General features: G+C 37.9%; 2 protein-coding genes and 1 long non-coding RNA gene across 7 annotated transcripts; 1 reads left to right on the plus strand and 2 right to left on the minus strand.

The window, feature by feature from the left end:
- Positions 1-85811: 85811 nt before the first annotated feature.
- LOC149222719 (uncharacterized) lies at positions 85812-224059 on the minus strand. 5 transcript variants are annotated; one of them, XR_016248920.1, is made up of 4 exons: positions 223597-224059; positions 223235-223506; positions 222102-222227; positions 85812-86185 (listed from the first exon to the last, which is right to left on the minus strand). It is a non-coding gene; the product is annotated as an uncharacterized LOC149222719 (long non-coding RNA). The 5 variants fall into 5 exon arrangements; XR_016248918.1 differs by having other exon boundaries at positions 85816-86185; positions 223235-223409; positions 223597-224044; XR_016248919.1 differs by having other exon boundaries at positions 85819-86185; positions 223235-223403; positions 223597-224045.
- A 16679-nt stretch (positions 224060-240738) lies between these two features.
- LOC149222720 (uncharacterized) lies at positions 240739-244944 on the minus strand. Its single transcript, XM_089387660.1, has 4 exons — positions 244146-244944; positions 242896-244061; positions 240897-242511; positions 240739-240770 (listed from the first exon to the last, which is right to left on the minus strand). Exons 1-4 carry the CDS (start codon positions 244942-244944, stop codon positions 240739-240741), a joined length of 3612 nt encoding a protein of 1203 aa, XP_089243786.1.
- Positions 244945-253100: 8156 nt separating this feature from the next.
- On the plus strand, positions 253101-262785 carry LOC149222721 (eukaryotic translation initiation factor-like). The gene is made up of 9 exons (XM_089385601.1): positions 253101-253621; positions 255294-255365; positions 255824-255922; positions 256275-256502; positions 259604-259701; positions 259896-259983; positions 260116-260466; positions 260743-260985; positions 261150-262785. The coding sequence occupies exons 1-9, from the start codon at positions 253430-253432 to the stop codon at positions 262236-262238; spliced, it is 2460 nt and encodes an 819-aa protein (XP_089241727.1). The 5' UTR covers positions 253101-253429; the 3' UTR covers positions 262239-262785.
- Positions 262786-288358: the final 25573 nt, after the last annotated feature.

A 288358-nucleotide genomic window follows, 5' to 3' on the forward strand; every position in this document is an offset into this window, starting at 1 on the left:
GTACCCCACAAATATCCCAACCTCTGCGGTCGGCTCCAACTTCTTCCTGGCATCCTTCGTCACATGCATGTAAACGTTAGCACCAAAAATCCTCAAATGAGAAAGATCAGGCTTCTTACCAGAATAAATCTCCTCAGGTGTACTCATGCCAAGTATCCTATGAGGACAACGGTTCTGCACATAAACTGCTGTATTGCATGCTTCCGCCCACAAGTGAAGCGGTAGGCCCTGATCTTGCAACATTGCCCGTGCAGCACCCACAATCGTTCTGTTCTTCCGCTCAGCTACCCCGTTCTGTTGTGGCTTATGGGGAGCTATGAGCTCTCTACGAATCCCTTCTGCCTTGCAGAAATCCTTGAACTCGTCCGAGCTGTATTCACCACCATTATTGCTCCTAAGAGCCTTCACCTTCTTCCCCGACTCCTTCTCGACCAGTTCTTTGAATTCACAGAACTTTGAATATGTCTCGCTCTTCTTCTGCATGAAGAAGATCCAGCACTTACGAGAGAAATCATCAACAAAAATCACATAATACCTGTGTTTTGTTGTCGAAGCAACTAAGAAAGGTCCACACACGTCTGCGTGATTCTCTCAAGGATCGTCGTGGCATGACTATCCTTCTCGTGAAAGGTGGCTTTCACAAACTTCCCCAAAGTACACCCCTTGCACTAATCTGACTACGCAAGTGTGCCTTTAGGAAGCCCTGTAGTGATCTGCTACAGTGTCTTCAAGGCTCCATGGTGAAGGTGACCCAATCTCCTGTGCCACAACTCGCCATCATCCCGACTCACCAATCCTTCTTCCTTGCCCGCCATTGCTGCGCAGGAAATCCTTTCCCTTGCTGAAAACAACATCATACCCCTTGTCTTCTAACATCGCCACTGAGATGAGATTCTTCGTCAATCCTGGAACATGCATGACTTCCTTCAATACGAAGGGTTTACCAGACTCCCTCTCAAAGGAAATGGTACCGATACCGGTCGCATTGTATCTACCATCATTGCCCATCTCGATGTGCACTCCAAGATCTTTGTCCTCCAAATCAGAGAACAAATCTCTATCTCCTGTCATGTGAAAAGACGCACCACTGTCCAAGAACCACACTGATCCCATCACACTTGAAACCAAGCATGCGATCAATGAAAAATCAAGCTCAAACTATGAGGCTAGAGCCTCTCCTGCTGAAGATCCAGCAGCCTGCTTGTTCTTCTTCTTCTGCGGACAATTAGTGGCATAGTGTCCGTGCTGGTGACAGTGAAAACACTTCACCTTGGACATATCCTGCTTCTTGCCTTTCGCACCAGACTGAGAAGCTTTCTTGCTCTTTCCTTTCTTTGCTTTGGCAGCCAAAGCACAATTCTCTTCATCAGCTCCCTTTGACGAAGATCCGTCCCTGGTACTCCGCCTGATCTCCTCCTGCACAAGATCTGACCATAGTCTTTCCCATCCTGGAAATTTCTCCCGACCATTGACAGAGTCCTGATAGGAATGCCAACTCTTCGGAAGACCAAGGAGAGCCAAGCTCACCAAGTCCTCATCATCGACAGTAACCCCCACACTTCCCAGCTCATCTCGACACTGAGTGAACTTCGTGAGATACTTGGGAATACTGTCACCCTTCTCGCATTTGATGTTTCTGAGTTTATCTTTGAGCGCCAGCTTCCTCTGATCGCTCTTGCTTTGGAATAATTCTGTTAATGATTTCCACATCAAATATGGAGTAGCCTTTCCATGGAGGTTGGACACAATGTGATCCTTCACGCCCTCCAACAGAATCTTTCGACATTTTGCGGTCTTCTTTTGCCAAACTTCCACCTCAGCAGCATCAATAGGCTTTGGGATATCCGTATCTATGAACTCCTTCAGCCCGTTATCATCCAATACTGCCTCCATCCTGTCCTTCCATGCAATATAGTTTGATCTGCCCTCAAGAGCATACTCCAATCGCAATCCATTGAAAGACATTGCTGTGTTGTCACCAAGAAAACACTGCTGCAAATTCGAATTCCACCAACAACCAACTCAACCGCCTCGGAAATAAGATTCGTGAGAACACAATATTTCTCGTACAGAGATTTACTGTGTGGGCATTCACCGGATATCTCACCTTCCAAAGGAAGGATGAATCCAGAGGCTACCTGGCCTGATTACAGACTCTGCCTGAAGAAATAGAATGTAAACACTTCCTAAATAGTAGATCTGATGATCAACAGCTCCGATACCATGTAGAAATTTTGAATAATTTAACACATATACAACAGAGATTATCCTGATCATGTACTATTGCGGAATACATACACAATACATAAGCTCCTCTATGTTGATCATCAATATAGCAGCATCAATAACAATAAAACATCAAGAGCATTCACACATTAACACAGTATGTAACCCGGGAAAGCATCTCGCTAAAAACCCCACACTATCTGTATATTAATGATTGAGACCATGTAACATTACAAAGTACAATGCTTATCACAAGCAATCCAGTACCAGCTCCACCTGTTACGCACAATACAGCTAAGATCTGATCTCCAAATCTATTCCACTGCTTGCCTGCCTCCACTGCTCAATACCTGCTCAATAATTGATGAGAATGGTTTACCAAACTCGTATTTCACCTGCAAAGAATCACTCACACTGTGTTGGACATGAGCACAAGCTACAATTCTTGATATTGGCCAATTCATTGGCATACTCAATCCCTCTGATTGTGCAAATCATCATGCACAACTATAATCACAACTGATAGCAATCTGATTCTCTAACACCTGTCTGTACTGAACTGAACATGCACTGACATGCAACTAAGTTAACTGATGTATTCTATAGTTGTATTATGAGTTAATAATTAGTTTAACAACTCATCATTAGTCTATTTGCAGTTAGACTAACTACAACTAGTTTAACCAAGTCAAACTGAACACAACTCCATCAACTCCACAATCAACTCCACCAAACTCAACTGATTGAGTTCTAACTGAAGTCATGCATGCAACAACTCAACTGACTCATAAGAAAAGCGTACTTCCTTCTGACAGCTGCATGGGCCACATCTGTAGCTCAAACTGAAGTGCTCCAAGAGAATAAGATCAAGTTTATAGTCCAAATATTATTATGAGACAATAATATTTGACTTTTCTATTTTTTACAGCCAGTCTAAAAATAGACTTTGATCACCCACACTGTGATCACCCACACTTTGGTCACCCACATTGTGGTCACCCACACTGTGATCACTCACAGTGTGATCACCCACACTGTGATCATCCACACTGTGATCAAAAATAGAACTTGCGCCATAATTTGCCTGCGGGCCCACTTAGTGAAGGCGACTCTTTTCACTAAGCTCCATCATCTTGTTGCAATCTCAGCAGATACATGCAATGAAGCCTATTGTAACTGCTTGATCCTGCCTTTCCCTACTTGATCTTTGCTTCATCTTGCCTTCTTTGCCTTTCTTGCTCCAATGCCAAAATGCTCCAAGAGAACTCTAAGTGTCCAAGAGTATGAGAGAGAGAGAATAATGAGAGAGCTCCAAAAATCAACTGACAAAAGGTTACCAATTGATCCGCAAAAGCATTTTTATGAATGAGGCCTCTATTTTCTTCATTTTCCACTATCTTCCTTCATTTTCCTCCTCACATGCAGCTTGTGACCTTTCACCTTCCTTTTCTCCTAATTTCCATTATGTTCATAAATAAATGTGTTAAAAATGTCATTTTGCCTTTCCAAAGCCTTAGCCATTGCCTTTGCCAATTTCCTTAGCCATAAACAACCAAATGAACACCCCCTAGGATGTCTTGTCCAACATTTAGCTTGGAATAAGTGTCCCACCAACCATGTTTATTATTTTTGCCTTTATTAACTTTTATTACATGGAATTTTCACTAGGTTGTTACATAAATAATACCTAATTGGATAGTTAAAAAATAATAAACAAAACACTAAATCAATATATATATATATATTGGGCATCGCCTGCCTAGTAGCCCAAGGGGCCGCACACAACTCCCTCGGCCCTGAACCACAACCCCTCGGGATGCTGGGTTTTAATTTTTAATTTTTTTTTAATTTTTTGATAATTTTTATTTTTAATATTTATATAATTATTTTATAATATATATATATATATATATATATATATATATATATATATATATATATATATATATATATATATATATATATATATATATATATATATATTATAAAAAGAATTAAATAAAAATTAAAAATTAAAAATTATCAAAAAATTAAAAATTAAAACCCAGCATCCCGAGGGGTTGTGGTTCAGGGCCGAGGGAGTTGTGTGTGGCCCCTCGGGCTACTAGGCAGGCGATGCCCAATTTCGAGAATTGTCAGCCCCACCCAACCGCTTGAAGGACAGTTCCTCCTGCCCTAGCCCACAGACTCTCTAGCTGCTAGGGGGTTTATTTCATTTTATTTTTTAAGATGTTTTTTTATTTGTTTTTATTTTTATTTTTTTATGTTTTTTAAATTGTTTTTAAAGTTTTTTTTATTTTAATGTTTTTTTTTTCAATTTATTTTTTAATATTTTTATTATAATTTTTTTTAATATTTTTGTTATTGTTTTTTTTAATTGTATGTTTTATTTTATTTTTTGGGTTATTTTTACTTAAAATTTTATCTGAATCATTTTTTTTTTGAAAAAAATAAATAAATAAATTTAAATTTCATCAGTTTTTTATTTAAAATTCATAAAAATTTCATTAAATTTATTATTTTTCCAACTTTTTTTATTTAGTTTTTTCATAAAAATCTTTCATTTAACATGTCATTTTTAGTGAAAAATGTCTAAAAATACGTATTTTTTTAATTATATATTTATGCAAAATGTGTATTTTTTGTCAAGTGTTTAAAATTATTATTTTTTCGTGACGATTATTTTATGTGCATTGAAGTATTATTATTTTTTAACAACAATTCATATACAACTATGGGCTTCAATTGTGTCATTTGTAGACTAATAATCCATACCCAATTATCCTTGATCGCTACAAAGAGAGACAATACTCTATTTATTCTACTAGGGTATGCCCGAGAAAATTGAGACAGGAGGAAAACACAAAAAAAATCATTCATTACATTGGAACTTTAAGCATTAAGATTAGTAGGGTGATTTAAATCAATTCCCGAGTTTTGGACTTCTGAAGGGGTACTATGTTCTTTTGGGGGGACACTTGACTTAGCCATCTAGAGTTGGAGATCATCTATCATGTTGTGCAACGCTCCAACCTCATCCTTAAGCCTGTCAATCTGCTTGTGTTTGGCCTCAATTGCATCATAGTTTTCACAAGCCACCAAGTTTGACAGTGCAGCAAGACCTTAGGTTCAAAGAGATCTAATTTTATCTCAACAAGCTCCTGGGCACATTAGACACATACCACAAGAGTCAGGGGAATCAAAATGTGATGCATGTTGTCCCCTAACTAGATTATTCAAATCATTGTCCACCATTCTGCCTGAATGGACACAATGAATGCCCCAGGTTCCTAAAGCCATCCTCTCTAAGAGCAACTATAGTTTAGAATAATCACAGAAGTCTAAGCAGAGGGAATTCAACTCACAATGTGACTTATTTTATATTGAATCTTACAAAGCATGTTGAGACGAGCTAGAGCACCCAAACAGGGAACCCCCAACCAGAAGGAAGACTACAAACTCAAGCTACAAAGACCTTCTCAAGTTCTTCTCTCTAAGAGGATAGAACCCAAGCCTACCAGAACTGCAAACAATAAACAAAATGTAGAATTGCAGACAGCCCAAATGAAATTTATAATTGTTTCCATGTAGATACCTCGTGTGGTGGAGCCCAGGTGAACCAATACCTCTAGGATCCCCATGTAGCACCATCATTTCCCTTAGAGGAGAGAGATCTTCAATTACTTGCAATCAGGAGCTTGAGAAGTCGAATTGTCTTGTCAGATCTGAGAGGAGTAAATGCAACATGAAGGATGGGAGGGCTCTCATAAAGGACGCCTTCAAATTCCTATGATAATCCTTGAACCAATAACCAAACATGAAGACTCCCGCGCTTAACAGCGGATCTGGGCTAGGTAGTGTCATGTGGAGCGCAGAATGAGGGTTGCACGTCCGGAGAGAGAGGCAGTGCTTCATCATGCAGGTGAGCAGGAAGGGACGAAGTGACCTCACTTTGACGCCAGATGGTTGGACGAGAGAGGAATAATTAGATGCCTTTGGATCAAGGAAAATATTCCATGAATTCCAAGGATGGGAAGGGCTAGGGGAGGAATGCATAAAGAGATTAGGCCTAGGGGTATTTAGGGGATGGGAAAAAAACCAAGGACCCCATTAGTTTCCAATTGTCCTTCACTTAAGCGGCAAGATATGTTGGTCATTGAGTCCACCTCTAAGTTTGAGGTTTCTGAGAATATGTCAAACTCGTGAACAATCAAAGGAGTGGAGAATACTTTGAGCACGTTGGAGAGTCTGATTTAGATTATTGTCTTGAGCAAGGGAAGATATTCTTAAATTTCTTATAACAAGGAAGGAGTCTCCCAAAATTGTAATGTTGTTAGCTTCCCTCTTCTAGGCTAGGAGGAGCCCCATATACAAGCCATAAACCTCAGCTTGATTATTGGTCCTTCTACCTAGACCCCAGGTGTACTTATCCATTATTATTCCTTCATGATTGAAAAGAATCCCTCCTCCTCATGCCACCCCTGTGTATTGAAGTATTAATTAATGCTATATAAATATATACAAAATCCTAACCTCAAAATATTAAATTTATTGTTTTTTTTTTTAACTTTGCAACAAAAAAAACTCATTATAAAAAAGCATTGCAAAGAAAAACAAAAATCACAAGTTTGGAAAACCCTTAAAAAACAAACATCTTGGGACGAAAAACAAGAAAAGGAATAATACAACCTGAAAAATGGCTAAACAATCAACATTTAAAAAAATTCGTGGTGCATACTTAGGACATAAGAAAATTTAAAGTGCCGAAAATATGCCTAAAAAAAGTTGTTGTTTTTCAAACTCCACATGAAAATCACCTACATTTAAAAAAATTATCCACACTTAATATATTAAAAATTTTAAGTGTCAAAAATAAGCCCAAAAAAAGGGGTTGATATTGCATCAACACTCGTCAAATTGGCATGAAAATCACTAACATTAAGAAAAAAATGTGCATACTTATTACATAAGAAAATTTAAAGTCTCAATAATATGCTCCAAAAAAAAAGGTGTATTCTGAATCAATACTTTCAAAATCGATGATTTTTTGCTACCTCTAAAAAGTAAGAACTCAGTACAGTTCTCGTTTGATTGCAAACTTTGTTATTTTTCCTTCCTATTATTCTCCAAAATTTATGAAAAGTCAGCTTGCCTTTGTTCTAGCCATACAAATATTTGGCTTTTCTAATGGTTTTTGCCAAAGCTTTATGTTCATCAAATTGAATCTTGTCTTTATAAAAATATGGAAGTTCACTTAAGAACCTTTGAATTTCCACTTTCTCCTCATTGATAAACCCCACATACCTCAATATCTCCAAGAAATTTATTTCATATCATGGTCATGCTTCCCAACTTGAGTTCAAAGAAATATTACATCTTCTTATCATAGTGGTTCTTTGAAAGATATATTTTCTAGAAATATTTCTTAAATTGCTTTGAAGAAATTATTTGCTCATCAATTTGCTTGACTTGCTTCAATCAGTCCCACCACTTAGAGGCCTTTCCTTGTAAATGGTATATGGCTAATCTAGCTTCCAAGTTATGAGTAGTTATGAAATTGAAGATACTTTATTATTATAAGTAGTCAAGTTTCAACACCATCTCCCTTTCTAATTTCACTATCAAAGTTAAATGGCTTAAGCTTCCTAAGCTCACTTTGCAAACTATCCAACTCATGTATTCTTCTCTAATGTCTAATACGAGACATTTCTAGGTTTCTCCTAGAATCATCAAATGCATGTGTCTTCATGGATGAATGATGATATCTCTAGGAGATACTAGCACTTCTCAAGTGCTTGGATCCTTTGTAGTCATTTCTCCTAAAATAATGTATACCTTCTTCTTCATGCTTTGATCCTAACCCATTCCTCATTTTCCTTTGCAATTGATTTAGTGTTGATTTGATTTTTTTCCTCCTGTGCCCTTATTATCCTTTAATTATAATCTTTGTAGCTCTACGCTTTTTCTCTCAAACTCCTCATATTATCTACCAATTAAGTTGGTTCCACTCTGCTTATATATCTATTAAATTCTATATAATGTATTACCTAAATTAATGTTTAGGCCTTTAGATTCCACCTCATGATTGTAAACTCTTTGTTCATCTCCATATCTCTGGTTTGTAATTCTAAATTAATCCTATTCTCCTGATGCCCCTAATTATACAAAATGTGCATACAATTACATTTTGTTAGACAAAAACAAACAAATATAGATTTATTGAAATCATAAGTATTATTTTTCTAATTTTTAGGGACATTGGAAACCTTCTTTTAACTTGCTAAGAATTCTTTCTACTCAAACCAAAATTCTAGGTTGACCATTAGATTCCATTATTCATTGTCTTTCATTGACTATTCATATGCATCATTCTAAATTTTGAGCTGAAAGTTATGTATGTTTAAAGTTTATCCCTTATTTCCCAATTAGCCTTGTAATGCTACAAGCAACTTTCTATTATTTCAATAAAGATTTGTATGCCCATATTTCAATTTTGATTCTTTGAGTGGATTCTACAATTTTCTAGCTTTCTTTTGAATACCCCCATGCCCCATTATGATCTTTAAGAAGGGAGATATGACTACTTCTAGAAGTAAATTGGTACCTTATTTTTCCTTCAACTTATTCCAGTCGTCTCTTACTCATGTTAACTATATTTTATAATTGTAGAATCTCTTATTAGAAATATCTATTTGATCTCTCCCATTTAAGCTATAGAGTCTTTATGTACCACTAGTACACAAATTCTCACCAAGATTTAACATCCGAAAACATCATTTAGGCCTTAGAAATTGCCCATGAATTTAATGACCAAAAAATCATAGGAAAAATTTTAATATTTTCACCATAAAACTCTAAATGTGGTTTGCCTACATGGCCCTAACATGGAATTGATGTCCATGTGGTATTATATGACCATGAACAGTCCTCTCCTCCATCACTTAACCTGTTTCATTGCCGCTCATCTGCCTTATCTCTACCTTTCCTTATCTTTCCCCGTTATTTCTCATTTTTTGTGTTACCTTACCTCTTCTTTATTTTTTTATTTTATTTTTCTTTATCTTTCAATGGCCCAATATAGTCTCACAATTCCACCTAGCACCCATTTTCACTTACTACCGCATTTAATGTATTCATTTATTATGAGGATGGATAAGTCCCATTCACTCTTCACTTTTTTCGAGAAAACTACACCCGACAAATCTAATGTCATGTAGTGGGCATGGATTGACCCTACTAGATCTTAGAACTATCAAGAATTTGGCATGAGGAGAGTTAAATACCTCCCCTCAAATTAAAGACCCCAAAACCACATACCACTTATGTTCCACACAACGATCATCTAATGGCATTAGGTGTTTGGGGACTTTACCAAAACCACTTCTATTTTCCACCACATTGCTTAGCTCCATGGCCAATGGCATCACCACATGAGTTTGCCACATCATACCATAAGCTCCCAACCCACCACCATGGTCACCACATGGCTTCTTCCAACTACCACCATGGCACTACCATATCACCTGACATGTGGCCTCCACTTCACCAAGTATGGAAAAATCCCAAAAATTTTGAAACTTCAAAGAAATAATATTTTCCCAAGAAGATCAAGACATGGTTTCTCTAACCATTAAGGCACACTTATTTAGTTTTTGTGTAAAAATTCAATATGTTCTCTACCCATACTACTTAATCATTACAATTATTACTCTAATACCAATTTGTAACAAACTGAGGTACTTTCCTAGAGCACATTACAATCATTTCTACTATGATATAATTCTTTGTTATCAAAGAAAAATTAAGAAACCATGCATACCATACCAGAATTCATGCAAATGTTAAGAAACATAAATATATGTAATGTAATTGCTTATAATCATATTCATCATCAAAAGAATAATAACCATTAATTTACACAACATAAATGTAAATGCATAGGTACACAAAAAACACTTATAATTAATCAAAGATTCACCAACTGACTGCATACGTGAAACATTTCACCCTACTATAGGCTTCGTTGCACATTTTATCTCTACAACAAGACACCCCAGAGATGAGGCTATGATACCACAAGGATGGGTGTATATGCCAACTCTCTAACCCATAAATAGTTAGCTTTGAGGCTTTTTTTGTTCATAAATTTTACACATCAGTCACAAATACCAAATACTCAATCAATCCTAAGGAAATCACAACTTCTAGTTGTATTTCCCCTTTAGCCTACACAAATCAAGGAAAGGAATCCTTTCTCTGCAATGCATCCCCTCAAGCTATTCCATTTCTCTCAAGCGCTCCAGTGCTATTGGTCAAGAAATATGAATGCTAGAATATCCAAAGACTCACAACCTATGGACAAGTTCACCAGAAATAGAAATGCATTCAAGCACTCAGGTATTTCTGAGTTAAAACATAATAGGATTAGCATACAATAAAAAGCATTGGTTTTTTTCCCATAAAACTCTTCTTCTCTCCAAGAATACATAACACTACAAATTCAACCCCCAAATAATCAAAAAAGTATGGTTAAATATGCATGCTCCAAAATGCCACGGCCTTGCCTAGGAGGATTGCATAACCATTTTTTACTTTAATTTCCCAAAATGGTTTTAATAAAAATATAAACCAAAATGTTTAGCCTCTCTAGTTCCTGCCTCCCTGGTGGAATTGTATCCCCCTATACTCTTGTCCTTTTGCATCTGCAGTTTTATTATTAATATTCAAAAATATTATATAGATAGGATCCCTAGCACTTCATCATGGACAAATACATATTCTTAATACAGGGTCAAAATCAAGGTATTACAATGCACAACTTCTTCAAACTAGGATGAGGCTTGAGCACCTACCTTAGTGTAAGGATGAACATTTTCACACCTTGGAGAAAGTGGAGGAATGCCTATCTATGGTAGAATACTCGCCTTTTAAGGCAAGGCAAGATTCACTACATACATAATTGAGTGCATCAGTAAAGCCAAAGTTTTTAAAGCACTAATACTAATATGTCAAGCTTATTATTATTAGCTACATTAGAGAGACCACTAATCTAGCAACACCTGAAGCACCATATAATGACAAGTTATTAAGAGAAATATTTCAAGTGATTTTTGAAATCTTTCAAGAGTTGGATCAAAGGCGAAGCACCTCATTTACAAGGATTATAATAATTATATAAACTATTGCAAGGGGTAGTTCTAGCCATGTCATGTTGAACCTTGAGTGTGACAATCTCGTCCTTGTAATATCTTAATAATCATTTGTTATTACTAGTGAAAACCACATTGAAATTGTATTTGCCCTTGTTGGGCCATGGAATTGCTACCTTTTTTGCACTCATTTTCCTATTCCTTTTTCTCCCTTTTTGACCAACAAGACCGCATTTTATCACTGTATCAACCATTATTCATCTAAGTATGTCCTTTTATAAATGTCACTTTCTTAGTCTAATTCTACTTATAATTTGGCATAAGAACTACTATCTTAGGTAAAATTCATTATAAAACTAACATATGTGTTGTTTTAGGTTTAAGTGGTTTGTTGAAGTTGTTGTTACATGATTTCACTTGCAGTTTCCTTTATCAATTTGGACAAAGGCTCCAAGAAATCTTGTTGATACATGAATGGTTTGACTTGTGCATGTTTTCCTTCTCTAATTATCCACATGTACTGAATCTAGGAGTGCATCAAGTCAAATCAAACTCAACCACCAAGAGCTATTCATGGAGCATACAACTCCAGTAGTTGATATTTTCTACAAAGATTATTGTAATTAAAGGAATTTGCTACAACTTTTCCCTTACCATGGAAACTACTATATGAATTACCAAGATGTATTTTTATTTTAAGATCACATGAAAATCAAAAGATTCTCATGATGATCTTCTTGTTGTATTTGAAAATTATAAAGAAGTGAGTTCTCTGCCCACAGGGGCAGCGAAGGGAATTAGACAGATAGGATTTGAAAGGAGGGGAAAGAAGCAAGCTTTGTAATCTTGTTATTAATGCAAATCTCAACCTTGTGTTATTTAGTGCATGAACCCCTGTTGAGGAGGAAGGGCCCTCCTTCTTAGCGGGGATCACTAGTTAAGTATAATACGGTAATTATTTTTTTTAATTCTTCTCAATGATGTGATTGTTATTACTATCAACTGTATTTATGCGTTAATAATTGCAGAGAGCTTTTGAATGGTGTGACAGCATAGCCTTGGACAAGTCTCTTTTATTAGTGTAGCAATGAGTTATTTACTTTCATGTTACAGATTGGATTGCACTTTCTTTGAATGTGTATGTTCAACATTAATTGAGTGATCAAAGGGTTTGTAGGAGTGTTGTTTATGAATGAGAGTAGTTTTGTAATGAAGTAATTTATTCTAAAATTGTGTGAATCTTTTTTGGTTGTGTTGAAGAGTGTAATAGCTTGAGTGTTTGTTGAGAGTGAGTTTGCAACGACCTTGGTTTGAGAATAGTAATGCTAGTTATCGTCTCCCTTGCATAGAATTTATGTGATAGCCTTAAATCATTCCTACCCGGATTGATAATTAATGTGAGAGTGGACATGTTGCTCTGGTTTATAGGAACAATTATTTCACTTGATACTTCGGCATCATTTTCAGGGAGTCTATGAAAGGTGCATATGTGTGACTAGCTTATTTGCATGCATTTATTGGAATTCTGATAGATATGTTCCTTATTTTGAGGTATTTGGGTGGTTAAACAAGAGGTAAGAACATGTGCATCACTTTCACATACCGAAGTGGGATCGAACACATTTGGATTGGGGCACATAAGATTGCATTGCATGAGTAGTGAAAAAGAAAAATGTGGTGCCCTCAAACAAACTAATTATGCAGGTGGAAGAGGATGGAGAATGTAGAAATTCCTTGTAGATTCATACTACTTATGTAATATGCTAAAAAAAAGAGTTGAATCTACTCTACTCATCAACGGAAACAATTAATCGATCGAGAAATCACAACATAAACATGAGACAATATTCAATCACATATGCTGAGATATTTGTCTTAGGGGAAATCTTACTGCTCAAAGCCCCTTCCTATCTATATATTGCATTAGATCATAAAATAGAGAAGAAATGTAATTCATTTTCAAGCCTAAACATGTTGGAAATAGTAACTATGTTTGGTTTTCAATAATGTACTTGAGTCAGGATTAATGTTACCTATGAGGAGATTTTGAGAGACCGACGAAACCCTACGGATGCCTGCGCACCTGCAGACATTTCAGAACCCTGCACCCTGCTCGTACCTGACGGATCAAGCTAAGCCGCCAGTTCACTGCTGAAGGCCCTCCATGGCGCAGCCAGCAGGAGGGGCGGGCTCTGCCCCCCCTCCTTCGAATACCCATTCAGACGGCGAGAAGACGAATAATACCCCGCTGACTACTCCTGATACAAACCGCGGAACAGAGCACGAAGGCCAGAGGACCAACGACAAGGAGATCCATGCAGATCAGCCTGCAGCCACAGACCCAGAAACTGAAAAGTGCCAAAACGCTTCTTCGTCACAGCCAAAGGCGACCTCGGCTACATGCATTCCAAAGTCGACAGAACGCATCAGGATAGAACTGCCCAGTCATCGAATCAATGGAGAAATCCAGTACATGCAGGACCATGCCCTGATCGGAAAATTCCTGGGCTTCTGGCCGACAGAAAGAGCCCTGAATGGCTGGATCGAATCAAAGTGGAAACCTAAGGGACAAGTTACACTGCAACTAGGTCCAAAAGGCTTCTTCACAGCCATATTTAACTGCCTGGAGGACAAAACTAAGGTATTCGAGGGTGGCCCATACTTCTTCAACTCATCCGGACTGTACCTCACAGAATGGAAGCCACGATTTAACCCTGATAAAGAGGACTTCAGTTGGGCTCCTGTCTGGATAAGAATGTACGGGCTCCCTGTGGAATACTGGAAGGAAGAAACGCTTGCAGACATTGGCAACAGACTGGGGACCTTCATCAAAGTCGCCGAGGAAACAAAGAAGCGCAAATACACATCCTATGCTCGGATCTGTGTTAAGATGCACCTCGCCAAGACTCTGGCAGACACGGTAAGTCTCTTTCACGAAGATTTTGAATGGGAGCAAACTCTTGATTATGAACACATCCCTTTCCGTTGCCGTAAATGCCATGCGCATGGGCATCTGTTTAGGGATTGCCCTCTTAATCAGCAATCCAAAGCCTCTCCCTCTGAGAACCGGACAGATTCGGAAGGCTTTACCATAATCCCCAACCGCCGCAGGCACACCAAGAGAAATCAGGCAGCCCCAGAAATCTCTTCTAGATTAGACTCTCATAACAAGTTTTCCCCTCTAGCCAACCAAGATCCTCCCAGTGAAGAACCTATGGACTCTGTCTTTCAGCCCTCTTCTTCCTTCAATCCCCAGACCCTTAAGCACTCAGACAATCGCAGCTCTTTCCAATCTCCCCTTCCACCTTTTGAAGACATCACAAAGGTAGCCTCAGATCCCAGTAACCCTTCCGCCGGCAAAGGGAAATCAATATTAAACTCCAAGAAACCAGACTCTGACATGGACATGGATGCAGCTTTAGCGCTAAGCTTACAGAACACCACAGAGGAAGATGAACAAAATACCCCTAGCAACATGGAACAAGATCCGGAGAACATCATCATAGAAGGCATTGATCTCCTAAAACTTGAAACAGCCTGTAAGCAAAAAGAATACAACACCATTCCTCCCTGGCAAATAGATCGGCTAGAAGGAGTCCTAGCCACGGTACAGCACAACAAAAATCTCGGCATACAGGGAGGAAGTCCATGGGACATAAAAAAGACTCTCAAAGAAACCAAGAAGAGGGGACGCAAAACGGATTTGCAGAGAACCATTGCAGTGGGAGAATTGCTTATGGAATCAGGGAGATTCCCTAAGCTGACCAAATACTACAAACCTACAGCTCAATTACTATGAAGCTGATCTCCTGGAATGTGAGAGGACTCAACAGCCCCTCAAAAATCAGAATGATCAAGAACTTGATTCAACAAGAAAAACCTTCTATAGTTTTTCTTCAAGAAACCAAAAGCAGCACAATTGCCATGGACAAAGCATGCAACAAAATTTGGGCCGGCAGCAGCTCAATGTCCGTAGACGCCTCAGGAGCTTGGGTGGATTAGCCATGCTATGGAATCCACAGATCCTTACTCTTTACGACTTCCACGCCACCCATTTCCTCATTCAAGCATCTTTTCATCTTATAGGAACAAATATCCATGGGCACCTTTCAAATGTTTATTTTCCGCAAAGCATTCAACAGAAATTAGATCTGTTGAACACGATCTCTAGTTTAAATGAGCACAGACAGTTCCCGCTCTGGATTAGTGGAGGAGATTACAACATCATACAATCGCTGGAGGAAAAGACAGGGGGACGAACAAGATTAGAAAATGACAGCAAAGGGCTCAGAGATTTTATTCAGGACAATCACTTAATGGACATTCCAACCACCAATGGGATCTTTACATGGACTAACAAGCGCAGCGGTACCAATCATATTGCCTCCAGGCTTGACAGGTTCCTCCTCTCAGACAATGCAATCCATCTAGGAGGAGACTTCAATGCATCAATTTTGCCCCACGGAGGTTCGGACCACTGGCCCATAATGCTTCAATGGTCTCGGCCTGGTACACGATGCAATAGGCCTTTCCGCTTTGAAGCCTTTTGGCTTACAAACCCAAAATTCAGGCAAATAGTAGAAGAGGCTTGGAAGTCCTACAGGCCACCAGAAGGAGCCAAAATGTATCAATTCCAGCAAAAGTTAAAAAACTTAAAGCAAGTCCTCAAGAACTGGAATAGAACACAATTTGGTAACATACAGGAGAATCGACAAAGGTTGGAAAAGCAAATGGAAGCACTACAGCAAGACATCATCAAAGAAGGCCGAACGGAGGAACAGTCCCAACAAGAGCAAATCCTCTGGCATCAATTAGAAGAACGGAGGAAACAAGAAGAAATACTCTGGCGACAAAAATCACGAATCAGCTGGCTAAAAGAGGGAGAAAAGAACACAAAATTTTTTCACAGAACAGCTATCCAAAGGCGCATGCACAATAACATAACCTTCATCAACAACCAACAAGGAGAGCGAGTCGAAGCCCACGAAGACATGGAAAAGGAATTAACCAACTACTTTCAAGACATCCTCAAAGAACCGGAAGGAAACAGGGACGCAGAAATTCGAGCCATCACTCAGCATATTCCTCGAATAATAACTGATGAGCACAACAACAAACTGCTTCAGCCCACATCTCTAAAAGAAATTGAAGAAGCGATGAACCAGCTCAAGGATGGCAAAGCCCCTGGGCCAGACGGTTTCACTGCCAATTTTTACCATGAATTCTGGGAGTTAATCAAAGAAGAGGTCTGGGAGCTGGTGGAAGAATCAAGAAGCATGCATTGGATTCTTCCAGCTCTCAATACTACTTTCATAGCATTAGTCCCCAAATGTGCTGAACCAAGTAAACCGGAAAGCTACAGACCCATTGCTTTATGCAATGTCATATACAAGCTCATCACCAAGGTCATAGCAAATCGGCTCAAACCTCTCCTACCCTTACTCATTTCGCCGGAACAAACAGGTTATGTTGAAGGGCGGCAGATCATGGACGGCATCATCTTATCAAATGAGGTGATTCACTCTCTCAAGATTCTAAAAAAGCCAGGTATGCTTCTAAAACTAGATTTATCCAAAGCATTTGACAAGCTCAGTTGGAACTATATACAAAAAATGCTTATAGCTTTTGGCTTCAGTCACACTTGGACAAGATGGATCATCAATTTAATCTCCTCTCCAAACTTTTCGGTTCTGTTAAATGGTTCTCCTTCTCATCCCTTTCGGCCATCTAGAGGCATAAGACAAGGGGACCCACTGTCGCCTTTCCTCTTTGTCCTTATGGCAGAAGGGCTGGGTAGACTGCTAAAGGCCGCTGTCTCTTCTCAAATGCTCAAAGGCATCTCTGTGCATGGCCTGCCACCTCAATCCCACCAGCAATTTGTTGACGATACCTTGCTATTTGGATACCCATCTTCACAAGAAGCCTCTGTCTTTAAATCCTTGCTCTCCATCTTCTCCCAAGCTTCAGGTACCTCCATCAATGCATCGAAATCCCAGCTCTATTTCTTCAACACCCCCCCCTCCACTCAAAGGAACATAGCCCGAATATTGCAATTCTCTATTTCCAAGCTTCCTTCGTCCTACTTAGGGGCCCCCCTAGCCGCTGCAGCTATCAAGCATTCCTCCTGGCAGACTCTTCTAGATAAGCTAGAATCCAAACTCTCCCTGTGGACTTACCGGGCTCTCAACATCGCCAGCAGGCTTGTCCTAATTAAATCGGTTCTTCAGGCCATGCCATTGTACCTCTTTTCTCTTTTGGCCGCCCCAAAATGGATTCTAAAATCTATTCGCAATCTTCAGCGTAACTTCCTCTGGGGGTCTTCGGGCCTTAACAGAAAATGGGCGCTTGTAAATTGGCAGGACGTCTGCAAACCCAAGTCAGAAGGAGGCCTGGGCTTACGAGACCCTATCCAGAACAACAACACTATGGGAGCTCGATTGTGGTGGAATTGGATCACCAAGCCCAACGCACCTTGGGCCAAAATATGGCAGGCCAAATATGCACCAGGCAGTCAATGGTCTGATTTAATCCGAATCAACTCCACTACTCAAGGATCACCCATTTGGAACGCAGCCAAACCACACAGCAAGTTCATTCAAGAACATAGCTTCTGGGAAATTCACTCCGGCACTACGGCAAGATTTTGGGAGGACTCGTGGCAGCAGCTCCCCAGGCTCGACACAGTTTTTCATAAGCCTCTCTGGCAAGAGCAAATGCAGCAAGCACACCTTACTCATGTTAATCAATTTTGGCAACACTCCGCAAGCACCGACTTCAGAATCTGGAAGAAAGCTAGCCTCTGGCAGAGAGCTTGGCTAGGAGAATCTTATGAGGACATAGATCAAGAATTATCATTCAGAAGAATTCGATACTCTACTCTACAGGATCGCCTCAGATGGGGACACATGCCTAAGGGTACATTCACCACCAAAGAGGCCCACCAGCTCAGATATTCCGAAAATCAGCCCAATAAGGACCCCATCTGGGAAAAGATTTGGCAACCAGGAATATGGCCCAAAATCTCTACCTTCCTATGGCTGCTCAGCAAAAGAAGAATACTCACATGGGACAACCTGGTAAAGCGCGGATTTGTAGGGCCATCAAGATGCCCGAATTGCAACATTCAATCTGAAACAATCGGTCACCTCATGGAAACTTGTCCGTTAGCAGCGCAAATGTGGAGGAAAGTTGAAAGTTGCAACATGAGATCAGAAGCTAGGACAGAGGATATAACCGAGAATCTAAGGAACTGGGTCAAATCCCCCTTCAAGAGTCAGCTTCTCAACCATCTGTGGAGCCTCTTACCAGGATTCATATATTGGACTCTATGGAAGGAAAGAAACCATAGAATTTTCAACAATTCTTCCAGGTCCATTGAGGCCTTATGGCTAATCTTAAACAAACAACTGCAAGAAACACTTGCCATCAAATCTTGGTCGGATACAGATATGCCAGACTCCCCATTGGAATGTAGGATTCTGAAGGCATGGAACATAAACCTCTCAGCAATACCGAAGGAAAACACCCGAACATCTAACAGCAGCGCCTCTCCCTCCAGCTGGTCCCCTCCAGCCTATGCTACCTATAAGTTAAACTTTGATGGGGCAGCCAAAGGCAATCCAGGGCTTGCGGGTTATGGAGGACTCTTCCGAAATCACTCAGGAGAGATACTGCAGATTTTCTATGGCTCGCTGGGCAAAGACACCAATAATGTAGCTGAATTAGAAGGATTATGGAGGGGCTTATGTCTTGCAGAACAGAACAGATACTTCCCCTTGGAAGTGGAGGGAGACTCCTTAATCCTTATCAATGCTGCCCAAAGAATACAGGCAGGTACGTCAGCTGTTAAGGTAGCCACGAGCTGGAGGCTACTAAGCAGGTTGGAATCTTTGGAGGAAAAGCTACAAACTCCCCAAAGTCTAACCTTCAAGCACATAAGAAGAACAGCGAACAATGTGGCGGACAGACTCGCCAACCAAGGTGCTTCTCAGGGTATTGTATACTTTGCAGGATCCCTGGATACCTCCGAAGATGACAAGCTTAACAATGACTGCATCTCTCTGGCACAGAAGGACCTCATCCTCCCGGATGCGGGTGCAATTGCAACGTGGTAATGGCATGTGCCATCACGTGGGCAAGTGGCAGGCCCGCGGTGTCCAAGGGTACCACGTTAAACGGTTTATTAATATGCATAAGCTCGGACAGAGGAAGGCATTAATGCCTGTCATCTCGGCTCGAGGGAGGGGAATGGAGATCGATGCAATGGAATGTTTTAAGGAAGGAAGGTGCAGTGTACAGGGGAATATGGGTAAGCATTGCGCAGGTGCCTTGCTTCGCTCAGAAGGCAATGAGCATAAGAATTTGAGAGGCGTCACGCTGGTTTTTAAGCCAGGAGAAAACGCACCCTGCAACGGTGCTGAGACTGTGTTGGTTTTCATTGTGGAAGGAGCTCGGGGTGCTTGGGTAAGGCCGCATTCAGCAATGCCGAGGGAGAGGCCGCGGATGGGCAGCCGAAGAGGGGGAACCAGAGGCAGGGCCCTCTCGCAGCAGCAAAATTTCAATTCGCCCTCCTCCTCCATCGAAGTAACATCAATGCCGCGGAGGTACCAAGGCAGCAATGAGGAGGACAGTGGTTTTGATGGCAGAAATCCAAGTTCAGAGGAGGGTCAGCAGGAGCTCCCTATGCTCAGGTATCGACTCCCTTGCCCTCAAGCTAATTCCACTCTGATAGTGTCTATTTCGGTTGAGCCGGGCATCTCTCAGAACATAGAGGCAGAGCCTCTCCCAGAATGGCCTCGCTCCAGCAGAGAGGAATCTCCAGTCGCTTGCCTTCCGGTTGGGGTAGGCACCCGTGGGTTGGCCCCGGGACGTGTGCTCGGTCCTGAACTTGTGCGCCCAGCCTCTAATTGTGAACTTGATGCCGGCCCCTCAACACTGGCTGGTCCAAGCAAGCCAGCACCAGAAGGGAGCCCGGACGCGGTCATCCAGCTCTCCGACTCTGAAGATACGCTCCGTTTCGGCTGCCGGATTGAAGAAGCGCCCCAGACTACCGATGACGAATAAACTCGCCCCGGTAACCTCTGTTGTTTTTCTTGGGTTCTCAATGTATGACTCTGCCAAGCGTTATCCACATCTCTGTCAATGTGTCGGCTTTAATTGTTCAAGTGTCGAATGTAATTGTTCAAGTGTCGGCTATAATAGCCCAGGTGTCTGTTGGTCTTTGTATGGGTCAGTCCATGGCCCTGGTGGCTGTTCTGTTACTATGTGTTCTGTCAATATGTCTTCAGTGGTCAAGCAACAAATTCCAATTTTGAATCTGTTCAATTTTGGAAATGAAAGCAGGGCAAGGAAAGGGCTGATAGGCAAAACTTCAAAGCCTTGCCCATTGTAATCTTTATGTATCTCTATTTTGTACAATAATAGATTTAGTCATATTCAGAAAAAAAAAAAAAAAAAAAAAATGTACTTGAGTCATTATGTAATGTACTTGTCAAAATAATAAAGAAAAGAATTTTTATTATTATTATTGTGACTTATTAAAGCATGGGTTCCATGCTTGGGTCACCATGTTTTAGGTCAAAGTCCCCATTGAGGACTTATAGGATTTATTTTGAGTCTATAGAATTATAGTACATTTAAAAATACCCTTCTTGGGCTTTTGAATCATGTAAAAAGTTTTAGTATTGAGTCAAATATGAATTATGGAACCTCCACACCATGTCGGCCTAAGGGATGATCAAGTCGACCTAAGACCCTATTCGACCCCACAAGAATCCTATAAAAGGAAGGAAATCGAATTCATTTGGAGCATCACTTCTCATCAAGTTCAAATTCTCTCTACTGGAAAAAAGTGTGAAAATCTTGTTGTTGGGGAGAAGTGCGAAGTGGGTAGCTGGGAAAGTCTATTGTCGGGAAGCCAAAGTGAATGTGATTTTGGGTGAGTCTAAGGATTCAAGGAAAATAGAAATTTTGGTGGAGGTCTCTCTCTATTTCGTTCTTTGGATTGGGATATCGAAGTCTTCCTAGTTGGATTGTTGTCAGAAGCTGTTAGCTGCTACAAGTTGTTGCATAGTCAAATTTGTTGGGAAAAGGTCAATTTTCTGTAGGTTAACTTGGTGTGGAGGGAAGGTATGGTCTTGGTCTAGGGTGAAGAGTCTCAAAGAATATTACTGAAAGGAAAAATTACTTTGACTGGGTTTTCCCCTCGAGGGGGGTTTTTTCCCTAGCATGTGCCTACATCTTGTGTTCATTATTTTATGTGTTGTTTCTTTTGGTAATTGCTTGATGAACTAAAGAAAGAAGATATAAAGAATCGTAATAATAAGAAATATCACAAGTAATTATCAAGGTCAATAAAAATTGTACTTCTTTTCTGATTTTCCAACATGGTATCAGAGCTTTGGTGAAGAAAGAAAAAAAAAATAGATCCATTCATAGGTACTATCTCAAGGACGGAGTCTATTATATTCAAGGAATATGTCTAACTCAATCAAGGGTGAGAAAAAAATTTGAAAGAGCATCCAACTTCAAATCCTTTAAGAAGAGGATTGACCTAATCCTTGAGAAGAAAACGGTGGTGGATTTGGTAAAAGGAAATGTAAAGAAGCTTAGAGAGCAATCCAGTGATGCTGAAAAAGCGGAGTTCAAGGATTTAGAATTGGTGGTTATGAATCTAATGGTAGAATGGATAAAATACAATATTATCCCATTCATAGCTAACATCGAGCATTCTCAGGAAATGTATGAAGCCTTGTCGAAGTTTTTCACTATTAAGAATACTGGTTAAGTAGCAAGTTTGAAGAATGAGTTGAGGAATACGAAAATGACTAAAGAAGATATTGTGGCAAACTTCTTTGTGAGGATAGCTAGACTCGGGGATGATCTGTGTGCAATCGATGAGATTTTTCCAGACAAAGATTGGTGGTCACTGCTATATTAGGATTTCCACCCTCTTAGAGTGCATTTGCTTCAGGTCTCAATAGTTTGAAGGTAACTCCCACCTTTGAATAATTATGGACCGTACGTAGTCAAGAAGAATTAAGGATCTCAATGGTTTCCAATCCTGAAGAAGTATCAAATGCTTATGTTGATAATCATAAAGGACAAAGATAAAAGGGACCATGGAAGAAGGTTGACATGTCTAAGATAGAGTGTTATCAATGTCATAAGAAAGGTCACTACAATAGTGATTGTCCCAAGAATCCAAGGAATAAGAAGAGCGGAAGAGATCAAGCCAACTTTGTTGAAGAAGGAGACTCAAAGAAAGTCAAGCCTGAAGAATCTGACATTAGGGACTTACACTATTAATTCATATTATTTACATAACCTATTTTATATGTTTTAGAAATTATAATTTTTTAACATGTCTTAGGAAAAGACATTTTTGTATTGCTTTAAGTTTGTAGATTTCCCTTAAGCTTTGGAGGGAGCCCCCAACAACTCTCAAAGATAAGTATCTCATGTCTTTTCATTTTGGGGTTCATGTACTCATTTAGTTTTGATTATATTAAATATTAATCTCCTTTCTCCCTTTGTTGTCTTGGTTAGGGAAAACATATGCAAGAAGGAGGATCTCTTAAGTCGAGGTTAGTCAAGAAACAAAGGTATGATTTGAATACATTGATTGAAAGGATTATTCATTTCATGATCTATTACTAACTTTTTTATGACTATATTTATTGAATCTTAGTGATTCTTGTTTGGGTGATTCATCTCTTGATAAATCTACCCACCCCACTCATATTCTTGATTGACTATGTAGAACCCTAGACAGGTTCTGGAAAACCCTAACCAAAGGGTTTGCTAGTGTGAATGTCTGAAACCCTAAACTTCTTAGGGATATTGTGAAATGTTAGTTGAAGTTTCATTGATGATGTCATGTTTTGGATTTTGGTGTGATATGGAAATCCTAACTTGTTAGGGTTGAATGATGAGGTTTAAAATCCTGAACCTTTGAAGTTTTGGTAATGTTGGGTTTCTTATGTTTCTACATTGGAACCCTAGTTCATTGGGGTTTGGTGGAATGTGTGTTCTACATTGGAACCCTAGTTTATTATGGTTTGGTGGAATGTGTGAGCAAGACCCTTGTCTTAGAATTGATTTACTTGGTATGTGTGTGATGACTAATCAAACCCTAGTATAATCAAGATGATTGTGTTTCTAACTCTTATTTGATATTATTGTGAAGTTAGGATTGACTAACACGTGATATGAAATGTAATTTTCATGATGATAAAATCCACGCATATATATGGATATTGAGTAGATTGGTCTAGGTCAAGATGTATCAATGTTTTTAGACATATGGTATGGTTATGTATGGTTATGTATGGTTATGAATTCCTAGATATGTGTGTTGACCTAGTTATTGATGGTCATAAGTCTTAGGACTTATTAGAAGTCTTTGTCTGAGATTCTAGGATGATGTTATTTGGAAATCTAAGGTTGTTGTGGCTAAACCTTAGAGAATTTAAAATATCTAGTATGTGTGATATAACAATCTAAAATCTATTAAGTGATTGTTGGAAAAATGAAAATATAGGGTTTGGCAATTAAATCCTAGTAGTAACATTGTTTATTGTGTGTAATGTAATAATCTGGTATATATGTATTTAATGATTGTTTAGATTGTGGAATTCTAGGGTTTTGGAGTTAAACCTTAGCCAAAGTAAAATCTCTTAAATATGATGATTTGAGATTTGTGAAAATTTGTTGAAATTTGAACTTTTGGTTGACTCTAGTGATTGCTTAGAAATTTAGGGTTTGAAACTAACCGTAGTGATAGCTGGTCATGTTAGTGATTGTTTGATGATTGAAAATCTAGGGGTTGGAACTAACCCTAGTGGAAGATGGTTAAGTTACTGACTAAGTTGTGATTTGACTTTGGTGAATATGTTTGTCTGAAATCTAGGATTTGTATGAATCCCTAGTGAGAATTCTAACATATATGTTTTGAAAGGTTGTTAAACACTTGGAAACTCTATATTTGCGTGAATGGTTTCTAGGGTTTGCTATATGTTGTAGTAAGGTATGTCATACCTTTGGAATACTTATTGAAACCCTGAATGGAATGAATGTTTTCATGAAATAGTCTAGGGTGTATGAAGTCCATAACAATATGTTGAAGAGTATATGTCTCTTGTTTGGGTATCTGATATGAATAAAGTTGAAATGCTTCTGTGATCTTGACATGGTTAACAGCATGCTTCTATAGTTTTGGTTTTACTTGATATTGATGTTGTGCAGGGACACAATCTTAAACTTGGTGAAGATGGTCATTGATGTGATAAGCATGATGGGGATGATGATAACTCTGATAAAATTGTTGGAAGCCATGAAAGATTCTCTGATATCGAAAAGAAGAAGATGATCTCCCAGAGGAAGCATGAATAGAAGAGATATCCATTAGATTAAGAGGGAGTATGGATAAAGAGGTACTTCCTGGTTGAGAGGGAGTGACAGATATGGTTCTCTGCTTCATGTGTCATGCACTAGACCAGGACTAACGGTCATAATTCTGAGTGAAGGTCATGAACAGGAAAAGAAAATTGGAGAATGTATTTTGAAGTGTTGTTGAAAGAAGGAAAGAAGGATCTGACTAAAGAATATATTGTTGCATATGAAGTAGGAAGAAAAATGTATGATTGAGGAATCTTCTGTCAAAGATTCCGTTGATATTCCTACTATGGAAAGTTGAGAAGCAACATTTGTGGTCTGGAAGACCCCTGGGGTTTGTATTTGATTATGTGCATGTGAAAGTATATTATTTATTGGGGTTGTGTTTGTACATCTGAATCTCTCGAAGGATTTGATAGCATGTTGGTTATCAATCAATTTGATTGGGAGAGATTGGTCATTCTTTATCTGTTGGATCAAGGGTTGTTGAGGCTTTGCGAGTGAACCATTTCCTGGGGAGACATCTGGCTGACACTTTGTGTTGATGTTTGAGTCCCCAAAGGTTGAAAGGTGGTGTTCATCATTAAGCTTTGTTTTGGATACACACCTGGATTTTTGGGTTGGTGGTTAGCAAGTAAGCCTGATGTTACCTAGAGGGGCTGAAAGGTTAAGTCCACCTTAGTCCCACTTGGATAGATTTCCCTAGTCAGGAATCTAGTCCATGGTATTGTGATTCCTAAATTGTTGAGTGACTAGTTAGATAGATTTCCCTGGTCAGGAATCTAGTCCATGGCATTACAGTGCCTAATTTTTTTCATGGTTCATATAGTTTGAGATCTTCCATTGTATATGTACATTATGAATACCTCCCTAGTTAAGAGGGAGTGTTGGAAAAAGAAACTATGTTTGGTCTTCAATAATGTACTTGAGTCATTATGTAATGTACTTGTCAAAATTGTTATTGTGACTTATTAAAGCATGGGTTTCATGCTTAGGTCACCAAGTTTTAGTTAAAATTCCCCATTAAGGACTTCAACGATTTATTCTAAGTCTATATAATTATTGTACATTTAAAGACACACTTATTGGACTTTTGAATCATGTAAAAAGGTTTAGTATTGAGTAAAATATGAATTATGGAACCTCCACATCATGTCGGCCTAAGGGAAGATCAAGTCAACCTAAGACCCTATTTGACCCCACAAGAATCCTATAAAAGGAAGGACAATAAATTCATTTGGAGCGTAACTTCTCATCAAGTTTGAATTCTCTCTACTGGGCAAAAGTGCAAAAATCTTGTTGCTAGGCAAAAGTGTGAAGTGGGTAGTTGGGAAAGCATGTTACCAAGAAGCAGAAGTGAATGTGAGTTTGGGTGAGTCTAAGGAGTCAAGGAAAATCAAAATTTTGGTGGTGGTATCTCTCTGTTTCATTCTTTGGATTGGGAGATCGAAGTCTTCCTAGTTGGACAACTATCAGAAGTTGTTAGCTGTTGCAAGTTGTTCATAGTCGAAGTTGTTGGGAAAAGGTCAATATTCTGGAGGCTGACTTGGTGTGGAGGGAAGGTCCGGTCTTGGTCTAGGGTGAAGAGTCTCAAAGAATACTATTGAAAGAAAGAATTACTTTGACTTGGTTTTCCCCTCGAGGGGGGTTTTGTCGTGGCATGTGCCTACATCTTATGTTCATTGTTTTATGTGTTGCTTCTTTTGGTAATTGCTTGATGAACTAAAGAAAGAAGATATAAAGAATCATAATAATAAGAAACGTCACAAGTAATTATCAAGATCAATAAAATCTTTACTGCCTTTCTTATTTTCCAACAGAACAATCTTTGCACAAGTATAATCTATCTCACTGCCTCACAAGTTGACTCTGGAAAAACTTAGCCAATTATGTTGCCTGCCAAGCTCCTATTTCCTTGCGTTGTTTCCTTGGGAATTATCCCCCCTATTAATTATGGAAATTCCCAATTAGAATTGTGAAATCCCTGTAGGCCCTTCTCTAACACCATGCACCACTTGTACAACTCGGAAAATTATACAACTAATAGTACATTTCCCTTGGACTCCAATCCCAATTGGGTAACTCAAATTCCATGCATGCATGAGTTGATTATGGTTGATTTATCAGTTAACTGGTTGAACATTGAAGTTGCACCCCACTGTTACACATTCTACTAGTTCCTCCAACAATTGGAAATACTTTAAGTGATATTAACTCAGTTTAACTGAATTAAATTATTACAACTCAATTTAAACTCAACCTATGCTCCTAAAATTTAGGAACCACTCTACATGACTCAAGTTAGGCCCTCAACTCGAATTACTTAGCCAGCTAGGTGAAATTAACTCAGTTAACTCATTCTTGTTGTCTTGTGATGTGGACTTAATATTTTCTCCTAATTTAATTCAAGGGAAAATTAAATTTGAATTTTCTTGTTGCCATTTTCAACACAAAAGGAAGAAAAATAATTGAGATTTGGGAAGGAAAACTTACATATCGGAAATTATTTCGAAGTATGAAGCAGAATCCTCCACTTGGGGGAAGGTGATAAAAAGGAAAGACCCAGTTAAAATTACCCCACAGAAGCGAGTATCTCTTGATACATTTGTACTAGGAAAGGAGATAGAGTTTGAGGAAGCTTCGGAAACAAGTCCTAGGATTTCTAGTCCTTTTGTAACAGCGAGAGGAGAGGATCAAATTCTGAAGGAAGGTTATAGGGATACAAACTTAATTGATCAAGGATTGACTTCGGAAGAATGATTGTTTGGTCATCATATTTTGGACTTTGGCAGTGCAGTGAAACAACTTGTTGATACAAAGAATAACGAGGATTTGTTAGGATCATCATAGCCATATAAATATCTTGATCAAGTTGAACAACCTGAGCAACTTGAGCAACCTCCATCACCGAAGGAAGGATAGTCTCCTTTAGCAAGAAAACCATCTGTAAATACTTCTCTAAATTTTCAACAAAATCCCATCACGGGAAGTTAAGTTACTACTTTTGATTTTCCCATTGGGAATCTTCAAGGGAAGACTCCGATGAAAAACATACCTCTATCTACACTTCCTACTTTTCAAGGTACGGTCTCAGAGGACCCTGACATATTCATTTTTTAGTTTGATGTCCTTTATAGAAGTTATGGCTACGCCATTGAGGAACAAAAATTGAATTTGTTCCCAGCGACATTAAAGGGGCAGCATTGAGATGGTTTATGGGACTAGATGGCGGGTCTATTCGTACCTGGGATGAAATGAAGGAAGTTTCTCTAGAAAAATACCAAGATTGTTTTTGTTCTAGGGACTTGAAGGATGAGATAATTGGAATTACATAGACACCATATGAGAACTTGGAGGAATATGTTGAACTCCTTCAGTACAATTTGCAAGGGTCTCAACACAACAATTTGGATAAGGAGATAATCAAGACAATCTTGATTAAGGGAATGAGGGATGACTACCTCAATATGTTGAATATTTTGGGGAAATGAGATATATCTAAGGAGTCCTATGATGACATAGTTTAGTTTTGTCAAAGGAGCTCCAGGGGATCTACTAGAAATTGTACCATGACACATGATGCCTTTGCCAAGTTTTTGAAATCAGTAAATACTGGAGCAACTCGTGTAGAAATTGGGAATTTCTTGGATAAATTCAAAGCTGACATCATGAGTTCAATGTCTTATCGGATTGATTTATAATAGGCAAAAAGAAAACAAAGAGAATTTGAGAAAGCATTGACCATTTTGATCTCTCAATGTCAAAAGAAGCACCCCTTGAGAGAGTGTCCACTTAATAGTTCACCATATGTGAATAATATCATTCACATATTAGCCCCAAGGGTTAGCTCAACTGGTCAAATAAGTGCCTTGCCATTCGGGAGGTCACAGGGTCAATTATCCCCAAAGCCCTTGGAGTTAGGCTTAGCTATTGGCCGTGGGGTTTGATACCCTTGATCAAGCTCAGATATTTCCGTGGACGTAAGGGCCACCTAGTGACCATGGGTGTCCATGAACCACACGTGAAAAAAAAAGATCATTCACATATTCAATTGAGCAAGGCAATTTATAAGGAAGCGGGGGAAGATGTTGAAGCAACTTACTTTGTTGAATCTAAAAATCCATGGCAATTTAGGCCACTAGGTATTATGCAAGACTATTTTCCTCCTTTAAAATATTGGTCTAATGTATATAATGTTCAACAACCACCCCGACAATTTCAATATCCAACAGTTTCATGGAAGCCCCCTAACCCTTCTTTGTTGCAATATCTTATGTCTTTGCCTGAGTGGTTTGTTTCTTCATGGACTCAACCTTGGTGAGGACCTGCTCATCCAAACTATATGTGTGTGAAATTACCAATGCAACAACAATTACATCTCCCTTCCAATGTGCATGTGAGTGTTGAATTAGTGCGCCCTCAGCTGCCTGCACAACCTAATCCTAACCCTAATAATAAGGCAGTACAATAGGTATAATCCTTAATTTTTCCTACTTACTGCATTTCACCAGTTGAATGTAATTATATTCAACATCACTCAAGTAGGATAGTAACCCCTATTCCTCCCCTAGTTATAATTGAAAATGAAGAAGAAAAATTAGTAGGAGAAGGAGATGTGATTCAAGGTTCAGTGGGAAAACAACAAGTGATAATTTTAGTATTGAAATAGTTGATAAGGTTGTAAAATTCAGTATTATAGTTAGTGTTCATGTAACAACCAATGCCATTGTAACAACAAATGCTTCCCCAGTTGTGAAACCTATAACAGTTGATAAAAGTGAGACATCTTTATGCCCTCCTTATCCTCAGAGACTGGTTGAAGCTAAAAATGTTCTTCAAGATGAATCTAACTTCCTGACATAATTAAATAATTTTCATGTTTGAATTCCTTTGCTTCAAGCAATTCAGGATGTTCCTATTTATGCTAAAACAATTAAGGAATTGTGTGTTAAAAATCCAGGTAGAAAACCTCGGGACCCTCCTACTGTGCATGTCATTGGAAAATTATCTGAGTTAATATTAGGAAATGATGTGCCTGCTAAATATGAGGACCTCGAGAATCCCACTATGACTATTCACATTGGTGGGGTAGCCCTTCCTAATACTTTGATTGATTTAGGGGTTGTCATCAATATAATAACTAAGGAAGTAGTGGAACTACTTGGGATTATCAATTTAATACCAACTCCTATTATTTTGGAGTTAGAAGATAGGTCTAAAATTTGATCTAAGCGGATATTATAAGATATTATCGTCTCAGTTCATTCTTGGTAGTATCTAGTAGACTTCATGGTGCTTCAGCCTAAAACATGCTTAGGTGGACATCCTTTGATTTTAGGAAGACCATGGTTAGCTATTTGTGATGCTTATATAGGATTCAGATCTAGGTGTATGACTATCTTGGATGAACATACTACCAAGGACCGTGTCTTTTATCCTCCTGCCAAACTAAGTTGTGAATTTGAAAACCCTCCAAAATTGGAATACGAGTTAAAATAAATTGATGCTCGTCTAGTACTCACTATAAGTAAACCCTTATAGCTTAAAAGCAAGACTGAAGACATTGTTATCAGTAATTTTATTAGTGACCCTTCTGTTGTTACACCTTGTACATCTCAGTTGATTAATGTTTAAATAAACAAATATGGTGAGGAGGAAAATTCTAATGAGTCTATAACACATGATATACCCACCAACTCTGGTCCTAAAAGTATACCTGTAGCGTTGAGCCTAGAAAAACCCTTAATATCAATCCTAATTTATCTGTTGAATAGAGAAAAGACTAGTGTTGTTACTAAGAAAGAATAAGGAATCTTTTGCATGGGATTATAAATACATGAAGGGTATTCATCCTACTTTATGTACTCATCATATTTATTTAAAGGAAGGATCCCAACCTGTCAGGCAACCTCAACATAGAAAGAATCTGGCTTTAAAAGGCATTATAAAGGAAGAACTCAAGAAAATTTTGGATGAAAAATTATTCTATCTTATTTCTAATATTTAGCGGGTATCTCCACTAATTATTATCCCCAAGAAAAATGGTAAGTGGGGAATCTGTGCGGATTATAGGGAGTTAAATAAGGCCACTCAAAAGGACCATTTTCCATTACCTTTTATTGATCAGGTCCTAGACATTGTCCTGTAAGAGATTCTTTTCTTTTTTGGATGGATTTAGTGGTTATAATAAAATTTAGATTGCCCCTAAAGATCAAGATAAAACTACCTTTACTTGCCCCTAGTGTACTTATTCTTATAATGTCCTACCTTTTGGACTGTGCAATGCACCTGCAACATTTTAGCATGCAGTATTCGGGGATTTTTTTGATATGGTCAATGACTGTTTAGAAATTTTTATGGATGATTTTACACCTTATGGGAGTGGATTTGATGAAGCCTTAAATAGCCTTGAAAAAGTACTTGAGTGTTGCATTCAAACCCATTTTTGTCTCAGCACTGAAAAATGTCATATGATGATGACTGAGGGTGTTGTTCTAGGGAATTATCTTTTTGTTGCATGTTTTCAAGTGGAGTTGGCAAAGGTAGAGGTAATTTTAAAAGTTCCTACTCCTAAAACATAAAAAGAGGTACATATATTTTTAGGGAAAGTTATAGACAATTTATAGAGAATTTTGCCGTAGATTTTTAGGGAAAGTTATAGACAGTTTATAGAGAATTTTGCTAAGATTGCATTACCATTATTTTCCCTATTAAAAAAAGATAAGGAGTTTGAATGGATTGATAGGTGTAATAACTCTTTTGTAGAAATAAAGAAACGTGTAACAACAACTAATGTTTTAAGAGGGCCGGATTGCAATTTGGCATTCTACATCTCTACTGATGCTTTTGATGCAACCATTGGAACTGTGCTTGGTCAGCAAGATGGAAACAAGTCATATGCCATCTACTCTATCAGCAATAATTTGGCTCATGCAGAGGTAAACTAAATTGTTACAATAAGGAGTTTCTTTCTATTATTCATGTTATTAACAAGTTTAGGCACTACATCAGTGGTTAGCAAACTTTCCTGCATACAGATCATTCTGTTATCAGATTAACCTATTATAAATGCTAGGGTTACTAGGTGGTTGTTGTTACTATTATAGATAAATATGGAAAATACAACGTTGCTACATATTTTCTCTCTAGGTTAGCTTGTGTTACTGATGATATGTTTGTTGAAGGTTCTTTTCCAAATGAGTATCTATTTGTAGTATCCACTTATTCACCCCAGTATGCGGATATTGATAATTACCTTATTGTAGGAAATTTTCCTCATCACCTTTCTCCTAAAGAAAAGAGAAGGATTATACAGTAAAGTGCCATATATTTTTGGGTGGATGGAAACTGTTTTCACACTAGTTTTGATCAACATATTAGAAGATGTGTGAGGGAGGATGAGATCCATGAAATCCTCAAGGCCTGTCATGATGGACCTTGTGTGTGTCATTTTTCATATAGGAGGAATGGTCATAAGGTGTTGCAGATGGGCTACTTTTGGCCTACTATATTTTGAGATGCAAAGAGGTATAGGGCTATGACAGTTGTCAGAGGATGGGTCAGCTTACTCAATCAGATGAGATGGCGTTACAATCTCAGTTGGTGGTGGAACCTTTTGAGAGATGTGCATTAGACTTTGTGGGACTAATTAATCCCCCATCTCAACAGAAGGTTTACATTCTATTTTTTACAGACCATGTTACCAAAAGGATAGAGGCTAGATCACTTACTAGAGAAATTGATCGTGTTGTTTCAATTATTATTTTTTGAAGAATTTTTGCACAGTATGGAGTACCAAGGGAAATAGTAACATATGGAGGAGCATTGTTTACCTCTTGACTAATACAGGATCTTGTCAGGAAATATGGAGTTCATCATATAATTACCTCACCCTATCATCCTCAGGAAAATGGGTAAATGGAAAGTACTAATAAAGTACTTGAATTTATTCTTACAAAGACTATGGCAGGACATAGAAGAGATTGGGTGGAGAGACTTCCTAAAGTATTGTGGGCCTATAGGACAACTTGGAGAAATACTACAGGTTTTTTCCCTTATGAACTATTTTTTGGTAAGAACCCCATATTTTACATTGAATTTGAGATTAAAACATTAAGGATTGCCTTGGAATTGGATTTAAATATGACTGCAGTTTAAGAACATAGGTTGAAACAGCTAGATGAGCTGGATGAAAAGCGTCTAGCTATTGTGCAATGAATAGATATCATTCAACAACAGTGTGCCAAATGGAATGATAATTTTACTAATAAGAAGTTGTTTCAGAAGGGTGATTAGGCCTTACTTTATGATTCCAAGTTTAAGGATTTTAAGGGAAATTTGTGCACCAGATGGTTAGGTCCTTATGAGGTAGAAGCAGTCTTTGACAATGGAACTATAAAATTGAAAAATATTGATAATTCTCAGATATCCTTTCTTGTTAATGGACATCATCTCAGGTTGTATCATAAACCTACCTCTAAGGATTCATTTGTGAACATTGTCTCAATTGCAAGTTCAGACCTTGAATTTGTTGGGGCAAAGGAGGTTCCTCCTGTGTTGCCAGCTATTTAATTATTAATAATAAAAAATAAAAGAAAAACAGTTATAAAAAAATTTTATATATATATATATATATATAAAGTAGAATAAAAAATAAATGTTCAATGGTGAAAACCCCTTTGGGGCACTATTGGATGACTGTGATGACTAAAAACCAACTTGCTGGCAGTCAACACTTTTTATTTCTCTGTAACAACATTGTGATAATTCTTTCTAATCATTGATTTCAAGTTTTGTTGTCACATATTTAGCTTGGGACTCATCATAACTTGATTCATATAGCTCAACTCTAATTAATATTTTGTCGACATGGCTGAATATATGACCAGATGTTAGCATTGTTTTTGTTTATATCTTCATATTGACATTGCTACTACAGTTGAAGACTCCTTTGGAGACCTATTGTTGTTGCTTCAAGTTGAAGACCTTCTTTTCATCTTCATGGTTAACAATGTGGTCTCAAGGTTGATACATTGAATCTGTTGTCACAATAACTGTTCTTTCATCTCATCATACCAAAAGAATTTAACCTATGAACATAATGCCACAAAGATATTTTCACATCATCATTTGACATGTACTATCGTATGTCATCATAATGGTAATTTAAGGACAAGTTTGTTCTTTTATCATTTATTTGTAGGATTTAGATTTAATAAGTGATATTATTACCTTAATGCGCATACGTTGAGGACAACTGTTACAATAAGTGGGCGGGTGTATCATATCATTAAATGATACACTATGATTTCACCCAATCTATTATTAATCATTTGAAAAATTGGTTCACTTTATTATATTGCATGATTACACTATGTAACCTTCATTACCTTTTATCATCATGCATGATTAGGTTGTGGTAACCGTCGTTATCTTTACCATCATTACCAGACCATTATTATCCTTATTGTCATTTTTGGAAATTGATGTGATTGTGTGAAGTCCTTTCTCATAAGTACAAAAGACCTAATTTGGTAAAAAGGGAGTAAATGTTGTGTCTCAACATTCTCTCCTTAGTAAGCGTCTATGTGTACCAAAGGAAACTTTGCAACATGTCTTTAGCAGCGCTAAGAAATTACACTCTTGGACAGCCATGGGAGGAGCAACAGTAAGGCATGAACGGACTCTATTAATATGTTGTTACAATACCCGGAAGATTTGGAATTTTTTTGAAATGCAGGGTGGTTGAGTTATTTTGAGAAGTTGCAGTGTTTTAGCTAGTTGGTTTCTCTCGAGTTTTCATAGGCCCTAAACTAACAGTATTCCAAAGTCATAGGTTTCAGAATTGTTATTAAAGAATATTTTAGCTAGTTGGTTTCTCTCGAGTTTTCATAGGCCCTAAACTAACAGTATTCCGAAGTCATAGGTTTGAGAATTGTTATTAAAGAATAGGTAATCGCAAGAGTAACAAGGCTACCACATACAGGGGCTCAGTGGTTTTCAAGGACAGTGGCTATTCCATCAGGTAAGGCTATGTTTTTGTAGGAACGAGAGGAATTGGTGACTAAGGGTATGGTCTTTGACAAAACATCTCTTCCCCACCCTTGGGATGATGTGGCCATGTTGTTTCATAAATTTATCACCTATGAAGGGCACTTCGGGATTATATTTAATTACCATTTTCAACTGCATGTGCATCTTAGGATAGGGAAGCTGATAAATCTGCCTTACTACTTGATGAAATCTTTAGAGCAGATGGAAGAGGCTATGTGAGGGGAAAAGCACACAAAAATTTTCTTGACCAATCATGCACTTATCAAATTGGTCGTAAGTCAGTCATTACGGGAGCAGGGGAGTTCAAGGGCTAATGTGTTAGTGATACTTCATGTTGATGCAAAGGAATATGAAAGTGAGGAGTGTGACAAGAGTGTTGAAACAACACCCGAAGAAACCACACCCCCTAGAAGTATGGTTGTTACACCCCCCGAGAGAAGAAAAATCGCAACCCCTAAGCAAAGTAGGGTGGATGCAGTTCTTAGAGCTGGTCTTCGAAACCCTATGAGATGGAGCTCTATAAAAAATTCTCTTGGTACATCCACGAACATAGGAGCCTATGGAGGTGTCTAGTGGATCATTAGAAAAGAGATATCATGGGTGTCATATTGAAGAAGAAAAGGAAAAAGAAGTAATTTTAAAACATCTATGACACCTGAAACAACAATCATACCAAATCCAGTAGCTGGAGAAACAAGAATTTATGAGGAAACCAAGGATGCCTCAAGATAGGTGAAAGTAAAAAAGAGAAGATTGGAGAAGTTTATTAGTGGAAGATGTTGAAAATAATACTGAGAGGGGGGTGAATCAGTATTATCAGGTTAATAATTTTATTTCCCAAACAGATTTGTATACGCTACTTCAGCTAAGTGAACCAGAGTGTACTTAAAGCAACTAGCGTATATGAAGAGAACTTTTGATTTACCCAATTTATTATGCATTGAACTTTAACAAGTATATCAGAGATTAATTAGACAGTGTAGTAAAAGCAGAATAAAGAATTACACATAAGCAACACACATGAACACCAAGATATAAGGTGGAAACCCAATGTGGGTAAAAACCACCTGCTGTTGTCGTCTCTGTCTTCTTTTAATAATAAGAAAATATGTTTACAATCTTGTCCTAGTGCAAACTTATACCAGTACGCAAGCTTCTTCCTGCCGAAGGTTACAACCTTCTCTCGTTCTCAAGCTTCTACTGGAAGGGAGCTGCAACCCCCTAACTCTTTTACTAGCTGATATGTTTACTAGTACGTAGGTGGCGACCTACAGAAGGCTATGACCTTCTTTCTTCCTTCAAGGACCACGTTTCATAAATTTTCAAACTGGATCCATCAACAACATCATAATTCAATCATCAAATACATCTGCATCAACCAATCACTGAAACTCAACCACAACTGAATCAATCAATCATTTTGACAACCCATTGTTAAATCACAATCAATCTGATCATTCAGAATACTGTCACCAGAATACAGTAACCAGAACCCAGAACTCTGCAACAACAAACAGAAACAACTGAAACATACTTTATGAGGTATACGCTACTTCCATGTGTTGAACCTGCGTGTATACGCGCTTTTATCAAATCCAACTAGCATACACATCTGCAAATATTAATTCATAATTCTGCAGCTATTATGGACTTTAGTTATACCTAGATCATCATATTTATAGAACAAAACATGCATCAGTATTCAGATCTAGACTATACATGATCAAACCACATAATGATAATTCATTTCAAGCCTTAAGATCATGATCCATCATTAGATCTTATCCTTCATCAACCACTAAGGTTCATCCTTGGTTCAGATCAAGCACAGCACCATAAGCCAATAACCTACATACTAGATCTCACACTTCATCAGATATTCGATACTTGCACACCTTGGCCTAATGATCTTCTCCTCTTTATATAGTTTTAGGCCTTTCTCAATACCATGGACCAAAACCACTTAGGACCTATACCTTGGACCAAATACCTAGGGTCAATACCTTGGACCAAATACCTTGGACCAATACCATGGATCAAAATACCATTGACCAAATACCTCGGACCAAAAACTGAGTTTTCCAAGATATACACGCTTTTCCTTCTATGAAAGTGTGTGTGTATGTATACACTACTTGTGTTCAGTGAACCTGCGTGTATATGCAGCTTGGTCAAGGTGAACCTGCGTGTACCTCCCATTCTTCATTCTTTGTAGTCTGATATGTAATTCTGTGTTGTTAACCTGTTGTACCGTGATCTTTCATCTAAGTGAGTTGCCATCAAGGACAAAACCTGTATCATAATGCCAAGAATCTCCCCCTTTGGACTTGATGGCAACAACAACACCAAGTCACTCTCCCCCTTTGACATCAAGGGCAAAGGGTCATGCTCCCCCTTTGACATACATTGTGTTGATCATGCTCCCCTTGAGTACATGTTGAATTCTCTGATATGCTAAAATGTATTGTTTGAGCTCCCATGATTGAGTCCATGCTCCCTCTGAGCACAAGCAAAGTCTGTAAAAATATGACTCTATAACTCAACTATGTGAGGATGACCTTCCTATCACCAATGACTCATACGTACATCCATCTCCCAACCAAGTGGGAATATACCAAATTTGACTCATCCACCCAACCAAGTGGGGATATACCAATTGTTTATACATGACAAAAACAAGAAATATTACATCATTCATCCCATGTAAAGTGGGGATTACATCATTTGTCCAAGAGGACCCATTCAAATGTATGAGAAGACATATCACACCCTAGAATTTTACATGACTTGCGCAACAAATGGTATAAATATTTGAAGTCATAGCTAGACTTTGCAACCGTAATGCCAACAATGTTGAATGTACGTGAAGGCTAATGCTCCCCCTGAACCGGTGCAACATGTGCATTGTTAACGGGTCAAAGATCAAGGCATCTTTGTTAGTCATATAAAATTAATGAAAAGAGCATATCATCAATATCAGTCAGAGCACCCATATCAGAGCTTGCCCCACTATTTTTCTTGCCTAAAAAACATATACGATGCTTGACCCATAGAAACTCGTGTGTCTACGCGACTACACTTCAGGAAACACGCATATAATCACCTTTCTCTAAAAAGTTTGATTTAACAGCAGGATGAGGCAGCAACTACTCCCAACTTTTGTCTGAGATATTCAAATGTCTCTCTGGGCAGTGGTTTAGTGAATATATCTGCAACCTATTCTTTGGAGGGAACATATTCCAATTTAACCTTTTGTTCAAGCACTTTTTCACGTAGAAAATGGTATTCGATGGATATGTGCTTGGTCTTGGAGTGCATGACTGGATTCTTTGAAATACTGATGGCACTTGTATTATCACATAGAATGGAGATGGGTGGAGTACATGTGATCTGAATGTCTTGCAATGTTTGCATCATCCAAAGTAGTTGTGTGCGGCAATATGCAGCAGCCACATATTCTGCTTCAGTTGTAGACAACACAATTGAACTTTGTTTCTTGCTGAACCAAGACACTAACCTGGAACCCATATAAAATGCACCACCACTAGTGATTTTTTTGCCATCAACAATTCCTACACAATCTGCATCTGTATATGCATGAAGAGTAAGATTTGTATCTCTAGGATACCATAAACCAAAGTTCTATATTCCTTGAAGATATTTGAAAATCCTTTTGATTGCCTAAAGGTGTGATTCCTTTGGATTTGTTTGGAATCTTCCAACTATTCCTACTGCATGCATGATGTCAGGTCGGGTACCTGTTAGATAAAGCAGACTGCCAATCATGGATCTGTAAGTTGGTTGATGTACTACTATTGATTCATCATTTGAGCTAAGACTGCATCTTGTTACCATTGGGGTACATACAGGTTTAGAATCTTCCATGCCTTACTTTTTCAAGATCTATTTGAGATATTTGGTTTTTGAAAGAAAAATGCCATCTTTATTTTGTTGAACTTGTAAACCAAGAAAATAGGTAAGCTCACCAAGCAAGGACATTTCAAATTCTTGCTGCATTACTGAAGCAAAATTCTGACTCATGGATTCTTCATTACTACCAAAAATGATATCATCAACATAAACAACAATTATTAGCAATTTATCAGTGTCAATCTTTGTATATAGATTGCTATCTGTTGGCCCTTTTGAAAAACCTTGTTGGTGGAGATATTTGTCAAGGCAAAATACCAGGCCCTTGGAGCTTCTTTTAGACCATAGAGAGCCTTTCTGAGTCTGCATACATGTTTTTCATCATTTCCAAGAATGAATCCTTCTGGTTGTTCAATATAGACTTCTTCTTCTAAATCTCCATTAAGGAAAGCAGATTTTACATCCATTTGGTATACTTTGCATTTATGAAAGCTAGAAAAAGCAAGAAACATCCTTATGGCTTTAAGTCTAGCAACAGGTGCAAAAGTTTCTTCAAAATCTATACCTTCTTGTTGAGCATACCCTTTGCAAACAAGTCGGGCCTTGTTTCTAATGACTTCTCCATTTTCATTCAGCTTGTTTTTAAATATCCATTTAGTTCCTATAATATTTTTATCATGAGGTCTAGGAATTAATTCCCAAGTATTACTCTTTTCAATTTGCTCAAGTTCTTCATTCATGGCCTTGACCCAACATTCATCTTTGCATACTTCATGTACATTTTGAGGCTCGGTGGAGGATAGTAATGCTAGATAGCTTGAGGATTCTGTAATAGTTCTTCTTGTCTATACACCTGCCTCTTTTTCCCCTAAAATTTGAGTTTCTGGATGGTTTTTCTGAACATACCTGGACGGAGTCTTTTCTTCTACCGTTATCTCTTCTTCTGGTGTTTCATTGGTTTTTTCTTCAGTATCATCGTGATTTGATGTGGGAAAATACTAGCCATCTTCTTCATTGTCATAATCTTCTGTTTTTGTTTGTTTTGGATTTTTGCATGCTTCATCAACTACAACATCAATACATTCAATAATTTTCCCAAGTCTTTTGTTATAACATTTATATCCTTTACTTCGAGAAGAGTAACAAAGAAGAATACCTTCATCTGCTCTGGGCTCAAACTTACTAAGTTTTTCATCAGTCCTTTTGATATAACATTTGCTTCCAAAAACTTTAAAGTATTTTACAGTAGGAGTCTTACCATACCAAAGTTCATGTGGAGTTTGAGTGTTGTTTACCCAAACATTTGCTTGGTTGAGAATAGTTATGGTGGAAAATGTAGCTTCACCCCAGAAGGTTGCAGGTGTTCCAGATTCATCTAGCATAGCTCGATCCATTTGTTGAATAGTTCTGTTCATTCTTTCCACCACTCCATTTTGCCGAGGAGTCCTTGGAGTGGAGAACTACCTTTTTATTCCATGTTGTTCACAAAAGTCAAAAAATTCATCCAAGGTAAATTCCCCTCCTCGATCAGATCCGAGGCATTTGATTTTGTGATCTGATTCATTTTCAACCAAAGCTTTGAAGCTTTGAATCTTTAAAATGCTTCATCTTTATGCTTTAGAAGACCTATCCAACACATTCTGGAAAAATCATCAATGAACAAAATGAAGTATTCTTCTCCACGAGGTGACTTTTTCCTTGATGGTCCACATAAATCAGTATGGAAAAGTTCAAGAGGATTACTAGCTGACCCTTCCTTTTCAATGAAGTGAGCTCTGGTTTGCTTTCTGAATTGACATGGTTTGCATATTGTATCTTCAGGGATGTTGATATCTGGAAGATCACGAATAGCCTAGAATCTGCATACTTTTCTTATTTGAGAAAAGCTTAGATGTCCCAATCTTCTATGCCACAGCCATTTTTCATCATTTTTGCTTAGATAGCACTATTATTGTCCTCCCTTGAGTATGTATAAGTTGTTTGGAGTTCTTGTACCTTTGATCACGGTTTCTCCTATATCAATCTCATGAACAACACATCCATTTGATCGAAACACCACTTCATTTCCTTGATCACATATTTGACTGACACTCAACAGGTTATGCTTTAGACCGTCTACATACATAACATTCCCAGCTTTAACCTTTTCTTTCAAGAAAACAAAGTCTTTACCTTTTATGACAACAGGAGTGTCATTTCCAAATGAGACATTCTTTTCCTTTTCTAAGGCATCATATGAGTGAAGTTTTTATTTGTCACCTATCATGTGTTTTGAGCATCCACTGTCAATGTACCACTGATTTTCTTGTCCTTCTGCATATAAGGCTATACCACATCTTTCTGTTTGAGGTTCTTTCCTTCTCCATATCTTAGGATTTAATGGAGTTTGCTCCTTTTGAGATGTTTGCCTAAATTTGCTCCTGCATTCAGATTCTTCATGGCCAAAGTTGTTACAGATTGAGCATTCTATATCATTTTCAAGAAGAGAAAAGTTATTATAGGAACTTTTCTTAATCCCTGACACATTCCTTTGATTTTGTGCTTCTCTAGTCATGAGGGTTTTGTAAGCAACACATTGAGCAGCTTTGTGTCCAAAATTATGACATGAGAAACATTGACCATTAAAGAAGTTCCTGCGATTATCGAATCTATTGACATGGTGATTGTAGTTTCTATTGATTTTCATCTTTGGAGAAAATTGAGTATGGTTTACCTGAGGTTCGTTGTGGATTTTGTTCATCCTTGAAGAAAATTGAGTCTAATTTTCTTGGTGATCTGCTTTATGCCTTTGCTGGCGATTGTCATACTGTTCACTGTTCTTTGCTGCATCAAGATAGCTTTTAGTGGAGGTTGACGGCTTCTGTGATTGAGATGCTTCTTCAGTGTATCCAAGACCTATCTTTACCATAGGAGAACACTGCAGTTTGATAATTTCATTTAAGGTTTCTGATCCTTTAGCAAATCTAAGATTGAGAGATTTCGTTTTCTCAAGATCCTTTCTTAGACCCACAATTTCACATTCTATTTTTTCATTGTGTTTTTCTTTTTCAGCAAGTTGGTATGTCAAGGTATCTATAATCATATTCTTTTCTTCTAAACAGATTTTGAGTTTAGATATTTCTTCATGAAGGCCATCTTCTTCTAAAGCATCCCAAAAATTATCATCGTCATAAGCCATTATAAGTCTATATTCATTACTATTTTCATCTTCATCACTATTTGATAAACCATCGCTATCTTCATGAGTCTAGTAACTCTTTTTACTTACAACTTGTTTTCTATTCCATTTTGCATATTCCTTCCCTTTATCAGATTTATCTTTATGAGGACATTTGGCTGCATAATGACCGACTCTACCACAGGCAAAACATTTGAAGGGTAGTTTATCTCTAAATCTTTCGGAACCCCGTTGAAGTTTCTTGACAAAGTTTACTTCATCTTCTTCTTCTGAAATATGTCCTGATTCATTGAGTTATTCCTTTCCTTTTGCTGAAGCTTTAAATGTGGCTTCTCTCATATCTGATGGACCTCCTTTTCTCATCTCAAAGGCAGTTAAGATTCCATGAAGTTGTGTCATAGTGATAGTTTGCAAATCCTGTTTTTCTTCTATGGCAGACACTTTTGATTCAAATTTAGCAGACAAGGATCTTAAAAATTTCTCAACTAAGGTAACTTCCTTTATATCTTCACCCAGATTCTTCATACAATTGATAACCTCATCTATACATAAGAAGTAACTAGCTATACTTTCATCATTGTGCATCTTAAGAGTTGCATATTGAATTCTGAGAGTTTGAAGTTTAGCACGTTTTACCTAAGAGTCTCCTCCATAGCTCAGAACGATTTTTTCCCATATTTCTTTGGCTGATTTGAGCTGCATAACTTTTACAAACTCTGATTGTGACAGACTTCCCAATAATGTATTGACAACCCTGCCATTGGTTTCATATTGCTTTTTACCTATTGTATCTGTAGGAATTGTTGATGGAAATGCATATCCTCCTTCCACGATTTCCTAGACATCTGTTCCAAGTGATTATAGATAGGTTGTGGTTCTTATCTTCCAATAAACAAAGTTGCTCCCATCAAAGATTGGCGGTCTAATGGATCCCACGCTTTCTTGATTACTCATGATGATGGATCTCCCTTCAAGCAATCAAGCTTCTTCTGAAGGACCTGCTCTGATACCAATTGTTGAAAATAATACTGAGAGGGGGGGTGAATCAGTACTATCAAGTTAATAATTTTATTTCCCAAACATATTTGTATACGCTACTTCAGCTAAGTGAACCAGTGTGTACACGCAACTGTACTTAAAGCAACCAGCATATATGCAGAGAACTTTTGATTTACCCAATTTATTATGCATTGAACTTTAACCAATATATCAGAGATTAACTAAACAGTGCAGTAAAAGAAGAATAAAGCATTACACATAAGAAACACACATGGACACCAAGATATAAGGTGGAAACCCAATGTGGGTAAAAACCACCTGCTGTTGTCGTCTCTGTCTTCTTTTAATAATAAGAAAATTTGTTTACAATCTTGTACTGGTGCAAACTTATACCAGTATGCAGGCTTCTACCTACAGAAGGTTACAACCTTCTCTCGTTCTCCAGCTTCTACTGGAAGGGAGCTGCAACCCCTAACTCTTGTACTAGATGATATGTTTACTAGTACATAGGTGGCAACCTACAGAAAGCTACGACCTTCTTTCTTCCTTCAAGGACCACGTTTCATAAATTTTCAGACTAGATCCATCAACTACATCATAATTCAATCATCAAATACATATGCATCAACCAATCACTGAAACTCAACCACAAATGAATCAATCAATCATTTTGACAACCCATCGTTAAATCACAATCAATCTAATCATTCATAATACTGTCACCAGAATACAGTAACCAGAACCCAAAACTCTGTAACAACAAACAGAAACATCTGAAACATATTTTATGAGGTATACGCTACTTCCATATGTCGAACCTACGTGTATACACGCTTTTATCAAAGCCAACCAGTGTACACATCTGCAAATATTAATTCATAATTCTGCAGCTATTCCGGACTTCAGTTATACCCAGATCATCATATTTACAAAACAAAACGCGCGTCATATTCAGATCTAGACTATACATGATCAAACCACATAATGATAATTCATTTCAAGCCTTAAGATCCCGATCCATCATTAGATCTTATCCTTCATCAACCGCTAAGGTTCATCATTGGTTTAGATCAAGCACAACACCATAAGCCAATAACCTACATACTAGATCTGGCACTTCATCAAATATTCAACACTTGCACACCTTGGCCTAATGATCTTCTCCTCCTTATATAGTTTTAGGCCTTTCTCGATACCATGGACCAAAACCACTTAGGACCAATACCTTGGACCAATACCTTGGACCAATACCATGGACCAAATACCCTGGACCAAAAACTGATTTTTCCAAGATATATGCACTTTTCCTTCTGTGAAAGTGCATGTGTATGTATACGCTACTTGTGTTCAGTGAACCTGGGTGTATACGCATCTTGGTCAAGGTGAACCTGCGTATTCCTCCCATTCTTCATTCTTTGCAGTCTGATCTGTAATTTTGTGTTGTTAACCTACTATATTGTGATCTTTCATCTGAGTGAGTTAACATCAAGGACAACACCTGTATCATAACTCCAACAGAAGAAACCCTAACAAAAGGGTGTGAGTGGTTGTTGCATAAAAGACTAGTCTGACACCTGAAGAATGCAATGTTGCAGCTAAACCATGAGAGCCTGAGAAACAGAAATATAAGAGCAAGTAGGAAGAGCTTGTAGAGGAAGGTGCCTCCATGTCTGAAGCCCCTGATATTACACCAAAATTCAAGTGTGGGGAAGAAGAACTAGTAGCAGAAGAATATACAAAAGAGAAAGAGGATGCCCCTTTATTAGGTAAGACCAAAATTGACCCTCTTGTCCATCAAATTGAAGAATTAAAAAAGAAGAATGAAGAGTTAAGGAAACAACTTTCCCTATTTGAGAAACAACTACAATTAAAGAAGGGAAATGGTTTAGATGTGTTGGTAGAAGCAGCACTAGAAATGACATAACCCACTTAAACAACCTCAAATTTGTGTGTGGGATGTAAACAAGTTCTTAAGGAAGTCAGGTTTACAGAATTAATTACTGTCTAAGGGGGGGGTTCAAGTGGGAGAACAAGATGAAGAATTTATACATGTTGCTCCACAATAACTTGTTAACGAAATTTTTGTTGCATAAGAACCAGTAGCTGAAGAAAAGCAGGAAGAAGAAAACAGTCTGTTGCTCCATGAGAACTTGTTTATGATGATGTTGTTACATGAGAACCAATAGCTGAAACGTAGCAGACTGAAATTAATTTGACTGCTACCCCACAAGAACCTATCGATGACGTTGTTGTTACATGAGAACTAGAAATTGAGATAGCACAATAGGAGGAGAAAGGGGATGAGGAAAATATTGTTGAGTCTAAGGCTATAACAACATAAATAATAGCTTAGCTCAAACCTAGAGAACTATTGAGAACAACATCTTTGATTGGGGAATTAGAAAAATGGAAGAAGTTAGCAGTCTTTCCCAAAGATGGAGTTATTTTTCTGAAACGGCATGAAGAGATGATCAACAATCTTAAGAAGGAATGGGCTAAAAAGTTAAGGGTTCAAGATTTTGTAAGAATTCAAAAGGAAAGGAAGCAGGCAATGGTGCAAGTAGAGGAATTGCAAGAGGAGGTGTAGTTTTTACAGCATGAGAAGGAATCTATGTATGATCTCATTGATAGTTTACTAAGTTGTAGACTCCCTTCCCCATATTATCCTTTATATCTGCAAGAGAAATACTTTATATTTCAATTTATATCCCCTTAAGGAAAAGCGGCCACATAATACAAGGAAACTTTAAGATTTCCTCGAAACTTTTCAGTGTTAATTTCTCATAGCAGCATTTGTTGTGCGAGTTGTACATGGATGATCTTGCTTGTTTTAGGGATGAATCTTTTGATTTTACACCTTATGTATGGGATTTTCAATTGAGAGATTTTTTGTCTTTTGCTCAGAACCAGGTAAGCTAGAAAGTTATATATGACATTGTAACAACCAATGAGGGATGAGTAAAGTTGTGCATCATAAATGAGCATGGATATGATGATGATGTTTCTAGGGCACAAAATTGGATATGGAAATCTCCAGCCACCATAGCATTAGTAATGGAACACCAGAGCTCGATTTTGAGAGATGCCTTAGGAAGATTCAGGGGATAGAAGAGAGTGCATTAGAAGGGAGTAAGTTGAGATGGAATGTTTGTCGACAGGAGTTGAGGGAAGAGGACCCATATTATTATCAAAACTTTATGTAATCTCCTTCTAGGGTTCCTCGATATGTGGACTTCTTGATGGTCTTGGACCCGACAACATGTCAAGAGATCTCCTCGGTAAGAAGTCCCAACTAGACCTCAGATCATCTGGAGTAGGAGTCCCAGCAATGGGTAGTAAAGCAATGCCTTAACTGCGATAGCGCGCAGTGGTAAGTGTGATATCTTTGTCAGAAGAAGGGTGTGACCTTGCATTGAGTCAAGTGAGATGCATGAGGGTTCTAACACACGGGGTGGAAAAAGAAGTGTTTCCCTTAGAATCTTGTAATAGTACGCAGCCTGAAAGGAACACACGAGTTGAATGACATGACAAGTTGAAAGCAAAATAGTCCACAATCAAAACTGACGGTTAAACCAATGACATGATTGCAACAAGGTTCATACAATTGCATACAAAATAGTTCATACACAAATGTGTAAGTTAAATAACATACATTTTTGAAGCAACCAGAATAGTCCAACTACAATAACAACATATACATGAAAACGTGTTGGCTCTGATATATATTATATTAAGTGAAAGTTCCTTCCATACATACACCATTGACAGCCACTAGCCCTAATAGTAGAACATTATAGTCAACACCTCCTGTGCCTCCGAAGAGATGTACTCACTCTGCATTGTGGAGAAGCCAAGGCACATCACAATACTCTCCAAGCCTTCGCTAAGCAATGCCTAGCCAAAAGCTTGGCTCCCAAAAGCATGTACTATGAGTTATGAGGTTCTATATATAGCAAAGGGTGGGGTGACCCTTGACATTCCCCTTTGACTCTTGGACTACCCTCATGACTCTTCACATTACTACAATGATTTTTCACATTCCACTAATAACACTTGGAATTTCTCTTACAACATATTTACAATAATTCAATTTCCACATATATCATGTCGGACAAAAAAAGGCTTGAGTCATCCTGACAAGACAAACAAAATTACTCGGGGTCTTGTTGAAAGACCAACTCGGTAACCTCCTCATGATGGTCTTCGATGATGAACTAATACCAAGCTCGATACTATGCTATTGTGTCCCTGTACCATTTGGTGACGTCTCTATCGAAGCAGACTCTTACCTCCATGGCTTCTTGGTATATGGTTTTCAAACCTCTGTACAGCTCATCCTGAAGCATGCACAACATTGTCTTGAGTGTGGTTGAACCAATGATGTACCTTTGCATGTTCTCAGCATTGAGATGCAAGTCATCATGGGTGGCTTCGCACATTAGCTGCTCTATGTACTTGTCGACATCCAGCATGACTTGGTTCTTCCTCATGGCCTAGGTGAGGGTTCCGATGGAAGTGATCTTGTGCATTCGCACTATGACATCCAGGCTCCTAAACAACCGTGCATAGGAAGCCTCAACAATATTGATGATCGGAGGGAGTTGCTCATAGTTTCATATCGACATCTGAATCCGTGCTTTGTCTAGCTTAGCCTCTGGCTTCATCCTCTTGTGCAAGTAAAGCGAGGCTCCCTTGTACCTAATTGCCCATTCTTGCATGTGTGCAATAGTATTGTGAATGTCTTTGAGAGTTTGGGATGCCTTTGCGCACTACTGTTGAAACTCGTATATATGGACAACTGATTTGTACACAGTGACAAATCTTCTATACAATGTTCACATGGTGGCCTCCAAAGTTTATATCTCGCCACCATTTCTTTCTTCATCTCTGTCATGGTGGATCCTGCGGAATGCTTTGTTCTCTGTCTAGCCTCTTACAAGTCCTTCGTTATTCGATCATTCTCTACTATCAAGAACTTGACCGTTGAACTTGTGGCTTCTACATCAGCCTTAGAAGCCTTGGCCATGGCAACTGGATGTCTTCTATCATCTGGTACAATCACCCTTTCTTCTAGTGTGCAGGTGATGTATGATCATCCAGGATGTAATTTCTTTGTGCCTGTACAATCCTTTGTTGCGACTCGTAAAATGCCCTATTGTACAAATCTGTCTTCATATAATATTCAAGGAGAACAACTTCTCCTTGCTCACTCAAGATTGGTTGTGATTCTGGAGGTGGCAAAGACTGTGGTGCGACCTCAGATGCCCTCAGCATGAGATCGATCTCTTGGTCCTATAGCTCATGTTCCGTCACCATGTTTTTTGCCTAAACCAATTGCTCAACCTACTAAGCAAGTTCTGGAACTTGCACCTTGCTCACTCTCTTCTTCATCTGGTGGTTGCTCTACTTCTTCAACCTTTATCTGCATAGTTTGCTCTGTCAGTGCGCCTTTTCCTTCTTCTTGTTCCTATTTCTATCTTTATTCCCTTTCTCTCCTCCTGATCTCTTGTTCTTCTTTCAGCTTCTTCTTCGTCTCCTACAATCTCCTCTCTCTATCTTCCAACCTTTTCTTCTCTCTCTTCTTCCTCTCCACTCTCCTTTTGTGTTGTCGCCTATTCACCTCTATCTATAAAGCTACTTTCTCAACAAGAGTATCTTCTTTGCACTTGTATCTTTTCTCTGCCTCTACGCTCTCAGCAATTTTCCTCTTAGCTTTGTCTTGCACGAGTTTGTTTCTCACTATTGTTGTTGTTGTTGTTGTTGTTTTTGTTGTTGTTGTTGCTTCCTCTTTTGTTGTCGTTGTTGTTGTTGTTGCTTCTTTTGTTGCTGCCTGTAGTGTTTCTTTCCATTCTACAGCCATGATAACCGGTCCATTGAGCCTAGAGGAGTTATAGCAATACCTCCAGGGATCTTCCTCTGGCCAATGACATGCCCCATGGATCCATGAGTAGTACACCTTCGCATGGTGATTCTTTCATATGCATTGGGGATCATACAAATTAAATCTCTTGGTGTCGAACCAAGCTTCTTAAAGTCCTCGGCCTCGGCATTCGCATCTTCCAAGGTACGAATCTCATACAACCCAATTCGTAAAGGAAGAGTGGGACATGGTGCCTTCTTCCTCCTATGCAGTCCTGTTGATAACCTCGTGGAGATGTGGTATGAAACCTCTTGCATGACTAGATTGTCTATGGCAAACCTCAATAGATCATGTAGAGGCTTCTCTGCGCCAAACATCCTAATGAAGTTGCCACCAGGTGAGGCATACCAATCTGCTATTTTAAGCAACATTTGCATCACTTCCTGGGATGTGCAAGGTGGATCTTGTTCAAATATCATCATGTACAGTGGGGCGATGAAGTGGTCAGGTAACCTCGCCATGAATCCTCAGTAGTTGCACTTCGAGAGAAACTTGCAATAAATGTTCACAACATCCTCTGATGGTGTCCATGTCCAACCCATGTCAGGGAACTGCTGTTGGGCATAGATTGCATCAAGCAGGTACGCGAACATAAAGAATATTGCTTGTCCATCGTTAGGCGGATTCCGGGCACTATACACATACACTTTTAGCTGAAGTACCAACATGTCTGACCAGTTGAAAGGTCTTCCTTCATTTTCCAACTGATCTAACATAACAACCCAACTCTGCGGGAAGGTCTTTGTGCTCTCTTAACCATACAAGCAACATGTAAAGATGACCAAGAGTTGGTAAGCCTTCCTGAGTGACTTTGTCTTGAAGACCTGGTTGGGTGTTGTCTTGAACTTCTATGGCTCTTTTACCCAATGCTTCATGATGTCTCTAGTGTTTACATTGTTGTTGTGAGTGAAGAACAGTGCATCCATGTAGTTACTGGCTACGGAAAGTGATACATCTTATCATAGTTTTCTGTCCTGAAGGTGGCAAGTTGTGTCCCACTAGTATTGCTCAATGTCATCATCTTGGGATCAGTATGTGAGACAACCCAATGAATGATATGTGCACACGGGAAGGCGGGGTACTTGTATGCAACCTTGTGCAATCCTAACTTGTGAATGTTGACATAGATTTGTCGATCTTCCAGATCTTCCTTGAAACTACCTACAAATATGTCCTTTATTTCTTGCCATGTGATCTTCATGTCTGTCTCTACGAACAGTTGTATGTCTGCATAGATGGTCAATTTCATTGGCACTTGTTCAACTACATCTCCAGTGCTACTCTCTACAGTGTCCTTTGATCTAGCTCTCTTGGAAACCATGATGCATGTACTACTAAGAGACTGCACAACAACTGATGTACCTAGAGATAGAGCAGACACTCATGGCAAGCAAATGTCATCTTAAAAACACAAATCACTTTCAAGGATAGATCATGCAACAAGTTGGGTGACTTTTGGGCAAGATTACATAGTAGTGACTCTCAGGGGCTAGGGGACTATCAGCTGGAACTATGTAATATGCAGTCCTAGCTACCAGTCAGACCTGCTGCTGACTGGAACTGTGCAGAGTGCAATCGAGCTGGGTTGAATGTGGGTTGGAACTACGTAATGCACAGTTCAGTTGCACTTGATTGTTGGTTGGGACTGTGCATTACACAATCCCAGTGGGCAAGACTGGGTATTGTCTCCTAGAACTTCACAGAGCATAATTGGAGGCCAGTGATAGGTAGCTTCTACGCAATTCCTGGAGCTAAGGTATATCCCTGAGATCCAAAAACGCGATGTGCATGCTGGGAAAAGCGAGATCTGAGCCAAGGCAACCTAGATCTTCCCAAAGGAAACTTGAAAACAAGTAGATTTGAATGCATGAGCAAAGGATGGTGCATATAGGAGTGAATGATCATGCATGCAATCAAAACCAATGCAGGAATTAGTCAAATGGCCGAACAACGAAGCTGGTGGGGAGAGTCCCTACAACGATGATCGTTAGTGAAAAAATAGTGTTATACATGTAACGCTCAAGAAAGACAATGCAAAAACTTGAAACAACACATTTACAAGTTAAAACAAACTAAAACACCAACATTAGTTAAGTAAAACATGCAAAACAACAATGACACAAGCCAAGGAAATAAAAGCGACCAAAAAAGCAACAAAAGACTTGAAAAGCAAAACTTACTTGGAAAAGTTGTGCCAATTGTGTCGAAGGTTCCTAGATGCCTCAGGAATGCCAAAGCTCCAAGATCAAATCTGGAGAATGAGCTTTAGGTCATCCATTAAATAATTTTGGTAGATTCAAGGTTTATGACATGCATGCCAAAAATCTAGGAAAAAGCAACAAGTAGCAGGAAGTTTCTAAAAATGACTTGAGTGTAACTCCGAATGCTAAAAATAAATCCCTATTTTGTAGGGATGTTTTTTTCTCTTTTTCTTTTTTTCTTTTTCAGGAAAGCCCGCCATGCATGCATGGGGAAATTGCGCAGTTCTGGAGGGAACCGGGAAACTTGTCAGCACATGCATCAGACAACAACTGAAGGAATGCTTCTATGCAATTCCTGGGTTAAGTGGCTCTGGATGCCTCTCATGCTCTACGCAATTTCCCAGCTGAAGACAAGATGTTAGCTGGGTTGCGTAGTTTTATAGCCTAAGCTAACTGCTGGGATGTTCTGCGCAATTCTTAAGAGCAAGGCAAGCTTCCAGGCTGTTCTGCATAATTCCTGAGAGCAAGGCAGGTTTCCCTCTAAGACTCCACAGTTTTCCAAGACAGCGTGAGAACCAGATGCAAACCAAGTCACGGGGGTCAGCTTGTGGTTATTCAGAAAAGCGAGTAAGCGACCATAAGATGCAAAGTGAAAGATAAACTTAAATGCAACACAACTACCTAGAAGTGCAAGACAAGCTTCTAAGATTTTGAGGAGGGAGGTTCCATAACAAAGCGAAGGCAAAATTTTCGAGGGTGGTTGTAGTCGCTACAACATTGGTGACACACTGGTAGAACTCCAGCTCTTTGTATGGACCTTGTTTCGTGTAAATCGATTCTAACTCCTCCAGAAGTATTGTTCAATTCTTTGATTGTCATGGCTTCCTTGCTAGCTTGAGTTAAATATATAGTCCCTGCCATTCTCTTGATCGGTTAGCACACATACCAAGCCAAGTTAACTGAGTTGTTTCTATTGGGGATGAGGGGTATTGATGCACAAGTAATATAACAGTAAGAGTTTTAGTTTCATCTCTTGTGTTTCTCCACTGCGAGTAGGCCTAGACAGTATTCCTGTGGAGTCACTTCAGGAACACAAGCATCGCTCTGCTACCAGCGAGACTAGACAGTACCCTGGAAGAGTTACTTACTTCACCTTTCTATGCAGGAAGCCTTTCTCTTCTTTCACCTTTATTTTATTTTCCATTTTCATTTTTTTTCATTTTCATAGAACTGTGCATAGGCACTTATTTATTTCATGGGGCGAAAGAGGGATCCCGACTTATTAAGAGCAGAAGTTGTTGTTACTTCAAATAAGTATGTTATATATACCTCTGACATACTTGTTAAGGTTTTTCCCCTCACCTTACTCTACTTGACTGAGGTGACAAGGGTTAACTGAATATAGAAAAACTGATTAGAGTAGGTGGTACTAGTTAAAAGTGAAAGCGTTGTATTTTTCACCAAGACTCAATCTGAACAAAATGTATTTTCCATTAGGGTATCATCGGCTGAAGATAAAAAGCTCTTCATAAAGAGAGAGGACAACAGATAACCAATTATTGATAGTTGTACAAGTCCTCTTGTACTTCACCCTGTTTGTCTCAAGAGAAAAACACGGTTTCATGTGAAGCTAAACCTATGGGTGTGTAACAAGCAAACAAAACAAACAAGCAAAGGACAAAAGTAAATGAAAGCAAAACATGCAAGTAAAGAAAATGAGAAATCAAAGCAAACAAGAAAGAAAAAACTACTCCTACTGCTACGATAAACATGCATGGGCCTACTCACATAAAGTGATATTTCCAATGCAGCCATCAGCGCATTGGTTGACCCATGTTGGTGAAGGCATAGTCGACCAGAAAGATATACAAGTAAACCAACACACAATAAAGATAAGACAGTGAGAACCAACACACTTGAAGCTTGAATGCGTCCACAGAAAAGAAAAGAGTAAACGTGCAAGACAAACACTCTAAGGACGTAGCATGGTGTTGCAACTCACTATATGCAGACGATGAGCATGTACACTCTTTTGACCATGAAAAATGAGCAAACATGAAAAAGGAAGACAACTTTTTCTTAGCAAGAGTGCTCATTGTGTATGATTCCTCCAATGCATGAGCGATGGGATCATGTGATTGTGGTGGAGGATGTAAAATTAATATATCAGAATGATATTCAATACAAACAGGAGAGTCATGAGGAGTCTGGGATGTTTCAACAAATTTCTAATAAGTAGCGGAACTGACCTCAAGACAGCGAGGGACAGGCAAAACCATCAGCTCAAGCTGAAATGCTTCTATTGCTTGAGGGGTTTCCACTTCATCAGCAGGTAGATCATCAAATATCGGTGGCTTAGAAATATCAATAGCAAGTGAATCACCATTGTGATTGAATGAAGGAGTAAAGAGATGACGGCAGCCGCAATCATAAAACTTGAGATGTTCATCGGCATCTACATGATCTGACGAATCATACAAAGGGGTTGATGAGAAATAAGGATGTTCACCCTCTGAGTTTTCAAAAAGAAAAGATGATATATTAGGTGGATTCATAAAGAAATATGTGTCCTCTCCATAATGTAATGACAGACTGACACCCTGTGTGTCCTATGAATGGTCAAAAGTAGAAACATTCGGGAATGAATTTTCACAAAATATGTCAAGGAAAAGCAGATGAGGAACGGACAGAAGGAGGTCATCCTTCACCGCGTGTTCTTCCTTAGATTCCCACACATACTCATCATAAATGACAGCACAGGTTGTATGCTCAACACTAACTCCTTCAACAACTTGATCCTCGTGAACAACAAATGTGGAGTTCAGAACCGGAGAACACAACACAGTACAATCTAGAGGATCAACAGAATGAGAGGATGGAGGTTGAGAGAACAAGTTCACATGACAACCAATAGGCTTGCAATCCAAATCTGCATAGATATCCAGAGCAGGTGGGGTGGGAGGATGTGACAGTTCAACAGATGGGTTTTCAAATTCTCCCACCTCACACTGCGGAGTTAGAGTTGTTCGATGAGAAGCGGACAGAGTGTCGCCTATGACAGCAACCTTGTTCGTCTTGAGTTTAGCTGCTCTAACACCGAGGTATTCTAGGAGGGGTTCAAATGATTCCAACACATGAGGATTTTTATATATGTGAAGAAGATACTGAAATATTTCATTGAGAAATTTCCAATCAATTTAATATTTTGGGATTTAAAAAGCGAGATTTTGGAAGCGCTCCCAAAATTTCAAAAGGGATTCGTCAGGTGCTTTTCGTATTTCCAGAATTCTTTTATTAAGTGCTTTACGATCATAATGATAGAAATTACGGGCAAACTCTTCGATCATCTGATCATAAGATTGAATGGAGGTTGCAGGCAATGTGAGACACCATTGCAAGGGGTGCCCTCGGAGCATGAATGCGAACAATGAACAGGAAATTTTGTCCTCGAGGACTTCATTCCTTTCATGAAAACGCATGAAGGAAACTTCGTGACTAAACAAGGATTCTCTGCCTTCACCATCATCTGTGTTACATGACAAGTCATCAAAGAGATCCTTCGACACTTCAAAATCACGTCCATGAGATAGACATGTCAGAGGCTTAATTGTAATGTAAGTCATGAAGAATGTGTAGAGATTCAAAACAAACTTTGAGGACTCATCTTGTCATCTGGCCCTCCTAGTGCCAGAAATGTTGACGGTGTTGGACCCACCAACATGCCAAGGGACCTCCCCAATAAGAAGTCCCAACTATACCTTGAACCATTTGGAGTAGGAGTCCCTGCAGTGGGTAGTAAAGCAATGCCTTGAATGCGATAGCACGCAAAGGTAAGTGTGATATCTTTGTCGGAAGAAAGGGTGTGACCTTGCAGCGAGTCAAGTGAGATGCATGGGGGTTCTAACACACGAAGGGGAAAAAGAAGTGTGTCCCTTAGAAGCCTATAATAGTATGTAGCATGAAAGTAACACACGAGTTGAATGAAATCACAAGCTGGAAAGTAGAATAGTCCACAATTCAAAGTGATGGGTTAAACCAACAACACGATTGCAACAAGATTTATACAATTGCATAAAAAATAGTTCATACACAAATGCGTAAGTTAAATAACATACATTGTTAAAGAAATCATAATAGTCCAACTACAATAACAACATATGCATGAAAACATGTTGGATCTATTATATATTATACTACGTGAAAGTTCCATCCATACATACACCATTGACAGCCACTAGCCCCAATAGTGGAACATTACATTCAACACCACCTGCTCCTCCAAAGAGATGTACTCAATCTGCACTGTGGAGAAGCCAAGGCTCGTCACAATACTCTCCAAGCCTTCTCTAAGCAATGCCTAGCCAAAATATTGGCTCCCAAAAGCTTGTACTATGAGTTATGAGGTTTTATATATAGCAAAGGGTGGAGTGACTCTTGACATTCCCCTTTGACTCTTGGATTACCCTCATGACTCTTCACATTACAACAGTGATTGTTCACATTCCACTATTGCCACTTGGAATTTCACTTACAACATATTTACAATAATATAATTTCCACATATACCATGTGGGAAAGAAAAAGGTTTGAGTCAGCCAAACAAAACAAACAACATTACTTGGGGTCTTTTGGAAAGACCAACTCGGTAACCTCCTCACGATGGTATTTGGTGACGAATTGATACGAACCTTGGTGTTGCGCTATTGTGTCCCTGTACTATTTGGTGACATATTTGTTGAAGAGGACTCTTGCCTCCATGGCTTCCAGGTATATGGTTCTGAAACCTTTGTCCAGCTTATCCTGAAGCATGTGTAGCATTGTCCTAAGTGTGGTTGGACCACTCATGTACCTTTGCATGTTCTCTGTGTTGAGTTGCAAGTCATCACTAGTGGCTTCGCACATCATTTTCTCTATGTACTTGTCAACATCCAACTTGACTTGGTTCTTCCTCATGACCTGGGTGAGGGTTCCAATGGAAGGGATATTGTGTGTTCACACTATGACATCTAGACTCCTCAACAATCATGCATAGGAAGCCTCAATTCTAGTGATGATTGGAGGGAGCTTCTCATAGTTCTGGATCAACATATGAATATGTGTTTTGTCTAGCTAAGCCTTTAGCTTCACCCTCTCATGCAAGTAAAGTGTGGCTCCCTTGTACCTCATTGTCCATTCTTGCATGTGCGCAATTGCAGTGTGAATGTCTTTGAGAGTTTGGGTTGTCTTTGCTCACTACCGTTGAAAGCCATATAGATGGAAAAATGCTTTGTGCACAATGACAAATATTGTATACATTGTTCGCATGGTGGCCTCCAAAGTTGATATCTCTACCACCATTTCTTTCTTCATCTCTGTCATGGCAGATCCTGCGGACTACTCTATTCTCTACCTAGCCTCTTGCAAGTCCTTTTCCATTCGATCCTTCTCTGCTATCAAGAAATTAATCGTTGAACTCGTGGCTTCTACATAAGCCTTAGAAGCCTCGTTCATGGCAACTGTATGTATTCTAACATCTGGTACAATCACCCTTTCTTTTATGTGTGCAGGTGATGCATGATCTTCCAGGAGCTACTTTCTTTGTGCCTATACAATCCTCTGTTGTGACATGTCAAATGCCAAATTGTACACATCTGTCTCTAGATCATCATCAAGGAGAACAAATTCTCCTTACTCACTCAAGACTGGTTGTGATTCTAGAGGTGGCGGAGACAGTGGTGCGACCTCGGATGCCCTCAACATGAGATTGATGTCTTGGTCCTGTAGCTCCTGTTCCATCTCCATGCCTGTTTCCTCAACCAACTGCTCAACCTGCTGAGAAAGTTCCCGAACCTGCACTTGCTCACCCTCTTCTTCATCTGCTAGCTACTCTATTGCTTCAACCTATATCTGCGCAATTTGGTCTGTCAGTGTGCCTTGTCCTTCTTCATGTTCCTGTTTCTGCCTTTCTTCCCTTTCTCTCCTCCTGAGCTGTAGTTCTACTTTCAACTTCTTCTCTGTCTCCTACAATCTCTTATCTATATCGTTCAACCTTTGCTTCTCTCTCTTCTTCCAGTCCACTTTCCTTTGGTGTTGCCACCTCTTTGCCTCTATCTCCAAAGTTGCTTTCTCAACAAGAGTATCTACTTTGAACTTGTAGCTTTGCTCGGCCTCTATGCTCTCGGCAATCTTCCTCTTACCTTTGTCTTGCGCGGGTTTGTTGTGCATTGTTGTTTGTGTTGTTGTTATTGCTTCCTATGGTGTTGTTGCCTATATTGTTTCTTTCTATTCTATATCCATGTTAAGCGGTTCATTAAGCCTAGAGGAGTTATAGAATTACCTCCAAGGATCTTCCTCTAGCCAATGACTTGCCCTGTGGATCCATGGGTAGTACACCTTCGCACAATGGTTCTTGCATATGCAATGGGCATTATACACATTGAATCTCTTGGTGCTGAACCCAAACTTCTTCAAGTCCTCGGCCTCAGCATCCGCAAATTTCAAGGTATGAATCTCGCACAACCCAATCCATAAAGGAAGAGTTGGCCATGGTGCCTTCTTCCTCCTACACAGTCATGTTGATAACCCTATGGAGATGTGGTATGCAACCTCTTGCATGACCTCTTGTCCGTGGCAAACCTTGGTAGCTCAAGCGGAGGCTTATCTGAACCAAACATCCTGATGAAGGTGCCACCGGGTGAGGTATACCAATCTGCAATGTTAAGCAATGCACACATCGCTTCTTGAGACATGCAAGGTGGATCTTGTTCAAATATCATCCTATACAGCGGGGCGATGAAGTGGTCAAACAACCTCGCCATGACTCCTCGGTAGTTGCACTCAGAGAGAAACTTGCAATAAACATTCACAGCATTCTCTGATGGTGTCCATGTCCAACCTATGCCAGAGAACTGTTGTTGGGCACAAATTGCATCAAGCAGGTACGCGGACATAAAGAATCTTGTTTGTCCATCCTTAGGCGGATTTTGGGCATTAGACACATGCACTTTTAGCTGAAGATCCAACATGTCCAACCATTTGAAAGGCCTTCCTTCGTTTTCCAAATGATCTAACACAACAACCCGACTTTGCAAGAAGGACTTCGTTCTCTCTTGTCCATACAAGCGACATGCAAAGATGACCAGGAGTTGGTAAGCCTTCCTGAGTGACTTTGTCTTGTAGACCTAGTTGGGTGTCGTCCTAAAATTCGATGGCTCTTTTACCCAATGCTTCATGATGTCTCTATTGTTTACATTGTTGTTAGGATGAAGAACAGTGCATCCATGTAGTTCACCGTCTGCGGCAAGTGATACATCTGATGATAGTTTTCCTTCCTAAAGGTGGCAAGCTGTGTCCCACTATTATTTCTCAATGTCATCATCTTGGTATCAGTATGTGAGACAACCTAGTGAATGATATCCGCGCATGGGAAGGCAGGGTACCTACATGCAACCTTATAGAAGCCTGATTTGTGAATGTTGACATAGACTTGTTGATGTTCCAGATCTTCCTTGAAACTACTCGCAAATATGTCCTTTATTTCTTTCCATGTGATAGTCATGTCCTTCTCTACGAACAGCTCCATGTCTGCATATATGGGTAAGTTCATTGACACCTGTTCAACTACATCTCCTATGCTTCTCTCAACAGTGTCCTTTGATCCAGCTCTCTTGGAAACCATGTTGCCTGTACTGTTGAGAGATTTCTCAACAACTGATGTACCTGGAGACAGAACGGGCACTCACGGTATGCAAATGTCAGCTTAAAAACACAAAGCACTTTCAAGGATCTATCATGCAACAAGTTGTGTTATTTTTGGACAATATTGCACAATAGTGACTCTCAAGGGCTAGGGGACTATCAGCTAGAACTACACATTGTGCAATCCCAAGTTCTAGTGATACTTGCTGCTCACTTGAACTGCGCAGAGTGTAGTCCATCTAGGTTGATTGTGTGTTGGAACTGCTCAATGTGTAGTTCAGTCTGGCTTGATTGTTGGTTGGGACTGCACATTGCATAATCCCAGTGGGCAAGATTGGGCACTATCTCCCAAAACTGCATAGATCACAGATGGAGGCCAGTGACAGGCAGCTTCTGTGCAATTCCTGAAGCCAAGGAAGATCCTTGAGATCTAGAAATGTGCAGAGCAAAGCAAGATCTAAGCAAGGTAGCCCAAATCTGCCCAAGGGAAACTTGAAAATGAGTAGATCTAAATGCATGAGCGAAGGATGGTGCAGATAGGAGTGAATGAGAATGCATGCAATCAAAACCAATGTAGGAATTAGTCAAATGGACAAACAACGAAGCTGGTAAGGAGAGTCACCGCAATGGCAACCGTTAGTGCAAAAACGGTGGTATACATGCAATGCTCAATAAAGACAATGAAAAACTTGAAATAACACTTCTACAAGTTAAACCAAACTAAAAATCCAATGGTAATTCAATAAAACATGCAAAACAACACTCACACAAGCCAAGGAAATAAAAGCGACAGAAAAAGCAGCAAAAGACTTGAAAAGCAAAACTTACTCGGAAAAGTTGTGCCAACTGTGCCGAAGGTTCCTAGATGCCTCAAGAATGCCAGAGCTCCAAGATCGAATATGTAGAATGAGCTATGGGGCATCCATTAAATAGGTTTGGTAGATTCAGGGTTTATGACATGCATGCAAAAAAACTAGGAAAAAGTGACAAGTGGCGAGAAGTTTCTAAAAATGACTTGAGTGTAACCCCCAATGCTAAAAATAGATCCCTATTTTTTAGGGATGCTTTCTGCTTTTTTCTTTTTCAGGAAATGATGCCATGAATGCATGGGAAAATTGTGCAATTCTAGAGGGAACTAGGCAACTTGCCGACACATGCATCAGACAGCGCCTGAAAGAATGCTTATGTGCAATTCCTGGGTTGAGTGGCTTTGGTTATCTCTCATTCTCTGTGAAGTTTTAGAGCTTAAGCTCACTGTTGGGATGTTATGTGCAATTCTTGAGAGCAAGGCAAGCTGCCAGGCTGCTCTGCGCAATTCTTGAGAGAAAGACAGGCTGCATATTTCCAAGATAGCGCAAGAACCGAATGTAAACTAAGTCACGGGGTCAGCTTGTGGTTAGTTAGAAAATCGAGTAAGAGAACACAAGCTGCAAAGTGAAAGATAAACTTCAATGAAACACAAGTACTTGAGCAATGCAAGACAAGCTACTAAGATTTTGAGGGAGGCTCCAAAACAAAGCGAAGGAAAAATTTTGGAGGGCGGTTATAGCCGCTATAATAGGACTATATTAAATTTCCTCTTGTTTGGATTCAAACTTATTAGTATCAACACCCATATCATTTTATTGATGGACTCTTGGAAATGGAGTTGGTATTTTCCCAAGGCCACTGGGGCAGAGCAGAGGATGTTAGAGGATCCCACAATATCTCAGAACTACACTCTCAGCATGTTAGGAACCAGTCACAAGGGTCTGCATGAGGACATGCATATGCTTAAGCTGGGGGGAGATGTTGGGCCATGGAATTGCTACCTTTTTTCACTCATTTTCCTATTCCTTTTTCTCCCTTTTTGACCAACAAGACCACATTTTATCATTGTAACAACCATTATTCATCTAAGTATGTCCTTTTCTATATGTCACTTTCTTAGTCTAATTTTTCTTATAATTTGGCATAAGAACTACTATCTTAGGAAATTTTTATTATAAAATTGACATATGGGTTGTTTTAGGTTTAAGTGGTTTGTTGAAGTTGTTGTTACAGGATTGCACTTGCAATTTCCTTTATCAATTTGGACAAAGGCTCCGAGAAATGTTGTTGATACACAAACGGTTTGCCTTGCACATGTTATTCTTCTCTAATTATTCACATGGAAAAAATCTAGGATTGAATCAAGTTAAAGCCAACTCAACCACTGAGAGATATTCATGGAGCATACAACTCAAGTAGTTGAGATTTTCTACAAAGATCATTGTAATTAAAGGAAGTTGTTACAACTTTTCCCTTACCATGGAAACTATTGTATGAATTACTAAAATGCATTTTTTTTTAAGATCACATGAGAATTGAAATATTCTCATGATGATATTCTTGTTGTATCAAAAATTATAAAGAAGTGAGTTCTATGCCTATGGGGGCAGTGAAGGGTATCAAACAGATAATATTGGAAAGGAGGGGAAATCACCAAGCTATGCAATCTTAATGTTTTATTAATGCAAATCTCAACCTTGTGGCATGTCTCTTTCTCTAAGTAGTCTGCATGTTATTTAGTGCACCAGCCCCTACTAAGGAGGAAGGCCCTCCTTCTTAGCAAGGGATCACTAGTTAAGTATAGTATGGTAATTATTTGTATTAATTCTTCTCAGTTATGTGATTGTTGTTATTGTCAATTTTATTTGAGTCCTAGTCCAATCCCTTTTATTAGTGTAGCGGCGAGTTATTTACTTTCTTGTTGCATATTGGATTACACTTTATTTGAATGTGTGTGTTCAGTAATGAATGAGTGATCAAAGGGTTTGCAGGAGTGTTTGAGTGTTTTCTTAGAGTTAGTTTGCAACGACCTTGGCTTGAGATTTGTTATGCTAGTTATATTTTCCCTTGTATAGATTTTGCTTGATAACATTAAATCAAGCGTACCCGAATTGATAATTAATGTGAGAGTGTACATGTTACTCTGGTTTAAGCAAACAATTGTTTCGCATGATAGCCATAATGCAAATGATTATGACTTTGGTTTGGATGAGAGTGAGGACATGTTAAAACAATTGTTATCCCTACTGTAGGCAATGGAAATTGCATTGGGTTTTTGGTCAAACCGTATTAGTTTGAGTTTGACCAAAATTTGTATAGTTGAACATTGCACTTTGAAATTTACTATTTCCTAGAAATAATTTAATTTATTTATCTTTAATTTGATTGGCTATCAAGTTGAACATGTTATTGTTGATTGCCTCATTTAATAAACCCTTGCAATAATGATGATGTACTTGTGGTCAAGTCATAAAATCATATTCTATTACATGTTGTGATGGCTATGGGTTCTTAAAAAAATTATGCATGGTTCACTTTCAGCCTCATAATGTGTCGTCTTTAATGCCTTTGTACCAAGGAAACGCTATTTGTACAACATTGGTGCTAACGTAAGTCTTTCACCTAGCTTTTCCAAATCATTTTTACCTAGTGAATTGACTTTTCTTATAAAATATGCCACTTCTGTTGCACCCATACCTTGAAATGACAACTAAAAATGTACCTTCGAAAAAGTTAAAGACGAATCAGAAGGTAAATGGAGAGTTGTCGTGTACTCTAATGAATTTTTTTTCCACGATTTAATAATAATAAAAAATCACAATTTTAATAATTAAAAATTTTAATTTTTGACTTTCACAATAAATGGATTTAAGGTATTTATTTTTGTTTTAAAAATATCCCATACTTCATTTTTAAAGTTTTTATTGAATGCGGACTCAAAAACCATTAAAAAATCATTATTTGATAAATAAAATTTGTATTCCATGATATAAAGTCAAATTAATCTTAACCATTAATTATTTAATCATCTATATAACAACACTTTTTAATAACATTGAAAGTTTATAGTTTTACAATTTTTAATATTATAAAAAAAATGTATTAACACTTAGTGAGGTTCCACCTAAATAATTTGTAGTGGAACCATGTTTAATGCACATTCGTATACAAATAATTATATGTTAAATTTAGCCCCAAGGAATAGCTCAATTGGTCGAGCCCTCATTTCTAAGTACCTTGCCTATTGGGAGGTCACGAGGTCAAATCTCCTTGATGCCCTTGGGGTTAGGCCCGATATATTAGGCCGCCTTTGGTGGATTTGTGTGGAATATTACCCATGGACTTAGCGGCCACTCAGTGACCGCAAATCGTGGTTGCCTTAATAAAAAAATTATATGTTAAATTTGAATCTTATTAACATAGTGAATTGCATCCACATAATATCAAAATGGTCACCATAAATATCCTATTAATTTTGTTCAAATCCTTTTTTTAAAAATGATGTGTTAGATACATTTTTAAACACAAAATAAATACATACATAAGTATTTTTAAAATATTAAGATTAATATTATCAAAAAAGGAAATTATGTAGATTATCTCCTCCACTGGAATGGATATAGTTATATTAGAGCCGAAATCCAATCCAAGTTAACATAGATGGCAATGTTTGCAACCATTGATTCAATTATTGACTTGGATATCAATGTTCTTAGGTCAATGTGAACATTTTATTAATCCTTCGCAACTGGCATATTTTTCTTCAAGACAACCGTCTAACATTTGACAACTTGCATTTTTGTGTTTTAGGAGTATATTTGTCAGAACATATTGACTTGCATATTTTTTGTCGATAACATTCAACCAATATTTAATTATCGATGACTCTACACCCTCACAACATGCTTATTTTTCTTATCCACCACCTTTGAACATGTAATTATTTATTCTTAATGTGCAACTCTTTTCATCTATTTTACCTATATTTAAATTAAGCGGTAAAGACTAGCTACCATGTAACACTTGTTATTTATTTCATTAAATAACTTGAGAATAGAAAAGAAAGATGTCTTTGTGCATAAAATGACACTAAAACCATATTTAATAATAGGATGGCTTATTGTAATCAAAGTTAATAATTCAACTGAATTTCAAACCATTATACAAGAATATGAAACAAGTAAAAACCATATATGTTGATGAAGTCCATTTCCTATGTATGAACGGAATTTAAGAATTATAGAGATTGTTATAAGGTTCAGTCGAAGCCTTGTCATGTTGGACCTTGAGTGTCACATTCTCATTCTTTGAATGTTTCAACTTTTATTTTCTAGTATTAGTCAAACCGCAATGAAAATGTATCTGCGTCAATATAAATGATTATGAAATTCTTTTTGGATGAGAAAGAATACATATCACGTAAATATTATTTCTTTCAGAATAACTTGAGAATAGAAAAGTGGGAAGCTTTACCAGCGTCCCATCTACTAGTTCTAAACATTGTTAGACATTGTGCATAAAATGACACTCAGGCCCTGTCTTTCAATGGGGGAACTTCTTTTCATTAATTTTAACAATGCAATTGAGGCTCAAACAATTATATAAGAAGATGAATCAAGTTAAAAAAATACATGTTGATCAAGTTTCATTTTCTGCATCTCAAATCCATGACAAATCTTAGAAAATTGAGACAACTTTCCTTAAATATTTTATAATATCCTGTTAGTATACATCACTATTATTGCATTATCATGTATTGTAATGATGCATAACCAAATATGCAACTAATTACATCAATTTATATTATTAATAATCAACATACAACTATTCAATAATTAACATATAATTTCCAAAAACATGAGTAGAGATGACTTACTTTTAGCGACGATATTTCTTACTTATGACTCAGGAGTCGAATTATATTTGAATCCCGCTAACCGCAACAAATTTTTTGGGAAGAATCTTCACCCAACCATAGCCTCGGTTGCACATAATCGTTCTATAGTTGGCCACCCCTGAGCCCTTAGTCAACATACTACTGCCAGGGAATCCTTAGTTTTAAAACGCTTTTCTCCCAAGAGAATGGATGAATCTCATCCTCCTCATCACCCATTAAATAAACCAAAAAATGGAAAGAGGTTCCCATGCACACATTTCATGTGTCAACATGCAACTTTTATTTCTTTATTTTAAATTTTACTTAATTTAATATTTCTCTTAATTTAACTCTTTCTTATTTTATTCTCTTTTACTTTTTTTAACTTTATTTATTCTTACTATTTTTATATTTTATTTTTATATATAATTATTTAGAACTCCACTTTATTATTTACTATTTTATTTATTTATTATTATTATATTCTCTTCCTTATTTATTATTTATTTATTATTTTATCTTTCTTTATTATTTACTATTATTATCTTTTCTTTATTGTTTATTATTTATTTACTTATATTTTAATATTATTTTATTTTATTTATTATTATTATTAGGGGCATTACATACTCCCCTCTTTAAGGAACTTCATCCCGAAGTTAAGTTGAATCATTTAACATTTTATTTTATTTAGTTATTTATTACTTCATGTTTGCCCTACACCCTTTACTTAACTAGTATAACCAGCAGGCATCGAAATTATTCACATCACCAGGGAAATCCCAAATAATCTTTGTCCCTTTTCCTAACTTTTGGAACCAGTTACAAGCATCATCAGTCTATACCATAGCCCAAGGCTCATGCCCGACTCAAACCTCATCTACCCCAAGGCAGGCACCCGGCTCAGTACTCCATGCAGTAGTACTCTAGGCGTCTCAAAAGGTCGGCCCACTCCTTCCACACTCACTAAGGTGCACAACCCCAAGCATCGAAGTCCTTACACCCTCACCAAACTTCGGCATCCCAATCCAATATCAGGCACTCGACCTCCTCAGGATGGTCTCATAGCCCCTCAAGATTTATCCATCAAGAGCTATAAAAGATAAAGGAACGAATGGCGTATGTAGTGTTGATTGAGTATGTCCCAAACCCATATGGTGTTACATATTCTTCTTCGCAGATATGAGCTCCCACGAGACCATCAAATAAATAGGTCCTCTTGGCCCATTCGTGGATTTGCTATCAATCACCACGTCCCAACATGCAACCAATGTATTAGTTATCATCCTAGTATCATAAAAATAATTTGCATGTCAACATAACATCATTGTTGATCACCACATTCTGATTAGTAAAGAGTTGCATGCTCATGGATGTCACAAAATCTACATGCAATTACCACATGCTTCACATCATGAAATACCATTATACATTATAACATCAACTTATATATATCAAGATATATCATGCCATCACATAATAAATGGAACCACATGTCAATATAACCACATATCATAACATAATAAATATGAGAATCAGATCTAAGAAATGTAGACTAGTTGCCATATTTGACAAAATAAATCTAGAATAGATGTCATTATTTGTTTCATATTCATCAATTAATTGTACTATTTTCCTTCATCCCTTCATTGTACCATTCATCCATTTTTTAGAAGCAACACTATGGAAACAATGTTAGACACTAGTTTTAAATGTGGACACATAAATTGTTCCACAATCAATTATGTAACATCCACCTAACAAATTTCAAGCATTACATTGAGATGTTGTTTGTTTTTATCAAGATAAAAAAGAACATAGTAGCCACATGGGTCTTAATTGGTATTTCTAATCCCTTCACTCAAAAGAGGGTTAACCTATCATTAGTATGTATATCGATGAGTCCGTTAAACTCTACTCAAATATTTATAATCAACATTTATTATGCCAATTTAACATTGTATATTCCATAGCACTGTGAGTACGAATGTCAATCTTCAACATCATTATTCATTAAATTTTTCTTGTTGTAATAAAGATATCCCCTTACACTAAGTCAACATGCCATGATTCTTATCACATATACAGTTATATATTAAAGCCCTTAAAACTGTTTTTATTTTGTTTTTTGTTTAAATGATTTCCTCTTTAATAAAACTCACTTAAAGATAATTTCATTATAATTTACAAATTAATAACATAACTAACTTTAAGCTTACTATTCTATACACTCATTAACAATTTGTATTTACATATATCATCTATTTTTACTTTTTATTGCATTTCAATACATTTTTTTCTAAAGTGTTCTATTTTCTCACAATATTAATATATTTATTTTCTAATTTTCTTATTTTAATGAAATGTTTACAATTTTTCTTAAAAACTATATATTATTTTAAAATATCTTTATTATTTTTAATTTAATTTCACTTTTCTATATATATTTCTTTTAATTTTAATACAAAATTTCAAAATTATAATACAAAATTACATATACATCAGGGAAAAAAAATGTGATTTCACATTTACAAAAAAATGTATTAACACAACTTCTAAATATTAAATATATGACTTTATTTAAACACTTTTCACTAGAAAGGAGTGTTGTATGGAAGAATCCTTATAACCCTTAAATCAAAGCACTTGAATACACGATATGATAATATGGAATTAAATAGTGTTCTTTTCTATAGAAGAATTTGATGCTATGAAAATTAAAAATTAGATAGTTAATAGTTAAATGATGACACTATCTCAAGTAAGGATAAGGATAGAATCCATGGGTTATTTTATTAAAACAATTTAACAATTCTTATACACGTGGTTTTTGGACTTTTCATAAATATTGCAAGTAAAATAATATTATTATAATATGGACATCAATTCTAAAACCATTTTGATGTGTAATGTGTCCAACTCACTCCACTCTTGTTAAAAAGCTAATGCCTAATTTTGCATGTTTACAACGTTTATAGAATGACTTTGCAGGGAGGAGCAGTAATGGCATGCGATTTTTTTTATAATTGTATTCTTTTCTTTAGATTAAATTGGAAAACATGATTGGTTGTCTAGTATATTTCAGGTGGATTAAAGGCTCGTTGTCAGCATGGCATGTTGATTTTTTAACCTTGTGATCGTGGGTTTGAGAGAGATATATTTGGTTACAAATATATAAATTTGTTGCAGTCTAACGATTATGTTTTTTTGTTTTGAAAGTTATGGAAATTTCAGTTATATTTTAAAAAAATTTAGTAGGGATTTTTGTAAATCCAAGTAAAAATTGTCAAAGTTCATAATTTTAGGTGGGAGTCGTCTACCAAGGGGGAGGAATTGCTCGAATAGTCAAAAGTGGCCGGAATCCTGGCGAAAAATTTTCAAAAATCTTGTAGAGACAGTGTTTGAATCATGTTTTTGATGGTGGAAATGGATTCAGCACCATCAAAAACATCTAGGACACTTAAAATTTCGAAGTTTAACAACTATAACTTGGGTTTACAAAAATCCTTGCCGGATTTTCTCTAAATATGACCGAAATTTCCATAACTTTCCGGGCAATTCCTCTAGCTCGTTAGACTATGGCTTTTAGGTGCCCTAGAAGTTTTTGGTGGTGTTGAATCTATTTCCACCATCAAAAACATGATTCAAACACTACCTCTATAGGATTTTTTGAAATTTTTTTGCCCGGATTTCGGTCACTTTTGGTCGTCCGAGAAATTCCTCCGCCTTCATAGACGACTCCTATAAATCCATGTGCATACTCAAGCGTCAACACATATATATATAAACACGTGTGGACACCAAAACCAGACTGCAATCTAAATAAATGCAACCATGTATTGCCTTGGCTCCATAATTTTCGAATTTGGGCACATGCAAGTCTATGATAAGGGTGTTGTCTACCGATGCAACAAAATAGCTAGAACGATAGATTTTTGCCAGAATCTGGTAAAAATAAAATCAAAAAATCATGTAGTTGGAAGGTTTTAATCATTTTTTTATGGTGGAAATGAATTTAGCACCATCAAGAACCCTTGGGGCACCCAAAATCTTAAAGTTTGACAGTTGTAACCAAGATTTTCAAAAAATTCTGCTGAGATTTTTCATAATCTTGCTGGAATTTCTGAATTATTTTGTGACTTTTTTAGACTACGAGTATGATAAGTAAGAGTGATGATAGAAGCGACATCGTCTCTGTGTCATCCTACCACAAAACCCAGTAAAAAAAATACCTTGTCTTCAATGGGCCTTCAAACTTGTGATTTGGGTGCCCTATTTAATGATATATAATAGAAAGCCAAGAGAGAATGAGCACTCTTTCTTATGGGCAATATGGCAAAGCCATATAGAGAGAGGGAAGTCATTTCTTCTCTTGTGGCAGTGTTTCTCCTCTTCAATGACCATCGCAACCCTAAAAGTGAAAATGATTGCTCCCCCTCAATGACCATCACAACCCCAAAACTGAAAATGAAAGCCAATTAGAGGTGGTCTATCGATTACAAGATTAGGGTTGATGCAAGGGTTTGTTACAGATGGACAGAACAAGGCTTTTGAATTGAATGGTCATTAGTTATATAGAGGGTTTAATTTTTATACGGCATAATTCTAGTATAAAAAGGACAATTTCTTAAAGAAGATATGAATATTTTATTAGAAACTCATCTCTATAACAGAGTTTTCGCTTGAATTTTGCAACAACCACCACTAAAAGGATGAGTTTATGCTTAATTTGTGGAAATAACAGAAATGAAGACGATTTTTCATTTAAATTTAGGGTAATCTCCATGATCTCCCGCTTAAATTTACAGTATGAATGAATGAATAAAATTTTTAACATCCACAAGACTAAAATTAGTCTATGGGACCACCAACCTCCCTGATTTTCGCCTTTTGCAATTCAATCCTTTTATTATTCAAATTAATGGTGAGTTGATCCAACCTTCTAACAATCCCCTCACTGAAAAGACAATGCCAAGGAACTATTGTTAACATATTGTTGTAATTGTCTCTAATGTCTCTAAAAGCATCACATTCCAAAATGAAATGTTTTTCCGATTCCACTGCCCTAGAAGTGCAAAAAGTACACACTCGTTCTTCCCAAGCTTCTTTAGGTCTTTTCCACTCACCCATTTCGCACCAAAGTTGATGCAAGTTAGTTCTTAATTGAGCAATAAGAATATTTGTTCTCCATGGAATGCTAGCTCCAATGTACTCTTTTTTGGTGGAGATCACAACTGGGGTTGAATTCATGAACATAGTACTTCTTCTTTCTACCCAACTATTTTCCCCATATACGCTTACGAAACTTCTCCATAACAAAATTATTTAACTCCTTGTTATTTGTGGGACAAGCATTTGAGTAATAAACACCATATGGACCAGTTTCTACTCACATGTAACAACCCTTTCGTAAATTTTCCAAAAAGAGAACAGAGAATGATTCCAAAAATCTTTTACTTTTCATCCCAAAAATAAATAAATAAATTTCTCCCAAAAATAATTCTCGTCATTACCCAAGTATTAATGGGATTTTTCGTCATTATCCAAGTATTAATGGGATTTTTCATCCATAATAATAATATGTAAATATTTTTCATCCAGAAATAAAAATAAAAATAAAAATTGTAAGCTTGGTAGGACTACATCTTCATCATGTCCAATTATCACCCTGATCAAGGCGGGGAATTGAACCAGTGACTCCACATCAAGAAGTGCCTTAACAGAGCACCCAATCACCGTCTATCCAAGACCCTGCGAACTTTTCATCCATAATAATAATAATATGTAAATAATTTTTTTTTGGACCATTACCGCTAAGTTTAGAAATATTGAATATGAGCATTTATCTCAACTTTTGCCCAAAAAACCTCGGATGCGGGTGTTCGCACGGCAGAGGATCGGAGGCCACATGGCCTACATGTGTTGCCTCGTGGTGATTTAAGGGAGGAAGCACAGAACGCCGCCGAGGTATTAATTACTAAGGCTTTAGCTCAGGATTGTTAATGAATCCTAAGGTGAACGGAAGCGGCTGCAGAGCGCATTTATGGCGCCCAAAGTTCAAGAGAATGTCGAATTGGTTAAATTCAAGCTGGGCATGGGGACGAACCATTCTTAGTGTGAGAGGCTCACTGCGCAGGCTGGTTTGGGCAATTGTTTCCTTTTGGAAGACGTTGTGGATGCTACAGACGCTGCGGCTGAAGATTTTCTCGCGCCTGTCCTCCCTGGTGACAGAGCTGCGGGTTACTTTGTGTTACTGCCTAGAGGAGAGGAGAGAATTCATCGCTGCGTTGGGAGGAGATTCGAGCAGGGGCTTCCAGCTATTGAAGCTCTGTTCTTCACTGCCAGCTCCTCTGCCAAAATGGTCAAGCCAAGAGAAATAATGCCATGTCGACAGGGCTCTGGTCGAGGGAGCTCCTCACGTCATCCAGCAGCGGATTCACACCACCATTGCTGCTGTTGCTACTGTCACCGAAGAGCTGGGGCTACACACATGCAGGCTTCCCAATTCTTGGATGCGGGCAGCCCCAATTCAAATCCACCCTCCCTTCCAGCATTCGGCACTGTTGTTTTCATTCTTGGGAGCATTAGTGCACACCTCTCCGTCCTATTCGTTAAGGAATCCAAGGATTACGAAGATGGTGAGAGCAGCCAAGCACCGTTATCCGTTGAACATCCGGCAACTGAGGAGGAACGAAAGGGAGGAGCTCCGGAGCAGGCTCCCGCCCAGAATCAGAGGCCGGAAGCGTCGTCCTCCAAGAACGCTGCAGAGGAAGAAAGGGAAGGCGTCCCTAAGGAATATGGATGGGTTCCAATCATTGAGGAGGAGCCTGAGGATTAGCACTCAGTGGCAGGCTGCGTCAAACATCTTTTGTTCAGGTCTTGTTCAAGTCTTCTGTCTAGTTCGCGCTCTGTGTCTGGGTATGGGATAAATCTCATGTTTAAGTCTGAGTCTTTAAAGGTTTATGTCCAAGTTTCTATATGCTATGTTTTAGTAAGTGGGTCGCCCCTGCGAGGGCAGTTTTTGCTGCACAGCCCCTGCGTGGGTGTTCATGGTCTGGAATGAAAATTATTCTGTGTTTTGATGTACTGGGTGCAACTCCGGAGGGAAACGGCCGCCCCTGTAAGGGCTATTTGGGAGTTGCAAGAAGCTAACCCACAGTGCCACAGTTGGCCTTGGGTAACTTGTTTTTCTGACTGTAATGTTTATTTGTACATAATATAATACAATAGCATAGTTTCACTGAAAAAAAAAAAAAAAAACTTTTGCCCAAAAAAAAAAAATTAGATATATTATGAAAAGAAAGATAAACAAATAAAAAATTTATTAATGTTATTCTCATCGAAGGATAATCTCCAAAACTCCAAATTGCATTGAAATTTAATTTCATCATAAACAAAATTAATGATAAATCTAATTAACTTTTTTTTTCAAACTTTTACTTATAGGTAACACAGAGTTGAAACCCGCTCTAATATCATATGTAATGACCTGGTATTAAATATGCAACTAATTACATCAATTTATGTGATTAATAATCAACACTCAACTTTTAAACTAATTAGCATAGAATTTCCAAAAACATGAGTAGAGACGACTTACCGATAGCAACGATATTTCTTACTTGTGACTCTTGAGTTGAATGCTATTTGAATCCTGCTAACCACAACAAAGTTTTGGGGACGACTCTCCACCCAACCATATGCTCAGATGCACATAATCTTTCTATAGCTGACCACCCTTAAGCCCTCAATCAACGTACTACTGCCAAGGAATCCTTTGTCTTAGAACATTTTTCTCCCAAGAGAATGGATGAAGGAATGGATGAATGTCATCCTCCTCATCATCCATAAATAGACCAAAAAATGGAAAGGGGTCCACATGCACATATTCCATATGTCAACATGCAACTTTTATTTCTTTATTTTAAGTTTTACTTAATTTAATATTTCTCTTAATTACACCAAAGGTGTCCCTTTTTTAAATTGGTCAGGCTAAGAATTGTCTACCTTTTTCATCTCCGTTTGACATTTGTCCCGATACACACCCATGACATTTGTCTACATGTACGATGCTACGAGCTGGAATGCTTGTTCGATTGGGGCCTCCACAACTCCATGAATATCATGGCGTGCAAAAAGGACTTTTGCAGAGATGGGCATGCCACATATTAACACATGGATTGTGTGAGATCCTCCACAGAAATGTGGGTTATGCAGCAAGTTATCATTTGTTCACCACATCATGCAAATGTCGGATTGTCGCGTCGACGTTGTCAAGCTCCTCCTATAATGGAGCTTGGGCGCCTTTGCTTCCTCTCCTATCGATATTTTCCTTCAGTTTATGATGCAACCCATGAAGCGCCGACATTGATGAAGAATGGCCCATATGCATCGTTTCGATTTGAATGACAAAGCATCCATGAGAACACCGCAGATGAATACCATCATCACCATGGATTCATATAAAATTTCTTGTTCCAGGAACTGAGCCTTGCTTGAATTCCCACTCGTTGGGGTCGCCAATAGCTTCTATTCTATTTGCCTCAACATCGAGCTGCACTTGTCCAGTTTAGAGTGCTTTTGGCAAGAGGCCTGCAGACCCTGCACCTCTTTCTTGACAGAATGCTTGCCTTTCATAAACAATCCCGCTCTCAAGCTTTATTCACAACGAAGTACTTAATTGAGTTGTGACTAAAATTTCCTTAGATTCCACTCACCCACACCTTCTCATGTTCTTATCCTTCTTTTTATTCCTAAGAATTCAAGGGAAATGTATGCCCAACCTTCCTTTGATGTTAAGAATGCCTCTGTGAAACATGTTCCCTCAGGCACATGGAATTCTATGAAACTAGAAAGTCAAAGCCACAAGACTATAAGGGAAAATGAAAACATGATAAAGCTCCATTGTTTGTGGCCTCTAAGCCACATGTTACTCACCTCTGAGATAGCTAAACTAGAAACATTCTATCTTTTCATTTTGAGATGAGAGACCTTTAGAGTTATCATGAAGCTTCTACTAGCATTATCTTTTTCCCGCTATGGTGATTCTCCTTTTTTTTTTTTTTTTGCTATATCTTGTACATTTTCTGTCTATTAACCGTGCAAAATACACCTATAATGAAAGGCAGTTGTTGTTGTTGTGACAGTACACTTATTTTGTCTTTCCTTCGTTTGGTTTTCGATCAATACTACATTTCGATGAATAATACAATTTAAATATTATTCATCGAGAAAATATTTACCAGGTGAAAAGAGAAAATATTTTACTAGTACAACACATTGAAATATTTAACTAACTGTAGCATGGCAAATAATGAGAATTTTGTCACCAAGATTTAAGACATGAACTTGAAGTGTGGCACATGTAATGTCTATTACAACTAGATTCTAAAACATTGACACTACCTCTTTCCAACAACAACCCTCCTAATTTTTCCATGCCATATCAAGCATGTAAAACATTGACCCTACTTTTCAACAACAACCCTGCTAATTTTTCGATCCCATGTCAAGTAATTAACGTCTTATGTATTTTGTAGTCAACATCACATAATATTTTGTGAAATTCTTCCCTCGTATTTATCATTTTTTAATCTGGGAAAAAACTTTTTATTAAGCCTTTGAAAAATAAGTATGGTTGACTACGTGGATATAGTTGACCACGTGGATCATCTGACTCTCTATTTGGTGAACCATGTGAGATTGTTAGTGAATTCATTAAACAACTTCGGAAAAAAATATAGAGCAGCAAAAAAGGTCGAGAACCCCGTTCGGATATATTACTTCATTTCTTCGAAACAAATAATGTATGTAAAAAAGAATGTAGTATTTCATGATTTGAACATGAGGAGAGTTTGAAATAAATTAAAATCATGTGCCCCACAAAATTTATTTATATGTTTTTTAATGAGGAAATTATTATCAAGGGAATGTTAGGAGAACCAATAGAGTTGATACTATCTAATGCAAATGTGTTGATGAATAGATAGTGTCATAAACATATAAGTTAAATGGTTGATAGGTTTAGTTTTTTTCTTTCATTAACATTTATTTATAAACAAACAATATATTATAAAATATATTTACTCATATATTTTCTTACAAAACATATTTAATCATATATCTCCTTACGTATCTGTGTGTTTTAGGGAAAATTCATTATATAATTTAACTCATCTTAAAATTTATCATTTAACATTCCCTTTCTTTTCACAAACTGAAACTAACAAACTTTTATTACCTACAAAATTTTATTACTAAAATAACATTTCTATTGCTAAAATTTTATCATTTAACATTTATATTCTTTTGACAAACATATTTTTATTAGCAACAAACTTTCATTGGTAAAATGACATTTATACTTTTAAATTGTTAAGCCCCTTTATATCAATCCATAGAAAACATAATAAATTTTCTCATATTTCCTGCACTCTAATCGAACCAATAAAAATTCAAAAGAAAAAACATAGCATTCTCACCTTGTTGATTTGCTCAATTAACTTTTAAATATCTTCAAATTATTTCTATATTATAGAAAACGATAGTCAAAACAAGTATATGACGCTACTTATGTTTACTATTTTTTTACCAAATTACGTTTTAATTTTCTATATTCAAAATTTTGACCCTAATTTCTAAATATATGGCCAAAATTTGCGTACATTTCAAAATTATTATCCTTCATACAAAACCCTGACAAATACACTTATCTCACACCCTCTCTTTGGGGTAAATAACCTTCACACCCACTGGTACATAGAATTAAAGTGTGATTAAATTCCGAGTGACATTTACCCTTAACTAATTGTTCATTGTAGCAGTTATTTACATATATTAACATCACTTGAGCTTTAGCTTGATTATCCATTCATCGCATTAAGTATTAGATTTTTACAAACTATGCATTGTGGAGATTACAATAATTTACAATTAGTAACAATGTGCTTTAATCATTAAATGAAATCTTAAAGAGGATTTTTTTGCCCACACTACAGCGCCTCTGTGTTCTACGCCTTGGGAGCTTCTACCCTGTGGCCCTAGGCCCTCTACCTTCCTCCTCTGCGCCCTTTGTCCCTGCGCACATTTGCTGAGCGTGTTGAGCCTACGCTATGTGCTCTGTGTGGCTCGTTTGCTACTAGGATGTGGCCCGTAATCTAGGGTTCACCCCCATGGAGGTCCCGGGCTCGCCCCAGGCAGGCCCCCTCCACCCCCCCCTGCCTTCAGCTGCCAACGCCTTCAATCGGCTCTTGGCCGATTTTCCGCAGAAGAAAAAGATTGAAGTAGCCAAGTTTGTTAAGAGGCTCGAGGATATTCCTGAAATCTCCCTGCTGCCAGAGAGTCGATCCAAGTCACCCTGTCCTTGGCTGAGCATGCCCTCGTTGGCCAGTTCATCGGACTATGGCCATCTCCTAAGTCCACTGAGATCTGGGTCAACAAGAACTGGGCACCATTGATCAAGAATAGCGTCACATCTTATTTTTTGGGACGAGGGTTTTTCCTCTTTGAATTCAGCTCTAAGGACGACAAGGACTTGATCTTCCAGAATGTCCCCTATTTCATGGGCCCCAGGGTCTTTATCTCAACAAATGGATGCCAGATTTCAACCCTGCAGTCAACGTTCCCACGGCTGTCCCGGTGTGGGTCAGGCTTCCAAACCTCCCAATTCATTGTTGGAATTGGGACTCGTTGAAGCACATCGGCAACACCCTTGGGAAATTTATAGATTGGGCAAACAACAAAGACCAATATGACTGTGCTCGAATCTGTGTAGAAGTAGACCTAGAGGTGGGACTCCCGGAAGCCATCAAAATCAATGTAGGAAGCTGGACCCATGTGCAGAAGCCAAATTACGAGCAGTTGCCCTTCAAATGCCGAAAATGCCATGTCTACGGTCACTTCGCCAGAGGATTTCCATCCAATGCTGAGCCAGATAAAGGTAAGTTAGAGGGTTGGAACCAGGTCAAGCGTGCCAAGACTTCCCACAAAACCCACAAGCATGGTGGTCCAAATGGAAAAAGGCCCCTAGCAGGCCCCTGCTCAGCAACCCCCTCCCAGAATGGAGCAAGAAAATAAATTCGCCCCCCAAGCTTGCAAATAGAGGAAACACAGGAAGTAGACACCCAAAAATCAACCCCACTCGCAAAAGGTACCCCCTCTACTCCCAAGGGGGCAAGTCTTGCTGAGAGCTCCAAAGGAAACATTGTAGAAATCGAGGAAGTGGATCAAGAATCTGAAGGCTCGGAGGAAGAAGGCAAAATAGGAGAATCCCAAGCTTTGAGAAGGAGATCCATAAGAGGCCGCAAAACAGATCAGGAAAAAAGAGAGCATGAAACTTTCAAGATAAGCTACAAGGCAGCCAACCAATTCTTGAGAAGCTATTAGCGTCAAAACCAAAGATGGCGAGAAACCAGCCCAAGACTCCAAGGGAGCCAACCAGAAACACAAATGATGAAGATCGTCTCCTAGAACTATAGAGGTATGGGGAGCAGAATCAAAGAAGAAGCTATCAGAAGTTTAATAATGATAGAAGCTCCTGACATACTCCTCATTCAGGAGACCAAATTGGAGGACTCTACCTTCCTTAATGCAAGTAAGAAACTCTGGAATAATTGCAAAGCGAAAGCAATCTCAGCCCGAGGGGCTTCCGGTGGGTTGGGCACTCTCTGGAATGCTAGCAAATTCTCAGTCATTTCTGAGACCCTCAACTCTCACTGGCTGTTTTTAAAACTGCAACATTTAGACTCAAAAGATATTTTTAGTCTCTTCAACGTGTATGTCCCTATGAACACTGGGGAAAAAAGGCCTACTGGGAATCCATAAGAAACCAAGCAGACCTTGTGAACATGGAGAATACCATCATTGTCGATGATCTAAATCTCACTCTTCTTTCAGCAGATAAGAGAGGACGTAGCATTGTGCCTGATCTGGCAAGGGAATGGGTGGAGGATCTTATGCAGGACTGGGACCTGCTGGACATCAAGCCAATCTCTGGTAAGTACACTTGGACTAATAAAAGGGTTGGCCTTGACCACATCGCTGCTAGGCTGGACAAATTCTTTCTTCAAAGCTCTTTTCTTCTGCTTGGTTTAGATGCTAGAGTCCATATTCTCCCATGCAACACTTCTGATCATAAACCCATCAAGCTTGAGCTCTTGGCCCAGCTTGATTATGGGCCTATTCCCTTCAAATTTAGCCCGCTCTGGGCTAAGGAATCTGATTTCATGCAAATAGTTAAGGACATTTGGTTGCAGCCAGTCAAAGGGTCCCCCTTTTTTGTCTAGGAGGAGAAGCTCAGAAGAGTGAAAAGGGCTTTGAAAAGCTGGGCCAAATCTCTGCCCAATCCAGCCAACAAAAGAAAAAAAATTCAATGCACACTGGATAACCATCATCTCCAAGCTGAAAAAGTTGACATCACAAAAGGGATTCTAGATAAAGAAGCCCAACTCTAGCAAAACTATCACAAGGCCTGTCTAGCTGAGGAAGAATATTGGAGGCTTAAGTCACGCAGTCTTTGGCTTAAAGCAGGGGACAGGAATTCCTCCTTTTTTCATAAGCAAGCTCAGGTAAGGAAATGCACCAATTCCATCTTCGAAATAAAAGATGGTACTACCATTCACAAGGATCTTGTAAATATCAAAAAAGCAGCCTCCCTTCACTTTAAAAGCCTATATAGTGAAGACATAGATCTGGACCAAAACTCTGATATTATGGACATGGTCCCCTCCATGATTATTGTTGAAATGAACCAGCTCCTTGAAGCTAAAGTCACAAAAACAAAGTTAAGGATGCCCTCTTTTCCATGGACCCAGAAAAAGCCCCTGGGCCAGACGGATTCTCAGCCAGATTCCTCCAAATCTGCTGGTTGATTGTGGAAAAAGATCTCTTCAAAATGGTTATAAAGTCCCAAGCTTGCCAGAAAATCGGTGGTAGCACGAACTCCACTTTTCTTGCTTTCATCCCCAAAGAGAAAGGAGCCAACTCCTTCAACAGGTTTCCCCTGATCTCGCTTTGTAATATTAGATAAAAATTGATTACCAAAGTAATCACTAATAGATTGAAGCTCATCCTCCCCAAAATCATTCTGGAAAGCCAAGGAGGCTTCATTCAAGGTAGACAGATTGTGGACAATTTCATTCTGGTCCAAGAGGCAATCCACTCAAGTCTGAGTCGCAATGAAAAAGGTATGGTTGTCAAACTTGATTTAGCAAATGCATTTGATTGAGTTAGGCATAGTTTTCTGTTGAAAGTCTTACATAAGCTTGGATTCGGTGCGAACTTTATAAACTGGATTCGGGCTTCCATCTCAGAGCCTTGGATTTCCCCTTTAGTAAATGGCAGAGTTGTTGATTTTTTCAAAGCCACAAGAGGCCTCAGGCAGGGGTGCCCTCTCTCACCCCTACTATTTGTTCTTCAAGCCTCAGTCCTCAGTTTTTATTTAGACAAGAAAATGATGGATCAGGAAATCGTTGGGCTCTGCATAGCAAGAGGCGTTAAAAACATCAATCATTCCCTCTTTGCTGATGACACCTTATTGTTGGGAGTTGCTTCTATGCTCATGGCTTCCAGATTTAAAGGAGCTTTGGATGAGTTTTGTAGGGTCTCGGGAAGCATTCTAAACAATGGCAAATGCCACACCTATTGTTGGAATACATCTCCCAGTTTGCTCAACTCCATTTCCAAATGATTTGGTTTCACTACCTCCTCAACTTGGACTTCCTTCAAGTACTTGGGTCTACCTGTTTTTCTCAAAAGAGCCTACAACAAAGACTAGCTCCCCCAATTGGAGAAATTCAAGAATAAGTTTCTTGCCTGGGGCTTTTCCTGGCTCAACATTGCTGGTAAGTTTGTTCTCATCAAATCTGTTCTTAACAGCCTTCCCTTATTTCAGTTTTCAGTCCTTCTTGCTCCCACTGGTATACTCAGAAAAATGGAGGAGACCATTCGAAAAAAAAATTGAAGGGGGGCAAGCAGAATGAGAAAAAGATACGCTAGTCAATTGGGAATCCATCTCCAAACCGCTATTGGAAGGAGGTTTGAATTTCAAAAATATTTGCAATCATAATATTGCAATGGGTGCTAAATTAATTTGGAGAATCATTGCACCTAATTCAGGTTGGGCGCAATTAGCGTTATGGAGAAAATATTTCAAAGGCCAACGCTCTCATTGCCTAGATCATCCTCTGCCACATTCAAATTCTCCTTTTCTGAAGCTCTGTATCAAAGCCTGCCCTCTCATCAATGCTCATGCCTACTGGGTTCTTGGTAATGGAAAAAGGATCAATCTATGGATAGATAGGATAATGAATAATGATCTGTTGGGAGACTGCTACTCACTCCAAGCGCTGCGCAGATGGATGAACGAGGCTGGTTTGCGTTCTCTGTGGGAAATTTCCATATGGCATGGTCCTCATTAGGCTGGTTGGAATCTTCAAACACCCCCAGAGCTGCTTATGGAGCGCGATGTCCTATTATCCAAGCTCCACGGTTTGGCTCCAACGTTGGCTCGAAAACGTGACTCAAGAGGATGGGGTGCGCAGGCTAGTGGCTACACCGTAGCTCTTGGCTACGCCAAGCTATGTGAGCGCCCTCACGTGGCCACAAACCCAGTGTCGTGGAAGGGGATATGGCATTTTCCTTCCTTGCCAAAGATCGAGCTTTGCCACTCTAAAATTTTGACTGATGAAAATCTTCAGAAGCGAGGTTTCCATGGCCCTTCAAGGTGCAGCCTATGTAAGGAAAATCAGGAAAGCATAATTCATCTTATGCTTGAATTCACTTGCATAATGCAAATTTGGTCCGAGCTGTTGGGAACTGTGAGCTCCAACTTCACACTGCCATCCTCCATTTCTGATCTATTCGCTAATTGGTTGCATAGGTACCCTGGTCCCTCACCAAAAAACAAGATTATCAAAGCCACTTGGTCTACTCTCCCTAAAATAATCTGTTGGCAGGTTTGGCTTGAGCGAAATAAAATGATCTTCAGAAACTATGAACAGGATGCCAAGCTTGTGGTAGTTAAGATAAAATGCCAGTTAAAAGAGTTTCTGAGAGAGCATAAATATGATTCAAGTTTAAGCCAGCAAGATATAAATTGGGGCTCTTCTCTCGACCTTCAGTTCCAAAAAGTTACAAATAGTATCTCCCTCCCCAAAGATTGGCAAATAAGGGCTACAACGAAAGAGTTCCAGGGCTGGATTACAAATCATCCGAGACATTCTCTATTTTTTGATGGGGCTGCAAAGGGCAACCCCAGAAGAGCTGGCGCTGGAGGTGTCATATTGAACCCAAATGGCATAAGGATCCAGAATTTCCCCTCAGTTTTGGGCATCGCTTCCAGCATTCAAGCTGAGGCTTTAGCTCTTTTCCAAGGTCTCAAGCTTCTAAAAGGGATGAACATCAAGGAGGCTAATGTATTTGGGGATTCTCAGGTTATTATTAACATTATGGTGACTCATTCTAAGCCTTCGAACCTAACACTTGCAAGGCTGATCTTCAGAATAACAGATCTTGGAGACTCATTTCAGAAATTGAATTTCTACCACGTGTTGAGGGCTAACAACAAGGAGGCAAACATAGAAGCCAACAAAGCAACCCTTCTTACGGCTGGAGCTTTGCTAAGAGGCAAAGATGAAACATGGGATCCAATTCCTTAATTTAGTGAGCTGTCATGTTTTACTGCCTATTGTTAAATCAGTTTGTATGTACCCACAAGCTTAGGAAAATCACTGAGATTGACCACATAGTAGCAACTAATAAGAGATGTGATCTAAGCATAAATGTCGGCCTTTCAGGGTTGTGCGGCACTCGTGGAATTAGGCTTACCTTTTGTAATCCGAATTTTGGCATTGAGGCCAAGTATCTAATAATATCCATTAACCGTTTCTATAAAAAAAACAATGTGCTTTAATCTCCATAATACCTTTTCTCGGCATCCGACATAGAATCTTAATTTTTTGTTGCAATTGAATTAATCATGCTTTGTTAATATTTACGCTTTTCATCTACGTTTGACATATGTCCCAAATAATAAACAAATTGCCTTCGATTTAAGAATCTTGGCAACAAATAGGTTGCGTAATTGACGAATCTTGGCAAAAAATAGGTTGTGTAATTCTATGGGGTGGTTAGATGGATATGTCATGCATAATTAATTTCCAAATTCCTTCAGCATCAAACCAAGTACCTCCTTCAATCTCATATATTATGAATCTTCTTCACAATTGGAAAAAGAATCACAAACTCAACAATCTTGAGAGCTACTCTACTTGCTCTCAACTCAAAAATCATTTCTTAGTTGATTCTTAACACGAACACCTACATGCCTCAATATTTGCATAAATTCTCGATAAAACAGAAAAATAAACACGCTTGTGGAAGAATTTACAGCCCTTAAGGCTTTCAGATTGATCCTTAAAAAAAAAACAAAACAAAACTTTGAAAAAAAACAAATTATTTTTCAAACAAGCCCCTTAAATTGCACTTGAACACATAAAGATCACTTCAAACATGCATTTTTTCAAAAGATAAAATAAATGCATGACAAGATGTCGAACGAATTGCAAATTTTCACAATCTCTCCAAGACGAGACTGTGGAAAACTACAAAAAATTATAGAGCGAGTAATCCAGAAACAAACTACTCGCAAGTCAACAAAAATAGAATAAAATCACAAGAAGGCATCGACTCATGAGTGCAACATTGCCTAAGTACATACAAGCCAGAAAATTTGCAAATGCAGTGCCTACATCCAAGAAAAAAACATATAACTTCGATTTTTTTAATACTTTAAGTCTCAAACCTGGATTAGTCGTTGACAACAGATACACCTCGATTCAAGCGTGCAATTAACACCCGGTTTCCCCTTCAACGTGTCAAATGATCTAGCTCGAAACTAGTTTACCTGAAAGATTTGATGACAACCAATACACTTTGATTCAAACGTGCAGTTAACACTCGACTTCCTCTTTGACGTGTCAATCAATTCGGCTCTAAAATTGCTTACCTAGATGAGTCGCTGAAAATGGATACAAATTCTCCTCTCCTCCTGCATCACATGGCGACGATGCTTAATTCAACGTAAAACATTTATATTCATATGATGAAGGTCATAAATTGTGTAACGAGGAGGAAATTCTCAAATGCTAAGTATATACCTAAAGAATATGACAAGAGAAGGGTCACGCTACTTTTTCAAGTCATTATATAATTAAATATAAAAATTCTAATATTTAATTATATTAAATATTAAGAAAGAAAAAGTAACGTATCTGAATCAATGCTTAGCCCACCCATATAACTAGAATTTAAACCATAATTATATTAACTAAAGTAAATATTGGAATAAATATAAAAATTCTAATATTTAATTATATTAAATTTCAAGAAAAAAAAGTAATGTATTTGAATCAATGCTTAGCCCATCCATGTAATTAGAATTTAAACCATAATTATATTACCTGAAGTAAATATTATTATTCCAATAGTAATAAATATAATAATATTTATATTTATTATAAATATAATAAATATAATTTATTGTAAATATTTATATTTAAATATGAAAATTCTAATATGAGTGTCCAAAAGCATATTCATTGAGTATATTTTTTATCTAAAAAGTTAGTTTAATGTATTATTGTTAAAATTGTTGTACATTTACTAATTATATGGAAGGTGTCTATCTGCGGGATTGGGCTGGGCAGAGACTGCTAAACTAACAAGTTGGCAATTCCCAACAATTTATGTCTACTCATTTTTTTTGTCTAACTCTTTGAAATTGTCCTCTAAGTTGTATTGACTTGACTCATGAAAGTTATAGTGTAGAAACTAATCCATTTTGTCTTCACAATTTGCCCTGCCCAATATAGTAGTATAATAAACCATCAATTTTTCAATACTCTAAGAATTAAATAAGGAATTGTATAAATTGTGTGGTCATTTACCTATTTACCTACTTAATTTTCCATCAATCATGTTACTCCGATCATAATCAAATGTTGTAACCACAAATTTTCATCAAGAAGTAAGCAACCACTGAAATAGAAGGTTTCTCATAGAGTTTTCTCAAAAAAAAAGTCAAATAATCTTTTATGTAATATTTATTCTATTATATTTAGGGATTTAGTTTTTCAAGATCGTCTTCCAGAACCTTGTATTCCTTGGTTGTATCTTTGCGCCTTTAGAGCAATTGCTAGTTTAATTTTTTTTTATTTTGTTCATTTTTTACTTTTTGTTAACTTTACTTATTCTTATTTTTTTATAATTTACTTTTATATATAATTATTTAAAACCCCTTTATTATTTACTATTTTATTTATTTATTATTATAATATTCTTTTTATCATTTATTATTTATTTACTATTATTATATTTTCTTTTTTATTATTATATTTTCTTTAATATTTATTATTTATTTATTTATATTTTAATATTACAAATTATTTATTTATTTTTATTATGAGGGGGATTACATTTACTTAGTATTACTCAAATCTTTAGTATATTTATTGCAATTTTTTAACCACTCAAGGTAATAATAAAAACAATAGTCTTTAGGATGAACATAAGCTTTTGTGTGTTAAATGAATAATGTAATATTTTATTGAATTGTGGTAGAAGTTGAACTTCGACAATAATGGTTATTATTCCTTCAGGTACAAAACACCTTGACGGGGTGACTCATACATCCCTAGGTATATACTAATAAATTGGATATTTATAAATTGAGATTTATGTGTGTGCACGCGTATTGTGGGTTGTGGTCTAACATTAAATTGGATTTGTCATCATGATGATGTCCCAAGTTCAAATTATAACTAGATAGCTCTCACTTACATCATGGAAATTCAAGTGTGTATTTTATTTTACTTATGTTGCATTAATGATGTGGCATCTCAAGTATCGATAATGTCTTTAGTTTACATGTCATTAATGCTTAGCCTGTCATTAATGCTTAGCCTTGATGTTGCAATTAGTGAGCCATCTCGTTGACCAACTACACTTTTAATTGCAATTAATGAGCCATCTCGTTGCCCAACCACACTTTTTAATGGGTTTGTGTGAGAGAGCATGTGCACTTAACCTTTAAGTTGTTAGTGTATATGTAGTTTATTGCAATTAATGAACCATCAAGTCAAACAAACGCCCTTTCTAATGGTTGAGTGTGTGGTTAGGAAAACCAAAAAATTCTAGTGTTAGTCTTAATCTTGGAGTCAAGTAGTGTTAGTCTTAATCTTGGAGTCAAGTAATATTAGTGTTATTAAAGTTTAATCCAAGCATCTTGGATTTTAGGGATTAATAAGTTTTGATTATTAATTCTTATTCTTTTGAGTTATTAGTTAGTATTGTAAATCAATTTGGTTTGGTTCTTTACTCCATATACCCCAAGGTAGGCTGTCATTTAGTTAGAGTTACATATTAACCAAGTTTTGTGCCATTGGTCTAGTTTTAGGTCTTGAGTTAAGTACTTAGAAAAATATTTTTCATCAAAGGTTTTGATAAATTTATAAAGAATTTTATAAGGGAGATTTGAGTGTTTAAAAAGAAGACAAATTTGTTATTAAGTTTGGTTTTCTCATTCAAATTCAAGTATAGCATAGTTACCGATCAAACGAGAAAATGAATTAGTACCTGTTTTTTTTTAGGTAACAAAAAATCACCTAATTTTGAAAAGTGGTGATGCTAGAATGCACTTTTTTCTTAGCATATTGTTGGCACTTTAAATTTTCTTATGTTTCGAGTATGAACATTTTTTTTCGATGTTAGTGATTTTTATGTTGATTTTGAAAAGTGTTGATGCAGCACCAACCCCTTTTTTTATAAGGTTGATTTTTGATACTTTAAATTTTCTAATGCCTTCTTCTTCCCATAAGATTTTTTTCAAGTGTATTTTTTGTGTTTGTGTGTTTTCATTTTTCTTTTCAATTTTGTTTGTAATGGAATCTTAATTTTTTCGCGCAGTTAAAAAAATAAAAAACAAAAAAATGGTCAATATTTTAAAGTTACTATTTTCTATATGTTTATGTAGTGTTGATTAATATTTCAATGGACATCAAATAATTGTCACTAAAACACAATAATTTTAAACAATTGACAAAAAAAACACACACACACAAATTTGATATATAAATATAATGAAAAAAATACATATTTTCAGAATTTTTGTCAAAAATGACATGTCAAATAAACGATTCTTATGGGAAAATCCTAGCAAAAAAAACTTTTAAAAATAGCATTTTTTATGAATTTTATGTTAAAAAGTAATAGTAATCACAGGTTTTTTACAAAAAAAAAAAAAAAAAAAAAAAAAAAAGATTCACATAAAAATTAAAGTGAAAATCAGAGAATACAAATATTGAACATATAACAACAATAATCAAATGTTTATTTTTCTCAAAAAATTTCAAAGTCAAAATATTACAAGTAAAACTAATAAAGATCTCTCAAAATTGAGTTTGATTTGCAATCATAACTTAAATGTCATCAAGAATCTCATATAATCCATGTTCATCATCTTCATCAGTGTCATTATTTTCTTTTTCCGCAATGTTTGAGTTTCCTCATTTTCCTCGTCTAATGGATCTTTCATGTCTGCAAATCTCTCAAAGTGTCATTTTCCAATCATTCCATATAATGGTGGTTGAGGTTCCTTTGCCTTTTTTGCCACATGTGATTCATTAAAATCTCATTTCCTCAAACCAACTTCTTGCATTGCATCTGGAAGAAATTGAAAAGCATTAATTCTTTGTTGAATAAAATTGCATTGTAGTGGGTCTCTTTCAATCGCAATGCAATTTCTTCCTTTTTGTAGGCAACATGCTAGTGTTGTACCTAATTATCAAACACAAAAACAATAAGTAAATTAGTATAAACACATAAAAACAAAAACATAAAATATTAAAATTCAATTTTATATAATAAAACTTACCTGAACTTGAAAATAAATCCAAAACCCAATCTCTTTCATTTGAACATAAATCTATAAGATAGTTAATCAATGTTTGTGGTTTTTGATAAATGTTAAATATCTCCTATTTTGCATCTTTATCCTTATATGTTAACTTTTTTACGATAGCATAATGAACCAGTACTTGGCTATGACTCTTTCCATTTACTTGGTTTAGAAGAATGGACTTATAGTTATCATCTTTTGCCCAACATTCAACATGGATGAACTCACAATCACTTGTAATTGGTTGATCTCTAGAAGAAATAAGATTTGACTTTTTCATGTAACACGACATAGTAAAAGTTCAATCCACTTGTACATAAAAAGAAAAAGAAAAATTACATTAATCAAACATACAATTTCAATGTCTTACCATGTAAGTCACATCCTTGAGTTTGATTTTGAAGCTTGTTAATAACAATGCAAATTGTGTGTCTGAATGAAATGTCAAAAATCTCCAGATTGGTGATGTTGTGACTTCTTGAAAGCCTATAACCACTTTATTAAAAGCTTGATAAGTGTAAGGCTCATTATCATATTCAATGTTTGGGAAATAGAAACGATGAGGAATGTCTGCAATAACCAGGGCATATTCCCTTTTAGGTATGAGTTTTGCAATGTCTTCACAGTCACCTTGTATTATTTGAGATTGGATAGTGTCTGGCCCATTCCAAATGAAATGAGTAAGAGTAGGATCAAGTTCAACATTCCTCAGACGTTGCTTTTTCAACCTTTCCAACTTAATTTTTTCAATGAAACTTATGAAAGTATTTGGTACTCCATTCGCATCCTTCTTCGACATCTTTAATGAAAAAAATAAATATAAGTATAAATAATATAATAAAATAAAAAAGTATATGAATAAAATGAATGTAAAAATCAACATACCTTTTTTAATGCAAGATAGAAATCTTTAAGTGTTGTTGTAGAACTTGATTTTGGGTAGTTGAGTACAACATCATTCCAACTCTCTTCATTCAACATTTTAACCATATGTTCTTGTATTTTCATATAAATCTTATGACTGAATAAATAAAGTAAAAATTGTTAATATAGTGATATGTATAACAAATAATACCAATAACAATATGTTATATTTAAAAGAAAATTATAATCCAAGAAAAAGTAAAAGTAATTCAACAAACTTACTTTTGAAATTCCGAGCACATTTCCTCCAATGAAAATTCACCTGACTTCACACTACATAATAATGATTTGACTAGTTTGTCATCTTTTACACCTTGCATTGTTCTCCAAGGTGTGATAGTCATATCATTTGGAAGTTGTTTCATTTCAGGACCTGTCTTACTGTTGGTACATATTATGGGTTTAGACCTTTTAACCTTTTGATTTTTTATGGCAATATTCTCTCACAATTCGAAAATGTCATATATCAATTCCCATATCTCCCCTATTCGAAATGCCAATTGTAAAATGTTATATAAGCATATGAATAGTTCTGAATTTAAATTGATTTGATTCTATCCTCAATTTGATAACCTCTTTCCATACAACATTCCTCCCAAAAGCTTAAACTAGTCTTTGTCTTATCCCCACCACATTTTTCTAAAAATTCATTATGAATAAATCTGACCCTTTAGACGAAAGTCATAGACATTTTATACTCATTATCTGCATTATGATCCCATGCCAATAACTTTGCCTCTATTTTTGTTAAACCAGCATAAATAATGCATTTCACTATTTCAAAAAGATAGTTTCCAAGATATTCTTCGATCAATTGTCTTTTGGCTTCTGCTAAATGGTTCCCTCCAATTACATAATATCTGTAGTCAAAACATCGTGTCCTGTCAAATGTCTCCTTATTGGGAACTTGATTTGGATCAACAAAAACTGCATAAGCCACCACATGTGCATATGGATTGTACATGAACAATGTTTTCTAATTATGGACATGTAGGTGATGTGCCTTTCTAATTTGATATTGAGATTGTCCTTCATCTAACCTATAGAATTGGGTGACATTAAGCTCAAATATTTTGCCACCATTAATTAATTTATTCTTCCTCAAGTGATTCTGAATGGAATTTTGTTTTGTTTTCATAATGTCATCCTCTAAATCAACACCTGATGTTATGATTTCTTTGATGCCTTTAGAACTTTCACTTTGTTCTTGATTGTTGCTTATGATTTTAACAGATTCGCCAATTTTTTATTTCTTCTTCTTCCTAGTTAACATATCTTATTCTACAGAAATAATCTCCTCGTCATCAAGTGGACATCCATGAGCATTTTTCTTTTCGGCGTTTTATTTATTTTCTCCTTTTCAACAATAGTTCTAACCTCCTCCTCACTAATGGAAACATATTTTTAAGCTACAACTGCCACATCTTCAAAATAAACATGTTTACCTTTGTTAGATTAACCCACCGTATGGATTCTTTGTTGATCCCCTACATGTACCATTGCAGTGTCATGGATTGTTGATTTTTGCTTCATTCTCTTTTCTTGTTCTAACTCTATATAGAAATTGTTGATCAGATGCATAATATTTGGTTCCATATAATAAATACCCTCATGCATCATTGAAAGACTCTCAGCAAAATCCTATCAAAGAAAATACAATATGTCAATGATCAATCATCTATAAAAAATTTAATGATCATTTTTAATTTTAAAATGGGGAGGGCGAGGTCCCCTTAAGAAGCTGTATAAGGCCCAATATTCAATATACATTATGTACAACCATCACATCACAATCAATCCTCAATTAATACATCATATGTTGCTGTGGCAGCGCTACAAATGGGCTCGAACGCGCACCGGGTGCGAGAAAACCGTCATCCCCGGCCGCGTGACCATGCACTCAAATGTATTATTGTAATGATCATTAATTTTTTATTTTTAATTAAAAAAAAAAAAATTAATGATCATTACAATAATACTTTACACATAAATATAAATAAGCATACTTACAATGTTATTTGAAATGTTGGATGAGATTTCTTCACACAATGGTGTAGATTCTTCATCTGTGTCAGACTTGTTCTTTGAGAGAAGATATCTAACATTTTCATGTGACTTGGGAAATTTTGCAAGAACATAAACAGTGTTTGAATTTGGCACCAAACATATGTCTCGTACTCTATCTATCACCTCATAAGTTTCACCCAAATAAATCATACCACAATATAAATAGAGATGTGTACTATCATCAGATTCAACATCTCTAACATGCCATGTATAATTTGTTTTATTTATTTCTCATGAATTCATTCATTCATAAATAATCTTTGGCGCACTTGATGGGCCAGTGGATTGGCTTTTACGTTGTTTCTTAGTTCCGGTATGTTCGACAATCTTCAAAACGTGTCCACCTGCAACTTTAGATAATGGAATTGTTGTCTTTGTTCTAGACATATTCACAGAGACCTTCCTTGATGCCATCTTCCTGAAAAACAAATATATATATATATATAAACATGTAAATTAGTTAATCAAAAAACCATATATATTACTTAGTAAATAAAAATGACACTATAATTGTTATCTAAATATAAAAATAATTTAAATTATATATAATTTTTTTAAAAAATTATAGATTTTATATCTACAAAGTTATAAAGAAATTATTATACACAATTTTTTTTATATGTTTTTAAAATTATTAAAAAATAATTATTAAATATAAATTATAAACAAATAAACAAACAATTTCAAATGATTTATATCTACATTTTTATAAAAATATAATTATATATTAAATTTTAAATTATTAAAACCAACCAAATATATATAATAAAAATAAAAATAAAAATAAAAAAATATTATATATTAAATTTTTAATTATTAAATCAACACATTAAAAAATATTATATATTAAATTTTAAATTATTAAAATCAAATATATCTTAAATTTTTAATTATTAAAATCAACAAATTATAATTAACAAATTATATATATATGATAGATATTCAATTTAAAATTAGTAAAATCAACAATTATATATATACAATTTTTTTTTATTATATTTAAATTTTATAAAATATATATATATTAATAAAATTATATTAAAAAAAATTATTATTATTTAAAATTGGTTAATAAAATTATTTTAAAATTTTATAAAAATATTATTTATAAATTTATATTAAAATTTTATTTATAATATTTTTTATTATTTTAAAATTTTATTAATAATTTATTATTAAAATTAAATCACAATATATATATATATATATATATATATATATATATATATGATGATGATGATGATGGTGGTGGTTAACATCCGCTCAGACCAAATAATGGTCTATCGGACCTAAAGAAATAAATTATCTATTTTGATTTAAGATTTTATTCCTCTGCTCAAAAAGCTTGGAGAGAAGCCTCCTGAGCTCACTATAATTTTGACATTATAAAAGGCTAGGAAGGTCAATATTGTAACAAAGATTGTGAAACTAAGATCTAATGTGATTATATATATATATATATATATATATATATATATATATATATATATATTATCATAGTTTTATTATTAAAATTTTAATTTTATTTTTTTAAATAAAATTAAAAATTATATATCATCATTATATATATCTTATAATAGTTTTATTATTAAAATTTTAATTTTATTTTTTAAATAACATAAATATTTTAATTTAAAAAAAATAATAAAATAAATAAAATAAAAAATAAAATAAAATAAAAAAATTGGGCCCGGTTGTTTGGTCGCTCGCTGGGGGCCTAGGCGGGTGGAGAGGTGTTGCATGTAATCGCCCTCTGCTTACCCAAGCCCCCAACCAGGGGCCAAAAAGCCGCAAGGTGCTGCACACAACTCCTTCCGACCACCCGGCCCCTTGCCAATGGCCAAAGGGCCAAGCCCACATTTTTTTAAATTGTTTTTTAATTAAATTTGCAATTATAAATAAAAAATAAAATAAAAATTTAATTTAAATAAAATAAAATAATAAATTTACAATTATAAATTTAAATAAACAATTATAAAAATAAAATTGTAATTTTAAATAATAAAAAAATAAAATAAAAAACAATTATAAAATTATAATTATAAATTTAAATAAATAAATAAATAAAAAACAAAAAAATATAAAATTTTAATTTTAATTTTAAATTAAAAAAAATGGAATAAAAACTATATATATATATATAATTAAAATTAGGATTTTAAATAAAAAACGAATTAAAATAAAAACAAAACAAATAATTATAATATTAAATTTAAAATAAAAACAAAACAAAAAAGGCCCTTTGATCCAAGTAGATGTTGGTGGCCACCCACCTATCCCATTTGGACCCCCACTACTGTCTCTTTCAGTCTTTTCAATTTCCTAAATTGTAGCACAATTTACTATTTTTAGCAGTTTTTCGGGTCTTGAACTTTCGGAGCCGTTTTGAGGCCCTAAACGACGTTTTTTGGGAAATCGGAGGCAACATGGGGACAACATGGGTCCATGCCATGTTGCCATTCCAAAGTGGTAGTGCTCGGATAGATCTTTCTAACGAGCTATTGTACGCGTCAAACGGAGATCGTATGCCAAAGTTACGACCTCGGGAAATTGATGTACCAATTTACCCAAACGGGGCCCACAATTTGACGTTTCATCTTCCAGGGTTAGATTTCGGAATGTTAAGGGTTTTACATTGTTTCTCAATAATAAATAGGCCTTCGAGCCTCATTGTAACACAGTTCGGAACAGTTCAGAGACATGTAGCCGTCACATCTCTCCTCAAAGATAAGCTACCATCGCCCTAACTCGTTTCTTTCCATTTCTATTTGTAAGAATATTTTAGTATTTTACAGTAATGAAATGAAGTATTATTTCCGCTGCATATCTGTATTTATGGTTATCTCTGTATTTTATTGTGTTCATGTTTAAATCCAGATAAGTGGTATCGGAGCGGTCTGTTTTTTCTCTGTTTTTCTTTGCATGTCCCCAACGAGGTCGGGATATAAGGAGTTAGGGCTTGAACTGGTCGAACCTTTGCAAGACCAGCCTCGCAAATCTCGACGGCCTCCCATGGCGGATGAGAAGAAAGACGAGGGGGCAGGAGATCCTATCAAAATCTTGCTCGAAGAAGCGCTCGAGCGGCAAAGGAACGCGATGATGGATAGCTTTGCGGAGATCCTTCAGCGGCTACCCAGAGGTGACGCATCGGCTTCCAACAGTGACTCTGGAAACGCCACACCGTTTAAGGTACAAGTTAATTTTGAAATCCCCATCTTTGAGGGTCAAATAGACGCAGATGTCGTAGATAAATGGTTAAATCTGCTAGATGGGTATTTTTCTATTCATGAATTTTCAAGTCGGGAAAAGATTGTTTTCGCTCTTCTCAAAGCAGCCCCCCATGTCAAGGACTGGTGGGAAACCTACTGCGAGCAGAAGGATGAAAGTACAGGCTCACTATTTTCAGCCGCACCCACTTGGAATGACTTCCGGAATGCCATCAAGGAGCAATACTACCTTGTCGGAAGCTATGAGGACAAATACATCAAATGGACCACACTGCGGCAGGGACGAGACCAAGGTATGCCGGAGTTCACAAACATTTTTCATACCCTTCGCACACAGTTGGGTATCAAAGATACTGAGCTGCATCTGGTACTCAAATACCGTGGCTGCCTACACAGATACATCCAGGAAGAGATGGGGTTCTTGAACATCTCCTCACTCGGCACAGCATACCGATATACTGTCAAAATTGAACAAAAGTTCAAACAGAAGAAGCGATACTTTGGATCTGCAAATCCGAAGCCCAAAGGACAAAGCCAAGGCGGGGTGACCCAAGACAACCCGTCGAAGCCACAAGAAAAGAACAATACCACGAAGCCGAAGAAGGACATGGGGAAGTGGTGTGAGTTCCACAAGAGTCCCACTCATAACACAAGTGAGTGTCGGACCAAGCAGTCACTGGTGGCCGAGTTGAAGGCTTCCGAATCAGATGCATGTTCTGACCCTGAGCCAGAACCTGACAAGGGGAATGGCAAAGGGAAGCAGATCATTGATGCGGATCCCAGTGCCACTGTTGCCACTGCCAAGATCCAGAAGAATGAACCTACAGATATAGAAGAGGGGGAGCGTCTTTTCCACTCACAGATGTGGGTGAAGGGTTCGCCGTTGCAATTCATTGTTGACAGTGGCAGCCAAAAGAACCTCATTTCAGCAGAGGTCGTGAAGCGGTTGGGCCTACCGACTACACCGCACCCGCAGCCGTACAGTATCGGGTGGCTTCACGAAGGACGAGATCTGAAAGTTCGCCGGCAGTGCCGCCTTCCATACAGCATCAAACCCTTCACAGACGAGGTATTGTGTGATGTTACACCTCTGGATGTTTGTGATGTATTATTAGGCCAACCATACTTGTGGAGGCGACATGCTGTGTATGAGTCCAGGCCTCGTGCTGTCATTATTTCTTTGAATAATTCATTATACAGGATACCGGAGGTAGCCCCACCTACCGCCACATCTTTGATCACCGCTAAGAAAGGCAACAAGCTCATCTCCCAGACCAAGAAATTCATCTGTATGGGAAAGATCGTTGCTACATCCATGGCCCCCGCGAAGGGTTCCTCCATGCAACAGCAGCAACAAAGGGATACAGTCATGACAAAACATAGGAACAACTTCTCCTCACCCACAGGGGTAATACACAAGTTTCAGGTGGGCAACAAAGCCTACTTGCATCGACAGAGAGAACGCCTTACCAGAACCCATCAGAAACTCAGACCACTCCGACATGGTCCTTACACCAGTACCAAGGCTATGGGCAACAATGCTTTGAAGCACAGCATTCCTCCATTCCTTCGCTTGCATCGAGTGTTCAATGTGGACCATCGTCGACCATGCTTTCCACCATTTCTGGACACATCAGAGATTGCAGAACAGCTCACCAGAGAACCAACTCAGCAGAAGCTTCCTCATCTCAGGGAGGAACTCAACGCAATGGGGACCATTGCTTCGTAAGGGGGGAGGAATGATCCAGGTGGATGTTGGTGGCCACCCACCTATCCCATTTGGACCCCCACAACTGTCTCTTTCAGTCTTTTCAGTTTCCTAAATTGTAGCACAATTTACTATTTTTAGCAGTTTTTCGGGTCCTGAACTTCCGGAGCCGTTTTGAGGCCCTAAACGACGTTTTTTTGGGAAATCGGAGGCAACATGGGTCCATGGACCCATGGACCCATGTTTTTGTTCCAAAGTGGTAGTGCTCGGATAGATCTTTCTAACGAGCTATTGTACGCGTCAAACGGAGATCGTATGCCAAAGTTACGACCCCGGGAAATTGATGTATCAATTTACCCAAACGGGGCCCACAATTTGGCGTTTCATCTTCTAGGGTTAGATTTCGGAATGTTAAGGGTTTTACATTGTTTCTCAATAATAAATAGGCCTTCGAGCCTCATTGTAACACAGTTCAAAACAGTTCAGAGGCATGTAGCCGCCACATCTCTCCTCAGAGATAAGCTACCATCGCCCTAACTGGTTTCTTTCCATTTCTATTTGTAAGAATATTTCAGTATTTTACAGTAATGAAATGAAGTATTATTTCCACTGCATATCTGTATTTATGGTTATCTCTGTATTTTATTGCGTTCATGTTTAAATCCGGACAACCCTTTTTTATAATTTTTTTTAATATTTAATAATAAAACCAAATTAATTTAAAACCAAAAAAATAATAATTTTATTGTTGTATAGATAATCTTCGGCAAAATCACATAACCAATATTTTGTCGACGCGTTTCGAACCAACCAGTGTGGTTCATCGTCAGGGCAAGTTGAAGAACCAATCCGGCTCTATTTAATCAAGCTAAGCCGGATTGGTTCTTCAACTTGTCCTGACGATGAACCACACTGGTTGGTTCGAAACGCGTCGACAAAATATTGGTTATGTGATTTTGCCGAAGATTATCTATACAATGTTATGGATCACAGAAGTCTAAACTCCTTAATAATTTTATTGTTATAAATTATTTTTTAATAATTAAAAAAACATATAAAAAATCCAAATATTTTCTTTAAATTAGAACTTTCAAATATTTTCAAACATATATATTTTAATTTAAAAAAAATAATAACAAACGAAATAAGAATTAAAAAAAATAAATTATTAATATTGTTTACTAAATATAATTTCAATTAAAAAATTACAAATATATAACAAAAAAATAAATGTGTTTTTTTTTTCTAATTGAACAATTTTTTTTCCATCCAATAATTTTAATGCTCCCCAAGTGAAATTCAAAAAAAAAAAAAAAAAAAAGTAACACACGTTTTTCATTTCAAAACCCTAATATATATATATACAATTTTTTCTCCTAAAATTCCTACAAATTTTTGTTTTTTTTTCCTTTTCGTCCCTATAAAAATATTTAAAAAAAAAGAAAGAGTTTTTATGTGGTTTTTCCCGTAAAAACACAAAATTTCCCCAAATTCATCTGTAAATAGTCGAGATAGAAACAAAACTAACCTTTAAAATGTGTAAAACTCTCGTTGAATGTGTGATCTATGACAATTTAGCTCCTTCGCAATTCCTCCGCAAAATCGCTCCAAACTTTTTAACAAAACCCAGAAGGCTTGATGTGATGTGATGAATATTGTTGGGTGTGGAGCGTGATTATCTTTTTTATTTAGAGGTATCACCACATTGGACCCCAGTTCGTAATGTCGCGGCAACTTCGCCCATAAAATGTACACTGCAAGGGGGGTTGGGAGCCACCCCTTGGCAGGGGATCGGGGGTAGCACCGCCGAAGCTAAAAATAGATGTAAAATTGTCTTGTAAAATGTCGTAATTTCATGGTCAATCTGGGTCGTTCACTAGGCGGAGATCTGAAGGTAGAAGTTATGTTTAATTTAGGGTTTTTTGCCCTAGAAGGCAACCCGTCACTATATATGAGGGAATTGTATTGCGTCTATGTAGATTTGTATTCTAAGTGAGAAAGAGAGAGGAGATTGTGTGATAGCGAAGAGGAAATTATAGCAGATCTACTATAAGTTATATCTCTTCAGTTTGCTGGATAATATAAAAGGAAGGACTGGCTGTTTCTCCGTGGACGTAGCCCAAATTGGGTGAACCACGTATATCTATGTCTCTCTTGTTTTATGTGTTTTATGTGTTTTCTGTGTTTACAGTTTTGCAATATTTTATATGTTTCATTCCTCTATAATATATAATTTTCTAACAAATAGAAACGATGAATTTTATTTTATAGCGATGATTGTGGGAATGATTTATCGTTCCTTGAATGTGGGATTAAAAAAAAAATATATATATATATATATATATCTATAGTTAATATTATAGCTTTAGGTTAGTTTTCATTCATTATGGGATTAAAAAAAATATTATTTATAAAAATTAATTTACTTACATAGTCAATGTTAAATAATTTAAATAGAAAAATTATTTTGAGTTTCTATCAATATTTTGAATAGAAACTAGGGTGAAATTTTCCAAAACCAAAAGTTTAATAATATGTTTTCAAGTAAATTATAGATGAAAATTTGGAGGGAAATATTTAAAAATGAAATTTTTGGAGGGAAACTTTTCAGCGAAAGTTTTTGGGGGCAAACTTTGGAGGGAAAATTTTCAGCGAAAAATTTTGTGGGGAAAACATTAGAGGGAAATTCTCAATCTCTAAGTTGGGAGAGATTGCATTTGTATCATTTGACATCTTTTGGTTGAAGGTCATGGATTCTTCTGATAGTGAAGTTTTTCTTTCTTTAGCATCGACATCTTCGTCATGCAACAACTCTATTCATTTTGATGAATGTAATAGGAATTCTTTCACTATGAATAGAGAGACAAATTTTGCACTTGGTCTTAATCATAAAGATTATGACAGCAACATTGATGAAGGGCAGCAAAAAGAATTTCATGTGAATAGAGAGTCAATTTTTCCACTTCCTCCTAATCCTAAAGATTATGAGAGCGCCATTGATGAAGGGGGGGATGAAGAATTTCCAGATTCAAAGTTTCCACAGTCCTAATCCTAAGAATTATGAGAGTAGCATTTATGAAGGGGGTGATGAAGAATTTCCCGAGTCAAAGTTTCCACTTCCTCCTAATCATAAGGATTATGAGAGCACCACTGATGAAAGGGGGGACAAAGAATTTGCAGAGTCAACATTTCCACTTCCTCCTAATCCTAAGGATTATGAGAACACCACTGATGAATGGAGGATGAAGAATTTTCAAATTCAAATTTTCCACATAGTCCTAATCCTAAGGATCATGAGAGCAGCACTGATGAAGGGGGGGATGAAGAATTTGTAGAGTCAAAGTTTCCACATAGTATCAATCCTAAGGATTATGAGAGCAACACTGATGAAGGGGGGAGGGGGGTCGGGCGGTGGGGGGTGAAGAATTTGCATAGTCAAAGTTTCCACATATTCATAAACCTAAGGATAATGAGAGCACCACTGATGAAGGGGGGGAAGAATTTGCAGAGTCAGAGTTTCCACATATTCCTAATCCTAAGGATTATGAGAGCACCATTGATGAAGAGGAGGATGAAGAATTTGCAGAGTCAAAGTTTCCACATATTCCTAATCCTAAGGATTATGAGAGCACCATTGATGAAGGAGAGGGCAAGGATGAATCATTTCCAGTAAATAGAGATTCAAAGTTTCCACTTAGTTCTAATCCTAAGGATTATGAGAGCACCACTGACGCAGGGGAGGATGAAGAATTTCCATTAAATAGAAATTCAAAGTTTCCACTTGTTCCTAATTCCAAGGATTATGAAACCACCACTAATGAAGGGGAGGATGAAGAATTTCGTGCAAATGATAATTTGACCATGAATAGAGAGTCATATTTTCCAACTAGTCATAATCTTAAGGATTATGCGGGCACCAGTGATGAAGGGGAGCATGAAGAGTTTCTTGCAAATGATAATTTTAGAGGCACAAATGTCAATAATGCATTTTCTCTGAGTGTTTCAAAAGTAGGGATGAAGATGGTGAAGAATTTCATCTGAGTCAAGATTTCAAAAGCGAAGATGTTGGTAGTGAAGAATTCCCTTCATGTGAGGATGGTAATGAATATTTTCCAAGCAATGGTGGTGATGAATTTTCTAACTATCTTCGTCAATATAATATTCCTCCTACTGATGATGAAAATGATTTTGCAGATAATAATGAAATGACGTTGCAAGAAAATATTGTATCTAGGAGTAGGAGTAGGCCTTTTCATATCAATCCAAAATATTCCAGTTATACAAGGGATAGGATAGAATATCTCACAAGTAGAAGTTTTGTTGGTGATCTGATTTCAAGTGAATGTTGTCGAAAGGATTGCTTGAAACATATGGATTTCAAGTTTGCTTTGGAGCAAAGGAAGAAATATTTGTCAATGAATAAAAGCATGCAAAATTCATTTTTAGTGGGTTGCATGCAATCTACATTGGCAGGTTATGATTATCATATTGGGAATGTATTGATCTGTAGAAAGGCTTTCAAAATGTTGCATTCAGTTGGTAATTTTCGTTTGTCAAGAATCCAAGAAAGACTGGAAAAAGACCCTACATATTATTCAGAAGTACGTTATAAAAGAGAGGTTGGACCATCAGCAATTACTGCAATGTCATGGATGAAAGACTTCTTTTCAAAGCATGGAGAGTGTATGCCAAATAAAGACACAATACATATTCCAGATAATTTCTCAAGACGAGAAATCTACAACTTATATAGAGAATATGCAGAAGGTGCTGAAGGAGATGGTAATTTTATCACATATTCATATTTTACAAGGATATGGAGGAATGAATTCAACAATGTTCATATTCCTAAGAAGACAAGGATGGGGATTTGCAGTACATGTGCTTCTCTTAAATCAAAAAGAGATAAATTTCAAGGGGCAGAAAGAGGTATGCATTCATAACATTATTTTTAAAAATTGGATAGTTATCAACTATGAAAATATATTTATTAATAGATTTCTTTTATTTTATGTGTAGATTCCATTGTCAAAGCACTTCAAGAGCATCGCAATCAGCAAACAAGTGAAAGACAAAAATTGTATAAACATAGAAAAAAGTGTTATGATAATCCAAATAAATATTTGCGTTTGATAATTGATGGTATGGACCAAAAGAAAACTCTTATGCCACATTTTGTCCACACACCAAAAAATTTACAGGAAGAAAAATTTATTCAGTTTCACTTGGTTGGTTTTATGGTCTTTAATGGGAAGATGTTGCCAAGGGTTTACTTCATAGCTCCAAATATTCATAATGATGCAAATATTACCATAAATATAATCCATGATGTGCTTTCTCATTGGTTTGGTATTCTTCCTGAAGTTTTGGATCCGCAATTGGACAACACAAGCTGTGAAAATAAAAAAACAAGTTCTTTTTGGATATCTAAACATGCTTGTTCAATTGAGAATTTTTAAAAAGGTAAAGGTTGGTTTCCTTCTTGTTGGACACACTCATGACCATATTGATCAGATGTTTAGTCGTTTTTCAGTAACCTTGAGGAGGAAGAATGTTGGGACCCTTCCATCATTAATTGAATGTATTAAGAAAGTGTATATTCTAGAGCCTGTTTTTCATGTCCTTGAGGAAACTATGAACATGCGAAGGTTTATTCTGGGATCACATGGTGAGGAGAAATGCATTGAACAACTTAATGACATTAGCTTCCAGCATCAATTTCGTATCAAAAAAATTGATGGCAAAACACTTATATCGGGCAAGAAGTATTAAATTGTTGCATAATGGGGGCCGTCGTTAGGTTTAGCATTTTTGAAGTTCATTCCAGATCATCCAATACTTGCATCGGAGATAATATTATTACAATCAGTTGCTGAACTCAATAATGCATGAAGGCATAAGAGAGAGATAAATTATTCTGAATGTCTGGAAGAAATAATAAAATGTATTAGAGATACATATGACTACTTTGATGTTGCTGATTCAGTTTGGTGGGAGTCTTTTTTTAATGATCAAAGTGATATCATCTCAATATGAGGAAATGAATATACACTTTTGAAGACTACATTTATTTGGCCTCAAAATATGTCAAATGAATAGGAGGAAAGACACATTGTTGAACAAAAACAATCTCAAGGCATTATTAATTCTCAACAAGAAGAGGAAAGAGAAATATATATTGGTTCTATAAGATCGTGTGCACAATGTGAAGCCATGGAAGACCTTTACAGGGGTTATGTGTGGGATGTTAAGGAGGGTTGCATGATATTAGTATTAGCTGATGGAGATCCACTTAGCTATCCATTTTGGGTTGCGAAGGTTATAAAATTCATTAAAGAAAATAAAGATATTACAGTTGTTGAGGTACATTGGTATGCCACAAATACCTACATATTCAATGGTGTGTACAATACAGAGATGGTAGTTGATAAACAAATTTGCAGAAAGAGAAAAAGAAAGGGTACAAATATAAATCGTCACCGCACAGACCTATTAAAATTGGAGGATGTTGACATACTTGTCTATCACTTTAATTTAACAAAGAGAGGAACTCTTCACTTCAAAACCATAGATATTTTGAAGAAGTTGCTACCAGAAGGAACAGTGTTGAGATGGGAGTCTGCTGAACCTAGTCATAGATCTAGAAGACTTTTGAAACCTGAAATGGTGGGCATGCATGTTGACTTAGATGGGGCTCTAGTTGATGAAAGAGAAGAATATGGGTCATCTTCATCTACATCCAGTCATTCATCTGAAGATGTGGATTTTGATGGTGTGCCAAATCCTATGGATGATTTTGAATAAATGTCTAAGACATTTTATGTAAATGAAGTTTGCATGGTAACTTGAAATAAATATTTTGACTTCCATATGATCTTACATGAATTTATGAGTCATTTCTATGTTTGTTGGATTTAATGTTTTAATTAAAAGAAATTCATGTCTTTAGAGATGTTTGCATGGTAACTTGAAATAAATATTTTTGACTTCCATATGATCTTACATGAAGTTATGGGTCATTTCTATGTTTTTTGGATTATATGCTTTAATATATGTGATATTCAATCTACGAAAGTTGATATTTTGATTAAAAGTAAATAAATATTAGAAATTAATGTTGATTTTTTAAATTATATAGTGATATTGCCATGATATTATTTATTGTTATCATTTGGTATAAGATAGTTTTAAAATTGTTGAAATTTTAATGCCTCATTAAAAAGAACACTTCATTTTGATGGTCGATTTTTAGGTTTCTCTTATAATAGGATAAGTTGTCTTAGGCTAAAATTTGAAAAGAACTATAGTTTTATCCTTTGAAATAAAAATTAATCTTGGAATAATGAATCTTTCATTTACTTGTTCATTTTTAAAAATTGTTTTAGTCATATAATTTGTCCATAATTTCATGGTTGAAATGTGTTACAAACTTAAGGTTTTCAATTACAAGGTTGAAATTTTGTCAAAATGTTAAAGTGTTTCTGAATTATGATATTTTATCTTTAATGCTATGGTTGAAAACAATTACAATTTCAAGGTTTTTTAGAGTCAAAGATATTTTATCTTTAGCTCCATTGCTAAAAATTATTCTTGGAATAATGAATCTTTCATTTACTTGTTCATTTTTTAAAATTGTTTTAGTCATACAATTTGTCCATAATTTCTTGGTTGAAATGTGTTACAAACTGAAGGTTTTTAATTACAAGGTTGAAAATTTGTCAAAATGTTAAGGTGTTTCTGAATTATGATGTTTTATCTTTAATGCTATGGTTGAAAACAATTACAATTTCAAGGTTTTTCAGAGTCAAGATATTTTATCTTTAACAACATGGATGGCAATAGTTTGAATTATCAAAATTTGAGACATGATATTTTATCTTTAACATCATGTCCGAGAATTGTTGGAATTTTACAATGTTTCAAAGTCCGAATATTTTATCTTTAACTCAATTGCTAAAAATTACCCTTGGAATAATGAATCTTTCATTTACTTGTTCATTTTTAAAAATTGTTTTAATCATATAATTTGTCCATAATTTCATGGTTGAAATGTGTTACAAACTGAAGGTTTTAATTACAAGGCTGAAAATTTGTCAAAATGTTAAGTTGTTTCTAAATTATGATATTTTATCTTTAATGCTATGGTCGAAAACAATTACAATTTCAAGGTTTTTTAGAGTCAAGATAGTTTATCTTTAACAACATGGATAGAAATAGATGGAATTATCACGAGACATGATATTTTATCTTTAACATCATATCCGAGAATTGTTGGAAATTTGCAGTTTTTCAAAGTCCGGATATTTTCTCTTTAACTTAATTGCTAAACAATGTCAAAATTGTAACCCGGTTTTTTTTGTTATTCCAAAATAAACAAAAAAAAATTAGGGGTGTTTTTTTCATCCATTTTAAAAAAAAAAAACGGTTTTTACTTCCATTAAAAAAAAATGTTGAAAATTTACCCTTAAAAAAAACATTGTTCTGGGATAAACAATTTTCGTTTTTGGGTTGTTTTTTCATGTTTTCTTGGGTTTTTGGGCTCAAGTACCCGTTTTGAGGTAATAGTTCCCATTTCATCGGTAACTATGTTGTATTTAGTTCAAACATCGACTCATCTAAATCTTTTTTCAATTTTTCAAATTTTAAGAGAGTCCCTCAAGTCGAATTGATCCAAGTATACATACTTAGTTGGATTCCAATTTTGGTTTGTCTACTATAATTTAATATTGCAATATGATACAAGTATATGGGTCATCCAAATGCATAGAGAACGGTCTACCTCATGTGCTTTAGGATGTCCATATTGGATGTAAGGGAGTCTACATAAGTGATCAATGTGCAAAGGCTTTCTTCCAAAGGAAGCATGGGTTATTAAGTGATCCTACAACCCCACAAGTAGTATGAGTGAATTAACCATGGAGGGTTATTGTCATATAAAGTTATTTTGGAGGACTTCATATTCCTTTAAACATGTGCATCCCGACATGAGATCATATTTGAGGGGTGTTCCGGTCATAAAAAGTGTTAAATATTAATATTTTCTTATCCAATATGAGGAATTTTATCAAGAAAAGTTGAGTGGATCTATGATAAATAGTTACATGGAGTAGTGATCATGTAGTATGTGGCAGGTCTATAAATAAAATCATATGAACTTCTAGGATATGCATTGAAAGTTGAAGGCAATAATTTTTAATTATAAAGTTTCAAAATTTATTAAAAGGATTGGAGCCACTAAAAAAGAAAAAATCATTGGTATCTTATAACGTTTAAAGGATTGCATTGGGCTTCATGGAATTCTTGATTTTTGTATCAATCATGGACATGTTTCAAACAAATGGAGGAAGGATGACTTGTTTGTTGGAAACACAATCAAATCCTTAGCATCCTATGGTTGAAAATTCCACTAGTATAACATGTATCTTGATTGTCTAATACTAACATAACATTAGAGAACAAAACAACTATGGAATTTAGGGATAATACACATGAATTGCATCCCATGTGTCCTTTACTTTAGGGAGGTTATTCAATGGTGTTAAAAGCTATACAATGAGATATGAAAGGCTTGTTGAAAAATGTGCAACAAGAAATGTTAAATTTAGAATGTGCTAAAAATAGACCTGCGAAAAATAGCATGTCTAAAAATAACAGCTTGGCCAGTGAGGTCATTGGCCACATTGGGTGAGAGGTGAAACTGCTAAAAATATAAAGTTCTAAAAATAGCATTTTTGGGTCCCTTCCTATTTATAGCAGTCCCTCGTCTACCTATAGGAAGTAAAACTAGCAATTGTCCCAAAAGGTACAAAGAGAGGTCGATAGGATTATTAAATTAGAATTGTTGAATTTCTCTAGAAGAGATGTTGGTTCAAGCCTAACGGATGAGCAATTTGAGCTGGCTAAAGGCCTTCTAATTGTTTTTTATTATTGTAAAATTATATTGATAATTCATTGGTTTTACTTTCAAAAGCTTGAAGGAATTTGAAGAGCAGGTATAGAATTGCTTTGTGGGATTTGATCCCAAAATCCTTGATTTGTAGATATATACTCAATGAAATGTTAATTGGTTGAAACCTTGCACAAATGTTTGATATGAGAAAATAAGCCGAAAAAGTTGAAAGGCTTAATTGGTTTGTGGAAAAATTTGTTTTCTTGGATTGGATCATTGTGCAATTACTTTTCTTTAGATGTTTTGTTTATATCTATAATACACGGAACATATTGAATGTCTTATTTCATTTTAGAGTAAGTTAATTACCCACAATTAAGAAACCTCTATAGATGGCCAAGCATCTACGAAGCTTTCTATTGACCAAGGCAATAACCACCATGACTATCCCCTACCATTTGACAATGCTTCTCTACCCAACCAGATTGAGTACTTAGGGAGGGAAAAGCAAGCCAATTACACAAACAAATTTCCTTTGGAAATAATTATGCACATACATAGAGCAAAATCCAAATACTCTACCAAGAAGAAAGAAAGTTGTCCACACAAATTTGTTAAATGGATCCACTTTGTATGCTCGTTCAAAGTGAAAGTAATGAAGAGTGGTTTATATGTAAAGACAAAGAAACTGAAATGTATTTCAATAATGAAGAAATAAATCTCACGTTTCTTGTCTCATGTAATGAAAAATGGCTTTATGTAAAGAAATAAACATTAAAAATTAAGAAATCTTGATGAAAAATTAATAAAAATATAAAAACTCATTTGTTTAAGTGGAATGCATTTGAAGACATGATTTGTATTGTTAAGACACTCCTAAGTGTTAAGTTGTTGGTTTAATTTTCCGCCTTACCATGGGAAATTGAATATTAACACAGTTGAAAATTGTATTATAACATCATGAGCACAATGCTACAAATTAAAGCAAAGAGTAAATGAATATTTTTTTCACCATTTAAATTATTGCTATACCAATTTAGGTTTTTTCCCATGATGTTATTTTGTTATTTTTTAAAGTACAATCTTCAATTTACTTGATTGTTGATAAATAATCCAAGAAAGGGCAGTGAAAGAAAATTATTTTTCACTCTACTTATATTGTTGTTAAATTACTATTATTTATTTTATTTATTTATTTTTCCGAAGAAATATCCAGGTAGATCCATACTATCAGCTTATTAGCAGGCCTAACTACAAGGGTGTCAAGGAGAATTGACCCCGTGGCCTCTCATTAGCAAGGTGCTTTAGTGATGAGAACTCAACTAATTGAGTTAACCCTTGGGGCTTAATATTATTGATTTTAATTAGTAATTTGTTAAAAGTGATGGGAACTCAACTAACTACTGAGTTAACCCTTGGGGATTTACTATTATTGATTTCAATTAGTAATTTGTTTAAATATTTTTTTTTGTTTAGTTAAATTAAATCAATATTTATAGTTATGTATTTTTGAAGCAATTTATTTCTATTTATAATCAATAATAGATAATAAATAAATATTTGTTATTATGTTCTTTTTGAAAAATTATTTCCAATAAATTGTAGATAATACAAGGAGCAAAGAGATTTGATGTTTGGAGTTCTATGCTTTTTGGACACCATATTTCTTTAAATACAACTTAATTTTTTACATGTTTATTATCAACAATGTAGGTAAATGTTTAGGTTGTATATTTTTTAATTTAGATTTAAGACAAATAAATTAATTTTTAAGTCAGCTTAGTTGTTTGAGGTATGAAAAGATTATATTTACTTAGGGTGGAGAGAAAACATATATAAAATTAATCAATCACCATGTATGATTGTATTATTGTATAAAATTATTGTCCGGAGATTTGACGTGAAAAGAATCAAATTTAATGACCATACATCCTACACTATTACCACAATATGTGATTGAACTCACAACTTTTGTCGAGAAAAAATTGGTCTAAAATTCGACCCCACCATACCAAACAACAATTTTGCCTAGGGATTTGGTCTAAAATTTTACCCCACCATATCGAACAACAATTTTGCCTAGGATACCTTCCCTATGCTATCAAATAGCAAAGAAGATATCAAGGAGAGGTAGGCACAATATATCAATAAATATTAAGCTCTCCTCATTGAAGGTTTACAATTTTACAAATTAGCATGATAGCAAATATAACATGGTGGGACATTGGAATTTGTGCATTATGATATAAAGCATTCCAAATTTACGATCATGGACTTTTTCCTATGCGTTAAATAAAAATGTTAAGCTAATAATCAAACAATGAAGTGCTATATAGAGGGACATCACAAAGAATTAGGATATTACACTTTTCTCATTGAACAACTTATGACCCAATAATGCCTTTCTCATTGAACAACTTGATTACCCAATAATAAATGGTGTGGATGGATTTTTTGGTTTTATGAATTACTTAAATATAGATGAGAAGGAATTTTTAGTTTTGTGAATTACTAAAATACAGATGAGAGGGATTTCTAAGTTTAATGACATAAATCTAGTCCCATTTTGTAATAAGGATTGAGCACTTTACTCATAATTTAAAATGAGTTGCAATATACCATAATACAACTGAGGATGATTATTTAATGATTTGCAATACACCATATTACAATTGGTAATGATCATTTGGACATTTATGGGATCATTTACTTGGTGTAATATCATGGTAAGTATCATCACTTACTAGAATTGGTGAACACTAGTTGTATAGATATCCTACATGTGTAAGATTGTTAATTATCATGGTTGTTTTGTTCTTTGTATAAATGTCCTACATGTGTAAGATTGTTAATTATCATGGTTGTTTTGTTCATGTTAATGTGGTTTTTTATTTAAAAACATATGCCTCTTACAATTTGACATAATATAATTTTTTGTTTGAAAATATATAATGAAATTTGCATTATATATGAAAGGTTATCAACCTCAAATCAAATTATTTTTAAACAAACCTAAAAAAAACACTAACTCCCTCAAATTTACAACATCAACTTAAGAAGAAGTGCCACTAAAATGAAGAAGGAATTTTCATTTTTAATTTATGGAAACTTATGATTCGCTATGTTAATAAATCCAAAACATTCTTAATGTAAAAATAACATTGTAGCATATTATAAGCTCACAGAGATATCAAAGTTAGAGATATGTATGGAGTACATTACAACATCACTGTTGAAACCAAAAATACTCTTCTCATGATTCTGCTCATGAATCACGATAAATGTGTCTCCAGTCAATATCTGCTCGCCATCCTGCTGAGTGTCACCGGCTCATGCCGATATGATGTCCTTCAGACGGGGCCTGAGCTCATGGTTCAAGAACTCACTGTATTCTAGCGTATCCCTAGCGATCTTATGAAACTCCACCAGAAGCACCAAGTTCGTGACTTCAAAAATCTCGGCATCAATACTAAAATGTCCCTTCCGCCCCTGCTCGAACCTCTGCAATTGCGCCTTAAACTCCTTCGCCTTGTTAAAGCTGAATCCGAAAATCTTGGCAGCCTCCTCCAGCTTCGACATTATGGTCGGAGCTGACTGAGTCGAAGTGAACCTTGATTCTTCCTCCTGCTTAATGGCATTGTCGTTGAACAACCTGGAGAGACTGAACCAAACATTATATATTTTGATTACATAGATTCTATAAACCAAAATATTAATAATATTAAAATACAAACCTCTCATACCTGATGCAGTGAAAATGAGTTTACAACATTATTTTACAAAAAAAAAACTACTACATTTCCTAGAGAGAAACTTCTAACCAGAAGCGGCATCCTTGGAAGCTTGGTATCCACCAAAAACATAGGAAATAAATCCCCAGAGCCCCAAGAGCATGGCTACTATCTTGACGGCGTCTAGTTTCTCTTCGAACAAAAGCGCAGCGAGAATGGGAACAACGGGCAACATCACGGCACTCACCACATTAGAAAACAATGAAGAAACCAAGAAAATGAGGCCAAACATCCCCATGGAAAATGTTTGCGCTGCTATAGCACACCACACCAGAGTCATGCAGTACGCCATTTTCCCTGACCTGAAACGCTAGGATTCAGACGCAAAATAATGAATAACTATTTCCAATGCAATGTAATGAATAACAAGAATCGAGTGGGGAGCGTTGCGCTTCCCTGCCGTTTTGTTTTGTTCCCTACTTTCCACCACTCATATAGTTGTGAAATTAAATTAGAAAAAATCAAGCTCTAATAATAACAGCGGGCATGCATGCAGCCCAGCCCGTAAACGGAAACAATACAGGGTAATAATAGAAAGCTTCCCACTCTGAGCATTGTGCCATAAACTCCACGAACTCTCCCAGAAGCTCGGCGCACAGATGTCAAGTGGAGAGTTTCCTGTTATCAAAAACCAAACCAACCGCAAGAGTTGTTTTCAAATTCTGGTTTCCATTAAAATAAATAATAATAAAAATTGTGTGCCACATGTCAATCAGAAAAGAAAAGTGTAGACGATTGTTGATTCATAGGAAGGCCTATCAGCCTAATTAATTTTTGTCTTAACAGCAGTTGGAAATATTAATTAATTAATTCAGTTGAGTTAATTAGTTAAGGAAATTCGAATTTGAAGTCTTTGTGAGCATGCACATGAGTTGTCCCACTGATTGAGGAATTTATCCTTAATTTCCTCCACTGATTCAGGGAATAAGTATGAGTTCTATAATGAGAGAATGAGTTGACTTAGTTCTAACTAGTCAAGTCCAGTTAGATTATTTTAACAAGTTGTTAAAATAATAAAATATAGTTTGTTAATGCTTGCATGCATGTGACAACTATTATTTTAGATAACTGAGAATTCACTCATGGATAACTGTTTCATGTCAGTTCTATCAGAGACCCAGTTGAGATCAGATGTGGGACAGTGTACTATCAGATGCTTGACTATTTCTAGTAAGTAGTTTTTGCATGGTTGAGGAACTAGTGTCCTCAAGGATTGTGTAGTTGCACCATTGGTTATTTTGGTATGCTTGGAATTAATAGCATATGCTTTTGCTATTATTTCCTTAGAAAACTACGCAAGGACCATAGGTAAAGCCTATATAAACAGGGCTTGGTTGGTTCATGAGACATATCTTCATATCTTCATAGTTCATTGAGAATTGAATAGCTTGAGAGCTAATTCTTTTTGTATTGTGAAGAGGATTTCCACTTGATTGATAATACATGGTTGGGGTTTTATGTTGGTGCTTTCCCCTGGATATATCTTGTGTTATGTGGGATTATTTCTCTTGATTAGTTATGCATTTTTCTACTTGATGTTGCTCGTGAATTTGATTATGCTTCCGCTTAATGTTTTGTAGAAGTAGAACAAGTATTATGCTTTAGGACATTGCATATATCGATTTGTCCTACAGGTGAAATTTCTACAAGGCTATCAATTCAATGGAGATTAGTAAGCATGGCAATATCCTTACTCCTTAGGATCATGTGTCCTGCTATAGCTAGGTCAAGCCACCTACAATCAAGCCTCGGCCTTCAGCTCACAACCATGGCCCCTCTGGAAGCTTCACCGAAGGCGGTCGCCGCTCAACAGGCCTTCTTCGCTCTGGTAAAGTCTTTACCTCCTCAGCGACCACGCCCAGCAATCTCCAAGTTCGTAAAGAAGCTTGACGTCCTGCAAGAAGTTAACCTTCCTCTAGCTCTACCTCGTATGGTTGTCCTTTCTTTAGCAAAACGAGGTCTCATTGGGCAATTCACTGGCCTCTCGCCATCTCTAAAGACAGTGCAAAGATGGGTCGAACGAAACTAATATGATAAAATCCAAGGCAAAATCTCCATCCGATTCTGTGGAAAAGGATATTTCACCTTCCATTTTGAGACAAGAGAAGACAAAGATTTAATCTTCAGAAACGGACCTTATTTTATGGATTCCAGAGGTCTATACCTTAGTAAATGGACCTCGGACTTCGATCCCAAGCTGGATGTTCCGAGCACTGTCCTGGTCTGGGTTCGGCTTCCTCATCTTCCTATCCATTGTTGGGTAGATGAATCGGTTCGAGCGATCGGGAACGTTGTGGGAAGATTCATTGATCACAGTGAGCCAAAAGATAACATGCAAGCATGTGCTCGCATATGCGTAGAAGTGGATCTAGGCAAAGGTCTTCCAGAGGCCATCAAGCTCAAGGTGGACGATTGAACCCACATCCAGCGATTGGACTACGAACAAATTTTGTTCAAATGAAAGGTATGTCATGAATATGGCCATTTTGCCAATCGCTTCACTAAACTAGTTGATGTAGAAAATGCTTCGCAAGATGAGCAATGGGAAACAGTCAAGAAAAAGAAAACAGCCCCCATCTCCAAGACATTTCCTGAATCTGGCCCTTCCATTCGTATCCCTCCCATCCCCTCCACCTCATCCTTCTCTAACTCTTCCCTTCCTCCACAAGACCACCTCCCCCCCCCCCTCCTTCATCATCTAACCCCTTTCATATCCTTACCCCCCCCCCTCGTGCCCCAAGCTGATGCCTCTGATCCCCCCCTCCACTGGTTATTTCCTCCTCCCTCCCCCTAGATCCACCCTCATCTAGAATTACCAGGAGCAACTCGAAAGAGCATGGTGCAACTTTGGATGCACATAAGAAGAATGGGCAAGGAAGGAAGTCTGCCAAGCAACAGAGAGATGAACATGCCCAAAAGGACATTGCCATGGGCACTCAAAATCCCATAGAGTCCTATATCTTGGGGCAATATGATAAAGATACAGTACATAAGGAGCAGGGAGGGTGAGCAACTCTCCGTACCCCTCATTCTCAATGATGAAAGCCCTTTCCTAGAATAGTAGGGGACTAGGGCAACCCTCCAAAATAGTTGCCTTAAAAGATCTAATAAAACATGAGAAACCTAGAATTTTATTAATCCAAGAAACAAAATAAGGACAACAAGAATTTGAAAGGGATTATTGGTCAACAAAAACAGTATTCTGGCAGCATCTGTGAATCAAGGGGAGCTTCTGGGGGAATCGCAACCCTCTGGGATCACAACATATGGAGTCTCATAACAGACACAGTCAGCCAGCACTGGATAAAGATTGTTTTAGAGAGCACTACAGATAGCCAAAGGATAGTTATTTACAATATCTATGCCCCAAACCATTACAGAGACAAAGAACAGTGTTGGGACACCCTCAAAGAAAATATAGATGAAGAAGAAAATAGTAGTATTATTCTGGGGGGAGATCTCAACCTCATTCTACACTCCAACGAGAAAAGAGGAGGTTTTTTCTCTCCTGATCCTTACAGAACTCAGCTGGAGGCCATCATGCAGGATCATGATCTTATTGATGTTGTCCCAAAAAATCGTAGATTCACTTGGAACAATCGTAGGCTGGGCAAAGGCAATATCATGGAACGGCTGGACAGAATCCTGGTGAATGTCACACTCCTTTCTTCCTTCTCTACTGCTTATGCCACCATCCTTCCCTTCTTGGCTTCTAACCATTACCCCACAACTCTCGTTCTTGAAGCCCACTGCCCTTTGGGGCCCATTCCCTTCAAATACAGCCCTCTGTGGAACAGTAATCCAACAGCCAAAGAAATTATTCAAAACACTTGGCATCAGCGCATAGAAGGATCCCCAGGGTACATATGGGAAAACAAACTAAAAAGGATCGAATACGCCTTAAAAGATTGGGAAAAAAATTGCTACACGGAGCCAGAGAAGGAAAAAAAGAGATCAAAGCCAAATTGGAAAATATGCACAGCATAATTAAGGAATGTGGGCTTCTGCTGGAAGATAAAGATCGTGAAAGCGATCTCTATTGCCAGTTATACAGTGCCAACAGAGAGGAGGAGAAGAAATGGAGAATAAAGTCTAGGCAGCTATGGCTGCAAGGAGGAGATAAAAACTTGACCTTTTTCCATAAGCAAGCTACTGCTCGAAAAATTAAGAACAATGTTACCTCTATCATAGATGGAGAAGGCAATCTTCAAACCACCCAAGGTGCTATTAGGCAGGCAGCTTCAGATCATTACAGAGTTCTCCTAACAGAAAGAAATGAGGAGGAAGATTACTCAGACCTACTACAATATCTTCCCACTGGGATCAGCAAAGAAATCAATGATAGCCTGGATAAGGAGATTGAAGAAGAAGAATTAAGAGGAGCTATTTGGACTCTCCAACCAGATAAAGCCCCGGGCCCATATGGTTTCCCGATTTTCTTCTACAGAGCTTACTGGGGAACTATTAAAAAGATCTTATCAAATTGATAAAATGGATTCAACGCAAAGACAAGATTGGAGGCTTTACCAATGCCACCCATCTTTCCCTTATCCCCAAAGAGAACCGCCACACTTCTTTCTCGCGTTTTCGACCCATTTCTCTTTGTAATTCTTCTTACAAAATCCTGACCAAAATACTTGCAACCTGCCTCAAACCTCTCCTCCCTTCACTCATCTCTGAAAATCAGGGAGGCTTCCTAGCCAATAGGCAAATCTCCGACTCAATTCTCCTTGTCCAAGAAGCTATTCATTCCAGCCAATCCAGAAAAGAAAAAGGTTTTATTGTGAAATTGGATTTTGCCAATGCCTTCGACAGGGTCAGACACTCCTTCCTCAGTGTTGTTCTTAAGAAAATGGGTTTTGTTGCGTCCTTTCTTGATCTCATCAAAGCTTTCATTTCAGACCCTTGGATTTCTCCTGTTGTTAATGGCAGACCTGGACCTTCTTTCCAATCTTCGAGAGGGCTAAGGCAAGGCTGCCCCCTCTCCCCATAACTGTTCATCTTGATGGCTGAATCCTTTAGTAAGGCTTTAGATTACAAACGGAAAATTGGACTCATTACCGGCATTAAATTTGAGAATGGAGTCAAAAACATAAACCACTCACAATTTGTTGATGATACTTTGTTAATAGGAGGAGCCTCCATCACAATAGCCCGCCATTTCAAAGCTCTCCTAGACAAATACATGAGCTATTCAGGAGGTATGGTCAATCAACTCAAAAGCTGCATCTATGGTTGGAACACTACAGCTCAAACCCTCCATGACATTGCCAGCATCTTTGGGGTCCCTTGCAAATTATATTGGGAGCACTTCACTTATCTGGGCATGCCTGTGAGTACTGGTCCTCTAAAAGCTGAAGTTTGGGATACCATTATAAATAAAATGAAAAGGAAAGTGCAGCAGTGGGGCTCCACATGGCTCAACCTAGCAGGTCGCCTTGTTCTCCTAAAATCAGGTCTCTCTTCTCTCCCCCTATACCAATTTTCACGTTTGCAAGCTCCTGCCATTTTCCATAATAAAATGGAAATTATTCTCTGCCACTTCCTTTGGCAAGGGGGGAAGAATGAGAAAAAAAAATTCAATCTTGTTAGCTGTAAGCATATCATTCAAACCCGTGAATGTGGAGGGCTAGGAGTCAGATCTCCCAAGTTCTTAAATTTGGCTTATGGAGGCAAGATCGTTTGGAGATTCATTAGCAGACATCCTGCATGGGAGAAAAGAGTGTTGGAAGCCAAATATCTAAATTGTCCAAGACAGCAACTCTTGGACTGCGATATACCCACCAGAGATAGCTCAAAAATATGGAGATTGTGCAAGAAAGCAATCCCTTTTTTGGCCCAAAACATCTCAAAAGTCCCCAAGGGAGGCAGCAATATCAAAATTGGAGCTGATAAAATTATGGGAAAGCAACCTATCAGCAGCCATCCTGGAACTGATCAAATTATTTCCTTCTTTTACAACATAAGGATCCATTATTTGGATTATATTTCACAATGGGATGCCCACACTCAAATATGGATGGGGTGGACCTTTCCGCCCATTCCCATAGATCTCAAGGCGAGTTTCGACATCCTCCAAGCTCATCTTCATAGCATTGCTCCCATTATAAAAAATGGCATTGACAGCTTTTGTTGGGATCCTTCAGGTTCCAGCTACACTATTCAAGCTTCCCACCAGTATCTGTGTAGCAGCGAATATCCCACTCCTACTTGGACTCATTGGAAAGTTGTCTGGAAGTCTGAGTGTTACACTAAAAAATGTCACCATGACCATTTACAGTTAGGATGACTCTATCAACAATCATGCTACCCTCTTAGGCAAGTCTTATGCCTCTGCTTTCCATGTCAAACTCCAAAAAGAGAGAAAGTCTTTCTAAATGTATTTATCTCTGGGGACGCAGGTTCTCTCAACCTTACCTGCGGGGACGCACCCAATGTTCACAAAAACTGCGTCTTTGGACGCTCTGTATGTAAAGGTGCAGGTGCGTCCCCCTGAAAAGGTTAAAATCCGCAAGTTTCATCTTTAAAAAGTCACTTGTGGTTATTTCTAGAGCATTCTAGAAGGTTGTTCGACGTGTATTGAGCGCCTCCAGATGGTTCATGCACTCCTACCAAAGAGGAACTTATCCCATCAATAAGGGAGCTATCCCATCCAAAGAGGGGATTATCCCATTGATGGTGGACCTAATTAACTTCCTCTTGAGCACTATAAGTACAGGCATTGGGCCAGAAGGAGGAGAGGTTGAAAGCTATACATTTCTAAGGGTAAATGCTGCAGGAATTAGGACTCCCATTTAGAAGCTTGTGAGGAGAGATTGCCATCTTTGCTTGTTCTATTTGGAAGTGGGTGAGCTTTGTCAAAGTAAAGGAAGACTCTTGTGGACCCTGGAAGGAGCTTGCACAACACCAAGGCTCAGGTTGTAATGGTTCCTTTTGATTACCTTTAATGCAAATTGGTCCATTCTTCTCAATAACTTGTTGTTTATGAGTTATTTCATGTACTCCTTGGTCTATATGTTGAATATGCTTTGTTTTATGTTATAATCAGGTGCTATTTAATTGTTTGACTGTTGGTGATTGCAGGTTTTGGAGAAAAGGAGGAGCTCATCCAGATCAACAAAGCTTGGACTTCTACAACAGCGTTTGGACAAAGGTAAGAACAAAACACTTGATTTCTCATATTATAATGCATGTTTAGAGAAGGATAGTTCTAGTTTGTCTTGTTTGTCACTAGAGAGTCTTAGGCTCCTAGGGAGGTTGGTTGTGTCTGCACAATCGACTCTTTCCGCCTGACAAATTGGCGACTCCACTGGGGATTCCATTAATGTGAAAAGTCTTTTCCTTTGTGTGAACTTTGCTCTGAGAAAATTGGTTTATTTTTCTGGTTTTGGCTCTGTGACTTTGTCTGTGGGTGGGTTAGCTTAGGATTAGATTCTTTTTGGCTTTTCTTGAGTTTTTCAATAGGACGCACCCTCTGAGTGTTGCACAGTGCGTCCCTGGACGCACTGTCGCTGTGTGCACAGAGCGGGCCCGCACCTGTGCTAACGGGTCGCCTGCGTCCCCTGCTAAAATTTGAGAAAATTCCATTTTTTGCATTTTTGCTCTTAGATTTAGTTTTTTTCTTAGTTTTTACTGCCCAGATTCATTAGTCCTTTGTCAGAGATCTTCACCTGAACTTGTTTCGATAGCATTGAGTGTTTTAGTGGATTTCATGGAAGTTTAAGCCCTAGGGTTTGATTTTTGAGTAGGTCTTGTAGTGACTTTGGCGGTAGAAGTTGTCAAGCCTTAGATCTCTCTGGTTTTGTCAGCATTCTAAGAAGTCAGATCTGTCGTAAAGTCTACCTGTGTGAGCAACTTACTATTGAGTTGTCTCTTTGGGCAAATTTCGAAGTGCTTGTTGTTTAAGTCTTGAATTCCATTTTACAAAAGAACAAAAAGATTTGAGTTTTGTTTTGACTAGTCTTTTGATTCTGCATTAGCTGGTCCTTGATTTGATTTTGGTCAAGTAAAACAACCTAGAATCATCTTTGTGAGCTTTTGCCTTGTTAGATTTGCTTAGAGTAATTTCCTTTTTGATTTGCTTGTGAGTCAAGTTTTCATAGTTTTTATAGCTGTTAAGATTGATTTTAATTACAATAGATTTATATGCTTTATTAAAAAGAGAAAATACAAAAACATCTCCTTTGAAAAGTTTTGTTTCAAGTAGCTTTGAAAAGTTTTGAAAGAAAAAGAGTTTTTTCATGCACGTAAGGAGTGGTCATGTTTGTATGCTTGAAAAGAAAAAGAGAATTGTTTCTTTGATTGTCTTTTCTAAGGAAGTTGTTTTCTTTAAAATTTGCATTCTCTCAACTCTCTTAGTTAAGAAATTCATTGAAAAAGGAAAAGTAACGTAAATCATCTTAGGTGCATCTTTGTAGTGGTTTGAGTCGGGTCTACACACCATTGGTTTCACTTCCGCTACCTTTTGTCTTTAAGAAAAACCATAAAATTAACGCTTAAAGTAAAATCGACGTAGTAATTTTTATTTACTAGGGCTCTGAAACACCAATTTAGATCAGGCTAGTGTCTTGGAGTAGGTGAGTAACTAACTCTCCAAGACAACAAAACCAAACAAGTAGCTTATCTCGTGATAGAATAAATCCAATTGTCTCATTTGTACTCTGGGAAAGCTCCTCTTAAAGGAGAAGCACGAGCTCGTGTCCGAACCAGTGAGGGGATCATTCCCCCCTCGTTGGGAACGACGCCAGACACGCACGTATTACAAACGGTAAACCTCGGATTAACCATTGTCGAGGAGCCAGGGGTCACTTGTCGGTAAACCTTGGATTATTGTCAAGGAGCCGGCAAGGGGATTGAGCTTGCTACTCTGCCCTTGCGTGCTGTCGGAGTTTAGACTGTTCCCCCAGGTGCATTTGTTGCGATTGGTAACCTTAGTGACCATTATCTTTAGGATTCTACCGAGGTGACGGTGGAGGGAAGGTCCCACTGTACCTGGAACAGACGTCGGCTATACTCACTTGGATTTTCTGGGGGGTTCACTTCACTCGAGACAGTTAAAGTGGAGGAACTTGGTCCAGTCTATTCATTAAGCAGGTTGTCGGGGTAACTGTTCCACCCGCCACTTCTGTACTGAATCCAGCGATGTTGGGCTTCATCACCAACTAGCGCTTTCGGTCTGGAAGGCTACTGTTTGTGTTTGGTTTGATGCTCTAGATTCTTTAGGCGTGTGATTCAAATTTGTTTGGTTCTTTAGAGACTTTAGGTGGTTTGATTTGAAATTTTATTTTGATTTCGTGTGTAGTAGTTAAAAGATTTTTAGCTGTGGCGGAATTACCGAGACAGTCCCGTAGACTTCGGGGCCAGTCTCCTGAAGTTGTTTCTGTGGCCGAATTGTTGAGAAGATCCCGTAGGTTTAGGGGATCACCTCCTCGAGACGACCCAGGTAATCTAGAAGGTTTAAAAGTCCTTGTAACTCCTCCTAGTGGCAGTAGAGTAGGTTCACCTGAAGAAGGGGAATCTTCCTTGGTAGTCCATTCAGATTACCAAGGCTTAGAGACAGGTTATAATCCCGAAGCTGTTACAGTTTCTGAGCTTGTTGGTAGTTTTTCGTCTGCTAGTGATACAGGCGAAGAACCAGAAATATTTGAACCTGTTACTCCGACTTCTAGTGTTCCTGATTCACCGAGAATAGAAAGAATTATCACCGAAAATCTTCCTACTGGTTTGATTACTATTGAAGAACTTGCTCCAGAGGAAGAAATAGGCGTCTCTAATCCTGAAGATCAACTTACCATTGATCTAAGGGAGCGTGAATCTATCTTTTACAGTCCTCCTAGAAGTACTACTTGGTACCTTTCGTTAACCAATTATTTAGACAACTTTGGGCTAGGTTTTTCTACACCTCGTACTCCTTTTCCACCTGGAGGTATTCATACTCCTGTAAATATGTCTGGTCAGTCGTCCGTGTTTACTCAAAGTCCTGAATCTTTCTTACACGGCGGTCCTTCTGTTCCCACCGGGTATCAATCTCTTTCTGGTACTTTTGCGGGGGCATCTCCTCAACCCGTTGATCATGGGTTATTAGTTGGAAACAGTGGTAATGTACCATTGGGTGTAGGAGACATTTACATGATGTCAGGTTCAGTTCCCGTTTCCCAACCTCAAGGTGGCCAATTACCGCCTGGGGGGCAGCCTCAGTTAATGCCTGGGGGGCAACCTCAAGGTACATCATTTGTGTCTGGGGGGCAACCTCAAGGTCAGTACGCGCCTATGGGGCAATACATACCTCAAGGTCAACCCCAGTCTCAATATGTACCCCAAGGTCAACCTCAGTATCAATATCAACCTCAAGGATGGCAACCCCAAGGGTATCAACCCCAAGGGTATCAACCTCAAGGGTACCAACCTCAAGGTCAAGGTCAACCCCAGTATCCGTATTTACCTCAAGGTTATCAACCTCAAGGTCAATACTCAGGTCAAGGTTATCAACCACCTCAAGGTCAATCATATGGTCAAGGTATGGGAACTGCACCTTACAATTATCAACCCTATCCTCAATCCGGCTATGGATCTCAGTATCCTCAACCTGTTACGGGTCAATACCCTGGAATGTTAGTGTGGGATCCGTCACAGGGTCAACAGGTGTTGCAGCCAAGTATACAGTTGGTACCTCAAGCTGGACAACCCGTAGTTTCTGGTCCACCCCAGCAACCACAACCTGTCCAGTCAAATGTTCAAACTTCTGTAACTTCGGTAGTTACTCAGCCGCCAATTGCACCTAGTACTCCATCTCAAACGGCTGCTGCAACTACCGCCACATCTACCATACTCACTTCTGGAGTATCGACGGCTCCGGTTTCTACTGTCTCTGTAACCACTCCTCAGACATCTTTACCGTTGTCTGGATCTACGATTCAAACCACAGTCCAGATGCCTGTAGGTCAGCCTGGTATAAGTACGGTTGTCACTACTCAACCTCAATTTGTTCACCAACCGTACCAGGGACAGTACCAACCTGGGCAAGCTGTCCAACAACCGGTTTACCAGTATCAACCGTATCCTGGGTACACTTATCAACAACCTCAACAACCCCAGTACGGTCCGGTTAATCCTGGTTTTCCAGGAGGATATAATATCCCCAATGCGACTCCTGTTCCTAGTTATCCTGGATATCCTCCTCCTGGGGCCGGTATTGTGACCCAGAGTTTTAGAGATCCTAACCGGCAGTTACCGTTTATCGCAACTTTGGATTTACCAGACTTGACGCGCCTAACGAACGATCCGATTCAATATCTTCAGTTCTGGCCGCCAATGCCAAATAAGTTGCCCAGTGATATACCCAAGTTCGAAGGTAAGTCTGGAGAGGATCCGTCCAATCACGTGATGACTTACCACCTCTGGTGTGCTTCAAATTCTATCTCGGATGATTCGATCCGCTTACGTCTTTTCCAGCGTACACTCATTGGTCTCGCGGCCAAGTGGTACATTGAGTTACCACGGGCCTCTTTTTACAATTTTAGCCAGTTAGCTACCTCGTTCTTAACTCACTTTCAGTTTCCGGTCAGATACGATAACAGCACGGAGTTATTAACTTCACTAAAACAATCAACGTCCACGTATATTTCTGATCACATTCATGAGTGGAGACGTCGAAGAAGGCTAGTGAAAGTTTTTATCCCGGACCAAATCTTAGCTGAATGGTTTGTTAAATCATTATTACCGAAGATTACTGAAGATGTAGCTAAGGCCGGAGTAGTTACTGAGGAGCAAGTCATTGCTCAGGCGCAATACCTTGACTTAGTTTACACTCAGTCGGGTACGTTACACGAGAAGATTCCGGATCTTCCAAAGTCGAATCAAATCGCTGCTGCTCCTTCGGGATCTCATGCCGCTGATGGTATGATTGGTATCGTGAATACAAAGAGCAAGAAGAAGTCTTCCAAGGCTTCGACTACTCCTATTATCACTTTGCCTGATTCCCCGACAGGAGAGTCTTCTCCTGAACTTACCGTCGATATTCACGCTGTAGAGACATCTACGGCCAAATCAAAAAACGGTGGAAAGAAGAAAGGAAAGAAGAAGGCTAAAGCAGACAAGGCTCCGAAGGAGAAAACGGAAAAGTCGGAAACCAATGACGAAAAACGCAAACCTCGATATCCTTGTCTTATTTGTGAAGAGGATCATTTTACGAGAGATTGCCCTCATCGGGCCGAGGTTGTGAAAATAGTTAAAGGTTCTCCCACTCCTGCTGTGTTAAAAAATCCATTTCCGAAGCAGGAGAATAAGATGATAGGTTCTTCCTCAAATGCCAGTGAAGAACCCATTTTGATGATGTCTCATGTGCGGATTGCGACTCGATCGCAAGATTATAGTAGTAAGGCTCCTGTTGATGGTAAGGAAGCAGAATCTTCTCATTCTAACCCATCAACCTCAGCTCCTGGTTCCGATCCACTACAGATCGAAAAACCTAACCCGGACTTAGTAATTAAACCGCCCGCCAAGGGTGTACTTCGAAGGTCTGCTTTCAATCCACATGCGAGAGCAGCCCAGAATTACAACATTGTTGAGGACTTAGCTGTTTCACCCTCAGCAATGTCGGCGTTAGAAGTGCTGCAATCATGCCCAGCACAACGAAAGTTACTTTTGTCGGCTATCGGAGCTGTTGATGTTCAGGACCCGAACCTGATAATCTTCGATCTAGAAAATAGTACACCACGTCTCCCCCATCAAATGGCTTTCCAAATTCCAGTGATAGTCAAAAACAGGCCTATTCATCGGACTGTGATTGATGAGGGAGCCTCTACGTGTATTATGTCGATTCAATGTTGGAGATCTCTTGGTTCTCCTTCGTTGAACCAATCCCCCACCATCCTTAAGGCCTTCAATGGCCGTGGGTTCCGTCCGTTTGGTATTCTACAGGAATTGCCTATAGGGGTAGAAGGTAAAACCGTTAGTCTGGATGTGGAGGTGGTTGATGCCCCTCTAGACTACAACCTTCTTTTGGGTCGAAGTTGGTCATATGCTATGACAGCGGTCGTTTCATCGGTCTTCAGAGTAATTAAGTTTCCACATAACGGTAAGATCGTGACTATTGATCAGCTGACATACTTTTCATCCGACCCAGCCTCTTCAGAGAGTATCCAGCATGTCGGTAAGACGACAATCCCTTATAGGGACGTTGGTGTAGGTTTAGTTAAAGATTCCGGTTTACTGGGAACTTTTCCTCTCCCTCCACTCAGCGTAGATCCTTCATTTGCAACAATTCATATGATTACATCAGAAAACATTATTTATGATGATCCTTGGATTGTCCCATCTGAATCTGAGATAGACTCATTCGGTGATGCTATGCCTTTGAGTCCATATGAAATTGCTTATGAAGCTGTCATGTCTTTTACCGACTCGCATTCAACCGAAATCGACCAAATGAATGTGGTCAGTGAAGAATCACTTTTCACCTCAACCTTAGAACGGATAGCGTTTCCCGAAGTCGTGTCATCTGACGAACAACTTCGCGAAATCCTAAGGGTAGACGATCTACCATGGGAAGATCTCCATCACAGATCTTCGTTTTTACCTAAGGATGATGCCTTTGAAAATGATTTTTCATCTATCTTTACCGCTGAATATGTCAAAGACGCTCAGGATCCAACGAAACATTCTGATTCAGAGTTGAATTTAGGGAATATTTCTCGTACTATTCCCATTGATATTTCAGTGAAGCCCGGAATTGAGGAAAACATTCATATAGGTGCCGAATGTACAGAAGATGAAATCCAAACTTACAAGGCCCTATTCCAAGAATTCCGCGATGTGTTTGCCTGGTCTTACGAGGAAATGCTGGGAATCGATCCTGCCATTGTTGTTCATGAAATAAAAACCTACCCGGATGCTAAACCCGTCCGGCAACGGTTGCGTCAGATTCACCCTCGAAAAGCGGCTGCGATTAAAGCAGAAGTCAAAAAGCTGTTGAAAGCAGGTTTCATATATCCGATCCCGTTAACGGATTGGGTATCGAATATTGTTCCAGTCAACAAGAAACAAGGAACAATAAGAATCTGTATCGACTATAGGGATATAAATCGAGCTTGTCCAAAAGACAACTATCCTACGCCTTATATCGATCAAATTATTGATGATTGTGCCGGAAGTGAAATGTTTTCCTTTATGGATGGTTTTTCGGGCTATAATCAAATCAATATTCTACCTGCCGACCAACCAAAAACGGCATTCATTTGTCCATGGGGGACATTTTCTTATTGCAAATTACCTTTTGGGCTTAAGAATGCCGGCGCCACTTTTCAACGGGCGATGTCTTACGCATTTCATGACATCAAGCACATTGTGCAACCGTACCTCGATGATTTGCCTGCTCATTCTTTACATCGAGCTGATCACCTTGTCCACTTACGAGCGATCTTTATGAGGTGTAGGCATTATCGAATTAGGTTGAATCCCCACAAGTGTGTTTTCTGTATAGAAACAGGTCGATTGTTGGGATTTGTTGTTTCAAAAGCCGGCATTCGCGTCGATCCCTCGAAAGTCGAAGCTATCATCAAATTGCCTCCTCCTTCGAGTTTGCGCCAACTCCAAAGTTTGCAAGGGAAAGCGAACTTTTTACGCCGATTCATCCCAAACTACGCCAAGGTCACTAAAGGTTTTACACGGTTGTTGAAACAGAACGCTCAATTCTTTTGGGACGAGATTGCCCAACAATCTTTTGATGCACTAAAACACGCGTTAACCCATGCACCATTGTTGCATCCTCCCAACTACAACCAGGACTACTTCTTATACCTCGCAGCTTCGCATTCCACCATTGGAATGGTGTTAGTTCAAGAAGATGAATTCGGAGCGGAACATGTGATATATTATCTTAGTAGGACCTTAAATCCCACTGAGTTAAAATATTCGCATGTGGAGAAATTGGCCCTGGCAGCCGTTCAAGCTGTCCAGCGTTTTCGTCACTACATTCTTCTCCGTAAAACTACAGTTATTTCGGATTGCAACCCTATGATTTATATTTTGACAAAACAACTGCTAGGGGGCAAGTACTCTAAATGGATCGTTATCCTGCAAGAGTTCGACTTGGAGTTCGAGAAGTCCAAGTCTAAGAAATCCTTAGTTTTTGCGGAATTGATATGTGATTTCCCGCGTGCTGACACAGAGACTGTGGCAGAGGAGTCCATTGCAGACGAATCTTTATTTCTTATCAGTACTATAGATCCGTGGTATGGAGATATAATCATCTATCTCCAAACCCAAACCTTTCGGCCTGAAGCTTCCAAAGCAGACCGTCGAAAAATTCGGTTTCAATCCCAGCAATATAAAATTATTGGAGATACACTTTATCGCCGGGGGGCAGACTTAGTTTTTCGACGTTGTTTAACTCATGAAGAGGCTGAGAGGGTTTTGAATGATTGTCACTCTGGAGCGTGTGGCGGTCATATGTCTGGGTATGCCACAGCTCAGAAGGTGTTGCGCGCTGGTTACTTCTGGCCATCTATGTTTAAAGATTGTATCATTGCAGTCCGGAAGTGCCACAACTGCCAAGTATTTGATCGAAAGATGCGCGCACCACCTGCTCCTCTCCACCCTATAATTGCCGTTGGTCCATTCGCCAAATGGGGTATCGACTTTATTACTTGTAACCCTCACTCGGCCGGGGGGCATGCGTATATCATCCTCGCGGTTGATTATTTTACTAAATGGGCCGAGGCGATGCCTACATTCGACGCAAGCGGCAAAACAGCTGCAGTTTTCGTATTCAATCATATTATAACTAGGTTTGGTGTCCCACAAGCAATCATTACTGACCATGGGAGCCATTTTCGAAACATCATGATGACTGAGCTTACAAGCCAGCTTGGTTTGTGCCACGATAGCTCTACTCCTTATTATCCGCAAGCCAACGGTTTGGTTGAGTCTATCAACAAAGTTTTGGTTATCATGATCCGACGAACCATTGGTGTTCATCGGTCGAATTGGCACAACATGTTATTTTCAGCGCTATGGGCATACCGAACCTCAGTGAAAACTTCAACAGGGTTCACTCCTTTCCAGCTAGTTTATGGCTTGGAAGCTGTGTTACCCATTGAATGCGAAATCCCATCACTTCAAATGGCTGTCGAATTACTCCCAGCTACTTCCGAAGAGGAGAAACGTTTATTATACTTAGCTAAATTAGATGAGACTCGACGTGACGCTACATTGGCAATCGAGACTCACGCGAAGCGAATGAAAGCTCAGTATGATAGAAATGTGACCCCTCGCAATTTTTCGGAGGGAGACCTAGTGCTATTATATGATCAAGCTAACGATAAGCTAGGTGCTGGAAAATTCGTTCCTATGTGGCATGGACCCTACATTGTAAAGCGAAAGCTAGCAAAAGGGGCTTATGAGCTGGTTGATTTTGATGGGGACTCTTTGGGTAAACCCAGAAATGGACTTTACCTAAAGAGGTATTATGCTTAAATGGTGGGTATGGAGAATTTTTTAGTTAGGTTAGGTTTTCTTTCTAGCTAGTATGCTTGTTAGTTAGTCAGTGTGTTTAGCTTAGAGAGTGTGTTTTTCGTCGTTATTCTGGCTTATCTTGGTTTTACTCTTGATATTGCAGATGTCGACGCCTCTCCAAACATACATTGGATTTGCTGATGGTGCTTGTCGTAGTACACGGAATATCTCTTCCGCAGCTTGGGTTATCTATTCACCCTCAGACGAGTTAGTTTCTATGCATGGGGTAAGCCTCGGTCAAACAACGAACAACATTGTAGAATACAGTGCAGTGGTTGAATTATTATCCGAATCTATTTCATTTGGAATTCGACGTTTGATAGTGAGGTTAGATTCTGAACTTGTTGTATTACAGCTTAATAGAGTTTATGCCATTAGAAATCCTGTGTTATTAAGGTTGTTTTTGAGAGTGCGTCTCTTGGAACGTGAATTTGATTACATTGAATATCAGCATATTCCAAGGTCTCTAAATACATTAGCAGATGCAATTGCTTCTCGAATGTTAGACAGACATTTACGATAATCATGCAAGTAAATTTAAAAACATTTCATCACATATGTTAAACAAGATAAGCCGGTAATAGTGATATATATATAGATAGGAGTGTGTCAAAAAATATACATCGTCTTCGATCATAGGTTGAAAAACACCTTATGATCGGCAAAAATGATAGACTACAAAAAAGTCAAAAATGTCACATGTGTCTACAAAGTGACTAGCCAATCACTGGTGGTGCTCCCTATACGACACCACTACACGGGCTACCTTGCGCAAAAATCTCCTAAACGGTCCAGGGACCGCGACTACATAGCGCTGAAGCCTGATAGGAATATCATCCATAGTAGTCTCAGGCATATCCGCCGTCAGACGCTCTAGATCATGCTCCAGCTCAGCCAGTACCTCTGTAGCCGCCGCGTCCTATGGGGCCGGTACCGGTGCAACTGGATGTCTCCTCTCAAAAGGCCGAAGGTTGGCTGGGCTCTGTGGACCAACATCTGCATTTTGAAAATTTTTACTGTCAGTTTTGAGACGATATATATAAAAACAAAAAAAATACATAATTTGAAAACTTGTGAAAAATAAAGTACCTCTGTCATCCCATTGTTCTCCCTGTGGAAGAACCATGTCCGGATCATGTCGAAAATCTACTCCGGCGTACGGAAAGTCCTGGATCGAGAAAACCTGGTCCTCCAACCAGTGAAAGTAACTATCAGAAAATCGAACAACTGCCGCGCCCTCGTCAGGATGCCGGGCCATCACCGCAACCCATCGTACCAGCTTTGGCTCCCGAGGACCCAAGATATCAACAGTGAGTTGCTGAGGGATCAGCATCGGAACCCTCTCTAAGGCAAAGCTCACGACTAAAGGCCCATATCCAAAAGCTTTCAGTCGTCCGTTCTTTGCCTTAGTCAGTTGGCTCTTCACATTAGCCGACACAGCATCACACCAGTTGAAAATGGTGCCTTGGTAACAGTCAATTGCCATCCGCATTTGGGACCCAGAAGCAATGTGTAAAGCGGCTGCGCCGCAAATTCTGGTAACCGTGAACGCTATAACTTTGAGCTCACGCAGAGAGATGTGTTTGATCTCCACGCCTTTCGAATGGTGTGCACCAATCTTCCCGGAGACTAACAAGGGATTGGCCACCCGGCCTAGTCCCGGCTAGATTGAGTTGCTCACCTCTATTTGGCAAGCCAGTGAGAAAGTATATATCAGAGGGCTCTATCTCGAGCTGGTGCCCTCCGATGTAAAAGCATTGTTCTTGAACGTTCCATCTCTCAACCAGCCATTCCAAGAATCTTACCTGAGCCCTCATGCCCGGTATGGCCCAGTATTTATATAACCCGCACGCTTTTAGGGCATCCAGGGAAGGTTGATGTTCGATTGCAGCTTCATCAACCTCCTCGTGCTCTCTTTCTCTCCAATCCAGCATGGTAAGTGCCCTACACATGAATAAATAGGCATTAGAATTAATTTTGGGAAATTTGAATGGTTGATTTTGGAGTTTGGGGTTTCAAAATCCGCGTTTTGCGGAGGACGCACCCCGCGTTTAGAACACAGGGCGTCGAGACGCAGCTGGCCTGAAGGTGGACTGCGTCCCCCGACCTTTTTTCTGTATAGAAAAAAGTCGGGGGACGCAGGTCACCCGAAGGGCACCTGCGTCCACCGCAGAGCGCATTTTGAAACCTAAAACCCCCCAAAAATCAAAACTAAAACCTAAAATACAATTTTAATTGGATGAAATTGAAGAGTAGGATGTTGTAAAATACCTGGAAGAGACGGCGTTCGTTTCTGACGGTCGGATTTTCCGCAGCAACCACGGGAAGTTTCTTGCCAAAAGCCCTTTTTTCAACCTCAACAGTAAAATGGTAAAAATGATATTGTAAAAAGTCTTTTTATAGGTTTTTTGGATGAATTTGTTCATTTTTCACCATGGAAAGATGTTTTTCGATGTATTTTTGCCTATCTTAAACAGGTATGAGTAATGTGTTGCTTTTGTGCAGGACAAAGGGACTTAGAGGGAAAATTGTCATTTTTCACAAACCAAAATATCAGAGTCATCTTTTAAGCCCTTTTCTGACTCCTAAAAAAATGAAAAGATTGCCGAGCGTTTCTTTTACACTCGTTAAAACGGAATTAAAAGACGATCCCCTTATAGCTCTTTTCTGACCGTAAAATCAGGAAAAGATTGCCAGGTTTTTGTCGTTTCAAACTCGATACGGAAATAAAACGACGTGTCCTTGATCGCTTTTTACTTTTCAGGTCAGTGACACTAATTATGAAAGTACTCCTTGGTCGCAAGATCAAGCGGTTCCCTCAGGTATTATTTTATACTTTTTCGGGCTTGAGGGACACAAATCTACGAAAAAGTTCAACTTGGAGTCTTCTTAAGTTTTTCAGACTCTCTAAAATTGAAAAACGCCGAGTTTCTCCTATACTGGGCTCGTTAAACGTTTCACAGTAAAGGACCTGTTCAATTACAAACAGGGACGAACCACTCCTTCCTAGGGTTCGAATCAAAACTAGGTTGGACTCATCCGAAGGATGAGCTTATAATCAAGCATATGTTATCCTCCTCAAGCTTGTTAAAAATAAAGAGGTACTTGCCAGAAATGGTGGGGGAAAAGAGAGAAGAATGAGCCTATTTGTTACCTTTTGTCTCAGAAGAAACTTTATTACCACTCTTGAATACGACACTTTTTCATTCACCTGGGTTGGGAAATCCTTACCTCACAGTTGATCAAACCACTTTGAAAGTCTTTAACCGGGTTCTGGGGATTAACTTTGAATTATTCATCACCAAGCCATCTGTCGTGTCGTTATGTGTTCAAGAGGTCTGCAAGTAAAACTTTCATCTGCAAAATACTTGTCATCCGTTTGACCATCCCTGAGTCAGTCCTTACAGCAACATTTCTTCAACTTGAACAATGATTTCGTGTTGCAGGCTTGCCTGCAACGAGTCGCTTTCTATCGACATCAGCACATTATCTAGAGAGATGACTTAGAAATCGTCAGTACCTTGAAGTCTGCATGCATCAATGGCAGGTTTCTTGCCTTTGACGTCAGTTTACATCATTGACTTTCGATCAAAGGATTCCGTGAAATGTTCGACATCAACTCATTCATTCACATCTCATGGATTGTACTGGGTACTTTGAGAACCATTGACATTACTGGTGGTCTCTCTCACGCTTGTTAACAGTTTACATCATTGACTGGTAATCAAGTGGTTTCTACCATGTTCGACATCAACTCATTTATTCGCATGGTTAGAATCGTACCAATTCGAGAAGTAGAAATGAAGACCCTGGATCTAGTTTCTACCATCCAGGCTGCGAGGAGTTTTGTATTCATTATCTAAGTAGACTAATCACAAACAGATGGTTGCGCCCATACTGTGTCTACAAAGCTCTATGATTATGATGTACTACAAGATCATTCATGTATCAGAGTAGTTAGTCTGTTAGTTAAAATTTTAAATCTGAGTATGGGAATGCCTACCTCAGTGATGATATAATCTTATACATATATTTTGTGTTGAAAATTGCAGGTTCTGACCAGGCTCTCCACGAGATAATCCTTGAAATGATAAAGCGCTTCACCCTTCCTAGATAATACAAAACCCTAATCTATTTCAGGCTTCGCACTTTAGGGGGCAATCTGTTACACTAAAAAATGTCACCATGACCATTTACAGTTAGGATGACTCTATCAACAATCATGCTACCCTCTTAGGCAAGTCTTATGCCTCTGCTTTCCATGTCAAACTCCAAAAAGAGAGAAAGTCTTTCTAAATGTATTTATCTCTGGGGACGCAGGTTCTCTCAACCTTACCTGCGGGGACGCACCCAATGTTCACAAAAACTGCGTCTTTGGACGCTCTGTATGTAAAGGTGCAGGTGCGTCCCCCTGAAAAGGTTAAAATCCGCAAGTTTCATCTTTAAAAAGTCACTTGTGGTTATTTCTAGAGCATTCTAGAAGGTTGTTCGACGTGTATTGAGCGCCTCCAGATGGTTCATGCACTCCTACCAAAGAGGAACTTATCCCATCAATAAGGGAGATATCCCATCCAAAGAGGGGATTATCCCATTGATGGTGGACCTGATTAACTTCCTCTTGAGCACTATAAGTACAGGCATTGGGCCAGAAGGAGGAGAGGTTGAAAGCTATACATTTCTAAGGGTAAATGCTGCAGGAATTAGGACTCCCATTTAGAAGCTTGTGAGGAGAGATTGCCATCTTTGCTTGTTCTATTTGGAAGTGGGTGAGCTTTGTCAAAGTAAAGGAAGACTCTTGTGGACCCTGGAAGGAGCTTGCACAACACCAAGGCTCAGGTTGTAATGGTTCCTTTTGATTACCTTTAATGCAAATTGGTCCATTCTTCTCAATAACTTGTTGTTTATGAGTTATTTCATGTACTCCTTGGTCTATATGTTGAATATGCTTTGTTTTATGTTATAATCGGGTGCTATTTAATTGTTTGACTGTTGGTGATTGCAGGTTTTGGAGAAAAGGAGGAGCTCATCCAGATCAACAAAGCTTGGACTTCTACAACAGCGTTTGGACAAAGGTAAGAACAAAACACTTGATTTCTCATATTATAATGCATGTTTAGAGAAGGATAGTTCTAGTTTGTCATGTTTGTCACTAGAGAGTCTTAGGCTCCTAGGGAGGTTGGTTGTGTCCGCACAATCGACTCTTTCCGCCTGACACTGAGGCCATCCCAAAAATTAAATTCTTCATCTGGACTCTCCTAAAGGGGAAAATCCTCACCTCTTACAATTTGCAAAAGAGAGGCATAGTTGGACCTTCCCGATGCCCAAACTGTCAAGCTGTTGAAGAAACCATCCGGCATCTCTTTATCGCCGGCCCATTTGCCATTTCTTGTTGGAGAGAAATATCCCTAAGTGGCCATCTCCCCTGGAGTCCCTTTAACTCCATTGGGGAAGTTTTGAATCTCTGGAAGAAGAGCTATCCTTGGCATCAGAAGAAGAACAACATAGTTAAAACGGTTTGGGACACTCTTCCCTACACCATTCTGTGGAATATTTGGTTGGCAATAAATCGCATGATCTTCAAAGATAAGGAAACCATCACAAGGAAACTCTACAACAAGGCCAAAAGTCTAACTTTAGAAACCATCTCAACTAAAAAATCAGAAGCAATTTGATATCATTGGCCTCTATTTTGAAGAAAGGAACTTCATAGGCTATTTATTGGATAAAAGCAATAATAATCAAAGTGAGAGTAGCGTCAGCAACCAGCTTAACATCTCTAAACATAGTTGGAAAGTAAGATTGAACGAAGAAGAGTTCTCAGTTTGGCTCCAAAACAGCGATTCCCACTATCTCTTCTTCAATGGAGCCTCCAAATCTAACCCTGGAATAGAAGGGGCAGGCGAAGTCATCTACAACTCCAATGGAGATGTCAAAGCCACTTATGAGTGGGGACTCGGACCCCTCTCCAACAATAGGGCTGAAGCTCTAGCTCTTTACCAAGGGCTAGTCCAACTTCAAAAACTTGGAATTAACAAAGCAATGATCTTTGGAGACTCAGCTACCATCATCAATCTCATGATCCACAATCGAAAGGCATCCAATTTTCTCCTCCATCAGACTATTAACAAGTGTCAAACTCTAGCCCATCAAATTGCTGATCTTCGCTTCTTCCATGTTCTTCACTCTCTCAACAAGGAAGCTGACACTTGTGCCAATAGAGCATGTCGCAAACCCATAGGCAATCTCCTCTGCAATATAGTAGAATCCCAATATTATCTTCCTTGACTTAAAATTCCTCATCATGGACTGCGGCAACTCAATTGACTCTGACCTTCGCAACGACTTCAAGAAATATCCTGTCAGTCCTCAAAATCATAACTTCCCTGCAGAATATCCAAATGCAATCTGCATTCCTCCCTTCAGTCCCGTCGCCCATGCTGCCCTGTCCTGACCTTCCCTCCCAGCGATCTTCTCCTCACTCTTCCCGTGATCTCGCCCCTCCTCTCCCTTGGCCTCCTGTCAGACCCCGCCTTCTTAACTGTGGCATTCCCCCCCTCATTCCAGCATCCTGGTTTTTTCTTGGCAACTTTCGCCCCTCTCTGCGCAAGCTTGTTCCTCCGCTGCGCTGAGTCATTGGCCCCCTCCGATTCATTTCTCCACTACTCCTCTTAGCCTCCATCGCTCAAGCTCGACGGATCTACCTCTCTGCAAAGCCCTCCTCCCTCAGAGCTCTGAGTTTTATGCTCCCTCCCTCCTTCTACTCTACAGTGCCTATCCCTCTGTCCCCTGCTTTCCTTTGTTCCCATGTGATTATTCCTCATCCCCCTGCTCTCCTTCGCCCCTGCGTGATAATCCTTCATCCCCCTGCTCCCCACCAGCAGCATCGCAGTGCTTCCTTCATCCAGCGGTATCTTAGGTTTTTTGCTTCCAGAACAGCAGGATCACATCTTGTTCTCCTACAATGGCGAGGAACGAGAACTGTCTTCACTGCGCTAATCTGCAGGCAGAGTTGGAGCAAATTCGTGCACACCAAAGGCTTTTGGATGCTAAAATCGACTCTCATGCTCGAATCACCAGTGAGAAGTATGAAGTTGATCTCAACCTCTTCCTTCACAAAGTCTCCTCACTTCAGGAGTAGTTTAATGACCTGTCCAATAGATGCAGCCATGCACAGGATTCAATTGATATACTGAAGTTCATGATGGAGAAAAGGAAAGCTCCTAGTACCAGTTCTTCAAGCCTCAGGAATGCAGAAGTAGATAGTAAGCCTGAAGAATCAACAGCTCGTCAGATCAACCATATAAGCATAGACTAAGCATGTATTGCAGATTTTGCCTCTTGTTGTTTTAGTTTATTAGAATTTTTACTTACTCATGTTTTACAAAAGTCAGAAATGATAGGAGCAAAGGGGAATTTTGTCCCTCTAACAACTCCTATCTTTGTTCCCCAGGCAGAAAGCCTTGTATTTCAGGAGCTCAGTCTCCCAAACCTTTTTTTGGAATATAAATAGCAACCGATTATGTAAAATATATATATATATATATATCCTTACTCCTTAAGCCTTCAAAATAATGTTTTGTCTTCTACAACATTTTAAGGAATCTGCAGTAGTCAATGCAAATGCATTTTTAGACTCAAATTAGGGTTGTTAAGCACTTATAAATTCATGGAGACAAAAACCTATAAAATATTCATAATGATATAATTGGTATGAGTTGGGAATTTTTTTCTTACCCTATAAAATAAGCGTCATGGAAATTTTCTAAACTCTAAGGGAAGGAATTCACAACTCAATTTCCCCATTTTACAACATTTAATATCCTATACATGTTAATAAGAGGTGCAATTTTCACAATTTTCAACTGGAAAGACATTATTTCAATTAAATATTTACACAATTGTCTGAATTTAAAGCAACCACATGGATTTGTGTTACCACATATATCATTTATGCCATGGTGTTTTGGAATACCTTCACATGGTTCCTTCGGAGTGAAAATATCATAGTAGGGATAATATTGATACAATTATCCCATCAACACTTGCAAATATGCCTAGCAAAATAGGATTTATGTAAGGTACAATATTATTCATCTTTGGAGTAATGGATGTGCAAATTGGGAGATACCCAGATACCCAACTTACTTCATTGAACATGAAAAGAGACTCTTAAAAAGAAAATTATATTACTATGTAGAGTGTCGTGACACGTACATCATGATATATGGGTTCATAATTCATCCTTATATTATTCCTTATGTGTATGTGTTGTAGTATTCAACAACCCCCATTTATTTTTATTTAGTTATTAATAATTAATGGGGACCCTTCTTTTCTTTTATTAATTCTTCAAATTTCAATCAATTAGGGCATTTTTGGATCTCATATAAAATTTGATAGGCTTGAAGGTTTCCCTTATCGGAACTCGTTTATCAGAGCTCCACCTTTAAAATGTTACGATAAACATAAACCCTGATAAGCCCTCTCTCATAAAAGTCAAAACTCCATCGGAAGAATTCCATCAAATCCTTATTATATCGTAACTTCCCTTTGAGAAAGTTACAATAAAACTCATCCCCGATATGACTTCCTCTTGATGATTGCTTTATTAATATCATTAAACGGGCTTTTTACCAAGGTTTATGACAAGTGTTACGCGCTTTTATATAATGAATATAATAATCCCCTAGACCCACGATTGTCATTTATTATATCGACACCTCCAATATCATACCTTTTATAATGTGACACTTCCAATATTTCACACTTTCGATGTCTTACACCTCTGATGCCTTTCATTTTCGATATCTTCCATCGTTGATACCTTTGATATTCCCATTAAACCTCTCTATCGTAACTTTCACATCGGAAGATTGTCCCTTAAACCCTTGATATGATTCCTCCGATATGAATTCCCTGATATCACTTCCCGCCTCTTTTCAATAATTGTTACTTCATCGGAATCCCCATTCATCGAAAGTTCCCATTATCATAAATTTTAAACGCATCCCTCTTATTCATTTCTCTAATTTGCCACTTCCAATATGTTGATTTGGAAATCTCACGTGAATTCACGTTTCCGAAATTAATGTTTGAGAGCGGTGAAGTTATTGTTTTCGAAATCATAAACACTTTCATTCATTTCAGCTCGATTCTATCAAAATTTGCTTTAAATAAGAGATTGTTGTTGTAAAGGCTCATTATTTGCGCTAAGTCCTCTGTGAGTAAAAGTTTATCACCCATTCCTATGTTTTCTGCTACAGAATAGCCTTGATCATCATAAAATTGACGAAATGTCTAAAGCAGGGAAAGGAAAGAAGAAAACCACAACGCAGCAGCAATCTGTCACTCTTCCAATCGAAAGCACTGAAGATAAGAATGATATGTCAGGGTTATTTTCTGATATAGTGTGCACTAAATACTATGGACAATACTCATGGGAATCCATGTATAAACTCTTTGAAGATGAAGGACCCAGGGTCATGCAAAGGACAGTGATTGTCGACGATTCTACCCTGGTCTCAAACACTACCTAGAGTGATGTGGCTAATTCCTTCTTGCACAGGATTGCAGCTTGACCTAAAATTATTCCTTATATAGACATGGTTCGATGGGTTGTCGACAATTTGGGAATTTACAACATGAATATTGTTACAATGAACCAAATGATCATTGGAAATTTTACCAGCAAAGATTTGAGCAGGATGTACCACCTGCCTGAGCCACAGTGTAAATATGACAATAAATTTGTTGAATCATTCATGAAAGAACACGACCATGCATCAGAGTCAATTAGAGGATGGAGGATGGATCCAAACAAGCACAAGCAAGATGAAACCGGTAAGTACGTTGTAGACTCCTTGTTGGTCCCTATTTCCATGTCGCTACTATGATGTGTAGACTTTTTTCTCAGCCTAATACACAAAAGTTTATTGATCAATGGGTGCCACTTATTGATGGGGCTTCAAAGGGTTTTATCTTTGATTGGGGTAATATTCTCTCAGATAACCTAGCCACCCATGTCTTGTCTTTTAGAACAAGCACAAAGTCTCTGAGAACATAATTCCTCCCTTTTACATGAGCACTTATATCATGGACACCTTGTGTTTCACCATGGACTTTTCCTCTATGGGTTGGAAGTGGAATTTGGAAGACGCTACCCCTATTCACATCTACCATGATATTCTTTGAGATTCCAAATATCTACCACATTTCTGCAAAATATGTCATGGAGTCATGCTACCCATCTACTAGATTATTTTTTATAAAAGGACCCCACGGGTATCTCCAGAAGCCGAAACTCACTAGCTCCGGGTAGGAAATTGATTCAGTAAATAATTTCACCTATATTAGAGTCTATGGGATTCTAGCTCACCCTCATGTGTTACCTTTATTCATTCTTGACAAAATTCTTTCTAGAGAGATAGCATATCAGACAGTGGGAAACAGTATTTCAAAGGTTTTGAAGGAATTGAATAAAAGGTATGGCCTGCTTTTCCTATCTAGTGTGGTATATATACCTTGGATAACTTCAATCATGCATTAGTTGAAGTTAATTCTATTCAAGAGATCAATTTCCCCTCTATTCCCAACAGACAGTATGACCCTCATCAAGCTATCAAAAAGATTACAGCTGCATCGAGCATCAAGAAATTTTCCCATGAGCCAGATAAGTTTGATGATTTGTTTTAGAGGGCTTCTACTTATTCAATGGTTGTGAAACAAGCAAAGCAACAACTAACTCCACAAGAAATGATTCAGTTTGCTCAGTACAGGGCCTCAAGGCTAGTAAATTTGCTTATGGAATCATTATGGATTCCTTAGGACATGATAGTTCCTGATGATGTCGTAGTTGTTGGTTCTAAACAATATGTTGATGTTTCTCAGTGAAGAGAAACAATCGCCTCCTATTATTCCGAAAAATAGGGCTTTATGCCTAATGCTAGACTAGAATAAATATGGGAAAATATAATCAGACTCTAAACTTTAAGGCTGATGAACCTCAAGTTATTAAAACTCCTCTACAAGAGAAAGTCCAAGACACTTCCAAAAGCCTCGAACATACTCTGATAACAAAAAAGGCCCCTGAGAAGCCTTTGTTGGATGAAGATGTTAAGAGTTGAAGAAATTCATTCGCTTGACATCTTTCACCGCCCTCAGCACAAGGTTGTGGTTAAAAGGGAGAGGAAGAAAAGGAAAATTGATCAGTCCCAGGATTTGGTTCCTGGAAATGCATCTTTTGAGGTGTTGTGGAAAGGCTCTTTAGCAACTCCTACAGAGGAATTGGGTAGGCTTACCCAATTCACAGGTTCATATGCTTTAGCTACAATGGATAAAGCTACAGAGGTGAAACAGTTGTTAAAGGAGAAAGAAGAAAATATTATTCATTTTAAACAAAGTATTGAAATTGAGAAACAAAATATTGTTGAACATTGGCAAGGATAGGTCACAAAGCTCCATAACAATTTTAACTACCTCAAAGTTCAATATGATGTTGATTTGTAAGACCAAGAATCTCAAATCTAGAAGCTACAGAGAAGGATTGAATAGTTGAGTGTAAATCCTAAATTAATTGAGTTTAAGGAGGCAAAAGAGTTGAAAACTCTTCTTGCTCAACAATAAATTGTCTTTTGCCATAAATTGGCAACTATTCATGATCTATGCAACACAACTAGTTCCCTGGTAGACTAACTATCATATGTCAAGACTTACTTTGAGGACATAGAGGAGAAAATTGTTAGTTTCCTGACATGGCAAGAAAGCACAGATGGAAGATTGGCCAATCTTCCTAGAATTGAAGAATCACACAAAGAGATTGTTTTTAGAGAATGGGAAGTTCACCTCAAGCAAGCAGAAGCAACAATATTTCATGCAAGGGATATTTCAAATAATATCATTGAAGCAATTAGTTGTAACTTGTTTCAATCCAATCTCATATCAATTTTCCCTGAAGGAGCATTACCCGATATCAAACCGCTTACTAAAATGTGGCAAGAATCCTCCAAGAAGCAAGCCGAAGTTATCGATCAACTAACCAAGATCAACTTGGAGAGTCATTGGAAATTTTTGGTCAAACCACACAGTCAGTGGTTGATGCTCCGATGTTTATCCAATACCACCACACAAATGTTGCCAACATTGAGGGACACAATCTTCATCATCCAAATGTGAATACAACCAAGGTCTCCACCCAAGTTAAAGAACATGGTAGATATCTATGAGCTACAACAATGAATCGGAGGATAGTCTTCCTCCCAGGCTTAGATAATTTGTTGCAACATATTCTAAATTTGTCCTTTCTTGTTTATTTTGGCTACATTTGTTGAAACCACCTGAAGTTGTTACTGTATTTTCTATATTTGTATTTTATCATAAAGCTATAAATCCCCTCCATTTGTCATAAGAAGTGGTTCTGGATTTTTGAAAGAAGGTTTAAGCTTGCACTATTTTAACTCAAGTTTTTCTTAATATATAGTTGAACCATCGCCATTTTTCTCATGAGAAAAGCAATGATATATCACGTACTATTATCCTTTTGTTATTTTTTTGTTTAGAGTTGAATGGAAAGTTTGATTTATGTTCTTTATATATGTGTCGTAACAATCATTCATTATCACTATTGATATGTTCGATTGGAATCATAAATTATATGTATGAACAGCGAGATCTCATATATGTGACAAATTTATAAGCTAATTTAATTAGCTATTAAATTAAATTAGTTATCTTTCTCTGCTTTAACTTCATAGTTACACAATAATCTGCATTGTCATGTTAATTATGAAATCTCTATAATCACATATACAAACAGCATTTCCAGGATATATACTAAGTTTATCAATCTTTATTTTCAGTTTTAGTTACATCAAAGCTTTATAGTTTTATTCAATCTATTTCTTATAATTTCATATAAAGGGAAATTGGTCCCATAATTCTATTCAGAGCCATTATCCAAAACAGAAAAGGATATGCTCTAAGGTCCCGACCAGGTGGTTTCCCCTAAAGTTGATGCTAACATTTCAGGCCATCGATGGTATGATGAATATCTATTGAGAAAGATATGTCACTAATAATGATATTCGCATGATATATTACATAATAAGAAAGTTAAATGCTTTTGACCATTTTCTATGAATGGATAATATATTTGGCACTAGATATATGAATTCTGAAACTACATGACTAAATGAGTTTATAATGGAAATAACAAAATACTTAGAGTTATGATTCAAAAGGCCTCCACTAAAAACATGTGATAAAAGTGAAGCATTCAAATCTCTTCACAACTCAACCCCCTCCTCGTGAAAAAAAGTTAGAAAATATATGGATTATACAAAGGTTTCCATAATAAGAAGAAGAGAGATGGATGTGGATGAAATATTTGATAAAAATGATTTGTATTACTCTTTTCCAAGTTGGAACCAACAATATATCGATGACAAATAAAATCAAACACATTCTTCCATAAAGGTTGATAAGGGGATGACTAAATGCAGGACCTCATGGTCAATTTGACTTTCTAGTTGTGGGTTAACATAACCACTAGCTAGTTGGAAAAATAATACCATTTTGGCACCGGTACTTTTATTAAAATTCAAGATTCCTCACACATTGAGCCTCCATTAATGCAATAATTAGGAAGAAAAACAACCACTGAAGTTTCTAAGGGGAATACAAATTAGACTAGTGTTGTCTACTTATGAAGGCTTGTTGTAAATAAAGAAAAAAAAAATTAGCTAAACTTGTGAAAATCTTAATGGTAAGAACCTCTCTTCCATTCCAATTCCTTTATACTCACTTTTGCAATCAGTATAGTTCCTTTAGGTTAATGAAAAGGAAATATATAGATTTATAGGTTGAGAAACCACCTACAAAGCCTCTCTCATAAATGAGGTTTGGAGACGAAATATTAAATAAATCCAAGAAACCCCACAACGAATTTTTTATGATGAATTTCCCAATTTGCATGACTTTAAATATGATAACAAAGGTAATTCCTTTGTGGTGAGGTCATATAGATCTAAGGGCAAGGGGAGAAAAATATGGAATTATCATGTACTACTTTAGATGTTTCTAATATAACTACTATAGAAGTTGTTAAGTTGAATGAAGAAACCTCACAAGTTGTTGAGTCTAAGGTAAAGAGAGGTTTTAAAACTTCTCTAAATGTTAAAATGACACATTAAAGTCCAAAAGATAGAGATTCAAGAATACTGTAATAGTTAAATCCCTTATATATATTTCCTATATCAACTAGGCCTCTTATGGATTTTGCAACACTTCCACTAGAAATGCAAGGAAAAATAAAATTGAATTAGAATGGACAACCCTCAAAATCATGGGGAAAGTGATTGTGAGTAATTTGGAATATAAGGAAAAGTTGAGTGCATAGGAGATAGCCAACAAATCCCAAATGTTATATGGGGCATTAAGAAAATTGAAGGGACAACTAGTAAGAAATTACATCATGAAAATAGTTTTGAAATATATTATGTCAAAGTCCATGGGGTCTTGGATAGACAGTGATCGGGTGCCTTGTTAAGGCACTCCTTGAAGTGAACTCACTGGTTCGATTCCCCACCCTGATTAAGTGATATATTGGACATGATGAAGATGTAGTCTTGCCAATCTTACAAAAAAAAATGTCAAACAATACTTATATGTGATGGTAGAGTTGACTCATTTGTTAGACAAGCCTAAGTATTCTTGAATGATGTAGAGATCCATGGAGCTTGGTATTATATGATAAAGTTACTAACTCAATTTGTAATTGAATCTCATAATTGGAGAAAAATACAATACTTTAGTATTTAAGCTTGAGGAAAGGAGGAGCAACTTTTTAACTACATTTCAAATCCATATGAAGGGATCAAAATATTTGTGTATTTAGGGCCTTTTTCACCTAGCATCATGGCAAGTGAAGTCATGGACACAAGGATTTGGAACCTAAAGAGAAGACTTTAGGTAACTATAAAAGATTGGGTTTCGAAATTTTTAGGTCATAACTCCACAACTCTAAAAATTGTTGAAAAATCAAGTGAAATGTAGACTAGCACTAATTTCTTAAACCAATAATTACTTGTGATGACTATATTCAAATTATTTTATCATTTACACTTCTTAATCAAGCAATTATACTTCATAAATTCAACTATACGAAAATGAGAAAAGTAGAGATCACAATGCACAAGATCAACACAATATTTACCTTGGGAAAACTTGTGTGGGGTAAAAACCCAACAAGTTTTTCCTTATAGAATCAATTAAACAAGAGATATCAAAGTCAAGACTATGGACAAACTAACCAGCAAGGACGTCCACCAAGTTTCCAAGTCAATCCCTCCTCAATATGACTGCAACCGAGGTCTATCTTCCACAAGAGTACAAAGATAACACAGAGAATTTGGCTTTCTTTTCCACAAAGATGGATTTGGCCCTTTTGCACACAGATAAACCATGGAGATACAACCCTTTTCCACATACATGAACCACGGTAGAATCAACCCTTTTGCACAAAGATAAGCCATAGAGATTCGACCCTCTTCCCCAAAGATGTATCACATAGATTTGGACCTTTTCCACAAAGATAAACCATAGAAAAATTCAGTCTTTTCCATAAATATCAAATTTGCCTTCAATTTTCTACTTGATCTTCTTCATTCTACTCCTCAAATTCCTTCGCAATAGATATCTACAAGAGATCTGTGTAATCTGAGCATGGACCAATCGGCTAGGGAAAAACTATAGTCGCCATTGGGGTCTTCAAAGCTTTGTCCACTCTTACTTCTTTAATAAATTTTAAATAATCTTTTGCCATTAAACATTTTACTAAGTTAACATACCTATTTACATAATTAAACTATTTCAATGTCTATATTAAATAACATAATTTTGTATTAACTTTAAATAGAGAAAAATAAAGCAATTTAAATTAAAAAATTACTTGTCTTTTTAAAAAATATTAATAACAAAATTTATTCAGTGTGTGTGTGAGATAGAGAGGGATTATACTTCCAAACATGAGGAGGCATGTATTAACATTTTAATGTGGAGAATGTGAATCATGAATAAAATATTTCAATGTGAACAATGTATATATTAAGTATTGGGGGTTTTCGCAGTGCATTATATTATATATCATTTTTTGGGATTCAACTGCGTTAAGTAAGTCACTCATCTATGACCATTTCCATGAGAGGTAGTTGTAACTGACTAATTTCTCATGATTTTCGAATAGTCCACTTAGCACTCATTGCATTGGGTGATGCTCACAGGGGTGAAGAAGTGGGATTGAAACTAGTGAAATAAATCACACAGCGTCAATCATCACTTCCGGAGCTTGCACCTAGTAACCAGGACTTCCAAGGAGGTCACCCATCTCAGATCGCCTCTGGATCAAGCGCGCTTAACTATGGAGTTTTTCCCCACAATCAAGCCCACTTATCTTGCTACCCCATTTGCAAAACCTTAACAAGTATTGTGCCTCATGAACCATTCAAGTAGAGTTCCCTTCACTCTTTTGAATTAAGTATTGGGGGTTTTCGTAGTGCATTATATTAGATATCATTTTTTGGGATTCAACTGCGTTAAGTAAGTCATTCATCTAGACCATTTCCATGAGGCACAATACTTGCTAAGGTTTTTCAATTGGGGTAGCAAGCTAAGTGGGCTTGATTGTGGGGAAAAACTCCACAGTTAAGTGCGCTTGAGCCAGAGGCGATTTGGGATGGGTGACCTCCCGGGAAGTCCTAGTTACCGGGTGCAAGCCCTCGAAGTGATGATTGGCGCTATGTGATTTATTTCACTAGTTTCAATCCCACTTCTTCACCCCTGTGAGCATCACCCGATGCAATGAGTGTTAAGTGGAATATTCAAAAATCATGAGAAATTAGTCAGTTACGACTACCTCTCATTGAAATGGTCATAGATGAATGACTTACTTAACGCAATTGAATCTAAAAAAATGATATCTAATATATATACTATATAAAACAAGTGAATATATATAGTTAAAACATTTTATCAGTGTTTTGCTAAAAACTAGCATAAATACATCTTAACTCTGTATGAATCAAATCTCTTGAGGTGAAAACCTCTTTTCCAATTTTTCACTCAAAAAGAGGTTCACATCTTGAAATATTTGATCCCTTTGAGCGCTTAGTAGATCTGAAATTAAAATATATCTATGATAGTTTAAGTAAAAAGAAATTAACAAATATATTCTTGGAGCTTTCTTGGGAGGAGATAGGGTTTATGAGCAGGTACCCCTAGGGTTTGACGTTGATGATGCACATATGGGGTGGGAGTGGGGGTCAGTCCTAACGGAATGTCATAACAGACAAGGGGAAGGGGTTCAAGGAAGGATTCAGTGGTCCTACAGATGCTGTGTCAGAGAATGCCTAAGGTATGGTTGGAGTAGGTGGGAACGGTTAGAGAAGAGATGAGGACAGAAGTATGCCAAGGAATTATGCAGGCCAACAGCATTAGCAAAATTCAAAAGGATCTATGGGACTGTGTAAGCCCCAAAGTAGCGGTGATCCCAACGAAAATGATCATTGATCCCGAGACACAGGCATTTAGGGAGTTCATGAGGTCATATATTGTCATATGCAAGTTTATGGGCCTTTGGCCCACTAAAAAAGACGTGTGATTAAATTAAACATCATTGGAAACCAAGACGTGGGATAAAGCTGCATCTAGGGTCCAAAGTTTTTTTTACATTCGTCTTTGCTAATATGGAAGATAGAGACTGAATCTTTGATGGCAGTCCCTACTTATTCACATTAGCTGAATTGTACATGCAGCCATGGATGGAGAATTTTACCCCAGAGAAGGAGACCTTTACCAATGTCTTAATTTGGGTTAGGTTGTACTCCCTACCTCTGGATTATTTTCTACCTTCAACCCTCAAGCTAATAAGAGATACATTGGGAAATTTTATTAAAATATTGGAGGCAATGCTACAAGAAAGGTATACATTGTATGCAAAAATCTGTATGGAAATGGATGTTTCTGGAGCCCTGCCTGAAGCAGTCAAATAGAGTTTTGGGACGAATTATGGTTACAACCTGTCGACTATGAGCAAATTACGTTCAGATGTAGACGATGCCATGAACATGTTCACCTGATTTGGGAATGCCCTTTGAATAAAGCAGAAGAATGAGGAAAATAATCAGAATGAAAGGATGCATATGTGTTTGTAATACCTAACCCAAGGGGAAGAGAAAATCGAAGACAACAACAGAGAAATCGGGGAGGGAGAAAAGCACAGAGAAATAGCTTTGAAATCCTATCAGAAGGAAACCCACAGAGTTAGGGGTTTGAAGAAGATAAAAATGAGGAGAAAGAAGAAGCTAAATAAGAAGAAGAAATGTTACAGTCGATAGGATATATTCAACAACATACTCATATCATGGATCTATCAAAGGGTTTTGAAAGAGATGTGGAAACGATCCCAAGACAGATAGGAACAGAGGACCCAGAGTTGTAGGAAATAGTAGAACAGGAGGGTATCGACCTCCAGAATATTATGGAACAAGCAAGAAAACAGGGACCGGAGGTTATCCCACCTGATCAAATGGATAGGATCCAGTATCTATACCTGATGAAAGGATACAAAAATAAGAGTTTATAAAAGGTCACATCAAGAAATAGCTGATTGGGAGTAAAAGAAATAGGATCTCAAACAATTTTGGCACCACGTCACAGCCATCAAAAAAGAGGGAGGAATTTGAATAGTGTTTCCCTCCAGGAGCTAGAAGCTATGGTAATAAATTCAGGTAAGATGAGAGCGTTAAGCTCACAACCCCTTAATCATAGTTAAATCATCAAAGTTTTAACATGGAATATTAGAGGCATAAGTAGCTTTAGGAAATAACGACTGCTTAAGAAAAAGATTAAAATGGAATAGCCAAAATGATTGCAATAAACAAAATAATTTGCAGATAAAATAAGGGAATTAAGTAGGAAATTAGGGAGGAGGTTTGAGATAATGGAGGTCGCAGCACATGGTTCTACATTTGAGAGAGATAAGAACTAGGAAAGGTCATCTCCATTGGGTGTTAGGGGGGACTTCAATATGATAACCTCTCTATCGTAGCAAAAGGGAAGCCAAAGATGCATAGACCGAGATGTTGAAGCTTTCAAAGAATTCATTGAAGATGCCAACCTTATTGACATGGACACTTTAAATGTTGTCTCGCGTGAAGTAATAAGTGAGAAGGGAAGCATTAAGTTGCATCCAAATTTGACAGGTTTTTTTATTTCGGAGGATTTTTTGATGCGAGGGATAGACGTGGAAGCAAATATCCTTCCTTGCGAAGGATTAGACCACTAGCTAGTGATATTAATGATCGTGATGTTAGGTACTCCCAAAAATAGACCATTTAGATTCGAGGCCTTCTGGTTGGATCACTGTGACTTTATGGAGAATAGTAAAAGCTGGTGGGGGTAACATATCCCATTTAGGGGCTCCAAAATGTGCATCTTACAGGAAAGGTTAAAATATATCAAATCAAAATTAAAGGAGTAGAATAAGTTAGAATTTAGTAACGTCTTCTAAGCAAAAAAAGAATTGGAACATAAGATGGAAAATTTACAACAATAGTTAATCATAGAAGGGTACTTGGAGGAAAGCAGGGGAGAGGAGATGGAGTTGCTGAAGCAGTGGGAGGACATATGCAAACAAGAGGAAATTCTATGGAGACATATATCCTAAGTGTTATGGCTCAGGGAGGGTGAGAATAACACTAATTTCTTTCACTGCTCAACAATAGAACATAGGAATTCCAACTAAATCCTTAGAATCAAGGATGAGAGGGAGTGCACCTACGAATTGCATTAGGATATTGAGAATGTCCTAGTTCAGTACTTCCAAAAATTAGTATAGGAGCCTCCAGTGGATAGACAAGAGAATATTGTTAGGTTGTGTTATATTCTTTCCATGACTAGTTGCCCTAGTTAACTGGGGGGTTAGAGGGGGGGCGAAGACCCCCCTTCGTTGTGCTAATTTCACAATGGGGGGATCACAAGGGGGTGGGTATCCCCGCTCCACGGGATCCGGGGCAGTGCCCCGGGGAAAAAAAAAATTGGACCCTATATTACGTGGGAGAACTTACCTATGGTTTTGTGCATGGTTTTGGGCGTGATGGTTTTCGGTCCATGGTATTGGATGCTTCAGCATGTATATACATGTATTGTAACATTGAAAGGAACATAATGAAAAATCTAGCTGGTAGCCCCGGTTTTGGGATCCAGGGGAAAATCTCTATGTATATTTGTTTTATGTGTTATGCTCTCGCATTGTTTATTTTTTGTGTTTTAGAATTCGTATTCAGGTAATTTTTGTACGGGGTTATAACCTACATTTGGTATCAGAGGTGTTTTGGATTCAAGGGGACACCTTCGTTGCTGAGGGGTTTCACTTGGGCCTATGGTATACCCTATTCAATGGGAGATCTCTGGGATTGATTATGGTGGTGAAAGAAGATGGCAAGCAGTGGAAAGATAGAGATCTAGAAATTTAATGGTCAGAGTTTTGAGTTGTGGAAGCTCAAGATGGAGGATCTGTTGCTGGATAAAGATCAGTGGATCGCGATAGATCCAGGTACTAAACCAACGGGAGTGTTTGATGAAGAATGGAAGAAGTTGGATCGAAAGGCAAAGAGCACAATATGATTGTGTGTTATCAAGGGAAGCCACCGTGAAGGCTTTGTGGGACAAGTTAGGGACTTTGTACCATCTAAGTCTATGGTGCATAAACGATTCCTACGGGAAAAGTTGTATAACCTGAGGGTGAAAGATGGAGACTCAGTAATAGAGCATCTGAATGCATTTAATATTGTGGTAAGTCGGTTATTGTCTATTGATATTAAAATTTCATATGAAGATAAGTGCATTAGTTTGTTGTGTTATGTACCAGATTCGTGGGATAGTCTGGTTATTGCAATAGGTAGCAATGCAACTGCCTTGCAGTTTGATGAAATAATCTCATCCTTGCTGATGAAGGAGATGAGACGAAAAAATATGGAGAGCCAGAATGGTGATTCCTTGTCTGTATGAGGACGGTCCCAGAATAGAAACAAAAATAAGTCATCAAGTGGGAGATCTTAATCTAGAGGGAGATCTAAATCTCCAGGAAAATCTGTAAACGTGGTGTGCTAGAAATGCGGAAAGGAAGGGCACTATAAAAGGGACTGTAAATCAAAAGCTCCTAACAAAGAAAAGGATCTAATGATGCTCCTTTTGCAGAGGTGAAAACCACCTCAGATGAAGGTGGGGATGTGTACTTGTTTTCTTCAAGTACACATGTAGATCATGATGCATGGTTGATTGACTCAGGTGCATTCTTTCACTTCACTCCTCATAGAGAGTGGTTTTGCAAGTATGAAAAATATGATGGCGGTGATGTCTTCTTGGGGGATTACAGGAAGGCTAGAACCATTGGTCGCGAAAAAGTAAAGTTGAAGTTTCAAGGTGGAAGGATTAGAACACTTCTGGGTGTTCTGCATATTCCTGCATTGGCCAGAAATCTGACTTTTGTAAGCAAGCTGGATGATGCAGGTGTAAAAATAGTGTTCGAGAAGGATACCTGCAAGATGGTTCGGGGAGCACTAGTATTGATGTGGGAAGTTAGGATTGGAACTCTGTACAAGCTGCAAGGTAGCATTGTTGTTGATGGGTGCAACAGTTCTGTGGTTCCTGAAAGTGGAACAGAAAATCTAGTGGTCTCTAGAGAAAAGACCATGCTATGGCATCAAAGGCTTGCACATATTGGAGAGAAGGGCCTTTGAATACTTCATGGTAAAGGTATGACTAATAGCTCTCTAGATTTTGATTTCTGTGAAAATTGTGTATATGGGAAGCAAAATCAGGTTCGCTTCTGGTGGTAAGAGGGCGAAATAGATATTAGAGCTTGTGCACAGTGATGTGTTTGGACCTATGAAGGTTCCATCACTGGGTAAGTCTGTGTACTATGTATCATTTATAGTTTACTTCTCAAGGAATACATGGATATATTTCCTTAAGAATAAATCTGAAGTCTTTGACAAGTTTAAAGAATGTAAGGCTTTGGTGGAAAACGAGATAGAGAAGAAGATAAAGGTGTTGAGGACAGATAACGGTGGAGAGTTTTGCAGTAAGGAATTTGAATAATTCTATAAGAAGTGTGGTATAGCACAGCAGAAGACTACTCCATATACACCTGAGAAAAATGGAGTTGCAGAAAGAATGAACAAGACGTTGATGGAAAGGGCAAGAAGCATGCTCAGTGGTGTCGGGTTAGGACAGGAATTCTAGACAGAGGCGGTGGAGGTAGCATGTTACTTGGTCAACGGATCACCTTCATCAGCGTTGGAGGATAAGACTCCACAAGAGGTATGGAGTGGTAAGAAACTCTCTCTTTTGTGATGCATATGTACATGTTCCAAAGGAGAAAAGAACAAAGTTGGATAATAAATCTGAAAAGTGCATCTTTATTGGGTATAAGGATAGTCTAAAGGGTTATAAGCTTTGGAACCCAGTAACAAGGAAGGTTGTGTACAGCTAAGATGTGGTGTTTAGAGAGGTGAAAGATGTTATTAAACATGAATTCCAACCAAAGGAACCTGAGGAGATAGAGTTTGAGCTTAAAGAGGAAGAATCAGACTCTACAGCAGAAGAGGAATCAGAAGATGAAGAGCCACAAACTCCGGGTGTGAGAAGATCAGTTCGAGAAAGAAGGCAGCTAGAAAGGTATAATCCGTTTGCTTTCTGTTCAAATTTTTCTTTATCTATTACTGATGATGATCCCAGAACTGTGAAGGAAGTAGTAGATTTAGAGGATGGAAAACTCTGGAAAGAGGCTATGGTTGATGAAATGGCATCTTTGCACAAAAATGAGGCTTGGGATCTGGTGGAGTTGTCGGCTGGAAGGAGACCCATTGGCAACAAATAGGTGTTCAAGAAGAAGACAAATGCAGAAGGAAATTTGGAGAAATACAAAGCTTGGTTGGTAGAAAAAGGTTATTCCCAGGTGCTGGGAATTGATTTTGGTGATATTTTTTCTCCCGTTGCCAAGGTAGCTTCTATTAGATTACTGTTATTTGTTGTTGCTACTTTTGATTTTGAGATAGAACAGATGGATGTGAAGATAGCATTTCTTCATGGGGATCTGGAAGAAGAGATCTACATGAAGCAACCTGAAGGTTTTGTAGTGAAGGGTAAGAAAGAACTGGTATGCAAGTTAAAAAAGTCTTTGTATGGGTTAAAACAGTCACTGTGACTTTATGGAGAATAATAAAAGATGGTGGGGTTAACATATCCCATTTAGGGGCTCAAAAATGTGCATCTTACAGGCAATGTTAAAATATATCAAATCAAAATTAAAGGAGTAGAATAAGTTAGAATTTGGTAACATCTTCCAAGAAAAAAGGAATTGGAACATAAGATGGAAAATTTACAACAATAGTTAATCACAGAAGGGTACTTGGAGGAAAGCGGGGGAGAGGAGATGGAGTTGCTGAAGCAATGGGAGGACATATGCAGACAAAAGGAAATTCTATGGAGACATATATCCTAAGTGTTATGGCTCAAGGAGGGTGAGAATAACACTAAGTTCTTTCACCGCTCAACAGTAGAACATAGAAATTCCAAATAAATCCGTAGAATCAAGGATGAGAGGGGGTGAACCTATGAATTGCATTAGGATATTGAGAACGTCCTCATTCAGCACTTCCAAAAAATAGTAGAGGAGCCTCCAATGGATAGACAAGATAATATACAAAGGATTGTTAGGCATATCCCTAAGTTGATCACCGAGGAGCACAATAAGAATTTGAATAAGCTGGTCTCGATGGAAGAGGTGGCCCTAGCCATTAATAAAATGCCCAATGGAAAAGACCCCATACTGGATGGCTTTACTATATATTTCTTCAAAGCATGTTAGGATGTAGTTAAACAAGATATCTATGAGGTCGTAGCAGATTCACAGGATTCAACAACTATTCTCAAAGCCTTGCATTCAACTTTTATTGCCCTCATTCCAAAGGAAGAAACGACCAGCACTCCAGAGAAATTCCAGCCAATAGCCCTATGTAATGTATTATGCAAGATCATAGCCAAAGTAGCAGAAAAAAGGATGAAAACGATTCTGCCATGTTTGATCTCATCAGAAAAGTCTAGTTTTGTCGAGGGGAGACAGATTTTGGATAATCTTATTCTTGCGCATAAGATAACTCACTTGTTGAACACCTAGAAAATGAAGCTATGATTATTCAACTAGATTTGTCAAAGGCGTACAATAAGATTAGTTGGGATTATATGAAACTGGTTCTAGGGGTGTTTGGGTTTCATGAGAATTGGATCAAGTGGATTATGGCCCTGTCCTCATCCCCTCATTTTTCAATCCTGGTTAATGGAGCCCTGGCAAAATATTTCTTCTCGTCTAGAGGCATACAGCAAGAGGAACCCTTGTCTCCCTTTGTATTATCATAATGATGGAAGGGTTGGGGAGGGATATCAGTGCAACCAATAGAGAATTAGATATAAAGTGCCTTAAGCTGCATGAGAAAGGTTAGGCAACAATGCATCAACATTTCGTCAGTAACACTGTGTTGCATGGTATTCCTACGGTAAAGGAGGATCATTCATTTTAAGTCATCCTAGACACCTTCATGTTTGCTTCGGGTATGGAGATCAATCAGTCTAAGTCCATGATTTTTTTTCTTTAACATCCATATTGCTATCCAAAGGAATTTAACGGTTATATTAGGGTTATAAAGAAAATGCCTCCCATAAAAATACCTAGGGGTCCCCCTAACAATGCAAGCCTAGAATAAGTCCAATTGGGAGAAATTTATCTCCAACCTTGAAGATGAGGTCAAACGATGGATGGTCAGAGCCTTGAACTTGGTTGGTCAGTTGGTCCTAACAAAGGCAGCGCTTCACGATATCTCAGGTTTCATGTTATTTATCCGACCTGTGCCTAAGGGAGTGCTCCAAAAGATCAGGGATGTCCAGAGGAACTTCATGTGGTGAGGGGCAGAGGAAAAATGAAAATGGGTGTTTGTGGCTTGGAATATTGTGTGTAAATCGAAAAATGTAGGAGGCCTCGGTCTTCAAGATCCAAAGATAACCAACAGAGTGAACGAAGCCAAATTGTGGTGGAGATGGTTAAAAGGGGGGCGACACCATGGGCAAAACTATGGAAATCAAAATATGCCCCTAATTGTCAAACAAAATACCTAGTTAGGCTCTCAAGTTCAATCCAAGGGTCGACAATTTGGAATTTGTCATGGAATAATAGAGACATCATACAACAATATTGCTTTTGGGAAATAAGAAACAAAAAAGAAGCCTCATTCTAGGAGGATGCTTGGCGGCAACAATCGAAGTTAAACAGAGAGGAATGGCGGCCCTTCAAATTAAGCATGGAAAATCAGGGATAAAAGGAAGTCCACTAATTTTGGGCTTAGGGACTAAATAACAACAAATGGAGACGATGGAATCTGAACATATTTCAACAGACAACCCTCAGTGACTCAACCATTAAGAATTTAATAAAGGAACTGAGAAATAGACAAATTTTGTTTAATAGCGACCAAGACCAGATTAGGTGGGGAAAATATGAAGGAGGGGAGTTCAACCTTAAGGAAGCCAAAGCGTATCCCAGTGCGGGACATAATGCTTCCAATGACCCATCATGGAGAAAACTATGGTTGGCTCCACACTGGCCGAAAATTAAATTCTTTTGTGGCTGATTTTACACAAGAAGGTTCTAACCTGAGACAATCTAATAAAGTGAGGATTTACAGGTGCATCTTGGTGAAGTCAAAGAAAACCTTAACCACCTTTTAAACACTTGTAGCTACACAGAGACCCTCTAGGAGTGGTTGACCCTCATTTTTCAACAAACTGACCGAAACAAGGAAACTATAAAGAAATGGTGGGTGCAGTATACTAAAAATGAGTTGGTGAATATGACTTGGAATTTAATTCCGGGGTTCATCCTTTGTCCAGTCTAGAAGGAGCTCAACCGATGCATATTTCATGATAAGAAGCTTCCCATTGAAAACCTGGTGGAGGAAATAAGACGTCAACTTAAGGAGACAGTTATTAACAACGACACTCAAACCTCAGAGGAACAACCATCCACCCAGGAAGCGAGAATTCTGAATTTTTTTTATATGAAATAATTGAGTGTTCTGAACCGCTGGCCCAGTGAGTGACATATCCATCTTGGCTCTGTGGTGTGGATGGTTCCTCGAGATGATTTCCCAAAACTAAACTTTGACGAGGCATCGAAAAGAAATTCGAGCAAGGCAGGGGCTTGAGGGGTCATTTGAGACTAGACAGGAAAAATTCGCAGATTATACTTCATAATATGGGACAAGCCTCAAACAATGCAGCAAAATTCCAGGCCCTCGAGCATGGGATGGAAACGGTGATTCGAGAAGGAATGATGAACATGATAGTCGAAGGGGACTATGCGTTAGCCATCCAAGTGGCACGATGGTTGCAATGTGGCACACAGTTGTTATATGGAATTTATACCTACAGATAAGTATATCTTTCCTAAGTGGGTAGTTACACTTAGAACAACTGAAGTGAAGATGTTTAACCTTCTCCTACAATAAATAGATAATATAAAGGAACCTACTTGTGATCCTTCGCTTCCTTTGATCTCCTTTGAGTTGCTCCCGTCGCTCTCGCTCACACTGATTCGCTAAATTGGTACCTGCCAACATAAATAGAAGACGACAACAATCAAAGAATATGATCTATTTATCATAAATAAATGGAATTGACTACATTTGAACATACATTCATCATAGATATAGACAAAAGTATTGGAAAAGGAACAAACAACTTTATTGGTTGATAGAAGGAGAAGTTACACCCAATGTGGTTCGATCTCGTGTCAATCATTTAGCTTAGTCCAAACCCTCATCACACCGATAGAAACATCAATCCAGCAGCATAACATTACTTGACAATGATTTCAAGTCTCTAAACCAATAGTATTTCTTTATAATATCGAAGCTCTAGCCCCCTGATCACTATGATGAGTGGTCAATTTATAGGGAAACGCAGGTGGTTTTGTCATAAATAGGGCATTGAATGGTTTTCCATAATTGGATAGTTAGTTTCCATGGAGAAAGGGATGAGAGGATAGAGGTTTAGATGATTCATAGCCTATCCAAAGTCAATCTCATAGGATGAGATAAGAGTTGTGCATCCTTCTAGAATGCTCTAGAATCAAGGAATATTCCCATAATCCTATGCCAATTTCGCTCATCCTCGCCCAGCGCAGGATTAAGTGGACCTAAGTGCTCTGCAACGCAGGTTTAAATGGGCCTACCTACTATGCAAAGCAATTGCCTATGACCAAAGGTGCGTTGGTGTCCCAAGAAGGCATTTTAGTAGGGTTTCAAACTAGGAAACTTTTATGGATGAAAGCATTCAATATGATGACTTGTCTAGGGCATGTAGTAACTGAATTAGGGTTTGATGAGCCCTATTTGTACTGATCTGATCGTCGGGAGTCATGTGCCAAAATAGACATGTAACAACAATTGAGAAAAGTAACGAAGAACTAGCATCTGGCCCAGTTAATCCAATGAATTCATAAACATCTGAAGGTGTTGAAAACTATCGAGTTCACCTTAGTTCATTTCTCGGATAACGCGTCGCAAGACAGGATGAAAAATGCAGGGGTAGAGAGTGCCTGATCGCTTATCAAGGTGGCGTGGGAGGAATTTTCTAGGGGTCAGTTAAAGGAATAATGTCAAAGGTTCGTGGAGTGAGACTACTCCACATCAGGAAGGTGGGTTAATAGAGAAGGTGTTGAGGGCCCTGAAATCGGGTCAACAACAAGGGGGATACCCACCCGGTCGGAAACCTGGTTGGCGGCTCCGTGCCCGTTTGGTGTAGCGGGTCCGACTGGGGATAACGGGACCAGCTTCCCGTTCTAAGGGGGTGTGTGTGTGTAGAGTTTAGTGATGTGTGTGTGTGTAGGATATGATAATGAAAATATAGAATTATTTCTAAGCTAATCTAGTTCTGAACTCTGAGAGTGAATTTTATACTACTTTAATCTATAAAGAATAACACATCTAATCTACGCTAACCCGGGATAGAACTTTTTCCATTATGCGATCTAGAAAGGTTTCACACAATAACTGGTAATGAAGATTATTCAGCTATTATGAGAATATAAATCAATTAAGATGAACCATCCTGCATAAAAAGTTAAGCAGAACGATTGTGAACAGCATATCGCATAATCAGTTATTCATGTATTAAGCACAAATCAATGACTCCACCGTACAAAAGTGCCAAATGGTAGTCCACTCATTCATACGTTAACATATAAACAACATCAGCTGTATATTACTCTAAGAATGCAAGCATAAACTCGTCAAGAGATAAAAGTACCATTTATGACTGATTAGATAGGTCACTGATCAATGTCGCCGTGAACTGACTTTGAAAAATGTCCCAGCTAGTGATGGATCCGGAAGGTAACGAAAAGTACCATGACCCGGCTGTTCCTTGCATTGTATAAGGGAACAGCCGGACAACAGCGTCTTCGTTAGTGACTCCGTTGAGATTAACAGAAAGCATGAAATTATTGATATGTTCCTCGGCTAGCATGCCTGCTTCCGGATTGAATTTAGGCAGCCATTTCTCAGGATGGGCCGGTATAGGGCTCAGGGGAGGAGGCATTAAAACCGCCCCAGGATTGTTCCATGGAGACTGGGCCATCATTGAGCTGCTAGTTAATGGAAGTGTAGAAGATGAATTCTGATGCTGAGAAGATGAAGATATTAAGATCTTTAATGTTTGAAGAGGAAGGTTTGTAGAAGATGGGTGAGTGAGTTGGAATGAAAGAGTGGGTGGTTGACTTCGCGGTGAGGGAGTTGATATGGACGAAGTGGATGAAGGAGTCTGACTGTCAGATTCTGGTGGTGTTTTCCTTGCTCTTTTCCTGGTGGGGAGAGGGAGTTCACTTGGTTGTATGCCAAATTTTTCACTCTTTGATCTGGTAAGGGGATGAGCAGGGTTATACTGCGAAATCACGCTGCTTTTAGATTTATCAGACTTCTGGTTAAAAATAGAAAATCCCTGGAGTTTACGAATCAAAGTCCGAATTTCAGGGGATTCAATGATAGATCGGTCTGATATATTCGAATATGTAGCAGTGGTAGATACTCGAGCGACTTCAAATTCCGGGTTTAACCGTGTTGGAGAAGTCAAGGGAGTTGATGAGGGTGTATTACTCTCAGAATGGTATTTAGATATTTCTTTAGGTGCCATTCATAGTTTGTGCCCTCCTTCTAGCGCCAAAATATGTTGAGGGCCCTGAAATCGGGTCAACAACAAGGGGGATACCCACCCGGTCGGGAACCTGGTTGGCAGCTCCGTGCCCGTTTGGTGTAGCGGGTCCGACTGGGGATAACGGGACCAGCTTCCCGTTCTAAGGGGGTGTGTGTGTGTAGAGTTTAGTGATGTGTGTGTGTGTAGGATATGATAATGAAAATATAGAATTATTTCTAAGCTAATCTAGTTCTGAACTCTGAGAGTGAATTTTATACTACTTTAATCTATAAAGAATAACACATCTAATCTACGCTAACCCGGGATAGAACTTTTTCCATTATGCGATCTAGAAAGGTTTCACACAATAACTGGTAATGAAGATTATTCAGCTATTATGAGAATATAAATCAATTAAGATGAACCATCCTGCATAAAAAGTTAAGCAGAACGATTGTGAACAGCATATCGCATAATCAGTTATTCATGTATTAAGCACAAATCAATGACTCCACCGTACAAAAGTGCCAAATGGTAGTCCACTCATTCATACGTTAACATATAAACAACATCAGCTGTATATTACTCTAAGAATGCAAGCAGAAACTCGTCAAGAGATAAAAGTACCATTTATGACTGACTTTATACTCACAGACTTGAAGCAATAATGATCTATTTCTACTTACTTCTAATGCCTACTAAGAGTACAGAAGTGCAACATCAGTAGCAGGTATTAAAATGCAAACATAAATAAATCTTGATCCGTCCATTCATCAAAAACCCCCTCCGAGGGTGCAAAAGTGCATGTTCTGAGGACAAGTTTTTTGACAAATTTCCGGACCCTTCTCCAATGCAACGAGAAGGGTTAAATACTACTAACCGGCTAATTTTAATTACACAAATTGAGGGAACAGCTTCAAATGACCGCCCTTTTACTAAAAGCAAATTTATTTCTAAAAATCACATCTAATTTCTAACCGTTTCTGTATCTGTTCTTTAGTGCTGTAAGCAATGCGTTGTTCGCCCTGAAAGAGTCGGTTGGTTGTTCTTTCCTTTTGTTCGAGCTTGAAAATTAGAAATAACAAGAGCTGGCACCTCTTTCTGACAGGCCAGAAGATATTTTCGAAAACCTTTCTCTGGCTGGGTGTATTCGCTGTGCGCACACTTAGCACAACCCAATTTCTTCTCGAACTGATTTTGCTGTTGCTATTTCGGTTTCCGGTCGTGAGAATGACTCAATGAGTTAGAAGTCGCGCTGTATGGACAATCCCCTGTTTCGAGAATTGTTTCCGTTCTTTGTTCCAGGCTTTTCTGGAGCGTCTTCCTTCTCTTGCGCTTCTTTCTCTGCTTTACCAAGTCTGAGCTTCAGGATCTTTTATAAACACGCTGCTTTTGTGCGCCTTTGACTCTGAGTCTTGGACAGTGTATTTTCATCAGTGCCTGTTGGGCGATATTCTGGAATCCACGGTTCTGCTGCATGCGGCATCCAATTGCGAAGGCATCTCCTCTCTGTTGTCTTATTGGCGCTCTTCCCTTAGATGTTTCCTGCATATAGATTTATATCAGTAGCATGTCTTGCAGTTTACGCAAAGAAGAAGGGAAATGACGAAAAGATTGACATGAAAGCATTAAATTCTAATGAATGCGTAATTCTGACATTCATCATGACTTGACTCTTCGATAAATGCGATGCAATCATTTCTTGATACTCAAGCATGCGGTCATTAATTTCCCGTAAGGTGCGCGCCTAATTTTGGGCTCACAGATCATGCTGAGGAATGCCTGCGATGAATGATTTCTGCGATTTGCATCGCAGTCTTGAAAATTGCGATGTAAATAGGTGGCATTGCAGCCATTGACAGTCTCATTCGTCGCAAACCATAGGTCGCAGATCGCAGCTTTGCATGGTCGCAGATCGCATATCGCAATATCGCACGATCGCAAGGTTTTCGCTTTGTCACTTCGTGCTGCTCATGCGACATTGCGACGTGCGACGTCGCATATCGGCCGTCGGCGTTTCTTCAGGTTTTCCCTTTTCAAGCGCTTTTGATGCTCGCGATGCGATGGGTTCTCGCGTCGCTCGTTTTCAGTGTGTTTGTGCGCTTTGGGCAAGCGCTCTTTTTTCCATTGCGACGCGATATAGCTCTTAGGGGGTTGATACAAAAGATTTTTTTTTTTTTTCAAACAAAAATATTTTTTGGATTTTTGGCTAAGGGTCCCCCTTTGCTTGATGTTATTACTAATATCAAACAAAGAGGGGGGTTGTTGGTGACCACAACAATGGCGATTCACTGTGAAGAACCAGTTATCTCTGCATTTCTATTGACCGTTCACTTCCGAAACAGCAAAAATTTTTATATGTCTAAATTTTGTTATGGACAGATAGAGTAGATTACCCCTCACCTTGTCGACGATATTTTGTCTCAACCTGTTTTATATCTCAATTTCTTGCTTCCTAAGGTTTTTTCTTGCACTTGCATCAGACATTACTTGGTCTTGATAAAAGATAAAATAAGGTCTTCTCTGCGTACTGGCTTAAAAGTATGCTCATTTGTCGTAGGTAGAGCCTCTGCTGCCCGCAAGCGTCCATAGCCTCGACAGGGTTACCATATTATCCAGCAATGATCCTTTTTCCTGCTTTGAGGTTACTCGCAACATTCCAGAGAAAAATCCTTTTTAACACACTTTTCCTTTTTTAATTCTCTAAAGAACAATGTCTTGGTTTGGTGGCCAAATTATGACACAGTCATTCACCTGATTTACACTTGTGCTGAACAAGCCGGCTTGTGATGAGACCTCTTGTCTTTGGATTGCGACAATCTTAAGTCGTTGCCCTGTTTTGATAGACAGTATTGGCAAAGTCAGCAAGTTATAATATCTGTGATCATGACAAGCCGGCTCGTGATGAGACCTCTTATTCTTTGAGATATAGTGTTTTGCTTGGATTGTTTCTCTGGATGCTGTAGTTTCCTTTTTGCAGGGAGGAAGTCATTGTTTTTCCTTAAGAAAGCTCTGGACGACAATAATAGAGTTTTTGAAAACAACAGCTTTGCAGAGAATGCTTATTTTATTATTGATGATACTCTTCATGGTGCTGATACAAAACAATTCTGTCTAGATATCTTCGGCAAAATCACATAATCAATCTTTTGTCGACGCGTTTCGAACCAACCAGTGTGGTTCATCGTCAGGACAAGTTGAAGAACTGATCAGGCTAAGCTTGATTAAATAGAGTGTGCAGAGACTCCAACGGCTATATTGCAACGGCTAATTTTGACCTGAGGATCAAAGTCAAACCCTTGATTTTTATTAATAGAAGCATATAATTAATTATTATTAGTTAATTGAGTAATGAATATAATGGTCATTATATCATCATATTTATTAAATAACCTATATTTAATATTATCCCCAAATTATTTAAAAATTATTTAATAGTATTAAATTACTATTATTCCTAGAATTTAGTTACAATAGGTAAGTGTGTATTAATTTAATAATAACTGTTTAAATCAAAGGGTCCAAAGGTAAACTAGAAATATTGGTCATTAATAAATATGGTAAACTAAATATAAAGGTCATTAATAAATTAAATCTTCAAATAACCTAAATTTATTATTATTTAGATATAATAAATAGTATTAAATTACTATTATTCTTATAATATAGTTACAATAGGTAACTGTGTAATAATTATTAAAATTCAGGGTCCAAAGGTGAACTAGATCTCCTCTAAAATTAAAACATTTTTATTAATTATGATAAGTTCATACAATAATTATGTTTATTAAATACTCTATATTTACTTAATAATTTTTATCTTATAAATAGTATTCTAGTTAAGTAAATACCATAATTAAAGTACATGTTTATCTAACTTAGTAATTTATATCCATTAAACAATCAATATTTATTACTAAACTTTTTTATTACTTACAAGGTTTAAAAAAGGTTTATTTTAATTAAATATATATGAATTCAGTTAAAGGAAATAACTAGGTTAAAAACAATGCAAAGAATCTAATCTAATTTTAAATTACCCCCTCGGATAGGATTAAAACCATAATTGGCCCGAAACTACTAATACCAAATTACTACCTCCTGCATTCCAAGACGCACCCGCCAAAAACAGAAATTGAGGAGAGGGAAGACAGAAACCCTAAGACCTAACCAAAGGGGAATGAGGAGGCTAGGAAGACAAGGCTAGGACCCAGCAACTGCTAATCTTCCAGCCATCATCCCTATTAAGATTGTTCGGCCTTTTCTCAATCTCCAGGGCCTCTCTAAATTTGCGATGGTGAAACTGCGCAACTTTGGCAATGACTTGAGCATCCTCTATACAAACATGATGCATAGTCTTCCCCGCATGTTCAGCTAGGGCTGAGGACTTGGTTCTACCATGTCTTAAGTCAGCTGAATGCTCGCTAATTCGTTGATTGATAGAGCGACCAGTTTCACCAATATAAGGGGTCCCACAGGAACATGGAATGACATAGACGCCCTTCATGTCCTTAGGGTCAATAGGGTCTTTCACAGACCTGAGGGAGCTACGGATCGTGCGGAGAGGTCTAAAAGTTGCAGGCACATCGTACCTTCTCAGAACCCTCGCAATCCTATCTGTGGTCCCTTGGATGTAAGGAAGGTTCACACCCATGATATGGTCTTTAGGGACTCTTCGGATTGAAGGCTCCTTTTTGGCCCTGAGGAAGGCTTTTCGACCTAGGTGCCTATTGTAACCATTCTTCTCGAAAACATCTAGGAGATGAGCCTTCTCCGCTTCCAGGCTCTCCTCATCCGAAATTCTTACAGCACGTGTGGCAAGCGTGCTAAGAACCCCTAACTTCTGAGCGGGGAAATGAAGTTAGGGGTTCTTAGCACGCTTGCCACGCGTGCTGTAAGAATTTCGGATGAGGAGAGCCTGGAAGCGGAGAAGGCTCATATCCTAGATGTTTTCGAGAAGAATGGTTACAATAGGCACCTAGGTCGAAAATCCTTCCTCAGGGCCAAAAAGGAGCCTTCAATCCGAAGAGTCCCTAAAGACCATATCACGGGTGTGAACCTTCCTTACATCCAAGGGACCACAGATAGGATTGCGAGGGTTCTGAGAAGGTACGATGTGCCTGCAACTTTTAGACCTCTCCGCACGATCCGTAGCTCCCTCAGGTCTGTGAAAGACCCTATTGACCCTAAGGACATGAAGGGCATCTATGTCATTCCATGTTCCTGTGGGACCCCTTATATTGGTGAAACTGGTCGCTCTATCAATCAACGAATTAGCGAGCATTTAGCTGACTTAAGACATGGTAGAACCAAGTCCTCAGCCCTAGCTGAACATGCGGGGAAGACTATGCATCATGTTTGTATAGAGGATGCTCAAGTCATTGCCAAAGTTGCGCAGTTTCACCATCGCAAATTTAGAGAGGCCCTGGAGATTGAGAAAAGGCCGAACAATCTTAATAGGGATGATGGCTGGAAGATTAGCAGTTGCTGGGTCCCAGCCTTGTCTTCCTAGCCTCCTCATTCCCCTTTGGTTAGGTCTTAGGGTTTCTGTCTTCCCTCTCCTCAATTTCTGTTTTTGGCGGGTGCGTCTTGGAATGCAGGAGGTAGTAATTTGGTATTAGTAGTTTCGGGCCAATTATGGTTTTAATCCTATCCGAGGGGGTAATTTAAAATTAGATTAGATTCTTTGCATTGTTTTTAACCTAGTTATTTCCTTTAACTGAATTCATATATATTTAATTAAAATAAACCTTTTTTAAACCTTGTAAGTAATAAAAAAGTTTAGTAATAAATATTGATTGTTTAATGGATATAAATTACTAAGTTAGATAAACATGTACTTTAATTATGGTATTTACTTAACTAGAATACTATTTATAAGATAAAAATTATTAAGTAAATATAGAGTATTTAATAAACATAATTATTGTATGAACTTATCATAATTAATAAAAATGTTTTAATTTTAGAGGAGATCTAGTTCACCTTTGGACCCTGAATTTTAATAATTATTACACAGTTACCTATTGTAACTATATTATAAGAATAATAGTAATTTAATACTATTTATTATATCTAAATAATAATAAATTTAGGTTATTTGAAGATTTAACTTATTAATGACCTTTATATTTAGTTTACCATATTTATTAATGACCAATATTTCTAGTTTACCTTTGGACCCTTTGATTTAAACAGTTATTATTAAATTAATACACACTTACCTATTGTAACTAAATTCTAGGAATAATAGTAATTTAATACTATTTAATTATATTTAAATAATTTGGGGATAATATTAAATATAGGTTATTTAATAAATATGATGATATAATGACCATTATATTCATTACTCAATTAACTAATAATAATTAATTATATGCTTCTATTAATAAAAATCAAGGGTTTGACTTTGATCCTCAGGTCAAAATTAGCCGTTGCAATATAGCCGTTGGAGTCTCTGCACACTCTATTTAATCAAGCTTAGCCTGATCAGTTCTTCAACTTGTCCTGACGATGAACCACACTGGTTGGTTCGAAACGCGTCGACAAAAGATTGATTATGTGATTTTGCCGAAGATATCTAGACAATGTTATGGATCACAGAAGTCTAAATTCCTTAACAAAACAATTCTTTTACCAGAGGTTGCTTTTGTCAAAGTTTTTTAGAGGTTGAAACGAGTATCGTAATCAAAGTGAAGTTAACTCTATTTGTCAATAATAAAATTCAGATTTTTCAAAAATTTTGCTATTTGTACAAGCGAAATCAAAATCTGATAGAGAATTGGCGTGCTCTTTCATGAATCCTTTTTAAATGATCATCTACAACGGGTTTTATTCAAAAGAGAAAAGCAAAACAAAAATAAAAACTAAAAACTAAATCTATCCTACAAAAATTAGAAGATTTCTCTTCTATGGAAAATATAATTTAAGAATCAGTCCATTGACACGTAAAGAATCTCTCCTTCCTGCCAGATCCTGCAATACGAATGTAGATGGGCCTACGACTTCCACAATCTGAAAAGGGCCAAGCCACAGCTTCTGAAATTTCGTATGTTTGCCCTTTTCTTCATGAGCCTTATCCCATTTCAAAACTAAATCACCCATCTGAAAGTTTTTTCTGGTTATGATGCTTGAGTCAAAAGAAGATTTTATTAGCGCTTGGTGATGAGCATGGGTTTTCCTAGCGTGTTCTCTTTGTTCTTCTAGTTTGATTATTTCCATTTGTCTTAATTGTAATGAGGAAGTAGGTACTTCATCGATGTATTGCACTAAAGACAAAGAGGGAATGACTAAGTGAGTCGGAAGAACCACTTCCCTCCCATAAACTAAATTAAAGGGAGAAGTGCCGATTGAAGCTTTCTTTGTGATTCTATCAGCCCATAAAGCATTTACCAGCGCTTTGTGCCAATCCTTTGGTTTTGGTCAACTGTTCTTTTGATAATTCTGATTAGGTTCTTGTTTGTTGATTCAGCCAATCCATTACCTTGCGGATAGTAGTTGGCAGAATATTTCAGTTTAAACCCTCTTTTAAGCGCAAACTCAGTCATAGCATTTCCAGAAAAATATGAAGCGTTATCAAACATTAAGGCCGTTGGCAATCCAAACCTAGTTATGATAAATTGGTCTATGAACTCAATAATGTTTTCAGAATGAACTGTCTTGAGAGGAACTGCTTCTACCCATTTGGTAAAATAATCAGTTGCCGTAAGGATATACTTATGCTGCTTAGAAGAGTGAGGAACGATCTCACCTATTATGTCCAGCCCCATTGACCGAATGGTTGGTCGATGTTGACCGGTTGTAGCGGCATGGATGGTTTCCTTTGTTTTCTTGCAGCAGTCTGGCAGACTTGGCATTTCCTTACGTGATTGTATGAGTCTTTGAACAGCGTGGGCCAATAATATCCTGCACGCAAGATTTTGTGTGCAGTCGCATCTCTGGCATAGTGTCCACCTGCTGGTCCATCGTGAAGTTCCTGCAAAACCTTTTCGGCTTCAGTTTTCTCAAAACACCTAAGGAGTACAGAATCGTAATTCTTCTTAAACAGGACATCATTTATGAGCTGGTATTGTTTAGCTTTTAATCTCAGAGCTCTTTTCTTGGTATGATCCAGATGTGATGGAGCATACCCGTTCTTAAGAAAATAAATGGTGTCAGCATATAATGATTCTGCATCTTTTAGGCTTACCTCATATGCTTGTACCTCTTCAGATGAGTTCTCTGGGATTTGCGATGCTCCGGCTAACATCTTGCAGAAGCCTTGACCTCTTACGATGTTTGCTGGTTTGATCTCAAGATCATATTCTTGTAAAGCGATAATCCAATTAGCTCTCTTCTCGCCCACGTCTTTCTGCACCAAAAGGTTCCTTACCGCTGGAAACGGCACTACGACTTTGGTGTGGGCTTTAAGCAAGAAAGGTCTGAAATATTTGATTGCTTTGAAAACAGCATATGCTTGTTTCTCTACGTCTGAGTAATTAATTTCAGCACCTTGTAAGTTCGAGCTAAAGAACGCAATTGGAGCTTCCGCTTTCTCTTGATTTGCTTGGGTCAAAATCGCGGCAGAGGATTTCTCTGAGGCAAAAGTGTATAAGATGAAAGATTCTGAAAAATTTGGGGTGGCCAAAGATGGAGCATTGATGATAGCTTGTTTGATTAAGTTAAATGCTTCGTGCTCATCTAGACCCCATTTGAAAGTTGAATTCTTTTTTATCATATTTTGTAAGGGAGAAATAATACGTGAAAAATCCGGGACAAATCTTTTGACAAAATTGATCTGTCCAAGGAAGGATTGCATGGCTTTCTTGTTATGAGGTATGGATATTTCGGAAATTTCCTTGATTCTGTCGGGTTCTATGTGAATACCGGATTTCGACACTATGAATCCGAGCAATTTCCCTTCGCTTAACGCAAAGAAAGATTTCTTTGGGTTGAGCGAAATCCCATACCTCAAGCATCTTTGAAAGATTTGCTTCAAATCTTTGAGGTGGTTGTTTCGATTTTTGGAGTACACTGTTATATCATCCAGGTAAATCACTACTGATTTATTGACTAACCCTTTAAACGTGATGTCCATGGCTCTCTGAAAGGTAGCTCCGGCATTGATCAGACCAAATGGCATCTTCCGATATGCATAAGTGCCCCATTTGGTTCGGAACGTAGTCTTTAACTGATCATCGGGATGTACCAGTACTTGATTGTATCCTGAGAATCCATCCAGGAATGACATTAATTCTAAGCCTGCTACTGCCTGTAGAATTTGCTCCATAGGTGGGAGGGGAAAGTTATCTTTCTGACAGGCTTTGTTGAGATTTCGGAAATCAATACAGATTCTAATGTCTCCGTTTTTCTTCCTAACGGGCACCATATTGGATACCCATTTAGAATGCCTGACGGGGAAGATTATTCTGGCTCTCAACAACTTATTAAGCTCAGTTTTTATCTGATTTTCTAGGTTAGGGTGTATTTTTCTGAGCTTCTGCTGGACAGGTTTTTGATTGTCAATCATAGGGATAACATGTTGAATGATAGAAGTGTTGTAAGTTTTCAGCTCATCGTAATTCCAGGCAAAAACGTTTTTGCATTGTCTCAGAAGACGGATATATGTTGATTTTTCTTCAGGGGCTAGGCCTTGGCCTAGGTTAACGTTCTGTGGCTTCTGATCGGTCCCTAGGTTTACTAATTCATAGTTCAGGGTAGAACTGCAAAGTTTAGCATTGGCGGACCTTTTAAACCGACTTTTCAAATCATATAGATCTTCTAGCTTGACCACCGATTTCGGTATAGCATTGTCAGAGCTATTTTGTTGTATTTGATGATCATGATGGTCTTCGTCAATTATCTGATTTGAGTAGGATCCTTCAGAAGTAAGGAAATTTACGATGTCAGGATCGTCGTTGAACACTCTCCAATTGGTGATATTGTCAGGGATGGATGGTTTAAAGATCAATTCTATTGAAAACCTATCAGGACTAAAATCTTCAGAAGGGATAAGTCTAGAGGCTACGTTAGCTAACAGGTCTGCGCTCGCGTTTTGAATTCTTGGAATTGACGAGATGTTGAATGCTACGAAATGTGCAGTGAGATCTTGAACTAATGATTGATAATGCTTTAAATGACTTGACAGGCAATGTATGGTGTTACGTACCTGTTTTACAACGATCTCCGAATCTCCAAAGACTTGAAGATACTTAACGTTCAATTCGATTGCTTTGTATAGGCCTTGAACCAAGGCTTCGTACTCCGCTGTGTTGTTCGTGCAATCGAACTCAAGTCTGCATGTGAGCATAATCTTGTTCCCGTCTGGGTTAATCAGAACGCATCCTGCTCCTGCTCCCTCATTTGATTTAGATCCGTCAAAATATAATTTCCAAAATAGAGATGTATTTACAGAATTATCTAAAAAACTAAAACATTTTGAGTCATCAGTTTGTGAGAAATTTTCAACTTGGGATAAAACTGAATTCTCTAAGTATGGTGAAATATGAGCATTGAAATTACCTAGGAAAGAATCTATTGCGTAATTGCCTACAATGCTGCTATTGTACGTTATGGCCTCATTTTCTCCTTCCAGTTCTGTCACTATGTATTTTTGGTGCAACTCTCGTTCAACCTTTATCTGATTTGGTTTACCATTGTATGGTAACCACATGTGCGACCAATCGGTTGAAAAATATCCGTGGAGTTTTTCCGACCAATCCCTGCTAAGAATCAAACCATAGAACTCAGGGATATCAGCTACTAGAATGTCGATAATCTGACACACTTTCGGGTTAGACGACAATCTTATGGTCACCTGATTGAGTTCACCAATCACTTCGACTTGGGATCGATCAAGTTGAACTATGCGTACTGCGGATTTTTGAGGTTGCACATTCAATTTAGCACATATTGACCTGGGTAAAATATTCGTTGAAGCACCAGAATCGACCAAGCAATTGTGCACGTTTTTGTTGAAGATTTCATATGTGAGAAGAAAAGGAGGAGTATGAGACCTTGATCTTCCCCCAATCAAGGCGATGTCATTTGGATCAATTTTATTGATCGTGTTTGTTGGAGGCCTTCCCAGATTGTGGGAAGCTACCGCTGTAGGTAAAGATGTAGTAGGCACAGCATGTAATTCTTTCATCATTATTTCCTACTGGTGTTTCAATTTACTCAATTCATACAGAGTGATATTAGCCCTAGTCTTCTTCATGTCATCAATGATGTTATACTCCATTTCATCCGACACTATTAGTGTTCTTGATGGAGGCGTTTGATCAGATTGGACTGGGCTAATCTGGGTCGCTTTAGCAGTTGTCTTTTTTGTTGCGACCTTTTCTTTTGTTGCAGGGCTTGTGCCCTTTTGTTTTGGGGTAGTTATGGGAGGATCAAGTTGATTTTTGCTTCTCGTGCTAACAGGAAATGCTTCTTGATCCTCTTCTTGTGGGAGGATGAAGTCCCACATTCCTTGTAGTTCTACGACCTCTTCCTCATCGGTCTGCCCTTCAGTGGTATTCTCTCCTTCTTCGTCTTCTTCAAATTCAACGTTTGAGACAACACTAGGTGGTCTTACCTCCATGGGAGGATTTCCTTTAAAAGTCCTAAAGGGCTTTTTCGAAGAAGTCTCTGCTACTTGTTTCTTAATATCAATCATCTCATTTGACATGGTTTTCAACACTTTTTGTAATCCTTCCAAATCGAAAGGATCTTTCGTTTGCTTCTTCTTGGTGTCTTCTTTGAAAGAGATCTTCTTAGATTTGTGTTCTTCTATAGCAGATCTCTTTTCTAGGGCTACCACGCGTTTTTCCACTGCTAACGCTTCTGTCAAGTTGTCGACTAAGGTGGTCTTGTTTGCCCTATCTACGAAGATAGCCAAGTTTGGAGGTAAAGCCGTGATGTACCATTCACATCTTACTTCCTCGCTGGGTGGTGAGGTAGCGGGGATTTTGTTGAGGATCTTATTGAACCGTAAGTTAAAATCTTTAATGGGTTCTCTAGCCTCAGCTTTAAGATTAGATAGGTCACTGATCAATGTCGCCGTGGATCTGTCATCACCAAACTTGGTGAGGAACTGACTTTGAAAAATGTCCCAGCTAGTGATGGATCCGGAAGGTAACGAAAAGTACCATGACCCGGCTGTTCCTTGCATTGTATAAGGGAACAGCCGGACAACAGCGTCTTCGTTAGTGACTCCGTTGAGATTAACAGAAAGCATGAAATTATTGATATGTTCCTCGGCTAGCATGCCTGCTTCCGGATTGAATTTAGGCAGCCATTTCTCAGGATGGGCCGGTATAGGGCTCAGGGGAGGAGGCATTAAAACCGCCCCAGGATTGTTCCATGGAGACTGGGCCATCATTGAGCTGCTAGTTAATGGAAGTGTAGAAGATGAATTCTGATGCTGAGAAGATGAAGATATTAAGATCTTTAATGTTTGAAGAGGAAGGTTTGTAGAAGATGGGTGAGTGAGTTGGAATGAAAGAGTGGGTGGTTGACTTCGCGGTGAGGGAGTTGATATGGACGAAGTGGATGAAGGAGTCTGACTGTCAGACTCTGGTGGTGTTTTCCTTGCTCTTTTCCTGGTGGGGAGAGGGAGTTCACTTGGTTGTATGCCAAATTTTTCACTCTTTGATCTGGTAAGGGGATGAGCAGGGTTATACTGCGAAATCACGCTGCTTTTAGATTTATCAGACTTCTGGTTAAAAATAGAAAATCCCTGGAGTTTACGAATCAAAGTCCGAATTTCAGGGGATTCAATGATAGATCGGTCTGATATATTCGAATATGTAGCAGTGGTAGATACTCGAGCGACTTCAAATTCCGGGTTTAACCGTGTTGGAGAAGTCAAGGGAGTTGATGAGGGTGTATTACTCTCAGAATGGTATTTAGATATTTCTTTAGGTGCCATTCATAGTTTGTGCCCTCCTTCTAGCGCCAAAATATGTTGAGGGCCCTGAAATCGGGTCAACAACAAGGGGGATACCCACCCGGTCGGGAACCTGGTTGGCAGCTCCGTGCCCGTTTGGTGTAGCGGGTCCGACTGGGGATAACGGGACCAGCTTCCCGTTCTAAGGGGGTGTGTGTGTGTAGAGTTTAGTGATGTGTGTGTGTGTAGGATATGATAATGAAAATATAGAATTATTTCTAAGCTAATCTAGTTCTGAACTCTGAGAGTGAATTTTATACTACTTTAATCTATAAAGAATAACACATCTAATCTACGCTAACCCGGGATAGAACTTTTTCCATTATGCGATCTAGAAAGGTTTCACACAATAACTGGTAATGAAGATTATTCAGCTATTATGAGAATATAAATCAATTAAGATGAACCATCCTGCATAAAAAGTTAAGCAGAACGATTGTGAACAGCATATCGCATAATCAGTTATTCATGTATTAAGCACAAATCAATGACTCCACCGTACAAAAGTGCCAAATGGTAGTCCACTCATTCATACGTTAACATATAAACAACATCAGCTGTATATTACTCTAAGAATGCAAGCAGAAACTCGTCAAGAGATAAAAGTACCATTTATGACTGACTTTATACTCACAGACTTGAAGCAATAATGATCTATTTCTACTTACTTCTAATGCCTACTAAGAGTACAGAAGTGCAACATCAGTAGCAGGTATTAAAATGCAAACATAAATAAATCTTGATCCGTCCATTCATCAAAAACCCCCTCCGAGGGTGCAAAAGTGCATGTTCTGAGGACAAGTTTTTTGACAAATTTCCGGACCCTTCTCCAATGCAACGAGAAGGGTTAAATACTACTAACCGGCTAATTTTAATTACACAAATTGAGGGAACAGCTTCAAATGACCGCCCTTTTACTAAAAGCAAATTTATTTCTAAAAATCAAATCTAATTTCTAACCGTTTCTGTATCTGTTCTTTAGTGTTGTAAGCAATGCGCTGTTCGCCCTGAAAGAGTCGGCTAGTTGTTCTTTCCTTTTGTTCGAGCTTGAAAATTAGAAATAACAAGAGCTGGCACCTCTTTCTGACAGGCCAGAAGATATTTTCGAAAACCTTTCTCTGGCTGGGTGTATTCGTTGTGCGCACACTTAGCACAACCCAGTTTCTTCTCGAACTGATTTTGCTGTTGCTATTTCGGTTTCCGGTCGTGCGAATGACTCAATGAGTTAGAAGTCGCGCTGTATGGACAATCCCCTGTTTCGAGAATTGTTTCCGTTCTTTGTTCCAGGCTTTTCTGGAGCGTCTTCCTTCTCTTGCGCTTCTTTCTCTGCTTTACCAAGTCTGAGCTTCAGGATCTTTTATAAACACGCTGCTTTTGTGCGCCTTTGACTCTGAGTCTTGGACAGTCTATTTTCATCAGTGCCTGTTGGGCGATATTCTGGAATCCGCGGTTCTGCTGCATGCGGCATCCAATTGCGGAGGCATCTCCTCTCTGTTGTCTTATTGGCGCTCTTCCCTTAGATGTTTCCTGCATATATATTTATATCAGTAGCATGTCTTGCAGTTTACGCAAAGAAGAAGGGAAATGACGAAAAGATTGACATGAAAGCATTAAATTCTAATGAATGCGTAATTCTGACATTCATCATGACTTGACTCTTCGATAAATGCGATGCAATCATTTCTTGATACTCAAGCATGCGGTCATTAATTTCCCGTAAGGTGCGCGCCTAATTTTGGGCTCACAGATCATGCTGAGGAATGCCTGCGATGAATGATTTCTGCGATTTGCATCGCAGTCTTGAAAATTGCGATGTAAATAGGTGGCGTTGCAGCCATTGACAGTCTCATTCATCGTAAACCATAGGTCGCAGATCGCAGCTTTGCATGGTCGCAGATCGCATATCGCAATATCGCATGATCGCAAGGTTTTCGCTTTGTCACTTCGTGCTGCTCATGTGACATTGCGACGTGCGACGTCGCATATCGGCCGTCGGCATTTCTTCAGGTTTTCCCTTTTCAAGCGCTTTTAATGCTCGCGATGCGATGGGTTCTCGCGTCGCTCGTTTTCAGTGTGTTTGTGCGCTTTGGGCAAGCACTCTTTTTTCCATTGCGACGCGATATAGCTCTTAGGGGGTTGATACAAAAGATTTTTTTTTTTTTCAAACAAAAATATTTTTTGGATTTTTGGCTAAGGGTCCCCCTTTGCTTGATGCTATTACTAATATCAAACAAAGAGGGGGGTTGTTGGTGACCACAACAGAAGGGGTGGGCCCGGATCAGGCTAGTGACCCACCTGGCGATGCAAATGAATAACTTTAATGATGGAAAGACATGTAGTGGATAGTTGGAAAATGAGAACCGGTACATGTTTACAGTGTATGGAAGGGGTGACAGTTGATGATGTGAGAGAAGGAAGTTTTTCCTTAAGCGATCGCTCATCGGATTACCTCATTAATTAGAGAGGGAGGAGAGATGAGTGGAGAAGTACGACATCCAAAAGGGAGGCATACTGGAGTAGGGCCATGGTGATTATGATTACGTACAAACCAATTGAAGGGGTGAATGAGAGGGGAGTTGGACACAAGCTCTCACGATTGTATTGTAACACTGTTGGCATGACGAAATTACCGAAAATAGAAAAGGAATATACTCAAAATTTGGGGAGGCATGTCATGTCTTGATCGTTTCCTTTAAATTATAAGTTAGGTTAGGGAGTAGGAATTGTACAGATAAGTCTGAAAACTGGAAGGTGGTCTGACAGTGAACATGAGTTAGCAACTAAGGTTTCAAGGAGTACAATGGCCAAGGGCCACAGTGTTGGGGGCAAGCCGAGGGGTAGACCTCGCACAGATGCACAGGGTTCAAAGGCCAGTAAAAGGATGTGGATGGAGGATGCGGCGAGGGTGGCTGCGATAAACTATCAATCGACTGTCTCGCAAAAAGGGAAGGAGATAGTGGAAACTTGGGAGAATGAGGTAAAAAGGTAGTGCAAGGATGTCCCAAATGACCAAATTAAGGAGGAAGTAGACTGGATAATCGACAAGGGGGAATCCCGAATGCAGACGATGATGTACCATAAGACCTTAGAGACAACGTGGCATGTCAAAGATCCAGTTGGGAAGCTAGAAGTAGAGGCAACAGAGGAGCAAACTAGGAGGCAAATCAAGCCTCAACTCCAGTTGAAGGCGATTGACCAGAGATTGAAATCTATTGAGGAGGTTCTCGAGCATATGGTGAATATAGAACGACTTCAAGATGACAGGATTGGAGACATGAACAAGATGTTTTCCATATACCTGAAATACCTCCATAATTTGGATACCACATTGGGGGAAGAGCAAGGGGATCTATCCCATCTAAGAAATATCGTGTTAGAGAGGTTATTGTTGCAGGCGATTGTCAATAGGCGACCCAAGGAGAGGGGGCAGCTCTAGGTTTTAACCTCGTACAAAAATTAGCTACATGTGAATTCTAAAACAAAAATTAAACAATAGCAAGAGCATAAAACATAAAACAGATATACACTAAGATTCTCCATGTTAGGTCCCTATACTACTAGTGATTCCCCCATTATTATTGTCATTGTAGGCCTTATTGTTATTGTTGTGCCCCTATTGTCCCCATATTATTATTATTATGCCCCATAGAAGCCCATTATTATTATTGTTATGCCCTTATATTATTATTGTTATGTCGGCTTTGATTATATTGTGACCCGTTAGACTCCTATATATAGAAAGGAGGCGTTGTCATTTGTCTCATCCAAGAATTTTTCATTTGTGTGATGTAAAGGAAATTGCCCTCTCGAAGAGGCTGATTTTGAAGGCGTTGATCTATCTTTTCTTCTATTTTGTGAGCTGGTTGCATAACATTTGGTATTAGGGCTTTGGATTCTAGGGTTTTGCTGCTCCAAATAGGTCATCGTGGCATTTTCACTATAGATTTTTTTATGCAACGTTTCAAAAGCTAAAAAAAACCCATTTGAACCGAAATATCTCTAAACCTCGTGTCTGAATTTCATATCTTTTCTCGCTATATTTTCAGAGATATGATCCAAGGATTAAGGTTTTTGCAGGATCTCAAATTATATATCAAACAAGTGACCTGGGGAAAATCATCATAACTTTTTTTCTGAGCATCAGATTGAAATTTCGTAAGAGGTTACAAAAAGAGGACAACCTGTATCTTTCTTTGTATCAATTTTAGGTACTAAGGTCGAAAAAGTGACACGTGGTACTTCATATAAGTTCGCTCTACTGAACCAGTCTATAATCAGGCCATCGTGGGAGATTTGGCATAACTCTTCCTTGGAGAATCCAATCTTGATCAGACTTGTGTGGTTATAAAGAGGACTCAGAGGGTTGCCGCAGGACACAAATTTAGACCTTGGAGATATGAATTTATAGAGATACAATAGATTCAATATAGAGCTCCTACAAAGTGAAAAAATGTGTGTAGTTTTTTTTTAATTTTTGCATAAGTTTGGTTTGAAAATTTAGTTTAAAGGAATTCAAACGACATAGTGAAGCATTATTATCATTAATTGATGCCCTGAAGAAAGAAAATGGAAACACCTAGTAAGCAACCTGAAATCTCTAACACGACTCATGAAGAAGAGGAAGAAATGCAACATGATATATCTAAATTACGAGACCAAGTGCAACAAATTTCACTCTCACAAAGAGTAACAGAAGCTAAGATGGATGGTTTAAAGAAAGCCATGGAAGCTAAGATAGATGGTATGAAAGACAACATTAAAGATTGGAAGAAAGACATGGAAGGCTGGAAGGAAGTTTTGACAAAGTTGCGACAAGAAAGGCTTCCTAATGGCGAAAAGGTAGTAGAGGAAACTCATAATGAGAACAAAAGAAATGTTAATCATGATTCAAAGAATGACAATATTGAAGATTTGAAGAAAGACATGAAAGGTTTGAAGGAAGGTTTGACAAGGTTGCTACAAGAAAGGCTTATTAATGTCAAAAATGTAGTAGAGGAAACTCGTGATGAGAACAAAAGAAATGTTAATCATGATTTCACAGACTCTAACGTTGGAACAGAGACCCACCATGTTCCAAAGATTGATATGAGGAAGTTTAATGGCAAGGATCTCGTAACATGGATACTATAGATGGAACAATATTTCGATCTCCATAATGTGCAAAACACACAAAAGGTACGCATTGCAACTTTATATTTGGAACCAAATCAAGTTGTATGGTATCGATGGCTTTGCTCTCGTAAACAAATTGTCACTTGGGCAATTTTTACGAAAGAAATGATAGCACAATATGAGGATACAAAAAGCAACACTTTTTTTAGCCAATTGATAAATCTCAAACAAAAGGGTTCAATGATGGAGCACATTGAGGACTTCCAAAAAATGAATATAAGGGTAAAATCTATTCCAAAGGAGCATAGGATTGATGTGCTCATAGGGACTTTAAAGGATAACATCCAACATGAGGTTTGCCTTTGGGAACCTGATTCATTGGAGAAGGCATTCAGGTTGGCAAGAAAAATGGAAAGAAAAATTATGGCAACAAGGAAGCCTACCATTCACAACTATAAAGATGGAAGTGTTGTTACTCCTAGCCTTCCACAACCTACAAGGTTGACACCACAACAATTGGAAGAAAAAAGAGCAAAAGGGATTTGTTACAGTTGTGATAGCAAATACACTAAAGGTCATAAGTGTGCTGAGAAGAAATTATTTTACATAGATTGTGAAGAGGAGGAAGAAAAGGAACAGGAAACGTCAAAAGAAGAGGATATACACTAGGAACAAATCCTAGAAAAAGAAGAAATGAATTCGACCATATCTTGTAATGCATTGGACGAAATTACCGTTCCTCAAACTATCAAGATAGAAGGACATATCAAGAATAAAAAAGGTAATAGTGTTGATTGATTCAGGCAGTACCCATAATTTTATTCATTGTAAGATAGCCAAGGAATTGAATTACTTCCTATATCCAGCACCAAAGTGTCAAGTGATGGTTGCAAGTGGAGGAACCATAAATTGCTCTAGAAAGTGCCATAATATCAAGCTATCCATGGGATAATATGTATTGAATAGCCTAATTCTTTCCATTTCAATAGGTGGTGTTGATGTTGTACTAGGAGTCCAATGGCTACAATCCTTGGGTACAATAGCTTTTAATTTTCAAGAACTTTTCGTGAAATTTTCTTCGGAAGGAAACGAAGTTGAATTAAGGGGTATTGGAGGGAAACCAGCAAAGATAATCAGCTCTAACGGTTTGAAAAACCTTCTAAAGAAAGAAAAACGAGGCGTAATTTCACAATTATGTTCGCTAGAGGTTCCCACATAGAAATCATCTATTTCTCCAGATCTCCAAAAATTCTTGGACAATCATTTCAAGGTATTTGAGACTCCAAAAATCCTCCCACCTATTCGTGATCATGATCATGCTATTCATTTGATTCCAGGAAGTGTTCCTCTAAGCATCAGGCCTTATAGATATCCCTATGCCCAAAAGAGTGAAATTGAACGTATGGTTGCAGAAATGCTAGAGGCTAGTATAATTCAACCTAGTCAAAGTTCTTTCTCTACTCCAGTAGTATTGGTGCACAAGAAGGATGGGTCATGGTGCATGTGTCCGGATTATAGGGAGGTCAACAAGCTCACTATTAAAGATAAGTTTCTCATTCCTATCATTGATGAATTATTGGATGAATTGCATGGATCAATTTACTTCACCAAGTTGGATCTTCATTCAGGATATCATCAAATCGTAATGAAGACTAAAGACATTCTGTTAACAACATTTAGAACTCATGAGGGCCATTATGAATTTTTGGTCATGCCTTTTGGCCTTACCAATGCACCTTCCACATTTCAAGGTTTGATGAATTCCATTTTCAAACCCTTTCTTAGAAATTTTTTGTTAGTATTTTTTGATGATATACTAATCTACAACAAGTCTTGGAAGGATCATGTTCAACATGTTGATAGGGTTCTCAAACTATTGGAGGAGAAACAATTATATGCAAAAAGTTCTAAATGTTTCTTTGGAGTATGAGAGGTGGAATATCTGGGTCATATTGTATCTCATGAAGGTGTTAAGGTAGACCCTAGCAAAATTAAAGCCATTAAGGAATGGAAAATCCCCACATCCATAAATTATCTACGAGGATTTCTCGAGTTGACAGGGTATTATCGCAAATTTGTTAAGAATTATGGGAGAATATTAACACCTCTAACAACATTTTTGAAGAAATATGCATTTTCATGGACTCCAAAAGCAATGAAAGCCTTTGAACATATTAAAGAGGCAATGCACCAAGCACCAGTCTTAGCTACGCCAGACATCACAAAAACCTTTATTGTGGAATGTGATGCCTCAAGAAATGGGATTGGTGTTGTTTTAATGCAAGAAGAAAGACCCATTACTTTAGAAAGTCCTCCAATCAAAGGAAAGTATTTACACAAAGCTAATTATGAGAAGGAAATGTTGCCAATACTACATGCACTTAAGAAATGGCGACCCTACCTAATGGGAAGACACTTCAAGGTAAAAACAGATCATGATAGTCTTAAATACTTTTTCGAACAAAAATTATCTTCAAAAGAGCAACAAAAATGGGTCACAAAGATGTTGGGTTATGACTTTGAAAACATCTAGAAAAAAGGTAAACAAAATGTTGTGGCAGATGCACTCTCAAGAAAGGATGAGAAAGTGGAAGCATTGCTTTGGGCCATTTCTATTATCCAACAGGATTGGATAAATGAAGCAAGGGATGAATGGAAGAATGATGAAGAAGTGTGGGCACTCATTCAAAAGCTACAACAAGATCCCAGTACATCTAATACATTTAGCTAGAAAAATGATTCATTATGGTACAAAGATTGCTTATACCTATGTAAGAATTCCCAACTCAAACAAAATATTCTTATGGAATTGCACACCTCTCCCTTAGGAGGGCACTCAGGATTTTTAAAAACTTACCACAGGGTTAAGAAGGAATTTTTTTGGGATGGCCTTAAATTGGATATTCAAAAGTTTGTGGCGGAATGTTTGATTTGCCAACAAAATAAAGTTGAAACAATTAAGACCCGAGATCTATTACAACCTTTATCCATTCCAAGCCAACGTTGGGAGGAAGTTTCAATGGATTTTATCACAAGTTTACCCAAGTCCGAAGGAAAGAGTGTCATCATGGTGGTAGTTTACAAACTTACCAAGTATAAACACTTTTGTGCATTATCGCATCCATTTAAAGCAAGTACATTTTCTACTGCATTTATGGAAACAATTCAAAAGCTACATGGAAACCCAAAGATTATTGTAAGCGACAGAGATCCCATTTTCACTGGAAATTTTTGGACAAAATTATTTTCTTGTCTTGGTACTCAGTTAGGTCATAGCTCATCTTATCATCCTCAATCTGATGGGCAAACTGAGATAGTAAACAAATGTTTGGAAGGATATCTTTGTTGCTTTGTATTTGATAAACATACACAATGGGTCAAATGGTTACCTCTGGTTGAATGGTGGTATAACACTTCCTTCCATACTGCAGCAAAAATGACCCATTTATGGCACTTTATGGATATCATCCACTGTCCATCACATCATATTTAAGAGAAAAGTCTAAGGTTCAAGAGTTGAAGATCACATCGAGCATCAACAACAGGTTCTCAACTCTTAAAGGATAACCTCACTTTGGTGCAGAATAGAATGAAACAACAGGAATATCAACATCGCAGTGAAAGAAGTTTTGATATAGGTGACTGGGTATAACTATGACTACAACCATATAAACAAATGTCCCTCAAGCAAGCTAAGAATGATAATAAATTATCACCAAAGTATTATGGTTCGTACAAGGTGTTGCAAAAGATTGGTACTATGGCATACAAATTGGAGCTTCCTGCAGCTTCCCAAGTGCACCCAATTTTCCATGTTTCATGCTTAAAGAAGGTTATAGGTGACAAACTCCCAGTTCAAACAATATTGCCAAAACTTGACGAGGAAGGAAAAACCATATTGGAACCTGAAGCAGTCACAGAAACAAGAACTCTACAGCTACGAAATCAATCAATTTTGGAGTATCTCATCAAGTGGAAGAACTTACCCGCTGAAGATTCCACATGGGAGGGTGAAAATTTTATACAAAAGTATCCAGAACTTCTCAAGCGTTGAGGACAACACTTTTTTGAAGGAGAGGTGCATGTTAGGTCCCTATAATACTAGTGATTCCCCCATTACTATTTTCATTGTAGTCCTTATTGTTATTGTTGTGCCCCTATTGTCCCCGTATTGTTATTATTGTGCCCCATAAAAGCCCATTATTGTTATTGTTGTGTCGTTATATTATTATTGTTATGTCGACTTTGATTACATTGTGACCCGTTAAACTCTTGTAGAAATTTTGAATAATATGACACTTATTCACAGAGATTATCTCGATTATACACTATTGTGGAATACATGCATAATACATAACCTCCTCTACGTTGATCATCAGTTTTGCAGAACTAAAAACAATGAAACATCAATCGCATGCGCACATTAACACAGTATGTAACCCGGGGAAAGCATACAGCTGAAAACCCAACACTATCTGTATATTATAATGATTGAGAACATGTAACAATACTCCTCACAAGTACTCAGTACTATCTCCACCTGTTACACACAAACTAGCTCAGATCTTAATCAATCACAGGTTCAAATCTCCTCCACCGCTTTCCTGCCTCCACTTCGCAATCCTGCATGAGAATAGATGAGTATGGCTGAACCAAACTCGTATTTCCCTTGGCTGAACCACGCAATCCTCATTGAAAATACTTAATCCATTGATTGTGAAAATCTCATGCACAACTATAGTCACAACTGACAGTTGTCTTGCCCTTTCACTCACCTCTAACACCTGTCTCCACTGAACTGTCCATGCACTGAGTTAACTGATGTATTCTTTAGTTGCTTTATGAGTTAATAATTAGTGAATTAATTAATAATTAATTCACATCACTCATCACTAGTGTATTCTTCAGTTAGACTAAATACAACTAGTTCAACTAAGTCAAACTGAACAAAACTCCATCAACTCCTCAATCAACTCCACCAAACTCAATCACTTGAGTTCTAACTGAATTCCATCATGCAATAGCCCAACTGACTCATAAGAAAAGCGTATTTCCTTCTGACAGTTGCATGTGCCACATTCGCAGGTCGAACTGAAGTGCTCCAAGAGGATAAGATAATGTTTATAGTCCAAATGTTATTAAGAGCTAATAATATTCGACTATTCTATTTTTAGACTAGAAGTCTAAAAATAGACTCCGCCCATATGTCTAAAAATATAAGTCCATCTATTTTTACCAACATGACCAATTATCCACAAATAGCATCCTACAACTCATTGACCATGATCCATATGTCTAAAAATAGACTTTGCGCCAAAAATAGCCTGCGGGCCCACTTAGTGAAGGTGACTCCTTTCCACTAAGCTCCATCATCTTGTTTCATTTTCAACACTCCCTCTCAACAAGATATGGATTATCAGCAACCCCTATCCTGCCTCTAGAATGTTCTGCATGCAACACATTTGCCCGGTCCACTTGCTCCAACAACACTTGGAACAAAAATACTCCCAACTGACCACTCTGTTGGGCTAGGAACATACTCTGATGTTGAAGCTCTACCTACTACTGACAAGTGCTCCCTCTCTGACATCTGCGCTACTGCAACATCTCCATGCATCTCACACCATTGCACACCTCTCTGTGCCACCTCGCACTGTGCAAAACACTTGTGCCTCTCTCATTGTTGCAGCCTGCTAGTTATGCATTGTCCTGGGATTCCCTACATTTTCGCTCTCTCTGTCGTTCCATCTGCATCTGTCTCTACCCAATCAGTCAATTCCTGCTACTCCACATCGGGGCTCCCGTAGCAAGGTCTCATCCAAGAGGTTGGGTACCTCAAGTATCCTGCCCCTCCTCCTTGGGACGATCACTCTATATTGCCCCACCTCCTACCTGGAGGTATGGCTGCATGCGATCCCTCAGCCCACCTGGCTCGAAGTTTCCCCTTACTGGAGGTCTTTGCATGAGTAGATGTCTCTACTCTATCTCCTCTCAGCTTCCCTTGTTGTGGCTGCTCCACAACCTCCTGAAGTTGCTGCACCAATCGTGGCTCCTCCATAATCGTCTGAGACTTCTTCTGGCTCTACATGTTGAGTGGTAATATACACTCTCTCTCAACCACCAAGTCTCCATCAGTTACCTCGCTGCTCAAGGCTTTGCATGCATCTTGAACCTCAAGAGCATACAGGTTCTTGACCCGTGAACCAATATGCTTCACGTGTCTAGTGATGATGTGTCTAAGGAAAACCTTTCCCTTACTGAAGACTACATCATAGCCTCCGTCTTCTAGCATCGCGATCGACACCAAGTTTCTCTTCAGTCCTGGTACATATTTGACATCGGTCAAGGTAAGGCGAGCTCCATGCTCCCTCTGAAAAATAACCATGCCTACACCTGAGACATTATACTTCTCATCATTACCCATCGCTATGAGTATCTGGAGATCCTTCTCCTCCAAAGTACTGAACAAACTCTTGTCACCGGTCATGTGGAAAGAAGCTCCACTGTCAAGAAACCAACCACTTCCCACCATGGATGAAACCATGCATGCGAAGAGTGTGAAATCCAACTCAAACTGGGAAGCAAGTGCCTCACCTTCATATCCTCCCCCGGATCCCTTCTTGGATTTCCTCTGTGGACAATTTGTAGCATAATGGCCCACCTCATGACAACGAAAGCATCGCACTTTCGATTTGTCAACCTTATTCCTATCATTGGAAGAACTGGATTCGGAAATAGAACCCTTCTCCTTCCCCTTCTTTGCTTTGGCAGCCAAAGCACAATTTTCTTCATCAGATGCCTTTGATGAAGATCCGTCCCTGATATTCCGCCTAATCTCCTCTTGCACAAGATCCGACCAAAGTCTCTCCCATCTTGGCAATTTCTCCCGACCATTGACAGAGTCCTGATAGGAATGCCAACTCTTTGGAAGACTAAGGAGAGCCAAGCTCACCAAATCCTCATCATCGACAGTCACCCCCACACTTCCCAGCTCATCGCGGCATTGGGTGAACTTCGTGAGATACTTGGGCATACTGTCTCCATTCTCACACTTAATGTTTCTGAGTTTATCCTTGAGCGCCAACTTCCTCTAGTCGCTCTTGCTTTGGAATAAATCTCTCAACGCTTTCCATAGCAAGTATGCGGAATCCTTTCCATGCAGGCTGGACACAATGTGATCCTTCACACCCTCCAACAGAATCCTTCGACACTTTACTGTCTTCTTTTGCCAAGCTTCAACTTGAGCAGTATCAGTAGGCTTTGGGACCTCAGCCTCTATGAACTCCTTCAGCCCATTGTCATCTAACACCGCCTCCATCCTATCTTTCCATGCAATATAATTCGAGCTGCCATCAAGGGCATATTCCAATCGCAATCCGTTGAAAGATATTTCAACTTTTTCACCAAGAAAACATTGCTGCAAATTCGAATTCCACTAGCTCAAAAATCAACCGCTTCTGATCTAAAATTCGTGAGAACAAAGTATTTCTCGTACAGAGATTGACCGTATGGGATTTTACTGGATATCTCACCTTCCAAAGGAAGGATGAATCCAGAGGCTACCTGGCCCGATTACATACTCTGCCTGAAGAAATAAAATGTAAACACTTTCTGAATAATAGATCTGATGATCAACTCTACTCCGATACCATTGTAGAAATTTTGAATAATATGACACTTATTCACCGAGGTTATCCTGATTATACACTATTGCGGAATACATGTTATTGAGTCTTGAAAATGTCATTCATTTCCATTACACTTTCACTATTATGTCCATTATATCACCTCCATTTCACTACTATGTCACCACATTCATCCCACTTTCATTATCATTGGGCCACATTTATGTTTTTCCAATCTTTATCAATTCTAAGCCTTTTAAGTGAATTTGTGGTTAAAAATTAGAAAATAATGTGCATATGCTTATACCTAACAAATGGGTTGAGGTTGTTGACATGTGTAGGTTGAAAGGAGACTTCTAGAAGACCCTTATGTGGCACTCTAAGGCCAAATTTGAATTTGGTTGGAAAGAATCATGGGATCATTAGGATATGTGTCACATCTCCTAATTGTATTGTAACTCTAAGAAGACATGTGTCTTATCAGTTCCTATTTTGATTAGGACTCTAGAGGTAGAGGGAGAGATTCATGGACTCTCATTAATGAGAAGGCTTCTCATCTTTTTGTATAAATAGGAGATCTCTCTCCTTCATTAGTTAGTCTTTTAGCTTGTGAGTTCTTTAGCTTGGAGTTTGCAGTTCTTCCTTGATGGCTTTTGAAAGCTTTGGAGAGCTTTGTTGTACTTTGTAATTTTGAAGAATTTGAATAAAGCTTTGATGTTCTCAACATGGAAGGAGATGTGAAGTAGATGTCATGGAGCATATTAGAATGTAAGGTAGAGTAGATTTCATTTTGTAAATTTTGCTTTGATTTCATTATGTCATTTGATTGCTTTCAAGTTGGTAGATTAGATTTTTCATTCATGCAATTTTAATTCATGCAAGTGTGTTCAACCAGTTGATTGTAGGTTAGTAATGCACATAGCTTTTTAATGACTAATGACATGATGGAATCATCTTGTCCTTCTGCTGATTTTTTTTTTTTTTAGTTCTAATTCCAGCATTGTTATTTCTTTCAGTTTTGTTTTGCTCATTTATTTTCCTGCAATTTAGATATCATATTGCTTAACTTGTTCATGATTGCTTCCCATAAGGTAGATTGAGCTGAAGGGTAAAGGATCAGAAGAGTTGAAGTAGTGTGATTAGTTTCCTTTATGAAATTTAATTTCTTGCAATTTAGATATCATATTGCTTAACTTGTTCATGATTGCTTCCCATAAGGTAGATTGAGCTGAAGGGTAAAGGATCAGAAGAGTTGAAGTAGTGTGATTAGTTTCCTTTATGCAATTTAATTTCTTGCAATTTGGATATCATATTGCTTAACTTGTTCATGATTGCTTCCCATAAGGTAGATTGAGCTGAAGGGTAAAGGATCAAAAGAGTTGAAGTAGTGTGATGAATTAGTTGCTTTGCTTTCAGCCTTGAGTTGCTTTAAGTTCAGTTTTTACTTTCTTTTTCATACAGCAGCAAGGATACTGGGTTTCATAGTCACTAGCTCATTGATTGGTTGTTTCATTCCATTTTGATTGAAGTAGCTGCATATTTACACTTTTGTTCAAGTACTAATTCCACCAATAACATGTTTTGAGATCTTTTGAAGTGCTAAAGTTTTGGAAGTTACCATTAGGGACTTAGGCCTTAGGCCTTGTCTTGAAATTTCTATCCATACTTGTCCTTTAAAAGTATTCTTAATACCTTAGAATAGGATTTCCATTTGCATTAGACACTTTAGGAAACCAACAAAAACAAAACCCCAAAACAAAATAAAATCTATAAAACAACGAAGTAAGAAAAAGGTTAACTGAGCACATATGGTGCACCACACTTCATCAGTTTACGATACCCGGATTGATAATTTATGTAGAGCAATTTAAGACGTTAAATTGACTAGACACATGCATAACACATAACCTCCTCTACGTTGATCATCAATTTTGCAGAATTAAAAACAATGAAACATCAATCGCATGCTCACATTAACACAGTATGTAACCCGCGGAAAGCATACAGTTGAAAACCCCACATTATCTATATATTATAATGATTGAGAACATGTAACAATACTCCTCACAAGTACTCAGTACTATCTCCACCTGTTACACACAAACTAGCTCAGATCTGAATCAATCACAGGTTCAAATCTCCTCCACTGCTTGCCTGCCTCCACTGTGTAATCCTGCGTAATCTTGCGTGAGAATAGATGTGTATGGTTGAACCAAACTCATATTTCCCTTGGCTAAACCACGCAATCCTCATTGGCAATACTCAATCCATTGATTGTGCAAATCTCATGCACAACTATAGTCACAACTGACAACTGTCTTGCCCTTTCACTCACCTCTAACACCTGTCTCCACTAAACTGTCCATGCACTGAGTTAACTGATGTATTATTTAGTTGCTTTATGAGTTAATAGTTAGTAAATTAATTAATAATTAATTCACATCACTCATCACTAGTGTATTCTGCAGTTAGACTAAATACAACTAGTTCAACTAAGTCAAATTGAACACAACTCCATCAACTCCTCAATCAACTCCACCAAACTCAATCACTTGAGTTCTAACTGAATTCCATCATGCAATAGCTCAACTGACTCATAAGAAAATCGTATTTCCTTCTGACAGCTGCATGTGCCACATCCGTAGCTCGAACTGAAGTGCTCCAAGAGGATAAGATAATGTTTATAGTCCAAATATTATTAAGAGCTAATAATATTCGACTGTTCTATTTTTAGACTGGCAGTCTAAAAATAGACTCCACCCATATGTCTAAAAATAGAAGTCCATCTATTTTTACCAACATGACCAATCACCCACAAATAGCATCCTACAACTCATAGACCATGATCCATATGTCTAAAAATAGACTTTGCGCCAAAAATAGCCTTCGGGCCCACTTAGTGAAGGTGACTCCTTTCCACTAAGCTCCATCATCTTGTTGCATTTTCAACACTCCCTCTCAACAAGATATGGATTATCAGCAACCCCTATCCTGCCTCTAGAATGTTCTGCATGCAACACATTTGCCCGGTCCACTTGCTCCAACAACACTTGGAACAAAAATACTCCCAACTGACCACTCTGTTGGGCTAGGAACATACTCTGATGTTGAAGCTCTACCTGCTGCTGACAAGTGCTCCCTCTCTGACATCTGCCCTACTGCAACATCTCCATGCATCTCGCACCATTGCACACCTCTCTGTGCCACCTAGCACTATGCAAAAAACTTGTGCCTCTTGCATTGTTGCAGCTTGCTAGCTATGCGTTGTCCTAGGATTCCCTGTACTGTCGCTCTCTCTGTTGTTCCATCCACATCTGTCTCTACCCAGTCAGTCAGTTCCTGCTACTCCACATCAGGGCTCCCGTAGCAAGGTCTCAGCCAAGAGGTTGGGTACCTCAAGGATCCTGCCCCTCCTCCTTGGGACGATCACTCTATATCGCCCCACCTCCTACCTGGAGGTATAGCTGCATGTGATCCCTCAGCCCACCTAGCTCGAAGTTTCCCCCTACTGGAGGTCTCTGCATGAGTAGATGTCTCTACTCAATCTCCTCTCAGCTTCCCTATTGTGGCTGCTCCACAACCTCCTGAAGCTACTGCACCAATCGTGGCTCCTCCATAATCGTCTGAGACTTCTTCTGGCTCTACATGTTGAGTGGTAATATACGCTCCCTCTCAACCACCAATTTTCCATCATTTACCTCGCTGCTCAAGTCTTTGCATGCATCTTGAACCTTAAGAGCATACAGGTTCTTGACCCGTGAACCAATCTGCTTCACCTGTCTAGTGATGATGTGTCTAAGGAAAACATTTCCCTTACTGAAGACTACATCATAGCCTTCGTCTTCCAGCATCGCGATCGACACCAAGTTTCTCTTCAGTCCTGATACATACCTGACATCGGTCAAGGTAAGGCGAGCTCCATGCTCCCTCTGAAAAATAATCGTGCCTACACCTGAGACACTATAATTCTCATCATTACCCATCGCTATGAGTATCTGAAGATCTTTCTCCTCCAAAGTACTAAACAAACTCTGTCATCGGTCATGTGGAAAGAAGCTCCACTGTCAAGAAACCAACCACTTCCCACCATGGATGAAACCATGCATGCGAAGAGTGTGAAATCCAACTCAAATTGTGAAGCAAGTGCCTCACCTTCAGATCCTTCCCCGGATCCCTTCTTGGATTTCCTCCGTGGATAATTTGTAGCATAATGGCCCACCTCATGACAACGAAAGCATCGCACTTTTCGATTTGTCAACTTTCTTCCCATCATTGGAAGAACTGGATTCGGAAAGAGAACTCGTTTCCTTCCCCTTCTTTGCTTTGGCAGCCAAAGCGCAATTTTCTTCATCAGATGCCTTTGATGAAGATCTGTCCTTGGTATTCCGCCTGATCTCCTCTTGCACAAGATCCGACCAAAGTCTCTCCCATCCTGGAAATTTCTCCCGACCATTGACAGAGTCCTGATAGGAATGCCAACTCTTTGAAAGACCAAGGAGAGCCAAGCTCACCAAATCCTCATCATCGAAAGTCACCCCCACACTTCCCAGCTCATCCTAGCATTGGGTGTGTTAGAGCCTAGATTTGTCTTAGGCTGAAAAGACAAGGTTCTAGGTCCACATCAAACCACGCTCTGCCTCGTAGCTAGCCCTACGAGGACAAGAGAGGGCTCTCTCCGGGTCGATCTCGACAAAAGACAAGCAATGGGGCTCGAGATGACTGAAATAAAAGCTAATTTTAGGCTAGGTATAAAGTACAAAGGTTTGTTTTGAGTTTTTGGGGGTTTTTTGCTGGAAATAGGGAAAGGCAAATTGGGCTCGGGGATGAGGCACAGTTTCTGCAGAGTTCTGATTGGGGCAAGGAAGGCAATCGTTTTGATGCTTTAAATTAAGTGAATGGATAGATCAGACTGGTGAGGAGCTAAGGAGAGCAAGAGAGTCTCAAGAATTCTCCTTAAACTGATGAAAACATGGAAATTTAAACAAATTCAAAGGCAGAGCATAGCAGTTAATGGATTCTACCTTAATCACTCATTTGTTCAAATTCAGAAGAAAAGAGAGGAAAATGATAAACATAAAACTAATGAACTTACAATTACTCAGAGAAGCACACCATCAAAACATAAAGCTACATGGATCCCAAACAATGTTGCAAAACCCTGGTCTTTCCTTAGCCAAAAATGCAAAGATAGAATGTACAATGATATGCCAAAGCAATCCCTAGTGTCCAACCCTAAAAATGACTTAGGAATTACATGATATAGACTAGCCCAACCCATTCCCTTGCCTCTAGGGGTCGAGCTCATCATTCTAGGAGCTGTTTGAACTAATTCTAAATAAGGAACTGAAAACTAGGTAGTCAAACAACTTACCCCTATATGCTAGGAAACTGATTCATTCACTCACACTTCACCTTTTGGTGAATGAATCTTATAGAACAAGTAAATATGTGCCAAAATTACATCATTTTTACCCAATTACATCAAAATAGATCAAAAATTACATCCAAAAGCAAAACTAGTCAAATTGGCCGAATTTCTGAGCTGGAAGGTGAAAAATTGATCAAAAATCCTCTATGCATTGTGCCACTTTGATGCTGAGTTTTAGGCACTTATTGAAGTCCAAATTGATCACAAGTGTTCTTGTTGGAAATCCCTGCCTATCTACTTTCCAACCCAAGTGGAATTTCTGAATTTGGTGCCCATTTTCCCCTCCAAAACTTCAATCTCCCAAAACTGCTTCCTGTGTGTCAAAATAGGGGCAGTGAGGTCATTTTTTGAGTGTTTTTGACCTCCTGAGAACTCAAAACTTGCCCAAACTTCTTGGCAATGCACCAAAAGTCATGATTTTTCATAAAAAAAATCAAAAAATATAAAATATTTTGCATTTGGAGCCTCCTATCATAAGCGCGCACCACGTGGCGCGGCGCACTGGGCTTGAGGCGCGGCGCATAGAGCCTGTGCATAACTCTTTGTGCAGGAGACCTTTGGAGGCCTTCCCAATGTCCAAATTGGGCACAGAATAGCTCTCTGGAAATTTATTTGAGTCTACTTTCCAACCCAACTGGAAGTTTTCAATTTGGAGTTCATTTTCCCTATCAAAAATCAAATCTCCCAAGACTGGTCAAAATATGCTAAGTGAGGCTGCCTCAAGGCAGAGTGCTGTTACAGTCAACTTTTGAATGTCTTCCTCAACTCAAAATTGAGCTCATGATAGGTCATTGGAAAGCTATTTGTGTCTAGTTATCATTTTACTCATCAAGCAAGTCATTTGGCTGACCAAGCTAGGAGAAAACTTGATTTTCCCAAGGTCACTTCAGAGGTGCATCAATTCTCCCGAGACAATTGTATTTTTGACATTTCTCTAAAACCATGACACTTGTGTAAAAATTGAATGAGGTTTTTCTTCCTTGGCCTGTTTTGGACAAAAACCTCTCTCATTTTCCCCAAATTCATCTTTTCTTGCTCAGAAACATCATTTGAGTGAAACCTACCCCAATGTGTGGAACAAGAGATTTGTCGAAATGAAGCGAAATGAAGGGGATAGGGAGCTTCTAAATTCTTGAGGAAATTTTGGGTAGTATGGAGGGATGTTAGGAAGTAGGGGAAAGTGTAATCTCATAAATTTAATGAGGGGAAGGGGTGAAAAATGGCAAAACATAGGCCTAGCCCTGAAAATTGTCAAGTTGTAGCAAGAAACTAGGGTTTGTGCGAAAATGAGGAATTTGGGGGATCTCAATGATGGGAAGTGTTTAATAAGGTACATTAAGGATAGGGGAAGGTGTATGAACATCTGGATACAATTTTTACTAATGATTTGACCATCCAAGAGAAATTGCCTTCAAAACCCTAGGAGAGGGAAATGAACCTTGCCTAGGCGCAACTGAAGCATGAACAAGGTGTAAAATGACCCATTGGAACTTGATATGATGATGACAACACTCTGAATGATGGTAGACTCAGCTGAATAGTGACATAGACCGACATTTGGACAACTTTGGAAAGAGTGAAAGCAAACCCTAGACCTAATGCCTAGTGACCAAAGTTTACTTGAAGACTCACTGAATGATAAAATTTGACCTCGACACCTTAAAATCACTTTGTAAGGGCATATTTGATCATTGGAGGAAGGCTGGAAAGACTGACACTAATAGGGTGAACTTCGTGAGATACTTGGGCATACTATCTCCATTCTCACACTTAATGTTTATGAGTTTATCCTTGAACGCCAACTTCCTCTAGTCGCTCTTGCTTTGGAATAAATCTGTCAATGCTTTCCACATCAAGTATGGAGAAGCCTTTCCATGTAGGCTAGACACAATGTGATCCTTCACGCCCTCCAACAGAATCCTTCGACACTTTGATGTCTTCTTTTGCCAAGCTTCAACTTGAGCAGTATCGGTAGGCTTTGGGACCTCAGCCTCTATGAACTCCTTCAGCCCATTGTCATCTAACACTGCCTCCATCATGTCTTTCCATGCAATATAATTCGAGCTGCCCTCAAGGGCATTTTCCAATTGCAATCCGTTGAAAGACATTTCAACTTTGTCACCAAGAAAACACAGCTGCAAATTCGAATTCCACCAGCTCAAAACTCAACCGCTTCTGATCTAAAATTCGTGAGAACAAAGTATTTCTCGTACAGAGATTGACTGTATGGGCTTTTACCGGATATCTCACCTTCCAAAGGAAGGATGAATCCAGAGGCTACCTGGCCCAATTACAGACTCTGCCTGAAGAAATAAAATGTAAACACTTTCTGAATAATAGATCTGATGATCAACTCTGCTCCGATAACATGTAGAAATTTTGAATAATATGACACTTATTCACAGAGATTATCTTGATTATACACTATTGCGAAATACATGCATAATACATAACCTCCTCTACGTTGATCATCAATTTTGCAGAATTAAAAACAATGAAACATCAATCGTATGCGCACATTAACACAGTATGTAACCCGGGGAAAGAATACAACTGAAAACCCCACACTATCTGTATATTATAATGATTGAGAACATGTAACAATACATAGTACAATACTCCTCACAAGTACTCAGTACTATCTCCACCTATTACACACAAACTAGCTCAGATCTGAATCAATCACAGGTTCAAATCTCCTCCATTGCTTGCCTGCCTCCACTGCGCAATCCTGCATGAGAATAGATGAGTATGGCTGAACCAAACTTGTATTTCCCTTGGCTGAACCACACAATCCTCATTGGCAATACCCAATCCATTGATTGTGAAAATCTCATGCACAACTATAGTCACAACTGGCAACTGTCTTGCCCTTTCACTCACCTCTAACACCTGTCTCCACTGAACTGTCCATGCACTGAGTTAACTGATGTATTCTTTAGTTGCTTTATGAGTTAATAATTAGTGAATTAATTAATAATTAATTCACATCACTCATCACTAGTGTATTCTGCAGTTAGACTAAATACAACTAATTCAACTAAGTCAAACTGAACACAACTCCATCAACTCCTCAATCAACTCCACCAAACTCAATCACTTGAGTTCTAACTGAAGTCCATCATGTAATAGCTCAACTGACTCATAATAAAAGCGTATTTCCTTCTAACAGCTGCATGTGCCACATCCGCAGCTCAAACTGAAGTGCTCCAAGAGGATAAGATAATGTTTATAGTCCAAATATTATTAAGAGCTAATAATATTCGACTGCTCTATTTTTAGACTGGCAGTCTAAAAATAGACTCCGCCCATATGTCCAAAAATATAAGTCCATCTATTTTTACCAACATGACCAATCATCCACAAATAGCATCCTGCAACTCATAGACCATGATCCATATGTCTAAAAATAGACATAGTCTAAAAATAGACTTTGCGCCAAAAATAGCCTGCGGGCCCACTTAGTGAAGGCGACTCCTTTCCACTAAGCTCCATCATCTTGTTGCATTTTCAACAACTCCTATATATAGAAAGGAGGTTTTATCATTTGTATCATCCAAGAATTGTTCATTTGTGTAATGTAAAGGAGGTTGCCCCCTCGAAGAGGTTGATTTTGAAGGCGTTGATCTATCTTTTCTTATATTTTGTGAGTTGGTTGTATAACTCTCCCCTGGATCCCAAAACCGAGACTACCAGATTGATTTTTCATTATATTCCTTTCAATGTTACAATACATATATATACATGTTGAAGCATCCATAAACCTAAATCCATTGACCCTGGATTAGAACATAACTATAGTTCCCTTGACCGGATCTACAAAATACCATGGGAAAAAACCATCATGCCCAAAACCATGTGTGAAAACCACGCACAAAACCATAGGTAGGTTTGCCCACCTAATATATGGTCCAAAAAAAATTCCCCGAGGTGTTGCCCTAGACCCTGTAGAGGGGGGCTACCGCCCCCCTCTAACCCCCCTGCTTCACTATTGGGGCCGTGGAAGGAATATAACACACACCCAACAGCGACATCGACAACAAATCCAAGTGTGGGAACAACCCCTATGGCTGATACAGGTGCGGAGGTAGCAACGACAACACTTGTTGTTAAATAATTATGGCATTGGTCACTCTTTTGTTTTGTTGCATGGCTTCATAGGCAGGATAATAATTATTTTGTTAATTTCAGGTCTGTAGATCCAAAATGTGCGGACAGAATGATAGACAACCCGATAATTAGCAGTGGTAGGAAAGGTTATTTTGTTGAACTATATAAGAGATACCAGAAACAGAAAAACCTTATGGCATACTTGGTTAAATGTGTGGTTAAAATAATATTTTTTTGCAACTGATCTAATTTCCAATTTAGCAAGCCTACTACTTTTTGTATTCTATATTTATTTCATAATATAAAATTCTCTGAACTTACCAAAAAAATCTAAACTAATAATCCAAAACTAATAAATACAATACCAAAAAATTACTTTAAAATGTATAACAACAATCACATTAACATTACAATAACTAAATATTAAATATTAAACTTCAAATATATATACATCTAAAATTATACTAACTAATTAGATTTTTAAATATAACAAAAATATATATATAATGATAATTATAATTAAATTTTTAAATATAACATTAAACATTTTTTTAATATTAGATGTTAAATCCTGATCCTCGATATACTATCTAAAATTGAAAACCAAATCCCAAAACAAATCATTTTGCAAATATATTTTGCCTTTTATAACATAAGAGATAAAGTTTCCTTTAAATAACAATGTAATATCTTCCCATAAATACAACGTAAATAAATAACAGGCTAAATAAGACATTTATGAATAATTCATTCATTATATGTATGAGTAAAGAATATAACGAGTTATTATTATATATCACTCACCATAACAATCATTGAAACCGAACGCATCTTTGATTTGTGTGTTTTTAATTGTTTTTTTTCAATGATTTGATCATTTTTCTGCAGGTCAAAATTCCACCGGTCATCATGGAATTTTTTTTTGTAGGGTGAATTTTAATTTTGAAAAGTGTATTATATATATAGTATTATTATTGAAGTAATATGAGTGAAATTGTTATTTTTATAATTTGGAATGTATATTTGAATATATAAATGAATTTAGAGTTTTGGAAATTTTATCCATTTTTTTAGGTAGGATTTATTAATTTAAAAATAAATATGTAATATATTAAAGTTATGGTATTAAATTTATGCATAGTTTAAGAGGTGGTGGGAGGGAGAGGGATCATTAATTTTGAAGGAAAAATTATCATCAATTACTCCTCACGACTGGGCAATAAGACCAACAATTTAGCAGAAATGTATGGTCTGTTATTAGACATAATTTGGCTCAAGATATAAGAATCCATGAACTAATAATCTTGGGAAACTCTGTGATTACTATACAACATTTGAACAATGACACTTCTCCTAAATAGAATCACCTCAAGCCCCTTGTCCAAAGAATTTATCTTGCTCTAGAACACTTCCTCTCAAAGTCTTTCTTTCATAACCTCAGAGGCCAAAATATAGCAGCAAGTCATCAAGCTAATCTAACATGCCTCCTCAACGTAGGTCAGACTGAAATAAATGGCTCCAAAGGCTAGATAGCTATACCTTAAGTATTGGAATGATCTTAATTAACCCTATGTCAAGCTTACTACACCACACTCTTGGTGGCATAATAACAAGAAATATAAGGCTAGGAAATCATTTGCAAAGGATCAGGTTGGTGGGTATTGTGGCTGCAGCTGAACAAATGAATCATGTGTGGGATGCCTCCTCTTTAAATATGCATGTTCCACCCTCGACGTTCGGATGGATCCGCTTACCTCATACAAAACCAACACCTCGCTCTGTGATGAATCCTGAGAAGCTGAGCATTATGGGTTTTAATGGCAATTCAATTTCTTCTCCATATGCGATTAGTCACTCTTGTTTTAAATTCAAGGTATGTATCTAGCTCTCGCACAGGTATGTCTAGGAGCAATCTTCGTGGGTGCTTCTTTCCAATAGCTCATATACGAAATATATGTCCATATATTTTAAAATAATTGATGTATTCACTACTTCGGGAGACGAGGGGCTCTATAATGGTCTCTCTGTGAACACTCGCTCTTTTAGTATATGAGGATCAAGTAATTAGCTTCTTCATTCTGGTAGTATGGCCAACTTGAACAACTCTCTTCCAAGGGCTCAAGAAATGTCCCAACCTGTGTAGAGATTTGGCAATTGTTAGGCCCATGGTTGTCTCAGAAGTCTGGACACTAACGAAAATGAGCGAATTTCTCAGGTTTGTTTTAATTACCTGACCTCTATTAGTATTTGGTCTCTTTTGTCCATAAAGGTGAAATCCTTTGCTTTCCTTGCTTTTGGATACCTCTAGTTTTTAATTGCCTTCTTTGGACATTTTCTCTACCCCGGGTTTGCTCAATTGGCCCAATTATTACCCCCTGTTGGTGTTTGTTGTGCCAGCTCTGTACACATCGTCGTCTTATGCACCCCCTTCAACAATTCTATCACCCCATGTTTAATTTCCTTTAGCAGCAAAGAATCATCTGTCTTGAACGTTCCCTCACTTATTGACATCGCCTCTCTAGTCCGCTTTATTCCTGTCAATTCCAAGCACGTTGGTGACTCCTGTAACCCTTGCAACATCTCTTGCACCTCTTGGTTGAATATCCCAAGCCCTGTTTTCTCAATCACCTTGGTCCCCCCTACTGCACTATCAACCATGTCAACTAGTAACAACAACTCATCTAGCACTGGAGGCACTAGTGTCTATAAAGCATGCAACAAGAAATTTGAGGTCCTTCAGATGTATAATATGGACATTAAATGACAAATCCATCAACAAACAAATTTTCTTATCTTTCTCACTAAATAAATTCAGTCTCTAAAGGACAAGCTCTCCCGTGAGGATGACAAGCTTGATTCCCTATGGCCGCAAATAGAGGACCTGAAGTACACACCCCATGTTCCAGAGAACTAGGACATCGCCAGCACTGCTTCAAGCCCCCACACTAGAAATCTGAAATTATATCTAAACAGGCCTCCAAAGGAGGCTTTCTTCTTCCTTTTCTAATGGGTTCATATTGCAAATACATCTTTTTGTTAGCACAATTTTGTAAGATCTATGCATGTCTGGTTGCTACCATAGTTTGCTTCTATCATAGTTTTGTTGGTCTATTGAATAATGCCTCAATGGAGGATCCCATGAAAGAAAATGCAATGTACTAAATCCCCTATGTATTTGTTGTGACCAGACGCATATTTAATATAATAACTACTCATTTGTGTTTTAAAAAAATTACACATAGTCTAGCTAACACATCATATGGCCCTTTCCGGGCACTTTTCCTCGACAATTTTGCTCAAAAATCGGTAGATATTTTAAAAAATATATAATTTTAAGTCATTTAGAGTGCTCCATGGATTTTTTAGGGTGTTGAATCCATTTATGCATCCAAAAGTGCATTTTAAACAACAAGAAATCACAGTCTTGCTCGAAACTGTATTATGGGATTCTTGCCAAAAAAGTCATTTCGTCTATTTGTTAAATTGTGCCTTAAATTTATTTTGGATAGTTAAGAGGATTTGGGAAATTAAGAGGAATAATTTCTCTGAGAGGTGAGAGGCACTTTGCGACACAATATGGAAGAAATGTTGTAATGTCTTGTCATGTCCTGTCCTGTATTTTTATGTAAGCATTAGCAATTTTCAAACTCATAATTTTGACAACGCATAATTTTTACCATTGTATTCTTCTCTAATGCAATCTATTTAAAAGCTACATTAAATATTTGATTTAAATATTTAAAGGCTACATTAAATATTTAAAACTTATTAAGATTTCCAAAACATCTCAAATCCTGTTTAAAGTTCTCGACATGCCAGCGTCACAACCTAATTGCATGATGTTACAAAACAAAGCTCTGCTCTATCCACTTGTTGTAACTAAATAAAGTAGAAAGCTATGAGAGTTGGAATTTGAAATCCAAATTCCTCCGTCAAATTTGAAGGTCATATGAAATTTCTTTAAACATTTTATTTAATTTTATGATGAGTAGGCTTCATTGGTCACCGTATTCGATTAGTAAATGGCGACTCGAATAATAATTTGCTTTCAAATTCAACACTCTCAATGATATTATTTTATGATATTCCTAAATTTTTTTGGTGGTTCAACTTGTTCCAGGTATTTGTTTTGGAGATGGTGTTTAATGTTTTTGGTTTAAATTTTGTTGGAAGGCTTAAATTTTGTTGGAAAATATGTTTAATAGCATGCCTCCGAGAAGCCTCGACGCGAATTTTTAGAGGTAAAAAAAAATGCCACAATGTTTTGAATCTTGATTCCATTCTCAATCATGGAAAGACAACTCTTCCCCAAACCAACCTAGATCCATCTTAACTCCATATCTACCAAGCGTCAAGAGGGATCAAATCCCTTTTCACTCTAAAAGGGGTTTGCACCTCAAGAGATTTGATCCCTCTCAGTGCTTGGTAGATCCAAAGTTAAGATGGATCTAGGTTGGTTATTATACTTTCATGTAAATTGAATTCCTCTAAGTAAAGTATTGAGTTTTTAATTGTGTCGTGAGGCACTCTCCGGCGTAGTATGGTAAAGATGTTGTAATGTAATGTATTGTCTTGTAAGCATTTTGACTGGGTCAAATTTTTTTATAGGGTGGTTCATGGACACTGAGTGGCCGCTACATCCACAGGAAAATCCAGGTAGATCAACCTGAAGGTATCTACCTGACGGCCAAACTAGCAAGGCCTAACATCAAGGGCGTCGAGGAGATTTGACCTCATGACCTCCCGATAGGCGAGGTACTTAGCAATAGGAACTCGAGAAAATAAGTTATCCCTTGGGGCTTGACTAGGTCAAATTACATAAAAATAAAAATATATTATATTATATTATATCAAATTAATAATTATAATTATAATTATAATTATAATGAATAATTGAAGTAGCCTAGGTCCTTCTTAACTTCGAATCTACCAAGCATTAAGAGGGATCAAATTTCTTTTTTACTTTAAATGAGGTTTGCATCTCAAGATATTTGACCCCTCTCAATGTTTGGTAGATCTGGAGTTAAGATGGATCTAGGTTGATGGTAATGACTCGATTGGATGTAATTGTGTCAAGAGGGGCTTTCTAGCCCAGTATGGTAGAGATTTTACAATCTCCTGTAAACATTTTGACTCAGTAAACAAAAAACAAAAAAACCTATGTTAAAATAAGAATAACTTCAAACTAAATCAATACAAATATAAATTTTATGTTGTTATTATTATTTTTATTAATTATTGTTGGGCAGTTAAGATAAACTTGACTTGGTCTTGTTTTTGAGCTCCAAGTTTATGCGAACCCATGGTATTCATGTGGAATATAGCTTATTTAAAGGGGAAAATTAAAACAACCTAGATCCATCTTAACTTTGGATCTACCAAGTGTCGAGAGGAATCAAATCTCTTGAGATGCAAACCTCTTTTAGAGTGAAAAAAGATATGATCCCTCTTGGTAGATCTAAGCTAAGATGTCTCTAAGCTAGTAGTTAAGAACCTCTGTTTCTTGGTAAGAAGTTACATGTGTACAGTATACATGCCTTTGTACACTTAAGAGTTCACAAGGTTCAAAGTCATACAACAATATTGTTAAAAATAGCAACAATAAATTCCAATTTAATTTGTCCTTGAATTAAATTTGTAATTTTTTTCTCATAGCGACTTGTAATAGTTAACTAAGTTAAGTTGACTTAGTTAGCTTAGGAAATTTGAGTTGGAAGTCTATCTAGAGTCATGTAGAGTGATCCCTAAATTTTAGAGGCCCAGGTTGAGTTCTTTGGAGTTGTAATTAGATAACTCAGTCTAACTGAGTTATAATTAGTTAAACTAGTTCTAACTGTTAGAGGAACTAGTAGAGGTCTAGTAGTGGATTAGTGCATCAACCAATATCACACTAGTTAACTGAAGATTCACTCACAAATAATTCATGCATGTCAGTTCAGAGGAAGACCCAATTGAGATTAGAGTGCAAGGACATTATACTGTCAATTGTATAATTTTCTGAGTTGTACCAAAAGGTGCATGCAATCAGTTGAGGACCTATGTTTGGATTGCACAATTATGGAGAAAGGATTTCCCAACTAAGTATGGGTTGATTCTCTCAAGAATTGCGCAAGGAAAATAGAGGCTTGTCAGGTAGCAGAATTGGCTAAGTGTTGGCTAGAGAGGGCTTGTGAGACAGAGAGTCAGATCATATTGGTGCAAGAATTGTTCTAGTGAGAACAAGCATTGTATTTTCTTCTCAGATTTCTGATTAATGCAATATAGATAGTCGGGGTTTTGAGCAGTTTATTTCCCCAGAGAAATATTGTGTTATGTGCGATTGATATTCTTCCTCTTGCTGATTATTGTTTTCATCGATCATTATTGGTTTATGTCATTGAAAGTAGAGCAGATTCATGTCTTATGTTTTAGTATATCATATGAGTTGTTGAATCTACAAAAAAATCTACATGGTATCGGAGTTGAAGACAATATAGAAGAGAAGATTTCGAGTTTGTTTTGTAGATGAAGTTCGAATTTGCAGTTCATACTTCAGAGTCGACAAATGTCTTTCTACAATTTGAGACTTAAGTATGCCTTGGAAGGAAACTCAAATTACATAGCCTAGAAGGACAGGATGGAAGCAGTGTTGGAAGACAATGGCCTTAAGGAATTCATTGATCAAGACATTCCTAAGCCTCCAACATCAAATGTTAATGATCTGGCCGAATGGAGAAAGTGTGTGGAAAAGGCGAGGTAGATTATTCTTGAGGGAGTTCGAGACCACATTGTCTCGAGTCTCCATGGCAAGGAAACTCCATATGCTATGTGGAAGGCATTGACAAACCTATTTTAGAATAGCAGTGACCATAGGAAGTTGGCACTGAAGGACAAACTTAGAAAGATCAAGATGGAGAAGGGTGACTCAATTCCGAAATACTTGACCAAGTTCACTCATTGTCGAGATGAGCTTGGAAGTGTTGGGATTATTGTTGTTGAGGATGATATGGTGAGCCTAGCTCTTCTAAGACTACCCAAGAGTTGGCACAGTTATCAGGACTTCGTCAATGGGAGGGAGAAGTTGCCAGATTGGGAACGACCATGGTCAGATTTGGTACTAGAAGAGATTAAGAGGAACACTAGAGATGGATCCTCATTAAAGACTGATGATGAGGAAAATTGTGCCTTAGCGGGTAAGGCAAAGAAAGGAAAGGGGAAGGTGTCCCATTCCAAACCAAATTCTTGTCATGGAGGCGAGAATAAGGACATGTCGAAATTCAAGTGCTTTCATTGCCACGAGCTGGAACTTTTTGCTACAAATTTCCCACTCAATAAGTCCAAGAAGAAGTCCTCAGGAGGAGTGGCAAGTGAGGCTCTTGCCGCACAATTCGAATTGGACTTTACCCTCTTCGCATGTATGGTGCCATCGATGGTGGGTAGTGTATGGTACCTAGACATTGGAGCTTCTTTCCACATGGCTGGTAACAAGGATCTCTTTAGTGACTTGGAGGAGAAATCTCCAAATGCATATCGATATCGCTGATGACGGGAGGTATAGTGCTACCGGGTTGGGTACAATTACCTTTCAGAGGGAGTCAGGTGCTCCCCTCACTTTGAGAGATGTTAGGTATGTTCTTGGTTTGAATAAGAACTTGGTATTTGTTTCCATGTTGGAGGATAAAAGCTATGATGTCATCTTTAGTAAGTGAAAGGCGTTCCTTCGTCACATAGTCACAGGACATGTAAAGAGGATAGGGATTTGGGTGAAGAATCTCTACAAAATAGAGGTAGAAGATTGTGCTGCCTAAGCATGACAGTAGAGAAGGTGCAGAGTCAAGACATCGGTGAGTTGTGGCACAGACAGTTGGGTCACTTGCATCATGGCACTTTGAAAATCATGCAGTAAATTTCTACCGGTCTTCCCAAAGGTACACTAGAGCAAGTTGACACATGCAAAGGGTGTACTTTGGGAAAATTCACCAAAGATTCTTTTCACGAAAAATACAGTCGAGCACAAGGGATCCTTGATCGAGTCCACTCAGATGTGTATGGACCGTTCTCGACTGCATCCACGACCAAGCACAAGTATTATGTTATATTTGTTGACGATTTTTATTATAAATGTTGGATATTTTTCATGCAGAAGAAAGATCATAATTTTGCAAAGTTTTGTGAATTTAAAGCATTGGTCGAGAAAGATACTCGCATGAAGGTTAAAGCTCTCAGGAGTGATAACGGTGGAGAGTATGTGCCAAATGAGTTTAAAAACTTATGTGCAACAGAAGGCGTTAAACGAGAGTTGACAACATCCCATAACCCACAATGGAATGGGCTGGCTGAAAGGAAGAATAGATTCTAAGTTAGTTACCGGAGAACCCACAGTAATAACCATATTCTGTCAACGTTTCAAATTCCAACAAGGATCCATCATCAGGACTATTTTTTTTATTTTTTATTTTTTTGAATGTTGATAGTAGAATAGCTAAATGAGAGTTTTAAATAGTTATGAAGTGAGTTGTTTTGATGAGATGAAGGTTGGTTCTTAATATTTATTATTATCCATATTTTTAGATTTTTTAGGTTTTTTTATTTAGTTTTTATTGTAATTCTTATAATTTTTATTTTTTACTTTTTGAAGATTATTAATTTAGAGTTTAATTCATTAAACGAAGGATATTAAAATAATAATTATTGCAAACTATTTATTATTAAATGTAATTAACAAGAAATTAATTATATGATTTATAGAACTATTCTTAATCTTGATCTAAATATAACTAATTCTTAGTATAAATTAATAATAATACTAATAATTGATAGTAATAATCAATAATTAATAATTAACAGTAATAATACTAATTAATAGTAATAATCTATATTGAGTTTCTGTTGTACAAGCACAAACTCAATAACATAGACGATCATAGACTTCCTAAGCTAGCTTTAAATTCCAGCCAAAACCACCTAAGGCTCAATCGGGGGTGGCATAAAGACACAAGGGCCTAGTTAAATTATTGAGAATGATGCATTGCAAAACATAAATAACATTAAATATATTGTTACTTCTAAGTTCAAAGAAAAAATGTGGTGTGAGAAAGATTTAGCGGCTAAAATAAAATAAGTTATTATAAGAAGGTCATCAACCCCACCCTAGAAGATCAAAAATATCTCTCTATTTTAACTAGCTCAAAGAAGAAAATTAATATAGCAAAGATTAGAACGAATTCTCATGATCTCCATAGTGAAACAGGTCGTTGGGCAATTCCTAAAACGCCATGGATGGAAAGGATCTACCATATATGTGAGAATAGGAACATCGAAGATGAAAACCACTTCCTCTTAGAGTGTCCCGCGTACAACCACATTAGATCTCAGTTTCACAATCTTTGTTACAATACTGACCTTCCTAGCCTTTTACAATGTCAAAATTATAGTGAGCTCGGGAGGCTTCTCTCCAAACTTTTTGAGCATAGGAATAAAATCTTAAACCAAAATAATTTGTTTCTTTAGGTCCGATAAACCATTGTTTAGTCTTAGTGGACGTTAACCATCATCATCATCATAATAATAATAATCATTAATAACTAATAATATTAATAAATATATAATTAATAATTAATAATTATTAGTAATAAATATTAATTCTTATTATTTAATAGTAATAATAATAATAAATAATAGTAATAATAATAATTAATAGTAATAGCTTATAAAAATAATTAATAATTAATAGTAATAATTTATAATAATAATAACTAATAATTATTAGTAATAATTATTATAAATATTCATAATTAATAGTGATAATTAAGAGTAACAATAATTTTGATTAATTAATAGTAATAATAATAATTATTAATAATGATATTAATAATTAATTAATAATAATAGTAATGATAATAATAATTAATAGTAATATTTTATAATAATTTATAATAACAATAATTAATAATTAGTAATAAATATTATAAATATTCACAACTAATTTTTATTAATAGTTTTAATAAACATTATATTTTTTTATTGGTTATAACAAATGTTTTTTTTTTACAAGAACGGGTATGGGTTTATATTAGAACTGTGGCTAAAATGCCTTTCATTGGTTACAATAATTCAGGCTAAGCCCATGAACTTTCTTCTACCAGATGATCAAAGGCCCCAAGATTTGGGTGCCAATGTTTTTTACTCGGAACTAGAGAACCTATTTCCGTTATTTTCCCTATCTTATGGACACAAACAAACCGATTTAGTATAATGCAGTAAAACATGAGAACAAGATTATGGAATGGAGTCCCACTCCTCGACCCCATCTCTCAAGAGAGAGCCAGCTGCAAGAGGCACCGCTCTGTTGGCTTCTGAGTCAGCATCCTTATTGTTCTCCCTCAATACATGAAAGAAATTAACAGACTGAAGAGATTTCACCAAAAGCCTGATTCTTGACACCGCTCTAGCTAATCTAAGATCGGCAGGAGGAAAATTCTCCACTATGACTTTAATAATGGACTGAGAATCTCCGATAACCTTTACCTTTGTTAAACCAAGGGCCTTGACTTGCTTGAGACCTTGAAGAAGTGTCAAGGCTTCAGCTTGGATACTTGTGGAGTACCCTATTCCCCAAGCAAAGTTAGTCACAATTTTGCCTTCCTTGTTCTTTATAACTCCTCCTGCCCCTGCCATACTGGGGTTTTCGTTATAACAAATGTTATAATAACTATTATTGTTATAAATAATTATTATAATCAATGTAATTACTAATTATTAATTATAATGAATATTAATGTGATTTTTGACTAAAAATTTAGAGGTTAGTTAATTAATTGGGTTTAAAAATATTTATTATTAGATCTGATTATTAAGAGAATTAATTAGTCTAACTATAGATAATCTTTAAAATGTATTAATAATAATACTAATAATTAATAGTCATAATTAATAATTAGTATTAAATATTATAAATATTCATTCTAATAATAGTTTAATTGATTAATAATTATTATAATTAAATATTAATTATCTATTAAGAGTAACAATAATAGTACTAAAGGTAATAAAACTAATTTTTAACCTAAGATGGATAGGGAAGGGAGATAGCTACCTACTAAGTGTTATACCTAGGATGTATTGGTGGTCTTAATTTCTCTGATTAAGGGAAACCAGCTACCACTGATCTCGATACCATTGTCCCTGTTAAGATTATGTGGATGTTTCGTAATCTCGAGAGCCTCTCTAATCTTTCGCCTATGATGATGTTCTTCCCTAGCAACAATTGAGGCAGCAAGAGCGATGTTGCATGATCAGGGCCTACCACTACACTTGTGGGTCGAGGCATGCAACACAACAATTTATTTGCAAAACAGAAGCCCTCATTGAATTCTTGGGATGAGTACACTAGAGGAGACTCAGAGACCAGATGTGGGTCACTTCAGGATTTTTGGGTCATCGATATATTTCCATGTGACCAAACATGCACATAAGAAGCTTAAGCCAACAACAACGTTGTGGATATTTTTGGGGTACATTGATACACCTCACAACTATAAGGTGTACCTGCCGACCAGAAGGATGACGGTGGTTCACAGGGATATCAAATTTGATGAAGAGAAGGCCATGAGATGTTCCCTTGAGAGGAGCTTGAGCCACATGCAGTTGACGAGCTTTTAGCTCCTAAGGAGGAGCCTCATATTGATGTGGAGCAACCACATGCAGAGGATTTGAGAGCGGAGACATCCACTCAGGCAAAGTCTTCCAAAGATGGGAGAAAGCGCACTAGAGAGGCTCACAGGATATTGCACGATGCAAGAAATAATGTGGGAGAACCCACATCACAGCGCAGGCAGAGGAGGTCACCAGAGAGGTACACTAGATACATGGATCTTATGAGCGGATGTGTTGAGACATATTCATCTTATTTTGAGGAGGCAATGCAACAACCAGTTTGGGTTGATGCCATGGTGGAGGGGTATGACTCCATTCTTTGTAATAGTGTTTAGGATGTCGATCCAAGATTGGAAGACAAGTCAGTGGTGAGCTCCCGATGGCTTTACAGGGTAAAGCAAGCAACAGATGGTAGTGTGGAGAAGCATAAGGCCAAGTTTGTAGCCCGAGGCTTTTATCAAGTACAGAGGATAGACTATTTTAGACCTTTTCTCTTGTTGCAAAGTACTCATCAATAAAATCCATTTTGGAACCATCAGCGCAGATGGGTTGGAAGATACATCATATGGATGTAAAGACAACCTTCATTAATGGCATGATTGAGGAAGAGGTGTACATTGAGTAGTGAGAAGGTTTTGAGACGTTTGACCGTGAGTCGCATGTGTTTTGACTCAAGCGAGCGTTGTATGGGCTGAAGGAAGCACCCTCTGCTTGGTACACCAAGATCGATAGCTACTTCACCGGGTTGGGCTTCACCAAAAGTGAAGCAGATGCGAACATGTACCATATTGTGGTGGAAGGTAAATTGTTGATTATTGTTTTATATTTCGACGATTTGATTCTTACAGGTGATGGTAAGTTGATCAAGTCTTGCAAGAGAGTTTGAAATGAAGGACTTGGGGATCATGCACTACTTTTTGTGCATGGAACTATGGAAAGATGATGGGGAACTTTTTGTCTCTCAAGGCAAGTATGCCAACGAGATACTAAAAAGGTTCCACATGGAGAGAAGTAAACCCATGGAGACTCCTCTAGCAAGTAACTAGGGGAAGGAGGATGCTACTTCTGGTGAAATAGTGGAAGCTACTATTTACAAGTAGCTTGTGGGTTCACTCATGTATTTGGTGAACACACGACCGTACATGTGCTATGCAGTTAAGCAACTTAGTCAAGTGATGGTTAGGCTGACCAAGCTGTATTGTAAGGTGGACAAGCATGTGTTGAGATATCTCAGAGGCACTAATCAGTATGGATTGAGGTATAGGCAGACAAAGGGAGTGCAACTTCATGGCTTCACCAATGCAGATTGGGCAGGGGGTCCATCTGACATGAAGAGCACATCAGGAGGGATCTTCAGTATTGGGTCAATTGTTGTTTCTTGGTAAAGAAGGAAACAAAGATCAATTGCACTCCATTCAACAAAGGCGGAGTACATGGCTACTAGTCAAGTAGCTTGTGACGCCATTTGGATGAGGAAGATTCTGGTTATTTTGTTTGGTCAGTAGAAGGATCCAATTGTGATTTACTGTGATAATTAGAGTTGTATCAAACTCTCTGAAAATCTAGTTTTTCACTATCAGTCCAAGTATATGGATATCCGGTATGATCATCATCGAGATTGTGTGCAGAGGCAGTATATTATTGGAGTACATTCCCATAGAGGAGTAGGATGTTGGCATTTTGACAAAGGCATTGCTAAGATGTAAATTCGAGTTTCACAAGGACAAGATCGGGGTAGTTGATAATCCTTTTCTTGTTGAGAGGGAGTGTAAAAAATAGCAACAAGAAATTCCAATTTAATTTGTCCTTGAATTAAATTGTGAATTAAAATTGTAATTAAATTTCGTGTTTTTTGTTTTCTCAAAAAATTCACCCAAGCTAAATGATACTTTCAGGTTTTTTTTTTCTGCGCTGCGGGCTTGACCTAGCCACGCGCCCTCCTCCCCGAGTTGCCTCCTGCGGCCGCCCCGCCTGGCAGCCTCCAGCTGCTGGGCTCGCCTGCCCCTGCCTCCCCCCTGAGATCCCTCCTCGCATCAGCCTGATCGACTCTCCTCCTTGCTGTGCGTTTTGTGCAGCTGCGCCTGGCCATGGCTCCCCCTGGGGGCCCGGATCCTTTGGAACCTCCTCTGGCCCCTCCCCCGGAAGTATCAGCATTCAAAGCAATGATCGCTTCGAGCGGCAAGAGAGCGCCCTCTGTCAACCAGCAGAAGTTCGTCAAGAAGTTGGATTCCATCCCCACGGTAGCCCTCCCTGAAGAAGAAACCTGCAAAGCAGCCTTGAATCTTGCAGAGAGAGGCCTCATAGGCCAGTTCACGGGCCTCTGGCCTTCGCCCAAGTCGGTGGAGGACTGGACACAAAGGAACTGGAAGCCGTTAATCAAAGAGGGTATTAAAAGCTACTTCGTAGGCAAAGGTTTTTTCATCTTTGTATTTGAAAGTGCAGAGGATAGAAGCCTAATCTTTAGAAACGAACCTTATTTTATGGGCCCCCAAGGTCTATACTTAAATAAATGGTCACCAGACTTTGATCCAACCCAGGATGTCCCTTCAGCGGTTCCGGTGTGGGTGTGGCTCCCTCATCTTCCCTTACATTGTTGGAACCAGAAGTCACTCCAGATCATTGGCAATGGTCTAGGGAAATACATAGACCAGGCGGTAAGGAAAGACCAATATTCATGTGCACACATCTGTGTCGAAGTCGATCTGGAAGAGGGCTTGCCGGAAGCCATAAAACTCACAGTCGCAGGCTGGACGCATATCCAAGAGCTGGACTATGAACAACTGCCATTTAAATGCAGACACTGCCATGAATACGGGCATTTTGCCAAACATTGTAAGAAGAAGTCTGAAGAACAATCAGACAAACAGAATGGCGAGCAATGGATCCAAGTACAAAAATCCACTTACCAGAAGAAAGGCAACGGGAAAGGCACCTAGAAAGAGACCCCAAGCACCTCCAACCCCACTCAAGAAAAGAACCCAAATGACAAAGAAAAGATCCAGAGCAAGACAGTCACAGCAACCCCAGAAAATGTGAATTAGATCGACCCTCCCAGCAACAACACAGAAGATGCAAAAATGGTACACATGGAAGCCCCCCAAAGAAGCCCCTCCAACCCCTCATACGCAGAAGTAGCAAGGAAAAAACCAGCTGAAAGCTCTGACTCCTCGGATGAGGAAACCTTCGAGCAACCTACAAGAAAAGTTGGAAGGAAATCCCGCAGAGAAGTAAGGGAAGATGAGGCGGAAAGGCTCAAAACTCAAGGGAGCCAGCCTACAATAGAGATGTCAATCGGGAGAAACCCAAGGAGTAGGCCCCCAAAGGGGGGATCCCACCCCACCCATGGTAAATAATGCGCCACATCTTTTGGAACTGTAGAGGTCTGGGAAACCCCTCGAAAGCAAAAGCGGTCAAGGATCTCCTTAAAATAGAACCCTCAGACATTCTAATGCTCCAAGAGACTAAGATAGAGGGGAAAGCCCTGCTAGACATCAGCAAGAAGAAATGGAAGAAAAGTACAGGAATAGCAGTCAGCGCAAGAGGATCATCTGGAGGGCTGGCAACTCTCTGGACAGAAGATCTCTTATAGCTGAACAAATACCAAGAGACCCAGCACTGGATCTACACGGAACTTACGCACTGCACAAGTAAGTTAACCTTCTCCCTTTTCAACCTTTATGTACCTGTTCTGTATTCTGAAAAGAGGGATTGTTGGAAATCCCTCACTGAATTCCTTGAGCATCACTCCCCCAGTAACATCATTCTTGTTGGGGATCTAAATATAGTTTTAACAGTAAAAGAAAAAAGGGAGGCACTAACAACAAAGACCCCATGCTCCCCATAGTGGAAGACCTCATCCAGCAGTGGGATCTCCTCAATTTCACTCCGGTCAAAGGATCCTTCACTTGGTCCAACAACAGAGTTGGCGAGGATCATATCGCTGCACGACTGGATCGCTTTCTAGTCCAAGGCACTCTGATGATGCATAAGAAGATAATCACCACCAAAATATTGCCCAAACTGACATCAGATCATAAGCCCATCTAGCTAATCCTGGAAGAAGAAGAAAACTTCGGCCCAATCCCCTTTCGATTCAGCTCTCTTTGGATAGAAAGGGAAGGATTTATAGAAACAGTGAAAACCGCATGGGCTAAACCTGTCACAGGATCCTTCAGTTATGTATGGGAACAAAAGCTTAAAGCCACAAAGCAAGCCTTGAAGGATTGGATTAAAAAACCGGTTCCAAATCCAACCAATGAAAGAAAAGAAAATGTACAGCTCCTTGAGGCCCTGCAAGCAGAAATGGAAAAAGGAGAAATAACCCCAATGCTCCTTGACAAAGAAGTCAAAAATCAATGCTCAACGTATCGATCTTTCCGGAGGGAGGAAGAATATTGGCGAACTAAGTCTCGAAGTTTGTGGCTGAAAGCTGGCGACCGGAACACCACTTTCTTTCACCGCCAATATCGAGCAAGACTCTCCAGAAATCATATCTCTGAAATAACAACCACTGAGGGGCAGATCTGCAAAGGGTTTAGTCAGATAAAAGAAGCAGCCGCTGACCACTTCAGGCAGCTCTACGCTGCAGATAATCATACAAACGAGGAGGAAACAGCCAATATCCTTTCCAATATCCCCCATCTTTTTAGCCCTGAATACAATTCCGTTCTCATCAGCCCCATCACTGAAGAAGAAGTCAACAATGTCATCTGGTCTATGGATCCGGGCAAGGCCCCGGGGCCAGACGGATTCACTATCCACTTCTACAAGGTTTGCTAGGACATTATTAAAATTGATTTGCTAAAAGTGGTGAAAGGCTTCATGGGAAAAGCCAAGGTAGGGGGAGGAACCAACTCCACTTACCTCGCCCTTATCCCTAAAGAAACCAACCCAGAGACTTTCTCCGAATTCAGGCTAATATCGCTTTGTAACGTCTCATACAAAATTCTAGCGAAGCTGCTAGCTAACAGAATCAAGCCACTGCTCAACAAGCTGATATCTAACAATCAAGGTGGCTTTGTAGAAGGCAGACAAATTTTAGACAATGTCATTCAGGTGCAGGATATTATCCACTCAAGCAACCAGCGCAAAGAAAAAGGCATGCTGATAAAACTTGACATGGTCAATGCCTTTGACCGTGTCAATCGCTCCTTCCTCTATAAAGTCCTCCTCTCCTTTGGCTTTTCCCCGCACTTTGTCAATCTTATCTCTGCCTGCACTCACAACCGCTGGATATCTCCTCTTGTTAATGATCGTCCCTCCTCCTTTTTTCAAGCCCAGAGAGGCCTCAAGCAAGGATGCCCGCTCTCTCCCTTTCTTTACATCCTGCTGGCAGACTCCCTCATTAGAAAGCTTGCTGTAGAAATGGCCTATGGCTCCCTCCCTAGCCTCAAACCCTCTCTATCCTCCCCAGCTCAAAACCATACTCTTTTTGCGGATGACTCCCTCCTCCTGGGAGGAGCCACAGCCAGAATAGCCAAAGCCTTTGATTCCGTTCTCAATTGCTATTGCAGGGTCTCGGGTGCTTCTATCAACAGGAACAAAATTGAAGTCTACAGATGGAACATTGGGCAGCAAGATCTCTCAAACATCTCCAACCTGATAGGCTTCAAAGGTCACTCTCAATGGGAAAAGATCAACTACCTTGGCCTCCCCATCACAAACAGTGTCAACAAGAGGTCGCTGTGGATTGGAATCATCAACAAAATAAAAACCAAAATTACAGGTTGGGGAGGACACTGGCTCACAAAAGCAGGCAAACTCATCCTGATTAAGACTGTCCTATCGACGCTCCCTATCTACCAAGCAGCCTTCCTTCTCGCTCCCAAAAGCGTAACAGATCAAATCTCCAAAATTATTAGGGAATTCCTATGGAAGGGTGGGAAAGGAAATCAAAACAAGCTTCATTTAGTGAAATGGGACGTGGTCAAGCGGCCATTCTCTGAAGGAGGCCTCTAGATTCGCGACCCAGCATCAGCGAACTTGGCATTGGGAGGCAAGATCATTTGGAAACTCTTCAAAGATCCCAACCATCCTGTTAGCGACATGCTGAAAACAAAATATGCACACAACACCCATCTCAGGAATATTCAGACAGCGCATCCAAATCAATGCTCCCAGGTATGGAAACTTTGCAGCAAAACAATGACTTTCTTCATGCGCAGCGTGTACAGGATCCCAGGAAGCGGCAAACACACGAATCTGTGGCAAGACAGAATCATGAATCGTGACCCCCTTGGGGAAAATGTCGAAATTACAGAGTTAAAAAGCTGGCTAGAACGCGCAGGTGTAAAAAGCCTCTACGACTTGTCAAATTGGGATTGTCACGATAACTGGAAAAGTTGGGATTTCTTTGGAATTCCAGAACGTTTATATCAGCAGAAAAGTGTCTTAGAAGACCTGTTAGAAGACGCAGCCCCAGTGAACAGAAAGCTAAAGGATAGCTGGGGATGGGGGCGCTCAGGTATTTACACAACAGCTGCAGCCTACAATTCCCTTCAAACCAATAGAAACAGCAGTAAACCGCCAGAGTTTTGGAAGAAAGTATGGGAACCATTAGCGCTCCCCAAAGTAAACTTTTTCTTCTGGACGCTGGTCCACAACAAGTTGCTAACTGGAGACAACTTGATGAAGAAAAGCAGAGCAGGGCTGCACAGATGCGAGCTGTGTAGAAGGAGCTCAGAAACAACCCAACATCTCTTTATGGAATGCCAATTTGCCAAAGAAGTTTGGGGTCTCGTTCTTCAAGAGCTACATATCCCAGCCCCCTCTTATAATTCTGTTGCTGATCTTTTCGATTCTTGGAATCAAAGCTATCCCAACAAAATACCAAGCAAGTCCATCTGGAGAAAAGTCTGGAATGCTATTCCCAAGTTTGTTTGCTGGCAGATTTGGTTGACCCGGAACGACTTAATATTTAATGACAAGCTGCAAACTCCTTTCAAGGCAGCGGCAAAGGCCAAATCCCTTCTACTTGAAGCAGTCCACCAGCAACATTACCCAGAAGACTCCCTGCTCCTCCCTGAAGAAGAGAGGTGGCTGGGCCCCCTATCCCCTCAACCTTGGAAGCAGCTAACAGCTCGACATTTAGTGAACCCAGATTGGCATAGAAGGGACTCCGAATCCAATTTCCATGAATGGTGGCGGCAACAAAAAATAACCACGATTTTTTTTTACGGAGCCTCCAAAGGCAACCCCGGGACAGCAGGAGCCGGAGGGGTCATCTATGCCCCGGATGGCACTAAAAGGGACAGTTTTTGCTGGGGCATTGGGCAGAAAACCAACAATCAGGCAGAGATCCAAGCCCTCCTTATAGCTTGTCAAATAGCTAGAGACGGAGGGGACAAAGAATTCCAAGCATTTGGAGACTCAGAGATCTTAATAAAGAATTTAAACACGGGCAATCTATTCAACAACGCAGGTCTCAATAAATCTCTAAACATACTAAAGAGCGTCTTGCTAGACTTTGCCTCCTACAAATTCTTTCACATTCTCAGAAACCTGAATAGTGAAGCAGACTTGATGGCAAACAAAGGCTGCAAGCTGGGGAAAGGACAACTCCTCATAAATGGCGAAAGCTCTTATCATCCATGTAATCCATGAGGTTCTTGAATATAGAATCAGCATAAGAAATAGAAACGGATGCAATGTAAAGATGGTTGCGATGGCGTGAGCCCAATCTATTTCTCATATTAATAAAACATACCCGTTTTGGTGAAAAAAAAATTAAAATTGTAATTATTTTCTCATAGCAACTTGTAATAGTTAACTAAGTTAAGTTGACTATCCGGAGTCACGTAGAGTGATCCCTAAATTTTAAGGGCCCAGGTTGAGTTCTTTGGAGTTGTAATTAAATAACTCAGTCTAACTAAGTTATAGTCAGTTAAAATAGTTCTAATTGTTGGAGGAACTAGTAGAGGTCTAGTAGTGGATAAGTGCACCAGTGCATCAACCATACCACACCAGTTAACTGAATATTCACCCACAAATAATTCATGCATGCCAATTCAGAGGAAGACCCAGTTGAGATTAGAGAGCAGGAACAATGTACTATCAGTTGTATAATTTTCCAAGTTGTACAGTTGGTTCATGCAATTAGTTGAGGACATATGTTTGGATTGCACAGTTATGGAGGAAGGATTTCCCAATTATATATGGGGTGATTCTCTCAAGAATGGCATAAGGAAATAAGGGCTTGGAAGGCAACAGAATTGGCTAAGTGTTGGCTAAAGCGGGCTTGTGAGGCAGAGAGTTAGATCATACTGGTGCAAGATTTATTCTAGTGAGAACAAACATTGTATTTTCTTCTCATATTTTTTATTAATGCAATATAGATAGTCAGGGTTTTGAGAAGTTTCTTTCCCCAGAGAAATATTGTGTTATGTGCGATTGGTATTCTTCCTCTTGTTGATTATTGCTTTCATCAATCATTATTGGTTTCCACTGTTGAAAGTAGAGTAGATTCTTGTCTTATGTTTTAGTATATATCATGAGTTGTTGAATCTACATAAAAATCTACAAATATTCATATGCACGGAGCAAATATAACAATAATTATCAAGGCATTATAGCTCATCATGTCACTAGTGGGGATTTGAACCTGGGTGAGGAAGATAACAACCATTATACCCAACCACTTAAAATAATCCCAATTGGTCTTATTAATTTATATTACATAATAATTTTTTATACTGTTATATTAAATTATTTTTTTTATATTTATTGAATAATACTCATACATTTTATTTAAATATTTTTAAAAATAAAAAATCATAATGTATAACTCAATAGATATAAATTTATTTTTGTGATGAATTAATGAAAAGTAAAAATGAATCCACACGCACAAAAAAGCATAAGCAAAATTGATTCTTGACCTTAAATGGATTCCCGACCCTAGGAATTTCAGTAGGAGGACACTGCATTTTGTACACTCTATAGTGGTCCATCAACAGTTGGATACTCTCTTTCATTTGGTTCTCAGAGATAAGCAGGAAGACAATTACAATTTTTTTTGCAAGTCAAAAGGATATCAAGCGCCTTCTCAGGAATGTTCGCTTGTGCTTGGATGGTATACTTTCACGTTTGCAAAGGGTTAAAAAATATGTTGTTTCTAATTTTATTCATAGGACCTCAATGCTTAACCAACTAATACCTCACCATCGTTTAATACATCTCCCCTCTCTCAAGTGATTATCTCAGATTGACATGCTAGCATTGGTATCTATGTCTCGCTACTTAAGTAGTGACAGTGTTGTCTGCAACGACATTTTTGTCGCTTTTTCTATAACATGCAGCGGCCTTCAAATGGTAAGACATTCTGGTTGTTTCTTTCATGCAAACAAATGGCATTGGTAGTTTTTCTTTTCATTTTTTTGGATGGTTCTCAGCGCAACGAGATGACAACAAAGGATCACTCCCTCTATCATAACTTTTCTGCTACTAGTGTTCTTACTTTTGTGGTTATGGAGTACGCATATTACTATTTTCTTGTATTACCTCTATAGGCTATATGAAACAAGCTCTCTAAAGAACAATGGAAGTAAATGTTGATCAATATCGTTTCTAGTTTTTGGGTGTCTTGATGCTCTCTTTGAAAATCTAGTTGGAGACTTATACTCCCACATCAATTTTTTTTTTTTTTTTTACAATCATATGCTCTCAGTGTAAAACTTTTATATTAATAGATTTATTTATTTTCGTATCGGCTTATGGAATAAATAAATAAATACAAAAAAAATTGAAACAAAAATTGTCAAATTTGATATGAATATGAACATTAGAATTTATTTAGTTGTGTAATTTTCATTTCCCTACAACCCAATCTTCAATATTCTTATACATGATTTTCATATTTGCAGCAATGAGTAAGCTAAATAATAATGCTAACTCCTTATACTAGAGAGACAAGAAATAACTAGCTATAACTCTAATAAAAATAAAAATAAAAATTGTGATTTAAAAAGTTGACATTGGATATGCATGTCGTATTAGGCTACCAATTTTGTGCAATCACATTATTTGTGACGAGCACTTTCCCAATGGCAAGTGTTGTCAAATGAATAGAGAGAGGACCATTGAAAGGGCAGTTCAAAGCCAAGTTGGCACCCCAGCTCCTTTGTGTCAATTGCCATGAATTAGAGTTTGCTTCTATAATTACAAACATAGCATGTACAAGTCAAATCTTCATGTGTTGTACATCCAATAGAAAAGCAATATTGTAGAACACCTCCCCTGCATTAGTTCTATTGATAATGAACGAAATCCAATTAGTTTGGGCACCAAGGCCAAGGTGGACTGCAACATTCGTCCAAGATATTAACAAGTCACCTTGAGGAAAAGATAAAGAAACATTTTTTTCCAATGTTCCTCCCAGTGTAGGCTAAAGGTTTGTCAGGGTCTTCTTTGTCTTCACGCCACAACTTACAACTTCTACAATTATCAAGGATTTGAGTTTTTTTTTTTTTTTTTTTAATAATAGGCCTATTGCTTTTCAAAATCCAAAATGAACCTTTCCGCTTTCATATATTGAGATATCAATATACAATTAAAATTTTAAATATTTCATAAATTTAATTTATACATGATTAAAGTCAATTGTTTCACTCGGCTTATGTCCATTAAATATTCCAAAATGTGACATTCATTTACAAGCTTAGCCTCGGACCCTGATTGCATATTATACATTCTTTCTTACATGGCATTATACATCATTTATTGCCTCTTTTGTATCCTAATGCAATGAATTAACTTATTTGAAAGACTTTATTATATACTTACAAATAAAACATGAATAATGTCGATCATTGTGATATTGCTTCCATCCAAAGTCACTAATTTAAAATAAAATAAAATAAAATGTTGAGAGCTAATGTGTTATGCAATATTTAAAGTAATGATTTGACAAAGCCAAAACTCCATACCGATTGATCAATATGCAATCAGTGACATGTGAAATTTTTTCTATCTAATATTTAAAAATGGAAATCTTGCACCACGTTTCTGCAACTCTAATTGAATTTGAAACAACAAGATAGGAGAAAAAGCAACCAAAACCCAATGTGTGCAAGTTGAATGACCAAGTCAAAATTTTGTCAAAGAATGAACAACTATAGCTTCAACATTTTGTATATAATTTTTATGTTTATTGTAGATTTTATAGTATTTTGTTAATTTTGTTTTGAAATATCCAAAAATTATAATTAAATTATACTCAAATTATATAACCTGATATTTACAATATTTTTTGAATTGACAAAATTCTAAATGAACAATTATAATGAATCCTTCACGTCAGCTTATAACATAACACACAGTAACTCTCACCCATCGAGGTTAATGATCGGTCGTTGTCCTCCACAGACATAAGAACTCCCATCCTATTTTATGATTGAGGTGCAACATGATTTCACAGTTCATGATGGTGGCAACTAGCATCGCAGCGAGTAGAAGCGTAGTGTGAAAGAACAAGTGCGAAAAGCATGTAAAAGGACAAGGGACATATCAAGGTTGATTCTATAGATGCAAGGTTTTTGTACCTCCATTAAAACAAGTTTATGTGATGCTCAACTAGGCCAACAAAGCTTGGAAACATCTCGAACTTACCGAAGCTTTTGCCTTAAAAAATCAAAACATTCAACCAAACCCTAACTCATGATGTTGACTAGGGATGAAATGTGTATTTAACCTTCAACACATTAAAAATAAGTATAAAATAAATGGAAGAAGCTCACATTAGGATTACTTTACAGGGAGATGAAATAATATGGGCTAGTGCACCACATGGTCGATACACCCCCACGGAGGGATACTCAGCACTGATAACTGCACAGGATCCAGTGGAGGTGAACTGGTGGTGGTGCCCGCTATGGAAGCTTAAAGCACCTCATAAAGCACACCTCTTCATGTGGTGTATACTATCAAATAAAGTGCCCACAGAGGACAACCTAAAGCATCGTGCCTTTCATGGTCCTTCTAGATGTTGCCTTTGCAAAGAGAATGCTGAAGATATTGATCACCTATTCCTACATTGCCTAGTGGCTTGTCAGGTGTGGATTCAAATTACTAGCTCTCTCAACATTGTGCTCAGATGGGATGGGGCTCATCTATCTGATGCCTGGCAAAATTGGTGGAATGTTGCAGCAACTCAAAAAATTAGAAATCTCCCTCTACTTATTTGTTGGGGCATTTGGCTGACCAGGAATCGTACTATTTTTCAGGATGCACCTATTCTATGGCCGGCCACTTGTAACCATATTGCTGCTATATATCATTTAATCCCTGAGGAAACAGAAAATCAAGCTGCCCAGGTCATCATCCCTGAAGTTATCGATAAGAATATACCCTGGGCATATTTCAATGGGTCGACACAAAACATTGGATGTGGGGGTGGGGTGATACTACACATTAATGAATCTCATTATTACAAGCTCAAATTGGGATTAGGGAGAGGCACCAACAATTATGTTGAACTAAATTGCCTCAAATACTTGCTCATTTTTGCTCTGGAACAAAACTGCCATAAAATACAGATATGTGGGGATTCAAAGCTTGTTATTAACTGGATCAACTTTGCATATCATTGTCACGTGCACACACTTAGGGGTTTATTGGATGAAGTCATCACTTTAAAATCACAATTTGATTTTATTGTATACTCTCATATATACAAGGAAAGGAATTCGGTTGTTGACTCTCTTTCTAAGGAGGTCACGCAACAACAAACAGGCTAATGTTTGATTCAAGAATTTCGACACCAAGAGTTCTATCAGTTTTTCTACTGGCCATTCATCGATTTGGATGGGTTTATATCTGAATGATTTGCCATGATCATTCGGGCAGCTTCCAAATTTTTTGATTTAAATTATAATGCCCTATATGGACAATTATGTTTTTATATGTAAATATTATGTCTTTTATTGTAAATACTCAACTATATGACATTGATTTGGATAGAATGGTTAAGCCCATTACCTGTGATTTTGCATTCTCACATGCTAATGATACAACATTTAATTTTCTTCTTTACTAATGAAAATTATGTTATTTTCTTGTGAAAAAAAAAAGTATAAAAGAAATAAACATATTTGTGACATGTACCTGAATAAAGAAAGAGAGTCTAAGGTGTGGGAGTTCCTAGTGGGGGGATAGAAAAATGGCAACATGGATGAGGCATCCCACCAACAAGACCCACTTGCCAATGTCAAGAAAGTGGTTAGTCGTTGCATAGATTCCAAGAAGCTCATATTACAAGATCACCCTGATAATGTTGTTGTGAAAAGCATGATGGCCATGAATATGAGTGAGTCCTTAGGTTTAGAAAACTTTATTAGTGACATGAGACAAATGGCACCAAGCCTAAAATAAGAGATCCATTTTTTGTCCAATGAAATGTTAACAAAATATTTTTTAAAATTAAAATAAAAAATACTTTAATTATTAATAAAATTAAACATCATAACTTGCACTGGTCAATGCTAAACTAATAACGGTCAACAGACAAATCGATTACTAGAGTGCTACCTAACAAGAACTAATAACAATAAATTTTGTTTGTTAAACAAAATTAAAATCGATCCAATATATGATTTATATATAAATCAAATACTCATGAACACAAACATGAGAAAAGTGAGATAGCAATTCACATATGTTGTTTTAATACACAAGTTAAAAAGAAAAATAATGATAATGAACACACACACACACACACATATATATATTTGTTCATAGGTTAGGTTGAACAATAAATGAATTGCATTAAAAAGCATATGCTGAACAATATTGAGGCTCAGTCCACATTCTAAACTAGAATAATGTGCCTAGAGTGACGTGTGAGTGGTTGCATATTTAAGAATATAAAGATAATCCCCATAGTTGACCCTAAACCTCCTTGGTAACATGAGTCAAATATACCATTTTTCTTAATAAAAAAACTAAAATAATGAATAATAAAAATAAGTGAAAATAAAACCAAAAGACTTCATCTTTCTATGTTGAAGACTTTATAATTTACCTTAGGTATATCATTAAAGCAAGCTACATAGTAGTGAATACCTGTCACCTAGTTTAAATATAGCTAAATTAAAGTAGAAAAATATAAAGGTTTGACAAAATGGAAGCCATGGTCAATTAAAAAAAATTGTCATTTGAAATCTTGATTTGAAACATTTTATATATATATATATATATATGGCAAGTATTCACAAATTATGCCTCTCTGTCTCTTTGAGAGAAGTAGAAACATAATTGTGAATATTTGCCTTCTACGTTTTTGGTCTATAGCAAAAAGCAAATTGCATTATACTTTTGATTTCTTTTAATTAATTAATAATTTTATGGTTATTATGTTTTAATTAATTAGTATTAAAAGTTAATTAATTAATTTAATTATTATTTGCACTTGCTCTCATAAATAGTATCATATGAATGTGAAAATGGTAGTCATATAATTATGGTCAATATTCTTATAATTTTTATGTTTTAATTAATTATTTTATAATTATTATATTTTGACTAATTTATATTAAAAAATTCAATATAAATAATATTATATAGAAATATGGTTTTTACCAAAATTTTGAGTTCAACTAAATTATTATGCACCCACCAACCACCTAACAACTCTAAGCCAACTATCTTATGGCTCGGCTCCCCTTGCATCCTGCGAGATCCGCGTCCCATGGAACCTGAAGTCTGCGCGCACACCTGCGCTCTGCCTATTCCGATCCCTGCGGACGGATCCGCAGAGGGCTCCTGCTTCTGGCTGTAGTCAGCTAGGGTTTGTTCTGCTGGCCCTCCATGGAGGAGCCGGCTCCCCCCCAGGGGTCTTCCTCCCCTTCTCCGCCTTCCGCCGCTGAAGCTTTCAGATCCTTGCTGGCCTCTCTGCCCAAGAAGAGAGTCGTGGAAGCTGCCAAGTTCGTGAAAAAGCTAGAAGATATCCCTGAGATCGCCCTCCCTCCTGAAGGTCTGATTCAAGTAGCATTATCTCTGGCGGATCGGGCTCTGGTTGGTCAGTTTACAGGTCTCTGGCCTTCCCCGAAATCAACAGAGAACTGGGTTGCTAGGAACTGGGCTCCACTGATAAAGAACAAGGTAACCTCTTACTTCCTCGGAAGAGGATATTTCTTATTTGAATTTACTGACAAAGAGGATAAGGATCTCATCTTCAGAAATGGCCCCTATTTCATGGGCCCTCAAGGGTTGTATCTAAACAAATGGACGCCAGACTTCGATCCGGCGGTGGATGTGCCTTCTGCGGTCCCGGTGTGGGTAAGGCTCCCAAATCTTCCCGTTCATTGCTGGAATTGGGACTCTTTGAAACATATCGGAAACGCTCTCGGGAAATTCATAGACAAGGCTAACAGCAAAGATCAGTACGACTGCGCCAGAATTTGTGTGGAGGTAGATCTGGAGGTCGGATTACCAGAGGCCATCAAAATAAGGGTAGGTCCGTGGACGCATGTTCAAAAATTAGACTATGAGCAGTTGTCGTTCAAATGCCGGAAGTGCCAAGTCTACGGTCACTTCGCCAGAGATTTCCCAACCAAAGGGGTAGAAGAAAAAGGGAAAGATGAAGGATGGAACCAGGCAAAAAGATCCAAAACTTCACTCAGGAAGAATGCAAACATTAATGCTAAAGTCCCCCAAGCGGGATCTGCTCAGAATCCACCCTTGGAAAGCCAAGGGAACAAATTTGAGATCCTTGGATCTGATATCATGAACACGCAAGAGACAGAAATCCCGAAAGCAGTCTCTCCGACTAAATCCATAAGCGTACCAGAGAGATCCAAAGGGAAGTTGTCAGAAGAAGAAGAGGAAACTCAAGAGTCAGAGGAATCGGAGGAAGAAGGGGAGATAGGGGAATCACAGTCTACCCCTAGAAGATCTACGAGAGGAAGGATGTCAACAAAGGAAAAAAGAGATCAAGAGACATATAAAGACAAGCTTCAGGGCAGCCAGCCAACGCTAGAGAAACTCCTAGCTAAAACCCCGAAGATGAAGAGGATCCAAACCCAGAGCTCCAAGGGAGCTCACCACAGTAAAAATAAATGATGAAGATAGTCTCCTGGAATTGTAGGGGAATGGGCTCCAAAGCCAAGGAAGAAGCTATGAATAGTCTAGTAAGACTGGAAGCCCCAGACATTCTACTCATCCAGGAGACTAAATTGGAGGACTCAGTTTTCCTCCAAACAAGCAGAAAATTTTGGAAAAAAGACGGAGCAAAAGCAACCTCTGCCCGTGGAGCATCGGGAGGACTTGGGTCGCTCTGGAATCCAAATAAGTTCTCTCTAATCTTTGAGTCCCTGAATACCCATTGGATTTTGTTAAAACTACAGCACCTAGAATCTAAGGAAATTATTTGTCTGGTCAATGTATATGCTCCTAACAATGCAGGTGAAAAAAACTTATGCTGGGACTCCATCAAAAGTTTGGCAGATCTAGAAAACTTGGAGAACATAATCATAGCCGGAGACCTGAACCTCACCCTCCTCTCGTCAGAAAAAAGAGGAGGCAGCATTGTTAGAGATCCGGTAAGAGAATCAGTAGAAGATCTCATGCAGGATTGGGATCTGATAGATATTAAGCCGGCTACTGGCAAGTACACGTGGTCAAACAAAAGGGTTGGCCCGGGTCACATAGCGGCAAGACTGGACAGATTCTTGGTGCAAAGTTCCTTTCTGCTCCTTGGTTTAGAAGCCAGATCGCATATCCTCCACAACAGCATATCAGACCATAAGCCCATCAGCCTTGAGCTGTTGACCCCTAAGGACCTGGGGCCTATTCCTTTCAAATTCAGCTCCCTGTGGATCAAAGAAAAGGATTTTATGGAAAAGATCAGAGAGTGCTGGAAAAAGCCAGTCAATGGATCAGCATTTTTTGTGTGGGAGGAAAAACTCAGAAGAGTTAAAAACATGCTGAAAAATTGGGCCAAGACCCTGCCAAATCCTGCAGCGGAAAGGAAAAAAATTCAAAGTGAGTTAGAAAGACAGCACCTGCATATTGAAACAGCTGAAATCACTAAGGATGAGTTGGAAAAGGAGGCCAAACTGTAGCAAAGCTTCCACAAGGCCTGTCTGGCAGAGGAAGAATTCTGGAGGCTCAAGTCCAGGAGCCTCTGGCTCAAATCTGGAGATAGAAACTCCTCATTCTTCCACAAACAAGCCCAAGCCAGGAAAGGTCGCAACTCCATCAACGAAATAAAAGAAGACAACCACGTTTTGAAGGATTTTATCAGCATAAAAAAGGCAGCTACAGATCATTTTGAACAGCTGTATAGAGAAGAATCAGGAGCTGAATTCAACGCTGCCCTGTTGGACGCAGTCCCTAATATGATCACCTCTAAAATGAATCAGTCTCTTGAAGCCAAAATCACGCTAAAGGAAGTTAAGGAAGCCCTCTTTTCAATGGACCCAGACAAAGCCCCGGGGCCAGACGGTTTCACGCCCAGGTTTCTCCAGGTCTGTTGGCAGATTGTAGAGAAGGAATTCTACAAAATGATACAGAAATCTCAAGATTGCCAAAAGATAGGTGGTTGTACAAACTCAGCCTTTCTCGCCCTCATTCCCAAAGAGAAAGGAGCAAACTCCTTCAGCAGATTTCGTCCAATTTCCCTATGCAATATTGGGTACAAAGTCATAACTAAAGTGATAGCCAACAGGTTGAAAAGGATCCTCCCCAAAATCATCCCGGACAATCAAGGTGGATTTATCCATGGCAGGCAATTGGTGGATAATTTCGTGCTGGTTCAAGAGGCGATCCATTCCAGTCTTCACCGAAAGGAAAAAGGTATGGTTGTCAAACTAGATCTTGCAAATGCTTTTGATCGTGTTAGACATAGTTTTTTGTTTGAGGTTTTGCAAAAAATGGGGTTCGGTCCAAGCTTTATCAAGTGGATTAGAGCCTGCATCTCGGAGCCATGGATTGCCCCATTGGTGAATGGAAGGGCAGCTGACTTCTTCAAAGCCACTAGAGGGCTGAGGCAGGGGTGCCCCTTGTCTCCTCTTCTTTTTGTTCTTCAGGCCTCTGTTCTCAGTTTCTATCTACAACGAAAACAACAAGATCAAGACATAGCTGGCCTGTGTATAGCTAGAGGGGTCAAAAGCATCAATCACGCCCTCTTCGCGGATGACACTATTTTGCTGGGGGCCGCAACACCTCATTCAGCGTCCAAATTCAAGGAAGTCCTGGAAGAATATTGTAAGGTCTCGGGCAGTGTTCTAAACAACGCCAAATGCCACATCTACAGCTGGAACATTCCTGCCTCAACTGCGAGCTCCATTGCTCGCTGCCTGGGTTTTGCAATCTCAGTCTCATGGTCTTCTTTCAAGTACCTGGGATTGCCCATCTTTCATTCAAGGGCGTTGAGTAAAGACTGGCTGCCACAGTTAGACAAATTTAAATTAAAATTGCAGGCCTGGGGGTCCTCCTGGTTAAACATAGTAGGGAAATCAGTCCTCATAAAATCAGTGCTCAGCAGTCTTCCCCTATTTAAATTCTTAGTCCTATTGGCACCTGTAGGAATCATAAAAAAGATGGAGGACTTAATCAGAATTTTTTTCTGGAAGGGAGGTAAACAAAACGAGAAAAGAATTTCTTTGGTAAATTGGGATACAGTCACCAGACCATTTCAGGAGGGAGGTTTGAATTTTAAAGATCTCAATGCCCAAAACTTAGCCATGGGAGCCAAAATAATTTGGAAAATCATAGCTCCAAATCCTGGCTGGGTGCAAATTGCGTTATGGAGAAAATACTTCAGAGGACCGAGGACTAGATGTCTAGATCAGCCCAAGAACAAATTCAACTCTCCTTTCAGCAAGTTCATCAGCAAAACCAGTTCGTTGATAAGGAATCATGCATTCTGGATTCCAGGCAATGGAAAGCGCATACATATTTGGAATGACAGCATCCTTAATAGACCCCCACTGGCAGAAGCAAGGAGCATGCCTGAATTGCAGCGCTGGATGTCAGAAGCCAACATAAATACACTGTGGGATCTTTCAACATGGGAGGAAAATGCGTGGTTGGGTTGGAAGCAGCTCGCAGTTCCTTCCTATCTACACCCTGACCTGAATACGCTAATCACACATTTGCATGGGCTCGCTCCATCTCAAAAAAACAAGCATGATGTGAGAGGCTGGGGAACAAGTCGAATAGGCTACTCAGTAGCCCAGGGCTACGCCAAATGCCTCGAGAGGCCCCACGTGCCTCCCAACCCTGCTCCCTGGATTGGCATTTGGAGAACTCCTTCAATCCCCAAGGTTGATCACTTTTGTTGGCTCCTCTGTCACCAGAAAATATTGACTGAAGACAGACTTCAGAAAAGGGGCTTCTATGGGCCGTCTAGATGCTCTCTATGTAAGGAAAATTCAGAATCTGCTCTCCACATCATGATTGAATGCACATTCGCAACCTCTATATGGCAGGAGCTCCTAGCCTCCTGGAATCATAAATTCACCTTCCCAACATCAGTCCCAGAATTATTTGCGAGTTGGATGACCAAATACCCAGGCTGTCCTCCAAAAAATAAAACAGTCAGATCAGCATGGAGTGCTTTACCAAAGTTCATCAGCTGGAAAGTATGGCTGGAAAGGAACCGAAGGATTTTTCGAAATAAGGAACAGGATTTCAGATTAGTGGCCAACGCAGCAAAATGCCAGCTAGTTGAGTGGCTGGAAGATAAAGGGGATGACACAAACTTAAACCAGCAGGACATAGAGCTAGGATCTGCTCTTAACTTCAAATTCCCAAAAGCAAACAGCTCTCCTTCTCCTTGCAAAGATTGGCAAATCAAAAAAAATGAACACGAATTCCAAATCTGGATGTCCAATCAAACCCTTCCATCTCTCTTCTTCGATGGGGCTGCTAAAGGGAACCCAGGTACTGCGGGAGCCGGAGGTATTATCATGAATCCAGACGGAACAGCTGTGCATAGATTCGCTTGGGGATTAGGTCACTCCACAAGCATTCAAGCGGAAGCGATGGCCCTCTTTCAAGGAACCAAATTCCTCAAGGAACTGGGCTGTAAGGAGGCAAATGTCTTTGGAGATTCCCAGGTGATCATCCAAGCCTTGGCGAACAATTCCAACTCAGCAGACCTGCAGCTTGCAAGGATAATTTCAAGGATCAAAGGTATGACAAAGTCCATGAAGCTGAAGTACTTCCATGTCTTGAGAACAAACAACAAAGAAGCAGACAACGAGGCAAACAAGGCAGCTCAGCTAGACGTTGGTTCCCTTCTCAGAGACAACGAAATTCTTTGGGATCCAATTCCCTAAAGTGAAATGTTTTTTTGTCTCCTTCTTCATCAGTTTGTTTGTATCTTTCACCTTGGGAATTTAGCAGCAGAAACTCACTTTGTTAAATGTAAAAAGAAGAGCCTGTTAAGAGTAGGTGGCATAGTTCGCTGGCTGAAAAGTCATGCAGAAAATCTACCCCACCTTTGTAACCGAATTTATGGCTTTTGGCCGCCCAGTTAATGAAAGCTCATAACCGTTTCTGTGAAAAATAAATAAATAAATATCTATATATATATATATATATATATATAGAAATATAAAAACTATTAACTTAATTAATTTCGTTTTAATTTATATAAAATGTAAATTTAAACTTAAAAGATATATAATATAATATAATATATATATATATATATATATATATATATATAATTTATTGGAAAAAACATTAATTAGGTTAGGTATCACATTTAATTTTCTGGGGATACTTTATATGTTGAATTTTAGGCGGGTGAAGATTTAGATTTGATGTATCAAATGTATTTAATATTAAATGACAAAGGAATATGTGACATAGTGGTACGCAGGGGTTAAATTTGACGGGTGACCCTACCGTCAAGGAATTTTTTTATGACGTTTTTATTTTTAAACTGCCCATCATATGACTTTTAAAATTTATTTGTACAAGTTTCATCTAATTTCAAATTGTACTCATAATTGTTCAAATTTTTCATTTTTTGTTGTACAATTCGGCTCAAGTCTCATTGCTACACTTTGTTTTGAGACCTGCTGATCAAATTTTTCTGCAAATTTTCCAGATTGTTCAAATGTTCTGATTTTTTTTTGTTTAAAATGGAAACACTGATAAAATAGATGGGAAATATATATATAATTCACCTTATTAATAAAAAATAGAAAAATAATAAATCTACAACACTTCCATGCTTCTTACATTTTTAAAAAAATGATAAGCCTAAATATACCTCTTACAAAGAAAAATTTGAATACCTTAAATAAATAACAATTATTTAAGAACGGCATATATATAATATTTTCTAATTTAATACATATAAAAAATAAAAATATTATAAAAAATAAACAAAATAAAATTTAAATCATTTAGTTTACCAACAAACCACCACAAAAATGTCTACATTGCTGTTTAAAACATCTTTTGAAATAATTGAGATCAAAATTCTGAATAAAGTTTTCTCTATATTCTTTATATTATCTCTTAGACCTTCAAATGCTTTCTGAGCAAACAAATAAAACTGATATTTTATAAATGCAAAGTTACTCTCCAGTAAAGGATCTTGAAATTACCAGTGGCTCTGAGTCTGCGGTTCTTGTATATTGTCACAGTCATTGTACTCGCCATGCCCACTGCTCCGATTTGTTCTGAAATGTTGGAATCGTTTTCTACTTGAGTATCCACTACATTAAGAAACCCTGCAGCAAGGTCCCAAAGCTTGTTTCAATTGAATTATAGAATTTATACATTTGATTTAAGATTTTTGTGATTTATATTAAATTTTGATAATAAAAAAATTATTAGTCACATTACAAATTGTTTTATTAAATTACAAATTCTATAACCTGGATTTTAGATTTTTATAATTTATATTGATTTTAATAGTCTTTCAAATTAACCAACAACTTATAATATAATTAATCTGAAAAACTTTATAAAAACCCTATATTTCATATTTAACATGGATAATCATTAAATGCAGAATCCAGATTACTCAAGTGAAATTACAGAAAGGCTGAATTTGTTATTCCCTGTGAACGTACAGTGAAATCACTGCTAAATCACTACCATCAAATTTCAATTGAATACTTTCAAGACACTCTGGCATTTGCTCAGCTTGCATAAGGTAATTTCTCAAACTACTCGGCCTTTGGTCTTGCGGCTTCGAAAAGCACTAGCGTTCTTGGTATGGCACATGTCATTTCCTCATTTCCCCGGACCATCATGCCCGCGAATCGCGATATTTTGTCCGATTCTTTCTTTCGGTCAAAAATCTAAAAAAAGCAGTTTAACTTTTTTAATCTTTTCAATTGTTTGTATGAACGAGTCTAACATGGTTGTTCGTTTCCAGGAGATTTTTTTATTTTATCATTAACCATTTAATTATAAAAGTATGGGATTTCTTGATTAAAATACTGAATACATATATACAGTCATTAATAAATAAATTAACATCAAATATAACTGTATAATGAAACTCAAAAATAAATTTGACACCCAAAAACAATGGCTTCACCTTATTATTTAAGAATTAATAATAACCACAATTTCAAACCAAAACAAAAACAATCATTTCACCTTATTATTAAGGACTATAAATAGTCATCCCATAGATTTAAAAGGAACTCTACATAACGATGAATCTAATTTTGTAAAAGCAAATTCTAAAATTAAAAATACAGAGAAAAACAACTATATCTCCAACCTGTGCGGAAAACTACAGGTTCCATCAATCAAAATGATCTGCACGCGGATTTCTAAATGAAATTGTGCGAACAGGCGCAACCGTCTTTGTCCTCTGGACGAACAACGGCAGCTTCCCTCTCTACCAACAACGCAACGACAGCTTTATGATTTCTGTATCGATTCCCCTGCTGCTTCTTCATACAGATAGCTTTAATTACTCATCTACTTTGGCTGACTTAATGCTTTAATCTTATGAATTACGAATCTGCTACATCGCTAGGTCCAAGAAATCTTGAGATTTTATGGAAGCCGTTAGTCTTTGAAATGAATAACGCAGAAGAAAGAATAAAACAAAACGTCATAGATTCGCCAAAATCTAACCTGAAAGAAGCCGGATCAGCGCCGAATTCCGTCCGATATACTTTAGATATCGCCGTCTTGAGCCTAAACCGGCTATACCACAGACAACCTCCGTTATTTGCTAAAAGCAGCCACACTCGGTCGATCTTTGAGGTCGAAAGCACAGAAATCTTTGAGGTCGAAATAAAGAGGAAGAAAAGGGGAATTTCAGATGCACAGTTTCTCCGCTTTGGGAGCTAAGAACGCAGAGAAACGCGCAGGATTGCTCCTTCTATAGGCGATTAAATATCCAAAAAGATGACAGAGGAGGGCGGCAAGCAATGGATCGAGACCAGTCGGAAGCAACCTGTGGACAAGGACTCTTCCTTGCGAGTCTGTAACTTGTTACTTAAGTTTCCTGTTTCCATATCTTTCCATATCTTGGACACGCGGGCCGCGGTAGTCTGGTACTTGTATTTGGTAAGTTTACAGTAAATGCTCCAGCGATCAGACGATCCTAATAAAATCAAGACCCCACAAAATTTATTTCCATTCGTGAAAGTTGGTGGACGGCGGACGCATTTGTAGTCTCTGGGTAACGGAAGTTGCAATGTTAAATATATATAACAATTATTAAAAAAAACTTAAAACTTTCCATTTTCAAACATGCCCGTCATATTGACGGTATTAAAAATTAATAGCAAGTTACCCCTGACGCGGATATTTGAAATTAGAACGTATTTTACGTGTAAAAAACCTAAAAACGGGCATACGGGCGTCAAATTTAACCCTGGTGGTACGTGAATCGAACAGTACCCAACTGATAACCACTACCACCCTCGAAGGACAAGATCTACAGGTTACTTGATTATTTGAATGGGTTATGGGTGTCACAATACCCAATGCAATATAAAATGGAGTAGTCTTTAACGCGACTTTTTGAAAGCCTTTCTGGCGATTTTTTCCTGTGAAAATCCGGCAGTAATTTATTGGAATCCAAGTTTGATAGCTAATTTCTGCACAATGAAACCGTCCCAGGGTTTTTCAGGGTGCTGAATCCGAATATGCAGTTAAAAAACCATTTTAACTGCAACAAATCATGATTTCATCTCAATTTCTTCCGCCGGATTTCGTCACCGGAATCTCAAAAAGTCGCATTATAGACAACTCCATATAAAATTCGTGTTTTCCCATAATTTGTTGAATCGAACAGTACTCAGTCGATAGCCACTACCACCCTCGAAGGACAAGATATACAAGTTACTTGATTATTTGAATGGGTTATGAGTGTCACGATACCAATGCAATATAAAATTTGTGTTTTCCCATAACTTGTCAAATTTAATTAATGAAAAAATGATAAATTAAGAACAATCTCGCTAAGTCTTTGAATTAATTAAAATTTCATTATTTGAATGGGTTATGAGTGTCACGATACCCAATGCAATATAAAATTCGTGTTTTCCCATAATTTGTCAAATTTAATTAATGAAAAAGGTCTTTTAATTAATTAAAATTTGATTATTTGAATGGGTTATGAGTGTCCGATACCCAATGCAATATAAAATTCATGTTTTCCCATAATTTGTCAAATTTAATTAATGAAAAAAAAATGATATAATTAAGAACAATCTCGCTAAGGTCTTTGAATTAATTAAAAATAAAAAATATATAAGTATTGTCATTTTTTTTTGAAATTTTTTTGTTGAATTTAGGCTACTGCTAAGGAAAACCCTAAACCTCTTTGGTAACATGTGAGCCTAACCGTGAGGGCATTGAGGAGAATTGACCCCACGACCTCCAATTAGTGAGGTGCTTTTAACAACAAGAGCTCAACCAATTGATCTAATCCTATAGACTTAAAGGGACAACGCTATATATTCTATATAAGAAATATACTTATACTGTCAATACTATCACTGCCATGTCACTTGTGACAATTGGACCTGAGTAGGGAGAATTTTATTTATTTCTCCCCACCATCGAAATAACCCTTTATGATAATAATAAATTATATTATTTTAATCATTGATTTGGAAATTATTTTTAAGATATAAAACCTTTTTATTGATTTGGAAATTATTTTTAAGATATAAAACTTAGTCGTTATAATAACATCTTCCAATACCTAAATACAAGTTTCTTTATATAACATTTCTCTTGTCAATTTTTTTTAAATTTGAATTTGACATAATAACATCTTTCAAAACCTAAATATTAACATTTTTCTTGGTTTCTATATTATATCATAAGGACTTTTTTGTGATTATTATCTGTACAGTTAATATATAGCTTATAACCTTATTATAGTGATAAGAAACTATATAATTTTTATAACATTTCTCTTGTCAATTTTTTTTAAATTTGAATTTGACATAATAACATCTTTCAAAACCTAAATATTAACATTTTTCTTGGTTTCTATATTATATCCTAAGGACTTTTTTGTGATTATTATCTGTACAGTTAATATATAGCTTATAACCTTATTATAGTGATAAGAAACTATATAATTTTGTTTCACATCATTACTTTATTTCTTATATTACATAAGTTAATAATGTAAAACCTAAATTGATATGACATCTTCCTTTCAGTGATATTACTCATGAAAATTTACGTCTTACACTTTGTAATTTATCTTTTAACTCACCGTTAGTATTTATATATGATAAGTTGTATTTTTATATTTGAAATTTCATTTCCTATTAATATTTTTTTTTTCATTTTTATTAAATAAATTGATAATTATATATTTTGAATTTGTATATAAAAATTTATATCGAGAGGTGTTCTCTAGTTAATGTGGAATAGATGTTGTAATGCCTTATTTTATTATGTAAATATTTTGACTCTTAAAGTAAAATAGTTAATTTATCGTTTAATGGTTTTTAGGTTCCAAGTTTTGTTGAGCCATGGTTTTGTCATTAATATTATTGACAAAATCATAAGTCATCAAAATTTGGAGGCCAAAAACCCTCAAACGATAAATTGACTAATGATATAATATACACTATAAATGTCTCATGAAATAATTTTTAGAAATTAAAGTTAAATCATTTATTCAAACATTTTCATATATCAACAAAATGTATTATAGATATTTAAAATAAATATGATAAAAAAATGAAAATAATAAATCTGGAAAAAAATTAAATTGAAAAGAAACAAACCCAAAAAAACAACGATTAGCATATGAACAAAATTTAACAAGCAAGATGAAGGACCAAAAGAAAAAAAGAAAAAATCAATCTAACATTCACCTTTGAGATCACTTGATCAATACAGGGATATGAGTAACAAAAAGAAGAGGTTTGAATGGGATGAAACAATAATTACATTCGATTACAATAAATTTGATGAAACCATACAAGAACCACCCACATAGACAACTCCATCACGTGTGGCTTCATCTTGATCCTGGCCATAGCCATAGCCATCCCTTTTGGGTGACCTGAGAAGCACAACAACTTGCTACGCCAAGATGACTTGCCCACAAATCAGCAAAACGTAGTTGTCGAGTAGAATGATCGCTAGCATTTGATTAGTTGCAACTTTATAATCTAACTACAACACGTAGGTCGCGCCTGTCATGGCTTATATTACAATCAAATTTTTAATATGCAAACATCTTTTTAGAGTGCAAAATTATATATATATATATATATATATATATATATATATATATAACCATCCAAGATTCATATTAACTCTAGATCTACGAAGCACCAAGAGGGATCAAATCTCTTGAGGTGCAAACCTCTTTTAGAGTGAAAAGAGATTTGGTCCCTCTTGGCTCTAGGTAGATCTGGAGTTAAGATAAATCTAGGTTGAGTTTTTTAATTTAACAACATATATACAATGTAGAGATCATAGTTATTTTGATTTTGGTGAGATTATGCCCCTTAACTTCGTATCATGCTTGATTCTTACATTTTTTCATTATTATTATATATAAGATGGTTATACAATGCCTCTCAATAATTTACATTAAAAAAATTTAACTCTTTTTTGAACTTGTAACATAATAAATATTGGGCACTCCTAAGTTTATGTTTTGTTTACTTGATAGATAATATATTTGATAATATGAAGTGTGTAAATATATTTGGATGTATTACTATAGGGAAAGACTATGAAGAAATTTAGTTTTGAATAATTGATTTTGAATTGTTCCTAAAGCACATGTATTTTTATTTATCTCAAATAGAAATCATTTTTTTTAAATATATGTTCTTGGGAGGTCACCCATCCACGGATTCCTTTGGCCCAATCACATTTAACCATGGAGTTTTCACCCATAATCAAGCCCACTTAGCTTACTACAACATTTACAAGACCTTAGCAAGTACTATGTCACATGAATTGTTCATTTAGAGCTAATTTGACTTTTTATTTAAACATTTTGGGGGACTTTCAAAGCTCAACATATGAAATACCATCTTTGGGTTTATTTGCATGGGGCAAAGTTCTATGGTCAAAATTCTCATTGGTCAAGTGGAATTACAACATTAAGAAAATTTCCTATGAAATTAGGGTAAACTTCCCACTATAAAAGAGGTGAGCTTGTCCAATAATGTTACTCCATTATTAATTGGCACATGTTTTAATTGAATATGCACTCCATTTCATGGGTTAAATCAGACACAAATTCTTTTATATCATGTGCACCCCAGTAATGAGTGGAATAGGGTGTAGGTACCTCATGTCAAGAGTCCATGAATGCACTATACATGTTATTAATAATGATTGAACCCTTTCATGATAGTTTATTTATGCATCAATTATAATTGTAGCTTGCTCATTTTATGGCTCCATGGATATTGGTTTATAGCACTAAAAACTTCATACAGTGCCAAGAATTGAATTACGAGGAAGGATAATATTACAATAATAAACTAAAGCTTGACATCAGGTTGTTTTCATTTATCACACTCAACTCTTTAGCTTTTGCATTGTGAAGTCGCAATTTAGGAGGGAGAGGGACAAATAGGTGCTCTTCTCCATCTTTCCCATGTGTGCTTTCCCATATCATCCTTGCCTTGAACCCTATTAGGAGGCTTGTAGTTTGTTCATTTGTGAAAGAAAGTGAAGGTTTGGGGTTGCCTAGAGGAGGTGAGGCATTTCTAACTAATAGTGCAAGAAGTGGTTGATACATTATATTGATTTTTCTACTTAGAGTTTGACCCTTTGTCTATCATGGCAATTGGACTTGGTTCCCAAATTGTGGAAAATCTCTTGGCGCTTCTTAGTTATGTGCTTCATTGTTATATATGTGCCCTAATGCATGGATTTGGCTCAAGAGGGGTCAAGCTACTTGAATATTTGTGGGTTACTATGAGTTTAAGCTCTTTGGGTTGTGAATGATTTATGCTAGCGGTGACATGTGCACTTTTTGATGGGTTTTTTCCTTGCTTTATGGTCCAATTCGTGGTAGGTTTTCAACCCTATATTTGCCCATTATTATGACCTAATGTTAAAAAATCCTCCTACATGAGAATTGGAAGGTGTGATTAGAATAAAGGATCTTATATATGGATTGCTCATAGGAGCAAGCATTGATGTGAACTATGCTTTCCTCTTGTGGTGGGTCTATGTTACATAGCTAGGATTTTGTTGTTACTTCATGGTAGAACTAAGATTATGGTGTGGCTTGGCAACCAGGCCACTTAGTTTTCCCCCTCATTCAACCCTTCTAATGTAAAATTTGACTCCCTTAGGTTGGTTCACGCTTCTTCTTTTTTGTTATCTACCCTTCAGAGGGTGACTTCCCCACACTCTATATTAATAACTCTTACGAGATTGTCGCTTTTTCGACTCATGCTACTCTCTTGCATGGTGTGAATGATTTGAAAAGGGAAGTTATATGGTCTCTATCAATGGCATCCAAGCTATGTTAGTTGATGCTTATTCTCAGTGCTAGGTTTTTTCTACATACTCATCCTTATGGATTTCTACTTTTCTGACACAATTTTTTTGTAATCATCATTATTTTAAATGAAGACTAAAGGAAACAATTTTTTATTATTTTTGTTTGCTAAAAATAGCAAAACTCTCATGGTACTAATGATTGAGCTAAACATTATATGGATTTAATGTTCTTAAGGTGATAATGATTATTTATAACAACTTTTTGTTGGGATTCTCATGCATAGGTGCATAATACTAGATGAATATTATTGTACTAACATCTAGAAGTAAAAAGTGGTAAACAATGTAATTTAAAAAAATAACAATTAAATCAAGCACAATCATTTATATGGAAGCTTTAGATAAACTCATTAAACTATATTTCACATCTTTATTCTAAGAAGAAACCAAGAAGAGTAGGAGGGAAGTCAGCTAATGGTTTGTTGATTTTGGGGAAATTATCTAATACCATTCCTATGTTTACCTACTTAAAGAATTTGTCTTTCCATATATTATTATTGAACTCTTATTGTCCTTCTATATGAAACAATTATGGGAAAAGTGAAAGTTGGCATATTGTTTGCAATTGATATTCATAAGGATGTTAAACAACTCTGCTCATGTTTGATACTCTTTTTTAGTTCATGTATAGACAAATTGGAGAAGTAGATAATTGGGGCCCAAGGAAGGATGTATTGATTTAGTGTTACTATTGCATTATGCTCTTTGCATACTATCTAATCCCTTTGTCTCATATCATTAACAACCTTTGAAATCAATTGGGTATTCTTAACGACTCCCATGGATTAGAAGCTAATCTCACAAAGACTATCATTATGGATTTTGATGTTTCAAATAAAGAGTAATATTCTAACATTGATGTTTATTACAAATGACAAATAGTGAATGTTGCTCCCCCCCCCAAAAAAAAAAAAAAAAAAAACCTACATAACACACACACACACACAAACATCCACATACCAAGAGTATCTAGAGTCATGTTTGGTTAAATTATTCGTCGAAGACTAAATCACAAGAAGAGGATACTTATGGTTCCCATGACAAAAAACAACTAGGCAACAACACTAGTATAAGAAGGTGACGATGTGAATTAGTACAATAACAATAAGAGGTTAAACCCCCCAACTCTACAAAAATAATGGCACGAGGGTTCAATCTATTAGCCTTATAATGATTTTAGAGAGCATAGAGACAAGAACTCTCGTGGCATAATACCATTATGTTTGTTGAAGACCAATACTAAATCTCACATCGATATAATAGAGTCAGTGAGACAACTCTGTGGGAAACATTGATCTTGAACTAGATATTTTGAAATTGAAGATGAGAGTATTGTCCCCTTGAAAGGGCTAAAGCAACATAGTCCATGTTGATTCAAGTTTTTGAAGTGAGGGCTATTTTGAATGTCAATATAGTGAACAACACACACACACACACACACAATGCACATTTAGAATAGGCCCCAATTCTAAAAGTTGAATCAACAAGGGTTATGTTTCTTTAGCCCTTTCAGAGGGATGACACTCTCATCTTCTATTTCAAAATCTGTAGTCTAAGATCAATGTTCTCCACAAGGTTGTATCACTGACTCTATTGTATAAATGTGAGATTTGGCATTTGACTTCAACAAACATAATGGCCTTGTGCTGAGAAAATCCTTATCTCTATCCTCTCTAAACTCATATAATAGACCAATCCCTCATGCTATTATTTTTGCAAAGTTAGTGGTTTACCTTATTATTGTTAGGGTACTATTTGGCATTGTTACCTTCCTACACTAGTGTCGTTGTTTTTATTTTGCTAAAGGTAAGCATAGTTATCCTCTTTTTGTGGTTTAGTCTCTGACGAATATGTTAACTAAACATGACTCTAGATAGTCTTGGTGTGTGAAGGTTATGGATTTCTTCCACTCTTTTACCTTGGACATTGATAATCTTCCAGTGTCCAATGTCTCTAATATCTTTGATCCCAAAGTTTCTAGAAGAGATAAATATGGAGGAGGTTCACAAAACATATTAGAGGTATACTCAAAGTTCATCAAGAGCATAACTTTCTCCTAAACTTTATCATTGTTACTATACTTATCTCTCTATTGAGATATTTTTATTATGGCCTTGAGATGGCTTAAGGGTTAGTGTTCTTTTCCTCTCATCTCGAGTAATTTAGGGTCTATTCTTGCCAAGGAAAGATAAAGATGAACCACCACATACCCCATGACTAGTGTATGTATAAGATTTTAGTTTTTATTTTTTTCAGGGAAAAGTTTGTGGAGAAACCCAACAAATGCATCCCCGTATTCATAGATGCAATCCCTAGTAAACCCATTGAAGTTTACTAGTGAGCTGACATGGGGGGAATTGAACTAGGTACCTATGGTATGAAACTAGGAAAATGCCTAATAATATTGTCGACAACTAATTTAGCTAACCCTGTAGGCTTAGTTACGTTGATGAGCATATCTGTTTTTTTAGTAGGGCTTCCAGAATTATAATTTAATTATCAATAATTATTAGGTGGAAGTAGAGATTTAACCCCCACCGAATATTCTAGAATGTTCTTAGTAGTAGTCACATATCAAAGGTTGAGACTTATAACAAAAATATTTATGACGTTTTTGTCTTTTTAATTAAATTAATTAATCTAAAATGTCATATGAACAAGTGCCATATGAAATGAGCTATGGTTTTTCATGCCAATAGGTGTCTCTTTCGAATGGGGCTTCCAGAATTTTTACCCCCGATAGGTGTGTATTTTGGAGTAGGGCTGCGAGAATTTTAATTTCTTTACCAATAATTATTAGGTGGATAGTAGGGATTTAACCTCCATGAAATGTTCTAGAATATTCTTAGTAGTAATCACATTGTGAAATGTTGAGATTTATGCCCATTTTGTCATTTTAATTAAATCAATTAATTAAAAAAATGTCATATGAACAAGTGCCATATGAAATGAGTTATGGTTTTTTGGGCACTTGGTATCAATAAGTCATGGTATTGGCCCATGATATTGTAACGAAACCCACTATAGGTTATACATGTTTTTTCAAAAGCATATGTGTTTAACTCATATATTAATTTATTTTATTATTGATGATAATAGTAATAATTTTAAAAAGTTTTAATTTAGCTCATTTTTATAATTTATAAAAATCTTGGCAATGTGAGATGTGCCATGGAGTAAGTATTTTGAGACTTATTGTGGATCGATGCTTATACGCATTTACCAACCATTTAATTTATATGGTTGTGCCCTTTATTTTATAACTTGTACATACACTAACACAATCATATAAATTAAATGGCTAGTAAACATCAATATGCACCAATCCTTGATAAGCAACACACTTACTTCACAATGCATCTCACATTGCCAAGGTTTAAAAAAATCATAAAAATTAACTAAATTATAACTTTATTTTAAATTATTATTATTATTAATTATAAAAAACATTAATATAAAAGTTAAACATACATACATTTAAAAAAAACATGTAACATGATTCTTAATTGTGGAGAATCATCCACATTTTATCATTGAGGTTCTTAACATATAAATAGGTTTTGGTTGCAATCCCATGGGCCAATAACATAGTTGATCAATAACACATGCCTAAAAAACCATAACTCATTTCATATGATAAGTGTTCATATGGCATTTTTTTAATTAATCAATTTAATTATTTTTGGTAAGTTAGATATTGGTGAGGCTACATCATGGTCATGTCCAAAGTTCAATATTGGTGAGACTACATCATGGTCATGTCCAAGAATAACACCCAAATAGGCGAAGAATTTAACAATGACTTAACATCTAGGAGTGCCTTAAGAATGCACCTAATTAGCATCTATCAAATACCCCGTGGACAAGGGCATAACTACTTTTGAAATAAGTCTCAACCTTTAATTTGTGAACATTGTTGACAATATACTAGAATATTTCGTGGAAGTTAAATCTCTACCTTCCATCTAATAATTATTAATAATTAAATTAAAATTGTGGAAACCTTTTTTCAAAATAGATATGTGTAATTATTGTCTATTTAAAGATCTCATGCTCATTACAAAAACAAGAGGTGTGTTGTGATTTTCCTTTAATAGTTTACTTGGTTATAATAGAAGATACATACCCCATATCCAACCGTATAAAATACCTTTTGTTTTACTACTCTATTATCAAGGCGTATTGAAAGAGAAAATGGATATTGCCAATTTTTAATGAAGCACTTGACATTGAATATTGTTGCCTTGAGAGACACATTCTACAACCCGGTATGGGGACAATGTGTAAGTATATTTGTCCGTGCACAAAATATACCTTACTATATACCTTGAAGTTGAATAGATCATAAATTTACATTCCACAAAAGTTTTTACCACATTAAAATTTCAAATTATGTAAAATTTTAAACATCTTTACTATTTACTAAAGTCAACATCGTTTCTTAAATCAAAAGAAATATGTTAATTTAACACAAAGATTAAAAAAATCCTTTAAGTTTTATATAAAATGACACGAAAATCTTTTAATATTTTTTAAAATTAAATCTTCATAAGATGAATCTTTAAAGGAAACACCATCTCTTATGGATATATTAAAACTTTTAAAGACAAAATATTTCCATGTAAAAGTAGTAATGTTTGAAAATATTAATTTGATTTAATTTTATTATAGTTTTTGTTACCATGTAATGTAAAAACATCATTAAATCTAATACTAATATTACGAAATCTCATATTAATATTAAAAATTTAATATTAATATTATTAAATTTAATAATTTTTTATTAGTATAATATTAACTTTAATATAATATAAAATTTGTCATATTATAATATATATTAGGATATATATTAGCTCCAAATATAAATGGGAGGGAAGAACAAAGACCTAGAGCGATAGAGGTGGAGACTTAGAGGGAGTGCCAAGGGAGAGATGGAGATAAAGTGAGGGAGAGAGGGGAGGAGGAATGAAGGAGAGGAGAGAGAGGGAGAGAAGGGTAAGAGAGAGAGAGGGGGACACAAAGATGGTGGGAGAGAGGAGACGAGGGAGATAGTGAGAGGGTTGGAGGGCAAAGAGAAAGAGAGATGGGGAGAGAGAGAGAGAAGTATGAGAGAAAGGAATATAGAGGAAGAATAAGAGAGAGGACTTGAGAGAGAGGAGGAGAGAAGGAGATAAAAACATTGGAGAAGAAAGGGAGGGAGAGAGAGATGGAGTTGGAGGAAAATATGGGGAGGCAAGAAGAAAGACAAAGAGAAAGAGGTGGAGAGAGATAGAGGGAGTGACAAGGGAGAGATGGAGAGAGAGTGTGTATGTTTGGGGGTGAGATAGAAAGACAAAGAAAGAGAAATGGAGAGAAGGGGGAGGCAGAAATAAAGAGAATGAGAAAGGGGGGGAGACAGTAACAAAGTTGGAGGAGAGAGAAAGAGAGAGAGAGAGAGAGAGGTGAGGGGGAGAGACAGAGGGAGGTGGGAGAGAAAGGAAGAGAGGGAGGAATTGAGAGAGAGAAGGAGAGAGGGAGGGAGGGAGAGATAGATATATATGAAGAGAGAAAGCGTGTGTGTTTGGGGGGGGGGGGGGGTTCATATAGAGAGACAAAGAAGGAGAGATGGAGGGAGATTATATATATATGTGTGTGTGGAGGGGGGAGAGAAAGGGAAGAAGATTGCTTGAACTAGATGCATTGATTTCAGTGTAGATTTTGATTTCTTGCACTAGATGCATTGATTTCTATGCAGATATTGATTTCTAGTTATATTTTATTATTTGCATTAGATGCATTGATTTCAATATAGATGTTGATTTCTAATCCTATTTGATTGCTTGCATTAGATGCATTAATTTTAATGTAGATGTTGATTCATAATTCTATTTGATTGCTAGCAATGGATGCATTGATTTTAATAATCCTATTTGATTGCTTGCATTAGATGCATTGATTTCAATGCATATGTTGATTTCTATTCCTATTTGATTGGTAGCATTAGATGTATTGGTTTCAATGTAGATGTTGATTTCTCATCCTACTTGATTGCTTGTGTTGATGCATTGATTTAAGTGAAGATGTTTATTTCTGATTTGATGTAACTAGATGTATGGTGTACATTAATTTCAAGGTAATTAGATTAACATTGTGCATTAATTTCAGTGTAAGCACAAAAAAATGATTGATGACATGCATTGATTCTATGTTACAGTAATTCAACCATAAATAAAATACTTGAATTTTCATCTCAAATAAAATGTTCATTTAATTGAAATGTTTGCTTCTTGAAACTGTAAACTATTTGTAATTGACTACATTCTTATTATTCTCATTTTCCACCATTCGACATTGTTAGTCACTTTGCATTTAAATGAGGCAATAGAAAACAACTACTATTGAAACTTACTCGGGGTTTAACACTCCATAAGTCACAATGATTGACTTTGGAGAAAGCTACTATTACTATTGGAGAGCAAAAGAGACAAGGTATGACATTTACTACAATACTGTGAGTTAAATATTTGAATGGTCTACGATTTCAACCTCCCTTTTCATATGATCAATATGAAAATATAACAAAACTAATAGTTGCAATAATAAGAACAACAAAAGAAAACAATATGAGATTGATCACAATGAAGACTATTTGTAATTGAATACATTCTTATTATTCACATTTTCTATCATTCAACATTGTCACTTTGTATCCAAATTTTTTATTTCATCAATATTCATCATTCAAATTATTGACAGTCTTTATCATCTTAAAAAACTGAGGTAATTAGGCAAATTTAAAATTAAAATGACAAGATTAATCTTAGACATAATTAACATGTTTAAAGTTATCAGGAGAAATAGATGTTCCACATATTTTATGTGACCGTGCATGACTAAAACCAACTTAGATCCATCTTAACCCTAGATGTATCAAGTGTCAAGAGGGATCAAATCCCTCAAGTTGCAAACCTTTCCTCAAGTTTTGCACTCAAAAAGGAGGTTTGCACCTTGAGAGATTTGATCCCTCTCGACGCTTGACAGATTCGGAGTTAAGATGGATCTAAGCTGGTTGATAGTGCAAAGCACACAATCTCCTAAGAATATAGATTCATTATGATGCATTTCTTACTTCTTCTCAATCTCAAATGTTAAGAAAAGTTACTTTTCTTGTGTTTCCTCGCAAGGCTTTGGCCAAAAATAATCTCTATATTTTTGTATCTCTCATTTTTTTTTTCAATTCCATTTTGAACCAAGTCTCGATTTACTGCTTCCCCATTTCTTTAAGTCACCTTAAATGCTTATTTTCTCTCTATTTCTTCTTTCTCCCATCTCGACAATCAATTTTATTCACTCATAAACTTAAATTAAACTAAATCCTATATTTTTTTTACTCAACTTTACCACATCATGGTTTTACTTTTAATAATGACTTCATTATTATGGATTAATATAGCCAACACACCTCAAAGCTACCCATAAGTATATGGTGTATAATAACATTATGTACAAAGATATACTTAAGAGAACAAAGTGTAGTGTGTATTCTTATTAAATCTTACCTTTGGTGTGGGGACTTTGAATTAGCTTTGGAAAACCTTTGGGCACGTGCATGCATATTAATGGCACTTTTTATCTTTTATCCTAAGTTTTCTTTAAAATATATAGAAAACATTTTATGTGAATGAATCAATTATGTAAGTTTTTATTATTTTTTCTAACTAATTAACAAAATCTCTTTCCTTTTAGTCTCATATTATTTGTAATAGGGTTGATTTGTATAAGTTTATAAGCTTTTTGTATTGCATTGCCAGTGAGGTTTCTTAGGTGGATTAATGTTATGGATGTCTCAACATTAGTTTGTGGTTACATTTTTTGTACTTCCTTGATTATGTGAGTTTGTATGACTAAGTTTAGATGAATTTTCTTCATCATGTGGATGTCAACACCTATCTTTTTGGTCATCTTCTATCTTCTTTACACTCCTCCCAGGAGCAGGCTCAAGGGTGATCGAAAGCTTAGTTTATCTTAGACACAATGTCGGTGGAGCTACGTAATATACAATTCATGAAAATGTAAGTTGTATATTATTTATTATTTTCATTCTTGCTATTATTATTACACTTTAGATTCACCTTAAGAATGACAATTTGTAGACACAATAAATCTTTGGTCAACACCTACCCACATCGATGTCTCTGTTACTAAGTACTTGATAATATGAACTCTATGAAATGAAGCAAGCGAATATTATTTGAATCCTCTTGGTGACTAGTGTCTTTTAACCTTTTTTCCCTTATGATTTTCATCATCATCATTTCAACCTACGAGATACTACACTAGCGGTCTAAATGTTTTTCCTATATTTAGTATCTAATGCTTCCTGAATTACTCAATAACCTTTTTGGAATTCCCTATGCTTCCCAACAATACCGACCTTGAATTACTAACTTATGAACCTGAATTTCCAACCTATGAATTTGAATCTCAACACTTCTCAATCATATGCTTTCCAATCTATTAAATCCTTCCTATGAAATTTTTCTTCCTATCCCCACAAATCCAAGTAACTATTAATGTCATTTTCACTCATGAGGAAAAAAGATCACCTTGAAGTGGAGAAGCATCGAAGTAGAGAACAAACCCTAATGGTTGTTATTTGAAGGGGACAATTTTAGAGCAACCATTTGGAGAACACCTACCTCCTCTTTATCCTAGCCTTGACTTGCCTGAAGGAGACAAGGGGTTGATCACGTGGCTCCAATCCTTGTTGTCTTTTTTATTATTTATTTTTTAATTCTTTTTGTATGATGTTGGCCCCATAGAGATAGCTTGATTGGATATTTCTCCTTTATTATGGTCCATTTCATAGTCTAATTTTCGCCCCAAAGAAGAATATAGTCCATTGGAGTTTCTTGTTCCCATAATCTATCTACAGTCTAATTTGAATCCATAGTCTGGGCAAGGCCAGGCTAGGCCTACTACGACAACCTAAGACCAATCTATCCTCTCTAATAGATAGTTTATCCCACACTTCTCTAATGGACAAACATCTCAACTCCATGTAGAGAAAATCTCATGTTCTTGAACCCTAAGAGTGTCAACATTTGAATAAATTATTACAATGTTCAACTATGTATCATTGAGATTTCGGGTCTCTCTTCTCAAGGATTTATGTTTATGTAAAGTTTATAACTATTCACTCGTGTCTTTGTGTATTATCATTCCATTTGAAGTGCTAGTTTTGTACTATAAATTGTTGATGCCTATTACATACACAACCTACATATAAATATCTTGTGGTTAGTTTGTAAGGAAGAAAAATGACATGGGAGATAAATCTGAAGCAATGTAAGTGTTCCAACTTGCAATGCCTATAAATGAAATCATCTTAGTTTTGCATTTTTTCAAGGACTACTCACAATATAGATACTCCTAAGTAAGCATGCTTTTAATGATTAGTTCATTGTATGCTAAATGAAACCCTTTTTACCTTAAGACCAAAAATGGGGCTAGCTTGGGAGAGCCAATTGTGTCATGGGGTTTCTTCAGCTAGTCAATCAATGGATGTTGTGGCCTTCTAAGTTGATCATTCATGATTTATAGGTGCATTGAACTTAGGCAGTCTTATTTTGAGAATACTTTTTTTGAATAAAATGTATATTATAATGAAAGCTATTAGAAGTATACTATAATGCCATGACATTGAATAATTAAAGCGAATATGTCAGATGCCTTCTCACACTTTTCCCAATTTCTTAGCTTCTTATACTTCACAAGATTTTCCATCTTCAAGAGCTCACACTTCCCTAATCCTATCTTAATTATAGGTTTTTTGACTTTGTATCACTAAAAGCATGTTGTAGCACATGTTTTAGAAAAGACAATTGTTGATAGGTTCACAACAATTTGAAGTATTGGTTCATATTTAGGAGGAAACATCTCCATATCTGGGAGAAACACAAGGCTTCTAGTTGTGTGCCAATTAAACTAAGCAACTATTTACATGTTATGTATGTCATGCATCATGCACATTCCAATTTCTCTGCCTTCACTAATTAAGATCAATGTTATTTTATGAAGCTTTCTTTTGTGCTTATTTTGAAGCTTTCTTTTATTAGAAAGAAAATGTTTTCCTCTCCAACTTGGCATTGCAACTCTCACTTTGATACTACTCACATTTACATTTTTAATATTTTGTTTTTTGTAGTTTTGGTTTATTTTTATTTTTTATTTTGCATAAGCATTTAATGTTTTCTTCTAGACTTAAGTACTAACTTGCACAATAACTTTTGAAAATTGCATGTGATATCATCTTCCTGCATAGTTTATGAAAATCACACACAATACACTTTTCAACATCTTGTTTACTTATTTATTGCAACACTGTATGGCTTTACATTGTATCAACAACCTTTTTCATGTTATTATAAAACCAAATTCACTTAGTTACTTGCATAATTTACACAACTTTCATATTTGGTTTTTATTTTCAAAATCTCTTTTCTAATAAGGATGTATTGGAAAAACATGTGAAAGCATAATCTTATACTATCTTTTTAAGAACTCTTATTTAACAAGGATGTACTAGAAGGACACATGAAAACATAAGGATGTATTGAGAAATCAAATGGTATTTCAAGTAAGTTGCAACTTGGGTGGTAAAGTCTTGTCACATGAATGCATATATGGGTAATTACAATATTGAAAATAATTTTGCTCACTAATTCTTTAAGTGGACATAAATCTAGATTTGAGGAATTTTCTTGCACAAATTTTGAAACTTGCATGTGATATTGTCTTCGTACAATTTTTTTGAATATTTATGCTATATGCTCTTCAACATTTATTGCTCTATCTGTTAGTGTAAAATAATGGTTGTTAGCCAAGAAACCTTCATACTTCATTCATTCAATTCTAATTCTTCTTTGATAGAGGTATTTACAAATTTCAAGCAATTCTGTCTTCATGTTTTTTTTTTTTTTTTTTTTTTTTTTTTTTTTTTTTTTTTTTTTTTTTTTTTTTTTTTTTTTTTCCGAGGGAGAGACAGACTCCTCTGTGTATCACCAAAACAGTCAGAAAAGAAAAGCTTTTTCTCGCTTGCTAACAGCGCTGTAGCGTTGCCTATCATGGACAACTTTGTCAAAAATTTTGCTTGTCCATATCAGATAACCGTGGGTCTCCTATACAGAGGAAAACAACCCACGGAAATCACCATGTTTTTCATATGTTTGATCCCAAAAATGTAGTCCAAAACAGGAAATATAACAGCAATATTTACATGAATTCCGAATCCGGATATAGATAGACTGTCAAAACAGAAACTGAACCAGTTGATATTTAAAAATTTTAAGTGTATGGAGGGAGATCCGACACACGGATCTGAGCATGCATCTGTTCGATTATCCTCCACGAATCCACAGCTTGCTGCAAACCTTCTTTAGAAAGCCTATCTGCATCTTCATTTCTGTCCCTGTAAATATGTTCAATGGAGAAAACATTAAAATGGTGTTTTAAGTTTTGAATCTCTTCCAGGAGCGGCCTCAGCATATAATTTTGACATCTATATTTTCCATTGACCCAATTTATTACATTCAAAGAATCCCCAAAGATCTGTACTGTGAAGATATTTCTGTTTATGAGCCAGCATAGAAGAAGTTTGAGGGCAGACAGTTCAGCGAAGTTATTTGTTCCGGGACCTAGTCCCACAGAGGCTTTTAGAGAGTGAGAGGAGCTTAAATGGATGATGATCCCAACACCAGTATTATTGTTTTGAGCTGCCCCGTCGAAGTAGGCCCATGGAATCCCTTCCCTGATTCGTTCTTCCTTTCTGGGAGCAGTGTTCCTAGATTCTTCAGGTTCCGGAATACTAGACAGAATGGCAGAGCTTTGGATAGCGATCACTTCCGCTGGAGTGAGTTTTTCTCTGAAGATGCTTCTATTTCTAGCTATCCAGATACCCCAGCAAATAATGGGGGGGAGGTTCCTCAAGTTCCTCTCTGGGTAGTGGTTCCACCAATATTCCCATGCTGAAAGAAAAGAATCCCCTTCCCATCTAACATTTTTCCCTAATAATTTTTGCATCTCCTCCCATACTTTCCTTGCATAAGGACAAGCAATGAACAGATGAGGAATGGATTCTGAGTCTGAAAAGCATAAGGGGCATCTTCCTGGGCCCTGTTTGAATCTGGATTGTAGAATATCCCAGGTAGGAATTTTCTTTCTTAGCACACACCAAGAGAATAATCTTGCTTTCTTTGGGCATTTTAGCTTTAGCAGGGGTTTAACCCACCATTCTGGAAAATCCCACCCTTTCCTCTTCATTAAGAAAGAGTACCCAGCCTTTGGGGAGTAGGCTCCAGATTCAGCATGTGCCCACACCAATTGGTCCGGCCTGTCCTGAATCCTAACATTTGATCTCTTTAGCTCCTGAAGAAAACTCCGCCACTCATTCCTCCACATGGGGTCGATTCCTAAATCTTCTTCTGATTTCCATGCTTGGCCCCAAATGGTTGACTGACCCAAATTTGCAATCTGATTTAGACCAGATATCCCCTTCGAATCCAGATGAGCAATCAGGTCAGGAGATAGAGCGTAGGATTCGTTACATCCCACCCAAGGGTCTCTTCCAATCCTCACATTTTCACCGTTTCCTACCTGCCAAGCCAGACCCTGTTCTATAACCTTAAAGGCCTCTGTAGTGGCTTTCCAAATCACAGAAAAATTTCTGCCTTTTTTGTTTGGATTCCTTATCCAATCTTCTAAAGGCATGGGATCAATATATTTGCGTTTTACTACTCTGGTCCATAAGTTCTCAGAATTTATTATACGCCATCCAGATTTTGCTGCCAGGGAAGTGCTGAAATCATAGAGGTTTTTTATGCCCCATCCACCCCAGTCTTTTGGCCTTGCGATTTTGTCCCATGCCACCCAAGGAAGAACTGAATCCTCCTTTGACCCTGACCAAAGGAATCTGCTGCATAGTTGTTTAATCTTGTGGAGGATGCCTTTTGGGATCCATGTCAGGGCTGCCCAGAACACAGGCATGGCCTGAAGAACAGAATTTACAAGAGTCAGCCTGCCTGCCCGAGATAGCCACTTGAAGCTCCAATGGGAGATTTTTTGTTCAATTTTTTCCACCAGCCAGTTCCAGTCCTGCTTTTTATACGAGTGTGGTTTCAACCAAAAACCAAGATATTTGAATGGGCTTTCCATATTACAAGACTCGAAAGGTAGGTAAGATGAAATCAGGAGTTCCTCCTGTCTGTTGAAACCCTCCAATATTAGCTGGGACTTTCTTGAGTTTATTTGTAGCCCTGTAGCTTTCAAGAACAGGTCAAGAATACTTTTAAGTTCTTTGATTTCATTTAAGCTCCCATTTGTAAATAATAAAATATCATCTACAAATAGGAGGTGAGTAATGAACAAATTTACAGCAACTTCCAAACCTTTTATCAAACCTGTTCTTTTGGCATTGGATATCAATCTGCTGAGTCCTTCTGCAGCAAGGAGGAAGAGCAAAGGAGAAAGAGGACATCCTTGCCTCAGCCCCCTTTGACCTCTGAAGAATTGGGAGGCAGCCCCGTTTATTAGAACTGCAAAGCTTGCACTTGAAATACACCCCATGATCCAGCTTATGAACTCCACCTTGAAGCCCAGATGAGTCAGTAGCATCCTGAGATAAGTCCAGCTAATTCTGTCATAGGCTTTAGACAGGTCGATTTTTAACACAGCCCCTTTCAAGTTTGATTTTCTGATACTGTGTATGGTTTCCTGTGCCACCCTTATAGCTTCGTGAATTTGACGACCGTCTAAAAAACCAAATTGTTCTGATGAGATGCAATTGGAAAGGATCGGTTTCAGTCGAACCGCAATGGTTTTTGCAATAATTTTATAGATGCAATTGCACAGTGAAATTGGCCTGAAATCCTCGAAAGTTTCCGGGGCCTCTTTTTTAGGGATAAGAGCAATGAAAGTAGCATTGAAAGGGGTATATATCTCACCTTTCCTCCTTGATTCCTCCACCACTTCCGTTAGTTCATCCCCAATCAGATCAAAAAAATGGGTAAAGAGTTCAATTGTCCAGCCATCCGGACCCGGACTTTTGTCTTTTGCCATAGATTTAACTATACTTTCTACTTCCTCTTTTGTCACCTCTCTAAAAAGATCTTCAGCCTCCTCCCCCTCCACAAAGCGAGGGAAAGCTTGTGCTGTTCTGATAATTTCAGCTAAAGAAACCCCTCCTGGGTCTGAGAACAAAGATTGAAAATGATTCTTCCCCATATTTGACAAGTCCTCAAAAGACGAGGCTTCTCTGCCCTCAGGGTCCTTTAGCTTCCAAATTGTATTTGCATTTTTCCGGCCTTTTGCATAGTTGTGGAAGAATTTTGTGTTCTCATCCCCTGCTCTCAGCCAGATTGCCCTGCTCTTAAGTCTCCATTCTTCCTCTTTGTCCAATAAAATCTTTGCTCTAGATTTCTCAAGGGCCACAATCTTTTCTTTTGACTCCTGGGTAGCATAAGCATCTGCCTCAGGTTCTTCTAGAGCTCGAAGTTCTGCATCTATTTTGTTCAATTCCTCATTTTGCTTCTTCCTTCTTTCTGAAGCTCATTCCAAAGTTGCTTTCTTTAGTTTTTTTAGATTATCCATAAAGAGAGCCCCTTTATTTCCCGAAAAGTTTCTACCCAGATGTCTCCAAATATTCCTGAAAAGCTGATTAAAAGAATCTTCTTGCAGCCATGAAGCATTGAATTTGAAAGGAGCAGCAGGTTTTGGGGGGGGTTTGGAGAGTTCTAAAAGAATGGGGAAGTGATCCGAATTTCCCCCTTCACCCACCCATTGCCTGAACATTGGAATATTGGAAGCCATCAAATCACTGATTAGGAAGCGATCCAGTCTTTTTGCTATTCTCTCCTCCCCTGTTCTCCTATTCCTCCAAGTAGGTTTGGCTTTTATAATATTTACATCTATCAGCTTATGGGATAGGAGTGCATTAGCAAAGTAATCTGTTAGGGGGTCTTCTCTGGCAGAGGGTCCCCAAGCCTCCGCATTCCCTAAGGAAAAATTTAAATCTCCTCCTAATATCAGGTTTTTCCCTTTTAGCAGTTCTTTAGACAGGAGAGCGTTCCAGAAGGCAACCCTTGCCTGACAAGGCCCATAAACATTTACTATCAAAAAAGGGAAATCGAAGTCAGGGGAAATAACCTCCATACCCAGCACATTGGGCATACCCCAATGGTTCAAAATTTTCAATCTGCCATCCCTACAACCGATAGCAAGACCACCCGAGTGACCCTCTGCATCAAGGGCTACGAAAGCCCACCTTGGAAAAAAAGATCTGAGGACTGATTCAATGTCTTCACCCCTGCCTAAAGTTTCTTGGAGAAAGACAAAATCCAGATTATATCGAGAGATTAATTCCTTCAAAGCCAGTTTTTTGGGTTTACTGGTTAAACCCCTGCAATTCCATGACAAGCAGATCATTTTATAACAGCCTCAGGGGGTTTTGCTGCTCTAAGCGCCCCAGGAATCAACATTTGCTTGCCATCAGCCACATCAAGTTTGGCTTTGACTTGAGCTTTGGACAGGTTTGTCTTCCTACCTCTGCCCTTTTTATTAGAACTTCTAGACGATGAAGGACCCAAACCACCCACCGGCTCAACCGAATCGGGGAGGAAATCAGACTTTTTGCTGAGGGATCTAAGGTTATAGGTGCGAGCAGGGGAGGGACCACCTGAGACCGGGTTTTCTAGGGAAACAACTTCACAGTTCAGATCGATGGAGGGGATAGCGGCAGTTAAATTTTCAATGTTTACACAATCATCTATGCATTTAGTAATCAAAGGAGACCCCATAGATGAGTGGACAAAATTAGAATCAGGAAAGCAAACAGAGTTTAATGGATCTGACTGCATACCGGGCGGTTCACTAGCAGCGGCATCAGCATTTCCTTCAGGGATCTTTTCAGTGCCGCTCGATTCTTCGAATGCTTTGACCGGATCCCCTCCAACCTGGGGTAGGGCTTCATCATCCTGAGTTTGTATCCCTTCCATAGGCTTGGCCTCTGAGATTTTCTTCTCCGCCGAATTCGTATCTTTCCTCGTGCTTCCCTCCCACTGTTCATCTGATTTCTGAGTCCTCCTTCTGCGCCTCCCCAAGGGGCAATCCCTTGCCAGGTGCCCATGCTCATGGCATCTGTGACACCTGAAGGGTAAAAGTTCATAATCCAACAACTGTTCAAAGACATAATCCCTGTACTGCAAATTTATCGAATCCACTAGCCCTTCATTTGGGTTTAGACGCACTAAAATCCTGGCCACTGCTCTTTCGTGGGTGTGAAGAAAGGACTTGTCCGCTTCCAAGAACGTACCCAGAAGATTCCCAATAGAAGAAAAAACGGAATCCACCCAAAGGAACGGGGGAAGACCAGGTGCCCTTACCCAGACGGGGAATTCCTCAACCTTCTCCTTGGACGCGTCGAAGAGAGGAGACCACCTTTTGAAAAAGACTGGGCGGTTCCCAAATGCCCAATTTCTTCCTTCGACCCATTCCATGGCTTCCTTGCTTTCGAACCTGATCATAAACCACCCTTTAACCAGTGTGGCCGTTTTGAAGGACTTTGCCGGGGTCTCCTTCCATTGACTCTCCGCCCATTGCTGTAAGAACTTGCCAGAGACAAACCGCCCCCTTGCACGACCCACAAGCGTGCACTCCGCCACTTCCAAAGCGTCCTCGACTTGAACGTCCATTCCCAATAACAAATTTCCTGCTATCCTTTTCTTTTTTAAGGGTTTCGCCTTCTTACGCTTTTCCCCAACCCTTTCCCAATCCGGATCCGCCTCTCTATCCAAACCTGAAGAGTCTGGTACCCTTTGAGCTCCATTCACATTTTCCGCAGAGGGGTTAACATCCTTTCCTGTAGGGATATGGCTCGATACTCCTGCTGGGGTTCCATTCTTACCTGCAGATTGACTTCCCTTTTCTTCCGCCCTTTCAGTGGCAAGGGTTTGGTCATCCTTCCCTTGATTAGAAACCTTGCCGAGTTCGGAGAAAACCCCCTTTTCACCCGGGCCGTCGTGTATCAGGTCTTTTGAAAAAAGGTGCCTGTTTACAGCCAAGTGACCGCTTCTATCCCTAGCTTCTTTATCCGAAATTTGGAAGCCCCCAACAGATCTCCATAAACCTTGACTGGAATTGAAATTTATGATGTCTTCTAGACCACCCGACGGGCTGAAAGCCTTCGAGGGGGATAGAACCTTACCAACGGGGAGGCCTTTCTCTTTCGGTATGCTTTCCTCCGCTCGTGCTCCTGAGTCTCCTATGCGCCCGCCGTTTTTGCCAAACGCACCAGACAAATCCAAGCTCTCCTCCAGCAAACCTTTAGGCGGGTTGTTGCTCCATGGGCCTCCCACTGAAAGGGTGGCGGATGCGAAATTTCCAACCTGCCCGAAGAACTTGTCAATGTTTTGTTCGGTGACCTCCTTACCCCAGACCGAAAGAATGTCTTCTGGGGCTGGGTCTAGATCCACCGCCTCATTATGAATCACCATGGTAACTAAACTGTGGTAAAACTGACACCTCACAGAAGCCCGTTTCCTGAAACAACGCTCCTAAAACCGCCAGGGGATAAGTCACCGTTTTGTATTTGGTTTATGCTGTTCCAAACCCGCCTCGGAACGTTTTTTGCAGAGATGAACCCTCAGTGGAGACTGCCAACACAAAACCGCCAGCGAAAGACCCCCAAACCTAACCGAGAAAAGCCAAAAGGAATTCCGCCCATATGTCTCATGCTAGGGGACCTCGAAAACGCCTAACCTCGGAGGGTCTGCCATCGGTCCAGCCCGTACCTTCGTGACGTGAGATGGGCTGTCTGCGTCACCTAGGCCCTCATCCTAGGGTTTCAGGATCGAACCCTGCGCCCTCCATCCAACCCCCCCACCCGAAAATATTTTAGTTATTATTCTCCAAAATTAGGATATTATTTTATTATTAGAAGTCATAGGGTCTGAATAATTCTCTCTTCATGTTGGATGTCATAATAGTCACTATTCTTCTATTGGAGTAACTTTTGTAGATTTTGTGGTCCATTTCATTTCATGTCCAATTGAGGTGTCAATGCCTACCAAGTTGCATCTTCCTATGAAATGGATCCAGTTTGCAGAATATAGCTACCTTTCCCCCTTTGGATTTATGGTATCTAAAAACTAATTTTGATCCATATAATAGGTGAGGGGATGTCTCTTTTTACATGTTGCAACTTATTCCACTCATCTCATCTCTAGTTGTACACAATATAGTCTTCTTCCATCTCAATGTTCCATCTAAAATTAATGATTCTCCTTCACCTATTGCAGACTCAAATGACTTTAGTTTCTCTAGATTTATAATAGAGTACATGTGCATGTAGAGTGGCAACATTATTTCAAAAACATTTTCTCTAATCTTCTATTGTATTTGGAAACAACCATATAGAGTGATTTTTAGTTTATGGATTTCACCTTTGAATATATGCATCCTCAAGTAGAGCCATACCAAGTTCTTCTCTTCAAAGTGACGACTCTCCTAGTGCATGTAATGCGAGTCTTTATATTATTGTGCATTGGGTCTATGTTCATGGAATCATTAATCTAACCTTTAGATTTTTTTAGTATAAATGGAATTTCTCCCTCTTAAGTTTATAAAAAATAGGTCAAAATGGAATTTGTGGAAAAAGCCATAAAAAGTATCAAATGGACAATATTTAATAAAATGGTGAAATGCTCTAACATTGTTGAATAAGATAATACTTTCATCTCTTGTTTCTATATTTTTCATATCATTATTTTGTAACAGTTGAACCGGGGTTTGATTTTCAACCATTGTTTCACCATCAATTCCTTGGTGGAAAGCAATGCTTTATTTGATTTGGTATCCATCATACTCCACAAGCTAGTTTAAAATTCTCCAAAAAGTATGGTGTCCCTAGTTGGAACAATGGACTAAGGCTATACCAAAATATACCATGAGTGGGTGGAAAACAACTCTATTGGTTTAGCTCTAGTTATTATCTTATTGCAAATGATAAACTTTGCCATAATTATTTCTATATCACATAAGATATTCAAATGCCACAAGTTCCTTTTTGAATTCAAAATCCTTTACAATAAATTTCTTTATGACATCTTTGTGATCCAACAATAAATTATCTCAAGTCATTTAAAAGACTTATCTTGGACCATTTTTCATGCTATTAAAATTGACATTTATTATGTTAATTGATTTTATTTCAAATTTACATAATGTAGAGAACCAATGACTTTGAAAACTACCATTTACGTTTTTTCTTTGTTGTTTTAAAGGTTCCAATAAAAACAACTAGATTTATTTGAAAGATAGATAAAAAGGCAACATTAATAAGAACAATGCAAATATTGTAGGATCAACAACATTCATGAATTTGACGATAGACACTCTATAGGTATTGTCATTATATATATTTTGTTTTCTATTTATACATTTTCATATTATTTGCTACTTGTTAGATAGTAAATTTAGAAGGTAACTTGTGAATTTTAGTTTTTCAATGAGCTACGAGGGAAAAAAATCAATATTTTTTCTTTCTTTCTACATGCCAAATTTTTTGAAATATTATTTCACATGTTCCAAGTGTTGAACACTAAAACCAACAAACAATGATTTGAATACAAGAAGCATGAAAACTATGTCGTTAGCTCTACATAGACAAAAGATATACTAAATATAGGCTATTGGGCATTCCCCATTGATACTAGGCATCTCGTTGCTACTTTGAACCATCTTCTTAATCATAACTAAAGGTAGGGATTTTATGCTTAGAAACTCCCCTTGTTATGATTGTCATTTTTAGCGTCACTCACTGCACTCGAGCTTTAGTCTACATGTGCCCATGGGGATTTGGATTGATGGTGAATGGATGCACTGTTAAGGAATTCCAAGCAAAAAAAGTCATGAGTTCAAATCTCTCGTGACAATTTACCAAAAAAAGAAAAATTTAGAACAAATTAATATCTCGCCAATGACATCATATAAATGTAGCTAGTTTTTTAATAATATATTTCAATAATATCATTTACATAGTTATATCTAAATGATAAAGAACATTTATTATCGCTATATTGCAACTAAGAACCACACACATATACAAATCGACCAATTGGCTCATAGATGACCTATTATTCACTTACCGATTCTCTGGTCTCTCTCTCTATCTATCTATCTATCTATCTATCTATATATATATATATATATATAGAGAGAGAGAGAGAGAGAGAGAGAGAGAGAGAGAGAGAGAGAGAGAGATGTAGTTAGTGTGCATTGGGACCCCAAGACCTTATCCATTTCCATTTCTTGCTCTTTAAGATTCATATTGGTCTTCTTTTCCTTTTTGAGAGGCATTAAAACCAAGGGAAAGACACATTTTTTCTTTGCCGACTTTTCTAAGGGAGGGATGCATACCATAAAATTTGCAAACACTAATGCAGTGGTTCCATTCGATTTCTCTACTTGACTTACTATCTCCCATTGGGTCTTTCAAAGACATTGTGATTTTTATTATTCTCTTTCAATACCATGGTTTCCTTTAAAGACCATATGGAAAGAATAATGAAGGGATCATCACTTGCTTTTTGGATCAAGCTTCGACCAATGGGTTTTTGCTTTGCTAAGGCAATTCTTTTTCCAACAAATCCCTGAGAGATATAACTTAGTTTTCATTTTTACCAACAAATTTCACCTACCTTTGGTTCAATTAGTGAGTGGCAATTCTTTTTCCAACAAATCCCTAAGAGATATAACTTAGTTTTCATTTTTACCAACAAATTTCACCTACCTTTGGTTCAATTAGTGAGTGGAAGAAGGTTAAGAGGTTTTTTAAGAAATTCTCTAAGTAATGCCATTTGTTCATGTGTCAAGGTCTCTCCTTCCTCCTCAAAAGAAAGAGGTGAATGATTTTCTACTTTGTGTGAGGAGAATCCCTTTTTGGGGTTATTTTCAAAGCTAAAAATCTATTTTGGCTTGGCTCAACCTTTACTTCATTTTTATGCACTAATAGGTGACCTGACATAACCTTTTTCATTTTACTTGGGTTTTGGAGACCTTTTGAAACAATTTTTTATTTTCTTTGGAAAATGAGAGGATCTTTTTTCAACTAGTTTTTATGGAAGTGGGTATACTCATAACAACCATTACACTTGAAATAAAAATGTTGATAATCCAACAATTACACATAGATACAAATATCGATTTGAAATTCTATTACCTCAAATAAACCTTCTTAAAATCACTTATTCAAACATAAGTTAATATGCTCAACCTTATTCCAACTTGAAAATTTCCAACTTATTTTCAACTTGTTCACGTGTCAAGGTCACTCCCTCCTCCTTAGAAGAAAGAGGCAGATGATTTTCTAATTTTGTGCGAGGAAAATAACTTTCTAGGGTTGATTTCAAACATTAAAAATATATTTTGGCTTGGCTTAACCTTTAATTCATTTTTATGTACTAAGAGGTGACCTGATATTGCCTTTTTCATTTTACTTAGGGTTTAAAGACCTTTTGACACATTTTTTCTTTTGTTTTCTATGGAAAAGGGAAGATTATTTTTCAACCAACTTTTATGGAAGTGGATATACTCATAACAACTATTACACTAGAAAGAAAAATGCTCATAATCCAATAATTACACATGGATATAAATATCAATTTGAAGTTCTATTACCTCAAAACAAACGTTATTCAAATCACTTATTCAAACATAACTTAATATCCTTAATCTCAATTCAACTTTATTTAAAAATTTCCAACTTATTTTCAACTCTGGTCAGGAGGATGTGGTTTAATGATTATATTTGGGCTCCATAGGTCTCGTGGTTTAATCTCGAGCAAGACTATATATGCCTGAAAACCTAACATTCTTGAAGAAGTAAATGATTACAAATACCTCAGGATCGATTTCAACAACATGCTTAATTGGGAGCACTGTAGAAAGAAGAGAATTTTAGGAGGGTGGAAACCATTATATGCACTTCAAAAGATGTAGAGAGGCATAGTTATGGGATTGGAAAATGATTAAAGTGTTTTTTGGGCTCCTAGTTTATCCAGTGATATTATATGGGGGTGAACTATGGGCTAGTAGCATCCCTGTTTCAAAATGGAAACAAATTGAGAAAATAAAAAAACACTTAATCATGAGCAAGTTCAAAATAAAAAGTTTGATTCCTTATGAGATAATGTTGAGTGAAACAGGAGCAGCTCCCATCGAAGCAATTGCTTTGGTGCGTCTTATAAGGTTTCTAAAAAGAATTGAGCAAATGGGAGTAGGTAGGTGGCCGAAAGTTATCTTCAATGAAGACATGAGTGAAAGAAAGAGATCATGGATGAGACAAAACAACAAATGGATGCAGAAATGGAATATTTACCTCAATGCATGTCCCACAAATAGCAAGGAGTTAAAGAATTTTGTTATGGAGAAGTTTCGTAAGCGTATATGGGGAAAAGAGTTGGGTAGAAAGAAGAAGTACTATGTTCAGGAATTCAACCCCACTTGTGATCTCCAACAAAAAGAGTATATTGGAGCTAACCTTTCATGGAGAGCACAAATTCTTATTGTTCAATTAAGAACTAACTCACATCAACTTCGGTGTGAAACAAGATGGTGGAAGAGACCTAAGGAAGCTTGGGAAGAACGAGTGTGTACCTTTTGCACTTTTGGGGCAGTGGAATCGGAAAAACATTTCATTTTGGAATGTGATACATCAGAGATGGTTATGGAAATATGTTAGCATCAATTCCTTGGCATTGTCTTTTCAGTAAGGGGACTGTTAGAAGGTTGGGTCAACTCATCATCAATTTGAGTAAGAAAAAGATTTATTGAGGAATCTTCGGCGAAAATCACATAGAAAAACTTTTTTCGATGCGTTTCGAACCCGCCAGTGTGGTTCATCGTCAGGACAAGTTGAATGAGCAGATCTCACTTAGCACATTAAATAGATAGGGCAGAGAATCCCATGACTTAATGGCTAACAACCAACAACTAGAATTGACTGGATAACGGCTAGACGCACCCTGCCGGTCCTCACCATCGGAATAGTGAGTGACCCCTATAAAGGAGTAGGGGCGATGGCGGGATAAGAAAAATATTAAATTATAAAAGGCAAAAAACAAGAAGACTAATAATCCCATAGACTATTTTTAGTTTCGTAGACATTAAAATATCATTCATTATTTAGATAATATTTGAATATCTCAAAAATAAAAATAAAAAGCCTAACCACATCCAATTCTGAAGATCATTGACCACGTTAATAAACTTGAGGCCACTATATAAGGCCATGGACACCAAAATGGAGCTAAGAGAACCGCCCTAAGCTGCTAGTCGCTATAATGCCATTGGCATTTTAATAAACACTCGCACTAGAAAAACCTAAGAATCTTTAATAAACTAAACTCAACTTTATGAATGTGTACATAGTAGAGAAACCTAAATGCACAAGTGCAATAGGAAAGTTTTTCTTATCACGATCGAAAACAACAAGAGACATAATTCCATGATTAGATATAACAAAGAAACAATTAGCGTTAATCGGTATTTAAGTAAGTGTGAATGGATTGATCCTTCCCCGTTTCCCATCATCCCTTCTTCTTCGTCTCCTTGTTTCTTTCTCTGGTTGCCTCTGGAGCCCCCCTTCTTCGCTCCGTGGATTCTTCTCCTCCTGGATTGAATCCAATCTATTTATAAATAAATATATTTAGACAACATTTATACATAAATATATATACACATACATATAAATATTTTCTTCCATTCAGAGCGCGTTCTTTCATCCAGGAAGGCTGAGGAGAGCTCTGCCTCTGTAACGCTGCGCTTTCTGAATCGAAGGCTGCCTGCGGGTGGTTTTGTTGTGGAGCGAGGGGTACATCTATTTGGCTCGAAGTCGGTGAAGAAGAAGAGAGTTATGCAGGCAGATCAGCCAATCAATTTAAGGCCAGGAGGAGGAGTTAAAGGTCGTTCCTTCGGGCCTCGTCTTGACTCCGCACTTGTTGGCACCGGCACCGCCTCTGCCACTACTGTTGTTTCCTTTGCCGCAGATGGATCTCAGGGTTTCCGCCCGCATGGAGGACGTCCCGGTTTCGGCTCCTCTGCGAAGGTAAGCAAAGCAATCCGGATCTGGGTTTTTCTTTCCTAGGTTTTTTCTAGCTACCCATTCACTGCCCACAATAAAGTAAACGTATTCTTTGCCATTTTGCTTTCTGCATCGCATCTACACGAATAGAGGGTTTTGAACGATCTTGAGGTTTGGGCTTTTTTCTTTTGCCGTCATCTTGTGGTTACACCGATGGATCATGCTGTTCTTGCCCTTTCTATAAAGTTGTGTTTTTCCTGCCGTTTAGACATTGGAAACCTTATTTTGCTTTTTTGGGGTTTTGGATATGCCTGCATATTATCAAATGGATATTCTGATCAGTTCTGTACAGGCGTTTATTTATTAAAAAAATTGTGTTTACTATCCTGTGATGTCCTCTCATCTCTGGGATTGACCGATTTGTTGTGACGGATTGCTGGGATTATTGTATTAGATCCGATGGTGTTATGTGCCTCAACATGGCTTGTTGGCAATATATAATTTAATTCATTTTGAATCAAATGAAAAAAATCTATTTATTTTTTAAAAACATATCTACTCGCTGCATTTCCCTGAGTGCTACTTTCTTTTTCCAAATTGTTTCAGTACAGTCTCGTATAGTGTTCGCAGGCAGTGTGGTATGTTGTTGTGCAGCATATCGAGTCAAAAGTTGATGTAAATATTTATATGCATCAATGCCCAGCAGAAATACAATGAAAGTAATGATGATGCATATCGTAGGCTTGAGTAAGGGTTAGGATTGTGTGTTCAATAGGTCCGACTGAAGGAAGATCACTGTACCCTAAGATTACCCCAACTCAGGTTATGTATGCAATATATTTTATCATACTGTGTTTTTAATTTGACATAACCTGTGATTCATATAGTATCGAATTTTTCTGTTTCCTCATTTTTCTATTCTTTCCAAAGTCACAAATGTTTGATTTCTTGTATGTTTCGTATCACGGTGTTTTGTATTTGGTGTTCAAGTAAAACAAACTCATGTTTTGGCAACAGTTTTTAGTCAAACACAGGGAGGGGAAGTCATCAATGCCTTTATATCTTTGTTCTGACCTTAAAGCGGCAGCTTCTTGTGGTTGCCTTAGAGGTTTATCTTGAAGTTCAATTTTGCATGCTTGGACAAGGATGCCTTTCTTTGATATATATCCATTGTTAAAATCTGATGCGTTGGATGTGTTCTGGATTAGGCCGGAATTGTTTTTCTTTGTATTGTTCAGTTGTTGACAGTGTTGTGTTTCCTGTTTTTGTAACTTTGATATTAAACTCACACTCTCTCGTGTGAGATCTTTCTATTGTAAATTTCCAATTCACATTTACATTTCCTTGGTTTATTTTTCATTTTTATGTTATTGCACACTGGGTAACATTTTAAAAATATCAACGCTTCTTTTCACTTTTGCAGTGGTTCTAAGAGATTTGCTTTCTATTTTTTTCTTTTCCTCTTGCCTATTTTTCATTTTGATTGTGTATATATTCCATCACGGTAAAATATTTGCAAATCATTGCTAAGTGATGCCTTTTAACTTTTTTAATGCTTATAAGAGATTAAAGAAATGGGTAGATTTATAACTATATGCATTTTATTTATAATTCTTGTTATTATTATCAAAGTATAAAACAGACTTTACCTGCCCTTGCTCACGCTTGCATTTAAATGTATTCGTGCATGTAACAGACAGTGGATTCAAGGTTTGAGAGTCATGAAAGAATTCGATATACACGTGAGCAGTTGCTGCAACTTCAAGAGGTATGATTCATTACGCGCATTATTAAAAAAAATCAATAGCAAGTTTTAAGTTTGGACTTATATATCACAACCTGATTCATCAGATATACAGTGTAGTATGTACTTTAGACTATTGGTATAAGTTCTTGGCCTTATACTTCCTGGTTTTATTTATTTGTTGTGACAACTTATTGTAATATGTATTGACTTCATTGAATTTTTTTTTTCAATTCGATGGATTGTTGAGATACAGGTATGGTATCAAAATCAATTGATTTTGCTTTTGATAGCTTGATCGCAAATGGTTTTTCATGGAAGAACACCTTTATTAACCTTTTATTATTCTCAGAAATTTTGCTTCATTGGTAACATTGTATGAATTAGCTTTTTTTGAGGTGTTATTATGATTATAAAGATCAATTCAACAGACATGTTAATGTACTTTTCATATTGTGGTAATCATTTTGTTGAATATGCAGGCATCCGTGAACATACCTGATGAGATTCACAAGGCTAGACAGGAGATAGAATCGGAGCTTGTCACTGATGAATCAAGTTGGGGTCGTGGTGATGTCAATGTAGGTGTGATGATTTTATTATTCGGAACTTCTTATGGCTCTGATTTATATTAAATGAATGTACATATTGTTTTAGGTGTTTAGCAGTCATTTTGTTTTTGTTAACAAACTAAAGGTTAATATGAATAAGTGTTTTGTTGTGTTGTCTGTAATATTTGTGATTGATAATTTAAATTTAAGCGTATGTACCTGATAGTTTATTGTATTTGTTCCTTCCCATATCTATACCTTTTAAGGAAATAGATGAGATTGCTCTAATTCGTTGTTACTTTCTTATATCATATTATAAAATATAACTCTCTAATGCACCTCATTAATTTTTTTTTCATCATTTCATGATACATTTGTGCAGATACAGGCGCAATCTCATATTCGATATGCAGAGCCTGATACTCGTGATTGGCGAGGTCGGTCACCACTACCTGCTCCTGCTCCCGAGGAAAGGTCCTGGGAAACTCTTCGTGAAAGTAGAGAATATGGTGCTCCGATGTCAAAACCACAGGAGTCTGGTTATCAGTTTGCTCGCCAGGAGCAATTGAACTCACAGTTTTCAAAAGTTAATGTTTCATCAGGCTCGGGGGTACTCATACTCACTTTGGAGGCCAATGATTGTGACTGAGCTTGACTTTTATTCTGTAACATTGTTCTTTTTCTTTTCTTTGCACTTCCTCTTGATTCCTGAATGAGTTAATTATTTTGTTATTGCTTAAGATAGTCATAAACATCAGAGCTATCTGGATAAGTGACTTAAGTAATTTCATGGAATGTAATCATTAAAAGTCACATGACTGGAGAGCTTGGAAACAACTTGTAAAATCAAAATGGACAGTCAACTCATCAACTTAGTAACTCAGAAAAAACCTCAAGAATAATTAGCGAGAAAGAAAATACATTTTGTATAACACACTGGGCGTGTGCTTTCCAAATCAGATGCTTTTTCAACATCCATATGATCTACTAAAGTATATTGGTATTGCCCGAGGTCTGATCAGAACTTTACAGGCAACAGGGAGGGGGCAACGAGGCTGAGGACTAGCAGAGGGCTCAGAAACTGTCTACAGAGAGGCCCAAGCGACTGCTGAAGATGTTCCAGACATGGAACTGTAACTCAAATCTGCTGCTGAACTTAAACGGACCTCAATTTTTTTTTTTTTTTTTTTTGGTTCGCCTAGTTCCAAACCTCAAAGTTTAGGTTTGGTGAAAGCTAATAGAAAGAACAAATTAAGCCGATGAAAACTAACAGAACAATTAAACAGATGTTATAAAAAGTGTTTTTCCTTTGTTGCATAAGTCTGTGATGTGGGAAATGTGGGCATGCTGGATCCTATGTTCAATGTGGGGATGCCATATCCTGTGTCCAGAACGACTGGGAATTCCTCTTAAATTCCCAGGGACAATTCATATCAGTGTTGCAGGAACCGCCCCCTGTTTCCCTAGAGCCATGCTCCGAGCGGGAGAAAATATAATTTAATACCCCATTCAAAATTTAGTGGACTCAACAGTTTTTAGAATTTCAGGATCGATGTAAGTGCAGCATTTCATTGGATTCTATCTTGTATGAAGGTTTGTGATTGGTATTTAATTAAGAGCACCAAACCCTATATGTACCCCAATGTTTGTGGTATCGATTGTTGAACTTCTTTGTCATGGCCTTAGCAAAAATGTAGCCTTCAGTCAAACCAAAATCATTGATCAAGCATGTTAAGCTTTTTCTACCATATTTTAAGGCTTGGATTAGGCTGTTACATCAAGATTGGGTGGTGTCAACTGATGTCCCTAGAGGATCAAGGTAGAGGCAAAGGTTAGACAAGAGGAAATCAATAAAGGAAGATATTAATGATGAGGATCCCATTAGAAGTGATGGTGGAACATTGCTTGTCAAGGAGTGGTGGAACATGCATGGCGGTGCTATCCCACAGCTACAACAATTGGCAACATGAGTGCTTTCACTATTGGTTAGCACTTCTTTTGTAGAGAGGTGTTACTGTTTAGCAAGTGGCTCAGTTTATTGTTTTGTTGGACTCTTCGGTCTTCATATTTCGGTGTATAGATGGCCTATTTTGTAAACCTGACTATTTGGCCATGTTATTATTGGCAGTTGCTAGATAACCTATTTCATTCCATAAGTTTATGGTCTGTTTTCTATTATCTCTTAAAAATTTGTATGTTTGTTTGTAATTGATAAAATCTAGATTCTAGATGGTTGATGTTTGAATGATTAATCATTAATGTACTATGGATGCCAATTCTAAACTATTAGGATCGATGTTTTTTTTGAAATACAAATGCTATATATACACACACACACACACTCTTAGGACACTCCACTTCTGAGGATTTTTGGAAAATGATGCTCCTGCTCCATGCAACCTTGATTCATAGAAAAATCCAAAGATAAACAAAACTACCCAGGAAGTGAAGAATTCACTTTACACGATATGTAAGGATATCATTTGTGATTTTACACATAATAAAATAGAAAATTAAACACTAAAATGATGCTTTATTTATTTGATTCTGGCTCCATTTTGTAAAAGCTTCATGTTTTTATTATTATTATTATTATTTGCTTTTGAGTTTAGATGTTTTAAAAATTTAGCTTTCATGCAAAGCTGGGCCCCTTTCTGGTCCACACTTGGCTGACCGAGGGCAGAAACAGGTTTGTTTCAGGTTTTGGTACGCTGTCATCTCTTCTAACAAATGGCAGCAAGGGTTTATTAATGCCTGTAGCCTTCTCTGGCTCCATTTTATAAAGGGTTTCACGTGTTTGTTGATTCCGTGTTTAAAATTTTCATCTGTCATGCCTGAACCTTCAACAGGTTGTAAGTAAATGTTTGGCATTCTGCTTCACCTTTACAGGTTGGGAATGTCGTGATGTTCCAGTGCTCGTCAATGTGCTCCTTGACAGACTTGGACTGTTCCTAAAGCATCCATGAAACTAACTGGCAGTGTTCTTAATTCCAGTTCCATTTAATAGGGATGATCTGTACCTGTTCCCAAGTTCCCTGGAATGTGGCAACCGATATTATGATGAATTTCCGTGTTTCACTGTATTTTATGCTTTTATAGTGTTAGGTGAGAATGTTTGAAATATTTTCTGATTATTCTCAAGTCAGGTTAAGATTTAACAACTCTTGACTTGACTGTTGAGTTGACCCGAGTTTGTCTGCTTGGCTTTGGTGAACCGTGAAACTGGCCAAGTGTTGGTGAGTCCTATAGGAGTGGAAGTAATTTAGTTTCCAAAGCAAAGGTCTTGCTTCTGGATTTCAATTTTATGATTGTATTGGATAAAGTTTCTCTGATTGAGCATTCTCTCTCTTCAATTTGCAATAGCTTTTTGCACAAAGGATAGAATTTCCCAATGAGACATGCCTCTCATAGTTTTATTGTTCAAAAAATTAAGTACTTTGATATATGCAAGTTACTTGGGATAATCACGTTTCAGAAAATAATTTAGCAGTTGGATGCAGATTTTAGGGAGCGTATTAATAATTAGAATATCTATTTAAAAACATTGTTTAATAGATTTTTTCCTGTTGGTATAGCCTTTGACATCAAGCACTTTCGTATAATAAGCTTTTGAACTTTTAGTTTCGATCCTAGGAAATTTAGATCCATTTTCAGGTTTTTCAAATGCATATTTATTTATCTAATTTTTCTATCAAAATGCTCTTTGTATAGCCTGGACCAGCTGCTGCTCTAGTGAAGGCTGCTGTTCCTTGGTCGGCCAGGAGGGGAACCTTGTCAGAAAAGGATAAAGTTTTAAAAACTGTGAAGGGGTAAAATAGTTAATTTGTCATATTTCCGTAAATCCTGATTCAGTTTAGCGTTGAAGGATTATTTAACATTGTGCTAAGTTCTAAAATCTGTTAAGGGGTAAAATAGTTAATTTGTCATATTTTCATAAATCCTGACTACGGTATAGAGTTGAAGGATTACTTAACATTAGCCTAATAAGTATTTTGATGTGCAGGATACTGAACAAATTAACCCCAGAAAAATTTGGTGTTCTCAAAGATCAACTAATAAATTCGGGGATCAACTCAGCAGACATTCTGCAGGTATTGTTCACGTTTCATCTTGGTCGTGCAATTTTTTTGAACATTTGTTGTTTATCTCATCAGGTAGACATCGTACATTAGGTGACACCACAGCAGAGATCTTACCTGAATGTGCATTTGCTTTGCTGGCAGGGAGTAATGCATCTTATTTTTGACAAGGCAGTGCTGGAACCGACATTTTGTCCCATGTATTCCGAGTTATGTCATGATCTAAGTACCGCACTCCCTCAATTTCCAGCTGAAGAACCAGACGGAAAACCAATAGCATTCCGGAGGATTCTTCTTAATACTTGCCAAGAAGCATTTGAAGGTGCAGACAATCTGCGAGCAGAAATCAAGCAAATGACAGCCCCAGATCAAGAATCTGAACGCCGTGACAAGGAGAAGATGGTAAAGCTTCGTACTCTGGGAAATATAAGGCTAATTGGGGAGCTGTTCAAGCAGAAAATGGTACCTGAAAAAATTGTTCATCATTGTATTCAGGTTTGTTGCATAACAATCTCTGTTTGAACTTTGCATCATATAATTTTATCAAAAGGTTTATTTATTTGCAGCTAAAAGTGCTTGTTTGAGTAGGGTTGAATTGTTATTCTCCGAAGAATGCATTTTAATACTTCGAATAAGTTTCAGAAGTATTAGCAATATTTAATTTGTATCACAGATATATAAGCTTTGCAAAACTCAAAAGTTTCATGTCTAAACACTGACTGGATAAATAATGCTAAATAATGTCTGATACTTGCATTATCCGTCAAACAGCATTTGTTAGGCCAGGATGCAAAGTCTCCTCCAGCTGAAGAAAATGTGGAGGCTCTTTGCCATCTTTTCAACACCGTTGGAAAACAGCTTGAAGAAAACCCCAAGTCGCGTTCTATTATAGATTCTTATTTTGCCTCAATGAAGCAGCTAGCTAATAATCAACGCCTGGCATCTCGAATGAGATTCATGGTTCGTGATGTTCTTGAGTTGCGTGCTAGTAAATGGATCCCTAGACGTGAAGAGGTTGGTTTCTACCTATTTTCTTATTTGATTATTGTCAATGAAGTTTTATCTTCTGGAATTGAAAACCTTTTAGCATGATGTTTTCTGTTTCTTTCTCTTGTTTTGCTGACAGGATATCCCTTTCCTATTGATTTTTGACTTGCTACTGTTTTCTTGAATTTTAGATAAAAGCCAAAACTATAAATGAGATTCATTCAGAAGCTGAACAGAAGCTTGGTTTAAGGCCCGGATCAACAAACATGCGCAATGGTCGTGGTGCATCTAATGTTATGGGTATGGGTGCTGGAAACAATTTTGGTATTGGACGGCCTGGAGGTTTGATGCCTGGGATGCCTGGGATGGTTAGGAAGATGCCTGGGATGCCTGCAATGGACAGTGATGGTTTGGAAAGCCTATCTGGTCGATTATTAAACAAAAATGATAGTCTGGTGCCATCACCTGCTCTACCTCTAAGTCAAGGTCGTTCCCAAGCTCCTGTTTTAAAGCCTTCAGTTGGTAATGCAAGGCTTTTGCCACAGGGCACTGGGGGGTTTTTAACTGGTAAGCCAAGTGCATTACTGCAGAATTCAACAGCTAGGTCATTGACAGCCTCGGGGCCGAATGTAGGGGCAGCTGAGCCTCTTATTCAAGGTCTATCTGGAGGATCTAAATCTACTGTAGGTATTTCTAAAGTCCAAGAATTTGAGAAAGATAGGTTCTCGGCTCCCATGCCTGTTATGGAAAAACCTTTAGCCTCAGGAAAACCACCTGATGACTTAGATAAAAAGTCAATATCTTTGTTGGAGGAGTATTTTAGCATTCAAGACTGTGAAGAAGCAAAGCTGTGTGTTCAGGAGTTGAAGTGGCCGGACTACTATCCAACATTTGTCCAGCAAGCAATCTTATTAGCTATGGAGAACAGTGAACGTCACATTGAACTTGTTGGGAAGCTTCTAGAGTTTTTGTATTCTGGAAAGACATTGTCTGATAAAGACATAGAAGCTGGACTAATGTTTATTGTAAATGAATTTGATGATACAGCAATTGATATTCCATTGGCACCAAAATTTCTTGGTGAGATTGTTGGAAGGCTTTGTTTAGCAGGAGCAACAGACTTCAGAGTCCTAAAGGATATCATGGTAAAGGTAGACGACAAATCAAGGCAAAGGGCAATATTTGATTCAGCTCTTCGTATTTATAAATCAAGGCCATCAACAGGAGCATTGGGTGCTCATGGTGATGACCTGATAGAGTGTGAGAAGCTTATTTCTTGAAAGAGCCCCTCTAGGTAACTAGAGGGGTACCTAGAGGGGCTCCAACGGAGATGTGTTGTAACTAGATAAACTTGTGTTGCTATTCCATGTGCGTTCGTTTATATAATTTACTGGGAGTGAGTATCAATCAAAATGGAAAGAAGGAAAAGAGGTGGATGTGAGTGCACAATACTTTTGAGAAGTTTAGACTCTTTTAATGAACATGTTATTATGAGTTGTATATTTTTCGAGGTCATGAGGTGTTTTCTAATTAGAAGCATGTTAATTGTTTATTAGATCTTTTTAAAGTTTGGAAACAACGAACATGTTATTATGAAATGTATATTTTTTGGGCTTGTTTAGGCTGATTTTTCAATTATTCAATCAGAGCTCCGTTGTTGGATGTTCTGGTTTAAAATTGGAGTTTGAACAGTGTGATTATTCGACAACTATATGTTATAGACAACATTGATGGATATTTGTAGTCGAAAATTATTTATGATGAAATAATTGTAATATTTGATTTGACATTATATATGGATATCTGCGTCATTGGAAGTTTCTTTTAGCCTCTGTCATGTGGTTGGTATTTCTGGTTATGCACATGTTGAAGATAGAGGTATTCTAGAATGATGTTTGCAGATACCTTTATGTTTGTCAACGTCTTGATGCTGTCTTCAGCTCCAGATTTTGTTCCAAGTTCATTTATTGATACTTTTAGAATATTCTAACATCAAGATTAATGTCCATATCAGACTTCGCGTGTGGTATATGTATAAAGAGCGTTTCTAGATGGCTTTGCAGTTGAATATTTGTATGTATAATGATACAACGAATGCTTAAGTTTGAGTGATTGAATGAACTTTGACCATGGACCAAACATTTTTATATTTATTTTTTGATCATTGCTGAGACGGTGTCTCCTTTTCATATGTGCTTTACTTGAATTTAACGTTCTCAAATTGGCACATTATACATCATATTATCAATAACTCTTCTAATTTCACCGTATCATTATTAACGAGAAAGAATGTCTTGATGTTTCCGTACGATTTAGGCTTTCTTAGTAGTTAGATCCTTGCTGGCTTAGTTATAATATCATGTGTCTTAGATGTTTATCGCTATTTATCCGTATGATTTTACATCTTCGCAGAAGTTGGTTAGATATTTTCTGGCTTGGTTATAATATCAAGTATATTATACTCTGGGGCATGTGTATAATTTTTTTGGATGTTTAATACAATTTTCAGGCAATTGAAGAACTTTTTATCTCCATAACACATGGTGGTATTCTTGTGTTTGAGGAAAATATTCTCTTGAGAAACTTGTGAATTGGCCCCTTTTCTTGTTCTTGTATACAATTTAAATTTTTTACAGGATTGAGAATAAGCTCGATATTTGTGAAATATTGTAGTGGTTTAATGAGTACTTTTTGGTGTGAAGTTTCACTCGGTGACAAATGTCTATAATTGCAGTGTATTGACTATAGTGGGAATGAATCTTGTGGGAAGACTTGTGAGTTGATCTCAACATACAAAAGTAGAACACCGTCAAAAGTAGAGGAAGAAAATGTTGCGGCAGATGCTGCATGTACTGAAGGGAGCCTAACTGAACCCCAAGCGCTAGAGTAGCAACAATGACCTTCAGTCTACACGAGGACTGCAATGTATGTGATGACATAATTTTACATCTTTGTAGTAATAGGGTCTACCGTGGCATGAGTTGTCTTGTGTAGTGGAATACAGATGAAAGAATGGGACAGTAGCAGCAATGAGTTGAGCAGGGTGTGGCCTTAATTTGGTGAGCAAGTTAAAACTATTGATGTGAGAAGGCACATTCTACTGTTATTGTATGCTTCAAGTGTCTAGCTGCGTTATAGGTTCTAGTGTTAGACGATGTCATTTTGGAGGCAAATCTTGACGTATCGACATGGAATCTGTGGAGTCTTGCTTTTTTCTTTTATATGCCACCCAATCACCTGTCCAATATGTACAGCCATTAATGTGAAAGAGCCCAAATGCATTGTTTAAATTTTAAATTCAGGTCCAGTTCATCAAGATTACTGCAATTTACCTATAAATTGAAGGCCACAAATATTGTTTACCTTCCTAAACAGCCCCTAATGATACAGGCAAAATTTCGCATCACTTGCTATTCCAGGCAAATGCAACTGACTGGTGCAAAGTCAAGACTTGGATATAGGATAAATGCATAACATGGCGTCCCTTGTCTAGGATAATATGGATAATATACAGCATGATATGGAGGCAAAATTGAAAGAGACCTAATTACGTATTGTATAAACATTTCACGGAAGTAAATCATTTTCATGGAAAGTGCAGAAAGTGAAGGCCGCCATAAAAGAGCAAGATATTGCAAAGGCTATTCAAGAAGCAAAGAACTAATGTTCATATTATCTCAAGCAGTCAAGGGTAAAGAAACTCGGTTCATTTTACATCAGTGTCTAATACAATGGCATGTGTCAATATGCTGAGCAACCTAAGTTCCCTGTCATATGAGAGGTACCCGAAGAAGTCTGGCCAGCGATTCACTGATCATAAGATATCTAGGATGTTTTATTTTCTAACAAGTATGGTCTTCCTAGAAAAAGGGTGACGAATGTAATAAAAAATGGAAGCCGAATATCCAATGGTTGCTTGATACAATCAACGTGCCTAATAAATCCCATTAACAGGGGATACAGAAAGATATGATATGTCGTTTATACTTGGGTTCTTTGGTGGTTATTACAATCAAATAACTTCTTGATATATCCCATTATTAGGTATACATCATACCTCTGCATGCAACCTCATGGTGAGACGTCATTAAAAAATGTCACTGAAGAAAAAGTAATTAACAGTAACATTAACAAAAAAATGCACCTTAGCATAACAGAATAATATCAGCCAGAAACAAATTTCAGAGGTTATTGATGTATTATCACTGATTGCATTCCCGCTAATTCATAATGATGGAAATATAGGCCATGTTTGAAGTTTGACCGTTGTATTTCTAAGTTTTTAAATTTTGAGCCGGTAGGACTCACGGCTCAATCATAACTCCACACTCTATTAGGGACCTACAACCTTTTCAGAATCAAACTACACAAACTATCCATCAACTGGATGCAGTTTCATTGATTGCATAAATATCCCTGCTAACTCTTTATGCTGGAAATATAGAGATACAAACGATATTCGGCATATTACAAGTCCATTTTGCATGTTTGAAACTGATCTCTATGACAATAACTTGAAAATAAAATGCAGATGATCCCCTCATTCTTCATGATCTTGGCATTTGATTCAATGGATTTAGTCGAATGATGAATGCTTCCATGGCTGGAAGAATGCCTCCCTCCACTGCTTCTACAGTGCTGAAAATAGCAACTTGAAGAGGGGGCTTTGTTCGATAGTCCAACTTCAATATTCATCCCTCTATAGAGAGTTGGAAGAGCTTATTGAAAAATAATTTTTCAACTCTGACTCCTGACTGGGATAATAATTATATCTTCTAGGTTGTATTTTCCGTTTGCACAATCTACGATGACCTGAGAGTTAAGTTCAGTGTATTTGTTCCTTTCCCCAAGGCGGTGTTCAATGGAAAACTATGATTATGATTCAGGTATAAAACACTCCAGTTGCACAAATTCCGGGAGACCCTTGATAAACACTATCAAAGTATCCCTCGGGATCATCTTGATCTAATTTGGGAGTTCCCAGAATCCTAGGGCTCTTCACTGTGCTAGGTTGTCACAACACTCCATATGTATAGCTGATTTGATGGCAACCTTGAATAGGCAGAATCACCTTCCCTCGCCAACAAAGGGAGCCATGCAACAGTGGAAGGCAAAGCCTTAGTCTCTTTCGCCTTGAATAGGCAGAATCACCTTCCCTCGCCAACAAAGGGAGCCATGCAACAGTGGAAGGCAAAGCCTTAGTCTCTTTCGCAGGCTTTTTAGACCATCTTTCCAAACAAATGACTGCAGAATTCCTAGTGGTTTTCCTTTCCTATCTGTTAAATTCAGAGCTTCATTCCAGACATCTTTTGAATAAGGACAATAAATGCTCACTATTTCATCACTATTTTGTAAAGTGTGCATCTACCACGGCTTTCCCAAGAACTTATCAAAGTGGAAATTTTATTTTATTTGATGATGCTAGCAATGGGATCAATTTGATTATCAAGGGAGTTCTATTTTTCCATTAAGACTTCTGCCACATCTATTCATCCTCTTCACCGTCCTCAAAAGTGGCCTTTCATTTTAACTGATCTTTCCAAATGCATTGTTTTTTCTAGATAATATGATTTCATTATCTTCCTCCCTTAGTTGAATGGCACTGTGTTTATACTATATACATATAGATTCCGTTCCTCAGCCTCCACATCGTGTAGATATAGTGAGGCAACACTTTTCTAATATTGATTTCAAATGGAAGCAGTCTTTGGCTTGACTGCCTTTGGAAAACGATGAATATCAGAGTCCAAAAAGCTTTTATTAGAGGCCTAGATAACCTAAAATTCATTTTTAACATATCCAAGGAACCTCCTCATTCTCATTCTATCCACATTCTCCACCCTCCAAATCAATCATTTTCCTAGCAGAGGAAAAACTTTTAAGTAATGCCTTCCAGATCATTGAAACTCTTTCAAATGACTTTGTTAAGCTTTTAATTAGGTTTCCATTCACCAAGGATCAATGTACTTTACATGCATCACATATTACCATAATCCTTTATAGCTCATGAATCTCCTCAAAGTTTTCAGTGCCAAGGCATGATGTAAAAAAAGAATGTTCTTTAATCCATATCCAAAAAAAGAATCTTAGTGGTAAGGATATGATATCTGAGCACAACTTGTGGAATTAGGCCACTTCCTTGTTGGCATGGGTGGCTACAATGTATTAAGTCATCAATGGTTCCATGATTGACTTCTGCTTACTCATGTAGTTAATAGCTCCATCAGACAATTTAAACACATGCTAGTCAACCTTATTTGATCTAGATTTCTAACGTAATTGACATTGAAAAAACCATGTACATTCTCTTTCCTATCATTTCCAGCCATCCCTTGATAGTATATCACATGATCAATTGTGCCATGTAAGTACTTAACATCATTTTGACCACTATCCAATGCTCTTTTCTAGGTGTTGTCATGTATATGCTTAATACACACACTACATGAGTAATATCTAGTCAAGTGTACACCATTGCATGCATTAGACTAACAACAACATTAACATAGGGAACATGTGCCATGTCCTCAATTCTTCATGTCTTTGGACATTGTTCCATTGTTAGTCTTGCCTCTACAAGAATAGGTATCCTCACTGGTTTGCACCCTTACATGTTAGAAAAGTTTTTAAGACAATTTCAATGTACTTCCTCTAATTTACCTAGAGTGTTCTAACTTCCTAATCTCACTTATTCTCCATTCCTAGAATGAAGTTTGTAGCACAAGATCCTTTATTTCAAATTTTAAAGATAGATGCATCTTCACCTATAGCATCCATGTTTCCAACCAACAACATGTCATTGACATACAACACTACATATATGAAATGACCACCCCTTTCAACTTGGAGTATACACAATGATCAACTTTGCTTCTCACAAATCCCAATTAATGGATGTATTTGTTGAACTTTTAGTACAAGATATTGGGTGATTGCTTCAAACCAGAGGGACTTCTTCAACTTGTAGACCAACTTCTCATTGTCCTTTACTATAAACCCTTCCGGTTGTTTCACATAGATTTCTTCTTTGAGGTTTCCATGTAGAAATGACATCTTCATATCCATTTGCTTTATCATAAGATCAACTACGATAAATAGAGACATTAATATTCTAATGAAGTTTAATTTTGCAATAGTAGAAAAAATCTCACCAAATTTGATACCTTCTACTTCGGAATAACCTTTCGCTACTAGTTAAGCCTTTTGCTTTTCGATTTGACATGCCACATTCAATTTTTTCTTGGAACACCCATTTGAAACCAATGGGATTCCTTCTACTAGGTAGTTCAACCAAATGCCATGTCTCATTTTTGTGCAAAGATTCCATTTTTTTTACAGTTGCCTTCTTTTATAATCTAACATTCGCTGAGTTGAATGCCTCCTTGACTAACATGGGACCATTGTCAATGGTAAATAACACAAGGGTAGAATGGAAATTAGGTGGAATATACTTTCAACTTGTTTCCTTACTCAATTAGACATCCTTAAGATCAGAGTTTGTTGTTCCTCCTCTTCATATGATTCAACCAAGGCACGACCACCGTGAGAAACAAATTCTTCCACAAGGTATCTTTGGAAGGACCTGCGGTCCGGGTCACCTTCACCCCCGCCTATGGTCCGGGTCACCACCGACTATGGTGGCATGACCACCGTGGAAGGACCTGCGGTCCGGGTCACCTTCACCGTGCGAAGGATGGGCGAGGAGCTCGTGCGAAATGTGAAGTGAACAACCAAGAGACGAGTTTATATGATGTTGGGCGAGTTGAGAGGGCGGTCCCACGAGTTGGGCGGGCCGACCCTCCACTCGGGCAACATCATATAAACTCGTCTCTTGGTTGTTCACTTCGCATTTCGCACGAGCTCCTCGCCCGTCCTTCGCACGGTGAAGGTGACCTGGACCGCAGGTCCTTACATCCAAAATGTGTTAGCATTGTGTTGGAGTATCATCGCAGCAGTTCACATGATGACGATACATGATGAGGTCGACACGATATGTTGCAGGAAGCATGTAGCTTGAGATGGAGGGGCCAACCTTCCATGATGGGGAGCAGCGTGTGGAGATTGTGACAGAGTGGTTGATGGTCATGGATTGAGATGATCTTCCGATGTATGACATACCAATGGGGTGTATGCCTTGGTATTGGATATCTTGGTGACAGACAGTTGCTGGGATGAGATATTGTCGAGGACGACAATGACTTCAGGTGGGGGAGGATGTAAGGACCTGTGGTCCGGGTCACCTTCACCGTGCGAAGGACGGGCAAGGAGCTCGTGCGAAATGCGAAGTGAACAACCAAGAGACGAGCTTATATGATGCTGGGCAAGTTGAGAGGGCGGTCCCACGAGTTGCGCGGGCCGACCCTCCACTCGGGCGAAGGCAACATGTTGAACCAGTCGGCTTGGGCGTTGGGCGTGGGTTAGCCGGGTGACATAACCCGCCACCCGCCCGTATATATTGGTGGAGCATTTGAGGAGACGAGCCATCATCATTCGGCCAACACAAGTTCGATCAAGGAGTTCTGCGGTGCATGGATGAGCCCGCACGATGGGCAGAACTCAGGTGAAAAACTCGTGCAGGAAATTCGGATGAAAAACTCGGGTGAGAAATTCGGGCGAAAAACTCGTGCAGAAAACTTGGGCCAGGTCGTCGGGCGACCCGGGTGAAGTCATTCGGGCGAGCCGGGTGAGGTCGTCGGGCGACTCAGGCGAAGTCGTTCGGGTGAGCCGGGTCAAGTCGTGTGGTGACCCGAGGGAAGTCGTGTGGCGACTCGGGTGAAGTTGTTTGGGTGAAGGAGTTCGGGCGAACTCGGGTGAGTCGTGCGAAGGCACGGGTGAACGTGCGGATGGGCGGCCGGGTGAGGGCGCACCGTGCACGCCAAAACGAAGGTTGGAACCGAAGGTCGTGAACGAGAGTTGGGCAGGCGGGATTGCGTGTGGTCCACTGAACGGAGGTCGGGCAGGATAGCACGATTTGGGCGCTTGTTGAACAAACGGAGAGCGAGTCAGGTGAAGACGTGCGACGAGGTGAACGAAGGGTTGGTGAGTCGTGCGGCGACCGTGTAGAGGCGCCGACGAGCTGGGAAACCGAGTTTGCCGAAGTTGGAAATTTGGCTAAGTGTAAATTTGGGGTTTCCCAAGATTTAGCTTATACTTTGTAAAAGTGGAAAATTATATATATTGATATTGGGCAGACTCATATTGCAGGGAGTTGCCCCTCCCTTTATACTGTTGTGCAATTGTATATGTGTTAATAGCTATTGATGATGAATATGTATGGGTTTTAATCTGTATAAAGGATAAAAGATAATACTTGGTAATGAAAAATAAACTAAGTATGAATGGTTAGGCGTAGTCTACAATCGTAAGTATTGGTGAAAAGAAAACGGTTGGTAGTACCGCACCTCGCTATAGTCCGGTTGGAAGAGTACCGCCAGTGTAGGGGCGCGACAACCTTCCACAATAGAGCAGCATGTGGAGATTGTGACGAGGTGGTTGGTAATCATGGATTGAGATGATTTTCTGATGTATGACATACCGATGGAGTGTATGCCTTGGTATGGATATCTTGGTGACAGATGGTTGCCGGGACGAGATATTGTCGAGGATGACAATGATTTCAAGTGGGGGAGGATGTAAGGACCCGCGGTCCGTGCGATGGGCAGGGCGACTCCACCATGCGAAGGACTTGTGCGAAATGCGTATGAAATGAACCAAGAGGCGAGCTTATACGATGTTGGGTGAGTTGAGGGGGTGGTCCCACGAGTTGGGCGGGCCAACCCTCCACTTGGGCGAAGGCAACATGTTGAATGAGTCGGCTTGGGCGTTGGGCCTGGGTCGGCCAGGTGACATAACTCGCCACCCGCCCGTATATTTTGGTGTGCGTTTGTGGAGGCAAAGGCATCAATCATTCGATCAACACGAGTTCGATCAAGGAGTTCTGCGGTTGCGGATGAACCTGCACGACGGGTAGAACTCGGGTGAGAAATTCGTTCAGGAAAGTCGGGTGAAAAACTCGTGCAGGAAACTCGGGCGAGGTCGTCGGGCATAAAACTCGGGTGAGGTCGTCGGGCAGAAAACTCGGGTGAAGTCGTTCGGGCGAGCCGGGCGAGGTCGTCGGGCGACTCGGGTGAAGTCGTTCGGGCGAGCTAGGTGAGGTCGTTGGGCGACCCGGGTGAAGTCGTTCGGGTGAACCGGGTGAGGTTGTCGGGCGACCCGGGTGAAGTCGTGTGGCGACTTGGGTGAACGAGTTCGGGTGGATGAGTTGGGTGAACGAGGGGACGAGCGGCCGGGCGAGGGTGCGCCGTGCACGCCGAAACGAAGGATCGTACAGATGGGCGACCCGGGTAGGGCGCGCCCTGCACGACGAAATGGTGGAAACGATGAAGTGTTGAAGTTGTGAACAAAGGTGTGACTCGTGCGGAGGCGCCTGTGTGTGGTGACTTGGTTACGACGAGGCGTGCCCAAGTTGGGCAAATGACACGATCGTGCGACGAGGTGAACGAAGAGTTGGTGAGTCGTGCAGCGACCGTGCAGAGGCGCCGACGAGCTGGGCAACCGAGTTTGCTGAAAGTTGGAAATTTGGCTAAATATAAATTTTGGGTTTCCCAAGATTTAACTTGTACTTATAAAAAAAGATTATATATATTGATATCGGGCAGACTCATATTGCAGGGAGTTGCCCCTCCCTTTATACTGTTGTGCAATTGTATATGTGTTAATTGCTGTTGATGATGAATATGTATGGGTTTTCATCTGTATAAAGGATAAAGATAATACTTGGTAACGAAAAATAAACTAAGTATGAATGTTAAGGCGTAGTCCATGAACATAAGTATTGGTGAAAAGAAAGTGTTCGGTGGTGCCGCACCTCGCTACAAGTGGTTGGAAGATTACCGCTAGTGTAGGGGCGTGAAGGTGACCTGGACCGCAGGTGAAGGTGACCACCGTAGTCTTTCAACCGCAGGTGGGTTTTCACGCCTGCAACAGTCTTTCAACCGCACTTGGCGAGGTGCAGCACCACCGAACACTTTCTTTTCACCAATACTTATGTTCATGGACTACGCCTAACCACTTGTCTACTTAGTTTGTTTTTCGCAACCAAGTATTATTAATGTTCCTTTATACTAATGAACACCCATACACATTCATTATCATCAGCAATTATACATGAAGAACACAATTGCACAGTGTAAAAAGAGGGGCAACTCCCTGAACAATGAGTCTGCCCGAATTCAATATATTATACAACTTTACAATGTTTACAAATATACTTGGGAAACACCAAGTTTCATACTTATCCTTTATGCAGATGAAAACCTATACATATTCATCATCAACAACATTATACAATAGAAATGCACAACATTATAAAGGGAGGGGAAACTCCCTGTAATATGAGTATGCCCGAATCAATATCTATAATCTTCTTTTATAAGTACAAGTTAAATCTTGGGAAACCCTAAATTTACACTTAGCCAAATTTCCAACTTCCGGCAAACTCGGTTGCCCAGCTCGTCGGCGCCTCCGCATGGTCGCCGCACGACTCACCAGCCCTTTGTTCACCTCGTCGCACGACTCACCAACCCTTCGTTCACATCATCGCACGATTGTGTTATTTGCCCAACTTGGGCCCGCCTCGCCGTAACCAAGTCGCCACACACGGGCGCCTCCGCACGAGTCACACCTCCGTTCACAACTCCAACACTTCACCGTTTCGTCGTGCACGACATGCCCTACGTGGGTCACTTGTCCGCACGATTCTTTGTTTCGGCGTGCACGACGCGCCCTCGCCCAGCCACTCGTCCGCACGTCCACCCGTTCACCCAAACTCGTTCCCCCGAGTCGCCACACGACTTCACCCAAGTCACCCAACGACCTCACCCGGTTTGCCCGAACGAATTCACCCGGATCGCCCGACGACCTCACCTGGCTCGCCTGAACGACTTCACCCGGGTCGCCCGACGACCTCGCCCGGTTCGCTCGAGGTAGTTCAACCAAATGCCATGTCTCATTTTTGTGCAAAGATTCCATTTTTTTACAGTTGCCTTCTTTTAGAATCTAACATTTGCTGAGTTGAATGCCTCCTTGACTAACATGGGACCATTGTCAATGGTAAATAACACAAGAGTAGAATGGAAATTAGGTGGAATATACTTTCAACTTGTTTCCTTACTCAATTAGACATCCTTAAGATCAGAGTTTGTTGTTCCACCTCTTCATATGATTCAACCAAATAATCTAAATCATGTCCCTCATTCTTTAGCAAGAACACCAACTTTTGTCGTCCCTTCCCCTATGGAGCAACTTCAGTGTTGGAAGTACCTCTAATCTCCCTAGATATCACATCTTGACTATAAACTATCTTCCTTGTCACTAGATCCCACATATTATATTCTTTCATTCCATCCTCGCAACTAATGAAAATACACTTGATTTCCTCTTTTCCTTGGGAACATGGAAAAAATACTTTAAGCCAAAAACTTTGAGATGCGCGAGTGATGGAAATTTACCAAACCATACCTTATATAAAATCTTGTTGACCAACATTATGAAGGAGATCTATTTACCGGATACCACACATTGTTTAGTTCCTTTGCCCAAAATTCTTGTTCCAACCTTGCAACACTAAGCATGCTCTTTGCATTTTCTACCAATGTCCTTTTCATCCTTTCAATGCCTCAATTTTGCTGAGGGGTATATGGAGTAGTTGTTTGACCTACTATACTGTGATGTTTTCATAATCATACAAACTCTTTACCATATAATTCACCTATGTTGTAATTTTCCAACACCTTTATCTTCCCATCTGTCTAGTTTTCTAGAAGATATTTGAAGTTTTTGAATTTTACAAAAACCTCATATTTCTTCATAAAATACAACCATGTCATCATAGAGAAATCATTTATGAAAGAGACATAATACAGAGTTACTTTTAGTGATGGAACTCTTACAAGCCCAAACACATCACTTTTATTAATTCTAGAATCCCTTTTGCCCTTTAACACCAAATGGGAATCTCAACCATTTTGTTTCCCATAAACACAATGTTCATAGAAATTGACTTCCATAGAGTACTCGGGGAAACCTTTGACCATACATTTTCTTTGCATAACACGAAGATCCTTTTTCCCTAATGTGTTCCATCCTCATGCCATAACATGGTCTTGTCGACTAGACAAGAGGATGACATGTTGGTTTTAGTAATGACTACACTATTACATCCACTTGGGTCGACATGCCCCAACGAGTTGTATAAAGTTCCAATCCAAACTTGTCTCATCAATACCATCTCTCACAAACCATATTGCATGAATCCTTCTCATTTATAGTGTGCACACTTTCATCACCCTTTTTACTGACATATATCAAATTTCTTGCCAAACCTATAATATTGTTGAGAAGTGTAGCAAGAAAGGCTCAAATTGACTTAGCCTTGGTCAAGTTGAGAAAATTCGAAATTTCCACATCAACAGACAACTTGGAGGTAGTTAATTGAGGTGACATGGCTCTTGTCTCTTAGTTAGCTCAGTAAATTCGAGTTAGTGGGCTTGGATTTTAGTTTGCATGTGTTGATTGCTAATTTATAACAATGTAGTTCAATTATATTCTATTGAACTCAGTTAAACTAGTTCTAACAGTTAATAGAACTAGTTGGAGGTCAATTGTGTAGTGGGACAACAATCTAACTCAGAGATCATCCAGTTAACTGATCAATCAACTAAAAATAGCTCATGCATGCAAGGAATTCATATTGCTCAACTATGGTGGAGATTCCAAGGCAGTGTAACAAGAGTTGTAAACTAGTCTTGAGTGTATAGGTGTTCAATGATCAATCCTTGGGAATTGCGCAATTAATTTGGAGGAAATTCTCAAAGAATAGGGGCAAATTTCCTCAGGATTTGTGCAAGGAAATAGGAGGTTGATGGAGGCATAAAGTGGCTAAGTGTTGGCCATAGGTCATAAGTCAGTAGAGAGAACAATTATTCTTTCGCAGATTGAGCTCAGTGGTGGAGCTAGCAATTGTAATAGTTTCTCTAATCTACTTATTAATGCAAAGAGGCTTGAGGGGTTTTTACCAGTTGGTTCCCCTAGAAATCACTGTGTATTTGTGGTTTTTCTTATTGCATGTTGTGCTAAATTGTGAATTTCATTCCATAGACCAGTAGAGTAGAATTGCGTCTCATGATTTTAGATTAAATATCTTGAGCAGTTGCAATTCTATCAAAATTTCTACAAATACGAAGCATACTTGACAATTTTCTATCCTCCCATATTTAAGCATAATTTTAACTCGACCTTGTCCAACAATCCTAGTTATTGAGTCATCCCCTAGGTAGACACCACCTCCTTCATACTCTTCATATTCAAAGAACCATTCTATTTGAGGTTTCATACGATAGGATGCTATTGAGTTGATCAACTATGCCTCATGATCCAACTATGTATACTCATTAAATCCAAGTACATGTCTCGTCCTTCATCTGTGGAAGTCCTTCAATCAATTGTGTCTCATCAGATCCCTTGCTTTACTTAGCACTTTTGGCTTATAGTCTCTTTTGTATTTCTCAACTTTACAATAGTTCTGACATATTTTCATCAATTGAACCAGAGTTTTATATATTCCCTTTGATCTAGATCTCCCTTGGGAGAATTTACCTTTACCTTTGTCGAGTGGTCAACCTCTCACTATCAACGCTTCCTTGATGGAGCCTTCCATGTTCTTCTGCCTCATTTTCTTCGACAAAATAGATGTAACTACATCATCAACCATTGATGTGGTCATATGGTGTGTCAGGCTAATCTATGTGGATAAACGAGGACATAATATTATATTAATTTTGGTGCTCGTAAACTTAGAAGAACATTACAATATGCAGGGAGTTAGGCTAGATTGATTGTCACGTTTTAAGAATAAGTACTAGAGTTAGCTAGTGCAATTCAAGATCTAAAATTATAATTTAAAGGACTAAACTAAGAAAGAAAAACTTAATTTAATCACATAGAAATCAAATGTTTGTAAATGATCAATATAAGAAGCAATGCTCAAAAGGTTTAGTTTAATGGATTAGTAAAATACTAGGGCCTTTTCTACTAGTGGAAGTAGATGGACACTCCTAAGTTATTTTCCAATCTAATAAAATCAACTTAACACTACTTAAAAAGTTAAGAATGCACTATGGTCTTCTCCAATTGTGAGAGAGAAAGTGGATGGACACTCATGTAGTCTTTTAGTCAACTCATTAGTTGGTGTATACTTAAGTCATTGATCTAATCTAGGAAAGTGAGGAATGAAAACAAGAAAGCAAGGGATTACTATGCTTGCTTTTCGAACACTAAGTGAGAACTTGTGAGAGACTCAGGGCCTTTTCCACCAAAAAAAGATAGTGGACGACACTCCTTGTCCTCTACATTAACATATCAATTAGCTTGTCTTCACACACAACAACTGTTTTGTGATAATTATGTCTCATAAATGATACTCTAAACAATAAAATATGGACATCAAGTTTATATTCAAACTATAAGCACAATAGCATAAAATGAAAAGTATGAAAAAGATACCCGTGAAGGCATAAAAATTGAAAGTTATAAAGTATGAACATGAAAGAAACACATATAAAGAAGATATACCAACATATAAAAGATGAATAACAAATGAAACAGATTATACAAGCTTAGGTTGTGGGGGCCCTTCATACCTTAGTAAGCACACCAGTGGACAATCAAAAATTGGGAATCAAAAGAGCTACATATTTGATATGAAATAAAGTTGAAGCAAAGCTTCAAAGTTTAAGTCTAAGCTCACCAAATATTTCTTCAATGTCTTGAAATTACAAACTTACTTAACGAACACCATTTGCTTGCTTTTATAGGAAAAAATGAAAGTAAAAACCTAAAAAACATCCTTGCTAATTATTATGGGCTATCCTCGGGATTGTAAATAGATTAAATCAACCTTATGCAAGGCTTAGATTATGGAGAGAATCAATACAAAATGTATTTGAGCGAAAATACAAAACTGCCCTGCATTTTTGTTGCCAGATTAGGAATGTTGACTATGCATTGGCATGCATCTCAGGCTCGATTATGGTCGACTGGATATGTATTCTTCCATCTTGGGATGTGTTGTGCTTGTCAACAACCCCCCCATTTATTAATGTTAGTAGTAAAATATTACTTTAATAAATGGGGACCCTTTCAAAAAATATATATACCCAAAAAATCAATCCTAGCATGTAGGTATTTCTTTTATTTTTAGAATAAATCAAGATATCAAACAAAACCTATAAAACCATTAAAATGCTACTTTTTCATATTTAGCATGAAATGCATCACAAACGATACCTTTCTAACCCACCACGATCTACGACGAAACAATCAAAAAAGAAAATCTATATTCAAAAAATGGTCATAATGTTAGAAAGTCCTTAAAGCTTCTTTAAAAAGCTAAAGTCTCGCATCAAAACATCGCTGTTTATAGAAGACTTCTCTTAAGAGGCTACCCCGAAGGATTGCGATCTGCGAAATTGCAACGGTATAATAGCCTTCTTGCATTGCATTTCAGTCATACAACACAAGCCTCAACCTATTATATGCCAATATTGCGAAATGCGATCTCAACCTGGACCCACCTCTTAATCTTTCCACCAACACATGCGGAGGTCCATTATTCGTTAAAAAGAAGCCCGACAAGTGATGATGCTTGTTTCTTGCATCTCACATTTCACACAAACTCAAAAAGTGGTAAGTTAAACGAAAACGAATTATGCGATATTGCTTTGCAAATCACAAAATCGCTATTATTGCAGTTTAAGGCTCACCACCCTAAGAGATTGTTTTCCGATTTACGATGTGAATATTTATGGACATTCAAGTTAAAAGATAACAGATCGTTAGTGGGCATTTATGAAGAATTAATTGCATTTGTGTGTGAAAGGTCATTTAGCATGATTTGAAATCTTTTTACGTGATTTCAAATAAAACACCTTTATCACCTTTACTGGTTTTCTTCATGGATTCATTCCTACGTTCAGTATCATTTTTATTAAACAAACTGTTCCTCTTGAAACTTTCAGGAAAAAACCATAGAACAGGATGCCGAAAGCAATGGTGAAGAAAGGGAAAGCAGTCGCCTCTAAGAAGTCATAAATGACTCCTCTGTTCACAGATACTACATGTAATAAGGAAGCATGGATGTCTACATGGGAGGCTATGTATCAGTTACTGGAGGAAGAACAACCAAGGATTCTTGAGACAATGATTACAGTTGATGGGCACGATTCCTCTGATGCTTCCATAACTGAGCTTGCGTGCTCATTTCTGCACCGAATAGCTGCACGACCAAAAATAATCCCCTATATCGACATGGTTAAGTGGATCATTGATGACGCTGATATATCTGACAGAGAATTCAAAATAGGAGGCCAGGAAGTTATAAGATCTTTCACTCCAGATAACCAAAGGCTTATGTACCACCTACTGGAGCCATAGGATACCTACAACAGGAAATTTGTTGAGAAATTTGTCAAAGAAAATGAGGACCCGACAAACTGCACAAAGAATTGGTCAAATAATGATGAAAGAATCAAGAAAGACAAAAACGGTATGTACGCCACCGCATCTATTTGTTCCCCTTTCTGTTTTGTTGCGGCTATGCTATGTAGACTATTTGGAAAACCCGATAGTAACAAATTCTCCTTAGAATGGTTGCCCTTAATAGATGCAGCCGTTAATGCAACAATAATAGATTGGGCACAAATCCTGTTTGATAATTTAGCTAAAGCAATTATAGAGTATAGAAGGAAAAGAAGTATTGCTTCGAGGGTTTACCATCCGTTTTCCATGAGTGCTTATGTAATGGGCGCTATTTGTTTTGGTTCTAAATTCCCTCTTATGGGATGGAAGTGGACTATTCAAGATCCACTTCCTATTCACATCCACCACAAAGACATGTGGGAATCCAATTTTGAACCAATTTTTTTCAAGATTTGTCACGAGGTTATACTTCCTATCCATAAATGAATTTATAAACGAGATGCCCCTAGATTCTCCCAAGAAGCCGAGGTAGACATCCTCCTAGTAGCCCGATGGTTCGGGGAAGAGACATTTACATATATCAGAGTATTTAGTAGCATCGCCTCTCCCCATATTCTCCCTTTCTATGTCCTAGATAAATTAATGGCTAGAGAGATAGCCTATTGGACATGTAGTGAAGGAGGGATGAGCAAAACATTGAGGGAGTCAAAGAAGGCCATTTGGCCTCAATTTCCTGTGTCATGTGGAGTGTTCGCATTACATGACCTTGGACATACGTTCAAGGAAGTAAATAATACGTTGTCTCTACGATTACCTAAGTTCCCTGGAAGACAATACGACCCATTCGGTATTGTCAAGGATTTTACCACTATGGTAAAAAATAAAATATTCAGCAATGAGAAAGACCCATTTGATGAAGTTTTCTTACAGAAGAATACCTTCAAAGAAGTGAAGCATATGGCACGAATACTTTTTGATCAAGAGGGTCTTGAAACATTTTATAGCTACAGAGAAAAGAGATGATCAAAGGTCCCATTGGACCAATTGTTAATTGAACCAATAAGGGAGCCCACTCCCAATGTAAGCATAAATGGTGACTCTAAGGAAAAATCTAAAACTAATTCTGGAGAGAAATCCCCAGAGAAATCTGCCAAGAGATTCGAGAAATCATCAGAAAGTAGGATGAGCACCGGACATGCAAATGACACATCAGGAAACAACTTCAGAAATTATAACAGGGGGAAATGTGAATACTCAAGAAATAGAACACATTCTTGTTATCCCCACCTCTGAGATTGTTTTGAGAATAGAAGAAAGTCCCCCTCTTGATGTATTTTACATCCCACAACACAAGGCTGTTGTTAAGAGACAGAGAAAGAAAAGAAAATTGGAATCCACAACTGCTACCACTCCAAACAATGAGCTGATGGATGTCCTCTAGAAAGACTCATCCACCGATCCATCGTCTAACCTCACTAGGCTCTCGTAGTTCGCAGGTGCATACGCTACGGAAACCATTGACAAAGAAACAGAGGTACAACTGTTGCTTAAAGAAAAAGAAGACAAAATTTTGTCACTTGAACAGCAGTTACAACAAGCCAAAACCAACCAACAAGCAGAAATACAATTGGCTAAGCTACAACAGGAGTTCAAACAAATGCAAATAGAACATCAAAGCAGCTTGGCAGGTAAGGAGGCACAGATACAGAGCATAACAGATATGCATAAGGACGGCCCAAAGATTGATCAGTTTATCACTGAAGCACTCGGGCTCAATTCCCAGCTCACACACCGAAAAGAATTGCTATGCCAAAAAATCTCGTAGTGGAATTCTCACTGCGAAACAAGTGATAAATTAACAAGCCAAGTTGTGGAAATGCGACTTGAATATGATGAAATTCTTAAAAAGGTTTCAGATTTCATAACTTGGCAAAATTCTGAAAATGGGAGAAGAGTCGACATGCCCAAACTGGATGAATCACATAAGGAGATCTTATTTGTAAGTTGGGATTCTCGGCTCAAAGAGGCAAAACAGGCAACAGAGGACGCGACAGTGGCAACAAACAACATCATTGAAAGTGTAAATGAAAATTTACATAGTGCTAATATTGTGGCAGAGACCACTCCTGGTTTCCTTCCAAATGCAAAACAACTTGAATTACAGTGGAAACATGCAGTAGAGGAAAGAGCAAAAGAAATTAGGTAATTGACCAGGTTAAACTGAGAGGCATATTGGCAATATCTGGTAAAATCGCACAGCTAGTGGATGTGTAGAATTTACCACTATAGATCACCTGATAATGCAATATACTAAAGCAAAATACTTGATCTACTTCTACAAAAAAACTTGCGGAAGCTTAATCCATTTTGAGCAAGATCAAATAGAACACATATAAAAAATAATGGGAAATCAATCACACATGAACACAGAAGAATACTCTGGGGAAAGCCTCAGCTAAAAACCCTGATATCTGTATTATCATACAAGTGGAAATATCTCTGGATTACACAAAGCTTTAGCTCACAAGCTATCCAGCTCTAAGTACAATCCCTCAATGCTACTCATAGACTGAACAGACACAACATATGCCTTCCCTCGGTCCTCCAAGCCTCCTATTTCCTTGCGCAGTTTCTCTTGGGTCCTCTGGCTGCCACCTGTGTGAATTGACCTCTCACAAAACTCACTAAACTCGGAGGTAACTGCGCAATCTCCAAGGAATGAATTCCTTTTGCATGCAAGAGATATTCTCAATGGAATATTCCTGCAATTGATAGTACACTGTCCCATCATTTGATCTCAACTGGGTCTCTGACTGAACTGAAATGCATGAGTTATTTATGAGAGAATATTCAGTTATTTGAAGTGCAATAGTTACATGCATGCATGCATTAACTAACTGAACTCACAATCAGTTCCAACAAACTGTTGGAACTAATCTAACTGGAATTAACTCAGTTAACTGAGCTAACTAATTACAACTCATCTTGATCTCCTTAATCAAGGGATAACTTCCTTAATCAAAGGGGAAACTGTTGCATGTCTTCACATAGACTTCATGTTTGATTTTCTTCAACTAATTAACTCAAGATGAATTAATTAATTATTTTTTCAAACAGCTGCTAAAATCAAATTCGTATTTTAATTCTCAATTTTAGTTAAGGAAATAACTAAAATTGGAATGTATCCCGAAATGCTATTTATAGCAATGCTATTTTTAGCACTTCTATATCTAGCATTTCTTGTTGCTACTTTCAACACTCCCTCTCAACAAGAAAGGGATTATCTGTCACCCCAATCCTGTCTCTGTGGAAATCGAACTTGCATTTTGACAATGCCTTAGTCAAAATATCTGCATCCTGTTCCTCGGTTGAAACATACAGCAACAACATGATCCTCTTCACCACAAAATCTCAAAGATGATGATACTGGATATCGATATGCTTGGACCTGTCATGAAACACTGGATTCTCAGAAAGTCTGATACAACTTTGATTATCGCAATAGATCATAGTTGGATCCATCCTTTGACCAAACAATCCAACTAGAATCTTCCGCATCCAAATGGCCTCACATGCTGCCTAATTGGCAGCCATGTATTCAGCCTCTGCTGAGCTAAGTGCAACTGACCTCTGTTTCTTGTTGTGCCAAGAAACTCCAGCTGAACCAAGGTTGAAGATTCCTCCTGAAGTGCTCTTCTAGTCTGATGGACTCCCTGCCCAATCTGCATTTGTGAAGCCCTGAAGCTTCACTCCCTCTGTCCATCTGTACCACAATCCATACTGAGATGTGCATTTGAGGTATCTCAGCACATTCTTCACTGCCTTCCAAAAAAGATTGGTAGGCTGAACCATAGCTTGACTCAGCTGGTTCACCGCAAAGCACAAATCTGGTCTTGTGTTCACTAGATACATCAATGAACCCACAAGTTTCCGATAAATAGTAGTAGCTACTACCTCACCTGAAGTAGCATCCTCCTTCCTCCAGTTACCAGCTAGAGGAGTCTGCATGGGCTTGCACTTTTCCTTGTGGAATCGCCTGAGTATCTCATTCGCATCTTTGCCTTAAGACACAAACACTTCCCCATCCTTTTGCCACACTTCCATACCTAGAAAGTAGTGCATAAGACCCATGTATTTCATCTCGAACTCTCTTGCAAGGTCCTCCTTGCAAGACTTGATCAACTGATCATCACTTGTCAATATTAGATCATCAACATAAAGAACAACGATCAATGGATTACCTTCTACCATAATGTGGTAAAGGTTCGCATCTGCTTCACTCTTTGTGAAGCCCAACCTGGTGAAATAGTTGTCGATCCCGGTGTACCAAGCACGAGGTGTTTGCTTCAGCTCGTACAAAGCTCTCTTGAGTCGGCACACATGCGACTCACGATCTCAAAACCTTCTGGCTGCTCAATGTACAACTCTTCCTCAATCTTGCAATTGAGGAACGCAATATTCACATCCATCTGATGGATCTTCCAACCCATTTGCGCTGATAGTGCCAACATCAATCTGATAGATGAGTACCTTGCTATAGGAGAAAAAGTCTCATCATAGTCGATCCCCTTGACTTGTGAGAAACCATGGGCAACAAACCTTGCCTTATGTTTCTCAACATTTCCATCAACTGCTTGCTTTACCTTGTAAAGCCATCAGGAACTCATCACTGAATTGTCCTCTGGTCTTGGGACAACATCCCAAACACTGTTCTGAATGATGGAGTCGTACTCCTCCACCATAACATCAACCCAAACTGGTTGCTGCATTGCTTCCTCGAAGGAAGAAGGTTTGGTCTCTAAACACTCCCCAACCAGGGCCATGTAACTAGTGTACCGCTCGGGTGATCTCCTCTGTCTGCGTTGAGAGGATAGCTGTCCCACATTCTCTCTCGCATCCATCACCAATCTGTCAGCTTCCCTTGAGCGTTTCCGCCCATCTCTGGAAGACTCTGCATGAGTGGATGTCTCCATTCCCGAATCCTCTGCATGCGGCTGCTCCCCATCAGTCTGAGGCTCCTCCTCCTTAGGAACTAAAAGTTCCTCCTCTGCATGCAACTTGAGCTCCCTCTCAAGTGATACTCGCATGGCTTTCTGCTTGTCAAACTTCAGATCTCTGCGTACTGCTGTCCTTTGACTGGTAGGCAAGAACACCCGATAGTTGTAGGGTGTATCAGTGTACCCCACAAGTATCCCCAACTAAGCTGTTGGATCTAGCTTCTTCCGGGCATCTTTGGTCGCATGGCAATAAAACGATGATCCAAAGATCCTAAAGTGACTCACATCTGGTCTCTTCCAGAAGAAGGCCTCCATTGGTGTCTTCATCCCTAGTATACGATGCAGGCTTCTATTTTGCAAGTATACTACTATATTGCATGCCTCAGCCCACAAATGAAGTGGTAGGCTTTGGTCATGCAGCATCGCCCGAGCTGCTCCCACAATCGATTTGTTCTTCCTTTCGGCCACCCCATTCTGCTGTGGTATATGGGGTGCCGTCAACTCCCGTTTAATTCCTTCTACTGCACATAAGTCCTTAAACTGTTGGGAGACATACTCTCCACCATTGTCGCTTTGCAAGGCCCATATTTTCTTTCCAGATTATTTCTTTTCCAAGGCTTTGAACTCACAAAACCTTGAGAAGGTTTGATCCTTCTTCTGCATAAAGTAGATCCAACATCTACGAGAAAAATCATCAATAAAAATAACACAATACCTTTGTTTAGCGTTGGAGGTTGTAGAGAATGGTCCACGCAAATCTGTATGAACTCGCTCCAGGATTTCTCCAGCTCTACTGTCTCGATCCTGAAAGGAAGATTTCGCATACTTACCCAAGGTACAATCTGTTGTATGATCTTCAAGGCCCCGTGGTGCAAGTGGCCCAATATTCTATGCCATAGCTCCCCAACATCTTGGCTTTGCACCAACTCTGCTTTGGAACTCAATGCAACACAATCATCTACCTCTAGCTTGTATAGATTCTTAACTCGAATCCCAGTCCTTTTGGTTTGTCCAGTGCCGATATGCCTCAGGAATGCCTTTCCTTTACTAAAGACTACATCATAGCCTTTGTCTTCTAGCATAGTGATGGACACAAGATTCTTCTTCAGACCAGGCACATACTTTAAATCAGTCAGGGTGAGAGGAGCTCCATGTTCCCTTTGAAACACAACCGTACCTTCACCTGAAACATGGTACTTCCCATCATCGCCCATCTCGATGTGCATCTAGAGGTCCTTCTCGTCCAAGGTACTAAAAAGATTCTTGTCGCCGGTCATGTGGAATGAAGCTCCACTGTCCAAGTACCAAACACACCCCACTATCGAGGAAACCATACATGCGATGAGGGTGAAATCCAATTTGAACTATGAGTCCAGTGCCTAACCATCTTATCCCTTCGAGGATCCCTTCTTGGATTTCTTCTGTGGACAATTTGTAGCATAATGGCCCACCTCATGACAATGAAAGCATCTCACTTTCGATTTGTCAATCTTCTTCCCACCATGGGAAGAACTGGTTTTGGAATGGGACGCCTTATCTTTCCATTTCCTCGTCTTACTCGGTAAGGCTATATTTTCTTCATCATCTTGCTTTGATGAAGATCCATCTCTGGTGCTTCTCCTTATCTCCTCCTGCATCAGATCCGACCAAAGTCGTTCCCAATTTGGCAGTTTCTCTCTTCCATTTACCGAGTCTTGGTAGCTATGCCAGCTCTTAGGAAGACCGATGAGAGAAAGACTCACCATGTCACCATTTGCTGTCGTGATCCCTATACTTCCAAGCTCATCCCTGCAGGTGGTGAGCTTTATCAGATATGTAGAGATCGTGTCGCCCTTTTCACACTTGATTTTTTGAAGCTTGTCTTTCAGCACCAGCTCTCTCTGATCACTGATGTTTTGATATAGATCCTTCAATGTTTTCCACATTGAAAATGGTGTCTCCTTCCCATGGAGACTCGAGACTATGTGGTCTCGAACTCCCTCCAGAAGGATTCTCCTCACTCTAGCCACACATTTCTTCCATTCTGCCAATTCTTGGGCATTAGCAATTGCTGGCTTGGGGACTTCTTGATCAATGAAGTCCTTCAACCCATTGTCCTCTAATACCGCTTCCATGCGATCCTTCCAGGCTATATAATTTGAGTTGCCCTCAAGGGCATACTCGAGTCTCAAACCGTTGAAAGCCATTGGTGAAATTTGAGATGTGATAAGGATTTGAATTCTATAATCAGGAACTTCAAATTTTGAACTTATCCCTTCTTTGTATACTGTTCTTCACTTTGATCACCTTTGCTCCGATACCATGTATAATTTCCCACTGTAGATCGCCTGATAATGCAATATACTAAAGCAAAATACTCGATCTACTTCTACAAACAAACTTGCGGAAGCTTAATCGATTTTGAGCAAGATCAAATAGAACACATATAACAGAGAATGAGAAATCAATCACACATGAACATAGAAGAATACTCTCGGGAAAGCCTCAGCTAAAAACCTCAATATCTGTTTTATCATACAAGTGGAAATATTTCTGGATTACATAAAGCTTTAGCTCACAAGCTATCTAGCTCTAAGTACAATCCCTCAATGCTACTCATAGACTGAATAGACACAACATATGCCTTCCCTCAGTCCTCCAAGCCTCCTATTTCCTTACACAGTTTCTCTTGGGTCCTCTGGTTGCCACCTGTGTGAATTGACCTCTCACACAACTCACCAAACTCAGAAGTAACTGCGCAATCTCCAAGGAATGAATTCCTTTTGCATGCAAGAGATATCCTCAATGGAATATTCCTACAACTGATAGTACACTGTCCCATCATCTGATCTCAACTGGGTCTCTGACTGAACTGACATGCATGAGTTATCTATGAGAGAATATTCAGTTATCTAAAGTGCAGTAGTTACATGCATGCATGCATTAACTAACTGAACTCACAATCAGTTCCATAAACTATTGGAACTAATCTAACTGGAATTAACTCAGTTAACTAAGCTAACTAATTACAACTCAAAGTACAACTCATCCTGATCTCCTTAATCAAGGGATAACTTCCTCAATCAAAGGGGAAATGGTTGCATGTCTTCACATAGACTTCATGTTTGATTTTCTTCAACTAAGTAACTCAATATGAATTAATTAATTAATTATATTTGCAAACAACTGCTAAAATCAAATTCGAATTTTAATTCTCAATTTTAGTTTAGGGACTAACTAAAATTGTAATGTATCCCGAAATGCTTTTTATAGCAATGTTATTTTTAGCACTTCTATATTTAGCATTTCTTGTTGCTATTTTCAACAGGATGACCCTGAGATGCCTAATTGTTTCTACTGAGAAAATGGTGCTAGCGTTCATCAATGTCATGTTTACAGGACAACTGAAAGCCGAAGTCGGCCAACTTACACTCATCAAGACCATGCTAGATATTTGCGATATGAAAGATCGAATGCAGGATTAGTCATTATGCACATCTCTATTTTTGTTTTATTTTGCTTAAATTGAGGTAGGCCGTTTAAACCTCCTCAACTTTTTTTGTAATAACCTATTTTTAGTTTCATAAGTTAGTATTTAAACCCCTCTCATGCATTTAGAGAGGGGTCCAGAAATTTTATCAGAAACATTCTTCAGAACATGCACTTTTTTCCCTTTGAGGAAGTTCTGGTGAAATTAATGGAACAAGATTTATTTTCTACTTGAATTTGACATCTACTGAAATTTCACTTCTGTACTCTTAGATGATGTTGGATGATTTGAAAGTAGATCAATATTGCTGGAGCACATGAGTAGAACGTATTATAAATGGTACTTTTATCTCTTAATTCTTTTTACTTATGCGTCAAGCAATAAATTATCTTCAAGTTATTTATGTATGAAAGTTTGAATTTTTGATTGCCATTATTGCACTATTGTATGATGATGATTTATAGTTTATGCTAAATAAATGAATGATTTTTATACGATATATCTCTCATATCGTTTCAGATAAATTTTTATATGAAACGATCATTGTTAAACAGATACACTTCTTATCGTAATTGAATGATATTTATTATCAATTTCTTTCAGACGTCATTTTAGATCGCATATATCATGTTACTCCCGAGATAGTTATATTTAGATAAATATTTTTGATTAGGACAAACTGAACATGATTATTAGTTAAATTAGATTAGTTTGAGGATAAGTATTACTCCAAAATCTCAAAACATCATCCCATTAGCACGAGCATAAAAATAGATTGGGAAACTGGTCCCATCATCCCTAGTCGGAGCCCCTATTCCAAACGGAAAAGGAGCTGTTCCAAGGTCCAGATCGGGTGGTTATCCCCCTTGTTGAGGCAACGATTTTTGAGCCTTCAACATGATGCTGGATGAAAAAGCCCATGTCACATAATTCACCCAAGTTTACTGCATATATGAGAATGATTAATCAATTATGAGATTTATTTTAATATTATAAATTCATTTTACAATGTAATTATTTCATAAATGTTTAAAAATTAAAAATTACCAACACAATACCTTGGAGAATGTATTTATTAGGTAAAATATGACTAAATGGTAGCAAAAGAAACTCAAAATGGATTGCCTAAGGCCAAATGGAGTGATAAACCATAGAAAAATAAGTCATAATAAAGCACTAACATTACTCCAAATAACCATGACTAAACTATCCCATGAATCTGACAAAGAACATAACATACTGATACATTTATTTTCCTTGTTAATTGTGATATACACAGACAATAAGTGTCTGAGCACAATATTGAATGCATTCAGGTGTTGTATCAATGAGTCACCCTTCTTCATCCTTAGAAGATACAAATTTTCTGAAGAAATAAATTGTTCACTAGGGATTTCGA

Source organism: Pinus tabuliformis, chromosome Q (assembly GCF_031772625.1).
Source record: "Pinus tabuliformis cultivar Carrire ecotype Pingquan chromosome Q, CPIR1, whole genome shotgun sequence".
NCBI classification, from domain to species: Eukaryota; Viridiplantae; Streptophyta; class Pinopsida; order Pinales; family Pinaceae; genus Pinus; species Pinus tabuliformis.

Bases quoted from the DNA above. Each gene is read 5' to 3' on its own strand.
- LOC149222720 (XM_089387660.1), bottom strand. From the start codon at position 244,944: ATGATCTGCTTGTCATGGAATTGCAGGGGTTTAACCAGTAAACCCAAA. The intron at 244,062-244,145 runs GTAGAAACTTTT...AATGAGCTTCAG, and splicing joins GAATATTTGGAGACATCTGG to AAAGAAGGAAGAAGCAAAAT. The intron at 240,771-240,896 runs GTTTGCAGCAAG...CTGTTTTGACAG, and splicing joins AGATAGGCTTTCTAAAGAAG to TCTATCTATATCCGGATTCG.
- LOC149222721 (XM_089385601.1), top strand. From the start codon at position 253,430: ATGCAGGCAGATCAGCCAATCAATTTAAGGCCAGGAGGAGGAGTTAAA. The intron at 253,622-255,293 runs GTAAGCAAAGCA...TGCATGTAACAG, and splicing joins GTTTCGGCTCCTCTGCGAAG to ACAGTGGATTCAAGGTTTGA. The intron at 256,503-259,603 runs GTACTCATACTC...CTCTTTGTATAG, and splicing joins ATGTTTCATCAGGCTCGGGG to CCTGGACCAGCTGCTGCTCT.